General features: G+C 42.4%; 2 protein-coding genes and 3 pseudogenes across 3 annotated transcripts in view; all 5 read left to right on the top strand.

Moving 5' to 3' along the window:
• The window catches only part of TNPO1 (transportin 1), a 100958-nt gene extending 58788 nt beyond the window's left edge, over nucleotides 1–42170 (top strand). The window contains exons 9-24 of one of the 2 annotated variants that reach the window (XM_088443762.1): nucleotides 4101–4161; nucleotides 4270–4438; nucleotides 4885–5037; nucleotides 9677–9902; nucleotides 10714–10885; nucleotides 11100–11186; nucleotides 12900–13007; nucleotides 16959–17117; nucleotides 17398–17485; nucleotides 17596–17694; nucleotides 29375–29470; nucleotides 35389–35464; nucleotides 36335–36434; nucleotides 38300–38374; nucleotides 39582–39725; nucleotides 40382–42170. In XM_088443762.1, the coding sequence (XP_088299888.1) occupies nucleotides 4101–4161; nucleotides 4270–4438; nucleotides 4885–5037; nucleotides 9677–9902; nucleotides 10714–10885; nucleotides 11100–11186; nucleotides 12900–13007; nucleotides 16959–17117; nucleotides 17398–17485; nucleotides 17596–17694; nucleotides 29375–29470; nucleotides 35389–35464; nucleotides 36335–36434; nucleotides 38300–38374; nucleotides 39582–39689 (1777 nt within the window). In that variant the 3' untranslated portion in view covers nucleotides 39690–39725; nucleotides 40382–42170. Of the gene's footprint in view, nucleotides 1–4100; nucleotides 4162–4269; nucleotides 4439–4884; nucleotides 5038–9676; nucleotides 9903–10713; nucleotides 10886–11099; nucleotides 11187–12899; nucleotides 13008–16958; nucleotides 17118–17397; nucleotides 17486–17595; nucleotides 17695–29374; nucleotides 29471–35388; nucleotides 35465–36334; nucleotides 36435–38299; nucleotides 38375–39581; nucleotides 39726–40381 lie in introns of those variants that run through there. The other variant, XM_088443763.1, reaches the window with a different exon arrangement.
• A 28871-nt stretch (nucleotides 42171–71041) lies between these two features.
• Nucleotides 71042–215972, top strand: FCHO2 (FCH and mu domain containing endocytic adaptor 2). The gene is made up of 27 exons (XM_088443761.1): nucleotides 71042–71314; nucleotides 99346–99437; nucleotides 107751–107825; nucleotides 107910–108051; nucleotides 108149–108301; nucleotides 111985–112089; nucleotides 136012–136110; nucleotides 151048–151144; nucleotides 157959–158003; nucleotides 158114–158186; nucleotides 159071–159095; nucleotides 165096–165158; nucleotides 170078–170242; nucleotides 171253–171264; nucleotides 172604–172628; nucleotides 172728–172767; nucleotides 177076–177149; nucleotides 180972–181406; nucleotides 182570–182685; nucleotides 184318–184447; nucleotides 185155–185266; nucleotides 195218–195373; nucleotides 196470–196602; nucleotides 198012–198211; nucleotides 201082–201146; nucleotides 203017–203181; nucleotides 212304–215972. Exons 1-27 carry the CDS (start codon nucleotides 71282–71284, stop codon nucleotides 212324–212326), a joined length of 2853 nt encoding a protein of 950 aa, XP_088299887.1. The 5' UTR covers nucleotides 71042–71281; the 3' UTR covers nucleotides 212327–215972.
• A 5921-nt stretch (nucleotides 215973–221893) lies between these two features.
• On the top strand, nucleotides 221894–222012 carry LOC148509010 (5S ribosomal RNA; annotated as a pseudogene).
• A 12808-nt stretch (nucleotides 222013–234820) lies between these two features.
• LOC148509009 (5S ribosomal RNA) lies at nucleotides 234821–234938 on the top strand (annotated as a pseudogene).
• A 6698-nt stretch (nucleotides 234939–241636) lies between these two features.
• Nucleotides 241637–241754, top strand: LOC148509008 (5S ribosomal RNA; annotated as a pseudogene).
• The last annotated feature ends 46604 nt before the right edge of the window (nucleotides 241755–288358 follow it).

Raw genomic sequence — 288358 nt, 5'->3', positions numbered from 1 at the left:
CCTTGCCGCGGGCAACAGATATCACCCAAGGCCCTCCAAGCCTTGGGCCAAACAGGTCTGGGCTACTAGATGTCCACCTGCCAAGTCTGAAGACAAACCTACAGCCTGACTGGGCCGACTTCTTCAATTCGCCCAAGTTTGGCATCAAGGCACGTCAGATATCTGGGTAAGGGAAGTAGTCTCCCACGGATATGCCCTCTCCTTCCTGAGGCAACCCCCCCCCCCCCCCCCCCCCCCCCCACCCCCCCCCCCCAAATCAGTTCTGTTGCACAGGACCTCCATCGGACTCAACCAAGGCCCTGCTGCTCAATAAAGTAATTCAGTCCCCAGTAGTAATAATTCGGTCTCCTTTTCTCAATGGGGCAAGGGCTATTATTCTACCCTTTTCTTAGTTCAGAAGCCCAATGGGTCTCATCAGTCTATCCTCAACCTCAAGTCCGGGTTTCCATGCGAAACCTGGGCACCCTGATAAATTTGTTCAATTATCCTAGCTATGGAGCCTGGAGATTTTATGGTATCCCAAGGCATTCAGGGCGCTTACCTACATGTGCCTATAGTGCCTTCTCATCACAATATCTCCGGTTTGCTACACTGCAGCACCATTACCAATTTCAGGCTCTGCCATTTGGTCTCTTAACTGCCCCTTAGGTCTTTACCAAGATTATAAAAAATATAAACAATAGTTCTGAATCTACGCAGAAACTGCAGCCAGTAGGGACTCCAGGGAATCCTTATATTTCACTTAGTGACAAATAATGTAAAGATACGAGTACCACTCCGGCGCTGTTAGTATTCCACAAATTTTGAAGGGATATATAAATGATCAATCTCTTACTTTATTAAAAAGGTAAGTTCACCAAATATTCCTTTATGGCTCAAATAGTTCTTATTCCAAAAGGATTGGTATTTTCCTTTTTGCTTCCTTTTCACCGTCTGGATTTTTCCATATAGGACCCCCAAGGACCTTTTTTCTCAATATTCCTCTCAAACGAGAAAATGAAAAAACATAGTGCAATAACATATGATGCACAGTAAACAAAATTTTAATGAATCATCACACACATTTAGATTAAGAACATACAGCGTATTGCTTCACACACAGAATGCATACAAACTTGGGAGTTGTAATTGACATGGACACCAGGGAGCTTCTAGAAGGACATTACAGTCCGAAACGCATTAAGCGGGTGAAGGTTTGGGGACGATTTGGACTGTAGACCTGGTGGACAAAGCGAGAATTGGGTAGGTGTCCGGGACCCCCCTTGTTTTCTGCTGTTCTCATTTAGAAGCTCCCTGGTGTCCATGTCCGTTGCGACGCTCAAGTTTGTATGCATCCTGGGTGTGATGCGATATGCTCTGTTCTTAATCTAAATGTGAGTGTGATGATTTATTAAAATTTTGTTTACTGTGCATCATATGATATTGCACTATGTTTTTTCTTTTTCTAGTTTGAGAGGAATATTGAGGAAAAGGTCCTTCCTCTATGGAAAAATCCTGAAGGGGAAAAGGAAAATACCTATCTTTTTGGAATAAGAACTCTTTGAGCCATAAAGGAATATTTGGTGAACTTACCTTTTTAATAAAGTAAGAGATAGATCGTTTATATATCCCTTCAAAATTTGTGGAATACTAACAGCGCTGGAGTGGGACTCGTATCTTTACATTCTTTACCAAGATTATGGCAGTCTCTTCGTTGTCAAGGGATCAGATTGCTCCCGTACTTGGACGATCTCTTGCTGTTGGCCAGCTGCCCAGAGACTCTTCACAGCCATCTGCAGATAACCATTGCCTTTCTACAAATTAACAGTTGGCTGATCAACTGGAAAAAAAAGTCTTCCCTGACACCCTCTCAAAGGATGGTACATTTGGGAGCCCTCCTGGACTCTTGAGTTCAGAGTATCTTCTTAACGGCAGACAAGATTTCAGCACTACAGCATAGACTACGCAGACTGCTTCACAATCGCAGTGTGTCGAGTCACTCTGCAATGCAGGCCTTAGGATCAATGGTGTCCACCTTTGATATGGTGGAGTTCGCACAGTTTCACTCCAGGCCCATCCAACACCTAAATCTTTCCAGGTGGAACGGGCTATCCCATCTGCTCAAATCCCAGACGATGAGCCTCCCCCAAGAGGTTCGCCTGTCCCTAGCCTGGTGGCTACAGACATTCCATTTGAACAAGGGTTGTCCCTTTTGGTCCTGGGCTGGGCTCTCCTCACCATGGACGCAAGCCTCCAAGGGTGGGGCACAGTAACTGGCCAGCAATCCTTCCAGGGCCGATGATCCCCAGTCGAGGCAGTGTTGCCAATAAACATCCTGGAACTTTGAGCCATCTACAGAGCTCTCACTCTGGCTCAGAATATTCTGTAAAACAGGCCAGTGCAAGTACAGTCCAATAATTCCATGGCTGTGACCTTTCTCAGTCACCAAGGGGGGCACTCAATCAGCCAGCAATAACATGTGTCCCGCATTCTCATCTGGGCTAACCGCAATCTTCCAGCCATCTCCGCAGTGTTCACCCCGGGGATTCACAATTGGGTGGCGGATTTCCTCAGCCATCACGACATGCATGCAGGAGAATGGACTCTACATCCAGCATCTAGTGGACAAATGGGGTCTTCCGGAACTCATGGTCTCCAGACACAAAAACAAACTTCCAATTTATGGAGCCAGAACAAAAGGATCCCGACACAGCCTTCATAGACGCATTGTTGGTAAAGTGGAACTCCCATTTAGCATATCTTCCCCCCCCCCAATATCCATGCTTCGTTGAGTGCTTCGAAAGTTCTGACAGGAGGAAGGCACAGTCCTGTTCATAGCTCTGGCCTGGCCCAGACGTCACTGGTACTCCAATCTTCAAAGACTCTCCATAGACATTCTTCTTCAGCTCCCTCTATGAGTAGACCTGCTGTCTCAGGATCCATGTTTCCATCCGGACCTAGCCCGTCTCTTTAACGGCTTGGCTATTGTGACGTCCCTCCTAACGACTAAGGGTTTTTCCAGCTCTGTGGTCCAGACCATGCTAAAGGCACGTAAACAAGCCTCAGCCAGGATTTACCACAGAATATGGTATACATATTTTCAATGAGGTGCTCCAAGAAACTATGACCCTCAGGTCTTTAAGGTTTCTAGAATTCTGGCCTTTCTTCAGGCTGCATTGGATCTAGGCCTCCGCCTAGCATCTCTGGAAGTGCAGGTCTCTGCTTTTGTTTATCTGGTTTCAGAGCAGAATTGCTCCTATACCGGATGTTCACACCTTCGTGCAGGGTGTTCTATGTATACAACCTCCCTTTGTCTTTGGCTTCATGGGATATGTCAGTGGTGCTCCAAGCACTTCAGGTACTTCCATTCGAACCCCTGGAATCAGTGGATGTCAAATGGCTATAGCATCTACCCGTAGGGTATTGGATTTATGGACGCTTTCATGTCGCTCCCCCTGTTCGATATTTCATCAGGACAGGGCTGTTCTTCGAATACACCCAGGCTTCCTTCCCAAGGTGGTTTCTCGCCTCACCTCCACCTGAATGAGGAAATTGTGGTCCTGGCCTTTAATTCACCAGACCTTTTGGCAGGTGAGGCTTCATGGGATGTGGTCCGTCCTCTAAAGATCTATTTGGACCATATTACTTCTATCAGGAAATCGGATTCCCTCTTTGTCCTATATGGATTCCACAAGAAGGGATGGCCAGCTAACAGACTCTGACTTGATGGATTTGCATGACTATTTTACAGGCTTGCATGCCTTCCTGCGCCGACTACAGTCTCTACTCATTCTATTCGCTCTGCGGGTCCCTCGTAGGCAGCCTGGCGTGGTGCCCCAGCTAAACAGCTATACAAGGCGGCCACCTGGTCTTCTGTCCACACCCTTCTTAGGTTTTATGCCTTTGATACATTTGCCTCAGGATGCTTCCTTCGGGTGTAGGGGTTCTCCTATCAGCTCAGGAGCGTTCTCGCTCTTGAACTTCTTTGGGATATCCCCAATGTCTCACTGTGGAGCCCTATGGACTTCGAAGAAAGAGAGTTAACCAAGGTAAGTTTTACCATCTCTCTCATATCTATCTATCTTCAAGCTGTTAGATTACCCATCATGTTTGTTTTCTAGGTTGATACCAGTTTTGGTGAATGGAATGAAATATTCAGAAATAGATATTATCTTGCTTAAGGTGAGTACTCTGGTCTAGTACAATATACGAATAATCATGGGAAACCCCACAAACCATGTAATCTGACTGGCAGTGTTAATTATGAGATGTGCATTGCCCATTATCCAGGGTGACGTAGAAGAGGATGAAGCTGTTCCTGATAGTGATCAGGACATACGGCCCCGATTCCACAGATCACGAACAGTGGCTCAGCCACATGAGGAGGATGGGATTGAGGAAGATGATGATGACGATGATGACCTTGATGATGATGAAACCATCTCTGACTGGAATATAAGTACGTTGGGAATGCAGTTACTATTTTATCATTTGTAAAATGATTACACTATTAAAATGCACTGTGCACTGACTGTAGGCGACTGAGGAAAATGGCTACAGATTTGATATACACGCCGTACATGATGCTAGTAAACTTGAGATTATGGTATATGTCAATTTTATGAACTGCTTATATTTATGGTATCTCAATACATTTGAAAGAAAGCGAATATGGTTGTCTCAGAAGCCACGTACTCCGCTTACAAGGCGCATGCTCCTTTCTTGTCTGCATAAGATAAAACAGCACTACAACTGAATAGAGAAGTCATGATTATAAACCTAGAAATATATCCATTTATTCCATAGAACATACACATAATAGTTCTAAAATATCAGGCCCACAGGGGGCAATAGCAGATGTTACTAATGAAATTATCACCTAAATACTCTTGTACTCTCTTCCAGGGAAGTGTTCTGCTGCAGCTCTTGATGTACTTGCCAATGTGTTTCGGGATGATCTTTTGCCACACATTTTGCCTCTATTGAAAGAACTTCTTTTCCATCCAGAATGGGTAGTCAAAGAGTCTGGAATCTTGGTTCTTGGTGCAATTGCAGAAGGCGAGTTCTTCTATTATAATTTTTTTTTTTTTTTAAGTATTAAGAAACTGGCTTCCTGTGTGCTTTTAAGACAAGGGCGGGGAACCTTTTTTTCTCCCGACGGCCATTTTGATATATATAACATTATTCGCGGGCCTAGTGCAGGCCATGCCCCCTCCGTGTGATGTCACATGGGTGGGTCCACAATCGCCGGTTATTACAGCAATGCCCGGAGCATCCTGAGGATGCTCCGGGAGCTGTAAGTGCAGCGGTGTGACCACTGCTGAATAGATTTTGGCTGCAGGGTGCTATTCTAGACATCCTGCTAGCCAAATGAGGCTAGCAGCAATAAGCTCCGAGGGCCAGACCGAATGATTCCGGGAGCCTTATATGATTCCGGGCCTGAGGTTCCCCATCCCTTTTTTAAGAGATCAATTCTTCACTAATTTATATCTGATAAATTTAATTTTATTCAATAAGAATTTTTGGGGATACATACAGCTTGTTGAAAATTCCCAATTTTTTTTTAACCATTTTATGAGCAACACATCTTTATCATATACAGAGCAGGGATTATGAGACTAAAGCTGGCATCCACTATACAATTTTCTGTCCAATCTGGCTGGTTGGAATGAAAACCTGGTAATGTATGGGAGCAAATGACAGTCGATCATATGGTTTTAAACACTGAAAAAAGGGCAAAAAAAATTGTTCAAATTGGTTAAATTCGTGCGTTTTAACCAATTTGTCTGAACAACCATTTTTGCCTATTTTCCAGTGTTTGTGAGCAAATGGACAATTGTCATTTGCTCCCATACGTTACCAGGTTTTCATTCCAACCAGCCAGATTGGACAGATATCTGACAGAAAATTGTAAAGTGGATGCCCAGCTTTACACACACTGTCGCCCTGTTAACCAGCTTGTTACAGCAGTAACAAGGTGTTTTATTTTAGAAATTGCAGAGATTTACAGCTCCGGAAGCTGTCATAAGTTTACGAATGCTGCTAACTAGCATTTCACTTACTCTTGAGTGTTAATGTGTAGTTATCCATATTTCCAACCTACACATCTCCAAAAACTTGCCTAAGAAAATCCTTTTTGCTTAATTGGCTTTTTAGTACTAACCTATACGTTAGTGCAGTGGTTCTCAAACTCTGTCCTCAGGACCCCACACTCTTTATGTTTTGCAGGTCACTCAGCAGGTGCACAGGTGTAATTATTACTCACTGACACATCTTAAAAGATCCACAGGTGGAGCTAACTAATTCACTTGTGATTCTGTGAGGAGACCTGGAAATCATGTACTGTTTGGTGGGGTCCTGAGGGCCGAGTTTGAGAACCTGTGTGTTAGTGTCTTAACAATATTGCTTTTTAGACTGACTTGTCACCAACTATAGCACAAAAAAAAACAGAATATACCTGGCGCCAATCTAATCAAAACTTTAGAATTTAAAAAACAATCAATTAATAATTGCTGAATCTGCAGCTCTCTAAGTGGGAGATCTACTCAGAACCTCCTGTCCTTATAGGTAAACTAGAAAAAACACAAGAGAAACCTCAGCGCTAATGAGCCAGAGAATCAAATATCAGTGCAGCAGTAATAGGTGATTGCCAACCTCACAAGCACAAACAATGAAGGAAAAAACTGCGCTCTGATATGTTGGAACATAGGAACAACACATGTATGTAAATGAATAAAGTTTAATACTTTAAAAGAATAAACAAACCTACACATAAAGGCACATAAAAATATATGACATAGACCACTGCTAATTAGCTCATGTAAAACGTGGTAAGCTGGAAAACGTAAACCATTCAAATTAGGGAGTTGATCAGGCTTCAATAATCTGTAACAATCTCCTAAAATAGATAAGGTGGTGGCTACACCATATCCCTAAATAAAGGTGGCTATAAACCCTTGTAGCAAAATACAGTAATAGAAGGCAATAGTGTAGCCTATAGCTAATTGATAGCTCTCCCCAGCAATATATCAGTATTAATGAACCCGTTGAAATAATATCGGTCAATAATATCAAAGACACAGGCAATGTGACAAGTCTTGGATGTAAATATGGAGGCTGAGCATATGTTCCAGAAATAGGTCTGTATATAGAATACAAATAAGTACCCTTATGAGCGGTTGAGAGTCACACAATGTTCTGCTGGGTACTTAGATGATAAGGAACAAAAGGTGGATACCTGTGAATAAAACCGTGCCGTCCCTTGATGGTCAAAGGAGACTGAGCTTAAACTAGCTCGGCGTGGTTCAGCAGGATAAGCCAGGAGTATTTGCGTCCGGCACGGCTGGATGCGATGCAGCACACTGTCCCTCCGTAGTCTGCATCAGTATCTGTCTGTATACTGACGTCCGTCTGGACCTCTGACCAGTAGTCACGTGGAAATAATCCCCGTCTGGGTTGGACATCGGTGAGTGCTGTAGGCAGGGGGAGCCCGCTATCGGCTCAGCTGTGAACAGGTCTCACAGAAGACAGTGCAGACCGGCTGTCAATGTATCAGCAGCGCCTGGTCTTGAATGGGGAGTAGCTCCAATAGCTGGTAGAGAGCAGCAATGCGTTTCGGCTACTACTGTAGCCTTTTTCAAGCTGGAATATACCTGGCACCAATCTAATCAAAACCTTAGAATTTAAAAAACAAATCAATTAATAATTGCTGAATCTGCAGCTCTCTAAGTGGGAGATCTACTCAGAACCTCCTGTCCTTATAGGTAAACTAGAAAAAAGAGAAAGAGAGCGCTGACATCAGCAATATTAAATATATATATTAATTTAAAAAAGCATAAAATTATATTATTATTACAATTAACATATAGCAGTTGCCGGCCAGCAATAATACAATCCAATAGTTAGTTATTTGTCTCCATCAAGTTAAATATACCACACACATAAATCTATAAAAGAAACTCCAAAGGAGTCAGTGTATATATACAGTATACCCCTATTGCATCTAAGGAGTGGTTTAATACTAAATCGAAAAATTATTATAATAATGAATGACTCTAATCTCAGAGAAAATAATGCCTATTCAGAACAAGCCATAGTTGGAATGTAACAAAGCAACATTATTCACTAATATTTTCAATTCTAAAGATACTCTTGTAGCAATATGTTGCTTTTCGCTCTGAGGTAGATTGATGCACAGTTTGTCTCCTGCTGTTTGATCTAATACAGATCGTTCTAATAGCACACCCGTTCTCCATGTGAAATGATTCAACTGCTTCACCTGTATAGCAGCTTAAAGCACTTTGTAGATTCTTATGGCAATGTGATGTTTTCGTTTTAGCTTAAATAAGGATAATGTTCATATATGAAAAGCAGTTAGCAGTCTCTTTTATAAATATGTAGACAGCTGTAAATTTGTAAACTTGCCAAAGATACTCTCTTTAACCCTGCAATATGCAGTTTTAATAAATGTCCCTCATGGCCATGTGGTGATAAAAGAGAGAAATAATATTAAAGTATTCTTTTACCAGGATGTTGAACCTGCAATTTTCAAAGATCCACCAGACGATTTGTCCGCTCCCAGCATCTGTGACTCTATTGCTCGTCTCTAGGGACTATAGTCCTCTGTTCCCTCTGAGCGTGTAGACGGCAGATATGGATCAGTAGCTGCCGGTGTCACCTGGCAGCCGGACGATGAGCCCGCTAATATGTGCTTCGGGCTAATGCTCGTCTCTAGGGGTTGGGGGATATCAATTCCCTTTAAGCATGTGGCAGGTTCTCCTGTTTGTGTGCATCAGTCTGTGTTCTGTGCTTATAAAGAGACCTGTAAAATGGGCCTGTTACCTTGCTACCTCTTGAACTGCTAAGCTTTTATATAGGGGTCATTCCATGAAATATAGGCCACGATACATGAAAATTAAATTGTATCTCAGCAGATGCCAAGACTTTTTCAACTTAATTTCTACTGATGAACTTAATGTAACTGTCAGTGAATGAGCTTCATTTTTGTGTTTGGTGCATTTAAACTTCTAAAAATGAAAATGTTACATGAGTCACATGGAATGACCCATAGAGTTTGTTTTTTTTATAAACAAATTTTTTATTGAAGTGTCAAGTGTCACATTTACAGATATCACAATGATACAAATGCAACGATCACAATAGTTGTACAATAGTGCAAATGGTGTACAATATTATCCAAACAGCAAAGAGGAGGACCATAAGAAAAGAAAATTAGAATAGTACAACAAATCATTGTAAGGACATAATAGAAATATAAATAAACTAGATAGCTCCCCCATATGTGCATATAAAAAGTTATTGAAAAGAAAAATCAATACTGCAATCTTATCGGAGGGTCATTAGCTGTAAGTTGTAACAGATACCAGGACGAGTTCTGTAGACTATTATGGATTAGGGAACGCATAGAAGTAGAAAGTGTCTATATAACTTTCCCACATAAGGAAAATTTTCCATAGATTTTTTTATGTATGAAATTGCTGACTAGTTTGGATTTGTGTAAGGTAATAACAGATGGATCTTCTCAATCAACACAATATAGGTTGGTTTTCATAAAAAGTGATTTCTGGACTATATTGCTTAATTTGCTTTTCTATTCCCATTGAGTGCTGGGAAAACATAATTCTTTCCAATGTCTTAATATGCCCAATTTTTGAAACCTGTAAATGTTTTGTTTTAGGTTGCATGCAGGGTATGATTCCATATCTTCCTGAGCTCATCCCCCACCTTATTCAGTGCCTTTCTGATAAGAAGGCTCTTGTACGCTCCATTACTTGCTGGACCCTTAGCCGCTATGCACACTGGGTAGTTGGCCAGCCCCCGGACATGTATTTAAAGCCATTAATGACAGAGCTGCTAAAACGTATACTCGACAGCAACAAGAGAGTACAAGAAGCTGCTTGCAGGTATGTTATGTTTGTATTTGTCAAAACAATTAGGGAATGAACTATCAACACTTTTTGATCAAATCCCCCATCTTTAGTGACTTGCATGGCAATTTACAATTCACCTGATGTAATAAACACATTGTCATGTCAACCTCTTCAAAAATGTCGTATTACAGCACGCATTGGCAGAAAACATTAATTTCTCCATTTATGACCTCTAGTGCAGGGAGAATTTAGGAAAGGTCATTTGCGAAATCACTATGAAAATCTCAGACTAATCTCCCTGGATTCCAGTGAGATTTGTGATATTTCCCATTCATTTCAATGGTCTCAGAAAGCCAACAAAAGGTCGGCATGAAAATGTACTTTTACTGGTTGGAGTATTTCCACTGATTTCTGTAGGCGTTGCCCAAATTCCAAATAAATGTATATAATATTTTACATTTTTCTTTTATTCTTCTGCACTAAATATCCATTGACAAGGAAGAACCTTGATCCTCTCTTCCGACATAAGTACAATTCAGGGATCATTTTGCTGTTTAATAGCTGCTCTTTTCAAAAGAAATGAGCTATTAACATCTATGTATGTTTTTATTATTTTAATACACTCTCATTTTAATCCTTCATAAGCCAATGTTCTCTATTACTGTAAAATATATTTTTCAGTGTTGCTATTATTATTTTTTATCCCCAATCTGTGTTGTAACTAACTAGGTGGAAGGTGAACCAGCAGCTCAGGAGACTAGCCGTGCTGCTATGGTTCCCCTTTGTCATGGTGTAACCTGGCGTGTTGCATGTGCACTCATCTGTCAAACCCTCTTGTCCCTAGTGCCTTTGCTACCTTAGAAGAGGAGGCGTGTACTGAACTCGTCCCTTACTTGGCTTACATCCTGGACACCTTGGTCTTTGCATTCAGTAAATACCAGCATAAAAACCTGCTCATCCTTTATGATGCCATAGGGACGCTAGCAGATTCTGTGGGGCATCATTTAAACAAGCCAGTGAGTATTAAATCCTTTGTCAGCTTCTGTAATGACAATATTTGTTTAAATGATTTCAGTTAATATTATTACTTCTGGGCAGTGGGGATTTGTTATATGCCAACAAAATACTTAACAAAGCTGAAGTCAATCAAAGGGGCCCTGACTACATATTTAGTATTTGTTACAGTGTATTGGTTCTTAGTTTGTTGGTAATGGCCTTATTCTGCCTTAGGAATATATTCAGATGCTGATGCCTCCACTTATTCAGAAATGGAATGTTCTAAAGGATGAGGACAAGGATCTCTTCCCTTTACTCGAGGCAAGTACTTTAGGTATTAGTAGTTTGAAGGATAATCTTGTTTAGATTTATACCTTTTTAAAGTTCACGTGACTTTGACTGCTATAAATTATCTTTTGATGTCCATCCCAGCAGCAAATAAAGCAGTGTGGGTTCAGTCCTCTTTGGGGAGGGCAGATACCTGGCCATGCGGCTGCCTCTTCTCCTCTTGGGACATTTGTCCCTGGGAACTGTACACGTGAGCAGTGGTTGCTCTGGTTGTCAGTATGCTGCTGATCAGAAATGCCTCAGTAAAAGGCTAAAAGCAGGAGTTCCCAAACTCTGTCCTCAAGGCTCCCCAACAGTTCAGGTTCTAGAGATATCCATGGTTGAGCACAGGTGACTTAAATAGTACCTCAGTCAATTCGCTTTAACCACCTGTTTTCAACAATGGATATCTCTAAAATCTGAACTGCTGGCGAATTTTACATTCTTTACAGCTTTTATATCTCCTTTGATTCAATTTTAAAGCTGCCCCTCTCCTACTATTGCTGCACTATAGTTCCCATGTTTCTCAAGTAGTCTAATGATATTGACTTGGGGCTAATTTGCTACATATGCTTGTAAACCCATCGTAATGCTTTCATATGTTTGTTTGTTTTTTTGCTCAATTTATTCATCTATATATATATATATATATATATATATATATATATATATATATATATATATATAGTGCACGTATTACATAGCACTTTGCAGAGTGCATTTTGTCATTCGCATCAGTTCCTGCCCCAGTGAGGCTTACAGTCCTATGTTCCCTGCACATAGACACACATGCGCACTAGAGGTTTTTTGGCAGAAGCCAATTAACATAATATGTTCTTGGAGAGTGTGACAAATCCCACAGTAACACAGGTAGAACATGAATACCCCTAACACGGGATTGGTTGGGAATTGAACTCCTGTCCTCAGTGCTGTGAAGCTATAATGCTAGCCACTGTGCCACTGCTGTGCTTAAGCAGGACATCTTTTATCGTTTGGTCAGACACATATACGTTTTGTTTGGATGTTGGATATAAAGAGTCTTTGAGGAATTCTTCTTTTCCTCACGGAATTCATCATCACATCTGCCCCCAACTCTACAGATAACATTGCCAGTCAGATAATGGTAAAAGTATAGTCTGTAGATCTGGAACTACTGTTGTAGAGAGAAAATGTATCTATCAGCACAATTGAAACAAGATTAACTATTGTATGGAAGGCAACATTTCCATTTTAAATGTAACCATGCAAATTGCCACTTTCTTGAGATTTTTGTGCCTCAAATCCCTCTTTAAATATTATGAAGGTTTGTTTTTTAGTTTTTGGCCCTTTATAGTCCCTATCGTTCTAATGTTCTAGGATGGTTCATGCACTAAATTGATATGAAATATATGGATGTGTTTACATTGCATTAAATTTAAACCACATCAGTAAATAAGCCTCTATCTGAAAATGGTCTATGTTTTGATTATTTTTCTAGAGTAACTTTCTTAAACTTAAGTGTTCTAGTTTAACTAAGACTTGAAAGCCGTTCAATCATTTTGTTTTCTTGTATAACAGTATGCCAATTAAAACCGTTTTATTGCAATGACTGCTTTGTGAGTGGTGATGCACATGTTTTAATTTGCCTTTAAACTGATGAAATCTAGTACAAAAATACTGCTAGTGTGGATTGTGACGTTAGAAATGTATATTGTGCTTTTATTTCAGTGCCTATCTTCTGTCGCTACTGCACTTCAATCTGGTTTCTTACCATACTGTGAACCTGTGTACCAGCGCTGTGTGAACTTGGTACAAAAAACTCTTCAACAAGCAATGGTAATGTATTGCACTTTTAATACCTGCACAAGAAATAAGGTGGCAGATTGTTTCCTTCTATTACTTCTCTATCTCCGTTAATATGTTTTACATAAGACTATTTTGCTTGCATTGCTAGACATTTTCGTTCTGTGTCCTCCAATAACCCTATGACTTGAGACACCGGGATAATCATTTTAACCCGGTGTCATTGTTGTGGAAAGTTGTTACATGGACGTTGAGGTGGGTCATTATGACCCCGGGTATATTTTATGCCCGATTTAAACATTTTTAGAAGGTTAGTATATTTGAAATAATGAACTAGTGAATGAGGTGCTTTGATAAAATAAGAAGTCATACAGGGGTATTCAATATGGGTGCGATAACATCGTTTTTGCGTTAATATCGGAGGTATGACGTCATTATCGCAGGTTTTACTTTTACACCGTATTCAATTTCAAAGACTTATCGCAGTTTTGAAAAGTCTTTGATAAAAAAAACGGGGATAAGTTTTCACCATTGAATAGGTGTCGAAAAAAGTGCAGAATTGGGGTTTAGGGGTGCAGGCTTAAAAAAAAATAGCCTGCACCCCTGGGAATGACATTTAAATAAGAACTGTCAAAAAAAGTTAAAAAAAAAAATAGGTACACCGCAAAAAAAATGTAAAAATTGGGGTGCAAAAAAAATAATGGGAAAAAATTGTTAAACAATAGGGAAATAGGTTCAGGGCTGTTCTGCAAGTATGCGGCAGGTGTTTTCTAGAATAGAATTATAGCGGCAGGTGCACAAATGCAGAATTTTTAAAAACTTACTTTAGGGACATAAAAATATGCTTGTACCCATTTTCATGTACCCCAAATTTGATGGGACCACTTAAAAAAACGAAAAAAATAACCCAAGTGCTCTTCTGCATCACTTCTTCAATGTCGGAAAAAACACCTGCTGTGGCTATTTAAATCCCCGACTTTCAATTAAAGGCTAAAACGGGGGTACCCATAGTGTTCCCCCATGTTTTTACTACTTTAGGGGGGTCTTACAATTTTTTTTAAGGAAAAATTTGTAACTTTACACAAATCCAACTTCGGAGTTTCCCTTTTCGTTAATTTTATATTGAATACGGGTATAAGCGGGAGCGCGCCCGATACTTTAACGCAGGTAAAAACTCCGATATGAAACGTTAACTTCGACAGTGAAGTTAACGTTTCATATTGAATATCCCTCATAGAGATTAGCTAATGGACATTTATTTATTTATTTTCCTACTTAGTTTTAAAAAAAAATCAACAAATTGTCAACTTCTGTGTTGCTAATATCTTATGAAAAAAACTTTTTATCTAAAATTAAACTTTTTTTGTTGACTTAAGTATGAGTTCTTTGAAGATTAAAACAAACAAAAAAAATTGTTACGCTGACATTGAGGTTGGGTCATAATAACCTTGGAGTTTTGTACCTGTCTAGTTCTCTGCGCTGATGCTGACTGAGTGATATCGGGAAACAGGTAGGGTAGGGGGTCTTAACTGCAGCTAACGTCGTATAACTAAGTAAAAAGATTTACATAATTTAAAACACCCAGGGTCGTTATGACCCAACCTCAATGACACCAGTTAAGAAAAAGTATGAGGCTCTGTAGCTCCAGGTAGCTTTTAAGTGTTCCATTACTATTGTATATAGAATTTACTTGTCATATATGTTTAATAGAAATTGTACAGGTTGCCAAACTCTATCCAAACCATTGTGTTTACCTGGCTATATGTTTTGTAACCATGCTTAATAAACCTTTGCAATATCCCCAAAAATGAACACATAAAAATAGAGCCTCTAAATAGAAGTCAGAGCTGTTTTGGCACCTTGATTGCACCTATATATTTAGGTTGTTGAAATTAACACACTGTGCATGGAGTCCATGTCACATGATGTTCTATGGGGCCAAAACAGTAGGCTGGTGGGTAATGACATTTGTGGTTTACTTTTGTAATACTGTGAGTATGCAATGTAATAACCGCCTTCGCTGCGGGAGACGAGTTGGGCTCGTCATACGCCTATACCTGAAAACTGCAGCAAAGTGTTCTCCCGCCGGCACTTTTCAGCAGGAGGGAAGTCCCGGGAATCAGTGGGGCCGTTCCGGAGCAGTGACGTTGGCAGTTTAAAGTGGGGAATAAAAAAAAAAGTATTGTCAGAGAAGGGGGGCTCCCCAACGCTGGCACCTAGAGAGTTGAGAGCACCCTTGTTTGTTAGAGAGGAGTCCCCTCTCTTAAACTAGGTACCCCAATAGAAGTTGTGATAAGTGTGATCATCAGACGTTAATTCTGTACATTGCTGAAAAAAAAAAGTCCAGAGATGGGAGACAATATCGTCCAACCTGGCTTCCAATTCTTAAGTAGCACCCATTTTCAAATGATGGGTCCCCTTAGTACTTATTGTCTGGTGACAATGTTGTCCTGCTTTGCAGAGAATGTATGGTTTTCATATATGGATGGAGGGTAGTATGTGTCCTCTCACCCCCATAATGACAACAGCAACTGTGTAGTCACCCATATTTGAAAGAGGGGAGTCCACTGTTTCAAATTATGTGGCCCACTAGTGGCTATCTCCTGATGATCACTATACAGTCTAGCCAAGTGCTATTGAAGAAAACAGTTTTACATTGATAAAGGAAGGGCATATTTTGCCTACTCACCCATACTGGCCCGCACACACTTGGGGCACACTCTCTTGAGGTGTCTCCTTTCAAATGAAGTTTCCCCTTAGTAATTGACTGGTGATTGCCAGATATTGAGGCAGATGTATTAAGCTCTGGGAAGTGATAAAGTGGAGAGTGATAAACGACCAACCACTCAGCTCCTAACTGTCATTTTTCAAACACAGCCTGTAACATGACTCTGTGCGGAAGTAATGTTTTGTTTGGTATACAGCCTGTAACGTGACAGTTAGGAGCTAAGTGGTTGGTCGTTTATAACACTCCACTTTATCACTTTCCAGAGCTTAATACATCTGCCCCAATAACTGAAACCGTACACACACAAATTAAATTTTCCACAGAGGGGGGATCTGAAACCCTTAACTTCCCCATGTTGTGTGAAATAAAATAAAATGGTCCCCTTTTTAATGCAATAGGTGTTCTAGCTTGTAAAATGGTAGGCCTTATTGGGCTACCATATTTTTCCTACACATAGAAAACATTTAAATCGAGACATTCGAGGTTCAGATTTCTCTATCAATCTACACTTAAAATCCTGCCATTTACTATTTTGTAACACTGGATTATTGGATCAGCCTAGTCCGATGAATGTAGAGGCCTTTAATGCCGCAGTTAAATCCATGCTGCTGATTAAGGACACTGATTCCCAGCCTCAGATGTCATCACCCCAATTCCGCCTCCAAAATGAGGAACTGGTTTCTTCACCAATCTCTTACTTGTGCAGAAAGCAGACCGCTCTTTTTACCTCATCCTGAACCTAGTCTATCTCAGGGTACCCAGGTTCAGGATGGAATATCTTAAGTCAGTCATGCATTCCTTGGAGCCAGGGGATTAATGGTGTTTCTGGATGTCAGTGACACTTATTTACATATTCCCATCTGGGAGGACAATCAGTGCTTCCTGTTCTTTGCAGTCCTTCCGTAGCATCAGCAGTTTTGGTCCTTGCCCTTTGGATTGCCAACAGATGCTCATATTTTCAAATAGGTAATGTCTGTGATGTCGGCTGTCCTGCGGCTTGAGGGCGGCCAGGATATTCCCTTACCTGGACCTTCTCCTTCTTGTGGCACCATCGCCAGTCTCCTTGCAGGAACATATCCAGTGGGCGGTTCAGGTCCTTCTGCCCCACAGCTGGCTCCTAAATTGTACTATTTGAAGTAACTGTACAAAATCGTTCCAGCAATATATGATGTATTTGCCTCTAGTCACATTTTTATAAAATTCTGTGTTGGTTGGTTATAGCAAGATGAAACTTTTGTGTAAACTCCTCATTTCAGATGCACAATGCTCAGCCAGACCAGTATGAGTCTCCAGATAAAGATTTCATGATTGTGGCGCTAGATTTACTGAGTGGACTGGCCGAAGGCCTTGGTGGTAACATTGAACAACTCGTGGCACGGAGCAACATTCTTACCTTAATGTACCAATGCATGCAGGTAATTTAAATGGTTGAATTTAACCATATATATTTTACTGAAAAACTTTGGTTTACCCCACAGGGAAAATGCAGAATAACAAAGTAGTGCACTTCATCTTTCAGTGGTGCAGCATAGAGGTAGCGGTGAGGGGTGTTTCTGTATAAACATTTACATCCATAGTTCTGTACTGTTCCATTATGTTCTGTGGTAAGAGTGGCTTAATAGTGTGCAACAACACTGAGTAATGTATTATATATGTAATATAATCTGCAAATACTGTTTTTTCTTTTCTCCATAGGATAAAATGCCAGAGGTGCGGCAGAGCTCTTTTGCTTTGTTGGGAGATCTGACCAAGGCCTGTTTTCAACATGTCAAGTCTTGTATCGGTGCGTATACAACTTAATGCTCTGTGTTTATATTTTACCTTAATGTCATGTAGCTGTGAAATAGTTTGATAAATGTAATTAACCTGTACACTTCTATTTTCCTACTTTAGCTGACTTCATGCCCATTTTAGGAACAAATTTAAACCCAGAATTAATTTCTGTGTGCAACAATGCTACCTGGGCAATCGGTGAAATCTCTATACAAATGGGTAGGTTTATTTTTGTTTTGTCCTTTTCATGAGTTATCAAATGTAATAAACTCACCCATTGGCTGTATGCCATAATAATTCCATAATTTGGGGTGCAGACTCGCATGTAATGTAGAAGTACTACTCCTCTTAGTTGGAGCAAACGGACCAGCATAGGATCTTTAGAGAGTCACTTACCTCTCTCTATTTTCTTTTTTTGTCTAAGAATCTATACTCCCCTCTTGAAAGCACTGTATATTCTTTCTAAATTGACCACCGTGTCTGGAATTTAGAATAAAACTAAAATGTGTTTCTAAAATGATAGCTGATCGTTTTCAGGGTTTGGTACGTCCTGAATTGTGTTAGAAACTGGAGTAGCAGACCGACTAGGAGTAACACCTCTTTCTACCTTTGCTGCTTACGGACGCCTTTGCTAATCCGAATATTTATGCAGTGCGATAATCGTTGTATTCCATCTTGTCTATATGGATATAAGTGTCATCTTTGCTCTTTGTATTGCATCAGACCTTACATTATCTGTGTACATGTCCTACTTGCAGTGCCAGAAATATGAGTGCATGTTGACATCAGTCTCTAAATTTATATGAGCGTACGTGAGGCAAGAAAATATTCCTGTCAGTTGTAGCTCCCACAGCTCATTTTAGGCAAGTAAAGGGAATTTTGACTCTTCTGTGAATGAAATATGCCTTTTAGTCTCTTTCATGAATTGGCTGTGCAGCATTACCTCGTACCTCATCTCTGAATCTGCTAGCGGTCTCTGGACTGAGTTATATGCTTAAGTTTTTCATGGAGTCATTTTATGGTACTTTACCATAAAATGATTTAATTACATTTAGTTGTAACAGTGCAGGTTTTTTTTTCTGCTAATCTGACCTGTTGTTCATTACTAGGAAAATTATTAAAAATTACCCCATTCTGAAACTGATGAAATTTTTATACACCGTTCAGTTATGTGACTTAAAATTTTACTTTTATTTCTATGAATGATTATTTTAGTTTTTTTCTTTAGTTTATTTTGTGAAAAATTGAAACTCATTTAAAGAGTTGTTTTCAGCAACAACGCAGTTCTTACTAGGGTTATCTCTTTTTAGAAACGGACGCTTTGCTAAAGATGCTAGCTTGTCTGCTAGGGAACTTCAGTTTCGTTGATGCCGACAGGAGCTGGGCCACCATTATAACGGGGCTGCATTAAGTAGCCCAAGCTTTTATTTTATGATTTAATTTACTTCTATTTTTTTACTATAACGGGCGAGCAGCACCAGACTGTCCTCCAGACGTCTGTGCTGCCGCCTCATCACCCCTCCGAGGCGTGGTGACTCCAAGCCTGTACTAGATACTCCCGGCGGGGCTCAGAGAGGGACTAGCTAGCAGGTTTCTCGGACCCCAGTCTGCAGCCCGAAATTCAGGGGACAGGTAAGGCAGAACCCCGTTCGCGCGGACCCGCATTGTTGCACAGTCTTGCCTACGGTCTCAGGAGACAGACCGGAGGCGCGGATGTGGACACTGGTGCGCCCACGACTCTACTAGACCACCGGGGCATATAACATACTTGCGCAGGGCGTATGTAAGGAGGCTAGGGGACCCGGTGATTAATGTCAGCAAGGGGAGAAGGCGCTCTCCCTGCAGCCCCTCCCCCAGTCCAGGGTGCCATTCCACTGAGACATGCGGCAGCCATTTTGTGGCTGTGGCTGGCAGATGATAAAATAACAAGCAGCCTGATGCTGCTCCTCCTACTCTGGTGTCTTGTAAGTCTTGTTCTGTGGGCTTATCCACAGACTACCTCATTCCGGATGGTCTCTCTATTAATTGTTACACAGCCCCAGGCCCATCAGCCATGGCATCTCTTTTTCAGGACCCACCCTGGGCTGTCTTTTCACAAATGCTGGCAAAACTTGCGGACCAAGTAGCCGTCCCTATGGTCGCTCCCCCTATGGGATGGCCACAGCAGGTACTCCTTGCAAATCCTTTGTTTGGGTAATACCTCTCTGGTTTTTCAGCAAATGCTGCAAAAAAAAATGCCTTTACGTTACTAAACATACTATATCTTGCCAATCCACACAGTTATTTGACTCCGAAATATCTGGGGAGATACAGAAGATGCACATCTCTCTCACTCTGACTCCGTCTCAGGAGAAAAGGAGCCCCCCTCAAAACTAAATATACCTGCTCTTGCGAGAGCTGTTAAAACTATTCTAAAATAGAAGAGGATGAACCTGCTTCTACGAAAAACACACACTTTTTAAGTGACAAAAGATTGTTTTACCAGAGTTTCCTCACTCTGACCAGCTATCTGATCACATAAGTGAAGCTTGGAATATGCCCGGTAAAAGGTTCAGCTCCTTTTACCCTCTTCCAGCTACTGATTGTACTAAACGGGAACTTCCCCCGACAGTGGATACTCGTAACACGTCTGGTTAAAAATGCCTTACCCATTCATACTGCAACCTCCTTGAAGGAGACTACATATAGACGTATAGAAGCTTGTCATAAATCTATATACTCTTACAGGAGCTATTACTCGTCCTGCTAGGGCTACGGCCTGGATGGCAAAAGCCATTGAGAGTTGGGCAGAGGTCCTAGAAAAGATAAAAGAAAGGGAAAATAATATGAATATATATCTATATATATATATATATATATATATATCTCTAAATACAATAAGGAAATTCACTAGAGAAAACTACAAAATAATAAATGCACTTAATGTTCAGCCTCACCACTACTTTTTCTAATTTTTCCAACCAAAATATAATGTGGGAAGTAGCTGCTGGGTAGCAGTCTCCATCCCTTGAAACCTTACAGTAAACATTGTGAAATATATATATATGAAAAGAACTAGTAGGAGACACTATTATAGATAGATAATGCTATAAGTATTTAGTTTGCATTCTGTTACAGTATAATAAAGCCGCAATATATGCAAAAATAAATATTGCTTAAAAGTAATGAAAATGGTACCAAGAGAATACTAGACCAATAATCTAAACATAATTTGCTATTTATATTATGTTTAAAGAATAACAATGCCAGACTAATTCTGTAATATACAAAAAAATGATCTCAGTTAAACAACATTTATGGAATAGGAAAAATATAATTACTCGTCAGACCGAATCAGACTATTTCTGTTGCATTTCTCATTTAAAAATAATCTGTGGAACACAGAGCAATGCATTTAAATCATGGGATCGTTGGAAGAATCTTGCTGAGGCCGTTCACTGGTAGACGGGCCAATAAAACAAAGTGTTTACACAGTATTCATGTGACAAAGCCAACGGTGCTCAGAAACAATAATGAAATGTACAATGGGGGGGCTTGGGGCAACGAGAGGGCTGAGTATCAAGACAGAATGTGGAGGCAGATTAACAGTGCGGGGCAGAGAGCACCCATATAAAAATGAAGTGAATAGTTGTAGCCTTGGAGCAGGTTTCTTCATAATAAACAGATACAACAACCCACTGTCCACATGTAAATGGGGGTAAGGAGTCACATGTAAATGGGGGTAAGGAGTGTGCAGCATATACGTTGATACATAACGCCCCTCGTGATGTAGGTCTGGAATTGTAAAAGATTAAGAAGCATGGCTACCCTCAAAACTACTTAATACTAAATGTTGGGAGGATGGCAGGGCAAAATTAGCACCGGTATCCTGAGAAAGGTATGAAGGCATAGTTACAGACTCAAAGTTCAAGCAAAGTGGGCAGATGAATGAAACTCGGAGTTACCTTGTAACTGAATTGGAATAGCTGGACAAGGGGCTTGGGCATTCAATGGGACTGGGCAAGGGTCTATAAGAGACTACAAACTATTAAACCAATTATCTAGGTAGGGTATCAGGGTCTTCGATAATTCCAACGCCAATTGAGTAGCGAGCGCTGTAGCATCAAATTCTGAAAATGTGACATCCTTTTGCTGGTAAAACAAAGGAGATGGGGAGGGATAGATCCCACAAAGTGCTAGACGGCAGGGCTACAGCAATATTCAACGATATATTCACATAAGGAAATTCTAGTCAATATATCCGGAAAAGGCGCACAGTTACAGAGACCTTCAATCAAATACTATGTAGTAATATTGTTGAATTACTACTTGTGTTGCAGCAGAATTTAGCAGTGCAATCACAGTGAAACAAACACACACAGTATGCAATCTGAATAGTGAATCACACTAAATTAAATAAAAGTAAAACACAACTCTTCTGTCTCCAGATGCAAAATGAGATATCTTAATTTGTCAATAAAATAAAATGTATTTATTTTTATTTTTTTCAAAGAGGAAAAAAAGGAGACAAGAGGGGAAAGACAGGTAGGGTAAGGGTGGGACAAAGAAATTAGAAGAGAGGTGAAAAGGAAAAAGGGAGCAAGAGAGTGGGAACAGACAGGGGAGAGATACAAAGCCACCAGTCCCTAAAGAGTTGGTGGAGGAAGCCTGGCAGACAGACCACTCAGCTGGGAAATGACAGAAGGTGTTCCCAAGGGAGAAAGCAGGGGCAAGGCTTCAGCAAACCGTGCAAGGACGCAGGCACACTCAGCCGTGGAGCTCCCTTTGATGAAGCGATAGGCAACTGCAGATCATGCCTGAAGACCAGCCACCGAGCCCGAGGTGTCACGATCCCCCGACCTCAGGCAGCAGAATATGTTCAGGTAAGCAGAAGGGCTGTGTCGCACTTCACTCTTGGATCTCTGCGGGGATGACCGGCACCACGGAGAGAGACCACAGCGGGAGGTAGAGGCAGGGAAACCGGCACTCTGGAGACAGTCGCAGGGCAGGTAGTTCAGCAGCCCAGGAGCTCCAGACAAACTGGAGTGACCAACAGGGTACAGAAGTCACTATTCGTTGGCAGTGTAAGGTGAGTCAGAGTTCCGCAGGTATGAGAGCTCCAGAAAACACCTTACCGATGATGGCCACGTTCCCAGATGCAGGAGGCACGGCCGCACGGTATGTATGCCCGGTGCAGGGGGGACAGATCTTTTGCGGGCAGCACCGCCAGTAACCAGTTCCAGGAGGAGGACCGAAACCCAGACAGTCGAGTGGAGATTCTAGCCGGCCCCCACCGGTAGGAAAAGGCAACCTGATGTGTGATCTGGCGTCGGAGGCTGCACAGAGGTACTACTCTCGACCACCAGGACCACCGATCACACCAGCTCATAGCTAGAAGTAGAGGAGTGAAAGGGAGAAATTCTCAGTTAATCCCAGTTTTCGCGCCCAAAGATGGCTACGGGCGGTCATACAAGCCGTACTCCTTGTAGGCTTGACTCCAGTGCATAGAGAGTGACTCCAGACCTAAGAATAGGGTCAAAGTTCTTGCTAAAGTATTAATATAGCTGAGGTATTCAACTAAAGGTATTCTTTTAGGGTAGAAGCCCGATGTTTTTTTTTTTTTTTATCAATTAAAACTAGCAAGGTCTGGAGTCCATGTAAACAGCGGCCACTCTAGGTGCCCCGCCCACCGGACTCTCCTTTTCTTAGGTTTTATGCCTTTGATACATTTGCCTTACAGGATGCTTCCTTCGGGCATAGGGTTCTCCTATCAGCTCAGGAGCTTTCCCGAGCGTTCCCACCCTAGAACAACTGCTTTGGGACATCCCCAATGTCTCGCTGTGGAGCCCTATGGACCCTGAAGAAGAAAAGGAGAGTTATGGGTAAAACTTACCTTGGTTAACTCTTTCTTCGAAGTCCATAGGGTACTCGCCCTGAAGCTCCTAGCTTTTATGGGTTTCTTCTGGTCACTTGTTTCCTTCTCTGTGTGAGTGTGATTCCACAGTGTACCAGTCTTTCTTCTCTCCTATCCTGCTCCTGCCTGGGGCTTGTTACAAAACTGAAGTGCCCCCAGTCTATGGGCGGAGTATAGGCGGAAGAACCAGAGCATCACCGGATTGAAAAGCTTTGCTGTTGGTGCCCGGTCCTCCAGTTCCCACCTACACCCCAATGTCTTCCTGTGGACCCTATAGACTTCGAAGAAAGAGAGTTGACCAAGGTAATTTTTTTTTTTTTTGTTTAAACAATACTCTCCCTTTGTTTTTACAAAAAAAAAAAAAACAGTTCACAAAATAGTAAGACGTATGCGTATAGGTCAAACATAACATAACCAGCGTTTACATTGAGAAATATTATACAATAGACATGCTATAGCTATAGTTTTCAAAAGCGCACATTGCATAATCAAAGTAACAAACATATAAAATACAAAAAGAAAGCAGATTTTAGAAAATAGTCGAGCATAAGACATACACAATGTACAAGCACTCATGTAGCTCAAGACTTGTGTAATAACCAGGTAAATATACAACGCTCGAATACGTGAGCAGACAATTTACACAAATAAAGATGAGAAAATAAAGAAGAAAAAAAGGAAGAGAGGTATCTGGCGCTCACCCATCGGGCAATGTGATAGGAGGATCACCTAAGAGAATTGGGGTTTCGTAAATCGCATACTGTGATAAGTCTGAGATTGTGTACACTGCCAACATTTATTTCTGCCTTTTATAATTTTGCCCTTCATCAGAAGGAATCCAAGCTACAAACTTGGGTATCATGCAGGCCGTGAAGTGTTTTGTTTTTTTTCTTCTCCTCTTGGTTTTACACAATAGTAGCCAAAATGATGACCTGATGCAGATTAATTCCTTTTCTAATTCATCCATTGGGAGATGCTAGATACTTTAGGGTGTAGTGACTGGAGCTTCAGCACTTTACATTTACCGGCAAAATACAAAAGTTCATTCCCCTCCTATATCAACCATTGGCTGCATGGGAACTAGTTCAGATTATTCTGACCATCACCACTTCTAGGCTATGGAAGCAATTGTTTATGGGGATTCTGCATTCTTTGATGGCGTCTAACTGAGCTTTCCTTCTAAGTTAGGGAAAGATGACGGAGGGCTCTATGACAAACAGGTTTTCTCTTGCTTTAAATGGGACTCCAGTAGGAAACTGGGTGTGACATTTAGGGCATGCTGTCAGGCAGGCGCTGCGTGTTGGAGGGAATCTAAATTCTGAAAGAAAAAAAAAAGAAACCTTTTTTTCTTTCCGCTTGCTCAGTTGGAGGACCCTTTATACTCGAACGAGAATACTGTGAAATTTGAATAACTGCCTAAGGTGGATCCCACCTTAAGTGTCCCTTGTAAAGCCACCTCTTCGGTTCCAAAGACTGCTACCTTTTGGGGATAGTGTGGATAGAAACAGAGGCCTCCTTTAAGACTGTTTATATTATGTCAATGGTCACCTATTAGACTGTTTGGTCAGTCTAAAGCATGCGGCTCAAATAAACATTTTATGCGGCCTGACTGTGTGGGCCCAAATACATATATTATGTAGCCCATCCGGTACCTGTGTGGCTGATCTTCATTCTCCCTTCTCTGATCAGCCGGCCTGGCTGCTGCGATCGTAGCTCTGCTCCAATCAGGCAGTGTTGCTGTAGTTAAAAACATGGGCGACGGGGGAGCTGCTGCGCATGCCCACCTACAGCAGCCCCCCCCCTATAAGCCTTTGCGGAGTCGTCAGTCATCACGGACTGTTCCGCCTCCAACCTGTCTGCAGTGCATTTTTAAAGAACAGGTTAAATTCTGCGCTCCCAAAATTCTGGAAAATGCTGCTCCATTAAGGTGTATACACACGTAAAGATTTTCTGTCCAACCATTCAACTAGTTCAGGAGTTCCCAACCACGGTCCTCAAGGCACACTAACAGTCCAGGTTTTAAGGATAGCCATAGTTGAGCGCAGGTAACTTAATTATTTTTTTTTATATAACCATCTGTGCCTAAGCATGGATATCACTAAAACCAGGACACTTAGTGTGCCTTGAGGACTGAGGTTGGGAATCGCTGAACTAGATGGTTGGAATGAAAATCTGGTAATGTCTGGGAGTAAATGATCAGCAATTTGCTCCTAAATGCCAGAAAACAGATGAAAATGGTCGTCAGACAAGTTTATTAAATGTTTGATCTAAACAATTTGTTCAAACAGTTTTTGTCCATTTTCCGGCGTTTGGAAGCAAATTGCTGATTGTAATTTGCTTTCATACCTTTCCAGATTTTCATTCCAACCAACCAACTAGTTGGATGATTGGACAGAAAATCTGTATGTGTGTATGCAGCTTAAGAATGTTGTTCTCACCACATATACAAACCTTACACGAGTAAAAATACCAAGCGCAGTATCCTTTAGGGTACCGATCATTACATAAATGTCCACACACTTGAAACAGCTGTAAGATAGTCCATAAACACTGAGGGTCCTCCTAATTTTCTTTCTTATTCCTCCAAGAGAAGAAAGAGCATGAACCATAACTTAAGTGGAATTGTAATATTCCTACTCGCATCTAGGGTTAGAATGTCCGTCTCCCTTCATTTTTCCAGTCTGATAAAATCTCTTTGATAGTTCTATGCTGGTCATTTGTACCTTCAAAGATATTTAGAAGAAGGGATATCCCATAGTGTAATTCTTAAACAATTTATTACACATATATACACACACATACAAAATGCCCGAGTACCAGAATGGGCCTTCAGACCAAGGCAGGATGTAAAGGCATAAATCAGTGGTCCTATAATCCGGATTTGGCGCACCTCAATGTGATGCCTCTCAATCCCTGTCTGAGTTCCCAAACGGCCACGGTCCTTTCCAGTCACACTAACTCTCTTCGGCAGGTTGCCTTTGTCAAAGTGTAACTGGTAAGCATTCCTTCTGGTTTTAAATAGCCATAATAATGACCCCACCCTCTCATATGATTAAGTGGGTGTTTCCCATAAAATCTTAATGGCGGCGGGTACGTAGTCATGCTCTGGAAATGACATCTCTAGTTCCATGTGCGTCTATTTCCGGCACAGCTTGTCTTACCCTAGGATGCTCCCCGCCGGAAAGTAACATCCGGAGGGTAGCGTCTCTTCCGCGTCTCTTCCGGCCCTTCCCTGCACAAACAGTCAAACGCAGCAGCCTGCCCTGCAGCGTGCACACCGACAGAAGTCAAGAGGAGGAGCCAGCGCCGGCCTGCCAATTATGACTGTCAGATTAGTGTGACAGTCAGTAAGTAAATGTATACTGGGTTGAAGCTGAAGAGACGGCTAGGGAATCTGGGTAACGGTGAGGCTGAGACAAGAGGGGGCGGGGTGGGGGGCATAGTCTTGTTCAGTGCACATGTGTGGAGAGGGGGTCTGGAGCATATTGTTGGAGGGGGAGGGCTGGAGCATATTACTAGGAGAATGGCGTTGGTGTTTGTGGAGCATATTATTACAAGGGGGCTTCTGAAGCATATTATAGTATTATGTCATGGGGATGGGGTCTGGAGCATATTATTGAGTGAGGATGCCTACATATTATATTTTGTCATGTGATTGAGATAGTCGGGGTCGGCAAGGACCCAGCGTGTTTTTGGTCACATCGTGCAGAAAGTCTGCTTATGGATAGGCCCCTTTATAGTTTTCTGTAAAGACCATAGGGCCCACCTTTTCAAACCTTATTGCTATGGTTTATCTATGTAGGTTTGCGGATCATGGATGTAGCTTCTCTTTGTGGTCTATTTACTAAGCTTTGTTAGGAGATGAAGTGAACGGTGATAAGGTAGCAGCCAATCAGCTCCTAACTGCCATGTCACAGGCTGTGTTTAAAAAATAGCAGTTAGTAGCTGATTGGCTGGTACCTTATCACCGTTCACTTTATCTCCTAACACAACTTAGTAAATAGACCCCTCAGTTATCTGTAAGTTCTCCCTGGCAGCGAGAGCTGTGTAACTAGGATAGGAAGGAGCGTTCTTTGCTTGTAGGTGCAGGACATAGTCAGGTGCATAAATATTGGGACATTGACAGAATTTTCATATTGTGGCCTCTATTCACCACCAGAACAAACAAGATGTGCTTTAACTGCAGACTTTCAGATTTAATTTGAGGGTAATTACATCCAAATCAGGTGAATGGTGTAGGAATTACAACGGTTTCTATATGTGCCTCCCACTTTTTAAGGTGCCAAAAGTAATGGGACAAACTAAACCATCCTAAATCTAACTTTCACTTTTTAATACTTTGTTGCAAATCCTTTGCAGGCAATTACAGCCTGAAGTCTGGAACTCATAGACATCACCAGACGCTGGGTTTCATCCTTGGTGATGCTCTGCCAGGCCTCTACTGCATATGTCTTCAGTTCCTGCTTGTTCTTGGGGTATTTTCCCTTCAGTTTTGTCTTCATCAAGTGAAATGCATGCTCAATCGGATTCAGGTCAGGGGATTGACTTGGCCATTGCATAACATTCCACTTTTTAGCCTTAAAAAACTCTTTGGTTGCTTTTGCAGTATGCTTCGGGTCATTGTCCATCTGCACTGTGAAGCGCCGTCCAATTTCTGAAGCATTTGACTGTTTATGAGCATATAATATTGCCCGAAACACTTCAGAATTCATTCTGCTGCTTTTGTCAGCAGTCACATCATCAATAACTACAAGGGAACCAATTCCATTGGCAGCCATACATGCCCACGCCATGACACTACCACCACCATGCTTCACTGATGAGGTGGTATGTTTTGGATCATGAGCAGTTCCTTCTACATACTCTTCTCTTCCCATCACTCTGGTACAAGTTGATCTTTGTCTCATCTGTCCATAGGATGTTGTTCCAGAACTGTAATGGCTTTTTTAGATGTTGTTTGGCAAACTCTAATCTGGTCTTCCTCACCAATGGTTTACATCTTGTGGTGAACCCTCTATATATTCACTCTTGTGAAGTCTTCTCTTGATTGTTGACTTTGACACATATACATCTACCTCCTGGAGAGTGTTCTTGATTTGGCCAACTGTTGTGAAGGGGTTTTTCTTCACCAGGGAAATAATTCTTCTGTCATCCACCACAGTTGTTTTCTGTGGTCTTCCGAGTCTTTTGGTGTTGCTGAGCTCTCCGGTGTGTTCTTTCTTTTTAAGAATGTTCCAAACAGTTGATTTGGCCACACATAATGTTTTTGCTATCTCTCTGATGGGTTTGTTTTGATTTTTCAGCCTAATGATGGCTTGCTTCACTGATAGTGACAGCTCTTTGGATCTCATATTGAGAGTCGACAGCAACTGATTCCAAATGCAAATGTCACACCTAGAATCAACTCCAGACCTTTTACCTGCTTAATTGATAATGAAATAACGAGGGAATAGCCCACACCTGTCCATGAAATAGCTTTTGAGTTGATAGTCCCATTACTTTTGGCCCCTTAAAAAGTGGGAGGCACATATAGAAACTGTTGTAATTCCTACACCGTTCACCTGATTTGGATGTAATTACCCTCAAATTAAATCTGAAAGTCTGCAGTTAAAGCACATCTTGTTTGTTTCATTTCAAAGCCATTGTGGTGAATAGAGGCCAAAATCTGAAAATTCTGTCAATGTCCCAATATTTATGCACCTGACTGTAGATTAATGTCTGTGTCCTGCATTAGCTTCAGAGAAAAGGAGAGAACGACCTTTTAATTTGTGTTATTCCTGCATATTTGATACAGTTGCACTGTGAGCTATCAATAAAAACTGCTCAGTGAAGGAAATACTTGCTTTGGATGTAAAAGGGCTTCCATTTTGTACATTTTATTTTTCACAGGGGTGGAAATTGTGCTATTTATTGGATTACAGTACTTGTATTGCTTTGAGCATAAAATGTTTTTGTAGTCAAAGTTGTATATACTGTTTTTGACTGAAACTTTGTTTTGTTTTTTAGGAATTGAAATGCAGCCTTATATTCCAATGGTGTTACACCAACTAGTAGAAATCATTAACAGACCCAACACACCAAAGACACTCTTAGAGAATACAGGTACCACTTGCCAGCTGTTTGTGGAAGACACAGATACCGCATTCATTTCCTGAAGAGTTGGAGTTGCTGTTCTATCTGCCATGCTTATGTCACATGCTTTCAAATATGCCAAATGTCTACAAGCCTCTGCATTTACACATCACTGTCAACTCCTTACTCCATGTCCCGAGTGTATTCTAAGTAAATATGAACAAACCCCTGACAGATTTCACAACTCTCCATTAAACGGTTATAATATAAATAATTGTAGCAATTATTCTATTTTTACTACAATAACCCAAATGTATAGTATTACATTGTGATCTTAAGGAGCCTTTTTTGGCTCAGCATATTTTCGGATGAAATTATGTCTCCAGTTTCGCAATCAAAATGTATTGTATTTTTAGTTTAACTGGCATAGGATCTTTACAGCACTGACTGGGTGCATTGTCATAGATTAAGGGGTAAATTTACCAACGTGAGTTTTTAGAAGTGGAGATGTTGCCCATAGCAACCAATCAGATTCTAGCGATTATCTTCTAGAGCACAGGTTCTCAAACTCTGTCCTCAGCACCCCACACAGTGCATGTTTTCCAGGTCTCCTCAGAATCACAAGTGAAATAATTAGCTTCACCTGTGGATCTTTCAAAATGTGTCAGTGAGTAATGAGTACACCTATGTACCTGCTGGGTCACCTGGAAAACGTGACTTGTGTGGCTTAGGACCCAGTTTGAGAACCACTGTTCTAGAAGGTGCTAGTTAAATGTTAAGTAGAATCTGATTGGTTGCCATGGGCAACATCTCCACTTCCCAAAAAAAACGCTCATGTTAGTAAATTTTACCCCTAAGCCTTGGTCTCTCTTGAATTTAATGGCGTAAGTTTGAAATTGTCCAAAATGCTTATTGATTTTTATTATAGATTTTGTTATGATACATTTAATGGAGCACTTAGTGTTTTGAGACTGCCAGTTGCACAGCTTTACTGTGTCATTTGTTATCTTGCAAAAGTAAACCACTTCTTCATAAGACTGCGTGATAAAACAGGCTTGTACATTTTGCATGTTGAAAGCGTGTAATCTTCAAATGCTAATTGGTAAATTGACAAACATATTTTTTTTAGGTCCATCCTAATATTTGTGTATTATAGTTGTGCAAAAAGGAGTTTGCTTACAGGTCATTGTGTAGTCTCTACATAAGCCTGATACTGTTCATTACTACAGGGTAATTTTATCGGCTGGTTGACTAAATATGTATGACGTAGGTTTTGTTAGGCATAATACATTGTGTTTCTACAACCTTTTCTATGTATAGCAATTGTAATAAAAATACCAAACAAAAGTAGAACAAGCATATAGCTTCTTGGAAATACCTGTATATAATGGGAAAAAAAACCCAGAAGGGTCCATATATTATTGTTGTAGTGTTTTATTTTAGTTTTTTCTGTATTTTCAGTTTTAAATGTTGAATGTGATGTACTTTTTGGCTAAAAGTCCATTGTGGGATGTCCAAACATGCAGCAAAAAGAAAAAAAAGAATGAGGATTTTGTTTGAAACTAAATATTTTGTACACTTTCCTGGATTATCAAGGTTGACAGAATTATTAGTGTATGCTTTAGTACAATTATTTTCTTTTTAGAATCTGATAATTTTTACCTGGCCGGTTACGAATGTCCCGAGTCTTCTAAATACTGAGGGGGTGGTTCAATTGTTTTTGCCAGCAGCTGGTAGTGCCGGGCGCCCAATGGAGCAATTTAAATTTTTGCTTCTTTGGTGCGCAAACAGACGCTACACCTGCATTTCTGCTCACCACTTCCTGAGTAGGTGAGCTGATATGTTCGTTAAGCCCTGGTTATGGGCGTTTTACACGGCTACACCCGGTCTAATTGGCTAAGAAGAGCACAATAATTAATGGGCACCCAAAACAATTCAATTGCAACAGTGGGCGCCAATTGATTACTGCAATGTAAAAAAAATATTGCCGCCTTTTTAAATGAGCTTCAGTGTTTCAGGTTTTTTTTTTGGTGTTTGGGGTAGTGCTACACTGCTACAGAGATTGATCCTCAAAGCAAATATCCTAGTAATAGAGCTAAAAACTGTGGGCCTGATTCTGTTTTATTTAGATTTCAGCTAAAACACGCTCCACCCAAATCTAAATCCTTCTGGACATTTTACATCTGTCCCACCTGCAGTTCAACATGGTTTTACCAAGATGCACAGTTCCTTGCTCTTACTCTTTTCCCAAATCTGAATCATGCCCTATATTCCACTAAAGTTTAGTATAACCGGTATTACATTGCTCTCTGCTATTGTGTTACCGTGTTTCCAAAAAACAAAAAAAAACTAGGTGTTGTTTCTACATTGCAATTAAACTTAATGCGTCAGTTTCTTAATGTACTTAACAGATTTGTCATATATATTGTATAAATATAGGTTTTAGCTTAACGACTGGAGCAAAAGTGCGGAGCTAATCTGGAACGGGGTGTTTTTATTGGCCAAACCTAGGCTAATTAAGTTTGTGGAGCTGGAAAACATGGAGCACCATTAATACTAGTACTGCATCTGTCCTGCAAAGAGTTACCATGTGAATGCACGCTCCCGACCGCCGAAATCTGGGTTGTCACATCTGCTGGTCTGCACAGCAGATGTAACGATCTGACGGCATGCTCCTGGATGTGGCAATTGAACAATATATATTCTGTGTTTATGGGTGGCCAATGTTATTTTTACATTGGTCAACCATGGTCCAGGAATGTCTTCTGTGTACCATGCTTAAGAGATCAGTAATTGAACAGTACAGTTGTGGATTTATTTGTTTTTTGCTTGGTTACTCGTCCCACACTGAGCTTTTAAACTGAAAGCACATCCTCTGCTTTTATTGCATGCTGTCATCAGACTGTTCACAAATGCCTGTTTAATGAGAATGTTGCATAGTTTGTCACCTGAACATAGGTTTTGTTTTATTCTGCTTCTATACAAATCTGCTGAGTTTTCAGTATTTGTTTAGTTTGCTTATAGATTTTTTTATACTATTCTTCCAACATCTCCCTCCCATTTTCTCTTGTCTGGAGTTATTAACCATCTGTGTCAGAGCGAACACCTGAAAAACACATTTGAACCTCGGTATAAACACTTTGTTGCCTCTTTGAACAGATTTCAAAGATTTAAAATTTGAAATTAAAACGTTCAAATAAATCCTTTAAAGATTTGTAATACTGCCCTCACATTTTGCACTCTTGCAATGCAACTATGTGTTGTGAAAGATAGCTGCTCTTTTTTGTGTTTCCTTTAAAGCATTTGCATTTAAGTAATTTCCACGGAAATCTCTTCCTAGTGGTTCCATGCATTTGTACAGCAGATATTAGCTCCCCTCAGTACGTCTGTAAAATGCATTCCTTTGTTGTCACCACATTCTAGCAGTGTTCATATTAAGCATGACCTATTACGGAGTACCACAGTAGGGGGGGTATTTGAGAGTTAAAACTTCACATTAAATGGAGTCTGCTTTTATGGCCTAAACAGTGTACCTCAACTCTCTCGTTTTCCCAGGAGGTTTTGTTTTGAGGATTTCTGTGGAATAATTATGGACCCAGCAAAATAATGAACTCACCTGTGCATGGTTAAAGATATCTGGAAACATGACCTGTTGGTGCTATTTGAGAACTGGAGTTGAGAAACACTGTTTTAAAGAATTAAAGCAAAAATCTGCTTAAACTATGCTGATAAATCAGTCTTTTAATTTGCATACGTAATACTGACTTTATTATAGTGAATAAGTAATTGTAACTACATTGCAAAACTTATTTCTATGTTAGAACTTGTATACGCAGGGTTTATTATTCAAGAGCTATATGCTAAATACACTAAAGCCTATTACATGCAAGCATTTTTAAAAATCGGTCTGCGGTACGATCTTAAACTCGTATGTGGACATTCAAAAGTGTTAAGATGCATACACACGTAACGATTTTTTTAAACAATTTAACTATATCGTTCAATCGTTGAAAAAAGCGTTATGACGATGAACGATTATCGTTCATGTGTGTTTCCGTTTGTAGTTCATTCTGACTGACCAACTGAGCGATTTTCATTAAGGGAAGTTACAAAAATTGTAGTTCAAAAAATCGTTCATTACACTTTAAAAAATCTGACAGATAATCGTTCATAATATCGTTGGTAACAATCGTGTGTGTATGCCGCTTTAATGTTCATTAATCCATTTCGTAAATACTCTATACACATGGGCACTTGTCAATGCGGGTTTATCTTCGTGTGAAGGGCAGATTACATTGACTCACATGTAAAGGCTACCCAGCTTTCACGTAGTGTGCCTATGCATGCAGAGTGCTTTTAACCAAGTGGTTTAATGTAGTGGTTCTGAAACTCGGTCCTCAGGACCCCACACGGTTCACGTTTTTCAGGTCACCCAGCAGGTGCAGAGTTGTAGTCATTACTCGGGAACACATTTTAAAAGATCCACAGGTGGAGCTAATTATTTCCCTTGTGATTCTATGAGGAAACCTGGAAAACATGCACTGTTTGGGGTCCTGAGGATCGAGTTTGAGAACCAACTGGATTAATGAATCCTAACATTTTTGTATGGTCACATATGATGTGACTCACTGTAGACCGCTTCTTGCATTAGTGTATTTCGCTTTCAGCTTTTGTTGTTGCTAGGTCTTTGATATTTATTCAGTGCTCCATTCCAGTTTTTCTCAACTCCAGTATTCGGATACCACCAACAGGTCATGTTTTGGGAATTTCTATAGTCATGTACAGGTGAGTTAATCTACTTTGCTGGGTCCGTAATTATCCCACCTGCTTCCAGACAGAAATCCTCAAAACATGACCTATTGGGAAAACTTGAGGTTGAGAATGACTATTCTGTTCTGATAATCGGCTGTTGGGTATATGTTGGTGAATAAGACTCATGGGTGTTCAAGTCCTCGTGGCAAGAAATTATAGTTCCTAACAACACACAGCATTTTAAGTATGGTCCAGTCCAGTGCTTTTGTAGGATTTTAACAGGTTGCTGTTTTAAAGGAAGACACTGGATGTATGCTATTGTTATATCCTTATTGACAGTAGGTGCAGCTATTACAAATTAGTTATTGCACGTTACCTTTGTCAAATTATTCTCAAAAATCATTCTCAAAAATTGTCTGCCATTTACTACTGATACGGATGTAATCTGTCCCTTTTGTGTTTAGGGGCCCATATCAGTGCCGCAATTCCCCCAATCCCCCAACGCCGATCCATTCCGACGATCGGCAATAAAAATCTGCATTGATGATTGACGATCCGTTGTGAATTGGGGGACAGTCTGCATGTTAATATTTGCTAAACCCGATCGTTTTTCGGTCTGAAATAGCCAATCTGACATCCAAGCCCCAGGCTTCGGGGCATTGGGAAATTGCAGCAATCGGTCGCATATGTATGGGCCCCATTAGACTTGGTGACGTGGGCCACGCTGATGTCACTAGCTCCTAGTGACTTTGTAGGCCTATCCACAATTTAGAAAATCTATTTTTACACAATGATTCCTTGGAGTTTCCATCACTTTTTACATTATGGAGATTCCATTAATTGATTTGAGGATGGGGAAGCCGTTCTATGTAGGCTCTGTGTTTTTAGGTGTTCTCTCATTTCCTTTCCCGCTCACTTATATTCCTAACTCCCACCCCCCCCCCCAACACACCTCCCCTCCTTTCCCCTCTTTACCTCCCCCTCTTCTGAGAGTTATGCCATGTGTCACTACCTTTGAGGAGGCGGTGCTCATAAACTACACTAGTGATATCTTATGTTTATTATCATACACAGATTCTGTTTTCTGTTTCTGAGTTATTTGTTGTTTTTTTTCTTTATTTTTTCTCCTCCCCCCCTCATTTGCTCATGTCTTGGTTGGCGTTTGGTGGTGTATAACCGTGATTGCGTTGCCTTAGCAATAACAATTGGTCGTCTTGGTTACGTTTGTCCTCAAGAGGTGGCCCCCATGCTACAGCAGTTTATAAGACCCTGGTGTGTATTCTTCAATCTTTTTTTAATTCATTTCTCTTCATGTTTTCTTTTACAGTTCACATTTTTAGCTTTTATTTTTGTCAATTATTACACAATCCTAAGTCATCGTCAGCCATGTGACTAATCTTGTCCTAGGTTTTGTCCCTGTTTTTATTTTATATATTAATTTTTATTTTCTGCATTGTCATGTAAACTGTTATCCTCTCTGTTGTGCCTAATGACTAATTGATGCATGGGAGCATGGGATAAGATTGTCACATGCTTGCTGTGATTTAAAGCTTGTTTAAGAAGTGTACTCATTACGTACACAGACTGAGGCAGCCATTTTGTGGGCCTTGACTATTTCCACATGACTGCAGCCAGTGACCTTAAAGTGATGCTGCTAGCTCCAAGACTACAAAATGACTGCTTCCATTCTGTGTAGGCAATAAATACATTTAATGCAGCATCTATTTCAGGTTTTATAAGACACGATGCATGCACATACTTTACGTGCCAATGTATTATGTCATACAATAGAATGGTTACATTGGCGGCTATGTATACAGCATCTCGGCAAAATATCTATTGAGCATAAAATATGTCAGTTTGCTCCCATAATACAATACAATATAGCTTAACATAATGATGGATTCAGATTTCTATCTGATTCAGTGTGTCATACATTAGATTTCTTCGGTAAAGTTGCAGTGTACTTGGAGTATTCATTAATTCAAAGTATAGTAGAGGGTAGCTTTTAATTTACATTGTGTGTGAAATGATCGACATGCTTAGTTTAGATGTTAATACCTTACTACTCAATATACTTATTGATCTTTTGTGGTATAACAAAATTAAGAGTTGCTATACTTTCCATTTGGAATGTTGTAGGTGTACTTCTTTACGGAACATCCGAGACAATGAAGAGAAAGACTCTGCTTTCCGTGGAATTTGTGCTATGATCAGTGTTAATCCTGCAGGTGTAGTTCAGGTGAGACGATAGAATTGCTTTTCCTATATCCGTTCAATGTTAGCAGAAAGGATGAACTACCAATCCAGTACCTGTAGTAGGCTGCATAATGTAGGCCTAGTGCTGCAAGGCTGAACTTTGATGGGAAAGATGCAATTCATCAAGTAATTCTATAAGACCGTTCTGTTCAGAAGAACTAGGCAACAAATCACATCATGAATAAAATTGGAGATCTGCTTCCAAGATTTTCCTACTCTGCATATAACTGTCTGAACTGCAGCTTAGATCTTCATTGCGGCTGGAGGATGTAAATAATAGTTAAAATTTAGTAGTAATTAGTTCTTTATAATGGCACTGGAGGCTACAGAAAGTACTTTTTGATCATCTGTATTTCCTGAATGACAGGGATGTCTATACCACAGCAAATGTGTACATACACTAACAATTGTTCTCCCAAGGACTTTTTCGATAGGCGCTCAGTCCGGCACTTTTCTAACAACTCCGGGCTCCCAGAGTGTGCTGGCTCCGCCCAGCAAAGGGCATCGTGGGTAGCGGAGGTGCTCAAACAGCAGAACCCACCCTGCATCAAATGCACACTGCAGGCATTGGGGCATCGCAGCCGTTCTCTCCCCTGCCTGGCGGTCGCCTGGCAGTGGGTGGGATGAGGAGTTGGGACGACGAGTGGGGATGATGGTGTAAAAGACCCCGCCCCCCCCCCCCCTCCCCTTTCCATGGTTGCCTCGTGAGGCTGCCTAGCATTGTGGAGGTTCTGGGGACAATACTGCTAACATAGGCTTGGATGTCAGTGACTAAAACAGGGTGAAAACGGCAGCACTAACAACATGAAAATACTCTGACCTCCTGAGGTGCAGTTTTTCTATGGATTCTTCAACAAAATAGGAAAGGAATTGTAAGAAAAACACTCACCTTACACTAGGTAACAGTTTGCCTGTGACTGGCTTGGAAGGGTGTAACAGACTTCCCAGGTATACTGGGGACAGCATAGAATGCTTCCTTAACCCCCATTCTCCTTACAGGTAAGGGCACTCTAGAATACAATGCAGTCATTTAGAAGGACATTTATAAGGGCATCTCTCTCAGGCTTCTCCCAGTTTCCACACACAACTATATATGCAGTTTTGATCGGGCCAGGATGTAAATGCTGCAGCTCGATGACATCATCTGTGTGGCCAATGGTGATTTTGTCTCCTTGCCGTCTGATAATTTCACTTAGCTAACTTGACCGTTCATGTTTATATAAAATAGAACCAGTCTTTTTGTCTGGCTTTTGTGTCAGACCAACAGGTTGCAAAATGAGATAATCCTAACCTCTTAGCATTTGTCCTTGGATGAAAATACTATTTATAATTGTAGCAGTAAAGCAGGAGATATAAAGGTTGAGATCTTGTTTTTAATGTATGAAGATAGATAATTCTCATGATGCTACAATGTACTGTCTAAATTTACTTTATGATTTGGACTTCAGGATTTTTCCTGTAAAATGTGTTAATTGTAATGTAGGGAAGAACTTGTTAACAATTGACCTTGGACAGAACCCTGGCAATTTGATGCTTTGAGCCCTGGGTTCTTAGTTGTCGTTTATTAGAAACATTTGATTTGCCTACACATTTGCTGAGCGATCTATCCAATTTATCAGGTACTTATGTTAATTGATATTAGATTTATATGCTTGTACTCTACTCACAACCTGCTAGATCATTTCTGTATTGATAACCCATCTGTGTTTTTTTTTTTTTTTCTTTTTATTTGAATGAACTGTTTAGTCTGAATTCTTGCATAGAAGATGCACTTATTGTAGCTGCAAACCTGACTGAATAATCCATGCACAAAGTAAATTTGGTTTAATTGATTTTCTTTCTTTTTAGGATTTTATATTTTTCTGTGATGCCGTTGCATCGTGGATTAATCCAAAGGATGACCTTCGAGACATGTTCTGTAAGGTAGAGTGCACTTTTTGTATGTTTTATAATGAAGTGAAACCTCAGGCCTGCAAGTGTAAAGTGTGTCTTGGCAAAAAAAAAACTTGTCGCATGAGATGAAGCATAAGCTTTAAGCAATTTTAAGATCCAGTGGACCAGACCATCTTCAATTTTATTGTATGTTCTTGTTTCCTTTTATCTGATCTACGTTTTTGCTCAGTCCTGCAAAATATGTTCGTATGATAAACAGGAGGAGGGTGATAGGGAGCTACACAAATGTATAAGTGAATAAGACCTCGGAGGACCTTTTCTTACTCTGCCAAGAGTACAGTGTTTAGATTTTAAGCTTTTTTTTTTTTAAATCCATTTCCGGTGAAATCTCAGAAAGGGAGAGTGACTCCTTCCTCTGTATGTAGACTACATGATCTGCTTGTTTCTTTCTACTCATGCAGAAGAAAGCAATTTGCTGCCAAAGATTAATTGGGTTTCTTGATCTGCCTGTATAGAATTTTATTTGCTAGACTACTCAATGAAGTTAAGTCCTGAGGAGACAAAATATTGCTAGGCAAAAGTGGATTGTTTTCAATCTTTGCTGCATTACCCGACAGATGTTGTCACACAACTTAATAAATGATCACCACCTGCCGCAAACCTCTGTTTAGGTCAGCAAGTCTTCGTTATAAACTGTTCAATGTAGTCTGCAATTTTGGTTATTTGGCAGAAGTTTTTTGCACCATAAGCTTGACTGCCTTTGTAGAAAGCTACTTTTTGTTATATTGTAATACAGTATATGCATTCACCACTATATGGATGGAAGTATACAAAGGCATAATATGATCCATTCCTTGAAGCGCCTGTGCGATTTTTGGGTCTTGATTGAAATCTCTACAGTATTTAGACAGTCAGTAAGTCGACACCAAATGGTCTACAGGCAATAAGTAGACAGGGTCAAAAGGATGACTCACAAATGGCAGAGGATTAGGCTGCGTAAGGGGACGGTCAGGGGTAGGCACCAGGGGGAGTATTGGTGTTGATGTTTCCTATGCTAAGTGCCTAAATCTAATTCTAAAAATCATGAAAACTTATGTGGCGACCATTTGACACGATCGGTCAATAGGTAGACGCCAAATGGTTATCTAGGCACTGTAGATCTTTCATCCCTGTACCACAATCTTTACTGTAGTCTTTGTTTAAGTAAATCAACCCAATTTCGGGTTTACTTTTGTAGATTCTTCATGGATTTAAAAACCAAGTAGGGGATGAAAATTGGAGACGTTTCTCAGATCAGTTTCCACTACCCCTCAAAGAACGCCTTGCAGCTTATTACGGAGTTTAACCTAGATGTGTTCAAGCTGCAGTCTCAATGTTAGGGGTAAGTAGAAATAAAATTTCCTGTGAAATAAAAATGTTTCTCCCATTCCTTGATCTCCGTTGCTCATCTCCTCTCGTCTTTGAATACTTGTTTATAAAGCTACTGGGGAGTCTCTAAGAAGCAAGTAAAATTTTTGACACCATGAGTTATATTTGCGAAACAGTGACTTTTCTGTGGTTTAAAGTGGCACTAATTTTAAGTTTAAGGCTGACGTTGTTTGCAGTTTAGTGCAACTTTAAATTTCGTGGTCCAATCCGCTGATAACTGGCAGCATGCAACGGCTGCTGCTTCGTAATTATACCCTCATGTCTTGTTTCAATAGGTTCTTGAATTCCTTGTCTGTGGTAGTGGTGGTGTTTTTTTCTTCTGAAATGTGTATTTTTCATTAATTACACGCTGAAAAACAAAAAAAATAATCCCTGCTAGGGACAACAAAATGTTTGTGGGAGTATCTAAACACACACCCTTATTTTGCCAACAAGAACTTGTCTCCCGCCCCTCTTACTCAAGCTGTTAAGCTTTACTACCGTCTTTTACATTTTTATAAATACTGTAATGCGTATGGGACGTAATTCTTGCGTGTTAATAGCATCTTTCAGCTAATGGATTTTTGATTTTGATCAAATTCTGTGTTCTTTTGTTTTTGTTTTCCGTAGGTCCTTCAGTCTGGGAGACAGCGGGAGAGCCTCTGCACCCAGGGAAAATGCTACCCTATTATAGGGGGGAAGGGCAAACCAGTAGGAAAACACAGTACAATCCCAAAGCCTACTGGGAGGGGCGGGAGGGAGGTGTTGCCGTCACTGTATTAAGTCGATGTTTGGAAACGTTTAAACGTCTGGAGCCTATGTGGGTGGAATTATGTCTCCTTTACAATTCTGCACTGGATGTGAAGAATCAAATTCAATTCGCCAAACAGCACATATATGGGGAATTGTACTTAAAATAAGTACCTTAAAATTGAACTTTAGAGGGTTGAGTAAGAGGATAATAATTTTTTTGCACACTTCAGAGGAAAATTTAGGAATGGGTATTATAGCAGTAAACTGCATTTATTTTTAAGCAAAGGGTTGCCTAACTATCCCACTAATTGGGAGTTCTGTGTTTGCATGTAAATGAAGACATAACTAGATGACTCTGGCAAAGTTAAAAACAGCTTGCTGTGCGTGTTAAGAGCACGTAATTGCAGTCTGCACTTCAGATGCCTGTTAAATAATTTTGGGTCTACTACATAAAGTGAACTCCATCAAAATGCCAAATTTAGTATTTTTTTTTTTATATTTATTTATTTTTTTTCTTTCAGAAGGGGAAGGAACTAGTTAAAGCTGAAAACATGTTTTTAGTTTATTGTAAAATCTTTATTAGTATAAATATATTTTTTAGGTTTTGTTTTTTCCATTTTTACAATCACTCCTTTGCTGAGCATTAATTTGCGGGGTTTTTGTTTTGTGGGTTTTTAAAAAAAATAAAAAAAAAAAAAATTTAAAAAAGCAATGGCAAAATTCTAGACCAAGGCATTTTGATTCAATTTTGAGGAGACTGTGAAGTGCTTTGCACCATAGTACAGTGTCATTAGGGTTTTTTCTTGTCTAGGACTATAAAGTCCAAGATTCTTAGTGGTTAAAAGTTACTTAATTTAGTTGGTTAAGTAGCATGCTTGTATCACACACACAATAAGATAGGCCAACACTTACCTATATGCGCCATTTTTTTTGTTTACATATTAAATATGCATAAAGGTTTTTTTTTGTTTTTGTTTTTTTAGGTTTTTCCAAAATTTGATTTTAAGGAAATCTAATAAGTGCTGCGGAATACGGTTAGCACTTAGCCCTTTGCCTGTCAGTTGGGACCTGCTACACTGTATTGCACTCCTCTGATGGGGAGAGGATTAAGAAATCTCCAGCGTCGGTTAAGAAAGAATATTGTATTGTAACACAATATGGAGAGCTGATTTACTTGTGCAAAACTGTTTTGCCGCTGTGCTGTCAGTGTGATGTGCTTTTTGCATGGTTAAATACTAGTGATTACAAGTTACATGGAGTAAGATCAGTTTAAAAGGATGCATATGTGTTAGATGGCGCATACTTAAACTGTAGACATAAAAAATAATTGCTATAATTTACTGTTGATTTTCCACTTCAACATATTACCATCTCCTTTTTTTATTTATTTGTTATGTTTTTCAAAGCATGATCCTATACCATTAAGTTCATAGATGGGGTGCAGGGTATCTGCACTGTTAATAGCGCATGTTGGTGGCCCTTTGTACCCTGCGCAGACATGTTGGGGGTTCAAGCTAAATAGCTACAAAATGAAAGTTGGGTTTGGATTCCACCCCTCACTCCTCATATTTTTTTTTTGTTTCCCCCACATTTCATTTGTTCAGCCATTTTTGTTGCTTTTCTTCACTTGTATTCCTGTGAATAAACCCTTATTAATTTAACCTTTTATTTTTCTTTTCCATGTGTATTTTCTTATGTACCGTGAATGTGAAAAATCTAACTGGCACTCTTAATGGAGGTGTCAATGTACAAGTGCATGTCTTTATTAATTCAGATTGCCTCAAAGGTATCCCATGATGATAAAGAAAAATCTTAGGAGATACGTAAACTCTGCAGGTCAGAGGTGAAGCGGCCACTTTCTTAGAGCAGATTATAAACCTTGCAAGCAAAGTTAAGCCATAGCCATTTTTCTATGTTCTCTGTTCCTCAATTCGCTTTGCGAATCAGACATTTGTAATCAATTTTGTAACGTTAAATGTTCCCTTATTTGCATGGTTTTATTTCTTTTGTCGAATTGTTGAAGTGAGATCTATTGCACTAAACCTTGAAGGGTAACAGGAGACAAGTGGTCTTTTAATATGATGCCTGATACAATGGCAATTTAGGCAGATGCTTAGAGAGTGGACAGTGCTACTACATCCGCAGCACATATTCTGAACTGTGTAACCATTCGATAATAATAGTTTTTTTTTTTTTTTAATTATTACTTCCCTTTGGAGCAATATTCAAACAACTTGTGGGAAAATGGAGCATAAATGTAAACACAACTATAAATGTCTGCACTTTTATTACTATTGAATTCTGTGATACATATATATATATATATATATATATATATATATATATATATACACACACACACACACACACTTAAATTTTAGTTTGGGTTTTTTTTTTTTTTTTTTTTAAACCTTACATTGGCGAAAGTAATTTGTTATTCTGCTGATTTGAATGCCTTTTAGTAATGGTTGCACTCAGGTATTAATAGTCTGATTTAAAGTAATTTTTTGCTCCCAAATTCTGGTTGCTTCATGAAACTGAGATTCTTGACTGGTCATTCAGTTGTTGCCCATATATATTAAGCAGCAAATGAAAGTCTAATGGAAAATATTCTATGTGATACAGGATGGGTGATATATGGGGGTCTGGAGCATTTAAGGTGTTCATGCAGAAATACCAAAATTAGTATAAAAACTAGATAAACCGAAGAAACTGTGCTTCTTAAAGTAATCTATGAAAAGCACGTCGGCAATCAAATAATCAAACCAGGTGTGACTAATGCATTTTTGTCTGTCTCCTGTAATTCTGACATAGCAGGAAAGAGATCTACAGTACAATAAAACCATTCAAATACAAAATTGATTAAAACTACGTACAAAAACAGGTCATCTCATGGATATTTTTTTAAATACAGTCTCAATATTTTCACACAAGCCATGTTTGACACTGTAATTCCAATCTATCAGTTTTAACAGCCACAGGAGACAGGGTTGCCATTTTGGTTTACCATCAATAGTTCTTTAATTCTTGCATCATGGGATATATAAAGCATCTTACTTATTGTGGTCTAGTCTTGACAGTTTTTGAATGTCGATGGAATGTTTATAGAATTGTGGGTCTTTGTCTTGTTACATTCCAGTGTTTTCTGCCTCTTGGCATGCTAAAAGCACGGCTTAAAACGTCTGTCTCTCACACTGAATAAAGTGCTGTTAGAGTGCTAAACTACAGAAATAGCCGCTGCTATGTGATGTAGATTCTCTACTTGAATATTTTTATGTTGTAGGAACCTCAGGAGGTCTGTGTTTACTGTTTTTATATCTACCTTATCTTTCCTGTTTGAGCTTCCCTGTTTTGAAGGACTCTAACCATGATCAATAACTGCCCATCAACCTAAGTTGGTAACAGAAGCGATTGCTTTTTAATCCACACCCATTTCATAGTCACTTTTTTTTTTTTTTTTTTTTAAATAGCTGTCACATAGGGAAGACCACTTTGGTTTACCTGGAATCTCACTTTTCAGTGCTGTAGTTATGAGCCTAGAACTTTTATGGCAGGTTGTGGGACGGGAGTCTGAGGAACCTTTATTTAGCCAGATAACCACAATATTTGGTATTATAAATGTGCTTTACATTATTTACTGTGTGTACAAAGGTTGGTACCACTTTCTCCATTTAGTTATATATTTGTGCTTAATGTTTATTAAATACTTTATAGTAGATGCTTATTATAATACAAGCACAGTTCAAAGTGTATTATATTATTAAGGGAAGAGTTGCAGGAATACTGCATGTTATATAATAGAGAATGCCATAACAATGCCTTTATGCTGAATGCCATTTGTGAAACTGTTGATTCGTAGGGGACGATTTAATTAATTTGCCCCTGTATGTGAGGGGATGAGTTGCGTTTGCAACAGTGTGGAAATGCCGGCAACGGCAGCCAAACTCTCCCCAATGGCACCCTGGATTCGCTGATTTTTGTACACAGCCCTATGGGGCTGCAAACAAAAATCAGGGAGCTCAAAGCTACTGTAAGTGCGGTATATAGAGTTGATTGACTCGGCCCCTTAAGATGACTCATGGAATACAACCCATATATAGAGCTGTATAAAGCATGGACAGTTTGGACAGCTCTCTGGTAAAATGACATGGAAGGCTATGAGGTTGGTTATAGTTTGCTTTGCTTTTGTTGCATTTGACTATATTTTTGTAAGAACCCTTTCTAAAATATTCTGTATTTAGAGCACTGTTGATTGTAGGAAATAAGAAATATAAAATTGCTCTATAGAGTCCAGAGAAAGAACCTACTGAGTTGCATTCTGCCAACCTGAGGAACTGTAGCTGTTGCTGAGCAATATAGTTCATGAACACCTGGTATTCCCTCGAGTGATTAAATAGGGGCATAATATATTGCACATTCATTATATTATACCAGAAGTTTTTGCATAGCTTCCTAAATAAAGCACTTAACTATTGCTTTTTATGGTGGAGATTTCCCAGCATGAAGATGGATTGTTCATAAGTGTTTGTGTCCCCTTTCTCATCATTCACTTTTGCCCTTTTAGGTGCTGTATCTTAGCCATTCTGTGAAAGTGCTACTTTCTGCATCATTTCCAAACATTAACACTGCTACTAATCTTCTCTATGTATTTAACTAGAAAACAAAAACTTTTTTTTTTTTTTGTTTGTCGTTCTCTAGCATTGTTCAAGAGTCCTGTAGAGGTACTTGGACTCTTTGAATGTGAATGATTTGTAAATCGAAAGAATGTTTTATTGACCTACCCAGTAACTTGGTCTTTCTCAGGGTCCTGAGGACATATTTGAGGACCACTGCCTAGGGGCTACTTAAAGCACTAAATCTGGAATAGATAGCCATCCGTAATCTAGCACTGTGATTCCGAACATTTCTTCAGCCATGTGCTAAAACAATCAACGTTATCTTTTTTTTTTTTTTTTTTTTTTTTAATAAAGCAATATTCATATATACATAAAGAAGAATTGCAAATGGGTTTGCACCTCCCAGTAACACATTTAACGTTTTTACTTTTTGCTTTGTTATAGTCAGATACGGCATACAGATAACTGCATCTTTCTGCTGGCAACTTAGGTTGAGTGTATTTCTGAATAAAAGCTTTATATCTTCACCTTACCCTGGAAGATGTTCACATTTACACTTCTGTCCTCACATAATAGTCTAATACAGGCTTAGGTAACCTTTGACTCGCCAGCATTGGACATGTAGTTCAACAGCTTCTGGAAAGCCCAGTGCGTGCTGGAATTTGTAGTTCAACAGCTGGCGAGCCATGCGTTTCTTTCCTGTGGTCTAATCGAGCGATATTTCAAAACTTTGCCTCTGCTAATTGAACTACACTTTAAATAAAATAAAAAAATATTGTTTTAGTTTTTGATAAGCTGCTGAATTTTAAACGTTTTTGGGGCCACCAAATATTTTGGATCATGCAGAGTATATATATATTGTACTGTAGTAATTTTTGTATTTACATTTGTATGATGTGATAATAGATGTGAATGTTAATCACTGCTTGGCTGTGTTAATAAAGATGTTTAAATACAATGTGTAGTGTTTTTATATAGAATACTAAATGTTTAGTTGCCCTCATTTTTCTTTTAAACTTTGTGTAACGACAGCAGGGAAGTCAAATACATACACAGTGTACGTAGGAATGTGTAAAATATATTAATATAAAAATTAAAAAAAATATACAGAGGGGTGCAGTCACGAAGACCTGAACAGTGAAATCACTTAACTTCAAACTAAAAATATCATTTAAACACATTTTGGCGTTTTGGTCCTAGCATGCACTTTTAACTTTTTTATTTTCTTTTGTGTTGGAACCTTTTTCGGAGTGGCACACCAGCCATTTTGATGTCAGTATATGAATATGGACTTTTACAAAAAAAAAAAAAAAAGTGACCGCTTTTGTAAACGCTGTTGTGAAACATTGAAATATGTAAAAAAAAAAAGTGACTTCTAGTGCAGTAATATATTGCAAACTGATAAGTTACCTACTGTATGTGCAAATAAGAGATCAGGCTTACATCTTAATGATCTATTGAAATCCTCTCAACGCTGCTCCACCATGTACTTCAATGCAGTGTTTGATCATTTTAATAAATTACAAATTGCACGTACACCTATCTGACGTCCCATATTTGAATGAAGCTCCTTCTCAATGGATTCTACAAGTTTCTTTTAGATCTCGGATCTTGCAGAGCAGTTCTCAGAGCAATAGACAAATCCAAATAGACTCCCAACGGAATGTGGTCAATATCCCGACCGCAAGGATTCTGGCGCTCAGAATGCCGACGCCAGAATCTCGACACTTGCCGGAATCCCGATGCCGGCGCCCCTGGCCGCTGGAATCCTGAAGGTAAGTTGTGGGGTTATGGTTAGGTAGGCATTAGGAGGTGGGGGGGGGGTTTGGTTTAGGATGCGGAGAGGTTATGTTCAGGCATCAGGTTGGTAGAGGGGGAAGGGTTAGGATACCTACCGACAGGTGTCTGTATCCTAATCCTGTCGGGATGATGGATTCTGACTGCTGAGATTCTGAACGCTGGCATCCCGTATACAACCCCTCCCAATATGTCCTGTCTGACAGTGACACTCGGGATCCTTTACTTAAGTGTCCATGGTGCTTTAATCAAATATTTATATTTGTTACAAATGTATAATTGCACTAGAGAGCACTTCCTCTTTCATGTTTACACGCACAAATTGATATCTTTAGTCTGACCTTAAATTGTAGAAGTTTTTTATTCACTCAACCAGACTTGTGTAATATTACCTGTCCTTTACCCCTATATACATATACAGTCAGTAGTGGGAGGAAGTGCCGGTATGATATATTAGTACAGTTTGACCACTGTGTATGCATAGGGCAACTTTATTATGTACATTTTCTAATACTAGATGGGGACTCTCCTTTGGGCTTTGTACAGTAAATAGCATTACACAATTACTGCAGATTTGTCGGCTGCACATTAATTCCCCAAATCCCTTGTTTAATCCGTTTTTATATTGGATTTAAATATGTTGACCGTGGAGGCCACTGGAGTACATTGAACTCCTTGGTAATGTTCATGTAGCCAGCTTGACATGACGTGTGTTTTGTGACTTTGCATTTTATTCTGCTAGAAGTAGCGATTAGAATATGGCTAGACTGTGGCCATAAGGCGATATAATACATTGCATTCCGAATACCAGTACACCCCCATGAGCAGCCTGAACGGCTGATACAAGGCAGTAATTGAGATTTGTCAGATCAGGTAATTTTCAAATCTTCAACTGACCAGTTTTGGTGAATTTGTGCCCACTGTGGACTTATTTTCCTTTTCTTATCGAGCAGTAGAGGAACTCAGTTCTGGTTTTCTGCTGCTCTAGCACATTTGCTTCTTTTCTTTCACAGATGCCTTTCTGCATACCAATTTTGAAACACATGGTTATTTTGAGTAGCTGTTGCCTTCTGGTCATCTTGAACTAGTCATTCTTCTCTGGCCTCTCATTACCAGGTTATTACTGCCCTATATTCTGCGAGTGTATGTCCCAGGACATAATCCACAAACCAATTTAAATGTCGACAATCAATGTATTGACTTCTTTTTAATGGTTTTTCAATATTCTTAGGGTTAGGCTGCCATAGAGAGACTTAGGGTTAGGTTTAGGCCTCGGGGAGGGTTAGGGTTAAATTACAAAAAAAAAAGTTGCCCATTTGGTGATGAACCATTGACTGTCGACCTATACATTGTCATAAATTTACATTTATACCACACCCACACAAACCATCCCATCTGTAACCAACTTTCATTCTACTATGGTGTTTGTTTGGAACAACAAATTAACCTCTTCACTATACCTGCATTCATTTATGCATTGAGTTGCTGCTACATGCCTGATTTGATACTTGGATTGACAAACAACTGTGCTTAATTGTTATGGCACACCCAGAAAACCATCAATACTACAATCTGCTAGATTAGATGTTCTGAAATGTGACCCCAACAGTTCAGATTTTTATAGATATCTATGGTTGAGCACAGATATTTAAATCAAATTGACTGTTATACTAATTAAGTCACCTGTGGGTAAGCATGGATAGCCTTAAAACCTGGACTGTTAGGGTGACTTGAGAACTGCATTTGGGAACATCTGCGCTAGAGAATGCTTCATCTATAACAGCTGCTATTTTCCCATAGAGATAAATACTCACCGGTACTTGGTTGCCGCCAAGGCTTAAACACTAGATAGTGGGAGCTTGATGGAAACTGGGTGGCTGCAGGGAATAAGGCTGGGGTAGGTAAAAAAGCAGCAGGGTAATGCAGAAATACTGATTGCTGCAATGTGAAATACTGGCAGGCTGAGGTAACTAAACTGCTGACATATCAATATAGGCTTGAATTTCAGAGGAAAAGTGAGGAACAGAAAGGCAAGCTGAATATTGCTGGTAGACACAACACAGGCTGAACCGGAATATACCAAGGATCAGCAGACCAAGGGATCAAATCAGTTACTGTAGGTGCAAGTTTCTGTTTTCTCTTCGAATTCACATAGTGAATTCAGTTTGCAATCCAATTAGCAACTCGCACTGAACCAGTCAGAGTGAATTCACAGTTTTCCATTTGCACCTCCCTGAGGGTGAGATTGAAGGGAAAAATCTTTATTTTAAGGTAAAAATTTCAGAACATCGTGCTGACCCCCTGGACACCCTTCCTAATGATTAATTAGGCAATTGGAAGTTTCCAATTGGCTTAATTTGTCCAATAATGTCATTTTCTTCAGGTTCCATAGGGATCCACAGGGATACCATGGGAATAATGTGGTTGGAGTGATCCAGGCATCAAACAGTTTCAGCTCCCAGGAAGCCTCTGGTCCTCCACATATACCCCACCCCTGACCACAGGCATTCAGTTTGTTTGGTATGGCAGGATTCAGACGCACTGATGTAACAGGATTGCTAAGGCAGTCCTAAGTTTTTATTTTAGGTTTATTTTCTTTCTATGTTTTTGAGTTAGCACACTGAGTGTCTGAATTAAGACTCATGCACTGTGACTCAGTCTACCTCTGCCGGGCAGCAACCAGACGCTCGATGTCAGGTAGGGCGATTTCTCGCTTACGGGGAATCGCGCGGAGCAGTCCTTGCTTCTGGTGCCAGAGAGGCACCATATGCGCTAAAGTGAGGGCCTGGAGCATCCGCGTCCTCACTAGACCACCGTGGCCTTATCGTCTGATGCTGGGGATTGGTGGCAGATGCTTCTGCTGCCATGAGGCCAGTGTACCCGGCTGGTTGATGCAGCTTGGGGAGGTAGGCTCTCCCTGGCAGGTTCTCCTTAGACGCAGTTCCTTCAAAGGTTTTCACACGTCTGGGTCGCTCCTCCTACCTGCCTTGTGTTTGAGACGCTCATATTCCACTATAGGTGCGCTGCTGTAGCTGGTTGGTCTCAGGAGGTTTTGGGTCAGTCTCCCTGTATACCTCTCCCATGGGTCAGTTATATAGTGTTCTATATTCTACCAAGCATCATGTTTTGAGTAGTTGATTCAGAGCCCATTGCAACCAAATTGCATATGCATTGTATGTGACTGTTTGCTAGCTGCTGTGTTGATACTGCTTTTTATTTCTGACTATCTGTTATAACTATCACTGTTTTGGTCTTATCCCTCTGTTGCATGTGTATGGTGTTTTCTTTTTTTTTTCTCCAGGAGGCCATTTACTGCCAGCTGCAGGTAGGGGATATAATCCCGGTTCCTGTGTTTGAGCAAGGAAGGGGTTATTTATTCCAATCTATATTTGGTTCAGAAACCGAATGGCTCTCATCGCCCTATTCTAAATCTAAAAACCCTCCATCAGGTTTATCCATGTACCTAAGTTCCGTATGGAAACTTTTCGGCCAATTATTTTGGCAATGGAGCCTGGAGATTTTATGGTTTCCCTGGACATTCAGTATGCCTATCTCCTTGTGCCTATTACGCCATCCCACCAACAATTTCTAAGGTTTGCTGTCCTGCAACAACATTACCAATTTCAAGCATGACCCTTTGGTCTATCAACGGCCCCTCGGGTCTTTACCAAAATAATAGCGTTATGATGGCCTATCTCAAGCGTCAGGGAATCTGAATACTACCATATCTGGATGACCTGGTATTGGCACAGTCTCCAGCTGTTTTACAACACCAACTCCAACTGACCACTGCCTGCCTACAGAGGCACGGCTGCATCATCAATTGGAAAAAATCCTTTTTCTTCTTCGGGCTCCATATGGTCCACAGGATCTACCTTGGGGTACGTAGTTGGATCTCATCCAATGCACCAAACAGCAAAGCTTTGGAGCTCCCAGCATGCACTGGTCCTCCCTATATGCCACAGGCATTCAGTTTATTTGTTTGGTGCGTGGCAAAACGCACCTGTTATAACAGCGGGACTGCTAGGCAGTCCTAGGCTTTTTTCTTTTATGCATTTACCTTAAGTTTTTCAAACTTCAGAGTTTAGCAGTACCAGGTGCCCTGAAAGACTCTTGCACCGCGACTCCTACCTCCGCTGATGCCGAAACACCAGCACCGCTATATGCCCTGAGGTTCTCGGCAGGCCTCAACGTGGCTTGGCTAGCGGCTTTCACTGAGGTCTGGGACTGCAGTCGGGTCACGGAGATGGCAGGTAAGCTATTTCTCTCGGGAAATTGTGCGCAAAGTAGTCCCCTGCCTCCAGTGTTGAGATGCATCAGAGGCGGCTGCCGGTGAAGGCCTTGTGCAACGTGTCCTCACTAGGGTGGCCGGGTGGTTTGACGCACTACAGTGCACTAATTAACGTCTTGCTGCCGTGAGCACAGTGTACCCAGCCGTCAAAATCGCAGCCTAGGGGTGATAGACTATCCTCCTGCTGCTCCTCCCCCTAGATGCAAACTTCTGGTTACGGATTCCCGTGTCTGGCTTGCTATAATTGACCACCTCGTGTGTGAGGCGCGTGCAGTTTAGCGTTTGTCCGTGCACTGCTCAAGCGGTTGATCTCAGGTTTGGTCTGTCTCTCTATACCTCTTCCTTGGATTTGGCATATAGCGCACTCTATATACTACCATTTACCCCTTTGGGGCTGGTTAGTTGATCCAGAGTCCGTATTGCTTTAGCAAATGTGCGTATTTATGCATTGTATGTGACTGTTAGCTGCTGTGTGTACACTACCTATGTTTTGAAAACTCAGGTAAATCTATCACTGCATTTCTCCTCATCCCTCTGAAGGTGTGTGGGGTGTTTAATTGATAAAAAAGTCACATTGCATTTATATAAAGTGTACCTTATACCATTTTTACATTGCCATGTCTGAAGCTAAAGGTGAGGATGAGAGCCCTCCAGTGCTTATATCCAGTAAGTCCTGTTCTGCAGGCCTGTCTAACCAGGATGTTAACTATTATGGATTGTGTAATAACTGTTGCAAACAGCTATCCAATATATCTGGTACAGTCATCTTGGATGGCCATTACGCCTGAGGTTTTGTCCTATTTAATAGGCAAAGCCACGGAGATGCGGGCTCTGGCTGCTGTAGCGCCTCATGCTAAGGGGTACGCACAGCATGTTCATCATCCAATGTGTATGCCCCCCATGAATCCCTGTTAGGGTAATTTGGATGCTCACTCTAGTCAGAGAATGCTACCATCTTCAGCCTCTGCAGGTGAATAGACCAGTGGTAGTAAAAAAAGCAGAGTAATAAAAGGTTCTCGTCATATGTTGCTGCAGGAGTCTGACTCGACCTCAGACTCTGATACTCAGAGTTCTGGGTCTGTCTCAGTGAGAGAGGACCATCAGTCCCTGGTGGATGTTCCCTATCTAGTAAGGGCGGTCAGATCTGTCCTCAGTATGGAGGAAGAGGAGGTGGTGTTGGCTTCTAAGGAGCCAATCTTTAGGCATCAGGTGGTGACTAAGGATTATTTCCCTCAGTCTGGGCAGCTGTCAAATGTCATGTCTGAAGCATGGGATACTCCTAGTAAGCATTTTCATGCCACAAGGAATAGAACCTCCTGGTACCCATTTGCACCAGGAGTGTGTAATAAATGGGAAGTTCCCCCAACGATAGATGCTCATGGTGACCAGATTAGGAGTGCTGCGTTGCCCATTCCTGCTGCATATCCTTTAAAAGAGGTTACCGATAGAAAACTGGATAATCATTTGAAATCAAGGTTTTCACTATCTGGAGCTATTACTAGGCCAGCTACGGCTGTAGCTTGGGTGGCTAAGGCTATGGAGGAGTGGACGAAATGTCTGGAGGATACTATAGTTGATCCAACCAGAGAGCAGCAGTCCCTTCTCGGCCAGTTGCGGGAAGCAGCTATGTATATGGGGGAGCCGGGAATTGATAGTTATCCTGGCTTCTAGGGTCTCGGCTAACTAGATTGCAGCCCGATGAACCCTTTGGCTAAAGACCTGGAAGGCGGATGCAGGGTCTTAGGCGGCTCTGGAATCTTTGCCTTTTGCAGGTAAGGTACTGTTTGGGCCAGGACTCAGTCAGAGCTTCAGCCTACCTGGAGTCTATTGGTGGTACTCGAGGTCAGGAGTCAGTCCCCGTTCCTGTGACGCAACAGAGAAGAGGTTATTCAAATGTATTTTTTATTCAAAAACCCAATGGGTCACACCACCCTATCCTGAATCTGATGTCTCTCAACAAATTCATCAAGGTGCCCAAATTCCGTATGGAGACTCTATGGTCAACTATGCTGACGATGGAGCCTGGAGACTTCATGGTCTCACTGGATATACAGGATGCATGTCCCGATTGCAAGATTCCACCAGGCATTTCTCAGGTTCGCGGTAGATCAGCAACATTACCAATTTCAGGCCATACCCTTCGGCCTGGCCACAGCCCCTCGGGTATTTATCAAGATAATGGCAGTCATGACGGCTCTTCTCAGAAAACAAGAAATCAGTACACTGCCATATCTAGACGACCACCTGATATTGGCACAATCTAAGGAGATGTTACAATGTCATCTACGGATGACCATTATCTTCCTACAGGAGCACGGTTGGGTAATCAATTGGAAAAAGTAATTTCTTTCTCCAACTCAGAAGATGGTGACTAGGGGGTGCTGCTGGACTCTATGGGGCAAAGGATTCTTCTACCAGTGGAGGAGAATGTGCACACGAGACTCTAGTGCTACAATCTACTTTGCAAACAAACCTTGTCAGTTCACTTGGCTATGCAGATACTGGGCTCCATGGTAGCCACATTTGCCATGGTGGCTTATGGACATTTCCACTCCAGGTCCCTACAGCTGTGGATCCTGGCCCAGTGGGATGGTCAATATCAAATGATAAAGCATCAGATTCACGTCTCCCCATAGGTTCGGCTCTCCCTTGCTTTGGTGGCTGGAGACGACTCATTTAGACGAGTCGTCCGTTATGGATCCCGGAATGGGTACTCCCCACCATGAACGCAAGGATGGGGAGCAGTGACTGGTCTTCACACCTTTCAGGGAAAGTGAACGGACCAGGAAAGTCACCTACCAATAGATATATTGGAGCTTCGAGCAGTGCACAAAGCACTCAATCTGGCGCAGAACATTCTTCAGGGCAGGCCTGTCCAGGTTTACTCCCAACAATGCGACAGCAGTGGCCTACATAAATCATCAAGGAGGCACACGAAGTCTGGCAGCCATGAGGGAAGTGGCAAAGATTCTGCTGTGGGCAGAGAACCATCTTCCTGCAATCTAGGCAATATTCATCCCAGGTGTTCTCAACTGGGAGGCAAACTTCCTAAGTCATCAGGGCATACACGCCGGAGATGAGCTCTTCATCCGGAAATGTTTCAACTCCTGGTGGACTGGTGGGGATTACTGGATGAACATCTCATGGCTTCATGTTACAACCAGAAGGTCCCCAGGTACAGGGCTAGAACAAGGGACCCCTCAGTCGCCTTCATGGACGCTTTGGCGGTGTGATGGAACTCAGGTTGGCATACCTGTTTCCTCCAATCTCCCTCCTCTCAAGAGGAGTCAAAGTTAAAGCAGGAGGGAGGCAGGATGATACTAATAGCCCCTGCCTGGCCCAGGAGGCATTGGTTCTCCAATCTGACACGTCTATCTGTAGACTTCCACTGCCTCTAAAACAGGACTTGCTAATGCAGGGTCCCTGTCTTTACCAGGATTTACCTTGGCTGGTTTTGATGGCATGGATCTTGAGTCATCCATCTTAAAGGCCAGGGGTGTCTTTGCTTCTCTGATTCAGACAATGCTGAGAGCAAGGAAACCTGCTTCTGCTCGCATCTATCACAGAATTTGGCTTTCATTTTTTTTCTTTGGTGTTCCCACAGAAAATATGACCCTAAAGTTTTCAAGGTATCGTGAATACTTGGTTTTTCTTCAGGCTGGATTACATTTAGGTCTTCGCCTGGCTACCTTGAGAGACCAAGTTTTGGTTTTGACAGTTTGGTTCCAGGGTAGGATTGCTCCTCTGCCGGATGTTAGAACATTCTTACAGGGGTTTTGGGGCTGCAACCTCTATTTCTCCCACCGGTGACACAGTGGGATTTGCCTTTGATTCTCAGGGCACTGCAGTCGCATCCCTTTGAACCCTTGAATAAGGTGGACTTGAGATGCCTGACTGCGAAGACACTTTTTCTTCTTGCCATCTGTTCAGCCCGCAGAGTTTCTGACTTGGCAGCAGTCATGTCGTTCTCCATATTTGATCTTTCATCCAAATAAAGCGATTCTCTGTACCAAGGTGGGCCACCTCCCAAAGGCGGTTACCCGTTTCCATATAAATGATGAAATTGTAGTCCCGGCCTTCAAGTCTTCAGACCTGTCTACAGGTGAAGCTTCCTTGGATGTGGTTCGAGCGCTTCATATTTACGTAGATCGCACCAGTTCCATCAGGAAATCAGACTCTTCGTGCTATATGGATTTCACAAGAGTTTTGCCAGCAAACAGACGTTGGCTCGCTGGCTTTGTATGACTATTTCTCACGTCTATACACAGGCTGGTCTCTCTGTTCCTACCCAGGTGACAGCACATTCCACACAGTCTGTTGGACCATCGTGGGCAGTAAGAGATGGCACCTCGGCTGAACAGCTTTGCAAGGCAGCCACTTGGTCTTCCGTTAATACGTTTATCAAATTCTATGCTTTGATATGTTTGCCTCCCAGGAAGCTTCCTTTGGGCAGTGGATTCTCTCCACCCTTAAGGGAACTGCTTTAGGACATCCCCAAGGTAGATCCTGTGGACCCTATGGTACCTGAAGAAGAAATACAGAATTATGGTATAACATACATTGGATAATTCATTTTTCTTCGAGGTCCACAGGGCACCCACCCTGACGCAGCTGGCCTCAGTTGGGATCTGTTCTTCAGCCTCTTCACAAATTCCCTCTGCGTATGTTGAGTGTTTCTTGTGCAATTTTTCTTCCTTCTCCACACGGTCTCTTGCCGTTAGGTTTGGTTACAAACTGAATACCTGTGGCTGGGAGCAGGTTATATAGGGAGGAGGACCAGTGCATTCTGGGAGCTCAAAATCTTTGCTGTTTGGTGCATTGGATGTGATCCAACTACATACACCAAGTTAGATCCTGTGGACCCTATGGACCTCGAAAAGGAATTATCCAAGGTATGTTATTCCATAATTCTGTATTTCTCCAGCACAGCAGACTGTACATCTGGAGGCACTTCTGGATTCTCAGACACAAAGGGTATTTCTGCCAGAGGACAAGATTTTGTCCCTATCATTGTGAATACGCAAATTGCGGGTATCCATTCTATCAGAGATGCAGGTCCCGGGGGTCAATGGTGTCCACCTTCAACATGGTGGGATATGCTCAATTCCATTGCAGGCCTCTGCAAAAATTGATTCTCTCCAGGTCGAACAGACAGTATCATCTAATAAGGTGCCAGAGGATCCTTCTCACTCCAGAGGTTCGTGTCTCGTTGCAAAAGGACCATCTGGACAAAGGTTGCCTATTCTGGATTCCAAATTGGGTGCTTCTCACCACGGATGCCAGTCTTCGCGGATGAGGGGCAGTGACATGTCATCACACCTTTCAGGGAAGATGGACAAATCAGGAAAGTCATATGCCCATAAACATTTTGGAACTTTGAGCAGTATACAAAACACTCATCGTGGCACAGGACCTGCTACATGGCAGGCCGGTCCAGATACAGTCCAACAACGCTACCACAGTAGCCTATCTCAACCGGCAGGGAGGCACGCAAAGTCATGCAGCCGTGAATGTAGTGACAAAGGTTCTGATATTTTTAAAAAGTACCCCAAAAAACTTTTTTCTACTTTTTTGTTTTGCATTTGTCATTTAAACGAAATAAGTTGATCATTGCAAAATATACCTATACGGTACTGCTAACGAAATTATCAATTTTGGGGGGTCCAAGATGGATCCCCCTATTTTTGATGCACTTTTCTCACATCGCATTTGGCAGTCAATTTGCAAATCTCCACTGCGAGTACTGCAAATAGGCATTTTTTTATTAGATTGGAGAATTCTCAGGTGCGTGCATTTGTGCAAACTTGTCTAGTTTCATGAAACAAACTTTCTATTTCACACTGAATTGGATTGACCCAAAAGACAGGAGGTCCGCTTCCATGCAGGGCAAGGACGCTGTAACCATAGTGAGGCACTGCCTTTTACCTAAGCAGGTACCCAATCAGCATGCCCACTGAGACAGGCACCCCTAATTTGTGTAGCATGCTGCCAGGCTGTAAAGGGAAATGGCATAACACTAATGAAATTACCCGTTTGCACATATGTAATATTTGGCTTCCATTGTAAGGTACACAAGCAATCCTTTTAAATGTATTCCATGTGAATATATATAATTTATTTGTCAGTCATAATGTATACTGCTCTTAAGGAAAATGTAAGAAAATGATAGGTATAAATGATGGCTCTTTAATCTAAACTCATACATAAATATCATCCATCAATAAAGCATAGTCCTTAGCTGGATCTGTTTCCAATGCTAATGTTCCTTTAAGATCCAACCCTTGAATTCAAGTGTAGCAAAACGTCAATATTTAAAATATTTTCTAAAAAGTGGAAATAGTGTAATGTAGACAATCTCAAAGACACTAAAAAAAAGTAATTAAAATCGTAATACCTTTTGTTCTTTTCTTTTTTTAAAGTAGGCACTACAATGGCCCATATTCAATATTGGAGCGAAAAGTCTGTGCTGGACTTTTCGCTCCACATTGGAGGTTTTGCAGGGATAAAGAATAATGCACGCTTTATCCCCGCATTCAATTAGAAAGGAGCGAAAACTGGTCCCGGCGGAAAGGTAAGTATAGGAAAAAAAATAGGGAATTTTCAGGAAATCATCCAGGGACCCCCCCTAATGATGTCCTGACATGGGGGATCACTATGGGTACCACTGTTTTGGCCTGCGGAAGGTGTTTTTTTTTTTTTTTTTCCCGCCTGGGAAGAAGGGGTGAAGAAGAGCACTGTGGTGAAAACTTATCCCCGTTTTTTTTTTTTTTTTTTACAAAGGCTTTTCGCACCGGCAAGTATTTCCCAGGTGTTTTTAAGATCGCAGGTGGTTGCGGCTGGTGTATTTTTAAAGTTTTTTTTAAAAAAAACTTCACTTTGTCTACTTCAAAATATGCTAGCACCCATTTTCATGTACCCCAAATTTGCTGGAACTACTTATTTTCTGCAAAAAATCCCTGCTAAATGCTGTTCTTCACCACTTCTGCAAATACACTAATTAGCAGCTATTGAGATCATTGAAGTAACCCAAATGCCTTCAGCATGTGATCCCCACTCTCAGTGCATATTCTGCGGGGTGTCAGGCTAATTTCCCCAAATATGACAGCATTTTTCGCCTGTTAGTTTTGCCGGCTCCCGTTTTCGATGATTTTTTTTCATTGAATGCAGGCGAAGTAGTTGAAAAGTCTAGCATGCGAAAAGTATGGGACTTTTTGCCGGGATTTGAATATGCCCCATAGTTGTAATTTCATACATGAAATGCAATGGGTCAGTAGCTTCCTTAAGGTGCCTATCCATTAGACCTGAAAGTCTGAACGTCTAGCGTTCGCTGAACGTCATTCAGTGAAGAAGCCCGACCTTTCTCTCAACATGCCGAACCTGACGAGCGTCATCAGGTTAACGGGCATGTTCACTAGACAGTCGGGGTCAACAAGGAGCACGCGCATTGCTGGTCCTTGCTGACTTTCCATTACCCGACTTTGTGAACAATGCGACCAAAACCTCCTGGTTTTGGTCGGATTGTCCACAAAGTTGGGTAATGGATAGGCCCCTTTAGAGGTGTATAACAATGTAGAGACAGAAAATTCTTTAAATTCAGTTCTGTTAATTACTATTCTTGTTACTAGATCTCCAATAGCAAGAAAGGGGAAGACAAAAGAGAATTTGGAATATTGCCTTTTATTGAGTAAAATAAACCAGCGCTCACATTATAAAAATATATACAAAGCACTCACTGCCTGGGCTTTTCAAGAATCCTACCTCGTTGAACTCAGAACATAATTGCTACTTAACGTCATTTTGTGTAAACCTAGAAATCCCTTTCATGTCTGACCGTTCAGTCACCGCAGATTGGTTGCAGCCATACACTGTCCCAGAGTTTCCAAAACTGTCCTCCAAGTACCCTAACAGTCCAGGTTTTAATATTATATGAATGCTTTCCAACAGGTTAATTAATTAGATGAGTGAGCTGCTGGTGTTATGGGCTGCAGAGCTTTTAATGGTTTTGCAGATAATTAAGCCTTTGTATACAATAATACCCCTTTTCCACCAAAATTCCGGGTCTGACCCGGAGTTGGAACAGGGTTCCTATCCGAATCAGACCCGGAAGTTTGCCGGCTCCGACATGGGATATTTCCGATTCGGCGCCGCTCACACTGGAGTCGGGTCTGCATAGACCCGGCTTTTCCGGCGTGTAAGTGGTCACTTGGAGATGACGTCATCTCCAAGCGCCACTGAAGCCAGACCAATTGGCCGGCTTGCAATGCACTCCAGGTCATCGTGACCCGGAGCGCGCTGTTCTCACAGCAGGGTTTCACGGGCTACGCCCATGTAAAACCCTGCTATTTACCTGGGTTGGATTGCCGGGTCACTCGACCCGGCGATCCAACCCTCTCTCCTTTTACACCAGGGAGCTGCCCAGATTAACCCTTCAATAACTCTGGTTTTAGCTTCGGTGTAAAAGGGGTATAAGTATCATCCTAATTCCATCTTAATTAAGACATTATATTACCATCCTTCTATGCTCAACCCAAACATAATTAGTAAGAGAATATACTTACTGTGAATCTCATAAAAGCTATTTCAAATTATCTCAATGTTATAGTGATTAATGTGAAATTATCATGGTTTATACATTTTTAGTTGTAAATTTATATAAAGTTTTAAAACGTGAATTGAGCCCCATAACATAATGGGGGTAATGCAATTGAGTGTGATGTGAATAGCGCCAGGAAGGGGTTCCCGCACTGTTTCCCACGCTCTCCTGAGGAAGCGAGCAGAAATCTGACTAAAGTGCTGGCCGCCATGCTATTCTTCATCTTAGCGAGGTGCTAACATTGCGGCCAGCTCCTAAGTCATAAAATTCTTGTTAGCACGACCTAAACACCTGGCTTAAGGCACACAAAACACATCGATGTTGATCAATTTAGATTGGTTAATTTTAATCGATTTCAACCATTCGTAATAATACCCCTCCATCTCTATAAAATTGTGCTTTCCCAGACTGCTTTATGTCGTTCAGATGCTACCACTTATACCAGCCAGGAGCAATCTGGGGCTTCTTAGTCAAGCTTTACAAAAGTTTATAGGGCCGGGTCAACCTCCTATCACTTCGTTATTTAAGTTACAGTAACAGTCCCAGTTGGAGAGTGTCAGCTTACCATGTCTTGGGCAATATGCTTTAGCTACTTTCAACTGTGACAGATAAGTTTAATATATACAAAAAGAGATATCAGTTGGCGCTGTCAAATAAGCAGCTAGTTCAAGTGGAGGTGTCAACAATATATGAAAAAGAGAAAAAAGATCTGAACAGCGCTAAATAGTCTTATCAATTGGTAAATTGATCAAAGATGGGTATAGTCATAAGAACATCCAAATACAATAAATCTAAAACCAGAGAAATAGTGCATAAATTGTCTAAAAAGTCAATATACACTATAATCAGTGTTCAATATCTACACGGCTTGATTGAGAACATCAATTGATTGTAATATAAAATAAATTAAAAATAATGCATTTCATAGGCTTTATATTTCATATAAACAGCAGAAATAAAAAATGAATACCAAATAATAAAACATTATACACAGAAAATAAATATGAAAATAAAATAAAAAATACACAAATATTGATCCAGAGAAAAAAAGCTGTGGGACCTACCACAGCGAAACGCGTTTGACACCCCACCATTTTACAGCACTTGGATTTCTATGTGGATATCGATTCCGGACCAGCACCACTTTCATCTTCCATAACTCCTTCTTCAAGTACCAGCATGCCAGTGCAAGAAAATCTGCATTTATTTTAGGCTGTGGACATCGAATTAAGGTCCTCATTCAGAGCCGTACGCTCTGAGCAGAGCGCGCGCTCTGAATGAGGGCCGGGCTCCATTTTCATGGAGCGTCCTCCTGGACGCTCGTATAGCTGTGGGTCACCACCCACAGGCTATACGAGCGTGCTTTGTGATGGCCGCGATGGTCGAGACCATCGCGACCATCGAAATTGCGAGCCGGAGCCTGCGGTTGAGGTTTTCAACCACAAGCTCCGGAGTGATTTTGGCTCTATCAGAGCCAAAATCACTCCCACTGACATCACTAGTGATGTCAGTGGGCCGGCTTCTGACGGGAGGCGTTCCCGTGGGAACGCCCCCGTCAGGGAGGCACGCCCACCAAAGGGGGCGTGCTGTCAATCAACATTGACAGCACGCCCCCTTTGATCGGACACAACGAGCGAAGGACTTTCCTTCGCTCGTCGCGTCTGGCGCATGCGCACGACGGAGCTCCCTCCGTTGTGCGCATGCTCAGTGCATAACATCGACCCACTTGCGAGCTGACAGCCGCCCGCGAGTGGGTCTGAATCAGGCCCTAAGTTTGGTAATTATATCTGCTGGATATTATGATATGATTATAGTGTGTATTGACTTTTTAGACAATTTATTCACTTTCTTTGGTTTTAGATTTATTGTATTTGGATGTTCTTATGACTATACCCATCTTTGATCAATTTACCAATTAATAAGTTTAATATATACCACATTGCCAAGAGTGGTGTACGATCAGGTCCCGTCTTAAATTTTCCCTATATTAATCACTTTATCTAGCATTGTGGGGTTATTAGTTATGGTATGGATGGTGCACTGCGTCAATGTCCACAGAGTCCTTTTTATACCTCATATATACTCCCATTCCCATCCCTTCTTAACCTGGAAACTTGTATAATTGGATTAATAAAGTGGCAAGCTAATTTCCCAGACCTTGCTATGTTGGATATTATATATTGGATTCTTTAAGATGAATAAACAATTAGTTTCTATCTCCTATGCGGAAATGCATCTTAAACTATTGCATAGAGCATTTAATATTACTCCCCCAAGCTAAAATATCTCATAGGTGATGCACCCACATCTTACTGTTATAAGGGCCTTCTTCAGAGTAGTATGGTATTGTACAGCTGCAAGTAAGCGGCTGTGCAACTAATATGCTAATGCAGCAGGAGGCGTCTAGTGTAAACAGATGCCTCCTGACTGTATTGCAGGTCCGAGTGCTGAATCCTAACATGCAGCATCGTATCACCATTGCGACCATCTAAATAAGCCTCTGAACGGCCGGTGGAACTGCTCAACCGGGGCCAGGAAGTCTGTATTGGAAGAGGCAGACCCAAGAGACGCCTATATAATTGGGGAGACACTCCCCCATTTTATAGTTCCGATTGCTGCTGCTCAGCCCCCCAAACGCTGCAGCATGTCAAACATACTGTGGTTTGGGGGGACCTGCACTTGTGCAGTACAGATACTATGCATGCGCAGGTCTCACAATTGGAGTAGTACGCAAACCATTGGGTTAGTATACTATGAATCAGTTCCTAAGTGTGCTGCTCCAGAAGCCGACATTCTGCACTGTTTATGGGTTTGCCCACAAGTACAGGTTATATGGGAGGATCTTCAATGCTACAGTGGTGCTTGAAAGGTTGTGATACCTTCAGAATGTTCTATATTTCTGCTGAAATTTGGCCCAAAACTAGCTCAGATTTTCACGCAAGTCCTAAAAGTAGATAGAGAACCAAATCAAACAAATGAGACGAAAAAATGTAGATGTGCTAATTTTTTTTTTATTGAGGAAAATGATCCAATATCACATATCTGTGAATGGTAAAAGCATGTGAACCTTTGCTTTCAGTATCTGGTATGACCCTCTTGTGCAGCAATAATTGCTTCTAAACGTTTCCAGTAATTGTTGATTAGTCCTGTACATTGGCTTGAAGGAATTTTACCCCATTGCTCTGCACAAAACAGCTTCAACTCTGTTACAGTATGTTGGTGAGTTTCCTCCCATGAACTGCTCGCTTCAGGTTCTTCCACAACATTTCGATTGGATTAAGGTCAGAACTTTGACTTGGTCATTCCAAAACTTTACATTATTCTTTAAGCATTCTTTGGTCGAATGATTTGTGTGCTTTGGGTCATTGTTTTGCTGCATGACCCACGTTCTCTTGAGATGCAGCTCATGGACAGATGTCCTTACATTTTCCTTTTTAGAATATTCTGGTAACAATTCAGAATTCATTGTCCCTTTAATTATGGCAAGTCGTCCTGGGCCAGGTGCAGCAAAACAGGCCCAAACCATGATACCACCACCACCGTGTTTCACAGATTGTATAAGGTTTTTATGCTGGAATGCAGTGTTCTCCTTTATCCAAACATAATGCTTCTCATTTAAACCAAAAAACTCTATTTTGGACTCATCTGTACACAAAACATTGTTCCAATAGTCTTCTGGCTTGTCCAGGTGACCTTTAGCAAACTGCAGACGAGCAGCAATGTTCTTTTTGGAGAGCAGTGGCTTTCTCCTTGCTATCCTTGTTCATCATTGTTGTTCAGTGTCCTGATGGTGGACTCATGAACATTAGCTAATGTGAGAAAGGCCTTCAGTTACTTTGGGTTCCTTTTGTGACCTTGCTAACTATTAGATGTCTTGCTCTTGGCGTGATTTTTGTTGATCGACCACTCTTGGGGAGGGTAATAATGGTCTGGAATTTCCTCCATTTGTACAAAATCTGTCTGACTGTTGATTGGGGGAGTCCAAACTCTTTAGAGATGGTTTTGTAATCTTTTTCCAGATTGATAAGCATCAACAACTCTTCTGAGGTCTTCAGAAATCTCCTTGTTCGTGGCATGATACACTTCCATGTTAATTTAGGATAATTTGCGCTATAAGTATTTGCATAATGAAGTCTGATATGTGAAATAAAGAATACTTGTACAGTACACAACAAATGTGGTTTTATTTTCTTACACAAAAAAAGAGTACATAAATTGACATTCAATACAATCTAAAAGATAGAAACAAACTGTTGTATTAATAAGACCATGGTATAGATCTATACATACTATGTTACTCCTAAAAAGCTATATAAACCTGGACTAGTTGTAAAAAAATAAAATCACATAATAGCCAAATTCCTTTATAAGCTTTATAAAGATATTGAGTGTCATTCAGACCCGGTCGCAAGCGCTGATGCGCTCTCAACCGGGTCGATGGTTAGCCCTGCGCAGCGCAGCGGCCGCACTGTGCATGCGCAAGCCCCGGAGCGAGAGAGAAACTCTCTCGCTCCGGAGCTCACTACTAAAGGGGTGGCTGTCGATTTTGATTGACAGCTCGCCCCGTTTGGTAGGTGGGCCGGGGGGTGGCTGAGCAAACGGAGGCGTTCCTTTCGGAACGGATGCCGTTTGTGGGCGGCCGCACTGACATAATCAATTATGTCAGTAGGGAGCTTCCTGCTCGATCAGAGCTGGAAGCTCCCTGGGGCTTGCGGTTGACGAGACCCAACCTTAGGGTCTTGTCGCAAGCCCCGATGGTCGTGATGGTCTTGACCATCGCGACCATCACCCTGGTCGCTAGCTAAGCTGTGGATGGTAACCCACAGCTTAGTTTGCGACCAAGAGGCCGCACTAAAAAAAAAGCGTCCGCCCTCATTCAGAGAGAGCGATTGCTTCTAGCGACCGCCTCTGAATGAGGGCCACTTATCCTCTCTGCATCAATTAGATGTTAATTTTCACCTGGTCTCTCAATTTTCACCTGTCATTCCACTGAAGATAAAAAATGTGTGGACAGGATAAATGGCTGCTTTCAATGAATGACATATAATGATCTTCCGTTACAATATAAAATTTTTCCAATTATATGGGGCGTTCGATCCCTGATAAGTGGTACGGTATGAATGTCCGGATGTTTGAAGATATTTTTTGCTGCTGGTTATTATTAACATTTACAGTGTGTATTATATAACCCATAAAACAAATTAGTGCTTGAACCTAACTCTTATTTCACCTTCGAAATATCTGTTAAGTCTAAAGGTTCACATACTTTTGACACTCACGGATATGCGATATTGGATAATAAGGGTAATCGATTACTTTTTACTAAGTTTGCTGCAGCCACAAAGAAAACAATACTATCACAATGGATCTCTCCGGGCCCCCCTGATATTGCCTTAGAATTTAATTTATTTTTATGATGAATTGGCCTGAGACATCGATAAACAAAGAGGGCTTGGTTGAAAACTTTTTGTTTACGTGGGTACCGTATATACACACCTTATACCCAACACTCAAAGTCACTTTGAGGAGGGGTTTTAACTCGCCTCATGGTATAATTTGGAGATTCTTGAACATCGTATCCCCTCTTATAACTATGCATGACATTTGTGGAGGGGAATAATGTTTTGTATACAGGTGTGCTATAAGTTTCTGGATGTGCAGTGTATAGGTAGAGTAGGCACAATCTGTCTGGTTGTGAACTTTAATCTTTGACTAAAGTTCTTCAGGGCACAGAACCGTATATAAGCAGCATTGCACACCAAAGAAGTCAGCTTGTTCACTTCCTTCAAGAAACTCATTATTATTATTGTTTATTTATATGGCGCCACAAGGGTTCCGCAGCGCCTTACAAGGTACATATCCAAAAAGTGACTTACAGTAAAATACAATACAATGAAGGACAAGGACATGGATAATATACATTGATACATAGGTGGCCATAACACCCACATAAGCAGCAAAGCATAGGCACCAAGTGTTAGGTGTCCTAATGGTGAGTAAGAAGTAGATGAACATATAGTAAGGAGAAGCACAAGAGGGTAGAGGGCCCTGCTCGCAAGAGCTTACATTCTCAAGGGGAGGGGCAGACAGATGGGTGTGATACAGATGGGGAAGACGGGGAGGAGGGAGCATGTAGTAGCAAGTTAGGATGAGAGCTGGAAAGCGGTGATGAAGTAGTGGGTCTTGAGAGCCTGTTTGAAGGATTGTAGAGAGGTGGAGAGTCTGATGGGGAGAGGGAGAGAGTTCCAGAGGTGGGGAGCAGCACGGGCAAAGTCTTGGAGGCGGGAGTGGGAGGAAGTAATCAGCTGGCATGAGAGGAGGTGTGCATTTGTTGAACGAAGAGGGCGACAGGAAAGTGAAGCGAGATGAGGTCAGAGATGTAAATGGGAGAGGAGTGTGTGAGGGCTTTGTAAGTGAGTGTGAGAACCTTGAATTGGGCTCTGAAGGGGAAGGGGAGCCAGTGGAGGGCTTGTAGGAGAGGGGAGGCAGATGTAGAGCATTTGGAGAGGAAGATAAGCCGTGCAGCAGCATTAAGGATAGACTGGAGAGGAGCGAGATGGGATTTTGGGAGGCCAGATAGGAGAAGGTTACAGTAATCCAATCTTGAGATGACCAATGAGTGTATTAACGTCTTAGTTGCATCCTGGGTGAGAAAGGGTCTGATCCTAGAAATATTTTTAAGATGGAAATGACAGGACTGTGAGAGGTTCTGGATATGTGGTTTAAAGGAGAGGGAGGAGTCCAGGATAACTCCAAGACAGCGCACTTTGGGGCTAGAAGAGATAGTTGTGCCATCAATTGATAAAGAAATAGTGGGAGGTGAGGTTATGTGGGAGGGTGGGAAGATGATCATCTCAGTCTTAGACATATTAAGTTTAAGAAATCGCTGGGACATCCAGGAAGATATAGCAGAAAGACAGTTGGAGATCCGAGTGAGGAGAGAGGGAGAGATGTCAGGGGAGGAAAGGTAGATCTGAGTGTCGTCAGCATAGAGATGATAATGGAGGTCAAAAGAGCTGATGAGTTCACCTAGAGAGGATGTATAGAGGGAGAAAAGGAGTGGTCCAAGAACAGAACCTTGGGGAACACCTACTGTGAGAGGATGTGGGGGGGGGAAGATAGGCCATGAGAGGAGACAGAGAAGGATCGATCAGAAAGGTAGGAGGATAGCCAGGAGAGGGCAGTGTCACGTAGACCAAGGGAGTGAAGGATTTGCAGCAGGAGAGGGTGTTCCACAGTGTCAAAAGCAGCAGAAAGGTCAAGGAGAATGAGTAGAGAGTAGTGGCCTTTGGATTTGGCAGCAAGGAGGTCATCGCTGACTTTAGTGAGGGCAGTTTCTGTGGAGTGGAGAGAATGGAAGCCAGACTGAAAAGGATCAAGGAGGGAGTGGGAGGAAAGAAAGCTGGTAAGGCGGTTGTAAACAATACGCTCAAGGAGTTTGGATGCAAAAGGGAGGAGAGAGATGGGTTGGTAGTTGGCGAGAGTGTTAGGATCAAGAGTAGGTTTTTTAAGAATGGGGGAGACAAGGGCATGTTTGAATGCAGAAGGGACAGTGCCAGATGAGAGGGAGAGATTGAGGAGGTGGGCAAGATGGGAACAGGCACAGGGAGAGAGGTAGCAGAGGAGACGTGAAGGGATAGGGTCAAGGGGGGAGGTGGAAGGGGTGGGAGGACTGGATAAGGGCCATGACTTCCTCTCCAGATACGGGGGAGAAGGATGTTAGTGTAGGTAAAATGGAAGGGGAGGGATGACCCGGGAAAGGAGGAGGTGTAGTGCTGGGGGACTGGTGGGATATGATATCCTGACGTATGGAGTCAATTTTAGATGTGAAGTAGGAAGCAAAGTCAAGGGCAGAGAGCAAGGAGGGAAGGCGAGGAGGGGGTGGGCAGAGGAGGGAGTTCAGTGTGGTGAAGAGACGCTGCGGATTTGAGGATTGGGAGGAGATGAGGTGCTTGAAGTATGACTGTTTAGAAAGGGAAAGGGCAGCACTGTAGGATGAGAGCATACATTTGAAATGGAGAAAATCTGCCCTAGAGCGTGACCTTCTCCACTGTCGCTCGGCGGTTCGGGAACACTTTTGCAGATATCTGGTGCATTTGGAATGCCAGGGTTGAAGTATGGATCTGCGAGGGTGAGTGGTGATCGCCGGAGCAACAGAGTCCAGAGCAGAAGTAAGGGAGGTATTGTATAGGGAAGCAGCTTGTTCAGGGCAGGAGAGAGAGAGCAAAGGAGAAAGAAGCGAGTCAAGTAGGGAAGGAAAGGATACGTTGTCGATAGCCTCAATGCTACGCCTAGTGATAGTGGTCTTGGGGGGTAGAGGGGGGGAAGGGAGAGGGATAGGTTAAAAGAGAGAAGGTGATGGTCAGAGAGGGGGAATGGGGAATAATCAGAAATATCACAATGGTGAGTAAAGACCAGATCAAGCGAATGCCCACTCACATGGGAGGGTGAGGAGGTCCATTGGGAGAGACCAAATGAGGATGTGAGGGTGAGAAGTTTGGAAGCAGAGAGCTCAGTGGGGATATCAATTGGAATATTGAAGTCACCTAAGATAATGGAGGGAAGGTCTGAGGAGAGAAAGTGAGGGAGCCAGGAAGCAAAGTTGTCAAGGAATTTGGAGGGATTGCCACGGGGACGGTAAATGATAGCTACTCGCAGGTGTACTGGTTGGAAAAGACGTATAGTATGAACCTCAAATGTAGAGAATGTAAGGGATGGTTCAGGGGGGGGTATATGTTGGTTGGTGTAACCATGGGATAGAAGGACTCCGACACCACCACCATGGTGACCCCCAGGCCGAGGGGTGTGAGAGAAGGTGAGGCCCCCAGAGGAGAGAGCTGCAGCAGAAGTGGTGTCAGAAGGTGAAAGCTAGGAGATGCAAGTTGTTGGAGATGTAAAGGTCATGGGTGGGAACCAGTTTATTACAGACTGATCTGGCATTATGGAGCTCAACAGAGACCACGATCATCTACGACTACAAGAGTGGTCTGCGACAGCAGGAGAGTTTTCACCGACTAACCTGCTTTAGGTAGAAAGCACTGTCCCGAATGTGTTTGAGTGATTTGCAGAATTGCAGTGTGGGAGATGGTCCCTGGACGACTAGGAGCGCTGCGGCAGACCTCTATCCGCCATCACCGTGGATGTTGATGCCGTGGGTGCCAAAGGTGACTGTGTCCCAGTTAGTGAAAGGATCTATCCGCTAGATACTCCACAAAAGCTTGGCCTGAGCAAGGTTTCTACACGCTGGGTGTTCCATCTGAAAAACTCGAGAGCAGAAGGAGGCTCGGATGATTTGGATCCACAATATGCTGGCCAAGTTGATGGCAGTCGCTCAAACTCTGTGACATTATTAGTGGCAATGAATCCTGGATCCACAGTTTTGACTCTGAGACCAAGCAACAATTGGCCCTGTGAACACAGAAGTTCCAATGTAACTGCACAGTGGCCAATTTTGTAGCTACTGTACCACTTGTGGAGCAGCGCACCATGACTGGGGACTGGTACGCCAACCAATGCCTGCCGTAAGTGAAGCCATTTCCGTCCAAGAACTCGCACTTGTGGTTCCTTTCTCCATCACGACAATGCAATTTTCCACGAGTCCAGATAAGTGGTGATTTTTTTGGCCCATAAATGCATCCAGAAGCTTAACCATCCACTGTACAGTCCAGACCTGGCTCTTTGCGACTTCGTGTTCCCACAAATCAAGCGCAAGATGTGTGGGATTTGTTTTTGAGTCACTGGAAGCTGCAGAGAAGACCTTCATCTAGCAAGTAGAAGACATACTTGTGATAGTCTTCACCAACTGATGTTTACACGGCAGCCTGTGCAGGACAGGAGCTTTCAAATCCCTCCATGCTGTATACTCACTGCCTGCGCCTCTCCGGCTCCACTTTACATCTCCATCTCCGTCCATCCATCCTCCTGGCAACAGCATCTGCAGCATTACGAGTCATCATTTCCTTCATCAACCTTATATGCCCTGAGACTTACCTTTAGAATGGTAAGGCAGATTAGTCCTCTGTCTGCTCCCTTGAGCCACACAGCTGTATTCTCTGTGCTGGAACATTGTGCATACAAAGCTAAGAGTGCAAATGCATTTATTATTGCACATGCAGTTGGAATCATACTTGCACCTCTCTACTCTCCTGGAATTCCACTCTCCTTTTTTGGGGGGGGGAGTCTCCTGCCCCCTGGGCATGTATCCAAGTCTGCATCCCAGCGCTTTTTGGGTAAAGTAGGTAGGGCAAGGGGCCTGATGACACAATTCGCTTTGAATCGCATCATCGTTACCCCACCCAGTGATGTTTTGATTAAAAGTTTTGGCAAAACGTTACAGGGGCTTGGACCATGATGATGTGATATGCAGCACCATGTCCCCACCTGGACCTCTCTCTCTTGGAGATGGACTTTCCAAAGTAGCTACTGATTTTTTTTTTTGCATGTAGTGAACAGCTTTATTTTTACACTGAAATTTAGAATTAAGCTGGAATACACACTTTCCCAACTCAAATTTGGGGTATACATCTGAACGATGGAATGTCTGGCTCCTCAGCTGGCCGCCCAACCGATCCAACGATTTGGTAAGTATTCTGCACAAACGATGTGTATACACGCTTACCAATCGGCTGCCCGATATGTCTGGCCACAGGAACCAGTTGTGATATCAGTCGCTGGTTCCTGCAGCCAGTATATGGGTTGTGCAATCATCCGTACACACAGGCAAATGTGAACGATATATCTTTCAGATATATTGCATCTTCCCGTGCAGTACAGCCAATGCAATGTATCTGTGAAAGACATCGTTCACAGATGTATTGGGTGTACACACCAGCTGCTAGACCGAACAATATATTGTTTGTTGGCTGTAGTCACGATATATCGTCCAGCATTAATCTCTGCACATTTTCAATCTGCTCTACTTGCAGTGCATCATGCTTTTAGCAAGGTGCAAATTGCTCCTCTTTTATTTGTTCCTAACTCTGAATCAGGTCTAACATCTGGTTTATAGCAAAATCAATGCGGTTATTTGTGATTTTGTTAAAGAGCAGGAGGTCACTCATAGCCTGCAGCTGATAAAGCCCAGGGCCGTTCTTCCTGTTCAGTAGCATACTGGCAACTGGCTGAGAAGATTTATATTTTGCATTGCATTCATTTTCTCATGTATAATAAAGTTTATTGAAAAAAATTAAAAAAAATAAAATGTACTCGCCACCAGTCAGAGCAGAAATCTGCATGACGGGAACGCCCGCTGGTACACACCTTGGCCACAAGTTGGCGCACTAACGGTTCTCCCAGCTGCGCATGCGCGCTCCCTGCGCCAGGAGGGGGAGGAGGCTCCGGGTTCCCGTCTGCTGGTTCCGTAGCTGGGAGAAGAGCCGTGGGGAAGTCACCGTACCGGGCCGGGGGGAACCACCGGTGCATACTTGGCCGCATTGGGGGCGACTCACCGGGACCACCCCCCCGCTTCGTCCACCGGCAACATGGTCATGGCGTATTTCGTGGAGAATTTCTGGGTAATCTGTGATTTTCCTCTCGCTTCCTGCCCGGTGTCCGGCCGCCCCTCCCCGCGCCCTGCAGCTGATGGGCAAGGCTGTGTGGCAGCAGGGGCTGTACCTGGTGCATGTGTCATACATGTTTTAAGATGTGTTCCATGTACACAGAAGTAGTGTGTAGACATATGTGCATGATTAATCACCCTGTGCTTCTGGATATGTAACATGTATGTATGTGACAAATCACCCTGTGTGTCTGGGTACATGTAGTTTCTTGAAGAATTGTTCCGTGCGTCTGGGTACATGTAGGTGCCCATGCGTCTGGTTAAGTGTAGGTGCATGATGAATTGCCCCATGCGTCTGGTTGCATGCAGGTGTGTGATAAATCGCCCTGTGTGTCTGGGTACAAGTAGGAGCTTGTTGAATCTCCCCGTGCGTCTGGGGACACATAGGTGTGTGATAAATCGCCCTGTGCGTCTGGGTACACGTAGGTGCGTGATGAATTGCCCCTAGCATCTGGGTACACGTAGGTGCGTGATGAATTGCCCCGTGCGTCTGGGTACACGTAGGTGCGTGATGAATTGCCCCGTGCGTCTGGGTAAACGTAGGTGCGTGATGATTTGCCCTGTGCGTCTGTGTACACGTAGGTGCGTGATGAATCGTCCCTAGCATCTGAGTACACGTAGGTGCGTGATGAATCGTCCCTAGTATCTGGGTACACGTAGGTGCGTGATGAATTGCCCCGTGCGTCTGGGTACACGTAGGTGTGTGATGATTTGCCCTGTGCGTCTGGGTACATGTAGGTGCGTGATGAATCGTCCCTAGCATCTGGGTACACGTTGGTGTGTGATGAATTGCCCCGTGCGTCTGGGTACATGTAGGGGTGAGATGAATTACCCCGTGCGTTTGGCTACACGTAGATGCGTGTTGAATTGACCCGTGCGTCAGGGTACACGTAGGTGCGTGATGAATCTCTGTACGTCTGGGTACACGTAGGTGCGTGGTGAATTACCCCGTGCGTCTGGGTACACGTAGGTGCGTGATGAATCTCTGTACGTCTGGGTACACGTAGGTGTGTGATGAATCTCTTTGTGCGTCTGGGTACACGTAAGTGCGTGATGAATCTGCGTCTGGGTACACGTAGGTGTTTGATAAACCGCCCTCTGCGTCTGGGTACACGTAGATGCTTGACGAATCTCTTTATTATTATTATTATCATTTATTTATATGGCGCCACATGTCTTCCGCAGCGCCTTACAAAATATATAAACAAATAGATGACTAAAGACTTATAGCACAATACATTAGAATGCAGGACAAGGATATGGAAAATATACATAGCTACATTAGTGACCACAACACCCACATAAGCTTAAACAACCAAGTGTTAGGTGCCCTAGTGGGGGGTAAGAAGTAGATGAAAGTAAAGTAAGGAGAAGCACAAGAGGGTAGAGGTATCCTTTGTGCGTCTGGGTACAGGTAGGAGCGTGATGAATCGCCCCGTGCGTCTGGGTACAGGTAGGTGCGTGATGAATCGCCCGTGTGTCTGGATACAGGTAGGTGCGTGGTGAATCGCCCCGTGCGTCTGGGTACATGTAGGTGTTTGGTGAATCGCCCCGTGCGTCTGGGTACATGTAGGTGCGTGGTGAATCGCCCCGTGCGTCTGGGTACATGTAGGTGCGTGGTGAATCGCCCCATGCGTCAGGGTACATGTAGGTGCGTGGTGAATCGCCCCGTGCGTCTGGGTACATGTAGGTGCGTGGTGAATCGCCCCGTGCGTCTGGGTACATGTAGGTGCGTGGTGAATCGCCCCGTGCGTCTGGGTACATGCAGGTGCGTGGTGAATCGCCCCGTGCGTCTGGGTACATGTAGGTGCGTGGGGAATCGCCCCGTGCGTCTGGGTACATGTAGGTGCGTGGGGAATCGCCCCGTGCGTCTGGGTACATGTAGGTGCGTTGTGAATCGCCCCGTGCGTCTGGGTACATGTAGGTGCGTGGTGAATCGCCCTGTGCGTCTGGGTACATTTAGGTGCGTGATGAATCGCCCCGTGCGTCTGGGCACAACGTTGGTGTGTGGTGAATCGCCCCGTGCGTCTGGGCACAACGTTGGTGTGTGGTGAATCGCCCCGTGCATCTGAGTACACGTAGGTGCTTGATGAATCGCCCTGTGAGTACGTGTAGGTGCGTAATTCTATATTTTCTGCTACTTTTGTTGTGCTGTTGTGGTTCTTTTACACACAGAAATAGCGTTGGATATGGTGTTACGCAGGTGTGGTGTTTCCTATACGTACTCGCATACACTCCCTTTGTGGAACTTGTTATATGACTGTTTATGCACGTTTGTGCTGGTGCCCCAATGTAAGATCTATACAGCAGGATTGGTTTGATAAATATGTATTTTGTAAGCTATATTCCAAAAAGCTGACTGTATATATAATTTATATAGCTTCGGTGATTTATAGGCTTCTTACTCTCGGTATGTAAGCTGGATTTTGTGTCTGCGGCCCTTTTATTGTTTTAGCACTGGCTTTCTGCAGCCCTGTTCTGATATGTAGTCAAATGTATTAAGAGTGTCTACAAATATTTATTAGGAATATTCCATAAGCATATGTAATTGGTACCATTAATACAGCGTTATCATACTTCTGGTGAACTGATATTTATTGACCTTTGTTGCACTTTGTAATGCTAAATTGCATTTCATGTCTATATATTGCTGTTCGTTTTGATTTACCTCATAGCACGTATATAAGAAGTGTTTATTAAAGTTACAATAAATTATAGCACTTTATGGGAATACAATGTACTTAACACATTTACATAGCTTGAAGAAATGTTTTGTTTATGCTGATTTCAGATTTACAATCTGTTTTCTATCAGGGAGCTGACATGATGTTTCTGAAAGTGTTTAAAGCAGATTACATTATAATTGGTGTGCACTTTAAAATGTGTAAAAGGTAGCAAGAAGTGTGCTGAAGCATACATTACTGCTATCAGGGCGGGCGGCAGCTTGCAGCAAGTAACGTCTACTTTATTGTCTGGGTGATTCTCTGTGTGGCGCATGGGATATTTACATACATTCAAGTATGCAAACTGTTTCTATACCACAATGTTTTTTCTGGTGTCCAAGTCTTAAATAATTAGTTGGTCGAAAATATACACCATGCTGGGATGTGTAGTTCCACAGTAGTTGGAGGGCCGCATGTTGAATACCATGGGGGTATTCAATTAGCCGTGGGATTTACCCCGCAACTAATTGCCGGCCAAAATCCTGTTGCCTGGGGAAAGGCTATTTAAATAGCCTTTTTCCCACGCCAAAAAATCGGGACTCATAAACTGCAGAATCAATGTTTTTTTCCCCAGCATGCGAGCTCGATTTGGTGTTTTTTTCCGCTGACTTTACCTCGCACCTCCATGAGCTGTGAGGTTCAGTCCAACTGCGGGGACTCGCGTGCGGGTTAATCTCTGCTACTGTAATTGAATAGCTCTGGTGCAGCAATTAGCCAAATTGAATACCACCCCCTATGTACATCCCAGGGATCAGCGATTCTTTTGATACATACTTTATGCAGCACATGGCAATGTGAACGTCTGCTACATACAACACATCATGAGTGTACAGTCTTACACCAGCTTGTTACTCTGCTTTGCCAGATAGTAAATGTAGAACTATGGCTTCTTGATGTGACAAAGAGGGGTTACTGCTCATGCTGAGGTCTCGTGGCCATTAGATTTTAGGGACAGGCTAAGAGTGGCTCTTGTTACTGTAGCTGTTTGAGGTGTACAAATGAGGATAGAAAAGGAAGTTGACATTTCATTGTAATGAAAAAATATAGATTGTCTCCATTAATTGTACTGTACTTAGTTTGGAGTGTACATGTCGATTTTAGCACAAAATTATGTAATTGTTTACCTTAGGTACAATTCCACAGGTATTAAACTGGCTCACCAAAACTTTTTATATATTTAATCTCATGTTATTGGTGTATTTACATCACCTTAATTATAATTTTCAGGAAGTTTTTGAATAGATAGAAGTTTTCATGCTGATTGCAGCCAATGTATATAATCCAATTATGACATTAAAGAATACCTCTTGCTTGGGTGGTCTCGTGTTTTTCTTGGTCATCTCAGGACAGAATGGGAAGTCATGCTGGTCACTCTTGTGCTACAGCAGCAAGCATGCAGAAGACATTGAGGCAAGCACTAAGTGGCTCTGCAGTATTCATGCATCTGGCACTCTTGTTGTCAGTTTGGCAGCTGTTATGGAAGAGGTGGGGAGTTCCTTAATAGGTTGCTTAGGTGTTTTGTATAGGGCTAGTGGTGAAATTGGGGAAATTGGCTAATTCTGCTTGCTCACCTTGTGTGGATTTACACTGTTTGTTTCCTTAATGCAGGCATGTTTTTTTGGGGCATTTACTTTAAAATTACATTTCTGTTATTGGCTATGCATTTTGTAATTGTTTGATATCTCTCTAACAAATTTGCACTGACAGAGCCCCCTGCTCTTATTTATTGACACTTTGCAATCAACTGATGGGATAAGGTTACAGGATATGCACATAACAAACATTTCCCCTACTTAGTGGCTGCTAACAAAAGAACTTGCACTTTAGATTTACAAAATGTAAACAAATGTAGCATTGTGTCTTCTGTGCAATCAGTCAAAAGCTTTAAGACTTCATGTCTCTTGCTGTGAATGGAAGGCAACATATGTCCATGCAAGAAGCTTTTAGGGACCCTAGGTTGTGTATATACCTTAGGACATCCAGTTATATTTCTCCTGTTGAACTAACAGTCCCAGCAAGTGGCTAGTTGGCCTTTGCAGTCCAAGGACAGCTGGATGATCTCCGATCCCCTTATCTGTTGCTGTAGTTTTGTGGTTGAGACTGTGATCTATGTATGGTTACAATGATGAAAGCTAGAATATATTGGATGAGTTCAGCCAACCTCAGAAATGGAGCAGGTGGTGCTAGTGTTCGGCTAGTCAAGGCTTACATTACTGTATACATTGGGTTATATTTGCACATCTGATGTGTAAAGTAATAGGTGCTGCCCGTGTGGTAAAATAATTTCACAGTCCTGATAAAGTGGAAGTTATTCAGAAACTGTTCAGCACCAGTTCAAGAATTTGTGCTGAATTCTATCAACCCTATAACAACTGTACATTCTTTTTGTGTATTGTTTCATTTAAAGCTTTCTTTACACTGCAATTAAAATTAGCATTGCATAAATATATACAAACTTCATATTATTTACATAAGTTGTTGATGGCTAATCTGCATATAATATATAATATATTTGCAAACATCAGGGCAAAGTTTTCTGTAATACACTGTGTATAAAAGAAAAAGCACCACCACACACTTGGAGCAGAAATAACACGTCAGCCATGCAGATGAGGCTGATATTTTGGTATGCAATATATATAAATATATTCCTTGCACACTTTTGAAAAATAGCGACTTAAAGTTATAATCAAAAAGTTGTTGACATCTCTATCTGAATGGCCATCCAATAGATTGCACTCTATTTGAAATGGTTATTGCATTTCAGAAAGGATTTGGTCCATGGGAGCTTCAATGCCAAAGCACATAATGCTGTACTTGGCTATATGTATCCAATATACTCATGTGATCGTTTACTGTGTGCTACTTAAATCAAAACAATCCCCCCCCCTCATTTATTTTTTTGTCCTCTTCAAATGGATTGTCCTCGGGCACTTGCCCTTAGCATACATTTACAGCACTGAGGTCTTGGGTTTGATTCCCACCATGGGCCTGACTATGCAGAGTTTGTATATCCTCCCTGTGCTTGCGTGGGTTTCCTCCCACACTCTAAAAATATTCTGGTAGGTTAATTGGCTCCCAACAAAAATTAACCCCTGTGTGTGTACATAGGGTGGGGAACATAGGGGCCAATTCAATTAAGCGTGCTGTTGCTAGCTCCGAGAGGGAGCTCTCAGAGCTATCCAATTTTGCATGCTGTCCAGTCAGACTAGGATGTTTAGTTGTGAACAGCGGCATTATCTGACTAAAGTGCCTTTAGTCTGATTTCTCCTCGCACCCTCAGGAGGGTATGAGAAGAAATCCTTTAAGCTGCATACACAGTACACGATATTGTTAACGATTTGGCTGATTTCCGATGCATTGGAATGACAAATCGTTAATATCGTGCAGTGTGTATTCACTACATCGTGTAGTGCGCTCTGCCGTGGGGTCGTCGGCCGCATCGCCTGATCTTTTGTACATGCAGTAAAATCGGGCGATGCGGCTGATGATCCCATGTCGGCCCGTCGGCAGCCTGTTTGTGTGTCACATCGCTGGGTACACACCTAGTTTAGTGTGTACCCAGCTTTAGTCACCCTAACAGCACGCTGAATTGAATAGCTTCGTGAGCTCCCTCCCAGCGCTATCAACAACGTGATTAATTGAATTGGCTCCATATTATTATTGTTATCATCATCATAGATTGTAAGCTCCATTGGGGCAGTGACTGATGTGAATGGCCAAAATATTCTAAGTAAAGCGCTGAGAAATATATGTGCTCTATATAAATAACTTACAATAAATAAAATAGTGCATCTTTCTGCAATTTAAGTTGTGCGGAAATGTATATTTGAGCTTTTTATGCAGATTTGTTTTTTCCTTAAAGTACTTTCTGAGCTGCTATCAATATATACACTGCAGAATATGTTGTGGGGCTTATGAATAAATGATTATGATAAAAAAATAATTTCCACCTCCTCCTACATGGCACGTCCGGTATACACAATGCCGACCGCAGGCTTTTCTACTGCTTAATCCCGGCGAGGCTTAAATGACAGGCATCTAAATCTAGACGCCTGTCATTTTACCGGCGCCCGGCATCCCGATTGAGGGGATGCGGAGCGCGGACAGCTGCGGGGAGGGGTGTGTGTGTGTGTGTGTGTGTTAGGTTTAGGGCTCCTGGGGGGACTTAGGGTTAGGCAACCCCCCGGGAGGTTAGGGTCAGGCTAGTGGATGGGGGGGGGTAGAGTTAGGCACCCTCTGGGGGAGGTTAGTGTTAGGCACACCCCTGGGGGAAGGGGGTGGTTAGGCTTAGGCACAGGGGGGGTTAGGGATTAAGTTAGTTTATACTTACCTTTAGGACGATCGGGATTTGAACCATGCGGCCGGCCGTAAATCATATTGAATGCGGCATGTCCCTCCTGTTCCTGAGATGCTGTTGTAAACCTTGTATCTACAGTGGGTGGAGGGTGATTGCCTCTGCCAGCACGTGTAGTAGCGGTTAGCGTGTTTATTTCTACATGCATCCTGCGTTTCCAAATCATGTGGATGTTTGTTATGCAAATAAAACAAAGATGTGCTCACCAAGCGGCTACAAGGGGACACTTAAGGTTAAGTTTAATAACTCTAATTATGCAATTGTCAGTTTGTTTATGGTTGTGTGTGATTTAGAGGGAAATTCAATTAACCGCTGTAATTTACCATGGGCTAATTGATGCAGCAGGGCTATTCAATTAGCCGAAGGTAGCCCACAGACTGCAGTTAATGAGATTTTTTTTTTTTCGATGCAGAACTGGTTCCAAAAGAAATCCGTGCCAAAAAGCCTGTTTGCGGGTGCCACAACTGTGTTAACCCATAGGTCTGGGAACTTATCCCAGATTCTATGGGTTAACTCAGTAATTTATCGGACAAGAAAAAGGGGCTCTAATTAAATGGCTCCGGGCGTTCAAGCTCCAGGTTACCACCCTTTTTCACTAGTGGTAAATTACTGCTGCTAATTGAATTTCTCCCCTTAAGCTGGGTACACACTTAATATATATATCTGCAGTTGATGGTTCATATACAGTAAACAATTATCATGTCTTCTGGCTGCGGGTCCCTCTGGCCGGGGCACGTGTTGTGTCCCCCTCCCCGCGGCCTCTGCTGTAAGTGTACGGGCAGTCTGCAGATATATTGGGCATCGGCTGTACAGCAGAGCCGACGCGATGTGTCTGTGAATGACGTCGTTCACAGTCATATCACTGGTACACAGTGGTCGACGGGCACCCGATATATTGGCCAATATATCTGCCAGTATGTACCCAGCATTAGTGTTTACCCATTCTTGTAGTTTTATCACTGTGACTTGGGTTATAGGGCATTGTGCACTAAGTTAACATCTGAATATAAACTATCCACATTCCAAGACTAGTAAGATAATCCACTACCACGTATGGAAGCAGCACTACTGCCTAGTAAAAGGAGAAAACACAGTAAGTACTTCAGTGAAATCACTGGGTCCTAGGAAAGTGATAGGAGACATTTGGATTCAGCCCACAAATGTAATGTTCTCCCCAGTATCAATTTCACCAGGAACTATTCTGCACCAGGGGTCTGCGCTTACGTTCCTGTCACAGAGACAGCTAGAAACCCTCCCCCTTCTTTAAAAGGCAGAACGCAGTTAGGATGACGGGAACATTGCACAGAGGGTAGACAGAGTGCAAATGTGCACTGCTGGACACAATTATATCTGTGTCCAACCAGCAAATGGACAATATCTGTAAGAGTCTTTAAAAATTATATCTGCATCCAGCCCGGTTACACTCCCGCCCCCCCCCGGCTACTGTTAATGCCACCCGGCTGGCAACATTTTACAGGGAGAACACCGAAATGGGTTTGGGAATAGCATTTACCAAGAGATCCATGTAATAGAGGGCCTTGCTTCAAAGACTGTACTCTCCACCTTCTGTCATGTAAAACAATTTCTTTCACCTAATACCTCCAGCATAATGTTTGTCACAGAGTTTTGCACTTTTATTTGAATGCCAATCTCAGTGTAGACTAAAGGACAATCTGAGTATAGTCCCTGATGTTGGACATAATAATAATTCGCATCAAGCAGGCTGCTTGCTGCACGTCACTGTGAGCGCCACCAATCAGTTGTGAGGGTTATAAGGAGACCAAGCAGCTTGCTCTGCTGTTCCATCACTGGGCGGAATTCAATTCTTTCCAGCCCCTATCGCGCCTGACGGAGCTATTCTATTCTTGCTCCTGTCGGGCGCGATCAGCTGCCAAGCGCTACATTTCAGCTCGCAGCCCCAGGGGGATGAGAGCTGAAATGTGCGAAAAGTGACATGTTTGGGCGCCCAAACATCACTTTTCGCGATCGCACCCAGCACTTTGGTCGGGTTTAGCTGCTTTACGCGGCTAAACCTGACCTCTATGGGCGCGATCAGCGTGAAAAGCTGGCACAATTGAATAGCGGCCCGCGATCTCCTGTCACTTTAGACGGGAGATGCGGGCCACGAAATCAATTGAATTCCGCCCTCTGTGATTATTCAGCCCTTGTGACTGAATGCAAGCACAGGCTGCTTGATATACCTAGTTTGTAACTTACTTCCTTTCTAAAAAGAGTTATGGCTCTGAGTTGTGGTTTTGTAGAACTTTTAAACATCGCATTAAAAGAGTATTTGAAGCCAGTGTTCATTTAAGTTGAAAGTTTGCTATTCTATAACATATTATGATTGCAGCCTATAATTTGCCTATACATTTTTGATGAATACTAATATATTTGACACATTACGCAGCACTGTACATTGAAAGGATCTGAACACAAACGTATTACATACAATTACATGAAACAGAATGTAAAGATGGCTATTCTCAACTGAGTTTACAATCTGGGGGGGCGATTAATTCAGCGGGCATTGAATAGCGCCAGGAAAATGGTCCCTGTGCTATTCAGTTCAGCATGCTGTTTAGTCAGATACTTAAGAGTTAAGTCGGAGAATGCTGGTTCTCACACGAAACCTGACGTTCTCCGATTAAAGTGCCAGCCACGAGGCTGTTAGCACCGCTCATAGGACAGTATTCAATTAGATGCGAAAAGCCGAGATCTGCGAAAAAGTATTGCCGATTGCGTCTTTTCGCTTGTCGGAAACTCTGTATTCAATTCCACATGCTTTTCGCGTACGCTAAAAGTCAATGCAATGTAATAGGTGAAAAAGATTTGCCTCTGAATAGCAGGAGAAAAGAAGTGCAACATTTTTGTTTTGGGGTACAAAGGTGGGGAAACCATTCAGAACCCTCGGGACAGGCCCCCAAAGGATAACTGCGTCAAAAAATTCCGGAAAAACACTTAAGAACACCCCAAAAAAGTACTTTCATTTTGGGGCGAAAAAGCACAAACCGGGGGACAACTTCAAAAACTAGCAAAATAAGGTTCTGCTGGTGCTCTAAGTAGGTGCCAAGTGTTTTTGAGATTGCAGGTATTTTAATGACGGAGAAATTTCACTTTTATTAAAACTTTACAGGCATTAAAAGATGCTTGCACCTATTTTCAGGTACCCCAAATTTGCCAAGACTACTTATTTTCTCCAAACAATATTGTATGCCATTCTTCACCACTTGTGCAAGATACTAATTATAGGCTATTGTACCAACTTAAGTACCCCAAACAGTTTTATTAGGGCTAATCGGGCACTACTACATTAATCCCCAATGTTTTTGCATCTTTTTGGGGGGTTCAGGCTGATTTCCCCGATTCTGACACCACTTTCCTCCTTTTCTGACTTCCCAGGTCGCCGTTTTTTTCTCTTTTGGAATTGAATAGCGGGAACACGCAAGTTTCCTCGTCCAAAAGATGCGATATAGGCGAAAAGTCTGGCAGGTGGAACTTTGTTGTGGACGCGACACTAATTGAATACTGTCTTAAGTCGGAAAACAGCCTCGCAGCCGGCACTTTAGTCAGATTTCTCCTTGCACCCTCAGGAGAGTGCGAGAAGAAATCATTTAGTTGCCCTAAATGCGTGGTGAATTTAATTGCTCTGGGAGCTCTCTCCTGAAGCTATTCAACTCTCACTGAATTGAATCTCTCCCTAAGAGGTGTAGGGAATACTTAATGCATAAGGTAGCGGAATGAGAATTGTAGATGCTGGTGTGGCTAATGTAAGACTGCAGCATTATCAGCCTTCCTTAGTGACTGCCATTTATCTGCTCTGGTGTGGTATGATATGTCCACAGTGGTGAAATGTTGACATGTTAGAATGTCGACATCGTCCCTTGTGGCCCAGCTGTAACTTTCCTGCTCCAGGTATTTGCAGCGTCTCCAGCATGGCATCCGGGTCCTGGGTCAGAGCTATGATCCTCCGGCATTTGGGTAGGTATTTTTCTGCTAAACCTAATCCCAACCCCTAACCTTAACCCCCACCCCCGCATTACCCTACCCTTCATTTGGAACCGAATCCTAACTCTCCTGCCCACAGCCTAACTATAATGTCGACATTGTGAGCATGTCAACACACTATGTTGTAATTGTCGCCCTTGGGGTAGATGTATGAAGCAGTGAAAAGTATGCCAGTGGAGAAGTTACCGATGTAGAATGTACTTGAGAAATGCAATCTCAAAGCTGATTGGTTGCCACGGGCAACTTCTTCATTGGCACACTTCTCTACCCTTTTCACTGTTTCCTACATCTGCCCCCTTTTCACTACATCCCCTTTGTTGGAACGAGGAAACATTAACTGTAGAAATATTAATGCCATTAAAGGACGCACATGTCAGGCAATTATGTTCCACTGTCCTGTGACATTCACATTTTTTTGTGTTTGTATAAAGAACCTTCTTATGTACACAGCCACACTGCCACCACTCGCCTTCATAGTTTACATGTGTAAGGATGGGCCAAAGGACATAAGCTGCTGTGACCAGTAAAGCTGGGTACACACCTGTACATCATTGGACCGTTCATCTAATATCGAGAGAACGTCCGTTGGATTGTACAGGTGTGTATGCTCTCCCGAAACAGGAGTGTTAGCCGATAAACTGCTTTTAACGCTCCTCTAATGGTCGGGATCGGGAGGTCGCATCTTATGTAAGGTTTAATATTTATCGGGTCGACCTCCCGATCCCATTGAAGCCCGTACACTCTGTGCTATGTCTAAACAGTGTGTACGCGACTGACAAGGGGTCACACTGGGGACAGAGGGCCTGATTCAGAGCCGGACGCTATTTGCGCTCGCTCGTTCAGAAAAAGGGGCCGGATATTTTAATAGAGCGCTCGCTCTTTGCGGTCTGTTGACGCCTCTATGTCTGAGCGAGCGAATGAAATATTTTGTAGATGCCCCCTGGCCGTTCGCATCATACGTCATCGCCACTATTTATTAGATTAATCGAGTATATCGAAAGGCGCCTGAACTGCTCGCAGTGCTTGTGGTTGGATTTTCCTACCGCAATCATGCGAACAGTTCAGTCTAACAGACAACCAAGTGATGTGGCCGATGACGCTGCTTTGTTAATTATGCACACCCTTAAAACGCCGTTTGGCACGCCTGCGTTCGGAACTCCACTCCCCGTTTTCAAGCACCTTCCCCTGTTACCACCCACAAACGCCTCATCCTGTCACTCAAATTAGCAGGCACTCGCTATTTTGCGAACACACGGTTTCCGACCACAATGACTCGTTGGCGCATGCGCATTACGACCCATGCGCAGATGTGCGAACATCGCTCGGAGCGAACGAGCGGCTCTGAATCAGGCCCAGACTGCACGGCTGATCGGGACAGTTTTACCCAATCAGCCTGCAATCATAAAAGTGTGTACCCAGCTTTAGGTTGGGATGGGCAGTTCTGATATGACTCACTGGCTACCACTGTTCACATCTGGTTTAGTTGACTGACTGTAAGGGGTCTATGCACAAGTCATGTCAGCCTCCTTTTGTTAACAGAATGTTATCAGCTGGATGTTGTTTCTCTGGTGACCCTGGTTACATCCATCTCATTGCCAAGTGTGATAACCCTAGCGCTGTGGTGGTTTCTGATACTTTTGCTGGAAAATCTCCTGCCCACTACCATGTTACATTCAGAGTAACTTAAATAATTTCTCCTGCCCAGCCTTCATCTAAGGGGGCGACCAATCCTGTTGCCTTAACGTGTGGGCAGAAATTTGTGGCAAAAATGCAGATTCAGAGCTAGTCACAGGGAATTAATTGAATAGCTCTCGGGCACTTAAGCTGGCCACACATCTAAAGATTATCTGTCCAACCAGCCAACTAGTTGATTAGTTGGAATGAAAATCTGGTAAGGTATACAATCAGCAATTTGCTCCCAAATGCTGGAAAATGGACCAAAACTGTTGTTTGAACAAATAGTTTAGATCAAACATTTAACAAACTTGTCTGACCGACCATTTTCATCTGTTTTCTGGCATTTAGGATCAAATTGCTGATCATCATTTACTCCCATTCCTTACCAGATTTTCATTCCAACCAATCAACTAGTTGGCTGGTTGGATGTAAGTTGGTCTAGTGTGTGGCCAGCTTTAGCCTGCGAACTAAATTCCTGTGTATCTCAAACTCTGTCCTCTAGAACCCCTAAGCTGGTCACACACTAGACCAACTTACATCCAACCAGCCAACTTGTTGATTGGTTGGAATGAAAATCTAGTAAGGTATGAAAGCAAATGACAATCAGCAATTTGCTCCCAAATGCAGGAAAATGGACAAAAACTGTTGTTTGAACAAATTATTTAGATCAAACATTTAACAAACTTGTTTGAACGTCCATTTTCATCTGTTTTCTGGCATTTAGGAACAAATTGCTGATCATCATTTACTCCCATAAGTTACCAGATTTTCATTCCAACCAATCAACTGTGTGGCCAGCTTTACAGTGTGTGGTTTCAAGGTATCCTCAGGAATAATTAGTACCACCTGTAGATCTATTGTGTCAGTCAGTTAAAGGCCCCCATACATCAGAGATTGATTGCAGCAATCGTGCAATCGATTGTGTATAAAAATCTTTCCCTTTTTCAATCGATTGCAGATTGCAGAATTGCCACAATCGATTGAAAAAGGGAAAGATTTTTATACACAATCGATTGCAAATTGCACGATTGCTGCAATCAATCTCTGATGTATGGGGGCCTTAACTCACCTATGCTCCAGCTTGATGATCTGGGAAACATGCACTATTATGTGGGGTATACAATTTTGGCGGAATTTAATTGTTTGCAGCCACCTACACGCCCGATGGAGCTATTAAATTGTTGCTCCTGTCGGGCGCGATCAGCTGCCGGCATTTCAGCTCGAAATGCGCAAATTGTGACCCGTTTGGGCTCCCAAGCGGCACTTTTTGCGACCGCTCCCAGCACTTTTGGCAGGTGTAGCAGTTTTACGTGGCTAAACCCGTCCTCATTGGGCGTGAAATTCTAACCAATTGAGTCTCGCCCTGATATCTCCTGTCACTTTCGAAGGGAGATTGGGCGCGAGAAAACAATTGAATTCCGCCTTTTAACTGCTGACCAAACGACCTGATAATTTCCCTAACGATCGAGCACAAATCGTATCGTTCATACATACTAAACAACCAGGGATGTAGTCTGCATCCCGGCCTGCGGGATGCCAATGGTCTAAATACTGGCGCCGAAATCCCGGCACCAGCATCCCGACAGTCTACATACCGAAGGTAAGTATCTCGGTGTAAGGGGGAGGTTAGCGTTAGCTAGCGGGGTTAGGCATTAGGGGAAGGGTGTGTTAGGATTAGGGTGCAGGGAGGGGGGTTAGGTTTAGGCACCGGGGAGAGAGGGTTAAGGTAGGGAAAATACTTGCCATGCTTTTCTATAGGTGTAAGGATTCTGGCTGTTGGGATTCCACTGTCTGTATTCTGAACAGCGGCATCCCGACAGCCGGTGTTTCATACCCAACCCAACAACCATTGTGGTTATCTGAATGATACGTCTGTTCAGAGGACGCTTTACACGTCTATCCTGGTGCATTTGGGCGCGTCTTGCGCTATAGGCAATGGGCGCCCAGTAACTCGCAGCCAGTGGCACAAACAAATGGATATCGTCTGACTCTTAAAACTGGAGTTGCGGATTCGCAAAAACAATTGAATCACCCACAGCGATCCCAACCCACCTCGCACTGATGCTTTTTGGATGTTGCCTGCTCTATGTACATGTGTTCACCGCAAGTAAACAAAAACCCTGGGTCGAACAAGTGCTGGTTACTGCCGCATGTCAAATGTGATTGCGTTTTAGATACTTTGTCACTGTCGGTAAGTAACCAGCTTAATAAACTGCTTTCAGTGGCTGTGGATTCTATACCTTTTTGTATACAAAATGTTTCAGTTGACCTGTTGTGATCTGATCTGTGTACACATATGCAGAAAAATATTCTAATAAATAAATAGAAAAATATTCAAGATAGGTATAAAAAATATTTAGAGCCATTAAAAATTAAACTGTCTGAATTGAAACGGTCAGTAACTTTTTTGTGTGTACAATTTTTAAATCTTACCTGTGTGATTTCTGCCTCACAGCAAATACCCCTCTTTGAAGTTGAGTAAACCTTACTTTTGTTTATCTGTAAACAACCAGGATTTACCCTGCTCAGTCATGTGAAGAAATGATTTGTGATCCTTAATTACAGCATCCTTACATTATAAAGCTGTCCAAACATGGCTTGAAGACCAATAAAGCTCCTCTGTGGTAATGTTGCAAGAGCTGCATTAAATACCCTTTAACAGCTAGTATGAGTGTAATAAGGTGTATATGCTGGGTTTTTACTGTAGTTTGCTAAGTACCATACAGTTGATTAACAGGTTCAGTCTGTTTGTGCCTAATGCACTTGGATGTGTTATTGTCAGCATGATGTCTAGGTATGGTGTATACTGGTTTTGAAGACCAATAGCAAAGATTAGCTCCTTTTTGTTTATCAGGAATCGGGAAACAAAGTTTAAATACTACTCATAACTTAAATCTGAATAGATCATATTTAAATTCTAAACCTCTATTATCAATACCCGTGTGAAGCCGGCCATCGTCTGGGTATAATGAGTGAATATGCACTGTAATGGCAGTACCCTACTCACTGTGTGTGCCCGTACAATCTAACATACAGGAAGTCTTAGGGTTAGGTTTAGAGTGTGGGGAGGGGGAGGTTAGAGACCAAATAAGGGGGGTAAGGTAGGGCTAGGATTAGCATACCGAACAACATGTGTCAGTATGCTAGCCCCGTCGGGAAGCCGGTGTTGGGATTCTGATAGCCGGGATCGTGACTGCCAGCACCCCATACCCAACCCATCATAGCCTACTATTCAGGACATTGTTACTATATTTTCTCAGTTACTATGTAGCTGCACTTTTAGAGCTCATTATAAGATCAGAATTTCTATTCTCATCCCTGAATATACTGGGATGCATCATGAGGTCTAAATCCTGTAATCTTGTTATCCATCATTACAGATATGGTAATTTCCAGAGAACACGCCTATCTTTGCTCTATAATAAAGTGGCTGTTGCCTTTATGTCTTGATTGCATAGGGCCTATATAATGTACTAAAGATCTTGATAACCTTTCTGTAAATGAATATCCTGTAAGAGAAATTTTCTTTTACATCTTTACAAGTGCTTACATAATGGTCCTGCAATGCACATACTACAGTGCATCCGGAAAGTATTCGCAACGCTTCACTTTTTCCACATTTTGTTATGTTACAAAATTCTACACACACTACCCCATAATGACAACGTGTAAAAAGTTTTTTTGAGATTTTTGCAAATTTAATTTAAAAAAAGAAAATGAAAAATAAGAAATCACATGTACGTAAGTATTCACAACCTTTGCTCAATACTTTGTTGTTGCACCTTTGTCAGCAATTAAAGCCTCAAGTATTTTTGAATATGATGCCACAAGCTTGGCACACCTATCTTTGGGCAGTGTCGCCCATTTCTCTTTGCAGTACCTCTCAAGCTCCTGCAGGTTGGATGGGAAGAGTTGGTGCACATCCATTTTCAGATCTCTCCAGAGATGTTCAATTGGATTCAAGTCTGGGCTCTGGCTGGGCCATTCAAGGACATTCACAGAGCTGTCCTGAAGCCACTCCTTTGATATCTTGGCTGTGTGCTTAGGGTCGTTGTCCTGCTGAAAGATGAACCGTCACCCCAGTCTGAGGTCAAGAGCGCTCTGGAGCAGGTTTTCATCCAGGACATCTTTACATTGCAGCATTCATCTTTCCCTCTATCCTGACTAGTCTCCCAGTTACTGCTGCTGAAAACATCCCCACAGCATGATGCTGCCACAACCATGCTTCACTGTAGAGATGGTATTGGCCTGGTGATGAGCGGTGCCTGGTTTCCTCCAAACATAACGCCTGGCATTCACGCCAAAGAGTTCAATCTTTTGTTTCTCATGGTCTGAGAGTCCTTCAGGTGCATTTTGGCAAACTCCAGGTGGGCTGCCATGTGCTTTTTACTAAGGAGTGGCTTCCGTCTGGCCACTCTGCCATACAGGCCTAATTGGTGGATCGCTGCAGAGATGGTTGTCCTTCTGGAAGGTTCTCCTCTCTCCACAGAGGAATGCTCTAGCTCTGGCAGAGTGACCATCGGGTTCTTGGTCACCTCCCTGACTTCACCAACAATCGCCAGTTTAGATGGCCGGCCAACTCTAGGAAGAGTCCTGGTGGTTCCAAACTTCTTCCATTTACGGATGATGGAGGCCACTGTGCTGATTGGGACCTTCAAAGCGGTAGATAGTTTTCTGTACCCATCCCCAGATTTGTGCCTCAAGACAATCCTGTCTCTGAGGTCTACAGACAATACCTTGGACTTCATGCTTGGTTTGTGCTCTGACATGCACTGTATATAGACAGGTGTATGCCTTTCAAAATCATGTCCAAACAACTGAATTTACCACAGGTAGACTTCAATTAAGCTGTAGGAACTTCTCAAGGACGATCAGTGGAAACAGGATGCACCTGAGCTCAATTTTGAGCCTCATGGCAAAGGCCGTGAATACTTATGTACATGTGATATCGTAGTGTTTTTTTTTTTTTTTTTTTTTAATTATATTTGCAAAAACCTCAAAAAAAACTTTTTACATATTGTCATTATGGGGTATTGTGTGTAGAATTATGAGGAAAAAATTAATTTATTCCATTTTGGAATAAGGCTGTAACATAACAAAATGTGGAAAAAGTGAAGCGTTGTGAATACTTTCCGGATGCACTGTATAGTAAGTGAAATGACTGCATTTTACCTACTACAGTATGTGCATTGCAGGACAATTTATGGATCTTCCATTGTATACAATGTATTTTGAGGAGGTCAAAGTACATTATATACAATGGAAGATGATGCTGTATTTACATTGCATGAAGTTCCTTATTACTATTCTCTGCAAGCAGTCAGCTGATGTTCTCATATCAGTCTGCTTGCAAAGCAGTTTCGGCTGCTTGTTCCCAAGATACATTATCCTGCTGTATGTCAAAATCATTGCTTTCGGTTTGTGTGATCAGAAGACGACATGCATTTGAACTTTCTTGCTATAAAACTGTCCTGCTTTAGTAGTGACCCCGAGAGGTACGCACATAAACGCTGTCAATGCTCAGTGTCATCCAGCACATATAAATAAAAGCTTAATATAGTGATACTTTGTAACTTAGAAGCTTTAAATGAAAGCTAAGATTAACACCATACAAAAGTAGCATACAGATATGTAAGACATAAAATTAGTTACTAGATTTTCGATGGTCAACAGTTGCCTAAACCCACCAAAAGGGGCATAATTTCACCCGATCTGAAATTTCATTACTGGGCCCGGCAATGCCAAGTTCCACCACTGAACACAACCACTATCAAACTCCTTTGGGGGATAGTATCTTTTAGTAGTTGATTATGCACAAGACTAGCTATATTGGAGTGTACTGTATATTCGGCAGACACTTTGTGGCTTGAGCCATTGTTCAGCCTATCTGGTAACAGATGTGAGCTTACATATTGTGTATATGAATGAGTCTGTTAAAATGTTTAAACCTTAATGTTACTTTTGGTGTTTAAGGTGATACATTTTAGCAATATTGGAGATTGAGTACTGTAAATATAATGGGGGCAATTCCATTGTTGTTTTTTAAGACTCATTAATTAATGGGGGCCCAATGTGTTTTTGAGCGCGCCTTAATTATATCACTTGTTGCACCCAATTAGACTGGGTTTAGCTGTGTAAAATGGCTAAACCAATCTAAAGTCCTGGCTAGGGCCCAAGCCCTATTCAAGCCCTTATTCAATTTGCAAAAATCTAAAAAAAACACAAAAAAAAACATATTGCATGTTGTCATTATGGGGTATTGTGTGTATAATTTTGAGGACAAAAATTAATATATTCCATTTTGGAATAAGGCTGTAACATAACAAAATGTGGAAAAAGTGAAGCGCTGTGAATACTTTCCGGATGCATTGTACTTCTTAAATAAAGGTGTTCTAATAGCATTCTATGTAGTGTGGTGAACCATTCAGTGACCGCAGAATGTTTTATCCTGTCTGGCTTTTAAGATTGTAGCTGTCCCAGTTGCCATGGAAGCCTGTGTAAGAATTGCTGTCTTAATCTATTTAGCGGCACTTTGACAACTTCAGGTGTAAATTCCCTTTGACGTCAATAGAGACTTATGTTAGGAGCTTCAATACATGGAAAAGAATCCCACTTGTGTTCATGTAGGTATTGTAGAGCTCAATAGTAGGTATTGCTAAGGTATAACTCTGTGTTAAAACCTATGGAATATGATCTATTTGTATTATACTTGGTTTGGACATTAATGCTTACTGAGATGTTAAGGTTTGTTTTTTAATCTATTCATTATTCCGTTGTTAGAACCTATGTTGGCTTTTAGTTTTATTTCCATTTGTAGCACACCGTAGCCTAATTTATTTAAATACTTGTTGGAGTTGTGTAATGGAGCACACACGCGGTCAGATTTGTCCGATGATGATGTTTGGAACCGTGGCTCACTTTGGACATACAGTATCCTGCAGATGGTACATGGAAGATTATTTTTTTTTTCATTCAAACTGTCAAGTCATAGAGACTTGTGAGGGCACAGATACAGAAAGTAAGGTATTCCAGGACATGAAACAACACAATACATGAGAACAATCAAAAGCATAGAAATGGAAAAGGCTATACCATGTTACATATGTTCATTGTGTATGGGAATAGTAGGTTGTAAATTGTAAAAAAAAAAATATATATATTTTTTTATTTATAGTGGTGAGGGATACATAATAAACCTTAAACAAATGGGATGTGAGGATGGCAGGAGGAGTTGAGACGAGGGGAAAGGGAATAAGAATAGATAAGTTGGAAGTCTATACATCATCCTGATTAAGAGGATGATATTGTGGTCCCATATTAGACAATCAGATTATATAGGGGGAGCTGTAGGAAATTATTTTTCATTTCAACTCTTTTGCACTATAATCACCCATACAAAAAAGCCCCTCATTTTTTTTTTTTTTTTTTTTAAATAAAGTAACACGTTTCATCACTGCCAGTACCTGTGGCACCATGGGGGCCTTTTATTATTAATAATAAAATATATATATGTATGTAAATTTTTTTTCTTTTACACTAAGCCCATAAAGATCTCTGAATGAAGCCGCAGGGGTAGGTTTTAGGGAATATTTGTGCTGGCTCTACTCAAACTGGCTGATCAAGGTCACAAAGTTATTAGCACATAAAGGGACAGGATTATGTTGTGCTGGCTTAAACACTACTTTGTGCCGCATAATCTGACATTAATTAGTTTTTCTCTGAGAAGCACTACAAAAAAAAATGCACTTTTAAATTCTATGAAAGTGTAGATTGATTCCTCCACTGTATAGTGGAGTTATTCATCAAACATGTCTTTACAGGATACTTGGAAATGATTGACCTCAAGTGCCCTATTACTGTCAATGCAGTTTTTATAAATGGCCCCCAAATAGCATCTAGCGCCTGTTCTTTGTCAGGTGTAACATTTTTTGCATTTGTTCTTTACCTCTTGGTAAATGTCCAACTCTGCCCTCTGTTTGCATTGCTTTGCAGTGGAAATTTCCTGTTTTTTAAAGATTTTTTTTTTATTATTATTTAATTTTTTTTATTTTTTTTTGCAAGCTAGCTTTAAAAATGCCTGTAAATATATTATTCTACAGCAATACATTTACACTGATGTGCTAAAAGTCTTGGGATAGTTGCCTAGTACTGTGGAGGATCCTCTCTAGCCCAGTGAAGTGCAGCAACTTGACGGAAGACCTCAGGAGAGATGTTGGCCAATACAGTCTGCATAGTTTCCAACAGCTTCATGATATTTGTAGGTGCAGGATCTTGGGTCCGAATGGACCTCTCCACCACGTCCCATAAATGCTCCATTGGGTTCATATAGGGTGAACGTGGTGGTCACACCACTTGTTGGAACTGTTGAGAATGCTCCTTGAACCAATTCTGGACATCTTGGGACCGATGACATTGTGCATTATCCTGCTGGAATATTCCATCATTGAATGGTATACGAAGTCCATGAAGGGCTGCAAATGGTCATCAAGCAATGCAACATAGCGGTTACCGGTCAATAATGTGTTCAAGCATGCCAGTGGACCCAACCCATGCCTTATTAACAGCTGTGGTCAGTGACCTCATGGGGTCCGCGCCACATACAAACCCTGCCATCAGCTTGTAGCAACTGAAACCGTGACTCTTCGGACCATGCCACATGTTGCCAGTTCTCCAGGGTACAATAAGCGACCTCACAAGACCAGGTGAGGCACAGTGTTGGTGTGTCGTAATGTTAACAGAGGCACTCTGGTGGGTCTTCTGCTCTGGAAGCTAAACAATGCTGCACTGACCTGCTGGATATATATCTGGTCCCTCCTGCATTGAATGTGGATGTGATTTGAGCCAGAGTTGCAAGTCTGTTACCACTGACAATTCTGGTCAGATGCCACTGGTTATGATCATTAAGCACCCATGGTTGGACACTGCGCTGTACACGATGGGTGGTAATGCCTTCCATGAGATATTCCTGGTACACACGTGACACCGTAGATCGAGGAATGCTGAATGTTTGCACAACTTCAAAAATGTAATGTCCCATCCGCCAGGCACCCACTACCATGCCCCATGACTCACGAGATATCCGATTACAACTGATGCAGGTCTGGGCATTTCTAAAGCATCACAGTACGCTGACGTCGTCTACCATCACCTTTACATACTGCTATCCCATGACTTTTGGCACTTCAGTGTATATAAAAAGTGTTTTCGGTCATGGGAAAGCCCATGTTGTCATAGCCAAGAAAGAAACCTTTACTTACACCAATATAATGTGACTTACGTAGAACTAAACCTTTTGGGCTTTATGTATAATTAACCTGACACCACCATTTCTTTAAATCTTGTGTTTGGTCTTTTATTAAAACGTAAGTGTTATTTTAAAGCATTTAACATACATGATCAAAGTCACTTACTTACACACTGAGGCTGCGATTCATTTGATTTAGATTCCCCCTGCTAGGCATCTATACGAATAGGCGCCCAACGAAGCAATTCAATTGTTTCTCTGTTTGGGCACCCATTCTTACATTCTTATTTATCGCGGCTACAAGCACTGGGTTTAGCTGCCTACAGCAGCTAAACCCTTCTAAAGAAGTGGTCAGGGCGCCCAAACAATCATTTGTGCACTCGGAACACCATTAGGGCGCCCAGAAAAAACGGAGGAGGCTGTGAGAAAGTGTCCCCTCGCAGCTTTAGGTGTCAGAACGGAGCAGGCGCCAATTCGTGTAGATGCCCAGCGGAGGTCCAAAGAATTATATCTCCTCCTGGTTAGTGAAAATCTATCACTAGTGGATTCCTTCTAAGGAAGGTGGGAATACCACAAATATGTATAATCTAGATACCTATATTCAACACAAGTCCATTTGTAAACAGTTGGGATGTTATAGGAAACTCACACTACAGTGCACACGAGCAGAGTACAAACAGGGAATGCGCTAAGGATGAACAACAGTCTGCTGCACACATGAGTCTTCACTGGCACCCTGGCGACAGACCATGTAGTGCATACTGTATGTACATGTCCCATAAGCCTTTCAACAGAAATACAGATGCAACCTAGATAGGAGCCAGGTACACAGTGCACCTACATAACATTTTATTCGCTTGGAGCTATTTCTGCTGATGGTAAAGACTGCTCATTTTCCCTGTCTTCGTAATTATTCTGTAAACCAACGTGTCTGTGTATATTTTAAATATACATCTTTTTCTGTACATATATACTGGTCCTGTTCGCCTCCATATTATTTGTGCACTGTTTTCCGAGCAGTAAATCTAATGACATGTGCGTAGGTAACACCTCTCTGGAAAGCCCTTTATTATATGTATAATGACAGAAGCACCTAATTTCTGTAACTCTACCCACAAATGAAAGATGGTTTTTCTTCTTCTTTTGAGTGAAAATCACTTTTTTTTTTTCTTTTAGTCCATTAAGATCTTTTGAATATTTTCTAAAGAATGATTCTAATGGTATAATTGCAGTGCTGAAAAAAACGTTCTATTTCTGGTGTCTATATTTCAGTTCTTGTTGATTTGATAGGATAATACGGGTTTATGCATATTCAACATATTTCCTCTTATCCTTAATAAAAGATTGCTGTTGAAAACATGTACACTTTCCAGCCGAGGAGACCTTGCTGTCACTCTGGTCTCTTGCCAGCCACATGCTCGGCCTAAGCCTCAGAGTACAGATGTAGACGGTGGAACTGTATGTGATCAAAATTTTGTATCTACTGTGCTTCATATAACTATTTATGTGGATTGAGGAATTTTAATGCTCTACATTTTGAAAGTCTTATGTTTTGTGGGTTTTTTTTATGTTCATGTGTCCTATTAATAAAACCATGGTTGGTGAAATGTTTCAAATTTCTGGACCTCTTCCAGTGTCGGTGCGATAAGAATGTGATACCATAGATAGGACAATCGAGATCAACTTCTGACTAATAGGTTAGATTATGGGCATAGAGGAAATGTACTTTGCAGTATGGTTTCAGTCCCCCAGTATTGCTACAGATATTGCAGCATGTGGCCAGAATTTGTCAGGTTACTTTGTGCTGTCATCTATTGATCGCCCGCATCATGGCTGATAGGCTGGTGTCACAAAGCTTTCCAAGCTGCCTTCACGTGATCCTGGATTTTGTTCTCCTTTCAAACATCATGCTGTTAATTAGTAGTCCCTTTTCTGTGACCAGTATTCAATTTCCAGTTGGTTACTATGTAGCTTGTTCTGAGAAATGTGAGTGTGACACAAACATTGCTCTGATTTCTTCAGCCTCGGTAGCTCCCTAATGAAGGGGGTGTCACCTCAAATTTACCTTCTACGTAAATTGTACTGGTTTTACAACATTGTTCGTAGTTTAGCATGTATCCAGATGTTGGTGTGCTAGGGAAGATTACAGAATGTCTCAACAATAACACATCCTGGATTTAGAAGCCTTCTAATAGTCAGCAGCAGAATAAACAAACCTATTTTTCCAAGTACTTTGTTGGCTTGGCATCTTTCTCTCTAGAATAATATTTGCTAGTTCAAGTAGCCAGAGGGTGATTTTCTGCCTGCCAAGTCCCATTTGTGGTTCCAGTATCCCTGATAACCTCGATTTTAATGTCTCCTTATTTTATTTTATTTTAAAGGCCACAAGAACATGTACTATAGATTTATAGCTCTCTTCATTTAAAGATTTGGACATCCCTGCCCTAGTACAGACAAAATAAAAAAAATAGTGACAATATAATATAAAAGCTTCAATGTATAAATGGTGCATAGTACTATTAGCAATGCAGCACTCGTTAAAATCAATTGTGTTTTCTAAATGACATAGACCCTAGGGAACCTGTGACCTTGTGCTGTAACATGGTTATGGAATGCCTTGGCCGCTTGTAATTAACACTCCTGACTATTTCTTGCTGAATATGGTGATTTTTACCACTTTATGATTTGCAAACCCAGGTGAACAATAAGAGCGTACACATTTTGGTGCTGGGCAAATGACAACAGCCACCTGCAAATGTATTGCTTGTTAACTTGTCCAGCGACTTAAAACACAACATTCTAGTACTTGATATTAACTAAACATGTCATAGAAATCGAGGTACCTTTGTATGCACGATGGGCTGGTGTGTGGTATGGACATGGTGTGTGACATTCGAAGGGAAATTTTAGGGAATGGGGATGGTCCAGTGTGTCGCAACTGCTAACCACGCCCCTGTGATGCTTTACCACGAGTTTTTCTCATGCTCGCACTTGTCCCAGTAGTTCAACAGGAAAATGTGTATGTGTATAGAATCAGAGAGAGGTCACCTTGTACCTATGTAATTTAGTTGCATGTTCATAAATAAAGGTTTAGTTGCTGCAGATGTATCGGCTGCACATTCATGTTACAAATCTCGTTTCACCACATCCCAAATCTGCTCTATTGGATTGAGGTCTGGTGTCTGGAGGCCATTGGATCACATTGATCTCATTGTCATGTTTGTGGAACCAGCTTGAGATGACGTGTGCTTTGTGACATTGGTCAGCAACAATTCTCTTGTAGGCTGTGACATTTTACTTGGCATTAAGGGGCTAATGTTTGCAGTGAAAACCTTACCAATACCAGAACCGTTTAATTCATGGATTCATGTTGTCTACACATCAGTTCTGATGTTATCATCAAGTTTCGTTCAATCCAGCAACATTTCGAAAATCTTTAACGCTATAGTTTTGGTGAACCTGTTCCCGCTGTAGTATGTGGTCATCTACTGCTGTAGCCGATCTATGCTATGCGGTGCATTCAGCGACACTCTTCTATAGGCCACTGTTGTAATGCATGCTTATATTAGTTACTGTCACCTTCCTTTCACCTGGAACCAGACTGATACCAATAATAATTTCATGGTCAAAGCAACTTCATTAGCAATTCTTGTCCATTGTGGCGTTTGGTCTGAACAACTGAACCTTTTGACCATATCTACATGATTTTATAGATAAAGTTGCAGCCGCATGACTGGCTTATTAGATATTTGCATTTACGAGCAGGTGTACCTAATCAAGTGGCCGCTGTATATTTATGTTTATATGTTGCTCAATTATTTAAAAACAAATGTGCCAATTTATTTTGCAGTTCAGTTAGTCCACATGCCCATTGCATCATTTTGTGGTTACAAACTATTGACCAAGCATGTGAACTGTTTGCAGTGCAGAATATCTTATCCATTTATGTCACAATTTGTATAGGTAATTTGTTAACTCCTGGAGTGCTTGATTTTATTTACATTGTAGTAGGGCTTTCTATATGTCTATCTAGTAAGTATTACTTGCATTGGTCACAAAGGGTCACTGCAGAGAAAACCTACATGGAAGTAAGAAAATGCTTTGTAATTAAATAGTAACTTTACTCTTGCACAACTACCTGGATCTATGGTTTCTAAGGTGTCTGTCTTTTCACACCAATCCATTTTTTTGTTCATCAAAACCTCTATCTTATGAAAGTTTTTTTTTCTTTCTTCTTTCACCTGTCTAAAAGCCAACACATACTTCAGCTGATACATAACACAGTTGATTTCTGTATTAAATGAAATGCTTCCACGAGATTGGTCAGACTCTACGGGCCGATTCAATTATTTAGGGCTCCCATCTAAAGTGAACGGGTGCTATTCAACTGTTTGTGCGATTTAACCCCGCGCTGGTCACGACGGCTGCGTTTAGCAAATTCTCCCATGCCAAGTGTTGGGCGCGCTGCAGTTAAGGCGCAACCCTGGCACTCTGTCAGCCCCAAAGCCCTACTTTACACAGATTTCTGATAAGTGCAGCCTCAGGGCCAGCCGTCCAAAGCAATTGAATAGCTACTGGTCACTACTGGAATACTGGAGCGATAAACCAATGATTCGCCCTTTTAAAACTGCAAAGAAACGTCTGTGAGCATGGGGAAATTTTAGTTTAAAATACTTTCAGTTTAACATGGTCAGTGACTGTGAGTATACCAAAAGAAAAATTGACTTTGCCATGGTTTTTAGCGAGATATATACGTTTACATCTATTCCAATTGTGGGATATTTGGCATTCCCTCCCCTACTTTAAAGGCCAGTTTTATTTTTGTCACCAAGGGCTCTGTTCAATTGACCGCGAATTAAATATCGATGGGAGGGAGCTCCCGGAGCGAATCAATTCTGCACGCAGTTAGGTCGGGGAATGCCCGTTCTCCCGCCCCTCACGCCTTAAACGGTGTTTAGTCAGTTGTGCTTCGTATACAGATTCATACTCATTGCATTGTCTTAAACTGTATGACACTGTTTTCTTGTTCTGCTCAACTGTCTATGTACTATGTCTATGTACTATGTTTGTGCACTATGTTTATGTACTATGTAAGGCGCTGCGGAACCCTTGTGGCGCCATATAAATAAAGGATAATAATAATACTCCGTCCCACACAGATATACAAGTGCCGCATATCTAATGAATCCGTGCAGTCTCGTGAAGCAGTTTGTCCATTTGCGACTAAGACGCATTTTCTGGTTGAAAAAGGTGCTCAGCGCATGACCTTGCACCAGGCATCTCGCGCTATATGGCTCATTGAGGCTAGCTGTATGAGCACACATCTGTATATATGGCTGTTGCCTATGTACCAGTATTTGTTGATATACAATATACCCAGAATACAACTATTTTTTGTTTTATACAGAATACTTTGAAAATAGATAATAAATACAGAAGTGAAGTAAAGCAAAAACAAAATGAAACCTTAAATACAGATTTCCTGAATATTTGCACAACACTCAAAATATGCACTTTATCTAGATCCAAGCTTTTGAGACCAAAAAAAAAAAAGTTAAACACGAGATCCGTTTTCTTTCAGTGTGAAGTAGTGTTATCCATCACAATTGAAAGAGAAATGTTTGCACCTTAGTTTCAAATTCTGTGGAATGGCCTAAATCCTTAATCTACTACATATCGTAGCTCTCTGTGTTAGGGAGAGATAATGGCACACCCTCAACTGTGTTCTAGCCAGTTAACAGGCATGGACTGTTGGTAAATATTCAAACGTACATGTTTAACTATGAATAATTCAATTTTGTAGGACTGTGAAGATGCAATAAAACATTTTTTTTTCTTTTGCCATTGCTTTATAATATTCAACAGACCTTTTATTAAACTAGTGTTTTTTTTTTTTGCATGTTTCTCTTTTATTAAGGAATGTTATTGTTTGTTTATTAGTTGCTTTTGTACTGGAATATAATGTATGTTGTCTTCCATAGGGGGAAAAGAATGGTGGCTTTGATGTGCTGTACCACAACATGAAACATGGCCAGATATCGACAAAGGAGCTGTCAGAATTTATACGGGAAAGGTAATATTCTCTGCTTATTAATGATTAATGTTTAATGCAGTTTGTGTGTGTGCATAGGACACTCCTTTCTGAACATAAGCAGTTATTTGTGTTGGTGTTATCAGTAAAATACATTGGTAAAGGGGAAAAAAATCTGTAGAACTTGAATTATCTGTATTTCTGCTCTTTGACTTGAAATGTTTGCTGATATTCATGTTATTAAAGGAATCCAATTACATTATGCTAAAACATTTTATTTCAGCTTCTGCTGAACATAAATAGGGCGATTCAATAAATTTTTTTGGATGAGCTAATTGGCTGCCCAACGGATCAATTTAATTGTCTTTGGGCGCCGACATAATACTGAGCTAGTCGTGCCCAATTAGACCGGGTTTAGCCATGTAAAACAGCTAAATCAATCTAAAGTCCTGGTTAGCGCCCCCAAAACTAGGACTTATCGCACAATTCTGCTCGCCATCTCAGGGGGGAGCGAGAAGAAATGTGTGCTCCCGCAGCTCTTCACACCCGAACGGAGCAACAATTGAATTACTCCGCCAGGCACCTATTATGAAAATGCCGCAATAAAGAAACCATAGAATCGCTCCCATTGAATTGACCAGTCACCGACACTGATGGGGAAAAATCCAGTTCATCCAAATACTTGCTATACCCACAGTCCCACAAATCACCTTAAAGGTTTTGAGGCCCTCCAGTATAGCGAAGAACCATGTTTAGACTGAAACGCATGAATGTTTTTCAGTACAACTTGGATTTTTTTTTTTACTGTGAATACATTACATTCATTTTGTAGTGTTTTGGGGGGGGGCAGCTTTTTTTTTTTTTTTTTTTTCATTTTTAAATATATAATATGCACTAATTCAATGGTTCCAATACTGTGTGTTGCGGGGCACTTGCAGGGGTGCCACGGGTTGGTGTTCCAGGACCACCACATAACTGAACCTATGGGTGACCGTTGAACACAATTTTTCTTAATTTAATAATTTTTGCTAAATTTCTCAATAAGACTTTTGGCTTAGGGTTGCCATGAAATAAATGCTGATACTCTAGGGCGTAGTGATCCAAGAAAGTTTGGGAACCACTGTACTAATTGTTCAATTGAATGCAAACATAATGAAAATTCTACAAGTATTTTACAAACTCCCACAATACTATTTAGATATTATAAAATGCCAGGTAACAGGTTATGTTGGTACTTTTTAACATTTTCTTCATGAAATTTTATTTTTCGTTTGGGTTGTTCTTTGTACTCTTTTGCATGGGCTATTGGCTTTATCTTGGTAATTCTCACCATGCTTAAGCTGCATACACACGCAACTAGTTGATTGGTTGGAATGAAAATCTGGTAAGGTTTGAAAGCAAATGACAATCAGCAATTTGCTCCCAAATGCCGGAAAATGGACAAAAACAGCTGTTTGAAAAAATTGTTTAGATCAAACATCTAACAAACTTGTCTGACGACCATTTTCATCTGTTTTCTGGCATTTAGGAGCAAATTGCTTTACTCCCATACGTTACCAGATTTTCATTCCAACCAATTAACTAGTTGGATGGTTGGACAGAATATCTTTGCGTGTGTATGTATAGTGTTCACTCTAGCTCCGGCGCGAGGCAGGGCGCCGGAGCTAGAGAGGGCACATTCGTGCGCGCGCGCTTCCGGGAAGGGGGCGTGTCTATAAGACGCGTCCCCTTTTCGTCACTCTTGGGGGCGTGCCCGGCACTTACGGACGCGCCGGGCAGCCCCCAAGCCCTGCAGACAGGGAGATTAGATGCCGGGCACATGCGCCCGGCGTCTATTCTCCGACGGTGTCCGGGTCACCGCACATTTCTTCACCCGCGGGACACTGCGACCCGCAGGTGAAGACAATTCCCGCAGGCTGTTAGGGCAGGGCGCTTTTTGCCTTCCTTCTGGAGGGCAGGGCGCTTTTTGCCTTCCAGAAAGAGGGCAGGGCGCCGCGCCCCGCTAAAACAGCCTAGCGGGAACGCTATATGTATGTAGCTTTAGAATTATGGTCCTGATTCAGCTTTGGGAATAGAGAGAGAATTAGTACTTAACTGTGTACCTGGACAAACCATATTGCAATGCAAAGGGTGTAAATACATACATTTTTGTTGCATGTAGTGTAAATACTGGCTGCTTTTCTATGTAGCCCACAAATATTGCACAGCTTTATTATTACACTGCACTTTAGATGTCAGTTTGGACACCTCCCTCCCAAATCTAAATCTCTCTGCACATTTTAAATCTGCCCCACCTGCAGTGCAGCATGGTTTCACCAAGATGATCAGTTACGTGCTAAATCTCACTCTATGTCCAAAGCTGAATCAGGCCCTATATACACTATGATTTTGTGAGATCTAGTTGGGACGTATAAACGCTGCACAATGAATGGATTGATCTTGTATGGCTTTATTTTGTTATCAATACAAAAAGCGAGTTTCAATTGGAAGTACATACAGTTGTTTTCACAGTGTTAAGCTTTTAGCAGCTTTAATTGTGCTTTGCTAGTCTGATAAAACAATTTTATAGATATAAATCACAAATAGTAGGTTCTAATAACTTTTTAACCCTTTATGATATGGCGTGTCTTCCTACACATAAATCTATATGTGGCTGTTTTTGTAAAATATCTAACATACATACACAAGCCTTTAAAACAAATAAAATAATTTATATACCATAATGGTTATGGGGTTTTACCAACAAATCTGTTTGTGATAGATGTGGTGCATTTCCACAAGGAATTGTGAATATTGAACTATAAAGCACTCCACAGTGGTCTGCCTTGCTGCGAAAACGTGTATAAGAGCGTCAATCTCGCCAATCTGTGGAGTGGAACAGTGTCAGCCTCATCTTATTCCTCTTTGTAACTAGAAACAGTCCCAGCTTTGTAATCCATCTGTGTCCTATTTATTCCTGCATTATTGCATCTGGATTGTTGGCAATGGACAATGGTATTGACAGTTGCCATCATTTGTAATATTTAACCCTGTTCTAGCTGGTTGTATTGTTTGGATGCTGTTTATAAAGCTCTGTACTATAAATGTTTGACTTGTGCAGTTAGAGGCAGCAGTGTCGGGTGGTTTCTTAATAGAGACATGTAATTGTGGTTCATGGGTCATGATTCCTGATCAAAATAGAATTTCAGTAGCATCTAAATGACCACAGGGTTTGGCACGTGCCACAGAAGTGTTTAGCATGGTAACTACAAAGGAAATCTGTCGTACTGTCAAATGCATCTCTTCTGTCACAATAGTGGAGTGTGCTCTGGAGTGTGTCTCTCACAGTGTTACAAAAAACCCTGAGGGAACTGCTGTCTTTTTTTTCTTAAACTGTATTTAAAAAATGAGGAAGGATCTGACTTATTTGTTTGCACATTTTTGTTTCTCTTGTCTTGAAAACCAGTTTATATAAATATATCTCCCCGTCTGTTGTCTGTTTCTGAAACTTTTTTTTTTTAAATTTAATTAGCAAAATGTTTCAATTCTCTCTCTCTCTCTCTCTCTCTCTCTCTCTCTCTCTCTCTCTCTCTCTCTCTCTCTCCTTTTTTTTTTTTATATATTTATATTTCAATGTATAATATATTTCAATATGTATAAAATATATATGTATAGTATATTTAAGGTAATTTTTTCCATTGGAGAAATAGATGTAATAAAACAAAGCCTTCATAGGGCTCCCAGGGGAAGGGATCATAAACAGTGCAAGAATGATTTTCGGACTGTGGATAACTTCCCCCTCAGTGTACAGCAGAGCTTCATACACTGTGTGGGTCACTACTTCCTGGTCTGTGTACTGTACTGTACTGCAGAGCTCTACACACTGTGTGGGTCACTACTTCCTGGTCTGTGTACTGTACTGTACAGCAGAGCTCTATACACTGTGTGGGTCACTACTTCCTGGTCTGTGTACTGTACAGCAGAGCTCTATACACTGTGTGGGTCACTACTTCCTGGTCTGTGTACTGTACAGCAGAGCTCTATACACTGTGTGGGTCACTACTTCCTGGTCTGTGTACTGTACTGTACAGCAGAGCTCTCTACACTGTGTGGGTCACTACTTCCTGGTCTGTGTACTGTACAGCAGAGCTCTATACACTGTGTGGGTCACTACTTCCTGGTCTGTGTACTGTACTGTACAGCAGAGCTCTCTACACTGTGTGGGTCACTACTTTCTGGTCTGTGTACTGTACAGCAGAGCTCTATACACTGTGTGGGTCACTACTTCCTGGTCTGTGTACTGTACTGTACAGCAGAGCTCTCTACACTGTGTGGGTCACTACTTTCTGGTCTGTGTACTGTACAGCAGAGCTCTATACACTGTGTGGGTCACTACTTCCTGGTCTGTGTACTGTACTGTACAGCAGAGCTAGCTCTCTCTCTCTCTCTCTCTCTCTCTCTCTCTCTCTCTCTCTCTCTCTCTCTCTCTCTCTCTCTCTCCTTTTTTTTTTTTTTATATATTTATATTTCAATGTATAATATATTTCAATATGTATAAAATATATATGTATAGTATATTTAAGGTAATTTTTTCCATTGGAGAAATAGATGTAATAAAACAAAGCCTTCATAGGGCTCCCAGGGGAAGGGATCATAAACAGTGCAAGAATGATTTTCGGACTGTGGATAACTTCCCCCTCAGTGTACAGCAGAGCTTCATACACTGTGTGGGTCACTACTTCCTGGTCTGTGTACTGTACTGTACTGCAGAGCTCTACACACTGTGTGGGTCACTACTTCCTGGTCTGTGTACTGTACTGTACAGCAGAGCTCTATACACTGTGTGGGTCACTACTTCCTGGTCTGTGTACTGTACAGCAGAGCTCTATACACTGTGTGGGTCACTACTTCCTGGTCTGTGTACTGTACTGTACAGCAGAGCTCTCTACACTGTGTGGGTCACTACTTCCTGGTCTGTGTACTGTACTGTACAGCAGAGTTCTATACACTGTGTGGGTCACTACTTTCTGGTCTGTGTACTGTACTGTACAGCAGAGCTCTCTACACTGTGTGGGTCACTACTTCCTGGTCTGTGTACTGTACAGCAGAGCTCTATACACTGTGTGGGTCACTACTTTCTGGTCTGTGTACTGTACAGCAGAGCTCTATACACTGTGTGGGTCACTACTTCCTGGTCTGTGTACTGTACTGTACAGCAGAGCTCTCTACACTGTGTGGGTCACTACTTCCTGGTCTGTGTACTGTACTGTACAGCAGAGTTCTTTACACTGTGTGGGTCACTACTTTCTGGTCTGTGTACTGTACTGTACAGCAGAGCTCTCTACACTGTGTGGGTCACTACTTCCTGGTCTGTGTACTGTACAGCAGAGCTCTATACACTGTGTGGGTCACTACTTCCTGGTCTGTGTACTGTACTGTACAGCAGAGCTCTCTACACTGTGTGGGTCACTACTTTCTGGTCTGTGTACTGTACAGCAGAGCTCTATACACTGTGTGGGTCACTGCTTCCTGGTCTGTGTACTGTACTGTACAGCAGAGCTCTATACACTGTGTGGGTCACTACTTCCTGGTCTGTGTACTGTACAGCAGAGCTCTATACACTGTGTGGGTCACTACTTCCTGGTCTGTGTACTGTACAGCAGAGCTCTATACACTGTGTGGGTCACTACTTCCTGGTCTGTGTACTGTACAGCAGAGCTCTATACACTGTGTGGGTCACTGCTTCCTGGTCTGTGTACTGTACTGTACAGCAGAGCTCTATACACTGTGTGGGTCACTACTTCCTGGTCTGTGTACTGTACAGCAGAGCTCTATACACTGTGTGGGTCACTGCTTCCTGGTCTGTGTACTGTACTGTACAGCAGAGCTCTATACACTGTGTGGGTCACTACTTCCTGGTCTGTGTACTGTACAGCAGAGCTCTATACACTGTGTGGGTCACTGCTTCCTGGTCTGTGTACTGTACTGTACAGCAGAGCTCTATACACTGTGTGGGTCACTACTTCCTGGTCTGTGTACTGTACTGTACAGCAGAGCTCTATACACTGTGTGGGTCACTGCTTCCTGGTCTGTGTACTGTACTGTACAGCAGAGCTCTATACACTGTGTGGGTCACTACTTCCTGGTCTGTGTACTGTACAGCAGAGCTCTATACACTGTGTGGGTCACTACTTCCTGGTCTGTGTACTGTACTGTACAGCAGAGCTCTATACACTGTGTGGGTCACTACTTCCTGGTCTGTGTACTGTACTGTACAGCAGAGCTCTATACACTGTGTGGGTCACTACTTCCTGGTCTGTGTACTGTACTGTACAGCAGAGCTCTATACACTGTGTGGGTCACTGCTTCCTGGTCTGTGTACTGTACAGCAGAGCTCTATACACTGTGTGGGTCACTACTTCCTGGTCTGTGTACTGTACTGTACAGCAGAGCTCTATACACTGTGTGGGTCACTGCTTCCTGGTCTGTGTACTGTACTGTACAGCAGAGCTCTATACACTGTGTGGATCACTACTTCCTGGTCTGTGTACTGTACTGTACAGCAGAGCTCTATACACTGTGTGGATCACTACTTCCTGGTCTGTGTACTGTACTGTACAGCAGAGCTCTATACACTGTGTGGGTCACTACTTCCTGGTCTGTGTACTGTACTGTACAGCAGAGCTCTATACACCGTGTGGGTCACAACGTCCTGATCTGTGTACTGTATCTGTAGCCTCTTCCCTAGTGGGATCTAGATGGTAGTGCTGGTGAGAGCTGCAAAAGAGGTCATTCATTATTACCAAAGCAATTGGTAATCCACCTATACAGGGAATGGCTTTCACGGTCACTGCCTTCAGTCAGCAGTAATATCCCTCTCACATATACATGAAAATCCCGGGATTGTGCACGTGAATGGTCATCGACCCGGGATATTGGTATGTGTTAGAAGAAACGACCCAGTACAAAGTCATGGGACCACGACCCTGCTTTTTTTTACCAGGGTTGGGCTAAGACTGGGGAATTTGCCAGGTCTTAAGTCTGAAAGGGGGTATAAGTTACACTGCTAAAGAAGTACAATATCTCAGGTAGTCAACCACATTTGTAAATGAGCTCACATCTAATGCTTTCACCTCTGACTGTATTACCTCCTCCCTTATGATGGTAAATATTTGACAAGTACCTGCTTTTGCATCCAATGTTATTGTTTTGTTGATGACAGTAAAGTGTGTATTGTATTGTCTGAATATTTTATCCAGAGTACCCCCTAATATGTGTACATAATTATCCAAGACTAATGTATGAATGTTTCCGCAAGAAAACTGTAAAAAAAAAAATATTCTAATTTGTATTTAATATATGCCTAATATATTTAGGTATCCAATAGTTTCATTTATTGGGTAGAAGGACCCCTAGCGTCTGCCTGAGCTACACCTACCACTACTGATCTAGTGTAATGCCGCGTATCCACTAGGCGATAGAGGATGTGTGCTTACACTGAATGATATGTCGTTCAGTGCAGGCACCCTCCCTCACCCCGAACATGCACAATGTGTCGTTATCGCAGATTGAACAGCATGTTCAGGCGATGATTGATGTCGGAAACGCGCATCGCTGGTAATTTCCGACATTGTTCTTCCCGATTTATGCGCGATTAATGAGAGAATGAACGATTACGATGTCGTAATCGTTCAATTCGCTCATTTTAATCATCTAATGGATATGCACCTTAAGTGAAATAAAGTGAACACTATGCCTGTTGGGTATAAAAATTAGGTATTTCGGTACATTCTAATACACAATTGCTATTTATATGCAGACTTGAACTGATTTAAAAAAGAAAGAAAGAAAGAAAATAGCAAAAGTGGCTGATAATATTTGGCACCCGGTCAGACTCCTCTGGCAGATGTCAAAGCTTCTAAATGTTTCTTGTAGCCAGCAAATAGTCTTTTCTATTCATCCTAAAGGGATTGTACTTCTACAGTAGCTCTGGCCATCTTGCATGGCTTGCAGGATTTCCAATACTATTTACATCTTGCTTGAAATACCTAAAACAGCATCTGCCTCTTCCACGGAAACCTGTAGAGGAAGTCTCAACTCATGCTCAAATCTATGGCTGCTCCTTCCCTTACTGTGCAGGAGAGGGGGCACATGCTGAGCCCAAGTCTAACACCTGTGTCAACTTTTACTGGGGAAGAGAGAATAACTTGTAAATGTGCAGCTGGAATGTGTCTGGGAAGACCTACATATTGCAAAATGTATTAGTTCAGGACGTAGGTGGAAGGTCACATCTTAAATATGTGAAAGCGGAAGCCCACTTTAGGATTTACTTGTCCTAAAAATTCCAGCTGTTTTAACAACCATTTTCTTGTACAGATCAACAATAGAAGAGGCTTATTCCCGATCGATGACCAAACTCGCCAAGTCTGCAAGCAATTACACACAACTTGGGTATGTACTCAGTAAAGAACCATGTATTAAAGTTTTTTTTTTTTTTTACAAGAGACCAGAGAGTAAATGTTTAATTTTACATAGGACGTTTGGGCCAGTTTGGGACGTCTTCAAAACCTCAACAGAAAAACTGGCTGTCTGTCACCTAGAACTGGTTAGAAAGTTACAGGAATTCATAAAAGAACTCCAGAAGTACGGGGAAGAGCAACTGAAGGCTCATAAAAAGGTCTGATTTGTGAAAGTGTGCATGTGTGGATACTTGGATCTTTAAGAAGTACTGGAAGACTTACATTGACAATTACCTATTTGTTTACATTTGGCAGACAAAAGAGGAAGTATCTGGAACCTTGGAGGCAGTACAGAACATTCAGAGCTTTACTCAATCGCTGCAAAAAGCCAAGGAGTTATACAACATCAAGTGTGTAGAGTATGAGAGGCTGAAAAAGGAAGGAGCCGCCCAGAAAGAGATAGAAAAGGTAACAGGGGTTTGTTCTGTGATTGCGCTGTCGTACTGTCATACCCCTTCAAGAGACTTCATTGCCTTTCCTAAACTGGTCTGGAAAATGGCCAGACAACATGGTAGCCTTCAGCTCTCTGGTTGTTTTGCAAGCTCTAACACAAATTTCTAAATAGATAGAATATAACCTCAAGGACTACTATTTAGTTTATTTTTTTTAATCATTCACAAGTAGGGACATTTATGGCAACTGATGCACAGAAAAGATTATCACCATCATTTTTGTAAGGTGTGTTTGACTAAAGTCCGGCAGGAGTGAAGATCCCGACAGGCTATTTAGGTGAGTACAGCTAACCCTGTCCCCCCCCCCTAACTCTCCCTTAGGGGTGCCTAACCCTAACCCCCCTGTCCCCGCAGCCTAAACCTAAGTCCCCCGGGAGCCCTTAACCTTAATCCCTCCACGCCCCGCCGCAGCTGTCCAAGCCTGCCGCCCGGCTTACCTTCATTCCGTATGCAGGATGTCGGGCTCCCGGCGTAGGGTTAATGATAGGTGTCGTGATTTCGGCGCCTTACATTAGACCCTTGCCGGGATTAGACTGTTGGAAAGCCGGCGGTCGGCATTTCGACCGTCTGCTTCCTGACTGCATCCCGTGTTTGACTAGGGTCGTATCTTTTTCTCTATTTCATCCTAATCCTTTTGTACTCCCATATTCTCTCGGTGTTGACATGGGCAAGAATAGAACAACCAATAGCCAACAAGATGATCGGAACGTTCAGAGCAGCCAAGATCATTTTCAGGAGATAGAGTTCTGTTCTAGTGGGAGGCTGGGATCTCTTCATTCTTCTGGTTGTAGTACAGAGAACAGGTTGTATGTGGAAAGGGCAGTGACATGATTTCATGAGGGAACGCATAGGCAAGCAGGGAGCACAGACTAACTTCTAACTGATGAAAGAAGGGGATGTAGTAAAAACACACAAAGGGAAATCCTCCCGGAGATGTTACTTATCATGTTTTCTACACAAGGTATGGAGAACTAGCTGCACACTTTCTAAATAAAAACAATAAACATAGATTGCACCACCCAACTAGCTAGTTCCTCTACTAGTAATAATATATAGATAATCGTAATATAGTTGTTTTCGGACACAGTCCTTAAAGGGACAGAAGGGAAGAAAAAAGAAAACGAGAGCACAGAATAAGTGACAGTAACTCACTGCCCAATGGGTATGAAAACAGTAATTTAATAATCCACAATAACAACCAGAATACTCCTAAAATAATTTTTCAGCAAAAAAAAATAAAATAAAAAGTGTATCGATATAATAGCCACACACAAATAAAGTATGCCATATAATAACTAATGGATCAATATAAACTATTAATACACATAAAAAGACCATAATATTCCTTCTGGGATAAATGGCATACCATCTGGTATAACAGATAATAAAGCACTGTAAACCACTGAACTTTCACACTGAAAGTGAAGTATATTGTGTATCACCTGATAAGTGTAGAAAAGTCCAGAAATCTGATAATCCCGCTTGAACATCTTATTATCCACTTCATAAAATGTAATAGATGTTAATCCACAACTGCGGTGGCTGTTTTAATGTCAAACCTATAAAGCAATCCGGCAGTGGATAAATAAATATAGCCAGATTACAAATGCAAAGTATAGTCCTAAAGATGTGCACGTTATACCAGATTGAATGCCTGAGTTCTGTTGTGTGGCACTTACAACATTGCCATCGGGTATCCTGTGTTTCTAGCAGTGCCACTGTCCCCCTACCCACCTCTCATGGTCCAGTCGTGCAGGCGGTCATCCGCTGATCGGTGTTACTGCATCTCTTCCTGGCTGTAGCGTCTCAGCCTGGAACTCCGAGCGGCAGCTTCCGGTTTCAGCGTGCACCTTCCTCTGGTTCCTCGGGCAGCAGAATGTCAGCATGTGAAGTTCCTCAACACATTTCTCCCCTTGGGACTTCATTTGCATCATCCTGTACTGTATTCTGTACTGTAGTTCTTACATCTACCTTGGTTTAGTACAGTTCATAAAGTATATTAAAGTATACACTGGTCATCTTAAATATCCTTACCCTAGTTGTCAATTGGTTACACCTATTTCTTGCACTTGTCACTTTACCACCATGGAAATCATTTGATGTACTAGAGGCAGAGGTTATAACATGACTAAAGGCCCCCATACATCAGCAATAGATTGTGGCAATTTGCAATTGATTGTGTATAAATATCTGCAATGTATGGGCTTCGCAGATCGCAGATTGCAACCAAAAAGTGATAGGAATTGTTAAATCAGTTTGTCCAACATGTTGGATTTCACAGATGGATTGGGGCTGTAGATTGCTAGTGTATGCACACGATCAGCAGATTTGCAGACCATTACTAGTAAAATGATGGAGCCTTTCAAGATTTGCAGATCATTTTCAGCAAACACAGATCTGACAATCACTGAAAACGATCTGTAGTGTATGGGCGCAGATTGCTTGATTGAAGATTTATTGCCCAATTTTAGGATTTCCCAAATTGTTCAATTGTGGTTTTCTGATTGCTGATGTATGGGGACCCTAGACTTGCCCATGTACGTCACTAGGCCTTTATACCTATAGTGATTTTAAAATTAATCATTTGTTTTAATAGCAAAATCTCTAACATGTGACCTGTCTTCCTGATGGCTATAGGCCTATGTAAAGTTATTATGGTCCCATTAAGCATCTTAAATGTGGCTTTTTACTATACAGAGTTCAGACCATTTTACATTGCTTTAGCTTAGTACACAGGCTTTACACTGGAAATGGGAGTTCTTAACAGAACTTTTTGCCCTTTTTTAACATCCGTACTTCAAGTAATAGAGCAGCAAGTGGTCACAGCCTGGGATTTGTATCATTCAGGTAATATTCGCTCATGCTGGTTCCTCAGCCATGCTTAGTTCTAATAGAAAAGACTTTGGGCCTGATTCAGAGCCACTCTTAAGCGGCCGCTCGTTCGCTCCGAGCGATGTTCGCACATCTGCACATGCCTATGGGTCGTAATGCGCATGCGCCAACCAGTCAGTGCGGTCGGAAAACGTGTGTTCGCAAAATTGCGAGTGCCTGCTAATTTGAGTGACAGGATGAGGCGTTTGTGGGTGGTAACAGGGGAAGGTGCTTGAAAACGGGGAATGGAGATCTGAACGCAGGCGTGCCAAACGGTCAAAACGGGCGTTATAAGGGTGTGCATAATTAACAAAGCAGCGTCATCGGCCACATCACTTGGTTGTCTGTTAGCCTGAACTGTTCGCATGATTGCGGTAGGAAAATCCAACCACAAGCACTGTGAGCAGTTCAGATGCCTTTCGATGTATTCGATTAATCTAATAAATAGCGGAGATGACGTATGATGCGAGCGGCCAGGGGGCATCTTTTCAAAATAGTGAGCGCATGTTTCGTTCGCTCGCTCAGACATAGAGGCGTCAACAGACCGCAAAGAGCGAACGCTCAATTTAAATAGCCGGCCCCTTTTTCTGAACGAGCGAGCGCAAATAGCGTCTGGCTCTGAATCAGGCCCTTTGTCCAGAGTTGGTTCGTGCCTACATTGGCATGTAGCACATATTCTTATCCCTATGGATCTAATTCTTGGTGTAAGGAATAAATGTCGTGGAAGCCTTTGTACGTTATTTAATGTATGATTTTGATTTACTTTAGGCATCGATAAAGGCCAAAAAAGCCACAGAGAGTTATAAGGGATGTGTTGAGAAATATGCAACTGGAAAATCTGACTTTGAACAGAAAATGGTGGAGACTGCACAGGTAAAAAATCAGAATTATAAGTCATTTTTTTATTTTCTGTGACTGCTTCACTAAAATAGTCACTGCTCGGCTCCCTTTTGTCACAGGTGAATGGTTCATACACCTAAACCTTCCTCGGCCAATGCTGTTTAGAATAGTGAAACCCCATCAAAATCCGTCCAGTGGTTCGAGAGATTTGCCCGAACGAACAGGCAAACCCCACAACTGGGAACTTTATTATAGAGCGAGAGAGCTCAAAAAAATTGATAACTCTTTTTCTTCAAGGTCCTAACGATACTGCCTTTGAACCTCTATACACCCCTGCCTATACCTTCTAATATCCTGCCTATAAACCTCTAAGGATGACGCTGTTTTGCGTACGCAGTCATACAGTAAATAAAGACTCCAGACCTAGAACCTGTGGTTCCAAAGCACAAGTATTATTCAAGTAAAAGTAAAGTCAGTTACACGCTATGATCTTAAATACAATTTAGCGCAAAGTAATTATACAGACCCAAGTACAGTTATACATACGCAGCGCTCTCTGGACCAGATGTATGCATCAGCAAGAAACCCCCGTCAATCAGCATTCAGCACGGGAAGCAATCGGGAAGCTGACTGCCTAAATACCGGCAGCCGGCTTCCCGACTGTCTTATCCCGGCATGGGTGAAATGCCGGGTGTCTAGATGTAGACGCTCGCATTTCCCCGGCATCACGATCGTAGTGATGCCGGGCGCCGCGAGCGGACAGCCGCGGGGGGAGACGGTTAGGTTTAGGGCTCCCGGGGGGGACTTAGGGTTAGGCACTCCCCCGGGGGATTTAGGTTTAGGCAGCGGGGAAGGGGGTGGTTAGGGCTAGGCACCCCTAAGGAGGGTTAGGGGGGTTAGGTTAGTGTATACTTACCTATCCATGATCGGGATTTCCAGCGCTGTCGGGCTTCCGCTGCTTCTAACTCTGCTCCTGTCGGGCTGCCGCTGACGGGAATCGAACCGCCGGCCAGGCGGCCGGCGGTATATCATACCCATTCCTTCAGCACGAAGACTACAAACCCAGGGTCAGAGCACACATATTTATACCCCCCCAGAGATAGACAACACAATAGAGAAGTTTGTTGCTAATACCATTGGTCCTAACGGAGAGGGCATATGTTACAAGGCATCTAACAGGTTGGTTCAAATAGACACAGTCCAGCCTCTAACAACTGGTGGTCTCTGGTTTCCCGCCTCATGCAAATCCTAACAGTTGGTCATATAATGTACATTTTGTTGCTTGAAGTCTCTGCGGTCCATAAGTTGAGAATGCATTTTGCGATCTCTACATCGATGTTACCGGAATACTGTTGACAGAGTACGCATCAGTACAATACCAAACATGGCTTATTTATCACGTATAAAACCTTAGTTACAAAATAATCTCTATTTCATAGCAATTATAGTATATGTGCATACTTGAATCTTAAAGCTTATGGAACCTTGTATGTGAATATGTAATGTGTGAGTATGTGGGGTTTAATGTAAATACGCTAGTTACTTGGGGCAGATGCGTGTGCATGAAGCTAATATTCAGCGTTTTTCATACAGGATCTTATGCATTCGCTAATATGCGACTAGTTAACTGCGCAATTGTGCTATTAATGTGTGTATGAGAAATGGTGTAAGATGCAATTGCATGATGCTAATAGTAATATCGCCACATGTACTAAAGGGTGAGTTTATCTAAAATGGCACTTGGGCGGCCATTCGCAAAATTGGGTCTTGCGGTTTCATTTCCAAGATGGCGTCACCGCGATTCAATTTTAAACTGATCCTGTCTCAGCCAATAATCCAGCTTTGACAGTCCATAGGGACCACAGGGATACCACGGGGGGAGGGGGTGGGGGGGGGGGGGGTAATGTGGTTGGAGAGATCCAGGCACCAAACAGTTAAAGCTTTCAGCTCCCAGGATGCCTTGGGTCCTCTTCCATATATACCCCGTTCCCAGCCACAGGCCTTTAGTTTTGTAAACAAGCCTCAAGGCAGGAGAAGGAAAGAAGAGAAGGAAGAACAATCGTACACCAGAAACTCTCATTCAAGATGAGGGAATCAGTGACTAAAAGAAAAAATGCCCAATGCAGCCAGGTGCGTCAGGGTGGGTGCTCTGTGGACCCTATGGACCTTGAAGAAAAAGTTATCAATGGTAAGTCTACCATAACTCTAATTTTATTCTTCAGGGTCCATAGGGATCCACAGGGATACCATGGGGATGTCCTAAAGCAGTTCCCCTAGGGTGGAGGACGCTCCTGAGCAGAAAAGAGAACTCGTCGCCCAAAGGAAGCATCCTGAGAGGCAAAAGTATCAAAGGCGTAAAACCTAAGAAAAGTGTGGACAGAAGACCACATGGCTGCCTTGCACAATTGTTCAGCAGAGGCATCACGACTAAATGCCCACGATGGCCCTACAGATCGGGTAGAATGTGCTGTCACCTTGTTTTTCGACGGAGATCAGTCTGTGTGTACAACTGTGAGATAGTCATACGTAACCATCGAGCCAGGGTCTGCTTGTTAGCTGGCCATCATCGTTTCTGAAAACCATATAATACAAAACGAGCAACTGATTTTCTAACAGAGTCTGTATGCTCTACATAGATACGACGAGCGTGAGCTACATTCAGGGAGGCTTCACCTACAGAGAGGGCTGGAGCCTGAAAGCTGGAAATACAATTTCTTCATTTACATGAAAACTGGACACTACCTTAGGAAAAGGGACACTCTCTCGTACGAAGAACAGCTCTATCCTGGTGTAAAATAAAAAATGTGGATCGACAAGAGAGCGCTGCCAAATCAGAGACTTTGCGTGCAGAAGAAATAGCGAGGAGAAACTGTTTTCGCTGTCAACCATTTCAAGTCTACAGAGTCCAGAGGCTCAAATGGGGGAGCTTGTAGCCCCTTAAGAACCAAAGACAGATCCCACGGTGCTACCAGTGGGACAAAAAAAGGCTGAACTCACAGAACTCCCTGAAAATTTTTTCTAACATCTGGTAATGAAGCAATCTTTCTGTGGAGCCAGACTGACATGGCAGAAAACTGCACACTCAAAGTCGCCAGGCGAAAAGCCAGTACCCGGGAAACCCTAAACACCTTAGGACAGTGGTTCCCAAACTATTTTGTATCACGGCGCCCTAGAGTATCAACATTGTTTTCACAGCACCCCTAAGTTTGTTGTTGAGAAATTCAGAAAAAAATTTAATAAAGTAGTAAAGTGATGTAAATTGTGCTTACCTGTCATCCTTAGGGTCAGTCATGTGGTGGTGGACAAGTTTGCACTTCTGTTTGTCCACATATTTACATTATATTGACCATAAATAAATTGATTTGCTGTTGGACCACCAACCTGAGGCACCCCTGCAAGTGTCCCGAGGCACCCCATGGTGCCACGGCGCACAGGTTGGGAACCACTGCCTTAGGACCATACTTCCTGTGGAAACACCATTGACCAAAATAATGCCAAACCCTGTAATAGATGCGGGCAGAGGCAGGCTTTCGTGCCCTAAGCATCGTTTCAATCACAAAGTTGGAGAAACCTTGTGGCTCTTGAATCTTCCATCTTAAGAGCCAGCCATCAAAGCCAGACTAGGTAAGTCTTGAATGCTGTCAGGGACCCTGCGTTAACAGATCCGACCATAGAGGAAGGGGATACGGACTGTCTATGGATAGATTCTGTATGTCGGTGAACCAATGACGTCTGGGCCACTAGTATTACTGTTCCGCCTTCCTGCTTGAATTTCCTGAGGACTCTCAGGAGGAGGGAAATTGGAGGAAAGAGATAAGCCAGCTTGAAGTTCCATCTTACTGCTAGTGCATCCACAAATGCTGCTGATCGGTCTTTGGACCCGGACATGGAGACCTTGTGGTTGTGACGTGATGCCATGAGGTCTATGTCTGGAAGGCACCATTTGTTCACCAAGAGCTGAAACACTCCCGGGTGGAGAGACCACCCTCCGGCGTGTATGTCCTGACGACTTAAAAGGTCTGCTTCCCAATTGAGGACTCCCGGTATGAATTTTAACGAGGTGGCCAGAAGATGACGTTCTGCCCAAATCAGAACCTTTGTTACTATCTTCATGACTGCATGACTTTGCGTGTCTCCCTGATGATTGAGATGGGCCACTGTAGTCGTGTTGTCGGACTGGATCTCGACCGGCCTGCCGTGGAGCATTTCCTGTGCCATGATCAGTGCTTTGTATACTGCTCACAGCTCCAGAATGTTTATTGTAAATTACTTTTCTGCTTTTTCCATCTTCCCTGAAAGGTGTGGTGATCTGTCACTGACCCCATCCGGGAATATTGGCGTCCGTGGTGAGAAGCACCCAATTTGGAATCCCGAATGGCCACCTTTTAGTCCAGATGATCCTTTTTCAGCCACCACAAGAGGGAGAGACGAACCTCTGGAGTGAGAAGGATCCTCTGGGACCTTTATTAGTTGATACTGTCCATTCCACCTGGAGAGAATCAATCCTTGGAGAGGCCTGGAATAAAACTGAGCATAACCCACCATGTCGAAGGTGGATACCATTGATTCCAGGGCCTGCATCGCTGATGGAATGGATACCCTTTGCTTGCGTACTCGCAATGGTAGGGCTGCAATCTTGTCCTCTGGTAGAAACACCCTTTGTACCTGAGAATTCATAAGTGCTCCCAGATGTACCATATGCTTGGTTGGAAAAAGAGAGCATTTCTTCTAATTGATGATCCAGCCGTGCTTTTATAGGCAGGCTATATTCATTTGAAGATGGTATTGTAAAACAACTGGAGTTTGTGCCAATATCAGAAGATCATCCAGATATGGTAGTATTCTGATTCCCTGACGCCTGAGATAGGCAGTCATACCCGGGGGGCCGTTGATAGGCCAAAGGGCAGTGCCTGAAATTGGTAATGTTGTTGTAGGGCAACAAACCATACAAATTGTTGGTGGGATGGCAAGAACATGCAGATACGCATCCTGAATGTCCAGGGAATCCATAAAATCCCCAGGCTCCATTGCTAAAATAATTGACTGGAGAGTTTCCACTTGGGTACATGGATAAACCTGTTGAGGGTTTTTAGATTTAAAATAGGGCGATGAGACCCATTTTGGTTTCTGAACCAAAAATAGATTGGAATAATAACCCCTTTCTTGTTGCAATACCGGAACCGGGATTGTTACCCCTGTCTGCCGCAGGGAGTGAATGGCCTCTTCCTGAGGGGCCAAGGCCTTGACCACACCTGATGGAGGATCTGTGCAAACAAAACATCTGGGGAGGATGCCACCGGAAAGTGAGGGCATATCCCTCAGAGATCACTTCTTGGAGCCAGGCATCTGTTTGATGCCAATATCCACAAACTGAAGAAGTCGGCCTCCCACCCTGGGATCCTCCAGGAGTTAGCCGCCCATCAGGCCGAGGGTTTGTCAACCGGCTTAGAAGCTGGACGGCTGACGGCCCAGACCTCTTAGTTTGTCGCCTGGATGTCCTGCGAAAACTAGACGAGAAAGATTGTTCCTTTGCTCGTCCCTGAGGACGAAAGGACCGAAAATAAAACTGCCTAGATATTATTGTACCTGTCGATGGCAGACCTGCAGACTTTGAAGCCGCCAGAGTGTCTATTATCTTATCTTCACTCTGCTCCAAAAAGTATATTTCCATAGAAAGGTAAAGTTTCCAGCGCATTCTTTGATCCTGTATCAGCTTTCCAGGGTCTTAACCAAAAACCCTGCGTGCCACTACTGAAGCTGCTGATGCTTTAGAAGCTAAAATTCCAGCATCTACTGCAGCTCCTCCCAAATAGGAGACCGCTTCCAGTCAGTAGGAGATATACATCATCTGTTCTCTGGTAGCATCTGGTAGAGAGTCTTCCAATGCCCCGTCCATTCTTCAACAGCTTTGGCTACCCTTGCTCCAGCCATAGCTGGACGAGTAACAGCTCCGATGATGAAAATATTGCCTTAGGACATGTTTCAATTTTCCTATTTGTAGAATTCTTAAGAGAAGATGCTGACGGAATAGGCAACGTAGCACTTCTGACTAAGTGCGTCACATGAGCATCCACAGTAGGAGGTAGCTACCACTTAGTACATTCAGAAACTGGGAAAGGATACAATGATGTTAATCTTTTATTCACATAAAACCGTTTATCCGGGTTACCCCATGCCTCTTCCATAAGCTCAATGAGCTGCTCTGATTTTCATATACACGAGGTGGACTGTGAGCGTCTCATATGCACGAGGTGGGTAGGAGGAGCGACCCAGACTCGCCAAAACCTTTGAAGTGCCTTCCTCCCCTAAGCTGCATCAACCGGCCGGGTACGCTGGCTTTGTGGCAGCAGAAGCGTCCCCTGCCGATCCCCGGCGTCAGACGATAAGGCCCCGGTGGTCTTGTCTCCTGCGCTGCTAGCAAGCTTTGCCGAGACCCGCCGTAATTACCAGCACCTGTTACTGGTGTTGCGGCCCGGTGGAGGTAGACTGAGTCGCAGTACATGCATCTTAATTCAGATGCTCAGTACTGCCAACCCAAAAACAGAAAATAAAACCTAAAATAAAAGCTTAGGACTGCCTGAGCAGTCCCCTGTTACAAAGGTGCGTCTGAATCCTGCTGCACCAAACTAACAACTGAAGGCTGGGGGCAGGGTATATATGGAGGAGTACCTGAGGCATCCTGGGAGCTGAAAGCTTTTACTGTTTGGTGCCTGGATCTCTCCAACCACATTACCCCCCCCCCATGGTATCCCTATGGACCCTGAATAAGAAAAAGAGAATGCATTTTATGCCACAATATATCCCACAATAAAATTGCAGCAGGTTGTCAGACTGAACCTGGAAGAAATGGACTCATTAAAAGCTATTTTTTTCAAAATTGTATAGAGCAAGTACTACAGAAGACAGTCACACTTTCCATATATTACATACATACACCACAATATATATTTGATTATTTCATAGATTACAAACTAGGTGCCTTTTGTACTTGATTACCTTGCTATTTTATAATTATTTTTTAAAGGACAAAATTAAAAAATTGCTTGATACTGTAACCAAACACACTTGAATACTGGGTGTTGCTTTCCTTGGCTCCAAATGGCTACTTGCCTTCCATTTACTCATAAAAACATTGTGTTGATTGTACCAATTCCCCCACAGAGGAATGGCTCTAGTAAAGCCCTAATCAGCTGTAGAGAGTAATCACTCTAATGAGAAAAGGTGAAGTGTAGAAAGGTGCTAGATACATAGGAGCAGCTACTGCTGCATGTATTAGAAGTAAGGTGAAAAATAAAGATGTGAAAATACATATATAATAGACAAACAATAGTGGTGCTAAAAGTGCAAAAAAAGGAAAAATGTGTTATAATGTGATGCCCTGAAGCAGCCCAACCAAAGCAATCCAGGGGACCCGGATTGGGGACAGGTGGGGAGAGGTGCTAGCCTAAGCTGAAGGAGTCTCATGCCTTCAGGTGTGCATAAAAGCACATTAAATAGGGTTATGATGATATTTATCATAACCATGGGGACTGCCTGTTCTTTGGACTTTGGGTGAACTCTGATTTTTCATGTTTTTCTAACTTTCTTATTTATAATGTATGTAAATAACCTTGCTTTTGCATCCAGTTACATGGTTAATCCAGCAATTTTCCTTTCCACTTAATCTAAAATGCTAATTGCTATATATAATAAAGCGAATAATAACCTTCGCAAAAGTCTAAAGTTCTCTATTTTTACTGAATTTGGGATGTGTGACAGTCTATGTATGCTCGCTGTACAGCTGAGTGGAACCTATTTGAGTAACTGATATCAGCAAAAGGAAGCAGCCTGTAGTTTACTTTAATGGGATTGTGTACAGAAAGTGATAGAGGGGAACATTTCATCTCTGGGAAGTTTTAAATGTAATCGTAAAAATATTACTTGTTACTATTTTGGATAGCTCTACCTGTGATTTGTTTCTTATAAGCATACATTTCTATACAGTCGGCATTGCTCAGTATAGTAGCCAGTCTGGTTTCTGATGGCTAGTGAAAGTAATAGACAATCACTCATTTTCTCTTTCATCCAATGGGTTGGTCGGGGAAAATAACTATAGGGTATAGGCATTCCTGCCATGCTTCCTTATCACATATATTTTTTTTAATATAGTCTATTATATTTACAGTTACACACATTAAAATGTTTAAAGCTACATGTTTAAGTTGGTGTGTCAAATAATATTGCATGTGGGCACCGAGTATTACATGGCATTATTTTTTTAAACTGTGCATGCTGGTACTGTATATCACTCACAAGAGCACATTTTATTAAGCAAACATTGATGCCTGTTCTGCTTGGCCCATTTGCTCCCAATATTTCTCTGTGCGGTACAGAAAGGCCTGTCATACTACTGAACAGATAAACAGCCAATTGGCACAATGTGCTCTGCTCACAGGAGCTTACTGTCTGGCTATTACTGTACTCTGCATGCACACCTCCGTGCTCACACTCTGTTATGCAGGGTATAGACATAGACCAATTCCTCCAGCATGTGTCTGGCTATTACTGTACTCTGCATGCACACCTCCATGCTCACACTCTGTTATGCAGGGTATATACATAGACCAATTCCTCCAGCATGTGTCTGGCTATTACTGTACTCTGCATGCACACCTCCATGCTCACACTCTGTTATGCAGGGTATATACATAGACCAATTCCTCCAGCATGTGTCTGGCTTCCGAGCTGTTAATCTTTTCTGTAGCGGTGGGGGGTGGGCGGGGTGGAACAGACTAAACTGAGGACTGACACAACTATAATCACCTGGTCTCTTCAGCTCTGCTTTAGTTTTAGCACTCCATTTGTTTTTAACTATATAATTTTGCTTTAATGATTTATCATAAAATGACATGTACAGCATACTTAAAGGTGGAGTAGGATTGTGCTATAAATAAGGATATGGCATAGTTACCATTCCTCTTAGACCAGTGGTATAGTCACTCAAACGTCTTCAGGCTGTGTCATCCTTTGAGAGAGAACTTTTTTGTTTTCTTGGCATGTGGGAGTTTATCAGGAACTTCTGCTCGTGGGTGGAGTTGACCTGTGAAATAAAAAAACGTGGGTGGTTGTAGTGTAGAATTGTGTAACAACTGGAAAATGACACAGTATTAATAGTATATAATGGTGAATAAGGGAGATTAATCTAGGGGGCTGTGTTGTAGCAACAGTCACTCTAATAATAGATTAAACTGTAACATTGGGTAAATTGATGCATTTTTATGGCAATTGAGTCTTCTCCCGTCCCCAGCATATTAAATGCCTCCGACGACTTTAATAATCGTTGCAGCATGAAGTGCAACCGTTGGGCAGGTTTGCACATTTAAGGGGCAATTCAATAAGCAGCTGGGGCACCATTTGCTGTTCTGAAATGGCACATTGCAGCCAGCAACATCACTAGTTTTTCTTTGTACCCCAGAGAGGTGCGCAATAAAATTTGCAAAGTTGAGCTACCATAATAAGCGGGTATATGTACACGGCCGCACATAACATGATTTTGGAGCAGGCTGGGATCACCATCGCTACTGATGGTCACAATGGTGCTCTCTTGGTCAGGCTGAAGCCTCCCATAGCCTCGCTAGTGCCTGGTCATGCAAGAGGCCAGAAATCTGCGTCTGCTAACGCAGACCCTGGCCTCGTCCATCCCGGATATTTATAACTTATAAACATCATCTTTGTATATTGTAATAATTTTTTAGTTAAAACTGGATCAATAGACACTGAAGCTTACTGTAGTGAGGGGAGAGTTACAGTGAGTAGGGGGTGAGACAGGCTCCCGGCGCTTGGACCCACCTCCATGAGTGTCTCCCCAGCCATTGACCTCACTGCACGTCATTGGAACATACATCTCTGATTTAGCCTCATAGTACACTATGCTGCAGTGCAACTTTGAGACATGTTAATAAATGTGCCTGAAAGCTCATCTGATGCAAGGTCAACATGTGTTTACAAGGTAAACTGCCTTTAAGCCGCATACACACTAGATGATTATTATGTACGATATGGACGTTAACGATATCGTTCAACGATATATCGTTCATATTGTTCAGTTTGTATGCAGTTAACGTCCAACGATTCGCGCTCTCGCAGGTCATTAATGATGTCTCTTGTCATCTGTACATGCAAAGCCAATCTGACGATCTAGTCAAGAATTGCTTGTTCTGAGAAGTATCAGGATGACTTAACTGAAAGGTATCTTTAAACATATCTTTCAGTGTGTACACCCAATAACGTTTGTCCTGTACTACTAAAAGGTCAAGGGAAATCTCTCACCAATATCGTTCATACAGCACATAGTCTAGTGTGTATGAGCCTTTAGTGCAGGAGTGGGGAACCTTTTTCCTGCCGAGGGTCATTTTGGATATATATATATAACGTTATATGCGCACCTTCATGGGGGAGGTGCCACAATCGCCGGTGATTACAGCAATGCCCGGAGTATCCAGCGGTCTGATCGTCTGATTCGTCCTAAGGACGCTCCAGGCGGCACTGCTGCATAGATTCTGGCTGCAGGTTGCCATTCTAGGCACCTTGCTAGCCAGATGAGGCTAGCAGAAAAAAAGCTTAGAGGGCCAGACCAAATGATTCCGTGGGCCTTATACGGCCACCGGGCCTGAGGTTCACCATCCCTGCTTTAGAGTCTTCATGTTTTATATAGAATTGTACTTCTGTTTTAAGATGGGTGACAAGGAATGTTTTAGTTTTATTGGAGCCACATAAATGGATACGTACAATCGTACATACTTAGGCTAAAATACAAATTCAAATACATCTGAAGCACAGGATACTTTATAAATATGAGCATTTAGGGGAGTATACAATTAGCCGCAATTGTCGAGAAACTAATTTTTCGCCGATTATCCCCGTTTTTCAACAATGTTTTTCTTTCCCCCCCCTATCCTATTATTTCGGACGAAATAATAGGACATTTCTCCAGAAAACACACAGAATCAGTGATAAGCTTGTTTAGGCTGTAAAGAAAAAAAAAAAAAAGAACACCACTAATAATGGATTATATTTCGGGACACATCAGGTCCCGGAAAAAAAAAAACTGATAAGTGCCAGGGCGGACTTCGGGGCTAATTGGATAGCCCGAGTGATCCATTAGCGCCCGAATGATGTTCGGGGCTAATTGGATACTTCCCTAAATCTCTGAATAAGCATCTGTGATGTCTCATTTACAGGGAGTTTAGCAGTTTGGCTGGCACTCATAAATTGGGTTTCTATTTGTCCATAAATTTCCCAGAATAGTTTTGCAATTTGCCTCTGGTAATCCCGTACATGCTGGGAACACAAAGGTCACATGAATGTGTTTTATTGCAAGTCGTAGCTAAAAGAATGCACAGGTTGACTCTTCTGGCCTGAGCTATAGTCATATGTATATTTTGTGTTTACTAAATAATAGTAAAACATATTTATTAATAAATATGAAATCCCTACAGCAAATAAAGATCTTTTTGGTTTGGGCCAAGACTCAGATTATTTAGGAGTCTGTTTTGGAAACCCCTAACTCCCTTTAAGTATTGTCTTTAGTTTACAGCCGACTAAAGATTTATAAAATGTAATTACAACATAACTGTTATGGTAATTGTACGAAATACAAAACTATAATTTATAGTTGACCGAGCATAATGGGTTTAGAAAAATGGGATTATACTAAAGATATACAAGTAATATACACATGTGTTTAATGTATAATTTTATATTTGTTTGTGTGTTTTCTGTCTTGTGCATGTGTAATGTAGCTCTGTAAATTCCATTTATTCTATTTCTTACCCATACTGTGTTATAGAACAGAAGCTTTCTCTGGATGCTGAAGTTATATTATACATCTTGGATATTCCCACAATTATTTTGATGTAATCGCATGTTTTCAGTAGGAATGAATTAGAACTGTTATTCATTAACTGAAGGCAATGCTGGCCAGTACTCTGCAGTTAATATATCAGAGTAGGTAATGTAATCTGCTCCTTTATTGTAGGATTCTGAAGGAAAATGTAATTTCCTTTTTTGTTTTTTATGTTTATCTGATATTGATGTTGTTAAACCTGCTTACAGTATGTCTTGAGATTTTATCCCTTCATAATGAAAGAAATGTTGATCTATGTGAGTTTGATATTGCTTATGATGGACACAGCTTTGTTTTGGTGGCATATTAAATTTAGTTTATGGACAGTTAAGAAAAAACAGGCAAGTTAGGGGAAATAGAGATGCTTTACCATGACATTTCCTATTTATACTCCTGCATAAACCCGCAGTCACATGGTACAATATTCTTCAGAGAACGATTACATGTATTTTGAGAAAACATCATAATCTTTCTCCAGAGATTTTTTTTCCCGTTTTCGTTTTCTCGAGAAAATAAATCTCCATAGTGACACTGGTTTTTCGCTGGAAAAGCTATCCACTTACAAGCTAACAAGATTTTTTTCGGGGGTTTGGGCTGGTTTTGTCTGCGATTTTTATTTTTATCAACTATGAGCAGGTAATAGGTTGTGCAGAACCGCTATTTTTGGCTAAAAATGTCAGTACTGGGTGCAGAATCACGGGGACACCTACCTAATGACTAATTGGGCAAGAATTTGTATTAATTAGCCTAAATTGACCAATAATGAAATGTCGTTTTTGGGGTGAAAAAGTGCAAGGAAATGGGCTAATTGATGTGGAACAGGTATATGGGGGTGCTGTACGAATAACATAGGTGTATTTAAGATTGCAGGTGGCTGTTAGAGGTGTATTTTGAAGGTTTTTGCTTAAAATGACCCAAATTTATACTTACCATTTTTATACAGCCCCAATTTAAATAGAAAATACATTTTGCAAGAAAACACATTCAGTAAATATACTAAAGTAGAATAAACATTTTCATGGAAAATTATACAATGTTGGTAACAGTGTAATCTAGCAGTGGAAATATGCTGGTCAGAATGGTGTAAGGACTACGGCACAGGAGCCTTTAAATAGGGCGATAAGTTCCCACTCCCCAATTGCATGATTGGTCTGTATTCGGGAGATCTTTACAACTGGATAGCACGTAAACTATGAAAGCAAAAGTAGTAGGTTTCTCTCGATGGCCACGAAAACGGGATTCAGCCGAAAGACTGCTGAGAACAAACTGAAAGTTTGCTACTTGTTGGGGGCCCATTCATTGTTATGCATGCTTTCTTATATTTATTATGTATTTAAAGCTTTTTTAAGGGATGCAGTTACTATAGTGCTTAATATACAAATAATAGATTTTTTTGTGGGTGGATTTAATTGTTTAAAATGTAATTTACGTTAGCCAGTAATTTTGGGAGTACACCTAAAAATCTTTAAAGCAAAGTGCTTACATTGTTATGTCAAACAGTAGGTGATAGGCATTCCCTTTTAAATGGAATTTCTATTGTAGTCTGTATTTACTGGATAAACGTAGATTAAACACCAGACCTGCCTGTCTGCTGCCGTTCCTCATTGTCATTGTTGAATTATTTTTGTGTGTGTGAGGTGCGACACTGAGTGACTAAGCCACGCGAATATACACTCAGATTTTGGATGTTTTAAGCACCAATGTCTATTTGGCTATTTGGGTAGGTGAGAGGTGCCTATAGCCAGATAGACATTTTTAAGGACTTTATGTTGTATTTAAAGCACTACAACACCTGGTCTTAATATGACTGGTACAGATGTGTCTTCATACACCTTTGTGTTCTATGTGGTACAAGATGCAAGGCGTAACTTGGATGATCCGCCATGGGTGGTGATTCCCAAACTATCGTATTTTTCCCAAAATATACCGCCTTAATCGCATCACAGAGACATACAAGGTCGCATAGTGCACTAGGCACACAAGATTAGTACTTTTGATGCTGCAAAGGAATTGGTATAAAGTCACAGATTAAGCACAATGATACGTGGTGCGGCTCACTGGTATCGGACCTCCGGCTTTTGATATTTTTTTATACATAGATTAGGCTGCATGCCCTGCCAGTGTCTAGTGTCCCATGCATTGACATTTTGTTGCATTAGCAATGCAAATAACATGCATTGTGAAAAAGGCTGCATGATGGGGCTGAGTTGCAAAGTCTGTGGCGTACCAAATGGGGCTATTTGTCACAATGTAAAGATGGAGTATGTAGTCACATCTCAATATGTATGGGAAAACTTTTAGATTATTAATTTAGTATCTTCCATTTTGTGGAGTTACGGGATGTTATTTACCTGTAAATTGTAGTTCCTGTAACCCTTCACCATGTGTCCTTGCTACAGATGCACAATAAAATCTAGTTATGGTTTGATGGGGCAGATACGCTAGGCTTGGCCTCACACACATGTGCGGGTATCCAATTAGCTCCAAAAAAAATTTGGTAGTAAAATACAGGCTTTTATCTCCGATGTTCGGGTATTTTTCGCCAATTTTTTTTATCGTGCTATCAAATTAAAAACCGTTTATTACGCCCAAAAACTTTCTGTTTTTGTCACAAAAATACATAGGATACGGGAAAAGTCTCGGACCTATGTATTTTCTCTGCCGCGATCGGAGAAAAGCAAAATCCCTGGTAAGTGCCGGCTTCGGGGCTAATTGGATTGCCCGGGGTGAGTTAATTAGCTGGTCGTACATCGCATAGTTAGATCTGCCATGCTGTAGGGCAGATCTGCCAATCCGGGACTGGAAAAAGTCTGGATGCACGATAGATCGTTTGTAAACTGGACACTTTAAACACCAAATCGTTTGCAGAGCTGCCGGGGAGGAGTTTTAAGAGAAATCGTACACATCGTGGGATCGTGTGCAGATTGCCAAGTGTGTAGGCACCTTAAAAGTCATTATTCCTTTGGCACTTGCTGTCACTCATAGCTTTCTGTCAGTATTTACAAGGCAGATTATGGTTTATACTTAGCAATGTAGCGAGGATGGTATGTAAACTGCAGCCAAGATATGTAATAACTGGTTTGCATTATTAAATTGGAGAAAAATAAGAAAAATTGTTAGATTCCTGAAGCGCTGCTAATTGGTCTAGATCTTGGGGGCTACATAAGATTTAAAGTTTCACCAAACCTAAAATAGTGTTCCCGCTAGGTTGTTTTAGCGGGGTGCTGCGCCCTGCCTCATTTGAAAGTGCTAAAATGCACCCTGCGCTTATGGTGGGGCCCCGCTGAAATCTGTCTCCACCCGCGGACGGTAATGTCCCGCATCGGGAAAAATTCAAGTGAAATAGATGCCGTGCTTCCCCCTTTTCGAGTGGCACTCATACTAAATTACACAGCAATTTATTCTAGCATTACTTCAATTTAGGATACATCTCACCACAGGTCACATTTCAGGGAGACTGAGCCCCTTTCATGAGGACCTCTTTGATGGGGTGTATACAGAATTGAAGTAATGCTACCATACATTGCTGTGGGATTTATACATATTTACTAAATTTTTCAAAATCCTTTGTTCTTAGAAACTGTGGGACTGTATGTAATAAATAAACATATAGATAAAGATGTGTGTTTGTCACACTCAGTGTAAAGTGTGTATATATACACGTGTTCCTCTCTCAGACACTTTGGCAATGATTCTTTTTTGGGAGAAGTTATATGTATTAAAACTGTTGGCAGCTGTGATGTGAACATGGTATGAGTAATTGGTGCCTGGCACTTGTTCTGCCACGTGATCTGCGTTTAAGTGGCGCTTCACACCGTGTGTGTGTGTGTGTGTGTGTGTGTACACATGATTGTATATGCAAAATTCCTGGAAGAGATCAAATTATAGCTCCAATGCCAGCTTGGGCAACTTGAAATACATGTTGGGAGTTATAGAAAAATGGCTGCGGATTTACACGTCCTTTTCTACTGGTAGTCAGCAATTCTGTTCAGTCATTAGCTAAATATTAGCAATAGTCCCTAAGAGGAATTTCAGATCGAAGAGATCAGTTTGGACAAACCGTCAGCTTAGATTAAGGTGTGCTCTCCTGTTTTTTAACCTTGTAAGATCATGGGGTGGGAGTTGCTGTCTTTTTAGTTTCTCTTGTAGCCACCCCCACTAGAAACTGCATTGTAATTCCAAGTCTGTCCAATCACCACAGTTGTTATCCCAGGCATTAAACTGCAGGATACTCCTGTCATATTTGCTGATGTCTGCACAATCACTGTCTCACCCATCCCATGTTTCCTGTAGAACTTTTCCTGTTTTTCAGGCTTGCAGATATTTATTTGTAAAAGACTTTATCCGTGTCCTCTGTATCACTTGCTGGATTTTATTATTATCCTTAATTTAATACAGATGTGTGACTATACAGCTCAAATTGCCTATATGGTGTTATGTCCCCCAACATTTAATATTAAAGAGCACAGGGTAGCTCTGTTCCCTGAACCTGCCCTGACTTCATTAGTATAAAGAAATTTTAAGGGGCTCCCACATTAAAAATAGTTATTTCTCTCCACTGACTTATCCCCATCCATAATGTTTATTTTATTTTGTATTACTAGTTACCTGGCAGCTAATTTGCCTGCTCTCAGCTTGCATTGTCAGAGGTTTTGGAAGTGCTGTTTTTAATGTTCTAGTGAACCCCGGCCCATGATCTCTTAGGCATGCAGCATGGACACACAGATCTATAGACTTATCAGTATGTTGGCGTGTTGTCAGGAAGTGGGGATCTTCTGCAATCTGAAGATATGAACCATTAAGGAAAATAGAAACGGTTTATTGGCAATCTGACTTGTCGTCTGCGTTTCATGAAATTTTGAATAGCTGGCACTAAATCGGGGTGGATTTTGCAATTCTCATTGCAATAACTTGAAGACTTGCTCATTGATAGAAGTGTTACCTGACATTGGAAAACACATATTAAGATTTCAGACCACTCCGAATGGCAGAACTGCATGAATATTCCTATTTCTGTGATAATTACTTAACTAGTAGTCAGAGAGTAGCTTATTCGGAAACTGTGTGCTTCAATGGAGCCATCTTGGAACCACACCATGTTTTTAAATCTGGGTACAGCCTAGGAAGACTGGTAAGTGCATAACACACTTGCCAATCATCGGCCTGATGTGTCGTGACTGACGTCACAACTGGGTGGGCATTTAAATGTGCTCGCCCAGTTGAGCTGACAGTCACCAGCAGCCTCTGCAGCAAGTGTACGCAGATATATTGGACATAGGCTGTGCTGCACAGCCAACGCGATACAGTATGTCTGTGAACGAGGTGGTTCAGGGACATACGGTCTGTACACACTGGCTGACGCACACACAATATACTGGCTGTTCAATTGAACGCTCTTTATATTGGCCAGGGTGTAGCCAGCATTAAAGGCTTCTCTGGAGGAGTAAATGGGTATTCCAGTAAACATAGATGTGTGCAATCGTATAAATGAGAGAAAATTAAAGATCATAAGATGATTTTATAATTCTAAGAAAGGTTGGTCATCTTAAATTAGTATTGCGATTGCGTTACTGAACTGAGACAAATCGGCGGCACTATTTTTGTATTGGACACTAAGACATCGACTTTCTAAGTATCTCAGAGGTACAATACAGTTAGTGTGAAAAAGAATATGGATGGAATCCTGGGACAACAAATTTAATCAGCCAGGACAATTGATTGATTGTAAGTCAGATACCATCAGTAGATTCCATAGAGACCCAACGTACGGTAACTTAACATATTTATTGAACCAACAGGCTGCCATTGTTACTGCACTTAGCAGCAGTAGTAATAGGGACTGAAAATCTGCAAGCTTTTCCTCGGCTGATCATTTTGTCACATGGTGCTCATACAGATGTTGCTGTTCCAAAATCCAATTAAAACAAATCAGCTTGAACACAGTACCAGCTAAAAACAATAGCAAATCCAAAATTTGATCAGATTCTTTCAGATATCTGTCGAGACTGGTTGAAAAATGGATTTTAACCATGACCATAAGCTGGGTACACATTGATAGATATATCGCCCATTCCATTGACCGGGTGATATATCTATAGTGCATCGCCAGGCGTGAACAGCAGATATGCCTACGAACGCCGACATCCACAGACTTATCCGATCTGCTGTGCAGCACATGGTCATCTGCTGGTGTGTACAAGCGACCCGCCGATGACCCGTACACATTCTGCAGGGATCTGGCGGTGATTGACAGCTCATTTGGGCGGGCAATTTAAATGCCCGCCCAGCTGAGCTGTCAAGCACGGCACACGGGCAGACGATTGGTAAATGTATACACACTTACCAATTGTGAGAGGTATGTGGGTCGGCCGACCCATCAACCTGGTGCCCTAGGGAATCTGGTGGTTGTCGTCAAATACTGTAGTCCTTGACCAAATTGAACATAGATCTGGAGTTACTGTATATGGGACATCTAATTTTATGTAGTGTCTTTGAAATGCTCTTAAAGAGAATAATTCTAACAACATTCATTCTACCTTTCCTCTTCAGATACAGCACTCATTTTTTATGGAGTTACTTGTCTTAAAATAGATTGTTGTTAAATTGGTGCAATAAGTCCAATTTACTGTAGAGTTAAGCTGGGTACACACCTATACATTTGTCTTGCAGATAATTAGATTCACAACCACTTGGTGAGTTACTGTAAGAGTGTGTATGCACACAAGATCATGTTTTATAGCAGAAAAACTGGTCTCATCAGCTGATCTGGCTTTATGGAAGTCCCAAGCTAGGTACACACTTGTACAATCATGCTTGAGATCTAATTATTCTTACAGTTAAGCTAGGTACACTTACCAGTGATTGCAAATACGCGCTATAGCGAGTATTTTACTCTGGATTGTAGAGAGGGGACTCTTTTAAAAAGTGGCTGGGTACCTGAGGACGCGCTATGCTGTGGACAAACTCTGACAGGCTGTCAGGGATTGGCCGCAGCACATCGCATCCCCAGGGACGCGGCACACCCGCCCTGCAGATAAAAAAACCAGCGCTGTCATGCAAATAGACGCCTGCCGCAAGCCAAATGGTGCTCGCACATCAGCAGCCAACCGGCATCTGCCAGTCTGCGAGCTCCGATTGACCCGCAGCCGGCGCCAGGCTAGAATGACGATGGTGCTATCTTGAAGGGGTGCTCTTTCATGATTTGCTGCCTGGACTCCCGGAAGCTCCGACGTAGGAACCGGAGAGATGGTTAGTGACAGTGGGAAGCCGCAGCGGCGTCCTATGGGATCGCATCAGCCTATGGGAGAGCCTGCAGGATGGGGGATGGAGGGGAAACAGACTGCCAGGTCTTCAGCTTCTTCAGTGTGCATAGTGGAGACCTGTAATAGACATAGGCAGGTCATTCTGGGACTTGCAGTTCCATAATAATGACAGGGTAAACACGTTTGACATATATATTTACATACTGTATATCTACAGATGTAATGATAACCTCCAGCCAGCTATACAAGGTCTGCTTTCTTTGAAATTGAGGTGTGGTCACTGCTGTCCTCTCCCTAACCATGCTGCCTGCACCTCCTGTGGCGTGATGCATTATACTGCCAGTTACAGGAAAGTAATGTTTACAGGAGATTCCGCTTATTGGCAAATATAAGGGACTAATATTTGACCAGTCATTTACCAGGTCGTTAGGTAGTGTGGCCAGTGCTGCATAGTAGCCCTTTCTTCCCTGGCTGCAAACTTGTCCTGTCCGTCTGTCACAGCAGTGGGAGCCAATGGTGGGACTCACACCCTGGCATGATGGAGATGGGAAAGGTCATAGCGGATTTTCATATAGACTAGTATTACACACTCTGCATATGATGTGTCACTCAAGCCTTAATCCCAGACTTCTGTAATACTTAAATGTGCCTGCGCTGCAGGGCTCTCATCTGCAGGTCTGTCCGGTCTCCATTGCGGCAGTGAGAGCCGTTGGCGGTGCATGCTTGTCGATCTCAGAATATCAGGATATTTCGTGGCTGATTATAATTCTCTCTGCCTTTACTCTGAGCTCTACCTGAACTGCTACCTGCCCATGGAACTGTCCCAACTACTGCCTGCCCTCACCCCCCATAATATGTGATGGGACCCAGAAACCGTGAAATAAAACCCAGATTTTCTTTTTTTTTTCTTTTTAAGTGAACGGTCCCCAGGACCCACAATTTTTTATTTTTATTTGCTCAGCGCGAACACTGCTTATATCGGAAGTCCCTGTTCAAAGTACCGATTCATGTGTACACACCTTTATAATCTAACTTGTGATCCAGGAAATTCCTCTGTCTAAAGTATCTGCTGAAAAGACACATAAGTGACACTGCTGCAGGAGGAGTATAGGCAGAAGCATCGGACAGGCCAGTCGGCAGTGCGATATTATACCATTGAATAGGCTGAAAATTAAACCGCACATAAAATCTGATCTTTCAATGTTTTCTACCTAGAAAACATGATGGAAGATGCGTACACATTCTAAAGATATCGCATAAATGGGTCAGGAATCTAAAGAATGGCCCGGCAATTGTATAGGTGTATATCCAGCTTTAGACTTATGAGTGAAAGTCCAGAAGAACATGCAGATTTATGCGTACTATTACAATCTACCATTCCATCTGTGATCATCATCTTTCAACCATCTTCTAAAAAGTGACTGCAGGAGCAGCAGCAGAAGTATTGGACAGAATGATTGGTAGTGCTTCCAGGTTTGTCCGACATTGTACCATCACATCTGATGAATAATAAAACCAGATGTTCCGATGCAATCTGATTTCTTCTGATAAAAAAACATTATCATAGATGCGTACACTCTCAAGAGATCTCATGAACCTGTTGGTAATCGGAAGATCTGTCAGATGATTGTATAGGTGTGTTTTCAGTAGATTTTAAGACATGAGGATTGTGGATTGCAAGGTAGATTGTAATAGTATGTATGCATGAATGTGCATGTTAAGGTGGCCTTTAAATCATAAGTGTAATTGTAAGAACAGTTGCATCTCCGGTATGATTGTAAAAGTTTGTACCTAGCTTTAGGTTTGTTGCAAAATATTTTAAATACAAAAGTACAGTCACATTTTTAATCTTATATACAAACTTTTATTACAGCAAAGTTGCAGGGCTGCTGAACCCAGTATTGGAATGTGTTCACTAAGGGGAGGTTTGCCCCCTAGTGGTTTAATTTCGTAATGCTTTGTACAATTAAATCTTGCACACATTATCACTTTCCAATGCTCATGCTCTCCTTTGAATGAGATTAGATCTGTTGGTTGTGAGAAAAAAAAAAAGTCTGCAGCAATTTTGATGCTTTAATCAATATTGTATCTCAAATTTCATGGACACTTGGAAAAACAAACAAAATTTGAACATAAACCACTAAAAATAATGCTGTGACTGAAACCTATATAAAAATATATATTGTCACAACCTTTGTGGATTGAATTGATTCTTATTTGTCAAAACTGCTTTTATGTTAATAAAATACACATTTGGAAAAAAAAAAAAAATATATATATATATACAGTGTGTGTGTATGTATGTATGTATATATATATATATGTGTGTGTGTGTGTGTGTGTGTATATATATATATATATATATATATATATATATATATATATTATATATATTCATCTATTATGAGGAACTAAGTAACTAGTGTTTACCATTAAATAAAATGTCATCCATGTTCTCTCTTCCTCCTCTGCAAAAGTTTCCTTGTTAGGTGGTGGGGGGTAGGCATCTGTCTAAACAAGATAAACAGACTGACAGGTAGGAGATGTATTGTGCCAGTGTTTTGGTTGATACACGTACAGGGCCAGACACAGTTGTAACGAAGCAGGTGGAGTTGCGGCAGTCTGTAGTAGAATAGGAGGATGATACACAGAAGTTACCGACACATTATTACAGGCTTGCAAGCACTGATTCACCTTAGCTTACTATGGATGGTACAGGTGTGTAATACAAACAGGAAAGAACTATAGATTCATAGGAAGGAATGGGTATGTAATACTGGCTGTCGGGATGCCTCCTGCCAAAATACCAGCAGCGGCATCCCAATGGTTGGTATCCCGACAGGGGCTGGGTAAGCATACTTACCCTTCTCCCCCTAACCCTCCCTTTCTTGTAGCCTAACCCACCCCATTAGTGCCTAAACCTAAGTCTCCCCCCTTCGTGCCTAAACCCAGGGCCGCCATCAGGACCCGGTCCTACTGCCACTGAACAGCCTGCAGCCCGAACTAACCCCTTGAACAGAAGAAAAGGGGCCCAGCCACCGGCGCTGCTGCTACCAGCCGCCGTCCCAGTCCCCATAAATGGAGGAGGCAGCGGGCCTGCTCAGGCCGCTCCTCCACCAACCTACATGACAGACACCTGCCGGCCCCCTATGGTCAATAAAGTTTGCTGCTTTTGAAGTCTGTGCACGTGACGTCATGATGCCGCGCCGCTGGAGAGACAGCGTGAGGTCGGAGGAGCCGCAGATCGAGAGGAGCTGGAGCAGCATCTGCAGTGCTGGGGAAGAAGCAGAGAAGAAGCCGAAGCCGCCTTCAAGGAAACAAGGTAAGTGTGACAAAGCTGTGCACAGCGGGCAGAGACTGCATCTAATAACCGGGGAAGGGGGGAGTGAAGTGGTAAAAAAAACCCGTCAGGGACTGGATTTAATAAACCGGGGGAGGGGGGGGGGGGGCAGGGTGGTGGTAGTGGAGTGTTGGAAAAAAAAAAACAGCTGGGCAGACACTGGATCTAATAACCAGGGGAGGGGGAAGGCAGTCAGTCCCGGGCCCCACCGCCATGCCAAACCATCCCCCTTTAGTGCCTAACCCTAGGCCCCCCCAAATAATGAAACCTAACCCCACTATGCTGCCTAGACCTCAAACTTCCTACCCCGCGGCTACCACTAATGGTGCCCCGTACTTACCTCGTTTGGACTGCCGTCCTTCTGGAATCCAGCATCGGGATTAAGATGGGCGTCTGTATTTCGACGCCTATCTTATGTCCCGTGTTGAACTTTCATTGTCTGGATTAAGACCGGAGGCATGCCGTCCGCCAGTCTGATAACTACATCCCCATAGGAGGGAGGGTAGGTCAAATGGAGAAAAGGCTAGGGAGAGAGAATTTCTTCTGTAGCCAACTCCCAACCAAAGGGATCCCAGGCACCATGTGTAATAGAAGTGTTGTATAAGGTATTTCTTGCGGGACAGTCTCTTCCATACATGTTGTGAATGGAGACTGTACATTTACTTTAAACTTGTAAATGTGAAGTCTAAAAGGAAGTTCCAGTGATTCTTTGGGATGAGGTTTTCAAAACTCTTGTTTGAGCCTTGACTCCATCCCAGTTTTGAGCTACTTTTGGGGTACATCTGCTATAAAGGAGCCTATGCGATTACACCTCCACTGTCACAGAAGGGTCATTGGAGGCAACATTTTATACAATTAGTAACTACAAGGTACCATCTGTAATGTATCTGGTAGGAGAAAATCCTTTCATTAAAGTGCTAGTAGAACTTTTGTCAGTGATTCTCTGATTTATCACCCATGCTTCCTCATCCTGAGACTGGCCAAGATGGTTTCTTTTCCATGTGTCTTCATGTTTCATTTGAGTGGTTGATTCTGCATCTATCAATAGGTTTTATAATATTGAGGAAACACTTGATGCTATTAGCTAGAATTGATACTTATGGGATGTTTTTGTGATTCTAGTGCATTCGTGTTCTCTGTGTCTTGCTAATCTGTTCTACTTTGTGCTCTAATTTTAAGGTTACAAACTGTTTGCCAACACTGTATTTAGGCAAGACTTCAACATAAGGTTCCAAAACTTGTATATGCCTACTACTTCACTGAGAGAGAAAAAGATTAACACCTTGCAAATACACATAATTTTAGAGGATTATTTAATGTTTTGTAGTGGCTGTTTCCTTCCAGTTGACATGTTTAATTTTGACAAGTCATTAACGGCAAGTTATGCGCATGAATGATAGATGCGATTTATGCTCTTTGGAATCTGTCATTACTGTGTTTCCATTGACTGTCTAACTTGTACTTTTTAGAAATTCCAAGATATTGAGGAGACTCATCTCATTCGTGTGAAAGAGATCATAGGCTGCTTTTCTCATTCTGTCAGTGAGGTCCACATACAGATAGGCCAGGTAAGTTTTATTAGAGTAAACACAGTATCTCTCATGATTGCAACTGTCCTCTACTTGCTGTTGTTTTTATGGTGTGTTAGTACTTAATAGTTGCAATACCATGTGCCCTGATGACCTTTGATCGTTTATACTCTTTCTAAACTTTAAATATTATGAACCAAATTTGCCATACTTTGTAGGGTACTAATGTATACTCAGTGGCCACTTTATTAGTTATACTGTTCTAGCACTGGTTAGGAACCACTCCTTGACCCCAGAACAGCCTTCGTGACATGGATTCAATAAGGTGCTAGAAACATTACCTTAAGATTCTGCCTCATACTAACGTGACAGCATCACACAATTGCTGAAGATTTGTCAACTGCACGTTCAAACCTCCCACTCCACCATATCCTAAAGATGCTGTATTGGACTGCGATCAGGACACTGTGAAGGCTATTGCAGTACACTGGGCTCATTGACATGTTCAGGAAACAGACTTGAGATGACGTTGCATTCTGACATTAGAGCATTACCCTATTGGAAGTACCCATTTTAGGATGTTAGGACCAGTACTCTGGTGAGCTGTGGCATTTTAAACATTGCTCAATTGGTATATATTTGTGCCAAGAAAACATTCTCCACACCATTACACCACTGCATCAAACAGCCTGAACCATTCAAACAAGATAGGATGGATAGGTGAATTCAAGTTTACACCAAAATCAGAGCCTACTATCTACAAGTCGCAGCAAAATTTGAGAAACTGCAAACCTGGCAACGAATTCCCAATATTCAAATGTCCAGATTTGGTAAGACTGTGCCCACTGTAGCCACAATCTCCTGTTCTTAGCTGACAGGAGTGGAACTCTGTATGGGTTTCTAATTCTGTAGCCCATCCACTTACAAGTTTGACTTGCTGCATATTCAGAGGGATTGTAGTCGGCATCCCGGCATGTGGAATGCCGACTGTCTAAATACCAGCGCCAAAATCCTGACAGGTTGGGATCCCGGCACCAGTATCCCGACCATCTGCATTTCGAAGGTAAGTATCGGGGTGTTAGAGGGAGGTTAGGGTGCGGGGTTAGGCACTAGGGGGAGTGTTAGGATTAACGTGCGGGGAGGGGGAGGTTAGGTTTAGGCATTGGGGAGGTGATGTTAGGCTTAGGGGGAGGGGAGGGGGAGGTTAGGCTTAGGCACTACGGGGGAGGGTTAGAGTAGGGGTTAGGAAAACACTTACTGTTTGTTCCTGTGGGTGTTGTGATTCTCGCTGTCGGAATGTTGCTGGCGGTTTTCACACCAGTGGAATCCCAACAGCCAGGATTTCATATCCAACTCATTCAGAAACTTCACTGCATACCACTGTTGTAATGAATGATTATTTGACTGACTCACTTTCATGTCATCTTGACCCTGTCTGACCTTTCTTCTCTGGCCTCTCATTAACAAGATGATATGCCCATAGAATTACCACTAACTGGATGTTTTTTGTTTTATTCGTCATTCTGTGTAAACTCTAGGAAATGTTGGCCATTAAAAAAACCTCAGGAGATCAGCAATTTCAAAAATACTCTGTCCACCTCCTCAGACACAATCAATGATTTCCTGGTCAAAGTTACTTAGATCTAATTTCTTCTCCATTCTGTTTTTTGGTGAAACCTCTTTACCATGGCTGAATTCTTTTGTGTGTGTAGTTGATGCCACACTGATTAAATATTTGCATTAACAAGCAGGCGTTCAGATGTTCCTAATAAAGTGGTCAGAGAGTAAGTGTGTTTGTAAAAAGTATGCTATGTGAACTCCCGAATATCACCAATTTAGGTGCTTGTTGAACATCTCATTCCAAGATCTTGGGCAGTAATATCGCATTGTCCCCGTTTTTTGCTGCTCTAACAGCCTCTTCTGGGAAGGCCTTCTAGTAGATTTTGGAAAATGGCTGTGGGGGATTAACATCCATTCAGCAGCAAAATCATTAGAGAGGTCGGGCACTGGCGATGGTCAATAAGGCCTGGCTCGTAGTCAATATGTCAATTCCTACCAATGGTGGTATGATCAGGGTTCTGTGCAGGCCAATCAAGTTTTCCTCACCAAATTCAGCAAATCATTTTTGCTGATCCTTGCTTAGTGGGAAAGTACCCATTGTGCATTACAAATTACCATATACTTTGGTTTTGTAAATGACCCCCCTATTGTGATTCCTCACTCATGCACCGCTTACAGTGAGCAGATGGAAAATTTCTGTATATTCATTCAGAATAGAATAAAATAAGCACATGTGCTGGTGTAACATTTCTCAAATAGTCTTTATTGTGCCTGGTTTCTTTGTGACCCTGACCTAGCTTTTGTCATGACACAGATGCCCTAAAGGGGACGTTTTACTATAGTAGGTTGGTGCCTCCATCTAAAAAAAGAAACAGCTGTCATTTACTTTAGTTATCCAGTAGAGTTTGGGGTCCCATGGGAAGGACATCTACCAGACTACTAGTCTAGGCTTTCAAGTAGCTACAACAGACTGTTCCAGCAAAATTAGTAAGGTGATACCACCCAGCGAGTCCCTGAAAAGAAAAAGGTGCCTTATGTTGAGTCTGCTATAGCAGTGGTGTGCTGTCAGTGGAGTCCCCATGTGCACAGCGTGCTCCACGGAGCCCCCGTTGTGCACGTGGGGACTCCACTGACAGCACCACTGCTATGGCAGACTCAACATAAGGCACCTTTTTCTTTTCAGGGACTCGCTGGGTGGTATCACCTTACTACTTTTGGGCCACTCACTGCGCTGTCTCAGACAACAGTGGGGTGAGAGTGACCTATGCACACCAGTCTCTCCCTGTATCTTTCTTCTTTTGGGATTGGAGCTTCCTGAACCGCTCACCTCATATTCTCTGAGATTAGAACTCAAATATAGGGCAGCAGCATTCAGGATTTCCTCCTTCTCATGCTTTTCTGTTTATTTCTTATATATATGGCACTCTCATTTACTGGACACTGCACCAGGGAGCCTGCGCTCATTTCACCAGACTCCCAGTGAGTTAGGCTGGATAAACAGCAGATGCCAATATCTTTCTTCATACTGCCAGGGTATAGGAGGCAGGTCCGCTCATGCCCCATTAACTACACTTGTATATGGGATACAGCAGCCACTTGCACCATACTATACTGAACAGTATTTTTTCACTATCCTTTTTGGTACTCACCTGATACTAATTACTGTGGTATTTAATTACGTCCTTTACCACACCTTAAATTAATCCAGACTAGTAAAACTACATTGATCCACAATTTGATTCCTACAAGAATATTTTTGCACCTAGTCTGGAAAAATATTTACCTTTTATAGATGCATAAAAAAGATTCTTTGTTGAGATGATTGATATATAAGGAAAAATGCTGTCTTAAATTGGGATCTGAATATTCATTTGCTTGCTTTTTTCCTCCTCAGAAGATTATAGATTACTAACTGTTAATCATCTGCTATTTATTCATATGTGGTTGGATTGTGCTAGTCTTACAGATATTGGAATATTTTTCCCTTATATAAAATATACATATACAAACTTAAAAACTTCACCTTGGCTACAGATGCATCAGAAATAATTAAGGGTGGTTTCCCTTATATTATGTATTGTGGTATTGGTACCTTGGATTATTGAATCTATCTATATAGATCTTGACCACTCCCTGATGTGCTGTTTGATATGATAAAAGTGTTAGCTTTTTTTAATCTAATATTGTGTAATTATTGTATGTATATTATTGTATGGTTATAATTTAAGTTTTTCATTTCCTATGATTCTTTTATGACATAAGATTAAAAGTTAAGTTTTACTATCCAAGGTAGATTATTGTGCCCCAAAAAAGAGAGTACTTTCTTTCCCTTTTCTGAATGCTGTTCTTACTCTAATGGGTGCAGCTCCATAAGGATAATATTATCCCTGATACTACTATCCGCATTTGCATATTTATTTATTTGGAGTAATTCTACCTTCATCTTAATTCATTCAGCACCAGTGCTCAGCGTATCCCCTTATCCCTTCCCTAGTATTGCAAAATAGGTGTATTACAAGAAAATTACTTTCTGAACTTTTTAAGGTTAGAATACACTTCTTAACTATTAAAAGTATACTTAACATATAAAAAAGAAAAGTAAGTTCAAACAAAAGGTTCACTATACAACATTTACACATTGCCAATGTAATATTTATTTATATAATACATTAAGTAAGCATTTAATCATTTTATAGAAGACATCTGGAATTTATTCATAAATAAGTTATTTTTCTAGACACTATAATTTAAAGATAAATAAAAATAAAGAGGGTTAAATATATATTTTTTAGAATCTAAATTCAGAAAGTGTGTTTAAGTTAATTTGAGTTAGTTAACTGCTATTACACTCTGAGCAAGAGTTCAAGCACCTTTAACGGCCAACTGTCTGTATTCAGCTCTCTGTGCGCACAGTTACTATCAGCTGTAATAGACCTGTATGTAAACTTCTTAAGCGTACACTGACTATCTTGTCTCTTACTATTGTGCACAATGACACACACTTACAAAAATATGTCAGCACAATGTAAGTGGCAACCAGAAAACACAGTAATGAGTCTTTCTGTACTGATGTCAATTCATGCGGATGGTTTGCCATGTCATGCAACTCATAGGCAACTAGTGCAGATGCTACAACTGTGTAGGTGAGTGTCCATTGCCCTCTTAAAAGCTTGCTGTGTCATGCCGCTACAGCTATACATTATTGTAAGGAGATTCACTTTGGGGGGTATTCTGTTGTATTATTCCTGGGGGTGCTTCCCAATGGGGACATTATCATGGAAGCAGAAAAAGGGCTGTGCCCGAACTTGCCATAACGTTGGAAACTCATTCTAAAATGTCATTGTATGCTGTTGTATTTGTACTAAGGGGCTAAGGTCAAACCATGAATTACAGTCGTAAACCCTTATTCTTCCTCCAACAAACTTTACAGTTGGTAGTAAACCTTTGAACTGGAAGTATTCTATTGGTATCTGCCCAACCCAGATTTGGCCGTCAGACTGATAGGGGGTGAAGCGTGACTAGTCACTCATATGATGTATTTTCTCTGCTCCAGAGTCCAATGGCGGTGTGCTTTACACCACTGTAGCCAACGTTTGGCATTGTGCGTGGTGATCTGAGGCTTAAGTTCAGCTGCTTGGCCATGGAAACCCAATCCATGAAGTTTTTACAAACCGTTCTTGTGCTAAGTTGCTTCCAGAGGCTTTTTGAAACTCTGTAGAGAATGTTGTAACTGAGAACATATTACTTTTAGCATGGCAGTTCTGTGACAATCAGGTGGCATTCTAGGACACTGCCACTTTAAAATTCACTGATCTTTTCACTACAACCAATATTTCTGCTAATGTTTAACTACGGTGATTGCATGGTTGTACTCTTGATTTTATTTTAGCAATGGTTGGGGCTGATATGACTACACTGATCAGAAAGAGGTTTCCATATACTTTTGTCTATGTAGTGTACTTTAGCTGAAATTACTATTTTTAGTTCTTATACCGGGCATCTTTTATATACGTACAGTGCTTGTCAAAAGTCTGAGCACACCAGTATATTTTAAGGAATTTTCAATTTAACTGCACAGTAACAAAATAAAATCTGTTTTATTTGGGTTTGTTTACAAAATAAACAACTGTTTGAACAATTAGGAAAAATAAATAAATACTTGTATTGACTTTTAGGCAAGTTTATTTAGGTAGTTTTAGGTAGTCTGCTTTCATTGAAGTGACGACCCTTAGCTTTGATAAGCACTTTGCATATCCTTGGCATCCTATTTACAAATTTTTCCAGCTTTTGGAGATCCATTCGACTCCAGCAGCTTTGAAGAGCCTCCCAGAGGCCCTCAGTGGTGGTAGGCATCTGTTTTCGGACTTCCCTGTCTAGTTCTTCCCACAAAAGCTCAATGGGTGAAACATCTGGTGATTGAGGTGGCCATTCCATTTTTGTTATGACTTGAGCGTCTTCTTTCTATTGCAAATAATTAGTACACAACTTGGACGTATGTTTTGGATCGTTATCTTGTTGGAAAATGAAGTTCTGACCCACAAGTCGCCTTCCGGAGGGAATCGCATGACGCACTAATATGTTGTGGTACACCTTTTGATCCATTATTCCATCGATTCTGACTAAGTCACCAACTTGGTTGCCTGCGAAACATCCCCAAACCATCACATTGCCTTCTCCATGCTTAACTGTTGGGGTTACACAGTCTGGGAGAAAGCGCTCATCTGGACGATGATGCACAAAAGCCCGGCAATGCGAGCCAAAAAGTACAAATTTCGATTTGTCGGTCCAAAGCACCCTCTTCCACTGTTCCTCAGTCCAATCCTTATGCTTCTTAGCCTATGCGTACCTTTTTTGCTATGTTTGTAGCACGTAGAAGTGGTTTTCTTACTGCAACCCTACCACTAAGGCCATATTCCTGCAAGCGCCTGGCCACCCTCCCTTCAGCTCTCTCCATATCCGGGGTCCTGACTGAGCCTGTCACTCACACTCACAAGCTCCGCCCCCAGACTACACGAGGAGCTGCTGCTGCTGCTGCCTCATAAAGCCGGGTACTGTGTAAAGTGTTCTAGAATGGCTATTTGATAAGTAGCATTGATTAATGTGTGTATACTGTACTGTATGAATGGTGTGTGTACTGTATATGTACTGTGTGTGTAGTGTGTACTGTGTGTGTATATGTGGTGGTGTGTGTACTGGATGTGTGTAGCATTATTATGTGTATAAGTGTTACTGCCACCATGGGCAATTATTATGTATACTGTATAAGCGGCACCACTACCGTGGGCATTTATTATGCGTATAAGCGGCACGGCTACTGTGGCCATTATTATTGTATACTCATTTTTTCTACTTCAGGGTCCATAGGGTTCCACAGGATACCTTGGGGTATAGGTGTGACGTCAGTCGCTGGGCACCATAGAGTTAAGCTTTTCAGCCTCCCAGGATGCACTAGGGTCCCCCTTCCATACCCCGCCCCCGAGCCAAGGCACCTCAGTTTAGTTTGGTGCCCGGCCGGAGCAGGTGCACCTGTTGGAGTGGGGGCTAGAAGAGCCCCTGAAGCTTTTTCTTCATGCAGCTGTGGCTGCACATCTGGATGTACAGCATGGACAGTCAGTCCTGACGTCCATGCTGTCTTCCCTACACCCCGCCGGTACCAGAACGCCGGTACTGATCTGGGGATTCTGGTGGGCATCTCGGGTCACAGCTAGCGGTGACCCCAGATGTTCCGGACCATGGCCGGATTCAAGGGGGACAGAGGTAAGCAGCGGGGTCCCGCGGTGGGTCCCCGCTGATCACATGGTCCTAAGTCCCCAGGCAGGGGGCTCCCTGGGGACTGGCTGCAGCGTGGAGCCAGGCGACCAACCTGCGCTTCCACTACCCCCTGGGACAGCGGACCGCAGCAGAGTGGTAGCGCTGCGGCGTCCCAGGGGTTAAATGCATGCCAGGGGAGCGCGCCTTCCCTGTCTCACAGCCGGCGCCTCCCCCGCTGCACACAGCCCTCTCTGCACTGTGCTGACTGGCCCTGTGTCAGCGCTCCTCCCCCAGGCCAGCCTCCTCTCTGCTCCTCGGCGGCCATCTTCTCCAATGCATGGTGAGCGCTGCTGGAAGCACTGGACGGAAGCATCGTGGTCTGGGTCCCCCCGCATACCTCTCCTCCGCTGTGGTCAGGTCTGTGTATGCAGCGCTGTGTCCTACCAGGCCCTGTGTCTGTGTAGTTGAGTGATCAGCGCTGTTAGTGTAGGAATTGATTTTCTTTGCATTGTATGTGACTGTGCTAGCGCTGCCTGTAACTTTTCTTCTCTAAACTGTCAGCTTTATTACTGTCCCTGTTCTTTCTGCTAAGCCCTTGCGGTGCGGTGCTGCAGGGTGGTCTCTCGCCTATTTAATATATAATTGGTGAGAGGGGTCACATACGTGGTGCCATCATGTCTGAAAGTGATTTTCCCCTCCGGCTACAGTGTACCACGTGTAAAGTACCGTTAGCGGAGGGGGAGGGTAGCGCGGAGGGCCTTTGCCGGCAGTGTTTGTCCATGGCGCGGCCTCTTACGGTTACAGCACCGGTACAGGAGCCGCCCTGGGCTTGTTTCGCTCAGGCGCTAACAGCTTTAGTGGGCCAGTTAGCTCCGCAGCCCGCGTTTACTTCGATGGGTTTGTCCCAGCAGTCTGTGGTGTCGTCACCCATGCAGGGTTTCCCACGACAATTGGTGGTACCCCACAGTCTCCCTATTTCCCCGCTCCCGGTTTCTCAGGAGCCAGCGTGGGTTAACTCCCTGACGAGTTCTGTACAGCACTTGTCGGATGTATTGCAAGGGGAGTCTGTGATGCGGCCTCATAAACGGCCGGTGGCGTCTGTCCGCTCCTTATGAGGATGACGAAGGGACGTCTGATGATGGGGAGATTCTGGATCCTTACGATCAGGAACCTCTCCATACTAAGGACGCTGATGCTAAGTCCAAAGTATATATTCCTGGACTTATTCGGGCGGTCCGCACAGCCTTGGTGATTGAGGACGAAGTTCCCCCAGCGGCTAAGTCTAAATATGCCTTTTTCAAAGATGTGAAGGGCGATGCCACAGTCTTTCCTCTTTCGGGTCAGTTGGTGGACCATTTAGAGGAGGCGTGGAAACAGCCTGGCAAAAGATACCAGCCGCAGAGACGCCTGGCGGTGGCTTATCCGTTCGCGGATAATTATTTTGCTAAGTGGGAATCCCCTCCACAGGTGGATTCTCACGTGACCCGTCTTGTCCGTAGTGCCACATTGCCGATGCCATCCATGTCCTCCCTTAAGGATGCTACGGACCGCAAGGTGGAAATCTGCCTGAAGTCCGCTTATTCCCTTGGGGGGGGGGGCAGCACGACCGGCTATGGCCATTTGCTGGGTTGCCAGAGCGATGGAGCGCTGGGCGGATTCATTAGAGGCTTCTTTTGATTCCGACTGTCCGGCCGAACAGGCGGAGTTGATTGGCAATCTCCGTGATTCGGCCACTTACATCAACGAGGCGGCTCTAGACATTAGTACTCTGGTGTCTAGAATTTCTTCAGCAGCGGTAGCTGCTCGTCGCACCTTGTGGCTGCGATCCTGGAAGGCGGACGCAGATTCCAAGAAGGGTCTGGAAGCCTTGCCGTTTACCGGAGAAGTTCTCTTCGGTCCGGATCTGGATAAGATTGTGGCCACGCTGGCGGCAGCCAAATCGGCTTGTTCCGGCCCCCAAGCCAGATGACAAGCCTGCGGCCTGACGGTCCGGGCCTCCCTTTGGGGGATCCCAGGGTGGGAGGCCGCCTGCTACAGTTCGCCCAGTGTTGGTCGACCACTACGACAGACACTTGGGTTCTGGAGGTGGTTTCCCACGGATACGCCCTCTCCTTCCGGCACAGACCCCCGGCTCGATTCTTCACCACGGGTCTACCATCAGACCGGAACAAGGCTACGGAGCTGCGGAAGGTATTGCACACTATGCTCCAGGCTGGAGTTATAGTGCCTGTTCCATTCTCCCAGAGGGGCCAGGGTTTCTATTCAAATCTATTTTTGGTACAGAAACCCAATGGGTCATATCGTCCGATTCTCAACCTCAAAGCACTCAACAAGTCTTTGCGGGTCCCGAAGTTTCGGATGGAGACCCTACAGTCCATCATTCTGGCGCTGGAACCTGGGGACTACATGGTGTCATTGGACATACAGGACGCTTACCTGCATGTCCCTATTCTTTTGCGCCATAAACAGTTCCTCAGGTTTGCAATCCGCAGCGACCACTTCCAGTTTCGGGCGTTACCTTTTGGCCTGGCGACAGCACCACGTGTTTTCACCAAGGTGATGGCGGTCATGGCGGCTTCTCTGCGGCTGCAGGGAGTCCGCATGTTGCCGTACTTGGACGACCTGTTATTGGTGGCAGGATCTCCAGAGCTCCTGTTACGCCACTTGGACCTGACCATTGCACTGCTGCAACGGCACGGCTGGCTAATCAACTGGCAGAAGTCCACTCTAATCCCGTCTCGGAGGATTCTGCATCTTGGAGCCTTATTGGACTCGGGACAGCAAAGGATCTTCGTGACGGAGGACAAGATCTCTGCTTTACAGTCAAGGGTGCGCAGTTGTCTGCACAGCCGCCGGGTGTCCTTACACTCGGCGATGAGGTTACTGGGCTCCATGGTGTCGGTGTTCGACATGGTGGAATACGCCCAGTTTCACTCCAGACCTCTGCAGCACCTGATCCTGTCCAAGTGGAACGGGCTGCCTCAGTCTCTGAAGTCCCAGACGATTGTGCTCACCCCGCAGGTTCGCCTGTCCCTTGCGTGGTGGTTACAGACGACCCACCTCAACAAGGGACGTCCGTTCTGGGTTCCAAATTGGGTCCTGTTGACAACGGACGCCAGTCTTCGGGGCTGGGGAGCAGTTTCGGGTCCACACTTGTTCCAGGGCAGGTGGACGCCGACAGAAGCGGAGCTTCCAATAAATATCTTGGAACTCCGTGCGGTCTTCAATGCTCTCCAGCAGGCACAGCGGTTTCTCCAGGGTCACCCGGTGCAGGTCCAGTCGGACAACGCTACCACCGTGGCCTACATTAACAGGCAAGGAGGAACTCGCAGTTGGGCGGCTCTCGTAGAGGTCTCTCTGATCCTGGTTTGGGCGGAGCGCAATCTTCCGGCCATATCAGCGATCTTCATCCCGGGAGTGCTAAATTGGGAGGCGGACTTTCTAAGTCGCCAGGACGTTCATCCAGGGGAATGGTCCCTGCACCCGGACGTTTTTCAACTACTGGTGGACAGGTGGGGTCTTCCAGAAATCGAACTCATGGTGTCCCGGCACAACAACAAGTTGCCGGTGTACGGGTCTCGCACAAGAGACGAAGGGGCGTCTCTGGTGGATGCTCTGTCCGTCCGGTGGACGTTCCGGTTCGCATACCTGTTCCCTCCGGTCTCCCTTCTTCCACGGGTAATCCGGAAATTCAAACAGGAAGGAGGGACGCTCCTGTTGATAGCTCCCGCGTGGCCCAGACGGCAATGGTTCTCAGACCTTCAGGGTCTGTCCGTGGACAGTCCTCTGCGGTTGCCGCTACGACCGGACCTTCTGTCTCAGGGTCCTTGCCTTCACCCGGACCTGACTCGGCTGTCTTTGACGGCGTGGCTGTTGAGACGGCCATGCTGAGGTCCCGGGGGTTTTCCAGCTCTGTAGTGCGTATAATGTTACGAGCTCGGAAACCGTCTTCCGCGAGGATATACCATCGCGTGTGGCATACGTTCTTCCAGTGGTGTCGACCGAGAGGTTATGCACCGCGGGAGTTTCGTCTGTCTCGGATCCTCGCCTTCCTGCAAGCGGGACTAGATCATGGGCTTCGCCTTGCTTCTTTGAAGGTACAGGTTTCGGCCCTATCTGTCTGGTTTCACCGTAGGATTGCTACAATCCCGGATGTGCGCACCTTTATGCAAGGTGTTCTCCGCATTCAGCCGCCCTTTGTTCCACCTGTGGCGCCTTGGGATTTGGCTGTGGTCCTGAGGGCTCTCCAAGGACCGCCATTTGAACCACTGGGCTCAGTGGATCTTAAATGGCTAACAGCTAAGACTGTTTTCCTTCTGGCCATTGCTTCGGCCAGACGTGTTTCTGAGTTAGGGGCTCTTTCTTGTAGACCCCCTTTCTTGGTTTTTCATGGGAACAGGGCAGTGCTCCGCACTCGGCCCGAGTTTCTTCCCAAAGTTGTTTCCCAGTTTCATGTTAACGAGGAAATAGTTGTTCCGGCCTTTAACTCACCGGGTCTTTCCGTGGGTGAGGCCTCTTTGGATGTTGTGCGGGCCTTAAGGACTTATGTTGACCGCACTTCTTCGGAAGTCGGACGCTTTGTTTGTCCTCTATGGCTTCCGTAAAAAGGGTTGGCCTGCTTCAAAGCAAACTTTGGCAGCCTGGATCCGTATGGCTATTTCTGAAGCTTATCTTCATGAAGGCCTACCGGTCCCTCCTTCTCTGAAGGCTCATTCCACTAGGTCTGTGGGTCCTTCGTGGGCAGCTCGACGTGGTGCCTCGGCAGTTCAGATCTGCAAGGCTGCTACGTGGTCCTCTGTCCATACCTTCGTGAGGTATTACAGGTTTGACACCTTCGCCTCTCAGGATGCTTCCTTCGGGCGGCGGATTCTCCTTTCTGCACAGGAGCGTCCCCACCCTTAAAGGATACTGCTTTGGGACATCCCCAAGGTATCCTGTGGATACCCTATGGACCCTGAAGTAGAAAATATGAGATATGGTAAGAACTTACCCTTGTTATCTCTATTTCTACGAAGTCCATAGGGTTCCACAGGACTCCCGCCCTGTCGCACCTGTGCTGCAGATGGGCTTTGCTCTGGTCACCGGTTTTCCGTCTCCCTCTGGTGAGAATGTGATTCTTGTATGTGTCCAGATCTGTTTTTCTCTCTCTTCCTTCTCCTCCTCCGGCCTATGGCTTGATAACTAACTGAGGTGCCTTGGCTCGGGGGCGGGGTATAGGAGGGGGACCCTAGTGCATCCTGGGAGGCTGAAAAGCTTAACTCTAGGGTGCCCAGCGACTGATGTTCATAGGTATCCTGTGGAACCCTATGGACTTCGTAGAAATAGAGATACCATATCTCATATTTTTACACATTTCTATAGATTTTCCAGGTTGCATCGTTACGGAAGTAATATATTTTGTTACATTTAGCATACTCCATTCATACACAATTCATACCCAAGTAGCAGAATGTACAGTAAACAAGCTTCTTTTCGATTTCAGGGGGTGTGCTCAGACTTTTTTGACAAGTACTGTACATCTAAGAGTGTGTTGGGGGAAATTCTACTTATTACTTTGTGCAGTTTTCGTAAATGTCTCCATATTTAAACATATTAATGATTTTCTTAGAGCTGTGTTTTATTCACTAGCCTAGTTGTCTCCCAACACTGGCACACAGATCATGGCCAATGTTTCATGTATCTTTAAGATAAACGAGAATTGTTAATTTAAATTTTTTTTTCTTTACTCTTGATTATGTTGACAAAAATAAATCATAACTTTTTTTTATTAATAGAATGTTTTAAGAATATCGTGTACATATAACCCATGTTTGAACTGTCAGCCACATGTTTTCTTGCTTATGTAGACATTTAGCCTCCCTAAATAGCCTGTATTGCATGAATGAAATTAAATTATATTGATGTAATCTTTTTGCAATTCAACCTATACATCTTTTTGGAGTACAGGTACTTGAATGAGGAAGGTATTTAGTAGTCTGGCAACATGAACTCTCTCTGTGAGTGTGTCTCTCTCTCTCTGTCTCTGTCTCTCTCTCTGTGAGTGTCTCTCTCTCTCTCTCTGTCTCTGTCTGTCTGTCTCTCTCTCTCTGTCTCTCTCTCTCTCTCTCTCTCTCTCTGTGTCTCTCTCTCTCTGTGTCTCTCTCTCTGTATCTCTCTCTCTGTCTCTCTCTGTCTCTCTCTCTGTCTCTCTTTCTGTCTCTCTCTCTGTCTCTTTCTTCCTGACCAACACCCAGCAGAAAGGACCTAGAGACATGAAATTTGGGGGTGGGGGGGGGGGGGGGTGTATACGCCTTCCATGACGTATAAACCCTCTAAGCAGGGATTTTTCTAAGGGGATGACTAGGGCTACAATGTTTGCTCCCCCTGTGCAGTGTCCTGACTGTCTGACTCCCATCAATGCCCAGCCCAAACCCTTTGACCTAGTAACATGAAATTCGGTGAGTTTATTCCTTCCATGACGTAAGCACTCACTAACCAGGGATTTTTTGAAGTTCGATCCCCTAAGGGGGTGAAAAGTGGTAAAATGTTTCCTCTTGACCGTGGTGACTAAGCAACATGGCCCAAGTGTTGTAGGACTGTAAGCTCATTGTCTGGGTCAAGTGGCAGCTTCAGAGGTGTGGCTGCAGCACAGTGCACTATACAAATAGGGGAGCCACACCAACTGCCAGAGATGTTTAGCAGCATTTGGGGTGACAGTTGGTGTGGTTTCCCTATATGAATATTGGACTACGCTGCAGCCGCCACTGCTAAGGACTTAACACTTTGACTAGGTTTTTTTCAATTAAGATACATCACTTTCCTTTGTATCTGCATTTTTAATTTTCTTGAACATGGCAATTGAGTGTTTTGAATGTGAAAGGGGAGATGGTGCCTCACACTATTGTCCCCATCACAGGAGTCTGAGCCTGGTGTTCTGGTGGGAAGCAATCGGGAAGCCGGCTTCCCGACTGTCATATCCTGGCAAGGGTGAAATGCCAGGCGTCTAGATGTAGACGCCCGCATTTCCCCGACACCGGGAGACCGGCGCCCGGCATCCCGATCGTAGTGATGCCGGGCGCCGCGAGCGGACAGCCGCGCGGGGGGGGGAGGGTTAGGTTTAGGGCTCCCGGGGGGGACTTAGGGTTAGGCACCCCCCCGGGGGACTTAGGTTTAGGGCTCCCGGGGGGGACTTAGGGTTAGGCACCCCCCCGTGGGACTTAGGTTTAGGCAGCGGGGAAGGGGGTGGTTAGGGTTAGGCACCCCTAAGGAGGGTTAGGGGGGCTAGGTTAGTAGATACCTATCCATGATCGGGATTTCCAGCGCTGTCGGGCTTCCGCTGCTCGGAACTCTGCTGATGTCGGGCTGCCGCTGACGGGAATCGAACCACCGGCCATGCGGCCGGCGGTATTTCATACCCATTCCATTCTGGTTTCTCTCCTATCTCATGTAATGGCTAAAGAGATGGGTGAACTCATTGTTAGGCACCTGTATTATGTTTTTTTTTTTTACTTTAATGTAAAGTTTACGTATCTGTACTCCTTTACCCCAGGGGCTTGAACATATAAGTTAAGATGGGATGAAGAAAATGGAAATATCTAAGGTCTACCCAGGTGAAACTGGGTACATCAGCTGGTGTCTTTATAGGAATACAAGCAGTAGAATGATGCCTAGTCTGTTTCTTCTAAGGTTCATGAAGACTTCATAAACAACATGGCAAACATCACGGTTGAAAGTTTACTGGAAAACTTTGCTGAGAGTAAAGGCACTGGGAAAGAGCGGCCTGGTGAGTACGAGGTCACTACATCATCCTAACACGCTAACCTGTACGTATGGGTCGCTCCACCAGTCTCTGTGTGACAAGTCACATTGAGTAATATGAAATTGTGTATGTCCTGCTCGTTTTAATTCCCACACGGTTTGAGTGACTGGTGAATGAGTTTGTGTCATTCTTGTGACTGATTGATTTTGGAACCGTGTGTTGCTTCCAGCCAGTAAAGCCTCTGTTTTGCTGAATTTCCACTGTGCGTAAACAATTTACTCATTTTAGGTGAGACACGCAAAGGCCACAACTGTGTTTGTGTGGCATTGTGTTACATTTCTAAACTTCTGAGAATTTTGTTAAACAGAAGATCGTGTGTGTATGCTCATATGTGTGTATTGCTCTCTCTATAGATATCGAGAAAGTTATAGCTATGTAGAGGGAAGGAGAGCTATCGAGATAGATAGATGTATGTATTTATGTATGTATATATAATCGGAAATGCCATTGCGGACAATTTTTGTATTTAAATCCACGTGTATTTTTAACCTGTTTACCTTCAAACACATTTAATCTTGCTGGAACAATTAAGTATTAGACACTTTCATAGTGTATAAATACTTTGTTTTAACTTGTACCTAGTGTGGTCAGAGTGTGAAACTAGTGAGTACTGTTATCCTTTATACTTAAAACGCTTTGTATTTGCTCTTGATACTGTCATTGGTTTATTAATTATGTTTGAAAGGTGGTTTTGCTATGCCAATAACGCTGGTGCGTATGTGGCTTTATGCTGGCTAAACTGGCATCTTAAATGCAAAATGTTTTACAAATCCTCTTTCGGATTAGTGTTATAGATGTACTATTCTTGAGCAATATATCTTGTTTTATTTAATTAGCTAAAGTATCCCTTGAATGAACACTGTAGACAATGTTCTGATCAGCAGCCTAATCCCAGCACCACAATGAGGACCCCGTTAAAGGGCTAATTGAAGCATTTTAACGCTGTCTGCAGTTACAACGGCGTGTACACAGTTATACAACAACTGGGTCAGCATCATGGTGCCGGGATTATGGTACTGACAAGAACATCATTTACAATGTTCTTGTCGGAATAACATACCCAACACCTCTTTAGAGTGTACAGAGAACTTATAGTATCTAGTCAGGGAGAATTTCCAAGGAGCCACCAATCCATGTTTTACTGTAAACTGGCCCCAAACAGCCCTCTTCTATGTGAAAAGGGAAAGATTTGAATTGCATTGCCTGAGCGCATCTGTTTCTATATCTTCAGGTATCCTTCATAGCTGTTACTGTGATTGGTGTGGAGAAAATAGACTAAAGTTGCTTTTCTTGACTAAGGCTCATACACACTGGACGATTTTTATGAACGATATTAGCGATATTGTTCTACGAAATATCGTTCAAATCATCCAGTATGTATGAACTGAACGACGAATGATGCGCGCTTCTGCAGGTCTTTAACAATATCCACCAGTCGTCTGTACATGCAGCTCAATCTGGGGATATCATTACCAATGCCATGCTGCTGAATGCAGCATCTCAGCCGTGATCGCCGGCATCAGCAAGTGTGTATGCACTTGCCGACGCCGGCACCCCCGCCGGGTTCGTCGCTGACTAGGTCGCTCCGTACACACATCGTCCAGTGTGTACGGGGCTTTACTGTGTTCAGTTCGCTGCAGACATTTAGCATATGTTCACCAGCTGTACCAAAATGTGCTAAAAGGAAAGCCCCCACCAAATCTTGTAATGTTTGGTATTTTAGTAATGAAAACTTTTACTTATCCGGGTTGTCGGAGAGATGATTGGAGAGGCCCAGAGCGTGTAATATCGGTATGCAGTCACGATGTTAGTAGTTGAAAGGCTGAAAAGGTTAAAATGTTGACACCTGCAAAATGCCATCATTGCCATAATGTTGACATGTAAATGTTGGCATTGTCGTGATGTCAACATTTCCAGGAGGGTTAGGGTTGCCATTAGGTTTAGGGACAGAAGTAGAACAAAACTACCATGTCGACAGGATAACCGTTTCAGAGTAACGTAGATGTCAACATGTTCATGGGGGCAATTCAATTAAATGAGATGTTGACTAGCAACAGGAATGAGTCCCGGAGCCATTCAATTATCACCATCGCGTCCTGCACTTAAGTCAGGAGATGCAGGTTACAGCGCCTGATGCTGGGGGTTTAGCTCGATAACCTGCATTCTCCATCTTAAGTGCCAGCCTAGATGTTGTTAGCGCACGTGCTAAGCTTCGCGGCACTAGTTTAGTCTGATTTTTACTCGCTGAAGTGCATGCAGAATTGCTCTAGTCCGGGTTAACAGCGCAGCCAATTGAATAGCTTTGTGAAATCGTTCCCAGCGCTATTCAACATTGCTTTTAATTAAATTCCCCACAATGTCGGCATTACAACCATGTCGACATGATGAATGTCAGCATTGTAACCCGTGGACCACTTATACCGCAACCATCATACCAGCTTCTCTGTCAGCTCTGAATAGCCGTACAAAATAGTGGATCTAAGTGAGCTAGCTGCATCCTGTGTGATTGTTATTGTATTCAGTAGTATACGTATGTAATTGGGTGTGCGTTACTGTGAAAGGCCTCTTTGTTAACAGTAACCAATGGACAGCTGCTGCTCATCATTCACCCCTATGGGAATACAGGTATAATGTTTGTCTATGCCGGACCTTAATGTCATTGTCGCACCACTGCTGGATAGATTTATGCTGAAAAATAGCTTGATTGTGTACCCTCCGAAGTGACCTGTGCTGACCCAGCTGTAACATTGCAGAGCTAAGAGCAGTCATTTGTTTTGACAGCAGCATTAATTGAGGCTAAAACATTTGAAATTCCACTTGTAGCAAGCTGTTCATTAGGAATTGCTCTCTGGATGTAGTGCTGTCAGAAAAATAAAATGTCCCACTCTGATTAAATAGCAAAATGATGGCCGGTCCACTGCATTTCAAGAGAGAGGTTGAATAAACTTTTACTGCGGAAACGATTGTGAAGTGACACGCTGCAGGAGATGTGCACTGATATCCAGCTGGGCTGTCAACTGGCACCGCGCCAGACACGCAAAGCCTTGCCACTCACTGTGGCATGGGAAGCGCATACAAGAGATCCTCATAGTCCCTCTGCGCGTTATCCTGTAAGAAAATAAATGTTTTATTTCATACATTCTATTTCAGATATGCCTAAGAAGTGGAGCACTAGGTTGTAGGGATTCTTGTAGGAGCTCTTTTTAGGTCCTATGTTTTATTGCAGCAAATTACAGCCCAACCTGCTCATCAGTGAGAGAACTTACAATATATTTGAATACAGGGGAGCTGCTGTAGTGGGTCTTATGACTTTTCATATTGTTAAAAAAGCCAATTTGCACTGTGCATGCTCAGAAAGAACGCACGCATATTATTGGATGAGGCGAGACAAGAGGGAGATTGACGTTTGAGTACATTAAGGGCTTGTATCCGAAAAATAAAATGGCTTGCCAGCAATAGGTTATGCCAGGCTGTGGGTGTGTGATTAGGTCCCTCTGTAATAATGTCACACCACTCTGCTCAGGAATTGGGTCTTCTGTTAGTGGCACTGTACACGCAATATATTGAACATATATGGTCAAAATAATGGCTGTGGTCCAGAATTAAACAAATCTATGGCATTGTATATACCAAACTGCAGTATCTAGCTGATCAGAAGCCATTGTCCTCTAACATGCCATTTAAACGCTTAAACTAGTCTTGCTATATAATCCCATAAAGTAAGTTGTGTATAAAAAGAAGGGTCACCTGTGGAGAGATGACCTTGCACCGCCAAGTGATCACAATTTTTCGTAGAATAAAGGTGGTTACTTGTACTTGAGTCACCTGAGTGGGCTTCACCACTACTAGGGATTCCCTTTCTCTATTAGTAGCCTCCTGTTACTGACTCCCCCAACTGCACTGTGAACTGGTAATTCTCCACCTCCAGGCTCCTATAGCGGCACTTGGAACCAATTGTTCCACCTACACTTCTACACCAGCACCTGGAACCGCTTTTCCCTGGCTCCTACCACCAGCACCTGGAACTGCTTCCTTCTATGTGTGAATACACTGCTGCAACACCTCCAGGTTGGTGTCTGCTAATTCCCACTGGTCCCTCACTATGGACCAGTCTGCACTGGGTAACTGGCAGAGGGGTTGAGCTTGGAAACACTGGTCTTAACCAAGAAGAGCTGGAGAACAGTGTAGCGGTTGGCACTATTCTGGTAGTTCCTAGACCCAGGATATAAGCAGATGCAGGCATCTTGAGGCAAGATGTCTATTGCTCAAATGTCTTTAAAAAGACAGTATCTTCAGTTAAATGTACCAAAGATTCGCACAGAATACAGATATTCTTCAGAAGTAAAATCCTCTCTGGATGGTCAGAGGATGTCTATTCACTACAGGGCCACATCAGCCCTTTATATAGTAAGAAGACACAATACAGCAGTTTGTAATCCTTCCCATATACCTCTAAGGTGCATACACACACAACGATTTTTTGACCGATTATCGTTAACGATATCGTTGAAAAAATCGTTCACTTTCTAACTTAAAACGATGAACAATTATCGTTCATGCGTGTTCACGTTTGTAGTTCAGTCAGACTGACCAACTCAACGATTTTCATTAAGGGAATATGCAAAAATCGTTTGTAGTTCAAAAATAATCGTTCATTACACTTTAAAAAATCTGAAATTCATAAAGAAAGGGGGGAGAAGGAAAAGAAAACTCTCATATTAGGGGCACACTATATCAAAAGGTTGAAAAATGGAATAAAATAAAAATTAACTTTTATTCGAAATATTTAAAATTCTTAATATCCGTTGGGAAACCGGAAGAACCATTGACATGACATGACAAAAACATATATATTAAATGAAAATATAATAGTGAATTAATTCACAGATCACCTCTATATAAGGACCAATAGATATTCTGAGGTATATAGGAGAAATTTTATATTAAAGTGCACTGTGCACTAGGGTATTAGGTGTAAATAAATACAGTCCAGTTTCACAATAATAACACAAAATGACTTTAAAGTGCATTCAGCAACCATTGATTACTGCCAGAGATAGATCAGTGTTTATAAAGTGACATGTGCAAGTGCAAAATGTGATAAATTATAAATTATTACACAAATTACAAAAATTTAAAAAACGGCTTTGAGGCACATTCAGCAGCCATTAATCACTGCCCAAAAATAGACAAATGTCCATAAAGTGACATGTGCACGTGCAAAAATTTAATAGATTGTTACACAAATAAAGAAATCTATTTAAAGCACAATAAAAAAAATAAAAAAAAATATCAACAAGTCTTTTATCGATCACCTAATTTAATATAAGACCTCAAATGAATTAAATGGTAAGTAGTTTATCATATATATTGAAACCAGATTACTTTAAAAAATCTGACAGATAATCTGACAGAAAAGCGTTCAGAAAATCGTTGTGTGTGTATGCAGCTTACTGTCACCCAAAATATAAATATAACTTACTTTATACAGGAACTAGTCAATTGCATTCCTCTTTTGATATATCTATGGCACAATCTGGTTTAATACATAACTTACTCGGTCATCAACAACACATCCTTAGAAAACTCCATAATACACAAATACAAAGTGGAGTGCATTGAATCTAAAAAAAAGGCTTGGTCAATTAAAACTAAACCTTATGTTAGGGACAGGATAATTACAATGTCACTCTACTGTATGTCACAAAACAAGGTATTCCCAAAACAAGGTAGCCCACATACGCACACAGTGCATTAAATGTTACATGTTAAGATGCATTAAAACATTTTCACCTGCAATCTGTTGGGCTCTGCTGAAACAACTCTGCACAATAACTTCAATGCTTCAGTTTATATTTTAACACATATACACACATATACACACACAAACACACACACATACACACACACACCAACACCATGGGTTAGCACACCTAGAGTCACAGCTGCCGGACTTAGCACACTTTGACAAAAAACAAAAACAAATGATTAAATATACATGGAGCCTAGCACAGAGAGCTCATTATGAAAATGGTGCAGCAGATCGAAAGATTAACCCCGTCAGTACCGCGACTGCCATCTTGCCCTCGTGGCCACACCACCCAAAGCTTTTCCCTATGAAACGAATCCTGTTGTGTTAGTTTTACTGAAATTTGTTAAAATTCAACACATTGTCCTAGAGTCTATTGTGCAGTAGGGGGCGATCAAGTATCATGGTTTGTGTCACTGCACTTGTACAAACATGAATACTTGAAGATAATTAGATGATGGTTCTTATAACAATGTATGTGCAGTTTGCAATTTTGAGCAAAAGATATGTCTATGCCTCAAGTAAAATAGATGGTTGGAACCTCACTGAATTTGTTGCTTGCAAGTACTTTTAATGTTTATTGCAGTCAGTGTTAACAATTTGCTTTTGTTATTTTTTTGTTAAGTATAAAAGAGAGAGCAAAATAATGCCATTACTTGTTTTTGGTTTCCACTATATCACATCTCCCCCTGATAGGAATCTAAAATGAGCAGCGTGCCACCTGTTTTCTGAGTAGCTGGGACGGTGCCTTGGTACACAGCTTGTTCAGCATGGTGCACACAGGGCGGGAGGTGGGTGTTGGAGAGGAAGCAGTTTGGGAGTAATACATTGGTTACTTGTCTTTGTACATTAGCACATGTCAAATTATTCTAGGTCCTTTCATTTGTGTATTTTGGTTGGTTTGTTTTTCCTTTTGGCTATAAATGCTTATTAATGCTATTTTCTTATTTTTTATTTTTTTTTATCAAGGTCCTATTGAATTTGAGGAATGTAACACAGCCCTTGCAGTAGAAGGTGGGTTATGATAGGTTGTGTGCAGGATTTGTATTCCTGTAATTGAGTAGACTAGCATACTTTAGTGTTTCATATGCATTCTACCTAATATAGTTTTTATATTTTCTCAGGGGTAAAGCAGAAGAAAAGAAAGACATTTGGTCTTCCAACAATAATAAAGAAAGAGAAGGATACAGAATCTGTGTAAGCATTATGTGTTATCATTTGGTTAATAAAACACGTATCTGATGTTTGATATGTGCGAAATATTGTGTATGTAATGTATACACAGTAGGGATGTGCAGGCTCGGATAGGTTAAAATTTTCCCGCCAAGTTCGGATTTTTCCCACCAAAAATCAGGTCTCAGAAAGAGGCAAAGCGTCATCTATCATGGACTTTCGTCCAGGAATGATGATGTTTGTCCACGAAAGTTGACGTTTTACCTTTTTATGAGGCGGGAAAAATCCGAACTTGGCGGGAACATTCAAACCTATCCGAGCCTGCACATCTCTAATGCACAGTATTCAGGTCCTTTAGACGAGGTACACACTAGTATTTAAACAATGCAATTTTAATCGTCACTGTAAGCAAATGTCAGATGTGTTTGACGTGCAGTTGTTAACTTGTGCTTTTAGTACCATTCGTGAGATCAGTGGGGCATGAAGAATGCTGGTAGCATCATAGGTGGGTATGGGGTTATAGAAATCAGTGGGTTCCATTATCAGACCCAGTTTCACTTGCGTCAACAATTCTTATTCTAATTTGTAGGGACCAAGTTGTTTGATATGCTGGGCTAGATTAGTGACTCCCAACCAGAGTGTGTGTATCTCAGCATCAGGCTTGGCTTGTCAAAATTAATTAGGGGTGATGTACGAAGTACCTTACAACTGATGAAGAAATGTGAACTTTTATTTGTTGTGATTGAATTTATAATGCTAAGATTTGCATTTTAAACGTAAATATATCTTTAACCCACATTCAATTTGATATTTCATATTAGTGTGTAGAAAGGTAAATATATATATAATTGACACCATCAATAATGCAGGTAACCCCTCTGTTATAATGATTTGTTTTCTTCTTACAGGGAGAATGCTGATGCTGGTTCTGTTGTAAGTTCTTCTTTGAATTTTTTCTTTCAGCACCATGCTTCATGTGTGTATTACTGTCACCAGCATCATGCGTGCATATGTAATTGGTGGAAATTGAAGATATTGCACATGATCGTATAACCTGCTTCTACACATCCTGCCCAGTGAGATGCATGTAAAATGGGGTCGTCCACTATCCAGCAATAGGATAGCGCATGTGAAAATCTTGTTCACATTATGTTAAAATATTTGACATTTGAGAATATATTTATACTTAATGTATCCTCAGTCAAGCTTTTAATAAGAAGACTTAAAGTAAACTATAGTTAAAATATACACTACTCCTATGCAGCAATTCTATTTATATGCTTCCACACACATATTTTAAGTATTTCATGAAGGTTTATGCTGTTTTATTTAGTTGCTGGTAGATGTGCTACATGAGGTTTTTCATTGCTTTAAAATGAATGACCTTTAAACAAGAAAAAAAAGTAATGTGGACTATAGAACACGGCGGGGTGGGGGGATGTACTGTGATACCATTTCATTAGAATTTGAATACACCTAGTAAATTAGGAGACCCTGTGGTGTAGTGACTTTTTAGCTCTAGCCCAGGCTTTCTACAATATTATCTATTTATGTGTATTACTATAAGAGACTGGAGGTTGTTTTTCTTTGCAGAAGATGTGGTTAGACTCTAACGACATCTTCTGCATAAACAAAGATAATCTCATATTGTGCCTTAAGTGTGGGTAATGGCTAATGTACTTGAGGCAACCTGTGATTCTGCAGATGCTATGAGAGAGAGGTCCAGAATGCTTTACCATTGCTTGCATCAAAAAGTTTTTTTTTTTTACATGGAGCAGATACAAGATAGTAATACATGATCTTGACTATACACTGCAGTGTCTGTCCCATCCACTGTTCTGTGACCTGAGAACAAGGGACTTATGTTTGGTTTTTTTAAGTGTTATTCCAGAGCAGGAGACCATGCACACAATCTTGGTAAATGTGACAGAACTATTTGAAGACCCTACATGGCAGTTGTCAGGGAGCGTTATGCTAATGGTTGAGCCAAAAAAGCAGATCTGAACGTTGGCACTTTTGTCAGATTGTTTTGATAAATTTAATTAATGTGAGGGCGCAATGCTCCCCCACTGTCAACACAGGAGTGATTATGCTTAGAAACTGCAGTGTGTCAGGAAGAAAGCAATTAGGATACTAGAACATTTCTGCTGTAAAACACCGCTGGAAATGTCCAGTTGCCTTAAATGTTGTTAGTTAAAGCTCTTTTTTGTAAACTCACCTTCTGTTGTTTTATTTGGGCAGGAACATAGTAAGATCATCAAACTGAACTGACACTTGTTTTATTCTACTAGAAATGTATTTTGCTTTTGAAAATTAAGTGGTACTTTAAAATTTGGTTAAATTAAATTGCGAACTACCATTGTTAGCTGATGTTAGTAATATAACATTTTAAAAGCCTACATATCCAGTGGGTTATCTTAAACGCTTGTGGCACTGCATGAGGAATGTTATGTTGGCATAGGGACGTAACTAGGTCTTGTGGTTGGGAGGCCTAGACGGGCACAGCAAATGCTCTCCACCGCAAGCACAATTGCTAATGGATATAGGGATCGTTGGTTCCATTTCTACACCCCTTTGCTAGCAGTAACAGCATGCCAATGTGCCTTGGAAAAATAAAAGCCCCTATTTACTGCAGACTCTGGATTTTTTTCCATTATTATACTAAATGTCCTTACTGCATGGTAAAGTTTTATACTTTCCTTATATTACCTTCAGTGCTGTTATGCCGGCATTGAGCCATCATTTAATGTGACTCTGTGATATGTTACTCCTGCCCCAAACATTTTATAATCTCAGTCCTATCGGCACCATGTTTTCTGTAACCACCTTTTCCACATTTTACGATTAGGTGAAGAGTGTAATTCCTAGGAGCAGTAGGAAACTCAGAACCATCACATTACTAATGAAGTGCAGATTCATGATAGCTGCAAGGTTAAAGCGGTGAAGCAGGTCCTGATTTGGTTTGACTTACAATGTTTACTTTCTGACTTGCTTGTTTTGGTGCTTATGGTTAATAATTTATGAGGCACATTGAACTGGAAACAGGTCATTCCGTGAGTTTTGAGTGTTGTATTATTTAAATCCTGCTTCCCGTGCCGTACTATATTGTAACACAGCTCTGTAACAACATCTATTAAGTTGTTGTGCATATAGCTATGGTTTGGTTCAAATGAAAAGCTTTTTCATCTATTTCATCCGTAGAGCCAGTTCTGGAAAGATGTGCACAGATAGATGATGACACTGCCTGCTGTAAAGATTAGCCAGCATAGCTATGGAAGCTATTTTCTACAGGTCTCTAAAACTGCTTCAGCTGGTTAGACTTGCCTTGTCACTGAATGCAGGAATATGTTCTCAACTATAGAGCCAGGTTTACTTTAGTCTAAATGTCTTAAATATATTCTAAAAGACTTATTTAATAGTTTATTGTAGTTTTTACTCTGGGTATAGCCTGGAGAGGAGAGTCTGGGCACCAAACAGTTACTTATTTTCTTTCCAGCAGCCCCCACACTCCCTCCACTATACCCAGCCATCGGCCAGCCAGTTTTTAGTTTGGTGCTGAGCAGAATCTGGCACCATTTTGTGGGCGCTACTTTTAAATGGCCCCCGGTTACTTTTATTTTATTTTTTATTTATATTACTTTATTTCTACAAAGAGCAGACAATGCAGGGCATCCTATAGGACACCGTCATTGCCGCTCCAATTAACCCAGCGCTGGTGACTACCGCAGCGGGACTCTGGGATGGGACAAGCACACCACTGCTCCCAGAGCCCGCAGCCTGACGCCGTTGGGAGCAGGTAAGCACAGCTCTTTGTGTGCGGCTTAACACAGGCAGTGCTGGTAGTGTTGGTTCTGGGAATCCCCACGCCACACACTAGTCCACCAGGGCACCGGCTAACAGGATGCTGCTGGCAGTGGCGAAGGCCTTGTTCTTGGGGTCCATACCAGAGGGGGGAGTCCGGCTCTTCCTGTTAGCACCTGCCCCACACCTGGACGCGCTCCCTTATAGCAGACAGGCTGCGCCAGTGTGATTGATTTCTCACTCTCCCCTCCTATAGAGAAGTTCTGGGCAGCCATTTTACAAAATGCATATCTCAGCACATCTCCGGAGAGTCGTTGGACTCCTGTCTCCATGTATACCTCACTATAGCTAGTCTGGCATACATTTAACTCCTTCCTGCTCTATTTAGGGCTGGTGTGTTGAGCACTATTATTGCCCATTGGTTCTGTGCCTTTAATTGTATGTGTGCAACTTTACTGTAGTACTTTATATGTGTAGGCGTGTGTAATATATATTACAGGCGCATATATGTATATGATCTGGTCCCATGGATGGATGATTACTTGGAAGCTTTTCTCCTTGGGGGAGAGCTCTGCTGTATTCCAGGGTTCGGCGGGTTCTCTAGTAGGAATCGGTATGAAATACCGCCGCCATTCAAATCCCGGCACCGCCTGGCCAACAGATGAGCAGAACCCGGCAGCGGAAGCCCGACAGCGCTGGAAATCCTGATCGTCCCTAAGGTAAGTATAAACTAACCTAACACCCTAACCCTCCTTAGGGGTGCCTAACCCTAACCTCCCCCCCCCCCCCAAGTGCCTAACCCTAATCCCCCCTCTAAGTGCCTAACCCCCCCCTTCTCCGATGCCTAAACCTAAGTCCCCCGGTGGGGTGCCTATCCCTAAGTCCCCCCCGGGGGTGCCTAACCCTAACCCTCCCTCCCCCTAGTCTAATCCTAACCCTCCAGGGGGGGTGCCTAACCCTAAGTCCCTCCCGGGTGCCCTAAACCCAACCCTCTCCCCCACCCCCGCGGCTGTCCGCTCGCGGCGCCCGGCATCCCTTCGATCGGGATGCCGGTCTCCCGGCGTTGGGGAAATGTCAGGCGTCTACATCTAGACGACCGGCATTTCACCCTCGCCGGGATATGACAGTTGGGAAGCTGGCTGCTGGTATTAAGGCAGCCGGTTTCCCGATTATATACCCTCTAGTATACCCCTGCGACGGGGTGGAGGGCTGCAGTTTGCTCAGTTTCATTCCCTGCCTCTTCGCATATAAATTTGGGCCCTATGACATAGCTCCCGTCTGCTTTTTATGACAAGCTATCGTCCCTATTTTGTAGATGGCTAAAGGAGCTCCCTTTGGGATCAAGGACAGAGGTCTTCTCAAGACCAATGCACATCTTCGCTGGTGTAAGGCACTAACCTGTCATTAGGCCTTTAGGGTCAGTGGACAGCCCAGGCGAGCCCGTTACTGAGCTTCATTCTGCTGCTCTGAATAGTCTTCAGAACTCTCTGTCTGGTTCTACCACTCCTCCAGCATCTTCCGGTCCTGGTCTGGTCCGCCAGTGTGACACCCATAGCCCATATAAGTCATCAGGGTGGCACACTAAGTTGCGGTTCTATTAAGTTGGTCAGCCTTTTTTCTGCGGCCCTCTCCCTGGAGATACAGGTCTCAGACCTGTTGGTTCTACTCCGACTGCTTCTTCTGCCGCCAGAGTTTCAGGCGTTTATTTTCAGGGCGTCCTCTATGTGCAGCTGCCATTTGTTCTTATCAGGTGGCTCCATCAAACCTCTCCTGGGTTCTTTGGACACTTCAGTAAGCTCCTCTAGGATCCTTGCGATGCACATTGCTCATTTGTTGATTTACCTGGATATCTTCTTGGTGCGGTGGGTGCCTGTTTGGAGCGCCTTATCTTGTCGCTTCCCCTCTTTGATCTTATACATGGATTGGACCTTTCTGCGGTCTTGCTTGGGTTCCTGCCCAGGGTTGTGTCTCAATTCCTCTCCTACCTAGGATTGTGGTTTTGTCTTTCTGCATTCCAGATTCTTCTCGGGAGGTGAACTCTCCAATATTTTTTCCATGGACATAGCTGGAGATCAGTTTCTTTATGGTCCAGTAGGATTTTCACAGTGAGGCTGGCCAGTTTCTGAACAGATTATCCTGGCGGCCCCACCGCCACACTCTGGCGGATCTCCTGCTCCTGTTGTGGTGATTGCTCATTACACTCGGTCAGTGGGCCTTCTTGGACGGCTCAAAGTGGCGTTTCTGCGGTACAGCTGCCACATGATTCTCTGCTCACACTTTATTCGTTTCTATGCATTTGTCACCTTTGCTTCTTCGGGCAAAGGGATTCTCCATGCATCCCAAGAGCGTCTCCTTCTATCGGGGGGGCAGCTTTAGGATGTCCAGAGTGATCCCTGTGCCCCCTAGTGGCGGAAGAAGAAAGGAGGATTTATGGTCTGACCTTGTTATAAACCTTTTCTTCAACTCCATTGGCACAGGGTGCCGACCCTGATGCACTTGGCGTGTGGGGTTTATTTCCTCTGATGTTGGTTCTTGGTTCACCTTTCTCGGACGTGGGTTCTAAGTGTGTGCCGGTGTTCCTTCTCCCTTCTCTTCTTCTCGCTCCTGCCATGGGCTTGCTAATTTCAACTGGCTGGCCGGTGGCTTGGAGTGGGGTATAATGGAGAGAGAGCCTGGGGGCTGCTGGGAAGAAAATAAGTAACTGTTTGATGCCCAGACTCTCCTCTCAGGCTATACCCAGAGTGATCCCTGTGCCCCCTATGGAGTCGAAGAAAAGGAATTTCTGAAGTCCTGCTGATTTAATACTGTGCCTATTAGCAGCAGGTGTGTAAGTGGTGCTTTTAGGGCAAGGATGAGCCCAGTGCTTCTGAAATAGTGGCACACCCACACTGTGTCATGACCACACGCCCTACTGTGATGCAGACCGCTCTCAGTGTAGAGTGGCTAGGTCCCCCTATTCCCCTTTTGTGTGTACTGTTCTGGGTAGTGACAGCAGAATGTTTATCCCCTAATAAAATAAAATAAAAAAACTCCAGGAAAGTGGAATTGGCCTTTTATTGTGTATTTTATATAGTTTGGAAGACATCAGTGGTTTGACTAAAAATCATCATAGGGATTTGGTTTATCTTACAGAATCTCCCTGCAGTTGATGAGGAGGGGTACAGTATAAAGCCAGAAGAAAACCGGAATTATATCCTTTACTGGCATGGACTGTGCATAGTATAGATTTCTGCATACATTTTGTATTAATCACCATCATATGTGGAAGTTTTCCAGTCACCAACACTATGTCACTGCTGGTTGTCTTTGGAAAGAGTTAATCTCCGTGTACTTGCACTGTCCTGTATGTGAATGATTACATAAATGCCCATAGATATTCTAATGAAAGCAGAAAATGTATATCCCTTGGGGGCAGTGAAATCTGGCAATATGCTGCAATACCCATGCAAACCACATTTGTAGAGTCCTGTTGCACACCCCTCTTTGAATCACTGAGAATTGTAACATAGGAGGTTTCATTCACCAGATGAATAAACATGTACATGCTTTTTTCCCCCTAATCGTCTTTAAAGGGATTGATGTAATAATCTACTTTAACACTGTCAGAATCATATCTAGAAAGGATATGTACACAAGGACAGAGACACAGAACATTATTTGTATATAGGAACATGTGGTACAGTTCTTGACTTGAAGGGGTCATTAGCTGATTTCTAAATATTATTCTTCCAAAGAAGTTTATTCACACACAATTTTAAAGTGTAACAAAGGTCAAAATTCAACTGATGTGTTGAACATTTTTAAGTAAATGCCTCCTTCTGCTTTGAAGCCGGCCACACACGGGGCCTGATTCAGAGCCGGACGCTCTGAACGAGCGCCCGCTCTAAATCAGGGCGTGTCTCTTTTTTTTTGCGAGGCGGCCTCTCGGACGCTCGCGTAGCTGTGGGTTACCACCCACAGCTTATGCGAGCGTCCATGATGATTGTCGCGATGGTCAAGACCATCGCGACCATCAGGCTTGCGACGAGACCCTTGCGGTAGGGTCTCGTTGCCGCAAGCCCTGGAGTGATTTTGGCTCTATCAGAGCCAAAATCACTTCCACTGACATCACTAGTGATGTCAGTGGGGCCGGACCCAGACGGTAGGCGTTCCCATGGGAACGCCTCCGTCTGGGCAGCCACGCCCCCGGCACGCACACTAAAGGGGGCGTGCTGTCAATCACCATCGACAGCACGCCCCCTTTGGTACGAGACCCATAACAACGGCTACCCCATCGTCGTTCGGGTCTCGCGCATTTCGATGTTTCCCAAATGCGCACGATGGAGGCGCCTCCGTCGTGCGCATTTGGGAAACATCGACCCGCTTGCGAGCGCTCAGCACTCGTGAGCGGGTCTGAATGAGACCCACGGTCCGATGTGTAGTCGGCGATGCGACGGGCGGTCCCCACACAAGGAGCGATCCGCTGCCCGACCGCCAGATATGCCGGCTACCCCCCGCGTAGACTAGAATGAGATCGTCCGTCGATTCTCCAGATCTCTTGTGCAGACAGAAAGATGTGGAGGAGCAACGGACGACCTCACAGGAGCGTGCAGTTGTCGATATCATGCCCACACACGAAACGATATAGCTGTGATATCATTCCAAGCCATCGGATCGGCTGCTGTATCGCTTAGTGTGTCGGGCCCTTTAAGCCACTTAGAATTACTGTGGATTTCACCTGGCCAGTCTACTTAATTGTCTGAGTGCTGGAGGAAGTAGGTATTTGACTTGGGTTCAAAGAAAGCTAGTTTCTGATTGGATGAGTACTGTGACCATTCAGTTACACGTCAACTATCATTATTGGTGCAGTATTTGATTCGCTGGAGACGTGATTATAGAGGTCCCAATAATTGTGATTCCACTACATGGCTAAAAGTATGCCAACACCATTTTTATTAGGGGTGTGGTATAAGAGATAGACAATGTCTAGATAGACACCAGATGTTAGACAGACAATAGTTAGACAGGGAAAAAAGTTTGACACAAACAAAAGTCAGACACATTAAAGTTAGAAATTTAAAAAGTTCGACAGGTACAAAAGGTCGACAGGGTCAAAAGTTCGACACAAAAATGATCGACTATTATTTTTTTGTTTTCTAGCCCTAATCTTCACCCTAACCGTCTGGGTAAGTGCCTAACCCTAACCCTCGAATGTCGACCATTTTTGTGACTGTCTTTTTCATGTCGAACTTTTGACCCTGTCGATCTTTTGTACCTGTCGAACTTTTTATATGTCTAACTTTAGTGTGTCTGACTTTTGTCTGTGTCAAACTTTTTTTCCTTGTCTAACTATTAACTGTCTAAGATCTGGTGTCTATCTAGACATTGTCTAATTACGGTCTGTTTATAGTCCGGAACCCATTATTAGTGTTTCCGGCCATTTCAGCCACAGTTGCCTAGAATCGAGCAAATAACCATGTAATCTCCATAGTCACATTAGCAGTGGAGTGGGACTTACTGAAGAGCTCAGTGACCTTCATTGTGGCACAGTCAGATGAAGCTTGGTTTCCAACAAGTCAGTTTTTTAACTTTCCACTTGAGCTGCTCCAGCCTACGGTAAATGTTATTGTGAAGAGGAATGGTATGTGAGCAGCTTCAGCTCACCGGTAGGCCATCCAAGCTTACAGAACAGGACCACTGAATGTTGCAGCACGTAGTGCGTAAAAATAGTCTGTCTTTATTTGAGGTCTTTGTGTTTCCATGGCCGAACAGCCACATACCCAAGCCACAGATCACCATCAACAATTAACAGTGGCTGGAGTGGTGTAAAGGACATTGCCATTGGTCTCTGGAGAGATGAAACACTCTTCAGTATATTCCAGTCTGGTGAACAAATATGAGTTTAGCATATGCCAGGAAGACAGGGCCGGATTGAGGACCACATGGGCCTGGAGCTGAAAATGATCAAGGGCCTATTTTCAGAAGTAGAGGAGGTGTGACCATTACTGTGTAGGTGTAGCCAGTACCATGTGGGAGTGTACACACCCTACAATATCAGCTCCAATGTCTTCCTAAATATGTAATAGAAAAAAAAGCTTCATTGTATGAGGTAACTAGTAGAAATACATTGTTACTACTTCTGATTTATGGCTGACCTTGTGGACAGCAAATGGCCAGTCAACATCATGCTGTCATGATGATGGGCCTATTTTTATGTGGAGGCCTGGAGCTGTAGCTCCATCCGCCCCATTGTTAATCTGGCCCTGCAGGAAGATGCTTCCTGCCCGCATGCATACTACTAACTGTAATGTTTGGTGGAGGGGAAATAATGGTCTGATGCTGTTTGTTTGGACTCCTTTTATTTCAGTTGTGGGAAAACCTAATGCTGCAGTAAACAGTGACATTCTAGAGAATTTGATGCTTCCAACTTCTTGTCAACAGCTTTGGGCAGCCCATTGAACACCTTTGAGATGAATTTGGGCAATGACTGCAAGCCAGGCCTTATCACTCAGCATCTGTGCCTGATCTCACTGATGCTGTTTTGGCAGAAAGAATGCAAGTTTACGCTGCCATGTTCCATAACTTAGTAGAAATCCTTCATAGAAAGTGGAGGCTTTTTATAACAGTAATAGGGGACTAGCTTCATATTAATGCCCATGGTTTCAAAATAAGACATTTAAAAATCATATATGGGTGTGAGGTTTGTGTGCCCACGTACTTTGGCCATGTTGTCTGCTTGGAACCCTGATGATGAATTCAACAGAAACAGTGAAGGGACTGTGTATGAAGTCCCGGCAGCTAAATAGCCGCCCGTTCATATCCCGACGCGGGCAGCCCGAATGGAGAAGATCCAGATAGGGTAGGTAAGTACTTTATCCTACCCCTCTCCCCCTAACCCTCCCTTAGTGGTGCCTAACCAAAACCTTCTCCCATAGTACCTAACCCCTCTCTTACCTAACCCCTCCCCCCTGGCTAATGCTAAGGGCGCCCGTACTTACCCCTCATTCGGTACGGCGTTGGGACTAAGGCCCTCATTCAGAGCCGCTCGCTATTTGCGATCGTTCGTTTAAAAAAAAGGAGTGGCTATTCAAATGAACCGTTCGCACTTTGCGGTCTGTTCACGCCTCTAAGTCTGAACGAGCGAGCAAAACTTGCGGTCGAAATTTTGAAAAATACGCCCCCTGGCCGCTCGCATCATACGTCATGTCCGCTATTTATTAGATTAATCGAGTACATCGAACAGCGTATGAACTGCTCGCTATGCTTGTGGTTGGTTTTTTCAACCGCTATTTTGCGAGTAGTTCTGACTAAAAAAAAAAACAAGTGACGTGGTTGCTGACGCTGCTGTATTAATTATGCACACCCATAAAACGCCTGTTTTGACCTTTAAGCAAGCCTGCGTTCTGAATTCCACTCCCTGTTTTCAAGCACCTTCCCCTGTTACCACCCACATACGCCTCCTCCTGTCATTCAAAATAGCAGACATTCGCTATTTTGCGAACAAACTATTTTCGGCCGCACTGACTGGTTCGCGCATGCGTATTACAATCCGTACGCATGCGCAGTTGTGCGAACATCGCTCAGTGCGAACGAGCGGCTCTGAATCAGGCCCTAAGATAGGTGTCAGGATTCAAATGTCGGTATAACTACATCCCCAGTGAAGGACTTGGGGCAATAAGGAATATAGTTGAAAGGTGTATAGCCTTTTAAGTGCATATATATTGAAATAAGAAGTAAGAGGGATACTATTGAGTTGTGAGTTTTTTTTGTTTTTTTTTAAGTTACAGTGGCTAAACCTTTTAAATGTGCTGGTATATCATATTTGATTTTCATGGTAAGCATAAATGCTGGAACTATAGCTGCAGTCCTCAAAGATGTGTGGTTGCTAAATAAGTGTTACCTGCTAATAAAATTCCTTGACGTTTGAATGACGTTGGATTTCTGTTGTCAGTGGGAGAGGAGCAAATATCTTACAGTATCATCATCTTATATGATGGTTAAATTATATGTATACATTGATTAGGAACTGGCGAATGTACTGCGTAGTTTTCTACCTTCCCCTTAGGTTACGTAGCCTAATTCTTACTCATAAACTACATTGAAATATTAATTTCTTTAACTGTTGGACACATATCGAAGAAAATAATTTTAACTCAAGTGATTCCGAAGATGAGGGACCCAAGAAATTCCATGTGGAGATCAAACCCGTGCAACCAAATAATGGATCTCTAAACAACATCGCCTCTCTGGATGAACTACGAGTGTCCATTGGGAATATCTCTCTGTCTCCTGCACCGTCTGTGAGTAGTTCTGTATAGCTTACACTGGTTTGTATGTGTAGTACAGCACACTACGCAGTGCTGTAGAAACTCTTGTTAGAACATTCTACTTAATGAGAAACAAAAGAATCAAGGGTTTTTTTAGGTATCCCCTAGTAAAATTTTGAATGGGCTCCAAGGTTTATAGAGAGGTACACCTGGTCCCCCCCACCCCCTCACTATTCCATTAGGAGCCAGTTACCTGATCCTGTTCCTCAACTGCTGTTTGCAGCACTGCACTCACTGCTCAGAGAGGAGCAGGACATCAGCAATCCCCCTTCTGATCAGAAGTTCATTTTGGAACCCTAGAATGCCATCTCACACACATACTCACACACACTCACACACACACTCTCTCACACACACACACACACACACGATGTTCTGGGACTTGCAGCGCCTGTGGTCACACAGCAAGGGGCTCATTACCACCACACTAATGTCCTACGAGTCCTCTGAAGACCTGGCAGAGGGTCACACAGCCTGGTGGAGTATGGGTGACAGGTGTGTTGCACCCGTCATCTGCCGGGTACTGTAGCAGCTGCTACCCTGGTATGTGTGAGCACATGCTTTAAACGTAGATATACAACATCACTGTGCCAATCAGGGAGGACAACATAAATCCTCTCTCTAACCATCCCTCTTGACCGTTAATCCAGATAAATACATAACTATGTATGTAACATGATTACATAGTACAAGGCAAACCGAAATCTCCTAAGTGATCAGCTATTTTTTTTGCTTTGTTTTTTCAAAGAGAAATAGTTCTAGATCATTGATCATATTATTTGTAGGTAATATAATGAGGTGTTATAATCTCAGGAGCCAGACAGTCACACAGCTAACAGCATTTATTTCTCACACCTAAACCTGTTAGGATATTTCTATGTGACTCCTGAACTAATCTACTACTGACATATATTGTGAAAATGGTTAAATTCTGGCAATAATTTAATGTTCTTTTTTTCCACCTCCTCTTATCCTGAAAACAGAGGCAAAGTCCGGTAAGTATAGTAAAAGGTTTACAGTACAGTAGAGTGCCATGAATAATTAATACATAAAGCAAGCATTCTGTGTCTGTAGATATGAATGTATGTACAATTAAGAAGCAAAACACAATAGGAGTTCAGGTCACAAAGTAATCCAGCCTTATATGCCCCAAATGGCCATACGGCTTTGCTACTGTTTTCATGTAGCGATAATGTGTGAATGAGAAACAAACCAAAAAATAATAATAAAACGTCTGTTCTTGTAAATATTATGATTAATTATGCTCTTTATTGCTATACACACCCATACAGTTGATGCTATTGATAAAGAGATGAGATTTATAAATAGTAACAGCATTAGGTTTATAAGCTATAAGGGGAAAGTAATGGGATTGGAGTTTGAGGCAGGATTTATTGATTACATTGGAAGTGCCCTTTCACCTACTGATAGTGGATTTTACTTCCGGACTGTGAATGTAGCCCCTCAGGAAAGAAGTGGTCACAGCCTTTAGAGATTACACTGCAGGAGCTGGACACCATTGCACCCCAAATGACAGGCATACAATGCTTTCAAAAGAATAACCGCAGGTGCATACATATATACATAAAGCTGCAATTATGGCCACTTGCCTGCATGTGGTCCCCAGTAGCCTTTCTCCCACTTTACACCTGGCATATGACCCGCAAACTTTCACTCATGTTTTTAAGTATCTTTTGCTTGCGAGATTTGCATTCACTATTAGGCTTCAATAAAACTTAAAAACATCTGTAATACAGCATGTATAATGCTGTGTCTAATGTACAAAAAATATATAGATACAAATTGCCAAAAGAGGCAAACAAAGCAATATACGCACAAGCAATTGCGCAGTTTGCTAGTGCTGACGACCAATGTCATCTTATACTTGTATCTGCCCTCAAATACAGCTTTCTTAGGCATACTGTATATGCCGGTCTGTACTGCACTCCATCTATGCTAGTCTACCCCTTCCCTCTCCCATCTCTCCTCTCCTGGCGCACATGGACGCAAGTGCCAGGATCGTACAAATCTGCATTCTGGCCGCATGCAGAGAACTAGTGTAATCAGTATATATAGTTCTTATATCACCTTTTATATAATATAATCAGCTTCTAATATGATAGCAAAGCTGACTAAATTAGTTGTATGTTTATTCCACTAGTAATGCACTTTATTCATTGTCCCTAGGTTCACTGTATGCTATTTACTTCTACCAGTACTTCTTACAGTACAATGCAGTATTTGTGAGTTTAGGGTTGTTATTCACCTCCTAAGATATATGCTGCTATTTTCTAATCTCGTTATATTAAAATAAATTTTTTGTTTCCTCTCTAGGCACAAATGACCAGGATTGCATCAAGTAAGTTTTATTCAGCTGTTATAAATGCGTTTTTCATGCTTTTCTGTAATATTGTATTGGTATAAACTACCTGTTTTGTTTTTTCTTTTTGATGTTTAGGTGAAGAGATAGCAAAACTAAAAACAGCAGGATCTGCGGAGTAAGTTCTTTCCAAGCATCTCCTTGCTAAACATACTACCGGAGATATGTACACTACACATAAATAGACTACTGAAGTGTGTTGTGCGTGTAAGAAGCCATGGACTCTAACCCATTGTAGATATCACAAACTGGACTGCAAAGCCAGTTCAGCTGTATATTGTACAAATGAGGTCCTGAAAAGCTCATAATGTAGATATTGTATAAGAGACTTATGGCTCCAAGTGTGTGAGTAGGAGATGCGCTGTGTGTGTATGTATGTGTGTGTATATATATTAGGGATGTGCAGGCTCGGATAGGTTCGAGTTTGCACGTGGAGTTCGGATTTTTCCCTCCAAAAAAACGGAACTCAGAAAGAGGCAAAACGTCATCTTGCACGGACGAACATCATCATTCCTGGACTTTCCCCCGGTAGACGCGATAACCCTGAGGAAAATCACTAGTTTTGTGATTGAAAGGTTGGAATAAACCTATGACCTGTCGGTGATTTAGATATTTTCAGTTCTGCGAGTGCCGCTCATTTTTCTGTCTGCTCTTGCACGGTGAATCGCGTCTACCGGGGGAAAGCACCCAGGCAAGTACATTTATTTACCATTGTGGAGTGCCGGAGATAGATAGATATAGATAGAGAGAGATATATATATATATATATATATATATATATATATATATATATATATATATTCTATTTGTGTGTGTGTGTGTATATATATATAATATATATATATATATATATATATATATATATATATATAAAAAATAATTAGTTCGCTTAATTCAGAGTTTGGAACAATACCAATGTCCAGGGAATGAGTCCCACAAGTGATTGCACAAACAGTGTCTTGTAACCAATTCCTCACATATGAAAGTGGGATTGTGAAGCAGAGATCCTGTATATGAAATGGATCGGCGTCTTCCCCAATATAAGAACCCCCGAATCCAGCCGGGAACAACACTAGAAAGAAAAAATAGAAAGGGGGCGCCACATCGTGCTTAAAAGTATAACAATATTTTATTGCAATCTTTAAAAATGACAATGCTCGTACCAGAACAAGCGGTCAGAGCCACCGCTAGCATAAACAGCACAATAATAAGCAGAGGCAGTCACCCGGTCTGTAACCTGGACGTGTCACACGCCGCCCTGGAGATCCCAGAATCAGACCCCGTCACCTACCTTTGCGGGTGCTGACCCGCGCTGTCTTCCGGCTCCCGCGCTGTACTCTGCTTCCCTCTCTCTCTGGCCGGTCTCCGCTGTCCTCTGGAAGGTCCCGCTGCTCTGCTGCTCCCACGCCGGCTCCTGCTGGTCGCTGGTCCCCACTGACATCTTCTGAGAAGCGCTGTCCTCCGGTCCATGGGCACGGCCATCTTGGATTGCCCGTGTGACACGCTACCACCAATGAGAAGTCTTCTTCTCTCTCAGCCTGTCAGCTCCCAGCGTCCACTATATAAGGTTCCCCAATGCTGACACAAGTTGCCATTGCAACTAGTTTCCTAGTGAGCTTTCCCACTGTGCTCCAGCCGCTCCACGTAGCCACCCAGCTACCAACGTCTACCCACGGCTATCCAGCCGCTCCACGTAGCCAGCCAGCTACCAACGTCTACCCACGGCTATCCAGCCGCTCCACGTAGCCACCCAGCTACCAAAGTCTACCCACGGCTATCCAGCCGCTCCACGTAGCCACCCAGCTACCAACGTCTACCCACGGCTATCCAGCCGCTCCACGTAGCCACCCAGCTACCAACGTCTACCCACGGCTATCCAGCCGCTCCACGTAGCCACCCAGCTACCAACGTCTACCCACAGCTATCCAGCCGCTGCACGTAGCTTCTCAGCTCCTAACGTCCACACAAGGCTATCCAGTCTTTCCAAGTGGCTTCCAAGCTACCACACCACTTCTAGCAGTACTCAAATTCCCTATTAGTTCACTGCTTCCTCTCATGCGGAGGAACTTTATTAAACCAAGTCTGCGCCAAGTGATACAGGTCCAAGGCCCAGTCCGGGAACACAGTCTTTAAATCCCACGATTGTGACAGGACGTCTCCAAGGACTTCTCTGGGAACCGGTTCCACTGCACAATCCAAAACGCCAAGCCACGCCACTACATGTTTCGTCATAAGACTTCATTAGGATGAAGCGATGGCTCTGACCGCTTGTTCTGGTACGAGCATTGTCATTTTTAAAGATTGCAATAAAATATTGTTATACTTTTAAGCACGATGTGGCGCCCCCTTTCTATGTTTTCATTCTAGTGTGTGTATATACATATATATATGTGTGTGTGTGTGTCTATATATATATATATATATATATATATATATATATATATAGTACAATATTTTTTTTTTTGTGTATGTATATATATATATATATATATATATGATATGGAGCTTGCAGCATTCAAATTGTGTAGTGTTTCAATGTGGTGCCATGGTCCTTAAAAAAATAATATATTGCATTTGCCCGATCCGTAAAATACAGAAAGAAATGAAGGACCAGCACTCACCGTTGTGATAAAGAAAATAGTGGAAATTTCTAATCCAGCATAAAGAATAATGTCTGCCCGATGGCGTCCGTTTCTGCCTAAATCTAGCCCCCGATGATAGCCTAGATCAGTGTTGGCTAACCTTGACACTCCAGCTGTTTATGGAACTACATAACCCAGCATGCACTGCTACAGTTTTGCTATTAGGAGATGCTAAAACTGTGGCAGAGCATGCTGGAATATATAGTTCCACAACAGCTGGAGTGTCAAGGTTAGCCAACACTGGCCTAGATTAAGGTAGAAATGAATGCCTGCTTAAAGTCCCTTTCAGTACAAATGCTCTGAGCTTTGTTTTCACATAAAATACAAGATGCATTTGTTTTCTATTAAGATCAAAAAAAATCTGTAATGGGCTGGTACTGACTTACTGTAAAAATGCTATATTGTGTGATGATCCTATTCCCTAAACAGTCTTAGAACCCAAAAAGGAATTCTGAAATAAAAACGATGTAATCCACTGTATGGTCGTCGGAAATGATTTAAGACTATATAAATAAATCACCACAAAACATAACACTGTAAATGACACTAGCAATTGTAAATATGAAGATTCACTTTAAGGGGGGGGGTATCCAATTAGCCGCGATAACGATACATGTTCTCCGGCAAAAACTTTTTGGACCCATCGCACGAATTTGCCGCTTATCGCATGTATGCGAGGTCCCGTTTATCGTGCAATCCTACTACAAAGCCGTCGATAGCACATTCACGAAAATTACAGATGAAAATGGGTAAATCAGCCCAAAAAAGTTAAACTAATATTGGGTAACCGTATATAAGTCTTGTATTGGCCTTAACCAAAGGGTTTAGAGTTCTTAAATGGTATCAAATGGCTGTTATATGCATTTTTTCTATAAAAAGAAATAAAAATGTAATTTGTTTAGCCAAAGGTAATGCTCTAGTTAAATTGGGGGTACATGAAATGGAGGTAAGTATATTTTTTTTGTAATTTTAGGGCACTTTTAAAAATAAAAAAATACACATACATACAGCCCCCAAAATACCCAACCTACTATTTTGAACCCATTCTCCTGGACTTTTTACTTTTTCATTCCAAAATTAGTCATTAAGGGGGATGTCCCAGGGGTTCTGCACCAAGTCCTGACATTTTAGGCCAAAAATGAGTATTTTGCACAACTTTTCACCTACTCTGAGATGGTGAAAACTAATTTGCGATAATTGCTATGGAAGACTTCGGACCTGTGAAGACCGCGGCTAATTGGTTAGCACGATAACCATTTTTGGAGAAAAGTTTTCTCAACTGAAAACTTTTCCATGAAAAACAGGTTATTGTGGCTAATTGGATACCCCCCAAAGAGTCCATGACTGAAAACTTTTTTTAACGGCCCCCAAACCTCAAGCCTTGCAGTGAACCAAAACTGTTTTGGGTTGTTACCTAACGTTCAACTGCGGCTCTATTTTAAAAAGTAAATTATTACAAATGCACACATTTATACAGATAAATACATCCGTAATGCGCAGCCATTGAGACACTATAATAGCATTGGTGGGAAAAGAAACCACATAGGGCCTATGGTGCATGGGTGGTAAATTGAGTGCATCTTGCTTCCAAACTACATGCACAGAAAAAATGTGTATATTACCATGGTTGCAGAGAATTGCACGCATCTCAAGATGTGCCCACCCATAAGTGTAAGCCTGGTCCTCCATATATTAGGTGCAATAGATATGCCTGGAAACGGGCATTGATGTGGAGAAATTCAATAATGCTTTAGTAACAAATTCACCACCTTCACCTATTGCAGCAGAGCCAACAGTGACCTCCTAGCCTGGGACCCATTGTTCGGCAACTCCGTAGAGTCCTCTTCCGGTTCTACAGGTAATATTCACTTCAGTTTATTTTATTTATTTTGCACCAGCCTTAGTTTGAATCTATTTTAAGTTTTTAAGAAATGTATTTCTACATATATACTTGTTAACTTTCGTCTGTTAGGGCTTGTTCCTATGGCCTGTTAAAACTGGGTTGGGTACGGAGCACTTAGAACAGAGCACATGCAATGCATTATACATTTAAGCTATTGATCATTTTGGAAGGCAGGGGTTAAAGCAAAAAATAACACAACAGTGGTTGTCCTGCTCATGGTCTGATAGGTAGCGTAATGGATGTATTATTCAGATGTTTTGAATGAAGAAATTTTAAATGACATGGGACTCTCTGCGCAGGACGGGGGACACCTGCTCTACTATGCACAGTTTCAACAGCTTTGAAATGTGTCCAGGAACCATGTATAGATAAATACTACATAGCAGACATTGTATTAATGGGGGTTTGGGGGTCCTGCCAGTTTTCTAATTCAGCAGAAGGGGCAGCATAGGAAATCTTCTCTAAGCTTTTATCATTATAAGAATTTAGCTGTACCGTCTTCAAAATGTGTATTTTTTTTAGTAGCCTCATACTTTACACACAGGAGATGACGACTCTAAAAACGTATGATTTGTCTATTACATTTATTACATATATTACTTTCCTCCCATTAACGATGTACATTTCCATTTGCATCCATGATTGTAGAGCTGCTCACACACATTTGGCCTGGTTGATTGCACAAAAACACTTCTGTAGCAACTAGTTTTGATTGTGGTCGTCTGAGTGTCCAATCAGAATAATTTGCTTGGTCATTAAATATACTTGGTCATCAACATCTGGGTTGTGAGTTCATCACTCTGGTAGTCAATAGAAATTCATTTCTTCTTGAAATCATTGTGAAAATACAAGAATGTTTTTGTGTACCCCCGTGAATTGGTATTATCAAAAATATACAGTAGTTGAATAGAAAAAAAAAAATTACATCACAGCGTATTTCCCAAATACAGGTAGTGGAGAAAAAATTAAAACACCTGGGTAAATGAGGAATATCAAACATACTGAAGTCCTTCTTATGTGACTCATGGTTTAATTAAGCAAGTGACATGCCAGCATGGACTGCCATGTGTGTCTCTGGTTATGACTTCCATGGCTGCCAGAGAAGACCTTGGGTCTGATTCAGACCCACTCGCAAGCGGCTGTCCGCTCGCAAGTGGGTCGATGTTGTGCACTGCGCATGCGCACGACGGCGGGAGCTCCGTCGTGCGCATGCGCCAGACGCGACGAGCGAAGGACTTTCCTTCGCTCGTTGTGTCTGATCAAAGGGGGCGTGCTGTCGATGTTGATTGACAGCACGCCCCCTTTGGTGGGCGTGCCTCCCTGACGGGGGCGTTCCCAAGGGAACGCCTACCATCAGAAGCCGGCCAACTGACATCACTAGTGATGTCAGTGGGAGTGATTTTGGCTCTGATAGAGCCAAAATCACTCCGGGCCTTGCGGTTGAAAACCTCAACCGCAGGCTCCGGCTCGCAGTGGCGATGGTCGCGATGGTCAAGACCATCGCGGCCATCAAACTGCACGCTCGTATAGGCTGTGGGTGGTGACCCACAGCTATACGAGCGTCCAGGAGGACGCTCCATAATTATGGAGGCCGGCCCTCATTCAGAGCGTGCGCTCTGCTCAGAGCGTACGGCTCTGAATGAGGGCCTTTGTCTGATAAGTTGATAATTCATCTATTAACACTGGCCTATGAATGGCATGAGACTTATGTAAATTGATGGTATATTCAGGCTTTATATATCTTGTCTGATATTCAACTCCGGCGTAAAAAAAAATTTCCACAGGAAGTGGGTCCATTTATAGATGGAAATGGGAGCTCCTTCGGCCTTATAACACCCCTGACTCTGTCAGTAGCTTCAGTAAACAAGACCGCTCATATTGCTAATATATCATAAGTAGTTTTGTCCAAGGTTATTTCTGCATGGAACTCTAAGGGAAAAATTTCAACAGCAAAGGGCCCCTGGGAAGAAGCACGTTTTCCAGGATTTTGATATTCCTGCATTAAATTGGAGTGCAAGGCAGAACAGGCGAGCAACTGCAGATCTACAGACTGCCTATTTTAACCTGTGGCATGAACAGTAAAAGTTTAATTAATAAAAACGGTCCAATAAGAGCTCTGTGGAGCAGGTGCTTGGGTCGTAGCGCATAAACTGGTTATCACTTCTATAATGGTTTTTGGATTCATTGGTGCAATGGACTGCTAAGCAGTTGTGGATGGTGATAAGTTCAGATGAATTGCCCGTGACCATGCTAACAAACAGATGAGTTCTCGTTTGGCAGAAACCTATAGAATTCTACAGTTCTGACTGCTCATTTCGAACAGGAATGGATTCTAGCTGCTCTGTAATGCGGTGCACATTCCTGTTATGGTTTGGGTGCAAGGTCAATGGTAAAAAAATTATTTAGTAGTATGGAGTGATCATCATCACCTTATGTTGTAGCATTTTTCTCCTAATGTAAAGAGGTGTCCTCCCAGATGACAATGTCCCCCTACCCACAGAGCATATGGGGGGGACACTCAATGGCCTGTTTCAGCCAAATGTCATCACTGCTCAGTCACCAATTCTGAATCCAGTTGAAGACTTTAGGGAATTTTTTTCCAGAATGTCCCTTATTAGGTGACTTTAGTTTTGGTGTTTCCACTATTTGGCCTCTACCTGTAGCTCCCTCATTTTTGTCAAAATAAATAAATAAATAAAAAAAATAGGTTTCAGAACAGTTTTACCTAACTAGTAAATGTGTGGAAAATTAAGAAATTATATATATATATATATATATATATATATATATATATATAAATAAAATAAAATCTCTACACACAGTGCATCCATTTTGAGCTACATTGCAAAGTCCGTGAATACTTATGTAAATGTGATTTCTTAGTATTTTTTATTTTTTTTTTATTAAATTTGCAAAAATCTCAAAACTTTTTACACATTGTCATTATGGGGTATTGTGTGTAGAATTTTGAGGACAAAAATGTATTTATTAAATTTTTGAACAAGGCTGTAACATAACAAAATATGGAAAAAGCGGAGTGTCGTGAACACTTTACGGATGCACTGTGTGTGTGTATATATGTATGTATATATATATATATATATATATATATATGTGTGTGTGTGTGTATAGATCTGTGTGTATATATATATATATGCGTGTGTGTATATATATATATATATATGTGTGTGTGTATATGTGTATATATATATATATATATATATATATATAGTGTAAACGCGCTTTGATAATAACTTTGCCCCCTGCCGCTACTGGGTGAGCTGGAGTAGACAATTTATCCGTTTAAAAAGCCTGACTGATGTTTCTACAATGTCATTTGTCCTCCATTTTACTGTCCGTATATCAGAGGTTGCCACAGCCAAATTGCAGCACCTCAGGGCTCCTCTGATGTAGTCTGGTGTGAGAAGTTATAGCTCCCGCACACTTTTCTAACCAACACAGTTCGACTCCCTGCCTCAACCCACCGATGTATAGACTGGAGATATATATCAGAGTAAGGGGCAGGCTATTAGTTGATGGTTGGGTTTATTGTTCCTTAGACATCTACTTATTGAGCACCATTCTGTGTTTGTATACGGTATGCAGCTCTGTACACACTGGTTCCACACTGTCCCATCATGACACGCTGGAAAAGCCAGCATTGCTTCTTTGTGTACATGAAATGACACCTCTACTTTCATTGTTTGTTTTTTCCCCCTCGTTTTCCTTTAGCTGCACTAAAGGAGCATTTTGGGTGTTCCTTCTTTTCTCCTACAGCTTTGCCCTCGAATAACCTATCTGAAATCACATTTGACTTCCCAATTTCTGATCCTGGAGATACAACACAATCTGATTTTGGTGCCAACCTAATTCATAATTTTGGCACGGTGAAAACTCAGGTAGAAAACACACAGCCTCTTTATCCACAGCCTCAAAGGCCGCGAGCATCTCTGTATGAAAGCAGCAAATATAATAGCGCCAGTCGAAAGAAGCTTCAAAGATTTCATAGCGCATTTGAGAAAGTTGACAACATGCGATATTTTCTGTCGGAAAGAACGCTGAGGAGCTATGCTTTTGAAGAAAGTTTAGGCTTGTCTAACGCCAACTATTGTCTTGATGATGTATTCCTTGAAGAAAACTCAAATTCTTCCGAAAAATCTTCAAAGTCTGCATCTGTCAACTGTAGCCTATCTACAGTTCGTATAAGTAATGGTATGATGAGCATGCGATGTGTACCGTTGTTGTGCCACAGAGTGCACCTTGGTTTTTATTTCTGCGTCTACAGATGTATCTGTATTTTTGCTGCATCCACCCCTCCCTTTTTTTGTTTTTTGTAAATAATCCAATAATTCTGTGAGTTTTCCTATTGTGTGTGGTCACCAAACGGCTTGATACTACGCAGATCATTTTTATATATACTTTTTTTTTTTTCCTTTCTGTGTTTTTTTTTTTTTTGGATCTGTGCATATTGTGTCTCAAGTGGATTTACATATGACTGTGTAAATACAAATGTGTCTTGTCTTATCTGTTCTGGAAATGGATGTTCTGCGCTGAAACTGCATGCATTTGTGTGCATGGAATGAAAGCCATAAACTCTGATCGGGCTTTAAACTGTATTAATTGGTTGCATACGTGTGCAGTGACATACATTATACTTGCTCCATACTACTACATTTACTGAGAGGAAAATGTTCATACGATTATTAAAACTCACACTTAAACACCAACATACTGACCTGTCATGCCAATTTGTAAATAAAGGATAATAGTAATAAAGTTTATTAAAAGCACTTTGACATTAACAGTTAAAGTTATTTATCAGTGTCAGGTTGTACGACCACTAAAGGTTCCACTTTATTCTCCCATGTTTTAGCTATTTGGAAATTACGATTTGTTTTTTTAATGGAACGTGTTACAGCTTTAGTGTTTATTGGAGCGCACCATTATTGTGCAGAAAACATGTAGATGGATAGACTACAATATAATCAATATTTATAAATTAGAATTCCTCACTGTTTAGGTTGCATATTAACATCTTTTTTTTTTTCTGCCCCTCCCCCTTATAAGTTTATTATATCACCAATAAGTCACCAAACACATCCCAAATAGCAGACTAGAGACCCAAACTGAATAAAAGTAACTGGTGGAACGTGCCTGCGCCTGAGAAGCCCAGCTCTAGCCCTCTAGGTCACGGAACGCGTTACTATTATATTACAGTATATGCTAGCATCTGAACCTCATACTCTAGGTCAATGATTAAGTTTAGATTCTCTTAAACACCTTTCCTTAGCGTTAGCATGGAGTATGCGCTACCATTTTTCAGATGCTATAAAGCTGCTTATAAGAAAACTATTAAAATTGTGTTTCTTTAACAGTGTCACCTCCTGCACGGCCCACCACACCACATTCTGTTGGTACAATTGTACCGCCACCAAGGCCTCTATCCAGACCAAAGCTTTCTGCAAACAAACTCAGTGGAATAAATGAAATTGTAAGTCCTTTCTCAGACTAGTGGTAATAAACTGTCCAGTTTTGCAGTAGCTCACCTTGCTTGTGCACCTTTACGTTTTTTTCTTCTCACCTTTGCTATACAGATGTGTCCTTGCCCATCTAGCCTCAATATGCCATTCAGAGCAATATGCTTGGCATGAGCGAGCAGTCAGATCCCATGCAACTCCGCTGGCATCATCGTCTTTCTTTTGCCGAAGATGCGTCTTAAGTCACAATGTGGCGCGACTAGGACACACCAGGAGACTGCTGATTCGATATGTGACTATTGTATATCTGTGTGCAATTGAGACTGGAGCGTCCTAGTTGCATCGCGACTTACACATTCCACCCCCCCCCCAAAAAAAAAAATGTCCTGAGACAGCAGAGTGTCCCGAGACAGCAGAGTGTCCCGAGACCAGGCGCGTGGAGAGGAGCTGTTTGACACAACTGCAGCAAAGACGAGGGTGGACACATCTGTATTAAAAAAAATGTTAAAATGGTATAATGAAGCATTGTGATTTATTAGCGTTAAAATAGTGCGATAGAAATTATAATGTTTATGTACCTTTTTTTGATTCTTCAATATGATTACGTTTATTTTGAAAGAAACAAAACATAGTGTGATGTGTTGATTTTAAAAGCTAATTACAGTATCTGTTTTGAAAATCAAATCACTATTCTCACTATCAATTCCATGTCTACATGTTAGCAGTCCATTCTTCAATGTGGGCAGCAAGAATGTGTTGGAAGGATAGGATTAATGTGACCGATTGCACTTCACTGCTTGTTAGTATTGGAGCAGCACTAGGTGAGAGTGTAATGTGCAGCAACCGGAGGTCAGCGTAATGCAAACTACATGAGAAGCAGTCACTTAGCGTCTCAGCCAACACCATAACACATCAGCTGTCTGAAAGGGAAACATTTAAAATAAAAATACTTCTCTGACCGAGATCGGAGCAATAAGCCTCTATCTGGTATATATACAGTTTTACTTTCACTTAATACCCTGGTGGAAGTTTCCTAACTCAGAACTAAACCTTTCAGTCTCTAATTTGGATGGGGGAAGAAATAGACACTGCGCTAATGGATAGTCTATAGAGAGACACATAGGGGTCAATCCTATAAGCCGTTATGATTTCGCCGGTGCGAGTCATTTATTCCTATGAAGAAATATTATAATTGAAAATCACAATTCAGTGTATTAAAATTGAACTTGAAAGAAATTAGCACCATTTGAATGTCCATTTGAAACAAATATTAGTCCACCCATCAGTAGTAGCCCAATTACTCTGCTGAGTATTGATGGATTTAGCGCTTGGTAATATACACCTAACACAAACTACTAGCATGCATATATGAGAGGGATTTTTTTTTACCAGACTTTAACAATGGAGAGTCCTTGTTAGCAAAGCAATCCTTTGCATAGATGAATCGTTCTCCTGAGATCACAACTAACCTTTCTGTGTTTAATTTGAATGGGTAAGAAGTAAGCTCAATGAAAAAAGTCAATTAATAATTGAAGTTTGATATTTTGTTATTCTTTAATATAGCTTAATGTTATGTGTTTTTTTGGGGTTTTTTTTGTATTTACCCTGAACTAGTATAGATTTTCATTCAGTGCTTTTGTTTTCAGCCGCGACCATTCAGCCCTCCTGTAACCTCTAACACTAGTCCGCCCCCCTCGGCCTCCCTGCCCCGTGCAGAAAGCTTGTCTTCAATATCCTCCTCTGCTTCGATCAGCGCAGCAAATACACCAACGTTCGGTAAGTGCTGTGTGCGCCAGTCATGTACTTTATAATACGCTACCAATAAGACCGTAGTATTAGGCTTATCTGCATCATTTTGCAGTTTGCTTTCTGATCAGAAAAAAAAAATTGGGTAAATGTTTACATTGAGCGCCAACATATTTTTGGCCGTGTTTCTCCCAAAATGTATCAGTTTTAAACACGTGGATGTTAGATGTTCACCTGAGTTCAAGTCTGGGGAAAAAAATAATAAAATAATATTAAGATAAGTGCTGTATTTCAGGTTGACATTGTTTTGCATGATACTTGTAAAATGATCCTCTAATTTAGGAAAATTATGGGGCAGATTCAGTTACACGCTATGTGTACCACGTATTTAACGCCCGGAGCTAGTCTGTTATTAATCATTTTCCCTGAGCCGTAAACTCGCAAGTAATGAGCGTTAACCCATAGTTTTTGTTAATATTGATCCAGCACAAGACTATTGGGTAGGCCCGTAATGGAAGCTGCATTATTTCTATCTCTATCTCATATCTATCTATCTATACAATGTTTGATAATCACACTTTCATATGTAAGAAATTGCTGTGGCATTTACATTAATAATAGCACCTACCACCTACGTGTTTCCCTCAAAGTTGTTACTGTATTTATAAAGTATATTATTTGTTTTGCCATGGAAATCCCTTTTTTTCTTCTTTTGTGGACACGACTCTGTGTTTTAGGTATATCCCGTGGCCCCAGCCCTGTTACCTTAGGAAGCCAGGACACTCTGCCTGTGGCTGTTGCACTCTCCGAGTCTGTTAATGCATACTTCAAAGGGGCCGACCCAGCAAAGTAAGTAAGATTCAGGTTTAATGAGCATGTGCAGCTGCTCTGTCACATGACTGTATACCAACGACTGTATATTATTTAGTTCAATAATAAACAGTAACTGTGTTACACCTAGTTAAATGTGTCCCACATGCTTATATTCACTCCTTAATAGCAGGCTGCTGTTACAAGCAAGCTGAGAAGGACACAGCCAGCTTGGCACACTTGCTGTACAGAAATGCAGTGTGGACTGGTTGATTCGTATGCAGGAGTAGGGCCAGTGATGTCATAGCAACTCAGTCTCTGGTCTTTAATCTCAATGAGACCACGTGAGGTCCATGTCCTAAAGATGTGGATTACATTTTTATGTAATGGAGTGAGGAGGCAATACAGCAGAGTAATGTCGGGTTATATTGAACAGTATGAATCATATCTGAAAGTTTCAGTTTTATATATACTATTTTATATACTATTGTATATTATTTACTGTTTTTACAGTTTTATATTATATGTATTTTATACTATTTCAAAATGGACCATCTGGAAAGGCATGAAGAATGTATGTTTTATGCGATTTGCCTCCCTTTTCAGTCTCCATTACTACTGCTCACAATATTGTGAAACCCCAAACACTCATAAAACAGAGAATACATGCTCTTACAGCCCGCATCCTGCTTTCTTTTGGATGTCCTATAAAGTAAAACTATAGCATCCCAATTTTCAATTTTTGGTTAATTTACATACATCCGTAGTCTTAACTGTAAGCAAATAGTGATTCTAAATGACTGATCACCAGTAGCAAAAGCCAGGATCTATGTGAACTGGGCCAGGCCTTATAGTTCTTCCATTACTATGGCTGTATGTATATGTTTTGTAACATACATACTGATCTGCCTCAATCTTTGTTGTCACATCTGTGTACCATCCTCATGAATGGAGTATTTATTTTGCTATTAAAAGAACAGATATTGGGAGCCAATCATCAGTATTATATTATCATTAGTATCATATTAGTGTGTAACAATCTTCCGTGGTTTATAGAGGTATATAGTAGTCTTGAGCTATCCAGCTCAGCCCTGAATCTATATTGAGTGTAAATTATGTTTATACATCCATCAGCCATAACATTAAAACCACCTGCCTATTATTGTGTAGGTCCTCCTCATGTCACCAAAACAGCTCTGATCCATCTAGGCATGAATTCTACAAGACCTATGAAGGTGTCCTGTAATATCCTGTGTGTTAGCAGCAGATCCTTTAAGTCCTGCAGGTTGTGAGACGGGGCCTCCATGGCTCGGATTTGTTTTTCCAGCACACCCCACAGATGCTCAATTGGATTAAGATATGGGGAATTTGGAGGGCATGTCAACACCTTGAACTCTTTCATGTTCCTCAAACCATTACTGAACAATTTTTGCAGTGTGTCAGTGCGCATTATCCTGCTGACAGAGGTCACTGCCATTGGGGTTTACTGTTGCCATGAAGGGGAGTACTTGGTCTGCAACAGTGTTTAGGTAGTTGGTGCGTGTCAATGTAACATCTGCATAAAAGGCAGTACCCAAGGTTGCCTAGCAGGACATTGCCCAAAGCAACACGCTGCCTCCACTGGTTTGACTTCCCATAGTGCATCCTGTGCCATCTCACATGCACCTGGTAATCCATCTGACGTAATAGAAAACGTGATTCATCAGAACAGGCCACCTTCTTCCATTGCTCCATGGACCTTTTCTGACACTCATGTCCGTTATAGGGTCTGCAGGGGTCAGCATGGGCACTCTGACTAGTCTGCAGCTACGCAGCCCCATACGTGGCAAGCTGTGATGCACGGTGTGTCCTGGCTCCTTTCTAACATTGCCAGTTTTCACTTTTTCTGCAATTTGTGCTACAGTAGCTCTTCTGCTGGATCAGGCCAGATGGGCTGTCTTTTCTTCCCCCATGAATATCAATGAACCTCGGCCATACATAACCCTGTCACCGGTTCATTGGTTGTCCTTCCTTTGACCACTTTTGGTAGGTACTAACCACGATATACTGTGAACACCCACCAAAACCTGTCGTTTCGAAGATGCTTTGACCCAGTAGTCTAACCATCATGATTTGGCGCTTGTCAGTCACTTAGATCCTTGCACTTGCCAGGGCTTATAGTTCTTCCACTCCCATGTATGTATGTATGTGTATGTTTTGTAACATACATACTGATCTGCCTCAATCTATGTTGTCACATCTGTTTCCAGCGCATCAATTTTAAGAACTTAAGGCCCCCATACATTAGCAATCTATTCTGGCAATTCTGCAATTTGCAATTGCCTGTGTATAAAAATCTGCAATGTATGGGCTTCACAGATCGCAGATTGCAACCAAAAAGTGATAGGAATTGTTAAATCAGATTGGCCAACATGTTGGATTTCACAGATGGATTGGGGCTGTAGATTGCTAGTGTATGCACACGATCAGCAGATTTGCAGACAGTTACCAGTAAAATGATGGAGCCTTTTAAGATTGTCAGATCTGTGTTTGCTGAAAACGATCTGTAATATATGGGCGCAGATTGCTAGATTGGGAAATCCTAAAATCAGGCAATAAATCCTCAAATTGTTCAATTGTGGTTTTCAGATTGCTGATGTATGGGGGCATTTACTGTTCTCTTGCTGCCTAATATATCCCACCCATCTACAGGTGCCATTGTAATGAGATAATCAATGTTATTCACTTCACCTGTCAGTGGTTTTAATGTTCCAGCTGATGGTTGCATACTATGCTGTGTTGTTAGCATTCCTGTAAATGTTGCTGCTGAACAGACATTTTATTCATTTCCTTACGTGACTTAGGGCTACTTGTAGTGTTATCTGTCTGAAAGCATGCTTGTAGACACAGTATGAGTTTTTATTAATTGAGCCAGTTAACTTATGTATTTTCTGTTGTGCAAATGGAAAACTGCGGGGTTAACGTAGGAATATATAACAATTGCCTCAGTCTCCCCTTTTGTTGAAATGTAAAATAATACACTTGCCACGTTGCACGCCTCCCATGTGCTCAGCTTCGCAAACCACCTACAGATGTGTCCTCATACACCAATCCTTAATGCACCATGCGGCGACGTTTTCTTAAAATTTGCGTCTTATTCGCACCACAGATGCAGCAAAGCACCACTCAGCCCGTACCAGAGACCCTGGGCTGCGACTATAACACAGGAATTAGTATTGTATAGGTACAAGTCACAGATGAAGCACAGCGGAACTTAGTGTAGAAAAAAAAAGCAGCGGCCATTATGCAGATTCAGACTCCTTTGCAGTGTTTTATACAAGTGTCACAAATCATATTTCTCCTTCATCCACTACGGGACACTGGAGTCTCAGTACAGTGGGGTATAGATGTGGGATAACCGGGAGCTGGCACTTTAATAAATCTGAATAGTAGCTAGCTCCTCCCCCTCTATAGCCCCCCTACAGGTCAGTCTTAATTTTGTGCCAAGGGAGCTGGTCACATACAAAGAGCTCTCTTCTAAACAGGCTGCTTACAAACGCAGAAGAGAGACCGGTCTGCCCAGATTGTGACTGCACAGTGGGATTATACTTGTGAAGAGCAGGTTAGACTGTGTTTACACAGCGATTACAGCACATTATATTGTGTTACACAGCACTGGTCTCTGCATCAGCGCTGGTTGGGCTGGGTTAATAGCATAATCTCCCTCTATGCCCTTAATCTCTTCTTTATAAACAGTCTCTGTGTGTGTTTGTGTGTATCACTACCTTTTCTCTGTGTGTGTGAACAGTGAATTGGTAACATGACTTCAAAGGGGTCTAAGGCTGCACAAAAAGCTTTCTCCTGTAAGAATTGTGCAGAGAAGTTTACACAGGGACTATCCAGTTCCCTGTTGTGTGCGAAGTGTGTTTCAGAAACACAGACTGCAACACCCTATTTGGACTGATCATATTACATCAGTCATTTCTCAAATGTCTGCAGAGCTGGAACCTTCTCACAGGGAGAGAGAGGTTGAAAGATCTCAGAAGTCTGCCTTCTCTGAACCAGACTGGGCGCGATCTTTAGCCAGGTCTGTAGAAGGGCTCACAAGGGTTATGTCAGCCCAGGTTCCTCCTGTGGCATCATCCTCTAGTGCCCCTGCTAGTAGACGAATACCGAATCCCCTTATGTGGGATGAGCCGGAAGAGGACGACATGCCTGATACAGAGGAAGGGGAGGAACAGGCGCCAGAGGAAGCGGAGCCTGTATCTCATTGTGCAGCTATACGCCAGGTGTTACATGTTGAGGACATGGACCCTGTGGAAGTTAGGCCGTCTATCTTTAATAAGAAACAAAGACTAGCAGCCTCCTTTCCAGTGTCTGAGGAATTGGACGCGATCCTTACCTCAGCGTGGAAACAACCAGATAAAGTTTCAGATCTCAGGAAAACTTTTATCCTACTATCCCTTTCCTGCAGAGAGCAGGAAATTATGCGAAACACCTCCTTCAGTGGACTCTTCAGTGTCACGTCTGTCTAAAAAGACGTTGCTCCCTATTCCAGGAGCAGTTTCTTTAAAGGAGTCTTCTGACAGGAAGTTAGAAACTACCTTAAAGTCTATGTACACTGTAGCAGGGGTGTCCCTTCGACCCGCATTAGTCAGCTGTTGGGTCAACAAGGCGGTGGAAGCATGGGCTACGCAGCTTGCTGAGGGCCTTAAGACTGGTGTTCCGGCGGAGCATCTGGTTCCTCTAGCGGAACAGATTAGAGAGTCTGCTTCTTTTCTTGGAGAGGCTTCAAAAGATATTTGAAGTCTTTCCTCTAGATCCTCAGCTTTGGCTGTCTCAGCCCGCAGAGCCCTGTGGCTGAGACAATGGCAGGCGGATGCGGAATCTAAGAGAGCCGTAGAAGCACTTCCATTCACAGGGGAAGCTCTGTTTGGAACGGAACTGGATAAGTGGATATCTCAAGACACAGGTGGCAAGTCCACTTATCTCACATCTGCTGCTCCTCCTCCTAGGAAACCCTTTGCTGGACCGTCCTTTCGTATTCCAGGGAGATACAGGGGTCGTGGCATAGGAGCTCCTGTTATCTCCCGTGGTTCCAGAGGCAGGGGTAGAGCCACTGCATCCTCCTCCCAGCAGGATAAGTTTACAGTTAAGTTTACTCCGGCATGATGCACGCTCCCTTCTCTCCTGGGTGACCCCAGGGTGGGAGCTCTCCTTCGCAATTTCAAAGAAGTTTGGATCAAGTCTTGCCAGGACGCTTGGGTCCGGGACATCATTATTCAGTGGTTGAAGTTGGATTTTCCGATCCAACCTCCTCGTTTTTTCACAAACTGTTTGCCGGCATCAGCGGACAAACAGGTTGTAATACAGGAAGCAATAGAAAAGCTACTGTCTTCTCGAGTGATAGTGCATGTCCCTATCCATCAGCAGGGTCAAGGCTTTTATTCCAGCTTGTTTGTAGTTCCCAAGCTGGATGGCTCAGTGAGACCCATTCTGAACTTGAAACATCTCAAACCTTATTTGGGGACCTTCAAGTTCAGAATGGAGTCCCTGCAGTCTGTCATTGCAGGGCTCGAGAGTGACGAGTTTCTCATATCCTTGGACATAAAGGATGCCCATCTGAACATTCCCATTTGGCCTCCTTCAGGCATTCCTTCGGTTCGCAGTGCGGGCCTCTTATTTTCAATTTCAGGCCTTACCTTTCGGTTTCTCATCAGCACCAAGAGTGTTCACGAAGGTCATGGCAGTAATGATGGCTCTTCTTCGGATTCAAGGTGTTGCTATCGTGCCGTACTTGGACGACCTGATTCTCAAGGCTCCGTCAGACACTCAATTACAGCAGGACATCTGGGTAACACAGAGGGCCTGATTCAGACCCGCTCGCGAGCGCTGAGCGCTCTCAAGCGGGTCGATGGTGCCTCGTTAAGGGTCTCGCACCAAAGGGGGCGTGCTGTCGATGATGATTGACAGCACGCCCCCTTTGGTGGGCGTGCCGGGGGCGTGGCTGCCCAGATGGAGGCGTTCCCATGGGAACGCCTACCGTCTGGGTCCGGCCCCACTGACATCACTAGTGATGTCAGTGGGAGTGCTTTTGGCTCTGATAGAGCCAAAAGCACTCCTGGGCTTGCGGCAGCGAGACCCTACCGCAGGGTCTCGTCGCAAGCCCCCGATGGTCTTGACCATCGCGACCATCATCATGGCCGCTCGCTATAGCTGTGGGTGGTCACCCACAGCTATGCGAGCGGCCAGGAGGCCGCTCCAAAAAGGAGCAGGGACGGCCCTGATTCAGGGCGAGCGCTCTGTCAGAGCGTCCGGCTCTGAATCAGGGCCAGAGTTTTCTGTTACAACACGGATGGATCCTGAATTACCAAAAATCTCATCTATAGCCTACTCAGCGTCTGCCTTTCCTAGGGATAATTTTGGACACAGTGGAGCAGAAGGTATTTCTTCCGCAGGAAAACGTCACCTCCATCCAACACATGGTGCGTTTGATACTGCGTCATCGCTGGGTGTCAGTACACCTGTGTATTCGCCTTCTGGGGAGGATGGTTGCGACCTTCGATTCCATGCCCGTCCATTCCAACTGGACCTCTCTCAGTGGTCAGGGTCCCACCTTTTTCTTCACCAGCGAGTTCAACTGTCACCCAGGACTTGAACATCTCTCCTTTGGTGGCTGAATTCCTCTCACCTATTGGCAGGCAAGCGGTTTGCAATGTGGGAATGGATTCTCCTCACCACAGATGCCAGTCTGAGAGGATGGGGGGCAGTGACTCGGGGAAGACACTTTCAGGGCCGCTGGACTCGACTGGAGGCGGTACTGCCCATAAACATTCTGGAGCTAAGGGCCGTGTTCAATTCTCTTCAGGTAGCACATTATCTGTTGAAGGGTCGTGCCATCAGAGTGCAGTCTGGCAACACCACCGCTGTGGCGTACATCAACAGACAAGGCGGCACTAAGAGTCGGTCCGCCGTGAGAGAGGTAAGCCGCGTTCTTCTCTGGGCAGAGGAATTTGCTGTAGCGATATCAGCAATTTTCATCCCAGGGGTAGAAAATTGGGAGGCAGACTACCTCAGTCGACAAGATATTCATGCGGGAGATTGGATGCTCAATCCACAGGTCGTTCAACAACTGATTCAGCGTTGGGGTCTCCCTCAGGGTAGATCTCACGGCGTCGAGGATGAACCATCAACTGCCGCTTTACTGCTCACGGACAAGAGATCCACAGGCGGTGGCAGTGGATGCTCTTAACAACTCCTTGGCGGTTTCAGTTTGTTTACCTGTTTCCACTACTCCCACTTCTTCCTTGTCTGCTTCAAGAATCAAACGAGAAAGGGTAAAGGTTCTGTTGGTGGCTCCAGACTGGCCCAGATGGGCGTGGTATTCCGACCTACGTATTCTACTGATAGACGATCCGTGGCCTCTTCCTCTGCAAGAAGATCTACTGCAACAGGGCCCGTTTATCTATCAGGACTTAAAGCGGCTTCTTTTGACGGCGTGGCTGTTGAAAGGGCTTTCTTAAGAATAAAGGGTATCCCTTCCAGGGTGATTCCTACTATGTTAAGGGCTAGGAAGGACGTTACCTCAAAGCACTATCATCGTATATGGAAGGCGTATATGTCTTGGTGTGAACGCAAGGGTGCGCCACCATCAGAATTCAACTTAGCCAGGCTGCTTTTTTTTCTACCGGCTGGTTTATCAGCAGGTCTTCGTCTGGGATCTTTGAAGGTTCAAATGTAGTCTGTCGATTTTCTTTCAGAAGAAACTAGCATTATTGCCGGATGTCCAGACATGTCTACAAGGGGTTGTCAGGTTACAACCTCCGTTTGTACCACCAACGGGACCATGGGATTTGGATATGGTCCTCTCTTTTCTCTAGTCTTCCCTATTTGAACTTTTACAGACTGTGGAATTAAAATTTTTATCATGGAAAGTGGTTCTCCTTTTGGCGCTCGCCTCTGCTAGGCATCTGTCGGAGCTAGGACTGCATCCCTCCGGAAGTCTGATACGCTGTTTGTTCGATATGATATGGCGCGTCCGGGCTGGCCGGCTTCTAAGGCAACTATTTTTCTAGATGGATTCGTCTGACAATCAGACAAGCCTATGTGGCTGCATCAAAACAAACTCCTACTTCAATCACAGCGCATTCTACGCGATTGGTGGGTCCTTCGTGGGCGGCTGTCCGCGGTGTTTCCCTGACTCAGCTTTGTCGGGCGGCCACTTGGTCAGGCCGGCATACTTTTGCCAAGTTTTACCGTTTTGACATGTTTGCGGCATCTGCTTCACAGTATGGCCGTGCTGTTTTGCATGGTTCTCAGCGCTCTCCCGCCCGGGATGTGAACTCTGGGACGTCCCCACTGTACTGAGACTCCAGTGTCCCCTAGTGGATGAAGGAGATAACAGGATTTTGGTACTTACCGATAAATCCCTTTCTCTGATTCTACAGGGGACACTGGACGCCGTTCCACCTGCATTGGTTATTGTTCTTCCTGGTTTGGACAGTCGTTTTTCTTCAAGGTCTGCTTGATTTGTTTGCATATTTGCTTGTTTGTTCATGTATGTTCTAGCTTCTCTTCTCTATTTTCCAGCTCTCCTCGGGCACAGTTTCTTAAGACTGACCTGTAGGGGGGGGTATAGAGGGGGAGGAGCTAGCTACTATTCAGATTTATTAAAGTGCTAGCTCCCGGTTATCCCACATCTATACCCCACTGTACTGAGACTCCAGTGTCCCCTGTGGAATCGGAAAAAGGGATTTATCGGTAAGTACCAAAATCCTATTTAATCAGTGCAAAGGGCCCTAGGAACTCCATTGTCATGTACACTGTTAGGTAGAATTTGTTTGAGATTGGTAGTTGGGAGGGTTTGTAAATCTTTCTGCGCTCAGCCCAGAGTCTACCTAATTGGTTCCTGCATGGTGGGCTCCAGTGATCTTCGGCTCAGGATCCTGCACTGGACGATTTGTTCCTCTTCATACATTTGCATACACTATATTGTAACAAGATGCGGTCGACAGTCACAATGTCGACATTCTTAATGTCAACAGTACAATGTTGACATAGTTTAAATGTTGACATCTAATATGTCGTCATCTGCAGAATGTCAACATGTTCACAACGTCAGCAAGTGAAATGCCGACATTTTACGAAATGCTGTTTTTGGGACAATAGCTGTAACCTGTGACTAAGGCCTCAAACATTGGGATATAAAGCAGCCACTGAGTCAGGGTACCGCTGGAACAGCAGCATCACTGCACCGCGGTTGTCGTCATTGTTAGCGTATCGGCATATCATCAATGTCTACATTCTAACCGTCGACAAAATTTACCGAACACGTAACTCTAGACATGCTCACACAGTATTGGGAAACTTGTGAAATGCATTTGTTATACTTCTGTATTATTCGCCATCAGCACATTGCTTGTCATGTGTCTCTTAATCCCATTAGCAGTGATCCTCTAAGTAGTGATGGACATTAGATGAGTAGTCCTGCTAATCACTAGGAACTGTTCTAAATTTCTTTAATTTGTAATCCCATTTATTAATTACGTCAGCACTTTTAATTTGTGTGTCTCTGCCATGGTAGAGAAGACTTTGTGCTATTCATAAAGGTTCTATTTTTTCTTTTGGACAACCAAGTCCTGACATCTGTTGTTTTGGTGTTTATGTGGTCCCCAATGAACAAATTGACTTAATTTCAATCTTTTATAAATGCTGAAGTACCACCTTAATTCTGAATTTCAGTATAAAAACAACGCTGTCCAGAATTTCGTCACTGCATACAAAAGCCACCAGTATTTTCCCTACATGCAAAAAATAAATAAATGCATTTGCACCTCCTGCATTACAACATGGCTTTTCCAGGAGTACATGGCTCCTTTTTTTATTTGCTCCTAACTCTGAAGCAGGCCCACCATGTTTATAAAGCTTGTTTCGACAACATTGATGATTTTCGTATAGCTGAATATAAAACATAACCAGTCAGCTGCTTATAAACACTCTTTTGGCTCCTAGGTGTATTGTGAAGATAACTGGAGATATGACTGTTTCCTTTCCAAGTGGGATCATTAAAGTGTTCACAAGTAACCCCTCTCCAGCAGTGCTTTGCTTCAGGTTAAAAAACACCAGCAAGCTGGAGCAGATTCTACCAAATACACAATTATTATACAGGTATTTTATTAATAATAAATATTTATTCAAATACCTGCCAACATCAAAAGTAGTTTACTGTATGTCTTGTATATAAAATGTTGTAATTTTGTAACCAGGTTATGTAACAAATGTTTGTAATTGATTCACTATTAGTTTACACATACATTTATCCCAGGGCTTAATGTTTATCCATTGATAACAATTGGAATTCTGCCTTCCAGCTATTGGAGGTTTTTGTTTTATTCAACAGCACAGTTGTGACACCTGCATTGTTTATAGAAGATGACCCTACTACTTAAAATAGGGGATGGGCGTTGGAAACCATCAATGTTTCCGATCTGGTGGCTGTTGTTTTGCCAATTGATTCCGGGAATATGGTTCTCACCATAGTATTCCTGGAATTCATCAAATTCCTGTCTGGTAATCCATCAAATGGTTAATAAGTGATGGTTACATGCCATAGCAAGGCAAGTCATAATGTTGCCAAAATATATATTTAAAAAAAAATACTATCCTTCTAATGGCACTCGCTACTACATGTTGTGTATCTTCCTGATAAAATGAGTGCTACCAGCCCAAACCTGTTATGTACCTGTGGTCTGGGTGTGGGATATCCTGCGGGTCCCACAATTCATGCCCATTCCTCCCACAAGTTCATGCTGGCAGGGCATTATGGGTGGGCAAAAATCAAGTCAGATTGCCAGGAGATTCCAGTGATCCCAGTTAGAGCAAGGAAGTGAGAGGAGCAGCAGCTGGTGCATCAGACCCACAGGATTCCCTGAATTCCACACCACCTGTAATAACCCCCTCAGAAGAAAGGATTGTATTTAGGCTTTTGTTTATTTAAAGTAGGGGTGAGCGGGTTCGGTTTTACTCGGATCTTTTTATTGGCTATCGCCTGTCATGTGTTTTGGATAGCCAATAGAATAAATCCGAATTTGCGGTAAAGTGGCGATAAGAACCGAGTAAATCCGAGTAAAACCGAGCCTGCACATCCCTAATTTAAAGGCACATTGTCAAAAATGCAACAAGGTCATATCAATGATCTTGAATGTCATTAATGATGATAACCATTTCTTTCTAAAGTATTGTGTATTTTCCGTTCTCCTTTCAGTGATCCGTCACAGAGCGACAATAACTGTAAAGACTTCTGGATGAATATGCAAGCCGTCACTGCCTACCTCAAGAAGTCCTCAGACCAGAACCCGTCTGCCTCATACTATAATGTAGACATCTTAAAATACCAGGTACTGTGCTACACACATGCTTTATTGTAAGAACAGTCATTCAGTATTCAAATACAATTACAACGACCCTTATACCCTGAGCTCCAATTCTACCATAAGCGTTTACAGAAAATGTATGCGTATTGACTTTTGAGTATAAAGAACAAGTTGGGTCCCTGTTGATTCCTGGTTTGTAAATAAGGTCTTGGGGCACCAGGTGATCCCTATTACATCATATTGGAAGCAGCGTCTCTGGAAAAGAAAGATGGGTCCCTTGGATTTTAATGTTTCTTGAGCTCACAGCACAGAATATACTCGTGGTAAAGCTGTTAGTGACCATCAGCTGGGGGGTCACATAAATTTACTACTGAAATATCTTTCACTCACAGCAGGCATAATGTACAGAGTATGCATTTGTGATGTACAATCTTTTACATGGTATCAAAAAGTGTGCTGGCTATAAAGAACGTGAATCATACAACTGAGTGAATATCTGTGGCCTGCAGTCTGGTTTTCCTGCACTGGCCTGTAAACCTGTTGCTGGATTAGAGCCTATACAGGAAGAAATTACAGATTTTGTATTTGGGCACAGAGACCAAAGGGAATGTCTGTGACCTCTGAGCCTGTAGGGTCTGTGTGGCTACCTATTATTAAGGCAGAAGGTACATAACTACTATTGAACACATACTCAAAACCTAACCTGTTTACACTTATACTGCCAACACCATTAAAATGCATTAAGTTGCCTTTCACCTTTGTCGGCATAGTGCATCCAACATACTCCGGACGATCTCCTGCTTGTAGACATAATCACTGTCGATCTAGCATGTGAATTCCATCAGAGACATTACTGAAGAAGGAGGGTAGCAAGTGAAAGACTAGTAGATGATTGCGAGCCAAGCAGATTTTTATACCATGTATCATGGCGGCATGGCATAAGAATCCAAAGTACAAGTAATAAGCAGTACACATTGTTACATTTAAATACAACTGCATGAAGAATCTGCTGTACATTGGTATCTGAGAATTTTGCCACCAACTAATTACGCTATGTGATATATTTGTCATGGAATGACAAAACTTAGGGCTCGAATGGGCAGCTGAGAGGACACGAGCAAAGGTTCCTAAACAATGAGTAATGGGGAAATAACTGGAAACCATTACGCAGTTCCTCAGCCTTCTGCAATTTTGTGGAGAGAAGGGTGGAGCAAGCACAGGGGAAGGGTGAAGGTACCATCATACTTGGCTGCTGCCCGTCAGTGGCTGGTCTCAGGGGAGTAACCATCCACAAAAGAGCTCAGCACTAGCAAGGTTCACACCGCCCCAACCCAGTCCTCTATCTTATTTCAGTGTACATTGTTCTTCACACACAGTATTTCACCTGAATTATTTTGTCTGGAAACCATCTAACATGTGACTTCTTATTGTAGGTGTCATCAAATGGGATACAGTCCACCCCTCTGAACCTCGCCACCTACTGGAAGTGTAATCCTAGCACTACCGATGTCAGACTAGATTACAAATATAATCCCGAGTCTATGGCTGTGCCCAGTGCATTATCTAATGTTCAGGTTGTGGTTCCAGTGGATGGAAATGTCACAAACATGCAGTCTCTACCTACTGCAGTATGGTGAGCAAATTCTTTTATATTCTTTCCACGACAGCTGGTTATTTATGCTATGTAGAGGAAGGGGTGCTGATGAGTGTACAGAAGGGGTTAAGGAATGTGTACCTTGTTAATATCCAACAAGGGTGTAGCCTCTGGAATAAAATTGTGGGAAGAGGTCCCAGTGTGCACACAGTGGGAACCCCTGACTGGTTGAGGCACGTTTTACCATGTCTGACTGCTTTGAAGTCATCTCTAGTGTTGACCAGTCAGGGGTTCCCACTGTGCGCCCATCGGGAGCCCCTACTCTCACCTTTGTTCCATAGGCTACACCCTTGCCGGTTTCGAAGGTACACTATCGCACTTTTTTCACTCTCATAAGTGCCCAGTAGGTGAGTATGTTATATATAATTCAACTGCTGATTTGTAATGCTTTCTCGTGCACCATTCACTGGAATTTGCACATGGTGAAGAGCAGAAGCCAAAGTTATATCTAACACAACATATATTCTTCCTACTACCATTAGAGGTTATAGTAATTATACTGGTCTCTTTATTCCCTCTTCTTGCCTTTCAATTGCCTTGTACTAGCGATAAGGGTTGTTTTTGCCTCATAATTATGGAAACTCCCCAATCTTTGGAATGAGTTGTAATTTTATTTTATTTAAGTGTTTATTTTTTGACACTTTGCACATTAGGGTGGAGCGCACACCACCCATCATATTTTATGTTAGTAATTTATTTGTTAGAGCTTTAGTTTTAGGAACTACAGAATAAAATGTAAGTTTTAATACTAAACGTTTTTCTATTTATGATGCGTATAAGTGTATGTGTTGCTGGAGTAATGTAGCAAGATTCATTTTAAATACAATTGTAATTAGGTCAGCCGAATGTTTCCCTGCAAAATTTGGTAAAATCTTAAAATAGAGAAAAGAGCAATTTTTATAGCTTAAATTTGAAAACATTTAAGACTTCTGGTTTTCTATTGCATTTGCTATGCACAAGAGTGCAAGTTATTCTGTTAGCAGCAATTTTTATGCAAAATTTGGATGCTTTACAAGTCCTACACTGATATTACAGACAGGCAGTGGCGGATCGAAATTTTTGGGGCCTAGAAGCTTGAACTGTTATGAGGGCCCCTTTGCAACCAGCAACAATAAGGCATTATCCAACAGGGTCCAAAGTGCCTTGCTGCCCTTGAGGCCCAAATAGCGTAGATGTAGAAACCCCCAGAGAGTGAGACTGTGGATAGTTCTTTATAGAATCCCCCCTGAAATGGAGAGACTGTAGTTAGATGTAGAAACCCCCAAAAAGAGAGACTGTAGAAGGATAGATGTAGAAAACCCCCAGAGAGTGAGACACTGTAAGTTGATAGATGTAAATCCCTCCCCCTCAGAGAGTGAGACTGTAGATAGATGTAGATACCCCACAGAGAGAGTGAGCGACTGTAGATAGATGTAGAAACCCCACAGAGAGTGAGAGACTGTAGATAGATGTAGAAACCCCCTAGAGAGACTGTAAATAGATAGATATAACCCCCCCCAGAGAGTGAGAGACTATAGATAGATGTAGAAGCCCCCCAGAGAGTGAGACTGGGGGGCTTCTACATCTATCTACAGTCTCTCACTCTCTCAGGGGTTTCTACATCTATCTATCTACAGTCTCACTCTCTGGGGGGCTTCTACATCTATCTACAGAGAGTGAGACTGTAGATAGATGTAGAAGCCCCCCAGAGAGAGATACTGTAGATAGATGTAGAAACCCCCCAGAGAGTGGGAGACTATAGATAGATAGATGTAGAAACCCCTGAGAGAGAGAGAGAGAGAGAGAGACTGTAGATAGATCACATACAAAACCAAAACTTACTCACTTCCTCTGTAGGATCCAAGCTGAGTCAGGTCTCTTCCCCGCACTGCATACTCCCACCTCTGAGCTGCATGCCATCTCTCAATCAGCTCAGCTTTCAGTTTGTGGACAGCACTGCAGGGCCGACTTCTGGCAGATGGGACAGCACAAATGGAGATAGGAGCATCTAGTGGCACCAGGCAGTACTGCACTCAGCAGTGACACTGCAGCAGCTCTCTATTCGGTGCCCGGCCGGCTCATAAGAGCCATCCTCTGGTCGTAGCTGTAGATAAAGTGTCTGCTAGCCAGTACTGATCAGGGTGATTTCTGGGTACTCAAACCCCCCCTGCTGCATGCACTACTGTTGAGCATATTCTAAGGTCAATATTAAGTACTTCAACCCATTGGCTTATGATTCTATCACTAAAATAACCTTAATTTAGTAACACACACTTAAAAACTCCATTAATTTGGTTGAAATGACTCTTTAATCACTTCTTAAAAAAAAAAATTAGCTGCAAGGCCTCTCCATGGTTAGGGGCCTTGAAGCTGAACTCTGCAGACAGAGAATTTACTGTGTGTCACACACATTACTAGTTTATGATTTTCTAAAGATGATTGATCTATGATAGCCCATTTTCCTGTCTGCTATCAAATCCTTGGTCAATTATTTGATTGGTGATAAAATTCAGTGTATTGGACCAAAGGAAAATATAAATACCGTAATTCACTAATAATTTTATATATAGGGATTGTCACACAAAGTAGGATATTTATTACTCGGGACGGGGCTGAGAGCAAGCTTTTATTTTATCAAGTGATTAATACATGTGACTGTAACATGTCACTTGCGTACAGTTGTTTAACCCCTTCACTACTGAGGGTCTTCTTGCCTTGCGCTGATTATGACTTATTCTCCACTGCGAATAACAATATAAAATGCACATTTTAATAGTGGCTTTGTTTTAATCTTGAATTGGTTTTGATTTGCATCCAAATTATCTACAGTGATTTATTAGAAATGTTTTGCTCTGTTAATTATTTCCTAGGAATGCTGAACAAATGAAAGCTTTCTGGAAGATATCGGTGATTTCAGAAAAGTCTGAAAATGGAGGCGAGTACAAATTCCACGTGCATATTCAGGTTATATATTGTGCTCAGACTCTGCAATAAGAAGCCATCATATACTTGAGTTCTTAATGCAAACTACTTATTAGTGTCGTATCCAGCTTGCTGCATTACGTGCATCTCCTCACACACCTATCCTCAATACACCACATGGCACGAGATCCCTGGATTGAGTGAGCTGGCAGGTACCGCTCAACTGTGCTAGCGTTGGGCGTCTTTGCCACAAATGTCTATTGGTCGCAGTGTGATGTTCTAGATGCACCAGGAGGCTGTACTGATTAATTTGATGTGCACACTTGTATATGTGTGTGTGACTGAGTCTGTATACCAAGCACAATGGAACTTGCTGTGGAAAAAAAATCTGCGACCGTTGCCTCGTAGCACTTCGTTTACAAATTCAGAGACTCAGTCACACACAGACATAGAAGTATCACGTAAAAAATTAATCCACACATATTGGTGTTCTAGTCATATATTGCGACTAAGACGAGTTTAAGGCAATAGAGATGCCCAGCGCTAGTAGAGTCGCACTGGAACTGGTGCGCCGAGAGGACACACACGTACGAGGGCTGATTGAAAAGTAATGAGACTGCCTCTGTTTTATTGTCCAATAGGTAGACGTGGCAACGCTATGCTGGTTATTGTGAAGCTCATACATTGATGTGTCTGAACCTGTGGTTGGACTGCCGTAGTCTTTGTTTGGTCACAGTGAGTGGAAGATCTTAGTATGTTTCATCATGGCGGATGAGGAAGACGTGTCTGTGAGATTACGTCAAATGTGTGATTGAATTTTATGTTAAACTTGGAAAAAGCGGAAATGAAACTCATGAAATGTTACGGCAAGCATACGGTGGAGAAACAATTGGCCGTGCTGTAGTATTTCAGTGGTGGAAGCACTAGAAAGAGGGTAATACGCAAGTGACTGACTAAGCACTTTCTGGAAGATCATCTACCGCGGTAACAGATGTCGTCCTTGCCAAAGCTTCGGAGATGTTGCAAAATAACAGAAGGATAACTTTAAGCAAACTTTCGGCTTCACTTGGCATCTCATTCGAACGGGTTCTGCATATTGTGACACAGGAACCGAAAATGCATTGTGTGTGTGCCAGGTGGGTTCCCAGAAATCTCACAGAAGAGCAGATGCGATGACTAGTTGACTTGTGCAAGAACACTGTTCGAATGTCGGAGAGTATGTCCGATTTCCTGACATCGATTGTGACCTGTGACGAATCGTGGATTCGTCATCATGATCCGGAATCCAAACAGTCCAGTGTATGGGAAACATTTCCGCTTTTTCCAAGTTTAACACAAAATTCAATAACGCATCTCTGACGTAATCTCACAGACACGTCTTCTCATCCACCATGATGAAAACTGCAAAGATCTTCCACTCTCTGTGACCAAACCAAGAAGACTACGGCAGTCCATCCATAGGTTCAGACACATCAATGCATGAGCTTTACAATAACCAGCACTGCATTGCCATATCTACCTATGGGACAGAAAAACAGCGGCAGTCTCATTACTTTTCAATCAACCCTCATATATCACATGCACACTATAGTTGTAAATGCATTATGTTGCAGCTAGTCCTATTTATCATGTAGCTGAAATCATTTCAATACCCTTGAAATGTTTTGCATTTTAATGCCTAATATGTCAGTCATAGTACAAGTCCTGTGCATTCAGCAGCAATTATATTGATGAAAACAACTGTATACGCCGAACAGAGGTTTTGTATGGAAAACTTTTGTGTGGCACTGTTAAATATTCAGAAACCTGTTTGTTTAATGGACCAGCAGAGAGGTTTTTTCATGTTTAGAGAATTTCAGTATGTCTGACTCATAATTTTATAGGATCTGGATCGCTCAGGGCAAAATTTGATCTAGCAGAGGGACCTACTAACCCCAGCACGCTGGCAGTACAGTTCATGAGTGACGGGAGCACACTGTCAGGGGTGGACATTGAGCTTGTGGGAACAGGCTACCGCCTTTCGTTAGTAAAAAAGAGGTTTGGCACAGGTACATTAATTTTTGTTCTTTTAATACATTTTAAGAATCCAAATGATGATATGATGTTATGTATGATAATTTAACTTCCAAAATCAATTTATTTAAAAGCTGATGTCCATCTCCAGTGGACTTCCATTTTTTAGATTGGACACATTTTTCTAGTTTAATTCTTTACTTTTCAACAATTTATATTTTATCTCTAGACCTAGTTTCTTATATTTGTTGTTGACCTGTGATAAAGTGCAGCACAGAATGTATGCTAAATACTATACCATCATTTTTAAAGAAATTTATCTTGCAGCAAGGCTGGGGAACATCGGACCATGGGATTGTCGGTTGGGGCAGGAGCTGGTACTTTAAATTAAACTGTAGCTTTAAAAAGTAAGCTCTCCCCCCCTGCAATCCCACAATGCCAGTCTTCATTAAGAGCTTCAAGGAGTAGGGCACATTTACAGGGCTGCGCAGCCCTTTGTAGCTTCGTTTTTTTTTTTTCTCATTTTATTTGTAAATGTTATTTTCTGTTTAGTTAGGTACCTGTGCGCTGCTTGTAGCAGCGCACAGTGTGAGTGTGGCTGCTTTTGTCAGGTGACCGATGAAGGGGGTGGCGCATCGCGGGGACCCCACGCAGCACTCTGGTCTCCAGAGAGACAGCCTGGGCCCAGGTACCAGCGCACGCAGTCACACTTTTAGAGGTTGCTGGTGCAGGGTGCGGTCATGGATGGTGGCCGCCATTTTGCTGGGCTTGTTGCTGCGGCTCCCCTCCCATGGAACTGGGTGTATGCGCACGCTGGCAGACAGCTCTTGTGTCAACAACAGGGCTTGACGACCGGAGTTTTCCCTAGCACTGGAAAGTACTCCATGTTTGAGGAGCGTGGAGACTGAGGAGGCGGAGCTTCAAACGCTGCACTGCAGCAGCACAGCACCCAGCACAGAGCATTCTGCCTCTGCTGGGACAGCTAACTTCTCCTGCATGTCACAGGGGTGACTATGGTTGTGGCTCACCATGACAGATGTCAGTCTCTACAAACACAGAGCCCTGGGATGAATCCACTTTTCTCCCCTGCAGCTCCTGGAAGGCTAACTACTTTATACTTGTAATAGTATTAGCTGCCTATGTATTCAGCTGTGGATGTGTTATGTGCTTATGTCTACGCAGGCTCTGTCGCACTGTTTTCACTGCTGCCTGTTTTAAAGTGAATTGCTCCTGCTGTCTTTAGTGTAATTGTTAGCAAGGGGGCGTAATTGGCGCAGACGGTGTAATGGTTAGCGTTACAGCCTCACCGCATGGCGGACGCGAGTTTGTTTCCTGCTACAGCCCTAACACTGTGGAGTTTGTATGTGGGGTTTTTGACTGTTTGTTGGGCAGTTTATTCTCAAGCACTGGGTACCGGGCAGTTGCTCTCGAGGGCCTTGTGTGTATGGGTCCGGTTAAGTTAAGGCATCTGGGGTGCTGCGTCCACCGAAGGGGACCTACGTGGGCTCAGGCTCTAATCAGGCTAGTGTACGTCCTAGTGGCGCTGGTTTTCTTCGCAGGGAACCCAAGTTCAGGCTTGGGGTATTACCTCGTCTCGGGCGCAGGCTCTTTTCCCTATATAGGGTTAAGTCCTCAGCCGCGGTGTCCCACTCTGGCTCCATGCTTGGCAGCGGGCGGCGTCATGATTTCATGGTGCACTTTTTCAGGAATCTTCTGCTGTGCGCAGCGCAGGTGGAGGGTGGTTTTGGAGGCATATTCCTCTTTCCTGGGCCCCATTAGACATTTTGCATGCGCAGAAACTTATGTGGCTTTGCACGGTCCCAAAGGATGAGAACCTACTTTCCTTTTCGAATCATTGCGTCCCTGCACCACTCTCTAGGTGGTTTAGGTATGGGATTCCCATGCGGTGGCTGTTGGTCTGTCCAAGTGTTGGTGACGGAAAGTTGCTACTTTCCCATTGACTTATCTCTCCGGTCTCCTCTGAGGATTAGGAGACGCCGGATTTAGAGGGATCCGTTCCTCACACATTGGCTTCCAGCAGATTGAGTAACCAAGTGGAAACACCTCCCACGGTAGTTTGCTGCGGTAGCCGTTTAAATTAACACACTCCCTTCCTGTCCAGGGCTCAGCGTCCGGCAAGGATCCCCAAGCTAGACCTGGGAGGGTTGTCTCCGGTCTGTTTTGATAATTTCTAGGGTCGTTATCCTGCCTTGTCGGGGCGCAACGTGGGTGGCTTGAGATGTGGTCTCTTCTGCTAATTTGTCTAGAGGCTTTACAGTGATTCGCCCTGGGATTCCCTGCTGAATTTGGGGGACATTTGCCTGGGCACAGTTTGCTTCCGGGCTTCAGCAACAGCCGGTTTGACTTGAAGGACCCTATGGCTCTGCGCTTCGCTTAGGCACTCATTATCAGGGTGCTCCGCATCGGTTGGATAAGGACGTTCTCTTTTGGCCAAAACTGGATAAACCCCACTAGTCAGAAAAGCACTTTTCTGCCGGGGGCCGTCCTTATGGCGGGTCCGCATTTCCAGGTTTTCACTCTTTCGTGGTGGTGTGTCTTAGAAGGTCAGTCTGATACAAGCCAATTCTTCCCTGGCGTGGTTTTGATTTCCGGAGGGCAGTTTTAGGGACACTGCTCCAAGGAAGCCTGGGGCCTAACAAAGTTTCTCTCTCTACCCAGTTCGCTTGCAAGTGGTAGGGCAGTTCCTCCGGTTCAATAACCGTTAAGTGATGTCAGCTGAGTGCTTGGCATCTTTCACCTTGGTTCCATCTGGGACCTCGGAGGTCCGCCACCAGGGCGTTGGTTATTGTCTTTTCCTATCGCTTATCCCCAGGAAGTGGGGATTGCGGTGACATTGGGCCGTGCTATCATTGCACTCCTCTCAGCCGGCATGTTTTTGCTCAAGTGCCGCTGTAGGTACGGAAACTGGGGTTCTATCTCCTACCTAGTTTGAATGCCGAGCTGCTCATTTGGGCCGTTCTCGTCTATTCGTGCCTTGAGCACCAGGGAAGGGATAGTTCAGCTCACAGGAACTCCTTCCGATCAGGTATCCACGGCGCGAGGGGGTCAACAAATCCTCGCTAGACGTCTGGAACGTGTGTCTTCAGGTTCCGTTTTTGGCGGGTCGTTATACTTCTCCAGTGGGTAATCGACTTGGTCCCCTGTCTAGTTCTGGCCCTACCGTTGATTGGCGCCCTGGTTCCGTGGTTTTGCAACATAATATGGTAGTTGCTGTCGCACATAGTGTGCACAGAACGGATCATACTTCGACCCTCTTCAGCGGTCAACTTGTGAAGGATATGTCAGCTTCACAATTACGGACCTTCCTCGTCACTTGTTTCAAGTACTTCCGGATCAGTGCTGTATTCAGACTTTGCAAGGTCTCCCTTTTTCCTTGTCTGCACCTTCAGTTCTGGGGGTGGCTTCCTATACCTCTCTCCAGGGTGTTTTTCTTGCGGCGGACAGTGAATGGACTCTGCCGACCTTGGTCGAAGGTTTGGTCGATGTCTCATCTGTCAACCTTGTGGATCATTCAGTTGTTGGGCATGTTGCTCGCCACTTAGGGGACCAAGTTCGCCTCACGGGAGTCCCAGTGGGTAATTCTCCAAACTGGACAGGATTGCTCGGCATCCCTCCTGTCTCTATTCACCTTCTGTCTGACAGCACCCGTCACTCTCCATTGGTGGAGGGTTTCCATTCTTAGCCTTCAGGTCCAATCCTTGGTCCTTCCGGATTGGCTCATTGTGACAACAGTCGCGAGTCTCCTGGTCTGAGGTGCCGTGCAATTACTTTTCGGCTCCGTGGGTCACCATCCAAAAAAGGCTTGGCTCTACGCCATCTTTTTTGCTCTATTGTGTGTGAACCCTGACCGTCCTAACGGTAGTTGTTCGGACACCAACCCGGTGGTGGCATATGTACGTCTTCGGGCAAAGTTCAGCGGCGATGCCGGTCTTCTGGGGTGGAGACTTGGTTCAGTCTCTCTCAGAGGTGGTCAAACCAATAGTGTTAAATTGGACAGTGGACCTCCACAGCAGAACCACATTTCTCCCAGAACAATGGTCTCTCCTTCCAGGGCTATTCCTACTGTTCGGGCGTGAGGCCTTCTGTGTGGGCATCTCAGGGCCTCTTGGCCTGTTTATGAGGCCCCACAGTTAGGTATGGTATCCGGGTATCTGCTGGCTACCGCAAGTGGCTGACTTGTCTGTTCTGCAGAATTGTTCATCCAGAACATCTGTTTCCGCCGTCCCCACTGATCCCTCAGGTCTCCAGGGGCATTGAGGCTTCTCGAGTGAGGGTAATTCTAGTGGCTCCAGGCTGGTTACGCTAGTCATGGTATGTGGATGTTCTCCCAAGGTCGGTAGGTCCAGGGTGGCGTCTTCCACTTCGTCCAAACCTGCTGCAACTTGGCTAGTTTCTACAAGGACACTTCCCTTGGTTGGTTTACACGACAGGACTTCTGAGAATGAGAAAGCTGCAGGTTTTTCTCTCTTGTGGTCTGTAACAGGCTGGACCCCGTTTCCATCTCGCGCTTACCTCCGGGTGTGCCGATACAGGCTTTGGCCCTTTCATTTTCTTCCAGCAGCGTCTGGCTTCTCTTCTGAGGTTCCAAACCGTTTTTACAAGGTGTGTTGCGTATTTAATTACTGTTTCATCCACAGGTGGAGCCGTGGAATGTTAATCTACTCTTATCGGCTCTCACCCAGGCCCCATTGGCATTGTTGCATTCAATGAATCTTCATTTTGTTGCTTGGAAGCTGGTCTTCCTTAGGGCTATTGCCTTTCCTCGGCGTAGTTCATTGTTTGGGGTTGGCAAGCCACCTTTTCTTGTCTTCCATGATGATTGTGCATTTGCTCTGTACAGGTTTTACGTTCCAGCCGAAACTTGCTTCGGCCTTGTACTTACACAGGATATTGTCCTTCCGGTCTTCCTCCTTCTGCGACTTCCTGGGACTGGGATGATCTGGCTCTGCTAGTTGGGCTGAGCTCTGCAGATTTCCTTGGACATGTCATCTTTGGTACGCCGTACTGTTCTCTGCGGGTTTTTTATGATGTGTGGGAACATAGTGGCCCAGCTACTCAGCAGATATTTGCGCGTGGGATCCGCTCGTTCATTACTCAAGCCTATTCTGATGCAGGGCGTCTGCCACCAGACCGGATGTCTGTGCCTTCCGCTAGGGCGGCGGTGATCTTATGGACAGCGCGACGCTGAACTTCTGCAGCACAGGTTCGTCTAGTCCCCTGTCTGCATGTTTGCAAAATTTTTACATTTCAAGTTTTTTGACCCCGGCGGCACCCACTATGGGTGTACAGCTCTCCGGTCAGGCAGCCTGGGGGCGGCTTTTGAACATCCCATGGTCCAGTGTTCCCCCCAGCCTTGGTGCAAGAGAAAATAGGATATTTGGTCAACTTACCGTTGAATCCTCTTCTCTTAAGCAGGCTGGGGAGCACTGCGAACCCTCCCTCACGCTCAGTCGTGCGAGATTTTGGTTCTTGACTGTATTTTTTCCTTACTGGTTGTACTAACAGTTTCACAGGGATCCTGGACTCTTAAAGAAGTACGGGCATTGTGGGATTGCAGGGGGGAGGAGCTTACTTTTTAAAGCTACAGTTTAGTTTAAGTGCCAGCCCCAACCTACAACCCCATGGTCCAGTGTTCCCCAGCCTGCTTGAGAAAAGGATTCAACGGTAAATTGACTAACAATCCTATTTTCTCAGCTATGTCATTTTAAAATGCTCACTAATTATGTAAAAAGGCTTTAAAAAAAACTATTTTAATTGTTTTGACATTTGGAGTAATTTTACAAAACAGAAAAAAAATGCTAATGAAAGAATATTGTAAAATATATATTCTACCCCAAAAAAAAATTAAAAAAATTTCTGTTGAGCATAAAATAACTTTCAAAATTTGTTTTTATCAAAAAAATTTTTAAACAACATTGAATGGAAAACATTTTGGGGTTACTTAGCACTTGATTTTGTTTTGTATGCAAGTAATTTTACCATTTTTTCTAGAATTTGTCATTCATGATACATATTTTATATATCATTATTTATATATTACTTTGTATTTGACTGAGAATGTTCATTTATTCAATGTAGGGAACAGTCAAAATTGCAGGGTTCTGTGATATACAACCTGAAATCAAGATAAAGTGACCTTGAAGCAAACAAAATTCAAATAAAAAAAAAATAGGGCTATTTTTAGGAAAGAAGCAAATCTTACATAATTTTTTTTTTTACAATATCCTGGTTGAATAAGTGACTAATGCTATGTGGAAGCATTTTTTTTACTTTTCTTGTAGCAGTGAGTGTTTATGAAAAAGTCTCCTTCAACTTTGTACATTATTATTATCCATTATTTATATGACGCCATGAGTTCTGCAGCGCCTTGCAAAGTGCATAATTAAGTGACTTATGGGGCATACACACTATACGATAAAAGTGAACGATAACTATATCGTTCAACGATATATTGTTCATATCGTTCAGCGTGTATGCACCAAACGAACAGCAATGCGCGCTCCAATGGGTCATTAACGATGTTTGCTGTCGTGCAAACAAGCAGGCCAATCTGACGATATTATCAGAAAGTGCCTGTTCAGAGTTGTGGCAGGATGACATCACTGAACGACATAGTTAACAATATCGTTCAGTGTGTACACCCAATATCTTTCACCGCATCGTCTAGTGTGTATACCCCTTCACAGATAAGGTTTATATACATTGCAGCATTAGTGATCATAGCACTCAAATCAAATAAGCAACGGGGTTTAAGCAACCAAGTGATAGGTGCCCTAGTTGGGAGTGAGGAGTAGATGAAAGTATAAGTAAGGAGAGAAGCACAAGAGGGTGGAGGGCCCTGCTCGTGAGAACTTACATCTGGACTTTGCAATTCTGTCCTACACTTCCCTGTGTAAAGGTTCATCAGAAAGCTAGGTATGACCCTCTTTAGGTCATTCCACAGGTTTCAATGGGATTGAGGTTTGGGCTCTGACTTGGCTGTTCCAAGACTTGGATCTTCCTTTTCTGAAGCCGTTCTTTGATTGACTTTGATATTTGCTTTAAAACATCATATTGGAAGGTGAAAGTTAAATTTGTCTTCATCTTTCTGACAGAGCTCCAGCAGGTTTGGTGTAAAAAATATCTTCATATTTGGAGCTAGTGATTATGCCATCTATCCTGACTAGAGCCCCTTGTCCCAGCTGAAGAGAAACAGCCACAAAGGATTATGTTGCCACTGCCATACATCACAGTAGGCATGATGATCTTTGAGTAATGAGTGGTGTTGTCTGTGTGCAAAGGACCTTTTACAGTTAGGACCAGTTTTTTTTATTTTCTTTTAAATGGGCTTGGATGTTCTTTTTTGTGACAAAGACACTCTACTGCATAGTCTAAGACATGTTTATCATTTTGGGGATTGTGGCTACATGCAGGGAATGACTTGTTCCTGACAGAAATTCCTGCAGCTCCATTAATGTTGCCATGGCCTCTTGGTAACCTCCTTGATAAGATTTTTTATTTGCCCTGTCATGAACTTTGGATGTAGGTCCTGTTGTGTCACCTTTTCTCCATTTATTGATGATAGTCCTCACAGTGTTCTGTGATACATGTAAATGCCATTGAAATACTTCTCTCCTGACTGGTTACTGGTCAACAATGAGTTCCCATAGATGTTCTGATGGCTTCCTGCAGTCCAAGGCTGTCACAGTAGGATATGACCAAGGAAATCCTATAGGAATTGCTGATCTTTGTTCGGAGATCATTACAGTTCCTTTCATGGACGACAGGTGTATGCCAATTTCCTTTTAATATGATTTTGAATATAATTGGTTAACGCTAAACAAAGCTGAAGCCTCATTGTAAAATGCAGTGCAATCTAATGCAGTCATGGTATTTTAGGTTTGATTTAGCTTGTTTTATCCAAAAAAAAGGTTATTCACTTGTCTTTTGTTGGCTGCAATGTCACATTAAATGTGGAAAAATGTCTGGCCTTTATCTAGATTTCAGGTTTTTCCCAAAAACCTGTAATTCTTTTCTATCCACTGTATCTGCCTCCCCACAGCGGAAGCAGACGATTTTTCATGTGCATTGGTGTCATGAAGAACATAATTGATTGTATTGTTTCCTGGTGAATATATATTTTGCGTTTTCATGAATATTGAATAAGGCCACAAATCGACTCTAAAGCTGGGTAAACACTACAACGTTAGATCGGTCAGTAGACCAGTCAGCCGCCCAATATGTCTGGCCTGAGATCACAACTGGGCGGACATTTAAATTTGCCCGTCCAGTTGTGATGTCAGTGTTGATGGTTCCTACGGCCAGTGTACTGGTGGTCAGCTGGTCACCCACACACACATGCGTCAGCACAGATATATCTTTCAATTATAACTATCGGCTGTGTTGCAGGGCCAAGCTGATATGTCTGTGAACTACTTCGTACAAAATGCACTCGTGATTTATCGTTCATCGAACGAACAATATACAAATGTGTCCACATACATCTATCCTCTGTGCGCTACGAGTTGCGCAGTCTCTTTTCATGCAACTCTTGCTACTACAATGCATCTTATTCTCAAAGCGATGCAAACAGGAGGCACAAGCAGCTTATGCCGATTAAAATGATATGCGGCATGAGTATATTCTGTGTACAACTGCGGTTATATCTGCAAGCGAAATTCTACGTTGGTGTCAGCGGCTGTGACACTGTAACGTAGCATTACGTATGCAGTCGCACACAGAATATAGACATGCAGCATATTTTAATCTGCATAAGCTGCTTGTGCCTCCTATTCGCATCACTTTGCGAACAAGATACATTTTTAGGGAAAAAGTTGCACAAAAAGACGCTTGGAGCAACTAGAAGAGCTGTTTAACGCGCGAGGAGGATGTATGTGGACACATCTGTATCGACAAGTGTGTACCCAGCATTACAAATATACAGCATTGTGTTTAATATTCAATTATTTCATATTTACTATAAAAGGAAGATTTCTTGGCATAGTTTTGCATTTGTTATAATTCACTTTTTCCTAGGTAACATTCACATTTCGTTAAAAAATTATTTAATCTCAAATGCATCCTATCAAATCTGTTAACAAATTGATTGTCTGGTTTATGTTCATATGTTTACCGATTTCTTTTATTTTTCTTTCAGGAAAATACATGGCTGACTGTTGATTTTAATGTTGTTTGTTTTTTTTAATCCTGGGATGTAAGCAAACGGATCCCTGTTAATTTATCGGAAATCTTCCACATGCTGTTTTAATTATAGATATATATATATATATATAAATATATTTTAATTCTTCACTTGTTTAGAAGGTATTTCTAAATTGCTGCCAACTACATAGCATAAGAATGCACTTTTTATGAGTCTTTTTCTGGAATATCTTTTTGACGATGTTGTAGCACTGAAGTCTTCTGCAGTTGTGGTTAAAATTCAGCATATGTTTGTATACAGTATGTATTTGTATAAAGACAAGACTTTCCTACACAGCCATTTTGTATCAGAAAGTATAACCTGTTACATTTTGTAACACCCAAAATTTGTCAGAGCAATCAAGTATACATATATACAATGTTTTATATACATGTAAATAGTCTATACAGTTTTATTATTTAACATCTCATTCATTTTAACTAGCCCCTGCTGTACTAGCAATTCTAAGTATGGTTTCTGGCCACTCAAAATAAACCTGTCACTTGTCACACAGTGATGGCAGCCATTTTGTGGCTGACACAATATTAGTAATAAAAACATCACTTACATGAGAAACAAACAGTATGAATATTGGTTTATCACACATAATGACTACCATCACTGTTAGATTCACTTAAATGCCAGTATACATCTTGCCATGTTGTACAAGATAATAATTTATATTCAGCCTCTGTCTCCTTATTTCCAAAAGGGGACATGGTTTTCTATTAGTCAAAAAATATATATATCTATGGATTTGTGTACCTCACTATTAACGTAAAAGGCATGTAATGGATCATTTAAACGTAAGTGCAATTACAAATATACAAAAAAAAAATTGAATAAGGCAACAGGGCTTTTATAATGTTGGTGTCAATGAAGTTATTCTATTCAGGGCCATTATTTTTATTAACATCTGTGCCTTTCCCAGTCTGTTCCTGTTACCACTGTTTTATGGTTTGACTAAAATATAAGGGCTAGTTTATTCTGATGTATGCATACTGAAATGCCACGTACAGACCTCACTGTTTTTAAATCCTTGCCATACATCAGGGTTATTCTTATGGTTAATATTAATTGCCCTTTAAATGGGGAATAGAGGACTGGCAGATACATTGGCCAATACTAATTGCTGGAGCTGCAACAAAAGCACACTTGTGTGGGAGCTTCGAATATGGCTTATGGTGAACATTTCTAAAATAATATTTACACACAGGTGTATTGTACTGGTATACTTATCTTTCGTCATATAACTTTAGTCATGAACGCTACATATAATCTTTACTAGGTCCAGTTCTGTTTTTATTTTTCCCACGAAAATGGTGCTGTTTTTTTTTTTTTTTTTTTTAAATCTACATTTTTCCATAAACCTTTCTTCTAGTAATGCAAACCATTTATTAAACACTAAACAAAGAAAAATATGACATAATATTTTAAGGTAGTTTGGCAAGAGCTACTTAAAGGAGGTTCAGTTACCTTGAAATAGAAGTTGCACTACATAAGATGCATGCATTCAGCTACATAGCAAATGGCAATCCACCATCAATGTTCCCCATTATCAGCAGTTGGATATGGAGGCTGCCTTCAGTCTCTCCCAGTTGACTTAACTGCTGCAAATCTGCTGTGAAGAAGTTAAAGAAAAAATTATTTCTTCCAAGACCAGAACTTTTATTTGAAATGTTTACTTTTATACTGTAAATGGCAAATGTATGTGTGTGTATATGTATGTATATATGGAATCAGTATTAAATACCGATGGACAGAATTCCAACACTGTACACTGACAGCGGCATCCCGATGGTTAAAACACCGACAGGGGAACGATGAGTAATGTTCCCCTGTCCTATTTACTCCCTAACCCTCCTTTCCTGCACCCTTATACTAACCCTCTCTACCGCGCACCCTAACCCTCCCGGTTAGTGCCTAAACCTAACCCTCCCACCTTAGTGCCTAACCCCCCAACCCCAGTGATGCCTGAACCCAACCCCCCTTGCCCGGAGCCTAACCCTAACCTCCCCCCTCTTGCAGCCTAACGCTGATTCCCCTCGGGGTGCCTAAAACTAATTCTCTCTCCCCTCCACCCCCTGCGGCTGATACCTTTCCCCAGTGGCCTTACGATCGGGATGCCGTCTGCCGGGATCCCAACGTCGGCATCCTGAGTCATGTTGTCTCGGCGATCGGGATTCCGCTGCTGGGGTTCCGGGCAGACGACATCCCGCCTGTCAGGATCCTAACCGCATATATATATATATATATATATATATATATATTATATTAAATATTACACATATTATTATACACACACATACTAGTACTGGTACCTTTCCACTTACCTAACCTACACCACCACGGAGCCACATCCCCAGCTTCCATACTTAACTAAAGTTAAATAATAACAATTAAGTGACTCATTAGAAGGGGGACTCTATACCTGTGGATTGGGGTGGGATACATTTCCAATTCAGCATGTACACCCGGGTCAGAATTCTTGAGAGAGTCTGCATAGAAAACCTTTCATTTTATGTACAGTGTATTGTGGATAGCTGAGCTTGGCGGGATGGTGGCCATTTTATTTTTTACTAAACCCTTTTAAAGACGAGCAGGTGATGAATGTAACAGTCCTGTTTTTCAATGTGATCAGAAGCCTTTTATAATAATCTTGAAATGCGTTTCACACATTTGCTAATAGTGCCTAGTCATTATATAACTATTCATGCATTACTAATTGTCATGTTTAACCAAATATATGTGCAAAGAAAACTTGAACCACTACAAAAACTGTATATCCTCCAGATGTCTAACCATAATTACTCTACAACACAGTACATCAGTTACCAATCAACTTTCCATTACTAAGCAATAATTATGCTTATTTAGGCACTGTAAAAGAATTAAAGAAAAATCTGATTTTTAGCAATAAGGCTTCGCAATACAACAGCTATTTCTTTGTTTCTTTGAAGGCCAACACATTTATATCATTTTATTTTACAGTTTGAAAAGCTAAAGATACTGTTGGGCAATCTCTATTGTAATCTGTTTTGCAGTAACTATTTTGAAGAAAAATATTTCTACAAGATCACAGAACAAAAGTATTTAATGTAATTTCAAAGCATAGTTTTTGTATGTGTGTGTGTATATATGTGTATATATATATATATATATATATATGTATATATATATATATATATGTATATATACACGCATGCATACATGTGTTTTTAGCACTTTTAATTCTACATATTCAAATATGTATTAGTTATAATAGCAGGTTACAATATCGGAGCCATACAGATTTATCTGGGAATTTTCAATAGTGAATGAATTTTAGTCTACAGGTCGATGCTGGTATCTGCCACATGTTGTGTTTAGCAAGCTGGCTCTTGCTCCTGTACACATTGATATACTTGTAGCTGCCTCTTGTTTAGACACATTTGTAAACACTGAATGCTAAAGTACACCTGAATTTTTATGGAATGTTCTTTCTTTTGATTGTAAATTAAAGCAAAACAAGTATATCTTACAAAAACTGTACATATTTTTGATTTTTTTTTTCACAGTGTACATTTTACAAAATATGTTGCATATGTAATAAACATGTAATATATACATAATTTACAAACCAAAGCATCTTCTCTTCTGTTCCTTTCATTGCTGCCGTTCAAAAACATTTGTGGAATATTTGTAAAAATGATTGTGGAATATAGATTATACTCCCTTGTGGGCATGATGCTAAATAGAAAAGCTTGGTTAAGTGATCTATATAGGGCAAAGGAAAAAAAAACAGAACGACAGTTAGATATTTGAACTTTGAACATTACACTGTTGATCTATCACATCAATTGCAACTAGGTTCTAGCCCTAGCTTCCCCTCCACGGGAACCTCCTGAAATAGCCTCGGAAGCTGTCCTTCCAGCCCCTATTGTTGACGAAGAGTGGGCCACCATTAGAGACTGAATTCCAAAGCCTCCATAAGTTTTGCTGTAAGAGAAACATGTTACAAGGTGTATACCCGATGGTACTTAGTGCCGGCCAAGCTATATTTCTGGCAACACACAGCTCCTGCTGGGGCACTGCAGTAGAAACTGTTTCTTCTTTGGGGTCCATAGGGATCCACAGGGATACCATGGAAGACCAGGCACCAAACTGTTAAAGCTTTGCCTCCCAGAATGCCTTGGGTCCTCCATATATACCCCGCCCCCAGCCATAGGACTTCAGTTTTGTTGTTTGGTGCGGCAGGATTCAGACACACTGTTGTAACGGGACTGCTCAGACAGTCCTAAGTTTATTTTATTTTTTTTTATTTATTTTTTTTTAGTTGGCAGTACCAAGCATCTGTATTAAGGCGCATGTACTGCGACTCCATCTACCTACGCCGAGCCGCAACATCATTAATTGTGCTGGTGATTTCGGCGGGTCATGGCTGAATTTAGTTAGCAGCGATGCTGCGATCTGGACTGCACCGGTTGCTCTGAGATGTCCGGTAAGGCGATTCCTCGCTTCTGGTATTAGAGACGCACCAGAAGCCACTGCTTTGAGGACCAGGGAATTGTCCGCATCCTTCCTACACCAGCCGGGGCCCTATCATCTGACACCAGGGATCGGCAGCAGACGCATATCTGCTGCCATGAGGCCAGCATACCCGGCTGGTTAATGCAGCTTAGGGGAGGTAGGCGCTCCCCTGGCAGCACCTCCCCCGACCCATAAGCAGTCCCTACAAATGTTTTTGTGTGTCTGGGTTGCTCTGTCTACCCCCAACGTGTATGAAACGCTCCCGGTCCACGCAGTGCATCCGGTAGCTGTTGGTCTCAGGAAGGTCTGGGTCATGCTCCCTGTATACCTCTCCCTTGGTTAAGGTATATGGTGCTCTATGTCCTACCATTCCTTTGCATTGCTGTAGCTGATTTAGAGCCAATTGTAACTATTACATGTGCATTATATGTGACTGTTTGCTAGCTGTGGACTGATACTGTTTTTTATTTCTATTTGTCAATTATAGCTATCACTGTTATGTCTTTCTGAAGTACTTCACATTCATTGGGATTTTGTGGAGGCTGTCACGTAACTTTGCGATTGTGCCTTTACTTTGAATATGTCAAAAGATAAAAGGAAACAAGAGGAGGAGCCACCTGTGCTGGTTTCATGTAAATCATGTAAGGCTTGTGTGTCCTCACAGGACATAAAGGAGGGCTTGTGTGTTGCCTGTGATAAAGTCCCACCTCACCAGTCCACTTTACCTGTTGTTGGACAAAAGCCATCTTGGGTTACCTCTTTGTCCCAGGTTATGATGCAGGTGATAGATCGTTTGGCTACTCTTAACGATGCCTCCTTGGATAGGGTGACCACATATGTTTTCACCTCATATGCATTCCGCTATAAGAGATGGTGATGGCCATTTTAGTCAGAGTATGGCACCATCTAATGTTGATAACAGACCAGTAGTGACTAAAGCGCCTGGCCGCAAGCTGTCTTTATCTCAGTCTGCACAACATATGGATTCAGACGCATCATCGGAGGAATCTAATGATGCAAAGGATTCCTCTCCAGGATCTAATTCTGGGGAGGAGGATCATCCATCTACTGTGGATGTTACTACTGTGGTGAGGGCGGTTAAATCAGTCCTAGATATTCAGGATGATGAACCAGCTCATAGTAAGAAGACATAATGAAAGGTGGTAAAAACAGAGTTCCCTGTTTCTGAACAGCTCACTGAGCTTATTGAGGAGGCATGGGGTTAACCCTGATAAGCGGTTTTATGTAGATAAGAGGATAAAATCTTTGTATATGTTCCCACCTTATGTATGTGTTAAGTGGGAGGTACCTCCTACTGTGGATGCTCATGTAACGCATTTAATCAGAAATGCTACATTGCCTATTCCATCAGCATCTTCTCTGAGGGATTCCACAGATAAAAAGATTGAAGCAACGTCCTATCTGGGAGGGGCTGCAGTGGATGCTGGAATTTTAGCTTCTAGGGCATAAGCAGCATCCATAGTAGCACGCAGGGCCGTTTGGTCAAGATCTTGGAAAGCTGATACAGGAACAAAGAGGGCGCTGATAGTTTTACCTTTTCATGCAAAGATACTTTTTGGAGCGGAGTTGGATAATATAATTTCTACTCTGGCGGCTTCAAAGTCAGTAGGTCTGCCATCTAAGTCAAATAGTAGAGCTAGGCAGGTTTCTTTTCAGTCCTTCCGTCCTCAGGGAAGAGAAAGTATAGAGTTCTTGGCTGACTATTTTTGTAAATCAATACGACAAACTTAAGGTTTTTGGGTTTTTTTGGCTATCGAGCCGGGAGATTACATGGTTTCCCTGGATATTCAGGATGCATATCTGCATATTCCAATGATCCCATCCCAAATGACAAATATGGTCAAGAGAAAAAGATAAGAAGCTTCATAAATTGCAACACAACGGGTGTAATATATTGCCTAACATGCAGTTGTAACAAAAAATATGTGGGAATGACCTCAAGGAATCTAAAACAACGTATTTTGGAACACGTGGGGTCAATTAGAAATGCTTCTTCCGACATGGCCAAATTAAAAAAAACTAACATCTGTGGCACGACATTTTTATACATGCCACAATGGGAATTACAAAGAACTCCGGGCATTTGGTCTGGAGAAGGTCAACATAGGAATTCGTGGTGGTGACATTTCACAGGAATTGATTAAACGGGAGAGCCTTTGGACATTCAAACTTGGTGCTCTTAATCCAAATGGGATGAATGAGTTTATCAACTATGGGGTATTTTTATAATACCATCATCCCTATTGAATATTTTAACAAAAGTCTGGATCCATTAGTTTATACGCTGTACCCATGAGGTCTATCATGTATCTTTGTGTTTTTATATGTGATTAATATGGTATATTGTTTTTGGGATGATCCTATATATGATCATGTCATTGATTCCTCGTTTGTGATCCATACACCTGATAATCCAACTTCTCTTACAAACTCACATCTCACATTTTTTGTCTACACTTTCCATTTCTTATATTGGTGATTGATTGTCGCACAATAGTCTTACTATCACGGTTTTTTTCTCGTTTTATTGGCACTGGTCACTCCACTTTCATTTATATATTTATATACATTTTTGTATACTCAGAATCTTTACACAAATTTGGAGTTTGGTATTTTTCTAACAGTGTATTGAGGAATAGAATTTCATAGTTCTTTCACATTTTTTTAACTTCATTAAATATTTCTTATTGTTATCCTCTTCCCTTTTGAGGAAATTTGATTTAACATTATATCTCTACATATATTTGTCACTCTATAATTTAATCACGTATTTTGTTTCATTTTATTCTTGATTGGAACTTTTTATTATGTTATTTATATAACATAATATTTAGGTATTTAGGACTAACACGGCATCCTTAACACCATAGTCATATGTAATCACTTTCAATTATTATGATTAGTATATATCACATATGGGTGAATTGTGTCCAGTTATGGACAACACATATGACCTGATACAGAGATCATGATTGGATCATTTTTTGATGCTTTATCAGCTTATTAGCTGATAGAATATATTATGAATTTATGAATTAATTTTGTTGTATAACGGGTTTGAATACTATGTAGTACACCAATGAATGTATCAACTATGGTTCCCAGCATGCAATATACTAAATGTCTGCGGTGATTGGTCTACATCTGTGGCAAACATATAATAACACAGCTGTACTATTTTTCTTTCTCTAATTTATAAGGAACTTTTTCCGTGGTAATGCGCTCTTTTGTAGTCCCACTAGATTGGACTTAAAATGTATATCAGACCTAATATAACATTACGCTTTCCCAGTATATACTACAATCCCCAGCATGCAATGCATCTTATATTAAGATGGCGACTTTGTAGTACAAAGATGAGTGGATAAACTACAGATTCCAGCGTGCATTGCACTTAACGTCTAATTGTTTCACACATGTGGCTATCCTTGAATATAAAAGCACTCCTTAACGTTTTCTTAGGGTAAACTTCCAACCTCAGCATGCAATGCACATTATAATATGATGATTTTGTAGTACATATATACTACAGATCCCAGCAGGCAATGCACTTAGCGTTTGTGGTGGCTGGTCCACATGTGTGGCCATCACTTAATACACAAGCGCTATATCTTATTAGCCTATATTAGAATTTTTGCTGTATGGCTAAGTTTTTTCTGTAGCATTACCGAATGTGGATCTGTGATTTGTCCCTGATGTTGTGGCATATAAGACGATGACTATCCTGTTGTACGTCTTTAGACTACAATCCCCAGCATGCAAAGCGCTCTGATCTTTGTGATGATTGGACCAGATGAATGGTCATGACAGGCTAATGGAGACATCTTACTAGCCAATGATACTCCAAGTTTTGTGGAATTAACTGCCGGATATGCATATTTAAGGAGTTTTTTCTCCCAATACGTGACATGTGTGAGGTGAACAAGCCCCTTGACTGGGCAAAACGCGCGTCCTCTTCTTCCTTGGACATCCGACTTATGCAGTGATCGGACTCCAAGCAGCCTTACCCTGGGATCGTATGTATGCCTGTAACTGACCTTGTGTCACTACAGACATCTTTTGCTATGGACTGTATGTGAGTCTGTAAATGACCCCGTGTCAATACAGACATCTTTTTCACGAGCAACACGCAGAGCCTTAACATTGTGATTACACTGTTCTTCTGCTGTTTTAGTTAGGGAAATTTATTCCCCAATTTCAGTTTGATATACACTTATTTACAGTGCTGTTTCATTCTATTGTTCCTCTTACAATCTTTACTCACCAAATGAACAGGGTGCTATTAGATTAGACCTTGATGTGTTCTAGTAAATGCTGAATACCATATGAACTAACCACTTGGATGATTGCACATATCTGTGTGCTCATTACTTATTCATAAGAACAGCACACACCTTGTCTATCTATAGTAAATTGTTAACGGTGTGGGAGGATCAGTATTATACTGGCAGCTTATTTGTGTACTTTATGAGCCCTGTGGGGTCTGAGATACATTCCGACACACATCACTTTATGCTGGCTGCTACGCTAACTATTTACGACTAAGTCGTTGGAATGTGTTATAAGTAATTGTCTACCGACAGGATTGAATCGAATCACCTGCTATGTTACCTATTGAACGATTAAGTTGCTAGAATGTATTATTTGTAAATTGCCTATTAATAGGATTGAATTTAATCACACATCATACAGACCGTTATAAGTGTATCAATGTTATTTTAGATCAGTATATAAGCATCATTGTCATATGAACAGCATAATTTATAATAGCTTATTTGGACATCTTATTTGACTGTTCCAGGACAATAGTAATCAGTCAGACAATCACACTTGACTGTTTTACGTCATATGTTTAACCATGTGATTAACTGTATAATACAATTAAAGTACGCTCATGCAATACTTTTACTGATACTGTGTATTATTTAATAAAGTGGACTTCTCTGGTGAGTTAGTCCTACATACACTCTTACGCTGTGTGTACCTGGGCATCTACACTCCCCAGTTGGGAAATCATCTACAATCATACCATACTGGATATGCCCAATCTCGTCTGATCTTGGAAGCTATACAGTAATGGGCCTGGTTAGTACCTGGATGGGAGACCACTTGGGAATACCAGGTGCTGTAGGTCATTAATACTGGAGGTGGATTGGGACGATTGGTAAATCAGCAGAGTGGCAACCCAGTACCATTATAACAATCCACATACATCCATAGGATAAGATACTTTTATCGCAATTGTTACTTATTTACGACCAAGGTATTTACCTATCCACATGTATATGTGAATGCATGTGGAGATTTTATTATTTTTCATTTTTCAATACATTATATTTTCGCCCTTATCTAATAACTTTAAAATTTGTTTGAAGGGATACTCATCTTCAATTTTTTAATATAACTCTGATTAAAAGTTAATTTTTAACATAAGGAAATAGGTTGGATTATTCATTGTCAATGTGTTCCAACACCAACCCTTTTTCAAACTGGCAGTGTATATAAGGTTGTGTAGTAATTGGCCATGTAGAGTGTATTTGATATTATTTTCAGTTATCAATCAACTTATATAATTAACAGTCGACATTAGTCATGAAGAGTGCCCCAGCGAATAGCCCTCTCTTTCTCTCTTTGTCTTTTGTACCAATGATCCCATCCCACCAGCAATTTTTACGATTTGCTGTCCTTCAGCAACATTACCAATTTCAGGCACTCCCTTTGGCCTTTCTACGGCTATCCGGGTATATACCAAAATAATGTCAGTCATGACTGCTTATCTCAGGCATCAGGGAGTCAGAATTCTGCCATATCTGGACGACCACCTGAAATGGCACGGACTTCGGTGGTTTTGCAACACCATCTTCAGCTGACCGTAGCCTGCCTACAGAGGCACGGCTTGATCATCAATTGGCAGAAATCATCACTTTCTCCAACACAGCAGATGCTACAAAGGGTGTTTCTGCCAGAAGACAAGATTGGGGCCTTATCATAGCGGGATACACAAGCGGAGTATCCATTCTGTCAGCAATGCTGGTGCTGGGATCAGTGGTATCGACCTTCGACATGGTGGGGTATGCTCAGTTCCATTCCAGGCCTCTGCAAAAGTTGATTCTCTCCAGGTAGAACTGACAGCATCATTTAATACAGTCCCAGATGATCTTTCTCACTCCAGAGGCTCGTCACTCCCTCCTGTGGTGGCTAAAAATGGAGCATCTAAACAAAGGGCTCCCGTTCTAGCTTCCAAATAGGGTGCTTCTCACCACAGACACCAGTCTTTGCGGATGGGGGGGCAGTGACAGGACATCACACCTTCCAGGGGAGACGGACAAGTCAAGAAAGTAATTTGCCAATAAACATTCTGGAACTGCGAGCAGTATATAAAGTACTAGTCAGGGCACAGGACTTGCTCCAGGGCAGGCCTGTCCAGATCCAGTACGACAGCGCAACTACAGTGGCCTACCTCAATCATCAGGGAGGCACAACTAGTTATGCGACCATGATATGACAAAGGTTCTCATTTGGGAATAACGTCATCTTACGGCCATCTCGGCAATATTCATTCCGGGAGTACTCAATAGGGAAGTAGACTTCCTAAGTCGCCATCACATACACTCTGGTGAGTGTTCTCTCCATCCGAGAGTGTTTCAGCTCCTGGTAAACAAATTGGGTCTACCAGAGATAGATCTCGTGGTGCCACACCACAACCACAAGGTCCCCAGATAAGGGGCCAGGTCCAGAGACCCATCAACATCCTTCGTGGACGCAGTAAGATGGGACTTCAAGTTGGTGTATCTCCTAACTCCCTGCTCCCAAGAGTTCTCAGGAAAGTCAAGCAGAAAGGCAGAACAGTAATACTGGTGGCTTGGCCAAGACGTCATTGGTTCACCGACATACAGAATCTATCCGTAGACAGTCCGTATCCTCTTCCTGTGTGGCAGGATCTGCTAACGCAAGGTCCCTGCCGACATCCGGACTTGCCCCGTCTGGCTTTGACAGTGTGGCTATTGAATCTTGCATCCTAAAAGCGAAGGGATTTTCCAGTTCTGTAATTCAAACGATGCTTAGAGCACGGAAGCTTGCTTCTGCCCGCATCTATTACAGAGTTTGGCATTCTTTTGGTCAATGGTGTTCTCATAAGGAATATGATCCTAAGGTGTTTAGGATTTCCAGGATACTGACTTTTCTGCAGGCAGGGTTGGACAATGGTGTCCACCTGGCCACTTTGAGTGTGCAGGTTTCTGCACTGTCAGTCTGGTTTCTGTTACCAGATGTTAGAATTTTTTTCCAAGGAATCCTGTGAGTTCAGTCTCCTTTTGTTCCACTGTTGGCACCGTGGGATTTGTCTTTGGTTCTTAAGGGGTTAAAAGCTTCCCCATTGAACTTTTAGACTCTGTGGATTTGAAGTGGTAAAAGCAAAGACACTTTTTCTTTTTTGCTATTTCTTCTCGCAGTCTCTCAGATTTGGCAGCGCTCTTTTGTCGCTCCCTATTTTTGATTTTTCACCAGGATAAAGCTGTTCTCCATACAAGGGAGGCTTACCTTACTAGGGTAGTGTCCCGTTTTCATGTAAATTTAATAAATTATTGTTCCAGCTTTTCAGGCTCCAGACCTTTCTGTAGGTGAAGCCTCCCTGGATGTAGTTCGTGCTCTCCGTATTTATGTGGCGCCAACAATCTGTGTTCGAAAATCGGATTCTCTTTTTGTATTATGGTTTTCACAAACGAGGATGGCCAGCTAATAAGCAGAAACTGGGGAGATGGGTACGCATGACTATCTCTCAAGTGTACACACAGGCTGATCTTCCTGTCCCAAGCACGGTGACAGCATATTCTACTCTGTCTATAGGGCCATCGTGGGCATTCAGTCGTGGTGCCTCTGCTGAACAATTGTGCAAGGCTGCCACGTGGTCATCTGTCCACACATTTCTTAGGTTTTATGCCTTTGATACTTTTGGCTCCCAGGATGCTTCCTTTGGGCGACGAGTTCTCCTTTCTGCTCAGGAGAGTCTCCCACCCTAGGGGAACTGCTTTAGGACATCCCCATGGCATCCCTGTGGATCCCTATGGACCCCAAAGAAGAAATATAGAGTTATTGTAGACTTGTCTAGATAACTCATTTTCTTCTAGGTCCATAGGGTCCACAGGGATCCCACCCTGACACACCTGGCTTCATTGGGTGATTTTCTTTCGGTCACAGATTTCCTCATCTTCTGTAAGAGTGATTCTGGTGTACAATTGTTATTCCTTCTCTTTCCTTCTTCTAACTGAACTGAAGTCCTATGGCTGGGGGCAGGGTATATATGGAGGAGGACCCAGGGCATTCTGGGAGCCAGAGCTTTAACTGTTTGGTGCCTGGTCTTCCAACCATATCCCTGTGGACTCTATGAACCTCGAGGAAAAGGAGTTATCTAGGTAAGGCTACCATAACTCTATATGTTTAACATGTGGTGGACATGCCCCATTATCTAACCAGTTCGGGACCAAGTATAGGCCCTGATTATCTGAACCACAGGCCTAACTTTGGCTTGTGATCCCTCTGCCAACATTTTTAATACAGGTCCAGCTCCAGGCATGCTCCATGGGGGGGTGGGGGAGCGGGAGGATGGCGCTGGGTGCCAGAACACCTAGCGCAGGCCCTGCCTAAATTACCCTGTCATGTCTGCTAGTAAACCTCAAGACAAACTAGTAGTGCATATTGCAATGTGGCAAAATCTATGATAGCCAAACATTGGAATAGCCAGGTTTCGCCCCCAAGTGCCGCTCTCCTGGCTCGTATCAGTTTTGTGGCATCCATGGAATACATTAGAGCTTACAAAATAATACAGTGGCTGCCTTTTACAAGGTTTGGTCCCTGTGTTTTCAATCACAATCCATTCCCACACCTTGGATTCCCTGACATAGCGATAGAATGACTAGGGCAGCCCAGATCACCCACAACAGGACACAGCTGAACTGCTTCTGCTTCTAATATGAACCATGGAGATAAAATACATTGATCAGTTTGATGCTGACGTTCCACTGCAGCTCCGTTAACGTTTCACCTTCGCTTGTCCCACACCTATAGGATAGTCTCTCAATAGTACAGAGAGGTAGGAAAAGATGAAATTATAAAAGTTTTACCTGCCATAACATTAGTACCTACCTCCCAACATTAAAGTTGTCCTTTTGGCTTGTAGTAGAAACTTCAGCGGAAATTGCCAATTATTCTGAAACAGATGATGTGTATTATGGTTTTGTGAACTCTAGGGGACCAAAAAAATAAATAAGCCTAAAGCTGTGATCAGGTTATTTCTCCATGTTAGATTGAGCTTGCAGAAAACATACACTGTACATTGGATAATTGTTTCCTCTGTGTCATAGCAGAAGGGAGTACTTGTGTGAGAGGCAAAATGTTGCACCTAAACGCATTTCCTTCCTTTCTACACTGGAGTGTCTTAGTACCACCCTAATGTGCTGTCCACCTAGCAGGTTGAAGAGATCCATTGCTTATGTGGACAGTGTAATTTACCTGGTATTCAGTGCATAGCTATTACTGGGGTACATGTGCAGGACCGCCATCAGGGGGGGGACTGTGGGGACTCCAGTCCCGGGCCCGGAGAGAGAGGGGGCCCGGTAGCGGAGGTGTGAAATGCAGTGATGTGCGATACTGCACATCACTGCTGGAGTGCACCAGGGGCAGCCAAAGAAGAACTAAAGAGACTTGATGGCATTTAATACATGGAGCCGGCCGCAAGCCAATCACAGCAGCTCGCAGAACGGCAGCCAGCTAGTCAGCGGCCACTGCTGATTGGCTGCAGTTCCGCAAGCCAATCACAGCTCGTGGAACAGCATCCAGCCAATCAGCAGCGGCCGCTGCTGATTGGCCGGCTGCCGTTCAGCGAGCTGTGATTGGCTTGCGACCGGCTCCGTGTATTAAATGCCACTGAAACTCTTCTCTTATCTGGCAGCTGCTGGTGCATTCCACCAGTGACCAGGGCCAGTTCTATTATACGGTATACAGTATCTACAGTGGCCAGTTCCAGCAATGCAGGGGTTAATCTGCTACATTATCTACAGTGGCCAGTTCCAGCAATGCAGGGGTTAATCTGCTGCTACAGTGGAGATGAGTTGCCTGGCTGTCCCTAGTCTACACAAACTACTATTCTGCGTCTGGAAGCAGCAGTAATGTAATGCTCTCCTGGAAGGAGCAAGTAAGGAACTGCTTTTAACTTGTCTCAGTACCTTCTCCAATGCACTGGGGAATGGGGAGGCACAGTATGCATGCACAGTCACTAGCAGGATTACCTCCATTTATACACAAACCCCCTCTTCCCAGCCTGTCACCAGGAGGGATGCTGTCACCACCTGCAGAACAGCAACAGGTACCGGGAGCCTTCTCCCTGCAGTTTCAGCCCTATTCCTGATATGCAATCTCACTCTGACTCAGTGGCGTAACTACAGAGGGTGCAGGGGGTGCGCTTGCTATGGGGCCCGGCGGCTTAGGGGGCCCGTCAGCCAAGCAAGCATCCCCCTGTACCCTCTGTAGCTGGTGCAACTGGAAACGCTGGTCTCTGAGGCGATCAGAGACTAAAGACAGCTCTGATCGCTTCAGAAGCCAGCGTTCCCAGAGATGCAGTGTGCGGGTGACGTAATGACGTCACCCGCATCACCTGACATGTGAGGAGCCTGCCGAATCTAATTAGATCCTGTCAGCGGCATGCACAGACGCCGGAGCGGCGAGCGCTGACATGCGTGGAGGGATGCTGTCACCACCACCATCACTCTGGTACAAGTTGATCTTTGTCTCATCTGTCCATAGGATGTTGTTCCAGAAGTGTAATGGCTTTTTTAGATGTTGTTTGGCAAACTTTAATCTGGTCTTCCTGTTTTTGTGGCTCACCAATGGTTTACATCTTGTGGTGAACCCTCTATATTCACTCTTGTGAAGTCTTCTCTCGATTGTTGACTTTGACACATATACACCTACCTCCTGGAGAGTGTTCTTGGTTTGGCCAAGTGTTGTGAAGGGGTGTTTCTTCACCAGGGAAATAATTATTCTGCCATCCACCACAGTTGTTTTCCGTGGTCTTCCAGGTCTTTTGGTGTTGCTGAGCTCTCCGGTGCGTTCTTTCTTTTTAAGAATGTTCCAAACAGTTGATTTGGCCACACCTAATGTTTTTGCTATCTCTCTGATGGGTTTGTTTTGATTTTTCAGCCTAATGATGGCTTGCTTCACTGATAGTGACAGCTCTTTGGATCTCATATTGAGAGTCGACAGCAACTGATTCCAAATGCAAATGTCACACCAAGAATCAACTCCAGACCTTTTACCTGCTTAATTGATAATGAAATAACGAGGGAATAGCCCACACCTGTCCATGAAATAGCTTTTGAGTTGATAGTCCCATTACTTTTGGCCCCTTAAAAAGTGGGAGGCACATATAGAAACCGTTGTAATTCCTACACCGTTCACCTGATTTGGATGTAATTACCCTCAAATTAAATCTGAAAGTCTGCAGTTAAAGCACATCTTGTTTGTTTCATTTCAAAGCCAATGTGGTGGTGAATAGTGGCCAAAATATGAAAATTCTGTCAATGTCCCAATATTTATGCACCTGACTGTGTGTGTGTGTGTGTGTGTATATATATATATATATATATATATAATATATATGGGGTGTGCACCGGCCACTTTTTGTGTTTTGGATCTTTCTTCGTGTTTTGGATCTGGATTGGTTTTGCCAAAACCACCCTTCCGTGTTTTGGGTTCTGGGTTTTGTGTTTTGGATCTGTATTTTTTTATTTTTTTTAAAAGCATAAAAACAGCTAAAATCACAGAATGTGTTGGTTTTTCAGCTCCTATGCTATTATTAACCTTAATTTCCACTAATTTCCAGTCCTATTCTGAACACCTCACACCTCACAATAGTGTTTTTATGTCCAAAAGGTTGCACCGAGGTAGCTGGATGACTATGCTAAGCGACACGAGTGGGCGGCACAAACACGTGACCCATCTAGGAGTGATACTGCAGTGGCAGACAGGATGGCAGTTTGAAAAACTAGGCCCCAAACTGTACTGTACATAATGCAAAGAAAAAAAGAGGTGCAAGATGGAATTCTCCTTGGGCCCTGATGTTGTATAAACAGGACATGCACACTTTAACAAAGCAATCATTTCAGCGCCAGGGTCTGCCACACAACTGTGGCTGAAATGATTGGTTCGTTTGGGCCCCCACAAAACAAGCTGGCAATTAATCTGTCCCTGCACAAACTGGCTCTACGGAGGCAAGATGTCGTCCTCATCCACCGATTCCTCACCCTCTTCAGTGTTGTGTACATCCTCATCCTCACAGAGTATTAACTCGTCCCCACTGGAATCCACCACCACAGGTCCCTCTGTACGTTCTGGAGGCTGGTCTCCCTGGAAGAGTTGATAATTCATTTTTATGAACATCATCTCCACATTTTGTGGAAGCAACCTCCTACGCCTTTCGCTGACAAGGTTCCCGGCTGCACTAAACACTCTTTCGGAGTACACACTGGAGGGGGGCAACTCAGGTAAAATAGAGCCAGTTTGTACAGGGGCCTCCAAATTGCCTCTTTTTCCTGCCAGTACAGGTATGGACTGTCTGACATGCCTACTTGGATGCTGTCACCGATGTAATCCTCCACCATTCTGTCAATGGTGACAGTATCATATGTAGTGACAGTAGACATGTCAGAAATTGTTGCCAGGTCCTTCAGTCCGGACCAGATGTCCAAACTTGGTCCTGCCTGCCCTGCATCACCGCCAGCGGGTTGCTTAGGATAGCTAAGTTTTTTCCTGGCAGCCCCAGTTGCGGGAGAAAATGAAGAAGGAGCTGTTGACGTGTCACGTTCCGCTTCAGCTGACAGTGTGTTCACCAGCAGGTCTTTGCACCTCTGCAGGCTTGTGTCGGCCGGAAAGAGACACCACATAGGCTTTAAACCTAGGATCGAGCACGGTAGCCAAAATGTAGTGGTCTGATTTCAACAGATTGACCACCCTGGAATCCTGGCAAAGCGAATGAAGGGCTTCATCCACAAGTCCCACATGCCGAGCGGAATTGCTCCGTCTTAGCTCCTCCTTCACTTTCTCCAGCTGCTTCTGCAAAAGCCTGATGAGGGGAATGACCTGACTCAAGCTGGCAGTGTCTGAACTGACTTCACGTGTGGCAAGTTCGAAGGGCTGGAGAACCTTGCACAACACGGAAATCATTCTCCACTGCGCTTGAGTCAGGTGCATACCCCCTCCTTTGCCTATGTCATAGGTGGATGTATAGGCTTGAATGGCCTTTTGCTGCTCCTCCATCCTCTGAAGCATATAGAGGGTTGAGTTCCACCGCGTCACAACCTCTTGCTTCAGGTGATGGCGGGGCTGGTTCAAGAGTGTTTGCTGGCGCTCCAGTCTTCGGCACGCAGTCGCTGAATGGCGAAAGTGGCCTGAAATTTTTCGGGCCACCCAAAGCGTCTCCTGCACGTCCCTGTCGCTTTTCAGAAAATTCTGCACCACCAAGTTTATTGTGTGAGCAAAACATGGGACGTGCTGGAATTTGCCTAGATGTAATGCCCGCACAATATTAGTGGCGTTGTCAGATATCACAAATCACCAGGAGAGTCTAAGTGGGGTAAGCCACTGGGCGATGATTTCCCTCAGTTTCTCTAAGAGGTTGTCGGCGGTGTGCCTCTTACTGAAACCGGTGATACACAGCGTAGCCTGCCTTGGAACGAGCTGGCGTTTCTGAGATGCTGCTACTGGTGACGTTGCTGCGTAAGGTGATACATCTACCCAGTGGGCTGTCACAGTCATATAGTCCTTAGTCTGCCCTGTTCCACTTGTCCACATGTCCGTGGTTAAGTGGACATTGGGTACAACGGCATTTTTCAGGACACTGAGGACACTTTTTCTGACGTTTCTGTACAGTCTCTGTATCGCCTGCCTAGTGAAGTGGAATCTAGACGGGATTTGGAACCGGGGACACACTACCTCCATCAATTGTCTAAATCCCACTGCACTAATGGCGGATACCGGACGCACATCTAACACCAACATAGCAGTCAAGGCCTCAGTTATACGTTTTGCTTCAGGATGACTCCTGTCGTACTTCATCCTCCTCGCTAAGGACTGTTGGAGGGTCAAATGTTTAGTAAAAGTAGTGGTGTTCCTACTTCCTCTCTGGGATGATGAACGACTCCCAGCAACAGCAGGAGGCGTAGCAATGCAGGATCCTCCGGAGGAATCCCGGATAGGAGAGTCAGTCATGCCAGTGACATGGCCTGCAGGACTACTTCCGATCCTGACTAAGGAGGAAATTGACGAGGGAGTTGACGGTGTGGTTTGCAGGCGCTTGGATACAACAGGACAACGGGATTTAGGTGTCCCTGGACTGCTTACGGTCTTAGCCAAAGTTTCTGAACTTGACAGTAACTTTTTATGAACGCGCTGCAGGTGCCGTATAAGGGAGGATGTTCCTAGGTGGTTAACGTCCCTACCCCTACTTATTCCACCTTTACATATGGTACATACGGCAAGACAGTTGTTGTCCGGATTTGGATAGAAATATTGCCAGACCAAAGAGGTGGAATGTTTGGTCTTCTGCCCAGGCATGGCCGTGATGGGCTTTTTCATCCCACGGACAACAACCGTCTTCCCCCTGAGCCTGATTTAAACAAACCACATCACCATCAGAATCCTCCTCGCCAACCTCCTCAGCGCCAGCTACACCAGTATCCTCATCCTGTTGTACTTCAACAGTGACATCTTCAATTTGCATATCAGCAAGTGGACTGTGGGTGCTCCTTTCATCACTTGCAGGGGGCGTGCAAATGGTGGAAAGAGCCACCTCTTCCCGTCCAGTGCTGGGAAGGTCAGGCATCGCAACCGCCACCACTCTTGGACTCTCCTTGGGGATTTGTGATATCTTCTTAGAACGCACAGTTCTTCGCTGTGCTTTTGCCAGCTTAACTCTTTTGATTTTTTTAGTGGGAGGAGGGCTTCCATCGTCATGTGAAGCTGTACCACTAGTCATGAACATAGGGAAAGTCCTTAGCCATTCCTTGCCACTCCGTGTTGTAAATGGCATATTGGCAAGTTTACGTTTCTCTTCAGATGATTTAAATGTTTTTTTCAAGGTCATTTTCCTGAACTTTGTCATTTGGGATTGTATGTGCCCTCTATTATGACATTGGGCATCGGCCTTGGCAGACGACGTTGATGGCATGTTATCGTCTATGTCATGACTAGTGGCAGCAGCTTCAGCACTAGGAGGAAGTGGTTCTTGATCTTTCCCTATTTTATTTTTATCGGAGAAAGTTTGGTCCTCCATTTATGTTATATTGATATATACGTGCGGCTAAGGCGCACACAAACACAGAAAATATTTTTTTATTTTTGTTGGAGACTAGTGCACTTTGTGGGTTACACCACCCTTTAAGAAATGAGCCAGCCGGCCCTTTACTTATGGGACACAGGCGCACGCTTGGCGCTGCTCCTTTGTTGATGCACATGCAGCCACAGTGCACACAATTCACAAACACAGAAAAATATATATTTTTTATTTTGTTTGGAGTGCCCTTTGGGGGTTACAGCACCCTTTAACGGACAAGCCAGCCGGCCTTTTACTTATGGGACACAGGCGCACGCTTGGCGCTGCTCCTTCGTTGATGCACGTGCAGCCACAGTGCACACAATTCACAAACACAGAAAAATATATTTTTTTTATTTTGTTTGGAGTGCCCTTTGGGGGTTACAGCACCCTTTAGCGGTCAATCCAGCCGGCCCTTTATTTATGGGACACAGGCGCACGCTTGGCACTACTTTGTTGATGCATGCGCGGCTACTGCGCACACAATTCACAAACACAGAAAATATTTTTTTATTTTGTTTGGAGTGTACTTTGGGGGTTACAGCACCCTTTAACGAACAAGCCAGCTGGCCCTTTATTTATGGGACACAGGCGCATGCTTGGCACTACTTTGTTGATGCACGTGCAGCCACAGTGCACACAATTCACAAACACAGAAAAAAAATATATATTTTTTTTTTTTAGCACTTAGGAGCACCCCTGACGGACAGAGCACCCCCTGGACAACACTACAGCACCCCTTTAGGACTGGGACACTGCACAGGACTTTGGAGTGGACACAGCCCCTATGTACAACTGACTGCACAACATAGTCCAGCCAGCCCCTATGGACTTTGAAGTAGTGGACAAAGCCCCTATGGACAACAGCAGCACAGCACAACACTACACTACACTACACAGCCCAGCCAGCCCTAACTCCCACCCTCCCTCTTCACTGTCCACAGCCGAGTGAGAAAATGGCGCCGACGCAGGTACCTTATATAGGATCCAAAACCCGCGAGACTCGGAAGGCGGGATGATGACGTTTTGCCTCGATTTCAGATCCGAGTCAGGCGGGAAAAGTCGAGCCTGACTCGGATCGGGGGGGGGGGGGTTCGGATTTCAGAAATCCGAACCCGCTCACCCCTAATATATAAATATATAAATATATATATATATATATATATATATATATCACACACATACATGTGGGTAAGTGCTGTCATATTACTTGCTGTGCTGAGACATGCTTTTAATTTAATATAGCTAAGCACCAGAGGCTTTGTTTGTGTGATATATATATATACACAAAACCTCTTGTGCTTAGATATATTAAATTAAAAACATGCAAATAAAAATTGTCAGCACAGCAAGTAATATAACAGAATTTACGAACGATTAATCTGTGCCCCTAATAGGCCCAGCCTTCCCTGTCTCTCACTCCCAAAGTAGCTCCACCCACATCCACAGCTCCACCCACTTCTGCCCCAATACTTCGGGGCGAGGGGGGCCCTGCCTAATTTGTCAGTACCAGACCCCACCATCTCTGATGGCAGCCCTGTACATGAGTATCAGCTCTTACCTAGTGGTCGTGTTCAGATGGTGATAATACAGTGCATACCTGCCATAGGAGCATTATAGTAAGATAATATACTACTACTAAGCTAGTAGTCTTCAAACCAACTCACGAGATGTCAGATTACAACTGATGCAGGTCTGGGCATTTCCATGATGTCACAGTATGTGACGCCACCTACCATTACCTTTACATACTGATATGCCATGACTTTTGGCACTTCAGTGTATATCAGTGATGGGCAACCTGATTTAATTCATGTACTGCATGAGCTGCCCTCTGACTTTCAAAATGGGTGCACATACTCTTAGGGGTAAATTTACTAAAGTGAGTTTTTAGAAGTGAGTTTTAAAAGTGATGTTGCCCATAGCAACCAATCAGATTCTAGCTATTATCTTCTAGAATGTGCTAGTTAAATGTTAAGTAGAATCTGGTTGCTATGGGCAACATCACTTTTGTAACTCACTTCTAAAAACTATCACTTTAGTAAATTTACCCCTTAATCTCAGTAATTAAACCATGTTTTTTTTTTTTGTTGTTTTTTTTGAGGGGGGTTTACACTATGAATATGAAAAAGTTCCAGTACTCTTCTGAGCTCATCTGAACGTGAAGCTGATATGACACCTGCAACACAAGACGACAGAGAGGAAATGTCACAATGCTATTTGCACAGCTATTAAAATTTCTTAATTTACAAGGATATTTCCATATATTAAATTAAGCCTGTATTTTTCAATATTGGCTATTGGCAAAGGCGTAACTACCGTGAGTGTGTGTATTCCTCCAGGGGCCTCCTCTGCACGTGTGACCAGTGGCGTTGTCGGGGTAAGGGGGACGTTGCTGGGGCTCTGCCGTCGATGGACGAGTAGGAGGCGGTACACTTTTTTTTAAAATGCGTAAACTTTTTTGGTACACGATTTTTATAATAAAAATGGACTTCTCACTGTACTAGTCCTACATCGATCTTTTGGTTACGTCTCTGTTCTGACCTAGGTGGGGGCTTTCTACCCTTCCTCATATGACTATTACTACGGCCATACATCACTAAAATGCCCAATCTCGTCTGATCTTGGAAGCTAAAAGGTGTTAGGCCTGGTTAGTACTTGGAGGGGAGACCCCCAGGGAATACCAGGTGCCGTAGATTAAAGAGGAATATTTGGGGACCCCAAGTGTGTCAGTCAGAGCACCACGAACCATACTCTTATTCGTGTATCCTATTTATGGTTAAACACCTTTACCTTTTTTTGATCACGAATACCATACCCATTGGTACAATTATTAATTATTTAGTATTTCGCCAGAGGATCACCTCAGGACCTTATTAGATCCATTTTACATTTATACTCTTATAGTTTTGTTTCTTCTTGGGGAATTCCGGTACCTCACATTTTATTTAAATATATCGAATAAAAGTTATATTTTATTATAGTTTTCTAAGTGTGCCCCAACAACTAGCCCTACTTTTCTCTTTGTTTTTGTATGTATTGTTCTTTGGGCTATGGGGAGCACCACCAACAATTTTCTGAATGATCTTATTTGTAAGCAATGATCACGTATGGTTGGTCCTTTGTGGATAATATTGATCGAATTTGAGAAAATCGGCTCTGTGCAGAATCTTCCCTTTCTTCTTGCATACTTGATAATACTGATAAATTTTCAGTTTCTGACTCTCGCACGAGCATTGCAATAGGCATATTTTACAGGTACCGAATCCTATATCCCCCATACCCTAGACGTATTACACGATTAGAACAGAACCTAATATAGCCGCTACGTAAAAAGTTCATTGGGAGATCAGCATCATGTCTTCTTTCTCTCTGCAACATGAACTATTAGCTAGGAAGAAAATACCAGACAATCTTGATGATATTTTCTCAGACTTGTCCATTACCAACCCGCCAAAAGATAGCTGGGAAGAGGAACTTTTTAGATTAAAATCCACTCTACAGCGTCGATCCAGGGTCTCATGGGATATAACTACCCTTGAAAACTATATAAAACACAAGATTACACCCAGAGGGCTACGTCCTAAGATATTTCCAGCATTTAAGTTGGCAACAGAGAATCTTAATAAAGAGTGGGAGATGACTCTCCTGAAATGTTCCCAAGACTTAATATCCATATTAGTCAAACATAATCATATCACTTTGGACGAATGTGAAAAAGAAATTGAAACCCTGGGAAAGAAGTTGGAAAGCTGGGAGAAGGATCTGACGTTTCAAAAGACAGTAGAAAAACACAAAAAAGAATTGGAGATATACGAATTAGAAATCATAGAGAGGAAGAAACTTAAATTTAATCGTGATATACGGGATTTCTCCACGGGCAACATTTTCAGATGGAATACATCTCGCAACAATAAACCATACTATAAACCACAGGAGACCTATACTTCCTCTGAGATGGAATCCTCGGGGGGCGAGGAACTCCCGGATAATCTAAGTGCACCCCAATATCCCCGCCACAGACAAGAGAGATATGAAGAACATCAACATCTTCCGACAACTGCTTTTTTAGGACCAAGCAGAGGAGGTCGTACCAAGTATCGTGCAAGAGGAAGACGAGGCGGGGAAAGAAGAAACATGGGGGAAACAATGGACTGGGACCACCGCTACCCAATCAGGACCAAAAGGAAATAACATCTCCTCAGACACTCACAATAATTAATTTATCCAACATGACACTTACGGAGGCTGAAGAATCGGTATTAAGGAAAGGACTGTCCTTCTCACCAACACATTCTTTCGACCGTTTTGGATGGGAGAAGGATTTGAAACTGTTCGGACGAAAACTTTTACTAAAAAAACATTTCGCTATCCAGAAAAAATGTGAAATGGTGGACAATCAAAGGATGACAAGAGAGACACCCTCTGAGGGAAATTGGATTCCAGATGCTGATGAGCTTGAAGCAATAGACACCCTAGAACAACTACAGGAAGAGACTATTGACAACCTTGGGGTCTATAGGAGACCAATATGCAAGAAAAAATCCATTTTCTTTCACCCAGATTCTATCAGTCCGGAGGTAAAGATTTTCCAAGAACTGGTATCCAGAGATTTGGACACATTATATATAAAAATAAAGAACACCAAACCAACTATGGGAAACCTCAATAAACAAGAAACCCAGGCACTGCTGAATATGAGAAAATGGAAGGAGGTAATCATCAAGCCCTCAGATAAAGGGGGAAACGTTGTCATTTGGCCAATTGAAATGTACCAGAAAGAAGCCATGAAACAATTAGAGGATATAGAGTGCTACCAACAAATTACCTTCAATCCTACAGAAAATTACATCAGTATATTTGATAGCATACTGGATCGAGCAAGACACGAAGGAATTATTTGCAAACAAGAACACGAATATTTGAAGGTGTCCAATCCAAAAATACCAACTCTATACTTGTTACCTAAAGTCCACAAAAATATTTGCGAACCACCCGGAAGACTGATTATATCGGGACTAGGTGGACTGTCCGAGAAGGCAAGCCGCTTCATTGATCTTCATCTTCGGCGCCACGTACTAGGGCTAACATCTTATATACAGGACACAGCTGACATTCTTAGAAAATTAAATGATATAAGACTGGATACACATCATTATTTAGTTACCCTAGACGTGGTGTCTTTATACACTTGCATTGACCATGATTTGGGCCTACAGGCCGTTGAATATTTTCTTAAAATGGAAGAACCATGCCAATTCCATCATTTTCTTTTGGACCTTCTGAAGTTTATCTTGACCAAGAACTATTTTACATTCGGGGACCGCTTCTACTTGCAGAGAAGAGGAACGGCAATAGGGGCAGCTTGTGCCCCCACTTATGCCAACCTCTTCATGGGCAAGTGGGAGCGGGAGTTTGTGTTCAATGAAGCAAGAGAACCTTACACACAATATATAGGAGGATGGTGGAGGTATATAGATGACATCCTCATGATATGGGAGGGAGAAGAAGATCAACTCATCAAATTTATACAAGAATTAAACAATAACAACAGCAACATCAAACTTACCCATTTCTATAGTCAAGAATCTGTCACCTTTTTGGATTTGAAGATTTACAAAACCAATGATGGAATCATACAAACAGAACTATACAGGAAGGAAACAGCAACAAACAGCCTACTATACCAAACTAGTGCACATTTTCCACCCACGGTTGAAAACCTCCCCAAAGGGGAATTTTTAAGATTGAAACGCAACTGCTCTGAGGCACATGTATATACAACCAAAAGCCAGGAACTTGTGAATAGGCTGAGAGAAAGAGGATATAGCAAGAGATGTATAAAACGAGCACAAGCATGCATCTCTGAAAAACCAAGAGAAGAATTCATATTCAACGACCGTGAACAACATCTGCACAATCAAAAGCCCAAAAAGAACAAGGATGAACTAAGATTTATTGGCAATTTCTGCAAAGAATGGAGAACTATTCAGGACATTATCCAACGACATTGGTCAGTCCTTCATTTAGACAAGGATCTGTCATCACTCTTGGACAAAAAGGTAACAATGGGCTGGCGACGATCTAAAAACCTTAGAGATCAACTTGTATGCAGTCATTATGTGAAACACCCTAAGAGTGTCAATAAAACACAAGGATCCTATGCCTGTGGGACCTGCAAGGCATGTCCACACATGATTAGACAAGAAAAAGTGGTTGACAAATATGGAACTGAGATAAAAATCAGGGATTTTATCAATTGCAATACTTCAGGCGTGATATATTGCCTGACTTGTAGTTGTAATCTTAGATATGTTGGAATGACGTCGAGAAATCTGAAACTACGTATCCTTGAACACGTAGGGACAATAAGAAACGCTGTCTCAGACAAAGCCAAATTTAGGAAACTCACATCAGTTGCACGCCACTTCTATGCATGTCATAATAATAACTATAAAGAACTTCAGGCATTCGGGTTGGAGAAGATCAATATGGGCATTCGAGGTGGTGACCTAACACAAGAACTACTCAAACGAGAAAGCATGTGGACTTTCAAATTGGGAACTCTTAACCCATATGGGATGAATGAATACACAAATTACAGTGTATTTCTATAAATCTTGTATATTCGGCTTTCACCTTGAAATATATGACTTTATTATTTTCTAGGACCTCTGGAACATAAGAACCATTTGAGATCTTTATTAGGGCATGAATATATTTTTGGCAAGCAGCTAGATTCAGCACTTATATTCCTTTGAAATACCTCCTGGAGCTTTATATTTGATATTAATTTCTAAACACATGACTACATATATGGTTCTTAGAATCATCTGACTATAAGAGTCATATGAGATTTACCCTATTAGAGGACAAGGTAGATGTTCTAGAATATTATTATGGACTGTGTAAATAATTGTGTACACATAGATCACACCTGATAAAATCACAATATGAATTATATTATAAAAATATTTTTCACACATGTATTATCTATATAGGATCACCTATTTATACATTATTTATATTTAATTATTTAACCTTTTCTGTTTCTCTCTCACCTTTTCTTTTATCTGTTTCACTGTGTGGTGTTTTTTGGTGTGTGTGGTTATCACTTTAATTATTGGATATACTTATCCCTTCCCATTAAGCGTCACTTTTTGTATAATCATTTCACATATTTATTTGTTGTTTTCACAATTAAACATATAAAGCCATACATATTCACTTGTCCCATGTTTCTATAACACTTTCTTATTTTATTATAAACAAATTTTTCACTACATAGACTTTTTGTTTTTGAACACCTTTTTGAGAATTGTTCACTCCAATATATAATTTTTATAACACTGTCATTCACTATAACATGTCTTGAAGAAAGAGATTAGGCTTCTTTACACCTTAGTGTCATTATATATGGTCTGTTCTATTAATTAATTAATGTATTCTTGACTTAACTCTGATACAATAGGACTAACCTAACTCAATATTAATTAACAAATAAATAATACATGAGTTATTTACCACTAAGTAAAAAACACACTGAGTTATTATCTGCCCACATGGGGCAGACCGGGTGATGTTTATATGTATATTTGATCAAAATCATTTGGTGTTTACAACTAAATGTATTATACCTTTTAATTTTGGCTAATTAGATAATCTTATTCATCCCTTGTATATTCACACACCCTATGCATGACCCATGACGTCGATGCCTTATTACAGCATTAGAATTGCTCACTTTAGGGTTAAAAACTACATGTACCAGCATGCTCCATTTCTTTTGAACATCATCTTACCACTTTTATGCTTTAGAAATCAGTTAAAACTGCCAAAATACTGGGTTATTATATACACATATATTTATTTCTACCAATTAATACCATCTTTTGACAAATAATCATGGGAATGAATGTATTCATTCTTTACTAATATGATCCATTTCTTGTTATGCCTGATATTAGATTCTGATTAACCAAACCTGTCTTACTCTACACTTAACCAGTTCTGATGTATTTCAGCAGCGATTTACGCTCTGGTTCCATCTCACTGGCATTAAACTACAGATACCAGCATGCTTTGCTGTGTACCTCAATGAGATAGGCTGCCTGGATAAGCCACATGATTGCTTAGACACGTAATCATTGGGCGTGGCTTATTGCCCGGGCAACCGTTCAGCATCCAATGATATCTCCCAGAAGACTGGACCTATGAATATTCACTGCACTTAAGTAGCGGCCACGTGTGACTCAGTACACACGAGGTGAACAAGCCCTCAGTCGGGCGAAACGCGCGTCCTCACATGCCGCATAGTGGGGGAACCTAACAGCCGTCGCATAGCCGATGTATGGATTAGGACTTTGGGCTCCCACCACGATGGGGATGGTATTGTATTAGCCAAGAAGGCTTTATATTTATCTCTAATTCCACATGGGCTCTAATACTGGAGCAGGTAAATTGTTTCCTGCTGCATAGATCTTTACTCCCAAACTGTTGGGACATCTTTCAACTGCAGGAGTTATACTCTATTCAGGGGGGCATAGCACTATGCATATATACTGAGATTGGCAGTTTCATAAATCTTTTCCTTTTATTTGCAGATTAAGTTGTATGCATAACGTCTATGTGAATATTATGACACTTGTGATCGCATATGATACATATGTTCCTTAATGAGTAATATACTAACTGCTGCATTGTAATCTCACTTTCCCTCCTGTGCTCCCGGAATTTCTTTTGGAGCTTATTTTATGTTTTATGTATTTTGTGTATTGTATGTGAATCCCATTCTACTAACGCATTGCACATCCTAACAGCGGATTACTCTGCCATAGGAGTTCATGGGGAAATTGTAATACTGAAACAAGAGGTTCCCTCTAAGATATTTTTGCCTCAGAACTACCTTGGAGCTAATGTTATGCTTCCTTGTACTAATATATGGGAACCTTAATTTATCCATACATACCAATTAACTCTATTATTGTGATAGTTTTATGACATCTTTGACACCCTTGACCAACTGAGAATGTTTATTTTGTGATACTCTATTATTACTCTGAGTGAGTCACATAGGAGATGTCATTTGCACATATGTGTTATATCCAATTACTGCAGATATCCTACTAGGATCAAAAGGCGATTTGTTTGATATATTTTCTTGTTACATTAATTATTTATTAAGATAATACCTATTCTGTCAGAACGGTCTATCTTGACAATGTTGACGCATAAATTACAAGTGTAACAATGAAATTATGCTCATGCGTAAACTTTTTTGGTACACGATTTTTATAATAAAAATGGACTTCTCACTGTACTAGTCCTACATCGATCTTTTGGTTACGTCTCTGTTCTGACCTAGGTGGGGGCATTCTACCCTTCCTCATATGACTATTACTACGGCCATACATCACTAAAATGCCCAATCTCGTCTGATCTTGGAAGCTAAAAGGTGTTAGGCCTGGTTAGTACTTGGAGGGGAGACCCCCAGGGAATACCAGGTGCCGTAGATTAAAGAGGAATATTTGGGGACCCCAAGTGTGTCAGTCAGAGCACCACGAACCATACTCTTATTCGTGTATCCTATTTATGGTTAAACACCTTTACCTTTTTTTGATCACGAATACCATACCCATTGGTACGATTATTAATTATTTAGTATTTCGCCAGAGGATCACCTCAGGACCTTATTAGATCCATTTTACATTTATACTCTTATAGTTTTGTTTCTTCTTGGGGAATTCCGGTACCTCACATTTTATTTAAATATATCGAATAAAAGTTATATTTTATTATAGTTTTCTAAGTGTGCCCCAACAACTAGCCCTACTTTTCTCTTTGTTTTTGTATGTATTGTTCTTTGGGCTATGGGAGCACCACCAACAATTTTCTGAATGATCTTATTTGTAAGCAATGATCACGTATGGTTGGTCCTTTGTGGATAATATTGATCGAATTTGAGAAAATCGGCTCTGTGCAGAATCTTCCCTTTCTCCCTTGGAATGTAATAAGCTATATGCATTAATAGTTTTTCCTTTTCCAGTAGGTTTGGGAGGAGGCAGTAAGCATGACCCCAGGGCAGCAGTAGGCATGCCCACTTCTCGGGCCCCTTCACAAGTTTGCGCTGGGGCCCACAAAGTTCTAGTTACGCCCCTGACTAATGATATAGTACTACTTGTTCTCTCTGCATTATTTTCGATATTTCGTGTAAGATAAGTATTTACATACTGTATAATAGAATGCACAATGTGAAAATGTGCACTTCCATGGGTTTTTTTTTATTAGATGTACAGGTTTCTGCTCTGACAACAAACACTATTACTGTTTCCATTATAGAAATATAAAGTGCTGGCAATAGAATTAGCTTATAGGGCTCCATATATCAATAAAATGGTATATTTCGCTTAGCGTCACAATGATTCTAACTAATTTGCCGCTGGTATTTAAGATAATTGACCTCTCCTATCAGCCTCCTGGAACTGAGCTGTCTGCAAGAAAGGCTAAACTGATATTTGCTATTTGTACATCTTCAGTACATTTACAGGTCTCATAGTAAGCTAGAAAATACGTAATACTAAAATCCAGAGATGCCATGAAAACCTATAGCCAAAAGTCAGCAATGCCAATGGTTACATTTTATGAGCCTTTTATAAGTTACTTACAGACTAAAGCTAGGTATATACTATAATAATTTTAGGCCGACCTGAAAGATAGGGTCGTTGGCAATTGTGTAGTGTGTATGCTGCACCAGAGCCCTGAGGTTGGTCCAAAACCTGTAGGATTAGCTGCACATGCTCTGTGGTTCACATCGTTTTGGTGTTGTTCAGAAAATGCTGTGTATGGACCCTGGCCCGTTGTCTAGTGTATAGTATACGGAAACTATCGGCAAGTCTATTCGAAATCAAAAGGATCGTTTACAAATAAACAATTATTGTAGCAATTTCCTTTTTCCATGTTCCCAATTTTCATATAATTAAAAATGCATAAATGAAGAAGAACAACCCATCTGGAATAATATTGATGATAAAAAATTAACAATGATTTCCACATTATTAGTGGAAGCAGTGGAGATACACTGGTGCAGGGAGTACAGGATGTCGGTGAACTTGCACAAACTGACCTCTCAGAACGTCCGTCACAAGTAAGATGCCAGGGCCAGAACCACTGTGTAAAAATATGCAGTCGCTGGTTGCGACACACCTGCGTTTGAATTGCTGCACCCCTGTTGCTGAGCGTATTCTTTACATCACAGTGGAGGTCTCCCTCTGTCCTGAGGGGCCGCCGGGGATGATTTTAAGGGTCCTGGAGTAACAACAATGCCTGGGTTGTGTTTTTTTCTGATTTATTTTTAAATTCGATAAAATGCATTATTTGCTGAATCAATGATTGTTTGTTTATTATTGGTGCAGTGAGCTATATTATGTTATAGTGATACTCTGAGATGAAGGGAGACTGTTATGTGGTCCAGATGAGTGTTACTCATCTGAGGTGCAGGAAAGTGATCCTCTGGCTTACGATGTTGAGGCATTTTATTCTGATCTATGACACAGGAGAGTATTACTCTGGTCTATTGATAGCGCGATGTGTTTTGGATAGTGTTATAAACCTTACTTATTATAAGAAGAAATTAAATAATTCACACCAATACCAACTCTAAAATAAATGACAATGTTTTACTTAAAAAAAGCATATTAATTATACATATATTATTGTATTGTTGTCAAAGCAGACTTACAACATAAAAAAACATTAGTTCAGCAACGGTAACAAAATGATTATTTGCAATGCCTAGCCTAGACTCCCAAGGTGACAGCCAGCCCTGTTCATACTTACAGCCCAACGCCCCGCGACACACTCGACCTACATTCTCTCCTGCTCAACCCGACTGACTGACCCCCTCCCCTTTTTGATCAATCTTTTATACTTTTTTTCCTCTCTGCTACTAACATATTATAAAATGGCGAATATTAATTAAGTAAATATTCATGCGCACTAAACATTTCACTGATATGCTTTAATCATAACAAAACCTATAATCTCCTTTCTATGTCCTCAAAATACTGGTGACTGCATATAGGCCAAGGATATCCTGATTAGCTCCCTTCTTGCTTTGGCAGATCTGAGACATGCTGTCTCCTAGTCTGTTAGTATTAAACTAACCCATGATTCTGTCTTGCTACAGAAGAAAATGGTTTAATCAGTTATATTTCTGTAATATCACTTACACCTTTAGATTAGACAATATCAAACAATAATAACTGTTGCTTCAGACAAACACCTGCCTACCTTTAGATAGAGGGTAGGCCTCATATCTAGGCCTGAGGCCATTCGACACATGTGACGTCCTCTGCAACTTACAACTAATATATTTTCTGAATCATTTATACTCTTAATTGCAATGAAAATAATAATGAAAGACATAAGCATGCATATATTCGTGAATTGCTGAAGGAATATATATGGTCACATATTCCGACATTATCACTATGATGCAGGGGAGTATTCCTCTGATCTGTGGTGCAGAAGAGAGATACTTTATGTGGTTTAGGAAAGTGTAGTCTGAACGGGCGTTCAGGGGCGTGATTTTTCCTATACTGTATGTGGTGCTGGTAGTGGTATATTTTTATTTATGGTGCAAAAGAGTGATACTCTGATCTATGGTGCAGTGAAGTAATACTTTGATCTGGGGTGCAGGAGACTGATACTTTGATCTGGGGTGCAGGAGACTGATACCTTGATCTGGGGTGCAGGAGACTGATACCTTGATCTGGGGTGCAGGAGACTTATACTTTGATCTGGGGTGCAGGAGACTGATACTTTGATATGGGGTGCAGGAGACTGATACTTTGATATGGGGTGCAGGAGAGTGATACCTTGATCTGGGGTGTAGGAGAGTAATACCCTGCTTTGGGGTGCATAAGACTGATACCCTGATTTTGGATGCAGGAGAGTGATACTGGATTGCACCCTATAACATCACTAAGGACTAGTGCCGCTTTGTGACTTAGTGAATTGATTGGACGTGTCGCCATCTTTATTAGCTTGGCTGGCAAACTGTTGTATTCATTTTATGTATGAGAAGAATATATATCATCTCTATCTAATGTCACCATATCTGATGTGGTTTCCTTGTAAAGTAAATGCACTATGGCTGTCATCCATTTTGTTGTCCTAATGTAGTAATCTCCCCTGCAGTAATGTTTTATATAAAGATGAATTTCCAGTGACCCTTCAGGCCTGGCCAACCTGTGTCTCTCAAGATGCTGTGAAACTACAAGTCCTAGCATACCCTGCCACAGTTTTGTTATTAGGGAATTCTAAAAAAAGTTGCAGGGCATGCTGGGACTTGTAGTTTCACAACAGCTGGAGAGCCACAGGTTGGCCAGGCCTGCTTTAGGCAACAGTGTAGATTTGGTGGTTTTGGTTATAATCAAATGGAAAATTATTACCTGGTTGTCTGTAAACTAGAACTGTAGCAACATGCAGAGATGGACGCAGAAGCAGCTGCATTTATTGGCAGTCGCCCGTCTACATCTTTATGGAAATGCTGCTACATAGCCCTTCCCTGGTGACCATCCAAATGTGCAAAGACTGAGAGGTATCCATACACCCTGTATTACTAATTGGTGTGTCTTTAGCCGTATGGCAGGCCTCCATCTGAGTATGGCCTCCAATGTGAGTGGTAGAGCGTCTGTGTGCGCAGCCACTTTCACTGACACCTCAGCGACACTCCCATAACACGGACGGACTATCTCTTTGCGTGCCCACGGGAATGCCCACTACATTTTCAATGCATGCGCCCGGAATCGCAACTGTGTAGGGACACAGTCTAGACACATGCGCAGTGCTCTACAGCAGTTTTACATTCCTTATGCCTGAGATAACAAATGTAACTTTTAAAAAATGTTAAACATTGTGTAATACTACCCTAGTTTATGGCAATTAGAGAGGTCATATTATTTATTCCAGAAGAAGATTTTAATGAGTCCTGGATTCAGAATGAATGTTGCCTTCTGTGTAACTCTGTAACCTCGTCATGTTCTGATTTTTAATAGTCTAAGGCAGTGGTTCTCAAACTGTGTGCCGTGGCACCCTGGGGTGCCTCAGAGCACTTTCAGGGGTGCCTCAGGTTGATGGTCCAACACCAAATCAAATTATTTATGGTCAATGTAATGTAAGTATGTGGACAAACTGAAGCACAAACCTGTCCACCGCCACATAACAGCCTAAGGATGACAGGTAAGCACAATTTGCTTCACTTTACTAAATGACTATATTTTTTCTGATCTTCTCAATAACAACCTTTTGGCTTAGGGGTGCCGCAAAAACAATGCAGATACTTTAGGGCGCCGTGGTTCAAAGAAGTTTGGGAACCACTGGTCTACGGAAAGGTCATTAAGTAGTGTTTTACCTTATGTATGAAGAATAGCACCCTCTATCTGCAATCCTGTGGAGCCACATGCTTTTCTTTCAGTAAGAATACAACCTTTCTCAGGAATGTGTTAGTGATTGGATAAGAGAGAATTGTAGCCCATATATGAAATGCCTAATGGCAAAGAACTGGAAGTCTCCTGTGGCACCTTCATTATGACCTTGATGGAATATAATATTATATTATGAGCTTGCAAAACTCCCCGGCCGCCTTCATCACCTCTTCCTGGTCTCTGCTAACTTTCCTTCTTGCCTCCTTTCTCATATTCATTCTTTTTCCTCCTCTCCTTTATCTGACTTTGCTTTTGTTCATTACATTCATTGTTGCCTTTATGATATTTTTTTTATAATTTATTATACCACCCACTCTCCCACTCCTTTTTCTCCTTTTTATTTGGTATTGTGCATTACAACCTAGTTTATGGTTATTATTCTATGGTTATACCAAATGCCCGGTTGGCCACAGGCTGTCTACATGGACCACTAGCTATGCATTATGGTATATGGTTTTATGGGTTTGTTTTTCTCTCATTGTTTATACAGTTGTTGTGTGGGTACTGTGCTTACCCTTCATATTGTAATTTTGTGTTTTTGAAATAAAAAACTTTCTCTAAAAAAAAAAAAAAGTATAAAAAAAGTATAAAATTATTAATTTAACAGAAATGTGCATTCAAATGCTTTACACAGTCATACCTCCTGCACAATATACATCGTAGGTTATGTATCTATACTTCTTTTGACATTTTTTATGTCCTTTAATTATTTGGATGGTAGCTGTGCCACAGGTTGATCAACTTCCCCATAGAGAAAACTAATGTCCAGTACTTCCGACTGGTGGTGAAAAAAAAAATATATAAATAAATGTATGTGTGTGTGTATATATATGTGTGTATATATATGTGTATATATATATATATATATATATATATATATATATATATATGTTGTTTTATATATATATATATATATATATACACATATTACAACATTATTAGTGCACCATACAACATTACATATACAACATTATTAGTACAATATATACCTTTTGTGTCCCTATTAATTATCATTATATATTATTCTTCAAAATCTGCTATGAATTACTTGCACACATTTTCACCTTTGCATTGATGCTACTGAGTCCAGGTCCATAAAATTTTTTATGTCATGCTTTAAATTAGTGGAACATTACAGAGCAAAATCTTAAGGGGCATGAGGTTTTCATGTTACGTACACATTGACTTTGTTTCCTGTTTCCACACAGGGAGAACACAATTATGTTTGACATGGTGGAGAAAATGTTATGATAATATTAAGTTCCCTGTTTCTGTGTATGGAAGGTTGTTGCAGATCTGTCTAATCTTCTGGATAACAGGAAAGGCCTTAATGAGCCTAGATAAAACTGGTCTAAAGGTAATCAGGAGTGCTGGGTGCTGAAAGCTATACATCCACTTATAAACCCATGGTTTGTCAAAGCTTGGTTAAGCATTTATTTATGTTGCCTCTTTAGATCTATCAGTCAAATCCGCCATCATCAGTGGCTTTGACAAACCATCCCCTATAGCAAATATACCCCCATGTATTTAATAAAAGACAAATGATTCAATCCTATCCAAATACCTGATCTATTAATTTCCCTTTAAAAGCAAATCATTAATTATTGTCATCTTAAGCCAACTCCCTTGGATTATCAAACACTACAGAGTAGAGTAGGGATGTGAGAACTGTAACTTGGCTTCATGAAGTTGGGACCCACCTGCTACCTGTTGACCTCGGCACAGAAATGATTGCACATCAATAGGTCAACTCAGGTTTGACTGATTATCACACTCTGTAAAATGTATATATTCATATTAAGAAAACACTAAATTACTAAGGCACTTTATAGACCCAAAAATATACTACTATCCATTTAAATGTACCCCCAATTTAACTACAGCAATTAATTTTCTCAAAAGATAATTTGTCCACACTTCTTCAAATATACATATAACAGCACTTTGACTCAATTTAAGAACACAAAATACTTTTATTGGGTCTATTAATACACTTCTATATTTATTTCCAGGGTCAGTGAAGCATTTTATCCTGTCCATTTCACTAGTTTCGCCATTCGCCCATCTGCGGTTTTACCTGTTTTGGAATTGAATAGGGCGAAAAGTGGGTGCGCGCATTGTGAAAGTATGCAAAAACTTTGTGTCCATACAGACGATATGAGACGAAAAGATTGCAGCCGGTCGCGACTTTTCGCCTCTAATTGAATTCAACCCTAAATTTTTTAGTTGATTTAATAGCAGCATCTTCTTAAGGTCTGGCTCCCACTGCTAGGGAAATGACACAGATCTAGCTCGGGTTTATCAACAAGTTTTATTATACTCAACAAGTGATAAAACTCGTTGCGTATGATAATGGTGCTCCAGCCAATCAGCTCCTAACTGTCATCTGTTGAACAATGATAGTTGGGAGCTGATTGGCTGGAGTAGTTTTATCACTTGTTGCATATGATAAAACTTGTTGATAAATAGGCCGCTAAGTATCTGTGCAAGGGTGGGGGGTGAGACCTAGCAGCGGAGACGGATAGGAGCAGTGGATAGAGACTGGGCAGGGCCTGACAACATGGGACAGAGCGGAGCTGGGGGCAGACTAAGGTCCCTTATACTCGTTAGTATATATTAACATAGTGTCATTAGTTTTTAGAAATATGGTGTCTCTGTAAGTGGTGAATATAAAGTCATGAGAATATTTTAATATAAATAAAATAACAATAAACATGGCGATCGCATGCCTTTATAATCTCTTCTTCCTGTCATCAGAGATGGAAGCTATAATACTTCAACAAAATGGACCATTACTGTGGTCACTTTAGCTGGCTACATCTGCTGTTTTCTAGTAGAACATATGATAATAGACTGGCTATTGCCGGCTATAGACATGATTCCGTGAACAATGGATTTTGGATTTATTTGTGCATTGGATTACAGATCTACACAGAGTGGTCAGGAATTTTCTAACCAGGCTACTCCCGGAGAGAAGCTTTAAAAAGTCAGCAAGTATGTATATGACAGTTTGTAGTACTACAAATGCCAGCAAAACTAGGTCTTCCAGTGCTTACCACCTCTTGTAGAACTATAAGTTGCAGCATACCCTGGCATCCAGACCAGCCCAATTAAGCACGTGTTTGATGGACTCACTGTCCAGCACCGTGCAGTGGAATCCCAGCCCACCAGTAACATACAAGGTGTCAGATAATGTGCTCCAAATACCAGCTCACCTGTTTACAGGAAAACTGACTTATCCTGCAGCAGAGTCAGAGGTAGGATTGTTAGATCAGGGCCCAGCTCTCATGCTGAATTTACCTGATCATCTATAACTCTTTGCGTCCTTCTGACTCTATTTCCTGCCAAGATACACTGTGTGTTTGGGGGGGGAGGGCGTTGGCCATCTTGTACTCTATCAAACATCTTTGTTTACCTACAACCCTAGGTCCCCCCCAAGGAGTCCCTAAACCTAACCCCCCCTCCCGTGGCCGGGCTTCGGGATTTCGGCAGCTGGATAATGATAGGCGTCTGTATTTTCTACGACTAGCATTAGTCCCATGCCGGGATATCACAGTCGGGAAGCTTCCTGACTACATACTAATCCAACAGGGGAAAAAAACATACACATTAACCTCCACTGTGTGGGGCCCCAAGTGATAAATATAAAACCTATACATAGGCCACAACATGAAAAAACAAACAAACACATAGGCTCCGCGTTAAAAAAAAATCCACACACATTTTGTCACCTCGTGAAAATACAATATATATGCTATGCAGAAAAAAAAGCACATAGATCCCTACATGTGAAAAAAAACACACATATTAGCACCCACATAAAAGTAATAAAACATATAGGATTTGCATGAAAAAAAAACATATGCCCCTACATGAAAATATTTAAACACACACAGACCACCACATGAAAATGTATGAAGTGTTATAGGGCCCCTATACCGCAGGACCACCCTGGGTGCTAAGCTACAATTACACTCTAAGATACATATTCAGGGAGAGGGAGACAGCCAGTGGGTGACAGGGAGAGAGTGACGACAGGGAGATGGTGACAGCAATCAATGAGAGGGAAAGGGCGACAGCACTAGGTGATATAGAGTGGGTGACGCCAGGAGATGGTGAAAGCAGTGGGTAACAGGGAGAGAATGACCAATGGGTGAAAGGGACAGGGTGACAACAGGCAGAGGGTGATGGCAGGGTAAGGGTGACAGGGAGAGAGTGACGACAGGGAGAGGATGACGAGAGGGTGACAGCACTGGGTGACGACAGGGAGAGGGTGACGATGGAAAGAGTGACAGGGAAAGAACGACGACAGAGGGTGACAGCATTAGGTGACAGGGAGAGGGTGACAACAGGGATAGAGTGACAACACTGATGGAGAGGGTGACGACAGAGAGAGGGCAACAGCACTGGGTGACGACAGGGAGAGGATGACAACACTAGGTGATGGAGAGGGTGACGACAGAGAGAGGGCGACAGCACTGGGTGACGACAGGGAGAGGATGACAACACTAGGTGATGGAGAGGGTGACGATGGAAAGAGTGACAGGGAAAGAATGACGACAGAGGGTGACAGCACTAGGTGAGAGCAAAAGAATGACCAATGGGTGACAGGGAGAGGGTGACAGCTAGTGCATGACAAATACAAAGTAATTAAAATACAAAGTAATTACATTGTCTTACCTGTGGCCAGAACTGCAGCGTGTGAATGGCTCTTCCTAACCTTGGAGTACTTAACGCTGGGGACGGTCACGAGATTGTGACGTCAGATCCCTGGCGTCCAAGCAGTAGCACAGCCTCAGAGAGAGAGGAAGCTGGGGTTGGAGAGGAGGAGATGAGAAGAGGGCAGAGCGAGGCTCCGCCTCCAGCTGGGCAAAAACTCCTGTAAGATCTGTCACTCTGGGGGGAGGAGCTGAGGAGAGAGTGGCCGCTCCTTTCCCTCCGGCCTGTCATTCATCAACTTGTGGGCTGGTGTTCAGGCAGCGGCATAATATGAGTCAGTGTGACTCATTGTAATTAATGTTCAGCGTCTTTGGGGGACAGCGGCGGGACTCTGCCGCCCTTACAACTTGGTGCCATAGGTGACTGCATACCTGACGTAATGGGCCGGCCCTGTGTAGAGGCCAAGATCTCTTTCGGGTGATGGAGATTTCCTGGCATTTTCTGATCTGCGGCTGCCGGCTTGCGGGAGCCCATGGGTCATTTAGCCGGCTGATGTTCCCGCAGATTATCTGATCCTGCGTTGGACAACACAGTTTGGATAAGTAATGCAGCAGGAGGAGTGATGCCTCCTGCTGCATTACCATGTCTGCAAGGATGGAATTGCAAAGCTGCTTGTTTGCAGCTTTGCAATTATGTTCAGTCCTGAATGAAGCCGTTAATGCATATATGTGCTGACCCCCCTGACAGTTGTTCTCAGCTAAGACTACAGATTGCTTGTATTTAAAAAAAAAGAATGAAAAACCCTTGTTTTGATTGCCTCTAACGAGTAATAATTTAGTCATGTGCGTTGAGGTCAATGGCTTGGGAGACACTGGCTGATTAACCCCCCACCCTTCTAAAAAAACCAAAACAAAACAGTGTAGGGTTCCCCCTAGAACAGTAACCAGCATCAGGATGAACCAGCCAGGAGGATAATGCCATAGCAGGGGGTGCATAGTGTGGGGTCGCCCTGCCATCACATTAACCCCCCTTTAGTCAGCCCAGGACTGGAATTCCTCGGAAAGTGGGGTTCCCAAAAAATATATAATTGGGTCCACCCTCCCAAGCAACAACCAGACCGCACCCCTGGTTTCATGGTATTATTATTATTATTATTATTATTATTATTATTATTATTATTATTATCATTTTATTTATATGGCGCCACAAGTGTTCCGCCTTACAAAGTACATAAACAAATTGTAGACAAGCGACTTACAGAACAATACAATACAGGACATGGATAATATACAGTATATTGCTAAATTAGCGACCATATCACCCAGATAAGCAACAGAGCATAAGCAACCAAGTGTTAGGTGCCCTAGTGGTGAGTAAGAAGCAAACACTAAAGTAAGGAGAAGCACAAGAGGGCAGATGCCCTGCACGTGAGAGGGTATGATAACATTGTTCTTTACAGGCAGCCTACAGGTTCCAGCAAGCCTGCCCCAACATGCTGGCACTTGGAGAACCACAAGAGGCTACATGGCCGGACATTAAGGGACCGCTGGTACCTGTAGTCTGCCTATACAGAATTTTTTAAATAAATACAAGATACATGAATGTTTTAATAAAAGTTTATTATACAGCATCTTCACCTGGGGGAAATGGCCTTTCAGCTCTTTTGTATAGCCGCTGCCTACCCAGGGCTTCCAAAGTCTTCTGTCTTCGGGAACACTTGCATGCTCCTTCCTGCTGGTGGACTTGCCAGCTGCTGCCACACGCTGGCTTATATAAGCCAGCTGAGGGGGTGGGACAATAATGTCGCAAGCCGTGATTTGCTTGCGGTGCCCATCTTGAATTGAAAACATGATGCTGAGGCACCATTTGCGAAATTGCACCGCTGCCGAATTCTGCAGAATGGCTGGCAGGGACTGTATCTTGTCAGATTCAGGCCTGCCGCCATGCCAACTATCTCGGCCGGGTACCTCCACCGCTAATGCCTGCATCTCTGACGGGTCCTGTCGCCACTAATGCCCGCACCTCCGCCTTGTCCTCGCCGCATACCCACTTAGTGATGATAGCGGATCCATCACTATATCCGCTGTCCAATCACATCTGCCTGTCTGACAGGGGTGTGCTTTCATGTGGGCTGACAACTGTCCCAGTCAATGAGACATTTCTACAGGTGCCTCTTTCCCCTATATTTTCAATTGGCTTTTACAGCCCGTGGCATCGCCCCCGCCCCCCGCTTTAGAAACTTTTCTATTCTCAGTGGGAGGCAGTGAGAGCGCTGCCTCCCGCTGACAATGGACTGATTTTCACTATAGAAAAGTAAATCTATACTATGATCTGTTATAAATATCATCTTTGTATTATTTTAATCACTATGCCTTCCCTGACTGCACATCCATGGTAACCTAACCTTAAGTATATATTTGTACCCCCAAAAAATTTCAATGTAGCTCCTGTAATTTCCATTGTAAGTGTTCTGCTGCCACCTTGTGGCCCCCTGAATTGCAACCTCTTTCTAAACTAAAACGGAGGATTATAACTAGAGTTCTATATTAGCCCCAGTAGAAGAAATGAGGAATATTTTTATTCTAAAAAGATCCTGTATGAAAGGATCAATAACAAAGCTATATAGAAGAATACATTGCTCTGAATTACATTACAGACCAACAAGAATACAATTTGGCTCTCATCTTATACTGGTATGTTAATTGGCTCCCAACAAAATTAACCCTAGTGTGTGAGCATATGGTAGGGAATATAGATTGTAAGCTCTACTGGGGCAGGGACTGATGTGAATGGGCAAATAATCTCTATGTAAAGCAGAATATGTGTGCGCTATATAAATAACTGGTAATAATAATAATAATAATCTGCTGCTCCATGCTTCTTCCGGTCTACCCCATCTGTGTCACCCCTGTCTGCCACTCCCCTTTAGAATGTAAGCTCTAACAAGCAGGGCCCTCTTCTCTCATGTGCTTCTCCTTCCCTCACTCATACGATCATCTACTCCAAACTCCCCACAAGGCCACCTATCACTTGGTAGCTGATGTCCTGCTGCTTATTTTTGTGTGTTATGACTGCTATTGCAGCAATGTATATAAACTATATCCTTGTCCTGCATGTTTTTGTGTTTGCTTATTTGTTTATGTACTTTAAGCCTAGCCCCTCGTGGCAATTTAAATAAGGGGGCGGACAAAATGACGCAATTCTCATAGGGGGCATGACCTAATGACGCGATTCTAAGAAAATTCTCCTTATTCTGCTCGCTTCACTAGGAAGTGGGCAGAATGCGGGAGAAGTGCCTACCTTTCCGGAGGTGCGGGGGGGTTACCCAAAAAATCGGGAGCCTCCTGCGACTTTCGGGAGGGTAGGCATGTATGGTACAGACACTTATGCGTGGCTCTCAGACGCCAATATTGCTGTTAGCAGACTGTTAAATTCTAAAATCACGTGGGATAACACAACAGGCAGAATGCTTGCTAGAGAGCTCCAAGCTCAGAGTACAGACTTATGTGCACTCCATGGCAGACTGGTTGGAACCAGTGTAGTTATGGATAGATAAAATTACACAGGCCTTTCAATACTATTACACAAAACCCGAATAAGATATTACTTAGCATGGGTAAAACACTCAAAAGTGTCACAAGAGGTGCAAGACTCACACTAGGACGACAGATCGGCCAACCGGCTGATCCGCCGTCCTATCTGGTGACTGGTAAGTGCATACACACTAACCAATCGTCGGTCCGATGCATCGTTATTGACGTCACAACTGGGCAGACATTTACATGTGCCTGCCCAGTTCAGCTGTCAATCACCGGCGGCCTCTGCAGCAAGTGTATGGGCGGACGAGTGACCGCCTGTACACACAGCATGATGCACCAATCTATCTGCATCCAATGCGATTGTCTGTGAACGACATCGTTCACAGACATATATGCTGGTGTACACTGGCCAACGCACACACGATATAGACAATTAAATGCCCGATATTTTGCCCAGTGCGCACCCAGCATTACTCAAGTACCCATTTACGTAGGAATACCATGACAAATATTTAACAGCTACCCCAAAGAGAAGAGCTCAGGCCCAGATGTGAGTCCTGTTTATTTACTATAAGACCTTTAGGGAAAGGATTGTGGGGGAAATATACTAAGACTTGGAGAGAGATAAAGTAGAATGAGATGAAGTCCCATCCTATCCACGTCTAACTGTCATTTTACAGGTTGTGTTCGAAAAATTGAAAGGAGCTGATTGGTTGGTACTTTATCTCTCTCCACTTTAACTTTCTCCAAGGCGTAGTATATCTCCTCCTATGCCTTTATTACTACAGGCCTGCAACAAAATATCTGGTAAGGGGTTCTCCACCCCCCCTCCCCCCCAGTCCTTAGTGGCACATATATCAATTACCGTTTGGTCGCTTCCGGCATGCAACCTGCAGCCTGTACAGCCGTCCAGAAAACCATGAGGGTGCTGCAGGCAGTACTATACTTACCAGTGCCAGTGGCCCCGCCCCTGATGGGATGACATCATGCGTTCAGGGGGCAGGTCCTGCACAGGGTGCACTGCCTTCCTGTTACATCACTGATATTATCACCTTACCTTATTAATAAGAATGAAATAATTCAGGCAATGGCAGCATTAAAATCTGCATCATGAAAACTTATTTCCGATCATTTTCTACCCAATGCGATTACTTCAGTCTGTTTATCGTAGGGCAAGCCTAGGTACTTCTCTTGCTTTGCTGCTACCATCGTACAACGATTCATTATAGGCCAGTTATTTGTTTCCTAAGCATAAAAGCATATGAAAGTTATAATCACAAAACATAGTATGTGACTCCAAATTTAGCCATTTTATAAATATAACCTAAATTTGCGACTACCAGAAGTACATCTGTTCTCCTGTGATGTGTTTGTACTATATTTTGATTTACTGAATAGAATTGATTGCTAGGCAATTATATCCATCCGTGTCTAGTCAACATGTTATAAACACATTAAGGATAATTGTGAAGCAAACTCTAAAACAATATTAAGAATCCTAACAAATGGCATGCCTTGTAGCACGCATGACATCGTGCCTCCAGAGAGCTCGCGGCTCTGCGTTATTGTCAGACTACGTACGGAGGATCATTCTGCATGTGGTCCAGATGACTGAATTTGTTACACAAACTAATTGTGTTTTAGTAAATAGAGTTCTAATTAACCCTGCATATATGTAGCCAGTGTGGGTACAAATTAAATCTTCAGGCTTGGTTTATTTATGTGCTTTTGTGAACAATGTTGTATATATACGTGACTGAATAAATCAAGGGAAAATCAAAGGTAAGTGCAAGTGTACAGCTTCAAAACTAGAAGGTCAACATCTGTGCTGTGTGCTCACAATGTATAGTATGAAGGTTGGTCACTAGTTCATGGCAAAAAGAGGAGATGCATGGGCATGTGTGTGTATATATATATATATATATATATGTAGAAAGAAAACATAGAAAGGGGGCGCCACATCGTGCTTAAAAGTATAACAATATTTTATTGCAATCTTTAAAAATGACAATGCTCGTACCAGAACAAGCGGTCAGAGCCACCGCTTCATCCTGATGAAGTCTTATGACGAAACATGTAGTGGCGTGGCTTGGCGTTTTGGATTGTGCAGAGGAACCAGTTCCCAGAGAAGTCCTTGGAGACATCCAGGTTACAGACCGGGTGACTGCCTCTGCTTATTATTGTGCTGTTTACGCTAGCGGTGGCTCTGACCGCTTGTTCTGGTACGAGCATTGTAATTTTTAAAGATTGCAATAAAATATTGTTATACTTTTAAGCACAATGTGGCGCCCCCTTTCTATGTTTTCTTTCTAGTGTTGGATTCGGGGGTTCTTATATTGGGGAAGACGCCGATTAATTTCTTATACAGGATCTCTGCTTCACAATCCCACTTTCATATGTGAGGAATTGGTTACAAGACACTGTTTGTGCAATCACTTGTGGGACTCATTCCCTGGACATTGGTATTGTTCCAAACTCTGAATTAAGCGCACTAATTATTTTTTATATATATATATATATATATATATATATATATATATATATATATACACACACACACAGAGAGAGAGAGAGCTTGGGTATTATAGAAGGACAAAAAGCAGAGTAGTACTATCGGTGCACTAACCGATTGAGTCAGTTGATGGGAAGATAGTTTAAAATGTACTTTTATTAGATGCATTAAAATTTGTTACTAAAAGGCACAATAAAATGAACAAAGTGAGAATGATAGAGCATGTGAATAAAAGGTGACAGGAACTATAGCTTGGAATGCACAATAATCTGTTATCAGAGGTGTACCCTGGATCCACGGTGCCTGCCCTCCTCCACACAAACACACATAACCACCCTTTACTGAGCAAACCTAACCACCCCACTGTACATGCTTAATTCCCACTCCCACCATCACGCCCCAACTACTGGGTACCACTGCCCTTCACTGTGCATGTGTGCCAGGCACATTTGCTCCACATAACCCATGTATGTGCTGCAGCCTATCCTTTCCTCCACTGTGGTATGCCCACTAGACAGGCACCCCTCCTTTAGTGTGCACACTGAGCCCAGTCCACCCTCACTGTGCATGCACTACACCATCAGCCCCCATGCAAGCACTGCCAGGGGATCACTACAAACACTTACCATGCATGCATCTCTCTCAGGGTATGGACATTGATTATGTCTGTTCTATTCACCTCTCCACTTCATTACCAGTCCATCTACTGCCTGCTACATGCACCGCAGTGGCCCTGGTGGGTGAAGTCAGGTCAGAGCTCTTCTGGCAGGGGGAGGTGGGGTGCAGCAGATGGGAGGAGGGACCGAGGCGGAACAGAGCAGAAGGGAGGAGGGAGCGAGGCAGAACAGTAGAAGGGAGGAGGGAATGAGGCGGAACAGAGCAGAAGGGAGGAGGGACCAAGGCAGAACAGTAGAGGGATGGTGCCAGGGAGAAGGCAGAACGGACCAGAAGGAGGAGAGACCGGAGCCAGGGTGAAGGCGGAACAGTCCAGAAGGAGGAAGAACAGAGCCAGGGGGAACTATCAACGACAGTCAGTAATGGCTGTGAGGGGCAAAAAAATAATAAATTTGACACGGACGGTGCCCATGGCCGGAGCAGGCGTCTGGACCACTAGCTCCACTGGCTATGCGCCTGTCTGTTATGAATATGCAAGGTGGTCCCGTATGGGCAAATTTCGGGACACATATTGGTCAACAGCAGAATCAACTGGGTGATATCTTATGTTAGTTCTGATTCATATGTTGTCCTCGGCATAAGTAATACTGTATGAGCTTCTTGAAAGTATAATATTTAATATATGAAACCAAGTACTGATTTAGATAATATATATTATTATAGATGATGTATATTCCTCAGCACATCTATATAGTAAGCGAGAAAGCGTGTCTGTCTGTCCGACTATTTGTCCTTTATGCACGGCCAGAGTTATGGACCTAGCTCTACCAAATTTGGCATGGTGGTGTAGTTTAACCAGGATTAGATTTCTACCTAGGTTTGAACTTCGTCAGGGCCAGACCCTGTCACATAATCCCTAAAAAAAAAGTATCCTTTTTATAATCGGGGCAAATTTGATGACTCATGCAAGTTGATATTAAATCCATAGCTCCTGTGTTTGCATGCAAGGGTGTAATTAGAACTTTGTGGGTCACATAGCAAGATCTTAAAAGAGCTTGCCCCAGAGGAAAAAACACATAAATTTGCCCCTACACAGATCCCATTCAGGTTATGCCACACAGTAGTATCTCTTATTCACATTATGCCATGCAGCAGTAGTGCCCCTTATACATTATGCCACACAGTAATGCCCCTTACACATTATACCACACAGTAATGCCCTTTACAGATAATGACACATAGTAGTAGTGCCCAATTAAACACATTATTCCACACAATAGTAGTGCCCCTTGCATATTATGCCCCCCTCCAAAGACTCACTTACTAACTAGCAACTAATTACCACTGGCGCAGTGGCAGACATGAACAGACAGAGCTGGTGCAATTTGAATCTGGCACCGGTTACAAGCCAATTGGAGCTCGCGCACCGGCAGCCAATCAGGAGCTGCCACTGCTGATTGGCTGCCGGTCCGCAAGCTCTGATTGCCTCGCGACCATTGGAACTCTCTCTCCATGACTGCCTGCCAGTGCGCCAGCTGTAATCCACTAGCAGGTCGACACCAAATTAACATCCCTGACACCCGAAGTCCCCCTTCAAAGGCCCTGACTGGACCGGTCCAAAATGTGTGCGTGACTGGGTGCAGGGGGAGTGGCAGGGCACAGAGGCAGCTTGGGCACCATAGCAGCCGCACCCTTTGCTCAGTAACGGTAGTTTGCATTCATGTTAACAAGCAGTGGGGCCTTTTTCAGGATCAATGGAATGAGATTATAGGCGAGGACAATGTAAACAAATAAAGGCTGCATTTGTACTTCAGGGTCCAGTCTTCAACCCAGACAATGCCGGGTATCCCAGCTAGTATACGATATAAATAGAAATAATTGACTTGTAATTTAAGTATGGGAATAGCCCACAATGTATTACCAGCTATAACAAAGCTTTTACTGAGGTATTATAATGTTAATAAGGACTCATTTCAGCCCCTTATATTGAGGATCTGTTGAACAAAGTAAGTAAAAAGATGATTAAGTTGCCATAGATAGATTAGTTTTAGTCAACAGTACTATCAATATGGACCTGTGTATGGCCCCTCAGCAGAGAGGAAGATCTGCCACAGGGGCTGTTTACAGAACCATGTGCAGGTCCCTAATGCCAGCAGTAAGGTTTTTATACATCCTAGTTCATCAGGAATAAAATATCCAATAATTATTGTGTTAGTAAATACTAGGAGCTGTATGGTATAAGATGTAGATAATAACAGCTTGGTTGAAGTGAGGAACATACCTCTAAAGTACTAAAAGAAAGCAGAATGCCGATGTAGCTGTGTGTTTGACCAAGGTGGTGTTTAGTGACCACCAAATGTAACTGGTGCAGGGTGTCAATTATGCAGAAACTGCAGTTTCTGCATAATTTTATGTATGGCTGCTATGGGGCTGGGTATGAAATCCCGGCTGTAGGGATGCCGCTAGTCAGAAAACCAACAGCGGATTAATCCTCCCCTAACGCCTAACCCCGCTACCTAACCTCCCCCTAACACCCCAATACTTACCTTCGATATACCGGCGGTCAGGATACTGCTGCTGGGTTCCCGACCTGTCGGGATTTCGGCACCGGTATTCAGACCATCTGTGCTAATTAGCGCTTCAGATAGCAGTCTCCATTATCATCAGTGGGGCAGTGGTGTAACTCGGGCAGGGTCATCGGCCATGGTACTGGCCCATCCTAGTTAGCCAGTGTGGTGCCGACCGCAGTGAGTGCGGTCAGCACTACACATTTACTTAGGACTGGCGCTAGGCTTCCCTGCGCCCAGCATCGTCCTGTGCTGCACAGCCGCACCTCTTCCCTCCCCCTGAGTGCTTACCCAATAGCATTTGACGAAGGGTGGGAGATGGGCTCAGGCTAGCCAGTGCACTACACACACACCGCCGCCGACGCGGCGGCCGCGGCGATGTGTGCGTTTCAGCGGCCAGTGATAGTCAGACAGACTCTAATTGGCTGCTGCTGCGCCGACTGCAAGAGCCAGGCTGGCGCTCTTTCATGAGCTCCACCTTCCGGCTCCTGCAGTGGGTTATGGGAGAGATGTCATGATGTCTCTCCCATAATGCAGAGCGCACCAGCCCGGGAGGACTGAGGTGCAGAGGGTGGCGGGAGCAGGAGCCGGAGCGGAGATTCAGGTAAGTGTTTTTTTTGTTTATTTTTTTTACTTGTGTGACTGCACTACTTGGGACCTACTGGAGGCACTGCATTTTTCAATTTGCCCTGGGGTCCAAATACCCTAGTTACGCCACTGCAGTGGGTGCTACGTTCTGACCCCTATATACTAAACTCCCCAAAGCGATGCTTTTTGGAGTTTAGCCCCGGATAGTTTACACAGTCTTCAGATGGTGTAAACTACTGTAAGCCTATGGAGGCTCCTCTTTCCATCACTCTCTCGCAGCCCCAGGCCGGCTCCGGAAGCTGACTGTGCACATGCCTGGGACAGTGGAGTTCCCCTTTTCATTAAAAATTTAAATATTCCCGGCGAGACGGATACATGATAATCGTGGCAGTGCCGCGATTATTAGTACGTAGACCCCATTGTATTAAACCAGCAGGAATAAGACGAGATGCTATATAAACCTTGATGAGCATTATGACTTGACGGACAGTAGTAAAATATAATAACTGTATATTTGGTGCAACAAGTGGGGACACATCTGATTTATATTACTTATAACAGTTGCATACTGTACTGAACATTATATGTTATCAGTGACAACATAAGATGTTGTATAATCGCTACTAAATCTTACATACCAAGCAAAGTGCTGTTGTCGTTCTAAACATTGCAGCTGGACAATCAATACATTTATAACTGCTATAATTATAACGAATCATGTTATTCCCATTCATTAGCAGAGAAATGGATCCCGATGGTTTGCGTATATCTCTGATGTAAGAAATTTGCCACATTCGCAGGATCTGCACTGTGCATGGGTCTTTCTTCTACTGTGTGGGCGTTTAGGGGCAGGGAGTGGCACCCTAGTTTTTTCTCGGAGTGGGGAGATCAGGATCTGTGTTGGCCTTCGCTACGCAGGTATGACGGCCATTTTGAGGAGGCTTTTGCTGACTCAGATGGCCGATGCTGCAACTATCGTGACCAGTGATCCGATGCTGAGTCTTCAGCAATCAAATTTGCAATGCTTTCAGGAGGCTTTTCACCTCAGATGTCTTGTGACGCATTAGTATATTTCATACTTGCCGATATCCTGGCTGTCCCTTTCGGGAGGGAGCAGCCAGGTCGGCTTAGCAGGGGTGTGGCTGACAAAAGAGGGCGTGGCTAACAAAAGGGGGCATGTCAGGGACAAGATGTGTCATTTTGGCCCCGCCCCCACTTCACAATGCCGAGATTTCCGGCATTGTAGAGCAGGGTCATGATGATGCGACTCCGAATCGCATCATCAGCCCCCCCGCTGCGGGTGTTTGGGTAAGTATTGCGGGGGGGGACTGGAGGGGCCGGGAGCAGCAGAGGCTCCTGACCAAATCGGGAGAGTAGGCATGTATGGTATATTTTCACATCGCTACTGCATTCAAAGAAGCAGCAGAGATGTGAACTGCGTCCACCTCTGAATAGTGGACCAGTAGAGAAGTTGCCCATAGCAACCAATCAGCTTTGAAGTAGGGATGTGCACCGACCCTCGTGTTTTGGGTTTGGATCTGTATCTCCCTAAAGGTTTTGGATCTGGATTTGGTTTTGCAAACCACCCTCAAGTGTTTTGGTTTTGGATCTGGATTTTTTAAATAAAAAATAGATGAAAAGTTTTAAAATCATGTAATTTATGCAATCCAAAACCTGAAATTCGGATTTAAAATCCGAATTCCGAACCGCAAAAAGATCAGAACCGCGACCCGGATTTAAGAAATTCTGGTGGATTTGGATTTCTGGAGAACCGAACCGCACATCTCTACTTTGAAGTAGCATTTATCAAGTACAGTCTATACAATAATAGGAAGGACCTGATTGGTTGCTATGGGCAACTTCTTTTTTTTCACTGCTGGATAAAAAGACCCCAAAATCTATTAGTGCACTACTACTGGTTTTTGTCCTTCTATGTACTCCTGTAGTTGGTAGCACTCCTTCATATATTATAATAATTTATATAGGAACCACATTTCTTAATTGAGTTATCAATAGAAATATAGTGAGGGGATACGGTCATAATACCAACAGTCTGGATGCTGGCGCTTAGAATGCCGATGCCGGAATCCCGACAACTGTCAAAATCCTGGTGCTGGAGTCCCGCCGGTAAGTACTGGGAATAGGTGGGAGGAGGGTTAGGTTTAGGGTGCAGTGTGTGTGTGTGGGGGGGTTAGGTTTAGGCACTAGCTTACCTCCCAACATGACCCTCTCCAGGTCCTGGACTTCCCTGGTAATTTATGATTGGTGGAGGCTCTAGAGGTGTGCATGCAGCACAGTCCAACATTCAAATGTATGAGTCACACCAACTGCCAGTGAGTCCCAGCCAGTGATGTGTGGCAGTGTGTGAGATGACAGTTGGTGTGACTCCCCTATTTCAATTTTGACCTGTGCTGCAGCCCCACCTCTTACCAGGGAAGTCCAGGACCAGAGCATTGTGTCCCTCCTGGAGAGGGTCATGTTGGGAGGTATGCACTAGGAAGGAGGTTAGGTTTAGGCAGCAGGGAGGGATGGTTAGGGAGAGGGGGAGGTTTAGGATACTGACCGTCAGGTGTTGGTATCCTAACCCTGTTGGGATTCTGACCACCGAGATCCTGAGCATGCACATGCTGTACCCAACCCATAATGAGTATAGGCAAATATTGTACATTTACTAACAACCTATTTATTCATCAAGAGCTGTTCAGGGTGCATGGAGGATGTACTTATTTTTGCACAGTGAGTCAACCAGAAAATGCACATGGTAATATCAAAAACATCATATTAAAATTCAAACTACTACACCATTATGACCACCTCTTCATTAATTTCATGCCCTCCCGCAGCCATTTTACTTATAGCCATGATGAGCTTCTGTGCATGCACAGATGCTCATTCTGACCACTGCCCGATCGGAGCCGAGTTCTGATTGCGGTAGCCGCTGTCACTACGCGACTGGCCCCTAGGCTTGGAAATCGGGATGCCCCAGACATTCGCCTATAAAGCCCCTATGCCTAGGGCCGGCTCTGTGCATAACTATGATACACCCACCTGCAACTAGAAAGGTAGAACATAGGAGGGAAGGAGCGCTCTAAAGTCGGTAGAGTACAGTAAGGAAGTACTCTATTCAGGGCCGTAACTAGGGCAGTGCGACCAGTGCCATGCCACCACAGGGCACCACAAGTCAGGGGGTGCTGTTTGGGCCTGTGAATTTTCCTGTTTATTATCATTCTCACTTGTAGCTTCCTCTTTTTTTATCCCCAGCATCTCCTGGCCTCCCCTATCTCTTCCCTGGCCCTTCCCCACGGCCATTTTTGCACCATCTTATGATGTCCCTACTTAAAAAAAAAAAAAAAAAAAAGAAGGGGGGGACGCGCCAATGCTTTCTCTAGCACGGGGCGCAAAAAAGTCTAGTTATGGCTTATGCCTGTCAGCTGATATGCGTGTACCTTTGGGCTGGTGCACATACACGGTTCTGCTAATGATGATGACGGTCACCAGTACAAGCTGGCTGCCTCTGATTGGCTGTATTTGACTGTTTTGTTTTAATTTAATTCAAATCTAACAGTGAACGTGTACTTTGTTATAAAAGTAAATGTTTAAAAGATTAGTTGTATCTGTTTCAGAAACTCGGCACATATGGTATTTGCTCAGACATGCATGCAACTTCTGATATTTGTAACTTTGCATACACATACAATAACATGTTTAGGTAACACATTTTACGTGTGCGACTTTTACACAAATGCATTGAAACTCAGGGATGGATGTGAAACACAATCCATATAGCATACAAGAAGTCGTCTGTTCCTGTCTTCTTTGTTTTGTATTTTTATTCCACTATGTTTAATCGGATTCATATGTTAGGTGCATTGTATAAACTACCTCCGCATTCTCAATGTACTTTATAAACACAGTGGAACATAATTTATAGAAAAGTCTAAAAATGTTCTGTTTCTGTTGCACAATTGTTAGAGAGACAAGAACATGGGGCCTTTATTATCCAATAACCTCAGTTTTGTCCTTATCCATAGCTGAAAGCAAATGTAACACACTGCAATGTTATTATTACATAAACAATCACATATAAGTATCTATTTATGAACAAGAATCATACAGTTCCTTATCCTAGCCGCTCATAGCAATACGATTATACCAGCAGTATTTACTCACCTGCCCAGCGACATCCAGGGTGTCTCCTTTCTCTGCTACCTTTTCTTGGTTGGTCTAGCACTACCGTATAATATATATATATATATATATATATATATATATATATATATATATATATATATATATTGGTTGGTCTAGCACTACCGTATATATATATATATATATATATATATATATATATATATATTATACGCAATAAATAGATATTATGTAGCCAAAAGTGATTGGACACCCCCACGCCAGCGAAATGCATACCACTGCACACGAGTTCAAAATGGCCACTAATGTGGTGCTTTCAACAAGAACACTTGGTAGAGAGGCCCATGCACTTGCAGTTCTACGGAAACAATATAAGCACAGTGGAACATAATTGATAGAAAAAAAATTGTGTTTATCAGGATGACAATTCCCACCTGTCATGTTTCCAGGGCGACGCTAGACTGGCATACAGGTAACCCTGATGGAAGGGCCAGTTTAGAGTCAAGATCTTAACCCCATTGAGAACCTCGACGGGTGCATTCTAGGCCGACTCGACTTCAGTGTCACAGTTGGCCAATGTACTTAAGGCGATATGACAAAACATACTGCCTGCTGTTGTCCAGGAACTTGTGGACAGTTTGCCAAGAAGGGTGTCTAATCACTACACATAATGGACCTACAAAGCACTGACCTCAAAAGAATCTCTATCTATTTGCTGTCAGTGCCCAATCACTTTTGTTTTGTCAACATATATATATATAATATACGCATGATGAAGGTGGTTCACCACCGAAACAGCTGTCAGGCTTTTGTTGGATACATGCATTTGGTCACCAGGCATTGATAAGTACCATATGAACTTTACTGCATAGCAGATGTGACATGCACTATGTTTACCCGGTAAGCATGACTGTTTTTTAATACATCCCATTTCTTTTGCATTAAGTTTGTGGTGTACTAGTCTCACTTTATAATCTCTCTGGGATTGAACTTGATAATATATAGATATATATACAGTATATAATATATATCCAAAAATATCCCAAAACGTCGACTTTGCATGATGTAGCAATAAAGTTGCCCTTTGTGGGTGCTTGATTTATGGATTGTCTAATGGAGCGTACACACGGTCAGATTTGTCAGACTTGTCAGATTTGTCAGATGAACGATTGAACGATTAAACGATCTGAACGATTTGAACGATTTTACCAAAGTTTTGAACGATTTGAACGATTGAACGATTTTTGACTGCATTAAAATGAATGGAATCGTCCAAGTCTGACTGCAAACCCATCAGATGTCAGATATCGTTATCTGACAAACGGGAACGCGCATCGTTGATCGTCCATCGCTCAGGCATGTCAGATATGAACGATTTTCCTTCAGATATGAACGACTGAACGATTTTTAAATCGTTATCGTTCATATCTGAAGGAAAAATCTGATCGTGTGTATGCACCATAAGTCTCTGAGTGCCGCCTGCTTGTTTGCTGTAATATATATATATATATCTATGACTAGATCGTCAGATAATAATTGTAAGCGATCATATCCAATTATTTGACTTTGACAGTCTACGCTTTGATAGCAAACATAAGGTTCAATATAAAAAGTTTTTTCTGTCTAATATAAAAAGTTCAATATAAAAAGTTTGTTCTGTCTAATTATTTGTATTATTAGTTATAATTATATTCTGTCTTATTAATGTTTTCTTCCCAATTGTAAAAAGCAAAGGAATATGTAATATATAAAAAATTTAATAATGAAAATAATAAAGCACATGGGTGAAAGCTGCTTAGCTTGACGGGGTTCCAGAAAAGCCTCTTGGTAAATACAATTAAGCCACCGTCCCACTAAGGAGCTATAGGGATGGTGGTAATTGACGTAAGTAGGTTAAGGTGGATGTTTATCCTTTGATGAATGATCCCAAGTTGTGAAAAACCTCAGCTGACTGTGAGGCACTATCATCCCCATCAGCAGTGCTCACCCTGGTATCGGGTGGCCATGCGCCCACAGAGGATAAAATTGGTTGATGGATGAGCCATACGGTACCCAGCCCTTGATGGCGCTCCCGGCGATTGCCATCCTGGTATCCGGTAGTTGCGGCCCTGCATTCTCATATAAAGTGTGGAGAATAAAAATAAATGGTAATTGCATCTAACAGAAAAGTTAGGACATTTCTGGGGAAAACTATATTGATTCCTAACAGTCACCAGTCGCTATTTAGCACTGCAAGTCGCTTAAGAAATAATTTCTTCCAGTCCAATTGTGTGGTTCCAAAGCACAAAAAGTTATTTATGTAAACAAGGAAAGATTTAACAATTAGAATAAAAAGCAATGAAAATAGTAACAGCCGATACATACGCATGCGCTACTGGTCCCAGTATGCAGTCGTTCAATCCTGAATCCTGCGGTCACCCAAAATGGAGATTGACTGAACCCTGAGACCAACACACAAGCATATATATGGTACAGGTTACAAGGATAACAAAGGGACAAGTTGGCATGTTTTCATTGGTTCTTGCATCTGGTCATTGATCAGTTCATACGGTGTCATCAGAGGTATGGCTCAGTTTTCTAACAGCTTCTTTGTGCAGTTTCCCGCCGAAGAACTAGTTAAAACTGGCTACAGACACTGCATACAAGTAATCGCATTCTAACCAATAACTCCCTGTAATCCATAACTAGCGAAACACAAGATGCGAATCCTTCGCCGATAGAAACAGATGTCTGCAAATAAACAGGGATTTAGTATGATACCAAACATGACATGTCCACTGTATTCTCAACCTTAGATCTCTTCTTTTAAGTACATATTACACTATAATTATTGACTAACAAAACCTTTAATAACTCTGATTATTAACTATAATGTGAAGGAACCCTTTCATATGTATGCGCTCGCATGTGTACGTCTGTGTATTGAAAATAGCAAATGTGCGTATGTCTGTATGTGAATACGCGTATGAGCGTCTGTGTACGTAGGTGGATACACATACGAGCGTCTGTGTGTGCATTATGTGTATCAGTGTATGTGTGTGGTGGGTTCGCATTTGTGCGCTTTGGATTGCGCAATGCAGAGTAGCGTCCAATTTACTCATCATCAGACTATAGACGACTAGATCATCAGATAATAATTGTAAGCGATCATATCCAATTATTTGACTTTGACAGTCTACCCTTTGATAGCAAACATAAAACTATCACATTCTATTCTTAACCTCTTTTAGTCATGCATAATAAATTAGTATTCAATGTTCTAAATGGTATGACACAGCTTGGTCATTGAACTGTCAATAATGCATTTCAGGAAAGGATTAAACAACCATTATTCATCATCTGCGGATCTATAGGGGACCATTGGTAGGATGTGGGACCTCATCGAACCTATAAAGGGGGATTGAGACTACATTATTATTATGATGTTTAATGGAACATTTACAATACATTTTATTATACATGACCAAGCCTATTCACATGTTATTATCTGATGGTACATTCAATTTCAGGATTGTAATGCAGTTCTTTATCAACCTTAGTACGTACACCACCACCACTCACCATCATCATTATTTCATTTTCACGGTTTACCTTGGTGGTACATTTTGCACCCTTTGCCACAGTAAGAACACATAAACCAATTACTAAAATGAAAAAAAGTATAAGAATAAGGAGCTTACCTATACTAGCAATCATCTTCTGTACCCACTCTCCCAGACCGGTGAACCATTTGACAGGGTTTAACCATGAGAGCCATTTCTCTACCTTTACCTCAGTCTCATACAAGGAAGTATTATGGTCCTTCTGAAATTCCCACTTCAGTTGTAGGATTTCATCCATTTTCCGGTCTATCACCTCTTTGGGGTCACTAGTATTATTGGTGAGGTATGTACAACACTTGACACCAAATTGGGTGGCCAAAGTCACACAGTATCCACCAGTAATAGATGTTAGGTAGTTTAACACTAGCCTATGTTATACCAATTCCTTTTTATAAGCCTGTAGCTCCTTACCAGTATACTTGAAAGTGTCATCATACATGTCGGTGATGTTGTCTATTAATTTAGCCAGGTCTTGGATATATCTAAAATTTAAAGTTCCCCGAGTGATCCTGGTGGGATCTAATGCTACCAAAATTTGGAAGCCAGTTGTTTCACTAATCAACTGTGTGGCTATATGTTCTTCACCAGGTATCATATTTCTTTTGTCACGATGTTCATACTGCATTTGTAGGTATGGAGGTGGTGCGGTTTTATGGATACCAATCATTTCATCATGTGCAAGGGTCATGATATCTGGTACCACCCTTCCAAGATAACAAACCTTCAGAATTCGGAGAGAGCCACTTGTATGCTTTCCTTCCACATATGAAATACACATCATCTGAGAGAATGTAAGGAACGGAATGCATCATTATCATTGAACACATTATTCTGACAAAGAATCCTGCCCCTCTTTCCCCCATTTGACTGGCACACGTTTCTGGTTGTATAATATTTGCACAGTACACTCATGATACTCTGCCAACCATTACTTTGTTGTAACTACGTGTGTACCTATACCGGAAGTACCTCCCACTTGCAATAATTCTATGTACAAGTTCAGAATCAATAGGCTCATTATCAGCTCTGTGTGAGTAAGTCATTGTCTGATTGTTCCAGATCACCTCCCAATTTCCTGGTTTTCTGAAATTTGTTGGATTTAAGCATACCAGGGATCTATCTACATGATACTGGTGGAGCTTAAAACTAAGGGGTCTAGATATATTATATTTCTTGTCCACCAGTCTTCCCCCATGTAATTCAAGTACCTCTGCTAACTTTAATGGGTATGGCACTAATCCCGAATTATTCTGTCCTTGAGGTACTTGTGAACACACCCAAAATTCTGTTTGGTTTAGAACCTTACCCACTAGGGAATGGTAATCTTCCAAAGGATTCCCGCCCATATACAGATTACTCTTGGACTGGCATCTTTGGATGCATTTCTCATCAACTAGGGATCCACAGTACTCACAAATACAGTATTCCTCAGACAATAACCCCTCACACTGTCTCCGAGTTACATGGATAACAGATCTCTTAAGAATTCCTAAACTGAGTTTGACCATAGGTTGCCCTGATTGTTTTAAATTTCGGATCATTACATATTCTCCAGGCTCAACATCATGATAGTTTGTTTCTGGCATATCAGGTAACAAATTTTCAATTTCTGTTGCTGCTGTTTCAGCTCTCTACTTATTTTTATAAGATATTTCACAGTAACCTCATTATTACTCTTCAAATCATCCTGTGGATTTATAATCAAATGAGGTTGCCTCCCAAACAAAATCTCAAAGAGGGACAGATTAAGGTGAGATCTGGGAGTGGTTCTGATGCTATGGAGGACGAACGGTAAGGCTTCTGGTCATCCTAATCCAGTTTCAGCCATGATTTTACTCAGTTTGTTCTTAATCATACCTTGGCACTGGGTGCGGTTGGTAAGGGGTGTGAAGTCTACTATTGATACCCAAAAGCTTACACATGTTCTGGAAAACATCACCAGTGAAATGAGTACCCCTATCACTTTCTATGATTCTAGGGATACCGTATCTGCATGCAAACTCCTGAACAATCTTCTTAGCAGTAAAAACAGCAGTATTAGTGGCAGCTGGATATGCCTCTACCCAATTAGAAAATACATCAGTATAAATTAATACATACTTGAGATTCCTGCAAGGTGGTAATTGGATGAAGTCAATTTGTATTACCTGAAAAGGACCGTCTGTCGGAGGGATATCGGATGGTTTGGTTGGTATTATCTTCCTGACATTTTTCCTCAAACAAGTCAGACAGGACATTGCTCTCTTTCCAGCTTGAGAAGAAAAGCCTGGTGTTCACCAATATGCTCTGACCAACTTGCACATACCTTCTTTTTCTGGGTGAGTCAGACCATGCGCTGCCTCAGCCAGGCTTGGGTAGTATGCCTTGGGAGCAACAGGCCTACCTTGTCCATCTCTGCAGAGTCCGGATGACTCCCGACCACATCCCCTCGATCTCCAGACCGCCTTTTCCTGTAGGGAACACAAATCTTGCATTTCAATTAATTTCTGTGTGTCTATTGTCTGGAAGACCATCACTTTGTTAGTTGTTATGTTCATGCATAACCCTGCTGCCCATTTGGCAGCTTCATCTGCTCTGTTATTGCTCATTGACACCGGGTCTTCTTCTCATGTGTGGACTTTGCATTTGATGACAGCTACTGCCTTTGGTAGCTGATTGCTGTCAGAAGTCCTTTTATGTGATGTGAATGTGCTACTGGTGTACCTGTTACTGTCATAAAATTCCTAAGATGCCAAAGAGCCCCAAAATCATGTACTACCCCGAAGGCGTACCTAGAGTCAGTGAAGATATTAGCTGATTTACCTTCTGTCAGCTCACATGCTCTCCTTAATGCCACCAGTTCAGCCACCTGGGCCAAGTGAGGTGGACCAAGTGGTTCAGCTTCTACAACATCCTCGTCATTTACAACAGCTTAACCTGTGCATAATTCTCCTGTGTCTGTCTGCTTATGACAACTCCCATCCATGTAAAATGTCAAATCTACATCTTCTAATGGTGTGTCACGTATGTCTGGTCTTGCAGTAATGGTCTGTTTCAATATTCCATACAATCCTGTTTGTCAGTATACCTGCAAAACTCGCCTTCAACCAGAGACTCGCCTTCCTCCACCCTTTGTGCATCTTGAGGCACATATGGTAAGTACATTGCTGGATTTAACGTATTGCACCGTTTAATGGAAATATTTGCAGGTGCCATTAGAGCTAGTTCCCATTTCATGAACCTTGCTGACGAGACAAGTCTGGTTTGGGCAGAATTTAACAAAGCAGATACTGAATGTGGTGTATAGACAGTTGTATCATGCCCTAATACTACATCCTCACTCTTATTTACCAGAAGAGCAGTTGCAGCTACACTTCTTAAACACGTGGGGAGTGATCTTGCTACAGTGCCCAATTGTGCACTGTAGTATACTACAGGTCTGCTAGCGTCACCATGTTTCTGTGTGAGGACACCTGCTGCACAGCCATCAGCTTCCATACAATATAATTCAAAGGGTTTTTCATAATCTGGTATTCCCAAGGCAGGTGCTCTTGTCAGACTATCCTTAAGGTTAAGGAAAGCCTGCTCTGTCTCCTCAGTGTGTGTGATATGATCGGGTTTTGAGGATGAAACTAAGTCCTGCAATGGTAATGCCAACACAGAAAAACCTGGGATCCATGTTGTGACCGGACGCCTTTCGCCTAGGCCGTCCCTGGTCACGGGTTAGCACTTTTGAACTCCCACTCACCATCAGTGACTGCACCGTGGGCTTTTAATGATGCTGCCACCACCGAACTCTACCATCGGTGTTTGGAACCGCTTATTAGATACACTCAGGCTCCTGCCTCAGCTTTGGAACCGCTTCTGCTGCGTATGCGTCGACTGACTGCAGACACACCTCCTGTTTGCTGTCGGCTGTTCCCACCTGATCCCTCGCAATGGACCAGGTCTGCATGGTAGCTTGGCAGAGGGCTTGAACTTGGAGACACGGAGCTCTTACCCAGAACAGCAGGAGAACGGAATAGCGTTTTGGCGCAATTCTGTTGGTCGCAGGATTGAGTCAATTGAAGTAACGGCAAACGGTGTTTATTTGCTCAATGTCTTAAAGAAGACCTTCCCTTCCATCTGAAGGGGAATATCACACAGAAATCAAACAGCAATTCTCCACAAAGGATTTTCAAAGATGTACCACATACAGGAATCTTATCAGCAGCTCTTCTCCTCAAAGAAGTTACAGGGTTGTACACAAACACAGGCTCACAGGCCCTGTATATATAGTCAGAACACATAATACAGCATGGTGAAATCCACCCACAGTTGGTCTTGTAACCCAATCAGACCATCTATCCCAAATGTATGGTAATTACAACTCACATTCCACAGGAACTGGTAATTTACTTTCATCCTTTGATACATTTATCACACAGTGACAAAATATCTATGTAGGATAACCAGCAATAACATTCACTTTCGTCTCCTGCAATATTCAGGAAATCATAAATTAATCAAACACTTTTCTCCCCAAAAGTGCAAACACACAAGAGATAATCTCAGGGACATATCACAGGAAGACTTGTCCATTTGACTGTCTTCACACCTTCACACAGAAAGCTTCCAGCCAGAGTTCACTGACCATTACAGGTCTTTCTTTTCATCAGACCTTCTGCTAGGCAATCACTATTCGCATCTGGTTTCCTACAGTTACAAGCTGGTCATGTCTTATACAGGCATATTCAAGAAGTGCAATAAAACCATTTTACATTTAAAATCAAATTTTAAATACATGTCCTGGCTCAGTGCTGCACATACCATCTTGAATACGTTTTTATGTTTAAACACTCGGGCACCTAGCGCCTATTAGGGTATTTAAAAATGGCGCAGCAGCTCTGGGGTTAACCCCTTCAGTGCCGCAGCCGCCATTATACACATGGGGCCGGCCTCCGGCCACACATGTCCTGCAGTATCCACACATGCCCAAGAAGGTACGGATTTGCTGCTGGTTTTGCGGCAGTGTCATGGTCTGTATGGCCTGGATTATGTCCGTTGTCAAGTGTCTTAGCCCCTGGGTTAGACAGTGTCCCAAGTATTTAACCTTAGTCTGGCATGGCTGTAATTTGTCCTTTGCATCCTTGTGCCCTGTTTGTGAGAGATGAAGCAACAACAGTTTAGTATCATTTAATGATAATAATGACATAAACGAATTGGAGCACAACAACAAATCATTTACATATTGAATGAGGACGGGCCCATTGCTTGGTTGAAAAGATTGCAAACAGTCGTGTAAGGCCTGAGAGAGCATACTGGGGCTATCTATGAAACCCTTGGGCAATCGTGTCCATACATATTGTACCCCTCTGTAGGAGAATGCAAATGGATATTGACAGTCAGGGCGTAGAGGAACAGAGAAGACAGCAGAACATAGATCAATGACAGTGAAGTGGGTTGCAGATTGTGAAATCTGCATGAGGATGACAGCTGGATTGGGCACTACGGGGAATTGGCTTTCAACAACTTTGTTAACCCCCTAAGATCCTGTACTAATATATAGCCCCTCCCACCAGCCTTCTTTACTGGAAAAATGGGACTATTGGCTGGACTAGCTGTATGAATTAAAATCCCCTGTTGTAACAACCTCTCAATTATGGGATACACCCCTAGCTCTACCTCTGGCTTTAATGGATACTGAGGGATTTTCGGAGTCTGCCTACCAGGACCATTACAGGAGCTACATTTGCCACCAATCCAGAGGGAACCTGGTATTTGTAATAACATTTCTTTTACCTGAGATGGACTCTGTTCTTGAATGGCAGAGTGCAACATTAACCTTTGTGGTGTATCCAATATATCCTGTACCTCATGCTCAACCTTCTCTGGTATATCTAGGTATATACCATCAGGGGTACAGTATATGACACATCCCATTTTACACAGCAATCCCTTCCCAGCATGTTAGTAGTAGCCGTCGCTGCCAGGAGAAAGGAATGCTTCGTTTGCAGTGGCCCAATAGTAACTTCTGCAGATCTGGTTAGAGGGTAATGCTGTACCCTCCCCGTTACTCCCATTGCTGCTATAGTTTTGTTGGTAATCTGTAAATTAAATGGAGAATTTATCATGGATCTGGTTGCCCCTGTATCTAAAAGAAAAGTGTGTTTAGTACCAGATATATCAACTGTCATTGTAGGTTCTTCCCTAGTATTCTCAGTTAACCTGACTGGCTGTAGACTACAGGTATGACCTGACCCCTAGCACTGACTATCATCCTCCAGCAGAGCATTGGCTGTCACTATGTGGGCGGGTAACTTTTGGAAATATCCAGAATCTTGTGAGTGCCCTCTCTGTGTGTATCTGGGTGTTCCCTTTTCAGGTGGCCCCCAATTTCTCACTCAGCAATCCCTTCTTAGATTATTTATTTATTAAACGTTTCTTATATAGTGCAGCATATTCCGTTGCGCTTTACAATTGTAAACATTAATAGAATAAAACTGGGTAATAACAGACAGATATATAGGTAGGAAGGTCCTGCTTGCAAGCTTACAATCTATAGGGAAATAGGTATAGATACACAAGGATAGGTGCTATATATTGCATTTTGGTCCAGCCAGAGTGCACAGTTTCTTGGTGGGCTGCATGATCCATTCACACCGGAATGTCGGCCAAATATCATGAGGATGTGAGAGAAAGCCGATGTGTGAGGTTGTGTGTGGACTGTGAAAGGGGATGTAATTAGATATGGAAGCTATGAAGGTTATGTGGGCGGTTCTGGGATCTGATAAGCTTGCCTGAAGAGGTGAGCTTTCAGGGATCACTTGAAGGATTGGAGACTAGAGGAAAGTCATATTGTGCGTGGTAAGGCATTCCATAGAGTGGGCGCAGCCCAAAGAAAGTCCTGTAACTGTGAGTGAGAGCAAGTAATGCAAGGGGATGAGAGACGCAGATCTTGTGCTGAGCGGAGAGGTCAGGGACTGACAGAGCGGGGCAGCAGATGATGAACGTTTGACAAGGAAGATAAGCCTTGCTGCTGTATTCATAATTGATTGTAATGGCGATAGCCTGTTTTTGGGAAGACCAGTAAGGAGGCTATTGCAATAGTCAATGCAGGAAATAATGAGTGCATGGATCAGAGTTTTTGCAGTGTCTTGTGTGAGATATGGTCGAATTTTGGATATGTTTTTTAGATGTATGGAACATGATTTTGAGATAGATTGAATGTGGGGAACAAAGGACAGTTTAGATTCAAGGATGACACCAAGGCAGCGAGTTTGTGGGGCAGGGTGGATTGCCGAGTTATCAACAGTGATAGAGAGATCAGGTTGGTAACTTATATTGGCTGGTGGAAATATAATTAATTCTGTTTTAGAAATATTAAGTTTCAGGTGGCGAGATGACATCCAAGATGAAATGGCAAAAAGACATTCAGTGACACGGACCAGTACAGATGGTGATAAATCTAGGGAAGATAGGTAGATTTGAGTATCATCCGCATACAGATGGTACTGAAATCCAAAAGAGCTGATTAATTTGCCAAGAGAGGAGGTATAGATTGAGTATAACAGAGGCCCTAAAACAGAACCTTGCGGTACTCCAACTGATAGAGGTAGCGAAGAGGAGGCAGAATCAGAAATCCGATCAGTAAAAGATCGATCAGATAGGTAGTAAGAGAACCAAGAAAGAGCCATGTCCTTAAGACCTAGGGATTGTAGTGTTTGTATGAGAAGAGAGTGGTCAACAGTGTCAAAAGCAGCAGAGAGATCCAGAAGAATTCGGAGTGAATAATGGCCTTTAGCCTTGGCAGTGACAAGATCATTTACTACCTTAGTCATTGCTGTCTCTGTGGAGTGTGGCAAACAGAAGCTGGACTGAAGTGGGTCCAATAAGTTGTGTGAGTTAAGAAAGTGTGTGAGGTGGGTGTAGACAAGTCTCTCAAGTAGCTTGGAGAGGCATGGGAGCTGGGAGATAGGATGGTAATTTGAGAGAGTGTTGGGGTCAGATTACCTTTATTACAATTAAAAAAACCTTACTGTATAATTCTGTTGCTGGTACGTGTTGTAAGGTTGTTGCTGTGTATATGATTCTTCTAGAGCTTGAATACTCACTGCCATTAACTTCTCATTCTGGGCCTCTTTCTTCCTGCAAATGTTCTTGTCATGTTCTATGGCAAACTCTCTAAGTGCATCTACAGTAATTCCTCTCCAGTCAGGTAGGGAGGTTTGCACTCTGGTCTTTAGATTGTCTTTAAAACCATCCATTAGTACCATTACAGCTACCTCCCTGTGGTGTACATCATCCTTTATATCTGCTATCCCTGTGTACTGGGTTATTGCTAGCAGCACTCTGGCAAAATAATCTGCAGATTCACTATCCTTTTGTTTAATAGTGAAAATTTTACTCCAGTTCACTTCCACTGGAAAATATATAGCCAACTGTGTGATTATGTTTTATATTCACCTGGTTATCCTCATCCATTAAGGATTCATCCTCCTCCAATACACAATCCTTAATAAACTTTTGTGAATCAGTATTGGAAGGAAGACAGGCCCTTAACATCACTCACCAATCTTTATTAGTTGGCTCATGAGCATTACCTAAATCTTTAACAAATTTCTGGCATTTGGCTAACTCTTTCCTAGGGTCTGGGAAGTCTGTGATAATTGAATGTAATTCTGCTCTCATGGACAATGCATTGCTACATTCCTGATGGTAACTATACCATCTTTGTCCGGTTTTCCATTGGGAACTGCTATCGTATGGACAGGATGCATACCTACCACATCACTATGTTCAGGATGTTCCCTCTCCTACTACGCTCTACACTAGTCTCACCAATTTCAGCTGCTGTCCCTGCTGGTTGGATCGCTGCCTTTTCTTGTCTCTGTTGAACATCTAGCAAATTGAAAGCTGTGGAAATGGCTGAAATTACAGTAGGTTCATCATCTTCTACCATAACATTTTCCTTGAGGTGACTTAAAACAGGGTATAGGTTACTTATTACGATTTTTTTATTTTTGGTATCGGCTGTACTTCCACCTGTTGCCGCATAAGGCGGCGGAGGTGCGCATGTGCTATCTTTGTGCACGGTAATGCTACCTTGCAGTGTGGGTACGCTACCTGGCGGTGTCTTGCTTTGCAGCATGAGTACGCTGTTGGGCGATGTGCTACTATGCCACGTGTGTGCGCTATTTTGCGGCATGAACACACTACTTTGCAGCGTGTGCACGCTGCCTAGTGGTGTGAATACGCTGCTTTGCGACATACATACACCACACCGTGCCACGTGTTCCCCTCGTGCTGCCACAACTTTAAACAATCATTATACTTTACTCTTTTCTTCAAAGATTTGACTAAACATATGTTATCTCTAACAGCATTTAGTACCTCCGAATCGAAACTCCCAACTTTAGGAAAGGGTTTCATACATCCTTTGGTCATCTTGGCCCATATGTCGCAGTACGCTGTAGCATACGCGCCATATTTCACATTCATTATATACCTTGCCTAACCGGGTAGCCCTTCCATAAGCAGCATTTCCTCGACCATCCCTAGCGACTGCTTAGCACCCATCTGGGACAATGCTTTCCTACTTTCACCAAAGATTTCGACCGGTGGACGAATTCACAAGCTGCGTCCACTCACTTCCTCCCACTGTGCACAACCGACCACTAAGCATGCTTTGCCAGTTTTACATAATGAGGAGCAGAAAATAGCCTATGCAATTTTTCTGCCTTCCAGCACAACCCTTTGTCACAATCACAGTTTTATACGCAACTATGCGGTGTGTACACAACCGTGCGATCCAATCGTATTGCCTATAGATACTAACTTATCAATAAGCTTTGCGATTACTATTGGGTGTGCCTGCCACAAACCTCTTCCGGTTTTCGCCGAAAACAGAAATCCCTGTTTTCGCTGCCAGTATACCTGCTGTGTATACCTACTCTGTAGTAGTTGTGCCTCGTCAGACACCTACTGGGTCTCTCCTGTCTCGTACCAACAGTGCAGAAAAAACATTTTCCGTTTTTCTTTTCCCTTATCACATCACAAGCATACTTTCACATTCACATACCTTTGTTTTCTGCGCAGAAAAATGCTTTCCCTCGTGGCAATACCTATTCAGAGGTTTTAACAAGTGATACAAGACTATCTATCAAAATGATTGTTTAAACATGTGGCAGTAATACAGGAAAGATGAATATGCTATTTGCAAATCACCTATTGCAGCCCAAAAATGACAATAAAAGAAACAGACTTTTCTCTCTTGTCCCTGGATTCTAATCAGCGCTCCTTAGATCACCCAAAAACGGTTATTCGGTTTCACAACACAGAGTACAAAACAGGTTTTAAACCGATTTGCGTTCTTACCCGTATGTGATGCGTCCAACCTTTGTTGAGGAATCGAAATCCGGTCACTTTGAGTAATTTCCCATAGCGTGACCTCAAGGCCGAGCCCCCATCTATTGATTCCTAACAGTTGCTAGTCGCTATTTAGCGCTGCAAGTCGCTTAAGAAACAATTGCTTTACAGTCCAATCGTGTAGTTCCAAAGCACAAAAAGTTATTTATGTAAACAGGGAAAGATTTAACAATTAGAATAAAAAGCAATGAAAATAGTCACAACCGATACATACGCATGCACTACTGATCTCAGTATGCAGTCCTTCAATCCTGAATCCTGCGGTCACCCAAAATGGAGAATGACTGAACACTGAGACCAGCACCCAGCATATATATGGTACAGGTTACAAGGATAACAAAGGGACAAGTTGGCATTTTTTCATTGGTTCTTGCATCTGGTCAATCTGGTCATTGATCAGTTCATACGGTGGTATCAGAGGTATGGCTCAATTTTCCAACAGCTTCTTTGTGTAGTTTCCCGCCGAAGAACTAGTTAAAACTGGCTATAGACACTGCATATAAGTAATAGCATTCTAACCAATAACTCCCTATAATCCATAACTAGCAAACGCAAGATGTGAATCCTTCGCCGATAGAAACGGATGTCTGCAAATAAACAGGGATATGATACCAAACATGACATGTCCACTGTATTCTGAACCTTAGATCTCTTTTAAGTACATATTACATTATAATTATTAACTAACAAAACATTTAATAACTCTGATTATTAACTATAATGTGTAGGAACCCTTTTATATGTATGCGTTCGCATGTGTGCGTCTGTGTATCGAAAATAGCAAATGTGCGTATGTCTGTATGTGAATACGTGTATGAGCGTCTATATGTACGTAGGTGGATACACATACGAGCATCTATGTGTATGTTTGTGGTGCGTTCGCATTTGTGTGCATTGGATTGCGCAATGCAAAGTAGCATCCAATTTACTCGCCATCATACTATAGACGACTAGATCGTCAGATAATAATTGTAAGCGATCATATCCAATTATTTGACTTTGACAACTCCTTAAAAGTTGGGCTTGTCCCTGGAAATTAGGATTCTCAGCTTTGAATATTGGGCACATGTAATACGATGGTGCTGGGAAATGCTCTCTGTAATACTATTAAATGAAACATGCAGAAACGCAAGTGCATGTAATTAAACCTAAGAACAAGTAATAAGAAAATCATCTTGTAACATTTTGAGATCTATATATACATTATGTCCTATGTTTATACTCTCATCACGGCTGCTGCAATTTCCTAGTAATTTTCTGTTTCAGTAAATGGTCCCTGTGGCAGAATAATCTGCCAGCAGTGGTTTCCTAATTAGTGGCTGTGAGGTTTCATCCTGGATAACAGGCATTTGGTGGGCCACAGATATTTACTAAAGTGACGTGTAAAATCCCCATCACCACAACCTCAGGTGGCAATTAATATCAATTCCTAATATTAACTTTTCTGCCAGGATGCTCTTGTCAGTCTTGATGAGATTGTTTGGCTCTTACAGTATGTATAAAATGTGTTATGGATAAAACAGATCTACAAAGTCACCTAAATAAAATAAGTAAAATATGTCTCCCGGTAACTGGTGATAACCGTAGAGGGCTTCTACAATAGAGAAAAAAAATATATTAGTACACGGGCTGCAAAAGTGTGTGGATGTTGGGCATTGTATTACAGCTTCTTTAAAAATGTTCAAGGGTGTATCAGGTTCTGCAGAGAAAGAAGCAGCGTACATGGGGACCAGGGCAGATGTGTAAGCAAAGTGGCACATATTACTCAAAGGAGCACAGAAAAAAAGTGCATTGATGGACATATGCAATGCTATACACGTCTCCGAGAACTGCCCACCTCCGCGTCAATAGCGTATGCACTTGGTTTACTAACTGCATGATCATCATAATCGGTGGGCATCTACCCAATAATAATTACAGAAGATATACCTCCTAACGTGTATTTATGATTATGTGATGGCCTGAAAGGTCGCCCTTACTGAACTTTGCCTATATGAGGACGTCCCATCACGCCCTCATGCTTCCTCTTCGGTCATAGGTGTGGATGGTATCAGAATGCGTTCTTGTATTTGAATGAACAATGTGAATTCACATAAGATGTATGCCGCAAATGGGCATACGTTCCACTCTGCTTTAGCCCCATTGTGTCTTATCATAAAATGACTGTCGACTGTGTACTTAGGAAAGCCATGACTTACTTTACTTACATTTGGGGCTTCACTTCACAACCACCTGTAACACATGGTATAAGAGATAGACAGTAAGTAGTTAGACAATGTCTAGATAGACTCAAGATGTTAGACAGTCAATAGTCAGACAGGGAAAATGGTTAGACACAAACAAAAGTCAGACACATTAAAATTAGACAGGTACAAAAGGTCGACAGGGTCAAAAGTTCAACATGAAAATGGTCGACCCAAAAATGGTCAACAATTTTTTTTTTTTTAGCCCTAATCTTCACCCTAACCCTCCCCTTGGTGCCTAAGCCTAACCGTCTGGGTAAGTGCCTAACCCTAACCCTCCAGTAAGTGCCTAATCCTAAGAAAAAATGTGTTGACCATTTTTGTGTCGATCTTTTTCATGTCGATCTTTTGTACCTGTCGAACTTTTTACATGTCTAACTTTAGTGTGTCTGACATTTGTCTGTGTCAAACTTTTATCCTTGTCTAACTATTAATTGTCTAACATCTGGTGTTTATTTAGACATTGTCTAACTAATTACTGTCTGTCTATAGTCCGGAACCCGTAACACGTATGCTCAGAAGAGAGACCTGCATTTGCTGGATCACCCTCATTTTGGTGCACCATAGTAGTCACGTGGTACCCCGGGATGGAAGTGTGGACACAGATAAGGTATAGATGGTACCTTATAGCAGAGAAGGCAGATCCAATAAGATATTCCTCTCTCCTGGCAAGGACTCCACCAGCTTGTCCTTCTCAGGCTGTAGCAGAGAGGCTAGGCCCACATACACTAAAATGTTTTATCATGACAAATAATCTGGCAAATTTATTAAAGGGGATAAAAGGACACAGGTCCAGGGAAAAGCTATGCATGACAATAATAATCAGCATACAAATGACAGGGGGCTTCACAAAATAAAGAATAACAAACAATTAGAAAATATGTATCACTATGCAAATGACATTCTATACAGCACAAATGAGATGATAATATGTGACAGTTTCTTATCAATACTATGAGGAATAACAAATAAACTTAAAGTGCATACACACTAGACGATATTTTACATGATTCGCCTGATTTCAATACATCGGAACGACAAGTCATTTAAAATATGTCCGCTCGCGATGCCGATGCTCGTACCCGTGGGTCATACATCGCATCTTCAGATCACCGTAGAAAATTAAGGATCATCGCCCTGAGAGAATATTTTCAACAGAGGTGGAGAATTATCCGACCTGAATTATTCAATAAGAAGCATAATTATTCATTGGGAATATACAATATTTATACATAGAGGTCATTACACCCCGGAGAGTGCGCACAATCGCAAGTACTTTTATATATGACTATACGAGGTATGTGTGACCACCTCAGCGTATTGGGTGTTGCACTATTGTGTTGAAGTGCTTGTTTCTCTATATCATTTATATTGCATCTGCAGATCTTGCCTACTGCAGGAAAGATCTGCCAATCTCATACATGATTTTGTGCAGATAGATAGATTTTGTGCAGATTGATCTTTAGTCAGATTGGACACTTTGTAGCACCATATAGTGTCCTGGAGAGCCGGGGAGCGGGTGAGTTCAAGGGAAATCACTCATGATATGGCATTGTGAGCACATTGTCTAGTGCAGTGTTTCCCAACCTCGGTCCTCAAGGCACACTAAAGCTGGCCACCCATCTAAAGATTATCTGTCCAACCAGCCAACTAGTTGATTGGTTGGAATGAAAATCTGGTAACGTATGGGAGTAAATGATGATCAGCAATTTGCTCCTAAATGCCAGAAAACAGATGAAAATGGTCGGTCAGACAAGTCTGTTAAAAGTTTGATCTAAACAATGTGTTCAAACAACAATTTTTGTCCATTTTCTGGCATTTGGGAGCAAATTACTGATTGTCATTTACTCCCATTCCTTACCAGATTTTCATTCCAACCAATCAACTAGTTGGCTGGTTGGACAGATAATCTTTAGATGTGTGGCCAGCTCAACAGTCCAGGTTTTAGTGCTATCCATGATTGAGCACAGATGGTTAAATCAAAATAACTAAGGTACTAATTAACACACCTGTGCACAAGTATGGTTAACCTTAAAATCTGGACTGTTAATGTGCCTTGAGGACCGTGGTTCTGAACCTCTGGTTTAGTGTTGTTTACGCACCTCAAGTTTCACTTGGCAAATAAATGCACTTCTCACCTTTAACTGCTGCAGCACCTCTTTGGCTATTATTAAATAGAAAATGCAATTTCTCAATTACTTCAACACATTATACTGTGAATATGCACAGTGACTTTCAGAACCACATATAATGAAATAGTAGGATATATTGTTGCACAACAGACCATAAATACCCCAGACTGATCAGTAATTACTTGTGAGTGAACACAGAGTTCTTTTTTTGGAGTACTCTTTTGCTAGGTAGTCACTGTCCTATTACATGCATGTATTTCTAATCCACAATAGGTAAAGTTAGCATCTAATGCTGGTCATACTGATTTCACAGAAAAAACATTAGCTTCAGCACTCCAGCAATTATGTATATCAGTCCTTAAAGCACAGCTATATTCAGCATGGATTAGGATACCGAAACCTGTTGGTCAGTATACTAACCCTCCTCCTCCGTTACCCCTAACCCTGACCCTCCCTCCCCGCTGCCTAAAAGTAACCTCCCCTAGCACCCCAAACCTAGTGCTTGCCCTTAATGCCTAACCCTTCCCCCTATTGCCTAAACCAAGCCCGCCCCCTAACTCCAGTACTTACTGTCTCGGTGCCAGGATTCTGACAGGTGTAGGGATTCCGGTGCCTGTATTCTGAATTTCAGCATCTGAACTGTTGTTATTGTGACCCCATCCCATTCAGCAAGTTTAGCAGTAATTACATCTCAATCCTGAGTGCACTATAATCCAGCTCTTAAGGTACATACACACTCAACGATTTCTTTGAACGATTATCGATAATTACATTTAGTAAATGAACAATTGAACAATTTTAGTAAATGATTTTCGTTCATTTTTCCCTTTAAAAAAATTAACGAAAATCTTTCAGTTACTAAATCGATGTGTGTGTGTGTGTGTGTGTGTGTGTGCGCGCAGCTTTAGTGTTATATCTCTCTATGGGTCTCCTCCCAAAGACTAGAAAACTTAATCTCACTCTCTCTCTTATATACTGTGTATCTCAGTAGTGGAATATAGTTCAACTTACAGCAGGGTGTCTCAATTCTCAGCTCAGTACACTGTCAGCCTCCATGGATCCTCTGCAGTCACCAGCGCTTTTACAATGTCTGCACACTGTCTTTCTCACACTGCTGGATCTCAGCAACAGTCCCCAGCGCTCTACACAGAGGGTATTTAATAACCCTGTCCTCGGTACCACTTCAGCGACAACGCTTGCCCAGTCTCCACTGGCAGCCCTGGCACCTCACCTCCAGTATCCAGCTTTACTCCTTGGTGTCTCTCAACTCCAACTGCGCATGTGTAAACAACAAGTCTCTTTTCACATGCTAGAATGCCCTCCCTAAGCTCCACATCACCACCATGTGTCAGCCACTGGTATTGCAGGGTCCATAGGCTACAATAGGAAGCCAGGTGTATTACATTCACACCCCCTGCAGTTTCGGATGGGCAGAAACTTTCTGTTTATGTAAATGAATAGTGTATTTACAGAGGCACACTTACATCACAGGGCATGTAACTGTCCTGGAAGAAACAGTATTTCTAGAACTGTGGGTCTCTTCACATGTGCATAACTATGAAATTTAAAAGGTCGGAGGGTCAAAAATTACTTTTGAAATACAACTTTATTCTGAATTGCTACAGATGTTTTAGCATGACTTTCTAAACTTTCTAAACACTAAAACCGCAAATTCCTCAAATCTTTTTCCTCATATCCATTAGATTACAGAAAGTTTTGATTTTGTTTCAAGTGTTTCTTGGGCTGATTTTTTAAATTGGATCTTGTGTTAAAATATTTTTTAAAAATTCTCCAATATTAGATGGACTGAAAGATTCATGCTAAGGGACATATTCAATTGGGCGCGAGGTAAAACACCTCGCACCCAATTTTGGATTACCGCGGGTATGCGCGCTCCCGATACCCGCGGTATCCAGTTTAAAAAAAAGTGGTTGCTGGGTTTTCAGTGCTGAAAACTCTGCGCTGCGAGAAAATAATAAAAAAAAAATCTTCACTTACCTGCCCAGGATTCGCCGGTGCTCTCCACGGCTCCTGGCAGTGACGGATCTTGACTCTACTTTAAGGGGGCGGTTTAAGAATTAATACTAACTCCTCCACTCTCTATAACACTTACAATTCTGTCCCTCCCATTTTCAATAAATACTTAAAAAATAAAACAAACTTAATATGAGTTGTCATTAACCCCCCTGCAATCCCCACAGAGCAAGCTCCCTCTCCCAAACCCCACATGTGAACCAGGAGGGGGGAAGGGGGGGGTGCCGCCAGTGTCCCTGAGCAAGTCCCAGTGATTTTCTCCCAAAATAACGATTTTAGGAAAAATCACACTTTTTCTAGAGGTGCGTGGAAAAAAAACTTCCCGGGGCACAAAAATTAAAAAAACACGCACCTAATTGAATAGCAAAAATTCTGCACCAGCAGGCAAAACCTCGCAGGTGCTGGATTTTTGCTCTTCACGCACCCAAATTAATATGCCCCTAAATTGGAGAAAGGAAAACAGATCTGGCCATGTTCGAGCTGGGTTCTTGTTCTTTGTTTAAATTAAAAAAATGTTTTCAAAATTATTACAAATTCATTTTTCAAGTTAGAACAGGCAACACTTTCTAATTATTTAAAAATTGTAACATTTGAATATAATGTACTGTAGAGCGGGCAGGTCTGACACCCTCCAACTGGTGATATATTATGGAATATTAAACCAATTCAGAATTATTCAGCGCCTCTGGTTTTTAACTCTCTTGTCCGTGCTTTTGCTATTGTTGTTTACCTATGATCAATAGTTTGTCTTTAGCATTCTGCTGACACTCTTCTCCCCACAATAATATGATAAATGTATGTTTTGGAAATGCGAATATGATGTGAAAAACAGATGGCATCTCATAAACTTGTATTGTTTATTTTAATTGTGCTAAAATTACCTGAAAGCAGATGTAAACATTTTAAAATTAAAACTATGATTGCAATCAATTCTTTGCAGTTAAATATTCCTTTTTTTTCTGGTGCTATTTTGGTGATTGATAACATTTAGAGGTAGTAACATTAGACATCATGTCTGAGCTATTTTAGTAACTAGCTGTAGTGTACTTAGCCTTCGTTTCTTGAGGTCACACACTGGAGGGCAATCTTATCCAGGCATTGTTTTTAGTGCTGATGGCGATTGTCCTTGTAAAATAGTGTTTATTGCTAATGAAATTAATGGAGCCAGCAGTGCCAGGCACATGGTAACCCAGAATATTGTTGTATATGCCTCTTTCTGTCCGGTGGCCACGGTGGGACAATCTCCTTCTGCTTACAGTTCTTTTATGTGTAATGGCCCTTTTAAGCACTATTTAGTAGACTGTGGAGCTGATTCAGACCTGCTCGCTCAGATGCGTATTCTCGCTGCTGCCAATGGTATGCAGTGTGTATGCATTGTGCGCATGCATATACCTTAGCGACAGTTCACAATGCATCTGCTCGCTGCACATAGACAGCCCAGCAGAGTGACAGGGGAAGCAGTTTGTAGGTGGTAACAGGGGCTGGCCATTCAAAATGGGGCAGTGGTGGTGCAAACGCAGGCGTGCCTCAGCATCTCAACGGCGTATTACAGGTGTGCATAATTATAAGACAGCATCATTGTACACGTCACTTGGCTTGTTTTTACACTGAAGTGCTCGCAGTAGGGTATAGTCAAACTCAAACACTGCGATCACATCTGATGTACCGATGGTTGCATACACTTCCTGGACATGACGTGCACAAGTGGACGTCTTAAAACAGGCTGGTGGGTGTCTGCATACACTATGTGATCGCTCTCTAAGAAATACTAATGCATCGCTGTGCGATTGCACTCCCTACGCAATTTGAATACACATCGTGCGAGCGATCGCATCTAGCAAGCGGCTCTGAATCAGCTCCTGTGTCTCATAGATATTGGGATTGAGAGTACACCCTTCTGAGTATGATCAGAGGATTTAAAGGCCCACTCTGATGCCAGCTCAAGGCTGTAGTAGGTTCAAATGAGATCCATTGAATATGAAAGGTCTTATTCTGACCAAGAAGGGTGCCCATTCCATTTAGTTAACTGGCTAATATTTTTTTCCATAAATGTCCCTGAACTTGCTGATTTTTAAAATGATCAAATTATGTAAATAAGAGCTATTTAAACCCAATTCAGTATAATTTTATTAACAAATATGCATATTTAAATAAACACCAAAAATTTACTTACTTGCACTCTTAAGTGAACCTGCTCCTCAAGAAGATTGTCTTTTGGCAAAACCAAAATAGTATAAAATGTAAAAAAAAATACTGAAGGAGCGCTAACTACCATACCAGAATGAACACAATGTGATATTGCACTTAATTGCACAGCTTTATTTAGCGTATATTCTAACAATATGTCTAATAAACAAATTATATATTCAAAAGCCTTTTAAAATTGTGTCTTCTTTTCCTGGAGTTGCTTTAACATGTACTAATTTATCCAATGAATCTAAAAAATTCCCACTCACCAGAATCACCAAAAAAAGCCCAATGGCCATTCATTAGTTGAAATCAAATTTCATTTTTATTTAAATAGTAATAAATTCATAAAAATTATCATGAATAAAAAGTGTGGCTTACACTTATAAAACGGTGTCTATGAAATTGCCACTATTAGAA

The sequence above is a fragment of the Taudactylus pleione genome, unplaced genomic scaffold, assembly GCF_031769625.1.
Source record: "Taudactylus pleione unplaced genomic scaffold, aTauple2 ptg000333l, whole genome shotgun sequence".
NCBI classification, from domain to species: domain Eukaryota; kingdom Metazoa; phylum Chordata; class Amphibia; order Anura; family Myobatrachidae; genus Taudactylus; species Taudactylus pleione.
This window is presented reverse-complemented; position numbering and strand designations above follow the sequence as displayed.

Bases quoted from the DNA above. Each gene is read 5' to 3' on its own strand.
- FCHO2 (XM_088443761.1), top strand. From the start codon at position 71,282: ATGGTCATGGCGTATTTCGTGGAGAATTTCTGG. The intron at 108,302-111,984 runs GTAACAGGGGTT...GATTTACTTTAG, and splicing joins CCCAGAAAGAGATAGAAAAG to GCATCGATAAAGGCCAAAAA. The intron at 203,182-212,303 runs GTACATTAATTT...TTTTTCTTTCAG, and splicing joins AAAAAAGAGGTTTGGCACAG to GAAAATACATGGCTGACTGT.